Source organism: Falco rusticolus, chromosome W (assembly GCF_015220075.1).
Source record: "Falco rusticolus isolate bFalRus1 chromosome W, bFalRus1.pri, whole genome shotgun sequence".
NCBI lineage: Eukaryota > Metazoa > Chordata > Aves > Falconiformes > Falconidae > Falco > Falco rusticolus.
The window spans coordinates 1162030-1450387 of NC_051209.1; the positions used below are offsets into that span (position 1 = coordinate 1162030).

General features: G+C 46.7%; 2 protein-coding genes across 5 annotated transcripts; one reads left to right on the forward strand and one right to left on the reverse strand.

Moving 5' to 3' along the window:
• Positions 1–15237: 15237 nt before the first annotated feature.
• LOC119140887 (CBP80/20-dependent translation initiation factor-like) lies at positions 15238–163081 on the forward strand. 3 transcript variants are annotated; one of them, XM_037372552.1, is made up of 13 exons: positions 15238–15387; positions 40461–40673; positions 51921–52004; positions 62625–62747; positions 66332–66405; positions 67283–67387; positions 70853–70928; positions 96032–96108; positions 120710–121151; positions 122930–123259; positions 143415–143570; positions 158626–158679; positions 160343–163081. In XM_037372552.1, exons 2-13 carry the CDS (start codon positions 40494–40496, stop codon positions 160556–160558), a joined length of 1917 nt encoding a protein of 638 aa, XP_037228449.1. In that variant the 5' UTR covers positions 15238–15387; positions 40461–40493; the 3' UTR covers positions 160559–163081. The 3 variants fall into 3 exon arrangements, with proteins under 3 accessions (XP_037228449.1, XP_037228450.1, XP_037228451.1); XM_037372553.1 differs by having other exon boundaries at positions 122960–123259; XM_037372554.1 differs by lacking the exons at positions 51921–52004; positions 62625–62747.
• A 21006-nt stretch (positions 163082–184087) lies between these two features.
• Positions 184088–210868, reverse strand: LOC119140894 (mothers against decapentaplegic homolog 7-like). 2 transcript variants are annotated; one of them, XM_037372561.1, is made up of 5 exons: positions 210751–210868; positions 209255–210572; positions 208663–208716; positions 204376–204447; positions 184088–185666 (listed from the first exon to the last, which is right to left on the reverse strand). In XM_037372561.1, exons 2-5 carry the CDS (start codon positions 209736–209738, stop codon positions 185128–185130), a joined length of 1149 nt encoding a protein of 382 aa, XP_037228458.1. In that variant the 5' UTR covers positions 209739–210572; positions 210751–210868; the 3' UTR covers positions 184088–185127. The 2 variants fall into 2 exon arrangements, with proteins under 2 accessions (XP_037228458.1, XP_037228457.1); XM_037372560.1 differs by having other exon boundaries at positions 204376–204450.
• Positions 210869–288358: the final 77490 nt, after the last annotated feature.

Consider the following 288358-nt stretch of genomic DNA (forward strand, 5'->3'; position numbering starts at 1 on the left):
CTGTGCAGGGATGGAGCTGGGACCTACAGCCCTGAGACCTCTTTCCTCCCTCCTTTGCTGCATGCAGAAAGGATGAGTGGTGGAGGTGGGAGGAAAACCAGAGGGGCTGCAATAAATGCAGGGGTAGAGGGAAAGTGTGCACCCTAGTGTGGACTGAGCATGACTTTCCAACATTTCCTCAGCTTATGGTGTGCCCAGACATGTTTTGGGCTTGTACTGTTTGATTTTGGTTTACAAACCGAGGTATTTTTGAGCTGGTTCAGCTGCCAGAATGCAGGTATCCAGCTCCACCTGGGATGCTCTAAGATCTCCCCCCACAATGGGTACTGGGGGTCCTGTGTCACCCACATGCCCATGTAGATGTCTTAGCCTGTCTCAGCCAGCATAAGATACCAGTGTTTGGGCAACTTTCTATATAAAAGAATATATATAAAGCCCTTTCTATTTGTGCTGCTGGTGCCATTTTAGGTAGAAACCAGCATCGCCGGGACTCACACTGGAACACACAAGCACCATTCTGCAGATGTAGGAATGTGTGGGTATGCGCTAAACCAAACAGTGACTCAGTAAAGAGGGATTCCCCCAGGCTTACTCTGAGTAGGAGGAAAAGGTTTAAATACAAAACAAACCTTTTTTTTTTTTTTTTTTTTTTTTCCCAAAAGGAGATTTCTCTCCCTGTTCTCCCAAATCCAAAAGAAAAAATGTCCTGATGTCCACTCAGCATGTCACCACTGCTGGTGACTTTAACTGGACAGAGGATGGGTATGGGAGTGATGGGAACAACATCTATGTGGGAAAAAGGCACCAGGCAGGGATGCAGTAGCGTGTTACTGCAGAGCTGGGGATGCTGGGGGTGAGGGTCTCTAAAGGGTACATCTGATGGTCTAAGAGAAATGGTCTAACAAATTGTGTGCTTCAGCAGCATTCCTGGAGAAACATGGCTCCAGGTTAGTTTTTGGAACGCCTGGGTGAACACAGCAGGAATTGTAATTTCTACCTGGGTGTCTTCAGGCCAGACGGTGCATGGGAATAACCTGTGTCAGCAAACGCCTCCACCTCGGGAGCAGTAAACATCCAAGGCTGGAACACGCTGTGCGCGCAGGGGAGCAGGGCCAGCCCCTCCCGGTGTTTGTTCAGGACCTGACTCAGGTTGCTCCGGGCCCTGGCTGCTGCTGGCAAAGGCTCAGCTGTGAGAAAAGGGCTGGGAAGAGGAGGCTACTGGTGTATCGGGGTCACAGTGACAAGGACCTATTCTCACTGTGGTCGCAGGCATTCCTAGAATTTTTGCTCAGTGTGACCAACTATTGCACGGAACCTATAAAAAGCCAACAAAATATCGGCTGCTCCGGTCGCTGGTTCAGAGGCAGAAATCCAGCTCTTTGACTATGCTTTATGTAAACTTTGCTGCCACGTTTCACCTGCCATGAACTGCACCAGGAGCCCAGGGAGGTGGTTTGGGCTGATGCCTGGTTTGTCCGTGCTGGTGTTCAGAGCTGGAGCTGCTGTTGGATGTGGGGTGGGATGTGGTGCTGCTGGGGCAGGAGAGGCAGCCAATTACCTGCTCTTGTCTCAAACAGGTGGTAACGTTAAGAGGAGGGAAGGGGATGGGGAAAGCTTGGGCTGTGGGTCTGGAGGACATGTGCTTGAGGTGGAGTTAGGGAGTCCAGTGGGACCAAGGAGGAGCTCCTCAGGCTGGTCCTTGGTGGAGGTATTGTGCCTCCAGTGATGCAAAGGACCTTCGCTGCTCTGAGATGTCCTCCTGTAATCCCCCTATATTACAAGGAATTATAAATTCCCATATATTATGTGGAATAATATATTTCCACATATTATGGTGAAGCATATACTCCCATTATTAGGGGGAAGAATATATTCCTGTATATTATGTGGATGTGGCTATCAACACCTCTGCCAAATCCTTTGACCCCCCAGGAGTCAGGCAGCAGAAGGCAAAGGCATGCGCAAACAATAATTTAATGCTGAAAATGAGAAACAGAAACCTCCTTAAATATGTTGGAAGCATCCTAGCTACTTGAGGCCATCGGATATCTGATCTTCAGGCTTGCGGCACTGTGAGGGATGTTGGTACTCCTGGTGCCTGTGATCTGGTTGATGAATAAATCCTTTGCAAAGATCCCATTTAATTCCTGCAAACTCAAATCTATTAAACACCAAAACTCTTGTCTCTCCAGACAGAGCTGTTTCCCTTCAGGCATTTTCTCCCCAGCGCGCTCACAGGGTGGTCACAGCCCCATCACAGCCAGGGATCCCGCAGGGTTTGACACTTCCCTTTGCATCCGAGCGCACACCCAAAGAGTTTATCCGGGATTTTGGCAATGTCTGCATGCAGATATTTGCCAAGGTGAGCAGGAACAGACCTGCTGAGCCCAAGGCCAAGAGGGACGGTCTCCTCGGATGCCTTCTCTTACGCAGCCCCAAGGACCGTACCCAGTAATCCCCATGCAATGTCCACTGTTTTGTTTAAACCCTAGCACACTATTTTAGAAGCCTCTATTAAATACACAAAAATAAAAGCAACAACTTTGATTAAAGACTCCAGCTGATGAGGAGTCCACCACAGCCCCAGGTCCCACACCCTTAATTACCTTTGCTGTTTAATGCTTGCAACTAAATTTGTCCATCTTTCATGACCTGCCATGCATCCCTGTATTTTCTGATATTTTCTTGTCAATTATAATCGCCATGTCCCAAAGAATGAACAGAAGGAGGTTTATTCAAGGCTGCCTTTGTAGCAAAGGTCAGTCTGTTCTGAAGTCCAAACCCTCCTAGGAGAATACATTCCTTGCGAGAGGTATCCAGGCTTTTTTTTTTTTTTCCTTTAAAACTGGAGAAAATAATTTCCCATCACCTTGCTCTCCCATGACTTGTAGCATGACTGGCAATATTTGGTGCCTTTCCTTAAAACTCACTAGAACCCAAAAATGGATCAAATATATCATTAAGAAAGGATTTTGCCTGGTGCAATTGCCAAGTGTTCAGAACTTGGCAAGGAGAGGAGTTGGACTAGGGGATCACTGCAGGTCCCTTCTAACTGAGCTGTTCTAGAACCCAAAATCTCATGGTTTTCCAGAAGATGCTGAGGAATTTGAGGTGCTTGGCTTTGCAATACTCCGAAGAGGGTCCCCCGTGGAGAGTCTGCCAAGTCACAACAATCACACCAATATGGCTACATGCCGTGCTCACTTTATTAAACAAACAGGTCATATTTATAACTTTAACCGACCGCTCACCCGACTTTACACACAGGTGATTGGATAAAAGTCTCTGGTCACGTGGGGGTCCGTGTCGCTGATCGGTGAGCATGCTGCAGGCGCCTGATCAGAGTGTGCCGATGAGAGTGTGTTGATTCCTCGGTTCCCAGGGCTTGCTCTGCACCTGGCTTCTTGTTTGTGCATAGCTTGTTTTCTTTCTCACACTGCTTGTTCCCAGGACAATTTATAGTTGCTCTGCAGCTTCAACTAACAGGCCTGGGTTGTCCAACCCAGACAATGGTAACATATGTCCTCGATCCCTTAAAAATCCCTCTACATATCCCCCTTTTTCTTTTTGGACAACCCATGTCTGTTTCACAACAGATGTTAAACCTTTCTTCAAACAAGAAAATGAACAGTTAAAATTTAAAACATTACAACAATGATTATAACAAAGCGTATTCCTTCCATCAATAACGTCTTTAACCAACCTGTTATCCCCAATCCTCTCAACCATTCATCGAAGGGATTATCATCAGCAAGAATATGCTTCATGTTTCCCTGCAGTTGTGACAACTTCTTGTGCATCGATATGGAATGATCGGAAAGATTCATACAACACATCCCTTCAAAATCCTCACAACCATGTCCATGTGCTAATAACAAAAAATCTATTGCAGCTCTATTTTGTAACGTAGCATGCCTAACACTATCTACATCAAGCAATAACGAACTTAAAATGTGCAATGTAAGATTAAATTGTTTCTCTCCCCAGCAAGCTAACCTTCGGATATTCTTAGCATTTAATGCTGCCATTGCCCCTGGCATAAATATGGAGGCTAGGACATTTGCTGTTACGGAATGTAGATCGACTCGGTCATTACATGTTTCATCAAAGGTGCGCAGTGCCCTCCGTGATCTATGAGATTGTTGAGTCATTTTCAATAAGTCTTTCATATGTGGAGCAAAGTCAAACGCCCTAAATAACATGGTCCACTGACAGGATACAAAGGAACCCCTGGCCACGCTCTGTCCCCACATATCAAAAAGACTCCCGGTGGCAACTGATAACCCCCTGATACATCTATATGGAAACCCCCAGTTTTCAATTCACCCCAAATAGGTGAACCGGTTAGATTTTGAAACCATGTATAAAACCCCCGTTCACCTTGACGTGTTAGCAATAACTACCACGGGTCACCAAACCAAATTACTCCAGTGCCATTCACGGGTTGAAGTGGTGATGACATGCGGGTACAGTCTGCCATATCAGTTGCAGTTACATTAACATATTCAACAGGTACAACGCTAGCCAATAGGTCTAACTCCTGCAAAGGTAAATGATGTGGCTGATTTAAATTCTCAATAACCGTCTTCTGCCACGCTGCATTACGCATAGAAGGCCAAACAAATTGCCCATTTGGACTCATACATGTACCATTCTGATTGGAAGTCAGATCCACTGTTTTAACATTCCAAAAACCATCAAAATTCGTTTCATTCTCTTGCAGGGGAATACCAATTAAACAAGTTCTAAAGGGGTTGTCTGCCTGTTGCAGGCTTAAACAAAAGTCTGTTACTCCCGTGATATTTGCCCATGTCACCCATATGTTTGTTCGAGGAAGATGTCAAAAATACTTTGGCCAATGGGTAAAAAATTCATCAAGACCGTAAAACAAGTCCACCACTCAAACATGTTTAGTCCTACAATTTCCACCTTTTTCTTTTTTTTTTTTTTACATTCCACCCCACAAATCTGTGGTGCTTTCACAGATTCTGATGATGTGTACTGTCTCCAATCAGCATGGTATTACACTAGTCGTATGCTTTCTCTTGTTTCATGCCCAGTTACTAATCAAACACATACTCTTTACACCATTTACATTTAATCTTTGGCTTACAGAACCGTTTTACCCCACATAGCATACATTGGCATATTACCCGCGGGTTACATCCCTTACAACATAGACAGTTTATTCCGTCTGCTCGCTCTGAATCTTCTCTTCTGTCTTCTGATCTTGACATACAGGTCGCACAAACTTGCTAGGGACCCATATAGGTCCTTTATCTGTGGAGATACAAAAATAACCTCTACCGATAAATAACACTGGATTAGGTCCTTCCCATACGCCTGAAGACATATTTTTATACAAAACATTCAAACCAGGAACTGTAGTTGTTTGGTTCCCTCGCGCTGTTTGGTGATGTATAACAACAGGGGGTCCCTCTCTATCCTCCATAAGGGAGAGATAGTTTAAGGTAAACAACACCTTAGTCAACCGTTTAGTTCCATCTATGTCCCGCGATACTTTCTGTCTCTGAAGATAATCCTTCAGGGTACGGTTTGCCCTTTCAACAACTGCTTGCCCCGTTGGGGAATGAGGAATCCCTTTGACGTGTTTAATTCCCCAAGTTGTCATAAACCTAGCGACTCGTTGACTACTATACGCTGGACCATTGTCTGTCTTTATTTCTACAGGTACTCCCATGACAGCAAAACAGGACATTAAGTGTCTCTCCACATGGAATGCCTTTTCACCGGTTTGTGCAGTGGCCCATAAAAAATGAGAATAGGTGTCAATGGTGACATGCACACACTTGAGCTTCCCAAAGTCAGGTACATGTGTTACATCCATTTGCCAAACCTGAAGTGCCTTCAGACCTTTTAGGTTAGTGCCCACCCCTAAACCAGGTCCATGATGACTACACTGAGGACAGGAGCGGACAATACCCTTTGCATCTGCTATGGGTATTTGATACTGCCGATGTAAAGACTTTGCATTCTGATGAAACATCTCGTGGCTGTTACGAGCTTCTTCAAACTTATTTGTTGGAGGAGTTATTGCCAGACAGCTGGCTGCTTCATCAGCTCTAGCATTACCTTCGCCCAAACCAATGGTCTACTGATGACTTCTAATATGCATAATACAAAATTCATGTTTTCTCTGTTGACGATTACTACGCAGTTGTATAAACATTTCACCAAGATGTTGGTTCTTTGTCTCTTTCAACGAGGCATCTTCAATGCGCTGTACTACACCAACTACGTACAATGAGTCTGATACTATGTTTACAGGTGTGTTGTTCCAGCTTCCCAACGCCCAACACACTGATTATCGGATTGCCAAACACACGCAGCCTTCTTCATCTTTCGTCCTGCATCTGTGAACACCGTTGGCCCATCAACTGGTCTTTTTGAGCATAACGGTCTCGCAATCCACTGGTAATGTTCTAACATCTTCCAGAGAGGTCCTTTTGGCCGGTTGTTGTGTACAACACCTGTATAGCCCATCAAGGCTTCCTGTATGGCTGCTGAATGTCTCAGAAGCCACTCATAATCATCACCACGGACTGGAATACTGATATCTGCTGGTTCAGTCCCATCAATTTCAACAATCCTGTCTCTTCCTTTTCTCACCAAGGCCGCTACTGCTTCAGGACGACTTAAAATATGATGTCTGGGTTGCAATGGCAAATACAACCACTCTAAAACAATTGCCGTATTTTCCCCCTTTTTCTTTTGCCATTGCAAAATAAGGGCAAAAGGTGAAGCGGCAACATTACAAACCAAAAAAGATAACAGATGATTTGCCATTCGGCGACCACACCAGCCAGTCTGAATCTTGCGGGACACAACTTCTAGGGCAGCCCGCTGTTCTGGTGAACAAGTTTGAGGACTGTTGGCTTCGGTGCCATGCAACCAGGATTGGAACGGTTGCAAATCATTATTAGTGAGTCTCTTTGTGTATCATCAGGGTGTATGAGAATCGTGAAATAAACAGTCTATCACAACAATTTGCCAGATCTGAGGGATCATCATAAAAGGTGGAAGAGCAGGTTGCAACACTCCCGTCGCTAAAATCTGATCATTAACCTTCCATAAATCATGTCCCAGTTATGTGCATCAAGATTATTAATCAGTACTACACAAGCTGAGCTGGTCACCTGCCAATCACCCTCCAAAACAGCATCACGAACACCACCAGACCAACGCTGTAGAATTGGATCTTTTCTCGAGTTCAGCATCGGAGGGGTAGTTGGGCTAACTGGAGGAACTACAGGTATTGAAGTAGAAGGCAGGTTCATTTTAACTCGCTTTTCCAATTTTCTTAATTATCTATTACCTCCTGTAAGGATTTCTCTGTATTGTTATCACAAGGCTTCTCCCCGCCTTCCTCCTCAAATTCGTCCGATGATGTTTCAGGAAGAGGAGGATACATCATCCAACGGCGCTTTTGCCCCCCCTGATGTGACCTAGGAGCTGTCACCACCCTCCGTTTTGGTCTTGCTCCACCCACAGCTCCGATTGGTGCAGCAGGACTCGCTACCCCGCCCTCCTGGGGGGGCTCGGCAGCCTCTTCCGGGTTCGGCTCAGTTACCGCAGGCTCCCGAGGAGGAGCTTCCGGTTTGTCCGCTGTCTTATCTAAAAGCTCCGGCACCGTTGAACACGCAGGGGCGGACATACCCTTCCTAGGACGAGTATGCCCAACTCCGAAAAGTGTAGCCGAGAGAGAAGGCTTAGGTGAATCACCCTTCTGCTCCACCGGCTTTTCTACCACATCTCCTCCCAACGCTTCTATAGCTGCTGCCGCTACTTTTTTTCTGCCTTCATAGTTTCCAGAGTATTAACTATAGACCACCATGTAGCTCCTAACGCTTTAGCTTCTTTTCCTTCTTTACCTCCCTCGATCGTAGTATCCCAGAGGCAATTTCCCATTTCTCTCCATTCCATAATACTAAAAACAATAACGCGGGCTCGGGGATCTTATCCTTTTTTCGTGCTCAGCTAACTAAAGCCTCCACTTCTGTTTCTTTAGTACTCTCCCTTCTCTCAAAGAGGATACTAGTTAAAAGTTTAATTGCCGCGTCTAATTCCATCGCGGTCTTCCTGAGAGCTCCCCCCTCTCACAGAAAGGGTATCAGCGGAGAGCCCTGCCACATTCATTGCGGTCTTCGTTAGTGCCCTCCCCTCTCAGAGAGGAAATCAGCGGAGAGTCCTGCCGCGTTTTATTCATCGCGGTCTTACCGCCGGCGGGGGTGCGATCTGCAGCTCTACACCGAACTCTGGACTCCGCTTTTCGCCTTCCAGGTTCCGCCCGCCTCCAACCTCCAGCTCCCTAATCGGACAACGTCCCTTCGGGTCCGATGCACGGAGACTGCCGCATTTAAGCAAACAGCATTTAAGCGAATAAATGGGTCCCTGTTTGGGCGCCAGACGAAGAGGGTCCCCTGTGGAGACTCGGCCAAGTCACGACAATCACACCAATATGGCTACATGCCGTGCTCACTTTATTAAACAAACAGGTCATATTTATAACTTTAACCGACCGCTCACCCGACTTTACACACAGGTGATTGGATAAAAGTCTCTGGTCACGTGGGGGTCCGTGTCGCTGATTCGCTGATCGGTGAGCATGCTGCAGGCGCCTGATCAGAGTGTGCCGATCAGAGTGTGTGGATTCCGCGGTTCCCAGGGCTTGCTCTGCACCTGGCTTCTTGTTTGTGCATAGCTTGTTTTCTTTCTCACAGTGCTTGTTCCCAGGACAATTTAAAGTTGCTCTGCAGCTTCAACTAACAGGCCTGGGTTGTCCAACCCGGACAATGGTAACATATGTCCTCGGTCCTTTAAAAATCCCTCTACAATACTCTTCCAAATGACTAGAACTGCCTTGTAGACATCATAGACTTCTAATCAGTAAGGTTTTTCTCAGCTCCAAGACCTGAAAGATGATAATGAAGGTTTGTGTCTACTATTGCCGTAACCGTCGGCACTTCATCCCGTGTGAACGAAGCCCAGCTGAGGATCATGGGTTTATTATACAGAAATTAAACATTATTTGCTGGAAATTATGTTATCCAGAAACAAAAAGTAGGTATTTCATGATTACTTTCCTTTCAAGAAAGCAGTTTCTTTCTGTGAAGTGTGCTTAATTGTGTTGCTAGCCCTTTTTAATTAGGAAAATTTAGAAATTAAGTTAGATTAAACGTTTTATTTCAGTGGTAGAAGAAGAGGGGACAGTGGAATAACTGCTGGCTGAAGGGCCGTGCCTGTTTGTTCTGGAACTAGCTCCAAAGCCCTGCTAATATTTATTCACAGGAGCAAAGCTAAGGAGATATGAACCCAGCATTGTCCCAGATTTTACTGGCGCTTCTGAAACAAAGGAAATTTCCTCACTCAACGTAGGGAGGAAACGTAGGAAAACATCTCCTTGTGTCCCATCCCTGGGGAAAACAGTTGAGTCCTGGTACATAGGAAAGCTAGGGTGCCGTGGGACTACCCCTGCCTGGGGGTCCCCAGCTGGGTTAGAGCATCATCACACTATAGTGACACATTAGAAAAACAATTTTATTTTAGAACCAAAGCTCTTGAAAACCTTGCCTCTTTTTTTATAGCACTTGGATGTTTTTTTTTTCAGGAAAAAGCATGGGCAATTTGAGAGCCTGTAGCAAACTGGGGTGCAGCGTTCAGTGCTCCTGCCTGTCCCGCCATGAAGGATGTCCTGGAGAAACATGTCCCTTCCCAGCAAGTAGGAGCTGGCTTCCTGTCCAAGCTGGGAAACCCAATAAAATATTTAGCAGCCCTGTGAGTCCAAACTTCCTAAGGACAGCTGTGGATATGATTTGATTTGCAGCTCTCGTGGCGGTCGTCCTTCAGCTGTCTTTTTCTTACCAGAAACCTAGGAAATGGGAGATGCAGAGGTGCTGGTGGTGAAGGGAGAGGCAAGAGAAGGGAGAAGGGATGTGTGCATCCTCCTTGGGCATGAATTTCAAGGATGAGAAAGCCTTGGGTTTGATGGATTTGCCATCAGGAATCTGGAGCTCACCTGTTGTCCTTGGTTGATGAGGGAAGAGAAATGTAGAAGAGGCAGCAGAAGAAGGCGGCTCCTGGTGATCCTCATGTTCTTGGGAATTCCCATCTCAAGTCCTTGCAATACCTCTGCCAGCTCTCAGCTTGGCCTCCTTGACAGCTTGACCTTTGCAAACACCCAGGAGTTTCCTTGGAGCTGGAAGAGCGCTAATCCTTTAAATTGGTAATTTGTTCTTACATGGGTAATCGTGCTTTTAATTTCTAAAGCCTCTTTAATCCAAAGATGTAGCTGTGAATTAAACCAGGGGAGGAAAGTAATGAATTATGTCCAAGTAATCTCATTATTCGACTGAGTTATGGGAAATATGGGAAATTAGGGATATTATTTTAAGCGATGTGGGAGGTCAAGGAGAAAATCCAAATGTCCTGAGTTGCATCTTCTCATCCATAGCATGGAAAGCAGCATCAGAGCTGGATTCCAACCACCCACAGCAAAGCAGCCTTCCTAAGCCCAGTTCTCCAGGAGCCCAGACCCATCTGCCCGAGACCCCACCAAGTGCCAGGGAATTGAGCCTTGACTTGCAAACAGCCCTGGCACTGGTCGCTGCGCTGGATACAAACACCCTTCTAAAAATAACTGAGAAGTGGGGGAAGGAGCCTGTCCCCGTGTTTGGCAGTTCAAATCCAGCTTCTCCCCTTGCCATAGCTTTACCTGCGGGTACCCAGCTCTGCAATTTGATTTATATATATATATATACATATATATATATATATATATATACACACAGAGTCTTGACAGCTTTGTGCTGTCTCTTTTGCCACGAACGTCCTGGCTGGCCACATGCATGTCCCATCACCCCAGTTTCTTTCCACCTTTGCCGCCAGGCTATCCCGCCCCATAAGCTTCGGGTGGAGGAGGAACCGCTGGAGCCTCCCGCACGGACAGCTGGCTGGGTACTCGGGAAGGAGCACAGAGCTGCTTGCTCGGGCGCTGATGGGATGGGAATAAAGACCTTGTCTGTCTCCAGCCCTTGCTTTTACAGTAGATCCATTCTTTGGGTTTTTAAAGGAGGGCTATTTGCTTTCAACTCCACAACAGCCTGGCCAGAATAATGATCTCTCTGACTCTGGCAGTAGGTTGTTGACCCAACTATATTAAGGGATTCTTTTCCGGCAGGAGTTTCTGATGGAGTATCTAAACACTTGATGGCCACCGTGGCATTTTGCAGGCCACTTCTTAGGAATCTGCCGAGGCTATCACCGTGTCTCCAGCCTGGGAGACATCCCCATCATCCCACCTGTGTCAGAAGTACTTAGGGAAGAAGAAAGGAATTATCTTCTTCTTTAGTTGATTTTTTTCAGTACCTATCTGTATGGATAACTGAGCTTTCCACACAGGGGATGTATAATTTGAGCAGAACACAGCATGTTGATTTTTGCCTTCAGCTGCACTCTCTGAAGCCAAGATTTGCTCCAAGCTAGGAAGGGAGTGCCAAGCTACCACCACAATGCAGCTACGAGCAAGGTGCTTCGTAAATATTCTATATTTCTCCTCCAAAACAGCAGGTTCCCATCACTGCTAAGCCATTTTAGAGGGTTTTGCCAGGGTGAAGGCAGAGTTTGGCACGGAATCCTTTGAGTTGCGGTTTGCACTCTGCAATATCTTCATGTCCTCAGCTGCTCTTTCCGTCTCTTGCTATTTTCCTGAGAAAAAAACCTTGAGGCTGGAGCATTTCCCACTGGCAGAGATCCACGAGTTCCCACTGCATTCAGAGAGAGCTTAGGGAAGGCTCTTACCATCTTCCCAGAGATGCTCAGTGTTTTTCTGGGAGCAGCCCTGGGAGGATGCTGAGGCAGGATATGGGCCTGCCCACATGGATCCCAGCATCTTGTGGACTCTGTGCTTGGCAGCAGCAGGAGTCAGACAGCCTGCCTTGATTCCCTCTGCTAAGGCGACAGAGGAACTCCCCTGATGCCTCACTGCCTCCCTAAATACAGGTTTTTAATAAAGAGCCAATTAAATTTCCTCATCTCGTGTTATTACCTGGTGTATGGTACCCAGAGCAGCAGCCACAGCATCTCTTCCTCGAAGGGAGGATGTTTCCATTCCCTCCTCCATCCAATCCTCGACTTTTCACAACTCCCCTCTTTTTTTTTTTTCTCCTTTAAGCAGAAACCCTCTCCTTTCCCAGTTTCCCTCCTTTCTAAGCTACAGTGGGATTAAGCCAGAAGCAAGGATAAAAGGAGGAGGCGGAGCCGCTCAGCGTGCACATCGGCAGGGCTGAGGCACCGGAGGGGAGCAGGATGGCACCTGCGTGGGGATGGGACCTGCAGCTCTGCTTTGCTCTTTGGACCCAGAGCCACATCAGCTCCTGGAGAAAAATCCCCGGCTACCATAAAGCTGCACGTTTTTCCTGCTGGGAGATGTCAATAACGAACGCCATGAGCAGCGTGGCTGTGGAGCTCCAAACCCAAGCGAGGGTGGGAGTGCTGGGGTCAGGTGGCACCTTTTCCTGCATCCCAGGGTGATGCTGCCCAGTGCCCATCCCACGTGCCACGTTCCCTGGGCTCACCTTTAGTCACCCTGCTGTCATCCCTGTCCAAAATTCCCCCCACACCTACTAGAGGAATGAATCCAGCTCCCTCCCACGCTCCCGCTGACACCGTGCTCTGCAGGATGGGTCATTCCCCCAACCCTCAAAAAAAAAAATCTGGATTTTTATTTATTTATTTTAATTAAAAAAATATTATTTTTTTTATTTTAATCTCTGGATTCCAACAACATGCTGGAAGTTGTGTGCCGTGATCCAGCACACATCTGGGCTCCTGAACCAGTCCCCAGCTCTGCCACCCTCCTGCTTCCAGCAGGCTGGGGGCCAGTGCCCAGTGGCGTTTTGGGGTGTCACCAGGACAAGGATGCCCTGAGCAGGCAGGAGCGGGATGCACGGAGAGGTCCCAGCACGTGGACCTGATGTGCCCACCTCATGTGGGTGCCCACCCCACCTGATGTGCCCATGAGTAGGACTCATCCCAGGGCGATTTGCTACAAATAACTAGTTAAGATGAGTTGTTACCAGGTTGGAGTTGACAATCCCCATGGCACTGCCATTTCAAAAAATAATCATGGATGCAAGAGCGGATCCGTGTATGGTTTTTTTTTTCCCTAGCTCTGCTCCCATCCAGCAGGAGCATCCCTGTGGAATACTGGCCCTGGGGGCTGTCGGCTGAGGGCTCGGGGAGGGATGCGGGGGGAGATGAGCCAGGGCAATGGGATGTTGCCTGCCCCAGCAGGCTCTGCGCGGTGGCTCAGCATACCTGGAGTGATGCTATCGGCGCTCGGGTTAATAATTAAACCCTGGGATGATCATAGAGAAAAATAAGAAAAAAAAAACCCAACCCAGGCAGTTACCTTTTGCTTAAAATACACAATAATAATAATAATAATAATAATAATAATAATATGATCTGGAGCTAAATTAACAATGTGCTCTCCCAATTATAGCCACCCTCTGGTGAATATAAGGTTGTCATGGCAACCTGCCCAGCAAACGATACAGGCAAAAATAAAGCACAGTGGGGAGAGACCCCTGGGATCCAATGGTGCCGGCCAAGTGGAAGAAGGTTTCTCCCGAGGCCAGCGCTGCAGGTTGATGGATGGGCGAGCTCTGCCATGGATGCGTGTGAACGCGACCCACAGCTGGGCGGGGGGAGCAGTGGGGGGGCTGCGTCCACAGGGATGGGGTCACCCCCCTATGTCACCCCCAGATGTAACAGGGGGGCGGGGGGTGTTAAAGTGCCTGTAGGGACGTTCCCATGGGGCTTCCAGTGGGTCAGGGGGGGCCACGTGTGCCTGGCTGGGGGGTCCCAAGGATGGTGGCCTTTGGGGGTGCTGTACTTCTCAGCTCAGAGTTCTGTGTATTCATACGGCAATACTTGGTTTATATGGAAATGCCTATTTTTTATATATATATTTATATATTTTTATATTTATGCTTTTATAGTTATATATTTTTACATATGATGTATTTTTATATATAATGTATATTTATATATGATATAGTATATATAATATTTAATATATTTTATATAAGATTGATGTCAAAACTGCACAGAGTAACTGCTCAGAGACGAATTTTGTCTTTAAGCAGCAAAGGTATTTATTTTGTGCAACGTTGGGGAGCTAGCCGATTTGCACTGGACAAACTAGCTCCCAAGTTTTCACTGAAAAGTCAGGTATTTTATACAGTTTTCGTGAGAGGTTACAACATCTTTACATACATGTTCATTTGATTTGGACACCCAGTCATTCCATTCATAATAGGTGGGATCTAGGTGGAATAGACCTTTCCATTTTCTTTGTTCAACGATTTCATGACTTATGGTCTCCTTATCTCCTTCAGGTGCCCACCCTATGTTTTCTAATTATTCAGAGCACATTCCTTTCTCAACACAGAGCATCACCCAGAGCACTGTACCAAACTCATCCTGACCAATCTTTTTAAGACCTTGTTCTGTTTCAATATGTATTTGTAATTTTATATACAGATTTGTATACACATGGATTTTTAAATATATATATAAATTTGTAAATATACGATTTTATATATATTAAATTTTATATATATTTAATATATATTGATATTTTCACATATATAGGGTTTTATATATAGATTTACATACATATGGGGTTATACACATATATATTTAATATATATTCAGATTTATACATATTCAGTTTTTTACATATATTTGTATGTATATATGGATTTATGTATATGGATTCTATATATATGTGTTTTATATATGGATTTTTATATATATTTGTGTTGTTATAGATTGATCTGTATGTATTTTTAATACATATTTATATGTATATAGATGGATTTGCATGCATTTTCAATACATATGTATATTTATATAGATAGATTTATATATAAATATGGATTTTTTTATATATATGTGGATTTCTATGTATGGACTTACATACACACATGGAAGTTGTTGTATATCAGTGCAGCGTTACCCCGTGCCCGTGCGTGTCCCCGTGCGGGGCTCTGCGGCGCGGCTCCCCTGCGGTACCGGGCGCTGCCGGGCCGGGCCCAGGGAGGCGGTGGCCACGCGGGGACGGGACCACGGCCACGGCCACGCCCGGCGGAGCGGGGCGGAGCGGACTACATCTCCCGGCAGGGCCGGCAGCAGCGGCTGCCCTGCCTGGGCTGTCCGCGTCACTCTCTGGCTGCGCCGGTCCGTCCCTCTGCCGGAGCCGGGTGTCGCCTGGCGGGCGGGCTGTGCCCTCGTCCCTCACCTCTGGCCGCACCCTGTGCAGCGCCCATGAGCCTCCCGCCGGGCGTCTGACTCCGCCGCACGGTAAGGTCGGGAAGGGGGGCCATGACACAGCAGCCGGTGTGTGTGTTTGTGTCCCGCCTTTTGTCTCCTCAGCAATAATAATAGTAATAGCAATACCCCCCCCCGCCCCGGGCGGTGCCAGGCGGTGCCGCGAGGCTCGGGCTCCTGTCCGGCGGCTTAGACCCGGCCTGGGGGCTCGGCCTCGGGGCCGGGTCTAGTCACGGCGCTGACGTGAGCGGCCTCGTCCCTGTGATTCTGTTTGCTTATTTATTTATATTTATTTATTAATTCCTTCCTCTCGGCTGACCACCCATGCACGGGCACGGAGCCCCCCGTGCCCCTCTCTTCAGGGCTGGTGGGGCTGTGCAGCCGGGCCAGGCTGGGCTGGGCCTCTGGAACCTTCCCAGCCAGGCTCCAGGGCCCTGGGGGGCAGGTCCCCCCACGGCTCCCCCGCTGAGCCTCTCACAGGCAGAAAGGAGAAGGGGGACATCCATCGGTTGCGAGCCTCTGGCTGGTCACTATTGCGATTCATCATTACCCCCTTGGCAGTAGGGCAGGTACAAATGTACCAACCACCCAGCTTCACACTGAGCATCGCCGCAGTGGAGGGACACCCACCCATGCACCCCCCTGGGTGGGATGTCCCCTCCTGTGCACCCCAGAGGTAGGAGCATCTCCCACCCCTTGCTCAGTGCCTGAGCGCAGGGTTGGGTCTGGCTGTAGCACGAGAGCTAAATTTCCTTGTTATTCTATGGTGATCCTTTTCCCACAGAGTCACTGCAGCCACACATGGGCTCAGGGACTGGGGGTGACGGTGGGGGACAACAGATGTCAGTGGCAGGGGAGCAGCCGGCAGTCGCAGGATGTTTTTTGCCGTGGCTGCCCCCAGCAGTGGCAGGTGGCTGGAGCAACGGTTGCTGTGCGTCCCCAGTGCCTCAAAACTTGGACCTTGGAGTTGTTTTTCCATAAAGTGAGACTGAGACTCGTCTCCCAGGGCTGTTCCCTCTGTTGGGCTCCTCTGGAAGGGGTGAGAAACCATTTGTGGAGATTCATTGAACACCAGCTCTGCCTCTGCAGTGGGATTTAGGAGAGGAGTGAGCCACGTGAGGTCCTTGGCTGGCTTTCACGCCTTCATTCCTGTAGCACAAATGGGAAAATGGGATGGGAATGGTTTACAGAGGGGTCCTGAGAGCTGTGAAAAATAATGTGCAGAGCATGAAATCATACTTGATAGCTGTTAGCCCTTGATCCAAACTGTGGAAGGGAAAATGACAAGGTGCTGACATCTCCAGATGTCCCTCCTTAGCACTCAGGCTTGAATGAGAAAAATACTCTTTCCCACCCCCTTGAGCATCCTAGCTTTGGGGTGAAGTGCTGCATTGAGTTCATTCTGCTGTGTTCTCCTGGTGAAGAAAAGTTTTGCTGTGCTGACTCTCCCCTTCCTTCTCGTTTTGGGCCTCTCCTTCCCGTTTCTCCTTGCAGTCATCCTCACTGCTGCTTGGTCTTTTCCCAGCGGGAGCGGTGAAATTGTGGTAGTTATTGCCAGCTGAGTTCTTGCCCACAGGTCCCTGCAGAGCGGTGAGAAAACCCTCCTGGACTTTACCTAATTTTGTTATCTTGCTGCTCATGTGAGTCTTTGGGGTCCTGGGTATTTGTGAAGAGCTATATCTAAAAGTATAGCAAGACCCCGTGGCTTCTATGGAACCTGGGGGCAGCAGATGAGCTATTCCAGGAGCTATTTGGGTCACATTTAGCATATTGCCTGACTATTTAAGTGGAACAATTAAATACTGCTAATGATTTCATTGTTCTTCAGTTTGGCAGAAGTATTAAGACATTTACATGACACATGCCATTGTCAAGTTTCAGAGTTAACAGTCTGCTGATCTGTTTGGGGGAGCTCCTGGTCTTCATCAGGCTTGGGAAAGGACAACCGTTTCTGTCCTGAAAATCAGGATGCATTGAGGCTTCCAGATGGGTAATCTCCATAAATGCTTGGGGATGTTCTTGTGAAACTCCTCAGAGAAGGTGCAGTTCTGCTACCTGAGTATAATTAGCGCATTACTGAGTCATCTGAAATAAAGGGCTAGTGTAGCTAACCAATAATTTTCTGTTTGTTTGAGAGACTGGCTATTTTTTTTATTTGTATACATATATGCACACACATATATATCAATAGTCATTTACAATGGTGATCCTAATGTTTCCTGCTCAGTTCAGACTGAGATGGGGATCACATCGGATGTTCTCAAAACTTTTGTGCGTTTAACCATCAACTTTCCTGATGAAAAGAGAGAATTTGCTTCTTCCATGTCTATCTTGGGCTGTGCCATGGTCTCAGCTTGTTGGACTCTGCGTTGTTATTGTTGGTCTTCTGCAGTGTAGAGGTATGCCAACAGCAGCCAGGAATGGGGATGGTGCTTCTACAATGGATTTTTGAGATCTTTGCTGTTTCAGGTTAGCTTTTGGAGACTTCTTGGCGGCAGTCCATGGTCATCTGAGGCTTTAGGGACCTCAGGTTGACTAGCAGTCTTGTGCTTACTTCAGAAGAGCCATCGCTCCCGTCTCCTCTCCTGCAGAGACAACCCTTGGCCTGTCCCTCAGGCACATAGCAGTTGTGGTAGAGGAGAAGAAAAACCTGGTTTCTGAGGTGGTAGGAGAAGCTGTGGTGACACAACTAAACTTCTGCCTCTGCTATCTCTGCAGGACTAAATCCTGCCGTGCCTATCGTCTGGGAGTCTGCTGCAGGAGTATTTCATAACATGCAGCAATTTATTGAGGGCGTCTCCTCTGTGGTCACCAGCACTAGCTCAGCTTTGCCTTCTTCCCTGGCACAGTTGTGTCCACCACACTGCTGGGTGGTGGTGGAAGTCATCTGTGTGTCTCAGGTGGCAGGATGGAAAGGGTTATGGGTGGGATGATGTGTCTCTGGTGGTCAAGTCCCTGGAACAGGGAGTGGAGGTGAGCAGCACTGTGGTGTGCCCCATCCTTTGGTGTCACATCATGCCCAGGTGACCTGAGGATGCACATGGGAACCCACAGGCTTCTCATTTATCACCAGTGATTTTAATTGGCCTTAATGTAAAAAACAAATGAAAAAAACCCACACCAACAAAAACCCCCCCAAAACCAAACAACAAACAGACCAACCAACCTTTCCCCTCCTTCTGGAGCTGGCCTGGCTCGCTGGGACTGGTTTGTACAGCCTGTGCCACCCCAGGAAGGCTTCACCACCACTGGAAACTGCCCTGCGCCAAAGCAGAAGCTACAGGGAGGCACGCAGCTGCCACCAGCTTCCCTAGCTGTCTGCGATGGGGAACCATTAACAGGGTTCGTAATTAACTCTGAAAAATGCTTTTGAACTCATGAAATCCTGGAGGAGCTGTGTTGCTTGGCTTGTGTTCACTGGGACCTTGGGAAATGCTTGAGAGAAGCTGATGTTCACAAGCAAGCTATTGCCATCCCTCTGCCACCGGTTGCATTGGGTGGTAGCTGGCATGGGAGGTGAGCAGCTGAGTTGGCGTGGGAAGGGTAGCATGGGAGACATGGTTTTGGGGCCACCAGCTTCTGTAGGTGCCTTTGAAGGGTATTTTATACCTGTGAAAACACATCTTAGTGTTTGCTAATGGAGGATTTTGCAGGAATAATTGCTGGGTGAATTTTAAAGGCTTTTTTTTGTCCTGCAGAGAAGTGTGCGCTCCAGTCGCTGGCGGGACTGTGGTATAGTCTAGGTCCAACCAACCCAGCCCCAAGCAGTGGTCTGCAAATGCTGTTTGGCTTTTGGGTGCTGGCATCTCCCTGCATTACCTGGCCAGGAACACCTCCCTTGGGCTGGAGGGATCCTGGATGCTGTGTCCAGCTGCAACGAAGCCAGAGGGGATTTGAATAATGTGCCATCAAAAATACCATCTTGGATGCCTGGGCAAGAGAGGAAAAGAAAGCAGGAAGGGTTGTGGTGGTGCTGTGGTTGTCAGCTGGAGTTTAATAACAGATAAATGTTTTATGTTTAAGGTGGTGTTTGCTTTGTATGGTGAGAAAAGACAGGGTGGATGCCTGCACCTATGGGCGCTGTATTCCCTTAAATCTGGGCGTATCAGTGGTCCAAGAAATGTCTCTTCCCAGCTGGGCAGTTAGCTTGGAGGCATCTTTGATTACATTTTTCTCTGGCTCAGGAAGCCAGGCTGGTGATCCTAAAACTTGCAGCAGTAACTTTTGCAGATGGAGGCTTTACAGCAGGATGTGGAGGCTTTGGGTGCTTCTTAATTTTTCTTGCCATGCGCGTATTTCATCACGTGAGCCAGTAGATGAGTTAGGTGGAGTTTTCAGGGTCTGTGGAGTCTTACCACGACGACTAGAGATGCCCCTAAAGGAAGAGGAGGCCACAGATGCAGATGAAGCTGAAGAGCTGCAGGTGACCAGCTGTGGCGAGGTGATGGATGGCTTCCTCCGACAGCTTTTTCCCCTTCTTTTGAGACCAGCAGTTTCTCGCATCCTGATGGCAGCTCTGCAATGAAACACATGCTTCTGGAAAGCTCTTCGGGTAAACAGAGAGTTTTCCATCCCTTCCTCCATCCCTGCTCTGTCCATCCCCCTGCTGGGCTGGTGCAGGCAGAGGAGCATTTTTTCCTGCCTTTTCTGGTGCTCAGAGCAGCACCGGTGGTGGGCAGGACATGGTAGCCCTATGGAGCAGTTGGTTCTCGGCAGAGCCACAGCATCCCTCCCTGCCTGGATGCTCCTAATGCAGAGATTCACCCCAGGGTGATGGTCCCTTTTCCTCCCTCCTGGTTTTTGGAGCATCTGCAGAGCACACATCGTCTTTCTCGGAATCTGTTCCAAGAAGGGATATTTGCACAGTTTTTTTGGTTTTTTAAGATATATTTTCATTACATGGAGTGAAAGATTTATTTATTGACTGCAAGCAGCCACCTTGAAGCTTCTCCTCTCTGTTTCTGTGCTTGCCTGGGTTTTTTTGGTTTTTTTTTTTTTTCCCAATTAACAGAAGTGAGGCTTATGCACTCAGAAAAGCTGTCGCTCACTATTCCTCCAGAAGCTTTTATAACCCAGGGACTAATTTCAGCCAAATTTGACAGTGGAGTGCAGGTTTCAAAGATAAGAATTTATGGGCTGTAAGAAAGAGAGTGGAAAAGGGAAATCCAAATTTCTCCCTGCCTACAAGGAGAGGCTGCAGCAATTGTGAGCTTAAATATTAGCTGTCTGGGTGCAAGTGGGTCTGTTAACTTGTGAAGTACCTTCAGTAATTCATTAAATTTTCTTTAAGGCAGTAATCGAAATCATCTTGAACATGGGGAAGGAAGAGCTGGCTGTAGGGATGCTGCCAGGTAGGGTGTGATAGATGATGCTAATGACCTTTAGAGGTCCCTTCCAACCCAAACTATCCTATTCTATGCTGCCACGCTGTTGTACCAGGACTTTGTGCTTGTGTCTGACCACCAAGTTTGCAGTGAAAAGCTGGTGGCTGATTTCTCTCCAGTCTCCTGCCTGTACCAGTATCCTGCGGTTCAAAAGGGTTTTCCAGCCTTGAGCTTAGCTTTGCCACCTGTCTGGTGGGATGGGTAGTCAGGCATTATGCTGATATTGCTCCTGATGGTGGTAGTATGTGGAACGTCACTTAGAAGCTCGCACAGTGTTTGCAGGCTGTGGAATGGATAAAATCTGTCCCCAAAAGCTTGGCCAGGCTCTGCCCAGGCTCGCTGCAGTTTCCCATCGAGACTGAGGTCACGGCTGGCAGCATTGTCTGGAGGAGATGAGGCAGCAAGTGCAGTGGCTTTTTGGCATCATCGGTGGTCCATGAACTTGCCTTGGAGCTGGAGCTGCTGTTAAAAGTGATTAGTGAACCCCCAGGTCCCAAAGGAGCTGGGGATGGTGCTCTGCCCCTCTCTGCTCCCAACAGCCTTTCCTGTTGCAGCTGCAGCACAAGGCTGCCTTTTCTGTCCCTTCCTCTTCTGCTGTCACTGTATGCACGTTGACTTTATGTGTTGTTTTTTTTTTTTTAAACTGGGGATTCTCTTCCTTTTTTGTCAGCTTGGAGAATGATTTTCCTGACGCTCTTCTCTATTTAGGGCTCTGGGGGAGGAAGTGACTCAGCCTTTCCCCTGCTCCGGTTTGCACAGTCATCCTTGCTGACTTTCCCGAGGTTTTCCTTGAGCACCTTCAGTTACGCTTGCTTCATTCAGCAGGAGCCTGCCTGCCTCCTCATCGCACATTTCAGTGGGGAGGTTGTGCTGTCAGCAGGAGCTTTCCCTGTGCCAGGGAGGATAGTAATGCAGCAAGGAGAACACGCTGCCAGACCTGCAGCAGCTCCAGGTCTGCTCTGCTCCTCATCCGTGACCGCAGACATCTGCAGGGAGGCAGGCAAGTCCAGCCAAGTGAAATTTTGGGGGCTAGCCTAGTCATACTATAAAAAAATTGATGAAAATTGATGGCCTGGGCTCACCAGGGAGAGGAGGTGACTCTGGTTGTGCTGCCAGTGCTGCTGAAGGATGCTGTACATGCCCAGGCACTGATGGGAGAGGTCTGTGTGGATGATGGATGGATGATGACGCTCGCTCCGTGCAGGACTGCTGCCAGCTTGCCTTTCACGGCAGAGCTGAACCAGCTGCTAAATACCGGGGAGGAAGCATTGCTTGCTCTCTGCAGGGCTTTCAGAGGATGCTGCTCAGCGAGAGAGTCACTAAATCGTCTGCCACTCTAAGTGATGCCAGGCATTTGGTGTGCCGGGTACTGTATTAAAAACAAGTGCATTAGTTTCAGGGTTAATTGTTCTCCTGTCCTGGAAGCCAGCACAGTTGGCTGCAAACTCTGCTCCTTTCCAAAGGGGAGAAAGGGAAAATAAAAAGAAGAAACTCCCAAGCCCCCCAGAACCCTTACTCTCCTCTCCAAAACCTGGAGACTCAAACCCTGAAAGCAATTTTGATCTGCTCAGGAAATTCCATCATGCACCACTTCTTCCTATGTTTTATGGAGTACTTGGAGTAGGCGTTAATCTTTGTCTCAAATGTTATCTTCTCTCAATTGTTACACTCAGGAGTAATAATTTGTATGTGATGGGATCTTTGCTGAGGATGTATGTGATGGAATCCACACTTGGCAGATCTTACCTCCATGGCGGCAGTCCCACGCCATTACTGTCCTTTGCTGACTGTCAGCTCTCCCAGGTGGTCTCTCAGCTCCTGGGTTGGCTCTGGCAGGGAGCAATCTTTTGTGAGTGTGTGTTGCTGGAGATTGGGCACTGTTTCTCTGGTAGCTTATGGTGACAGGTCTGTCCTCACTCTTGGTCTGTGTGGTGCATGCAGCAGCGTTTGATCCTACTTTGACATGGCTGAATTACAGTGAGTGGTGAATTTTAGTTTCGCGAGCCTTTGGTAGAACATTGGTGACTCCAGGCGTGGCTTTACTGAAGCTCATATTCTGTGAGCAAGGACTTCTCTGGTGGTCACAAGATTCAAGCTTTTTTTTTGTGTATATTAACACCTCATTTGGCATCAAGGATTGTAATTATTGATACGGACCTTCATCGTGACCCTGCTGTGCCAGGTGCTGGAGAAGGACGGAAAACCAAGGCCCTTTGGCATGGTGGGGGGTGGCCTCATGTCTTGGGATTAGTGCCAGCAGAGCTTTTAATAGCTTGGTAATATTAGGCTTGCTCAGCAGGGCCGGACCAAGCTTCTGCAGCATGGCTGAAGCACTTCTAAGGTGCTTCCAAGTGCATAGGGGCTACTTGGGAGTCCTCATGTTGAACAGCTAAGTCTGTTTGTTGGTAGCAAAAATATCACGTTAAGTATCCCAGAACAGCCAAAAATCTTGGGATATGGAGCACAGAGCCCAGGACCTAGAAATTACATTTGATCTTTATTGGGATCTCTCTTGAATCAGACCCATCCAGTTCAGCCAGATGTTTCTGGAGAAAGTGTGGAAGCCTTGCAGGAGGCAGGTTTCACCTGCCCCTCACGTTACTTAACTTCTCAAGGAGCTGCTTGCCATGGAAAATGGATGGAGGAGGCTCTCTCCTGGTGGTGCCAGCTGTACATACACAAGGAAAAAGGCTGGTTGGAAAGATGAAGGAAGCCATCTCTTTGGTCTGGTAGTCAACAAATACGGGGGTACACTGGTAGTTAAGCTGTCTCTAGTAAGTAAATGTAAACTCTGAGACTATCCAGATATTTTTACAAGAGACCCCAGAAAACTAAGCCTATTGCTTCTTGTAATGCCCATGTCAGATCATACTTCTCCTTCCTTGAGTCCCTTGGCCCTTGCCCTGGGCCGGCCCCCTGCAGCAGGTGGAGCGGGGGTGCCTGGGGGCATTGTGTTGTCTTTTCCATCTAATTCTGGCTGTTGTAAGACAATACAGGTGTTAAAGCGCTTCCCATAAAACTTGACTTTAAACTTTATTCGTGATAAGGTGGTGGCTGATGTGAAAAAACTTGTAGTTGAGGAGTTGTGGACATTGAGCAGCCAAGGTGAATATTTGCATGGAGGTGTAGGGTGTTCTGGGAGGTCTGAAGTTGGTCATCACCTAGAAATGCTTGAGTAACCCAGCCTGGGTTTTGCTTGCTTGTTCATGCTTTTTTCTTTTAAGAAATCCAACTAAATTGTGAACCTGTCAGAGGCTGTTAGTTAACCAGTGTAGTTGTTGTAAAGCACCCAGTGGTGAGACTCTGGGATCTGTTTAACTGGGTGTCAAGAGGTAGATCTGTTGGCAAGTCCTCCCCTCCGTCCCTAAATGCTTCTGACCTCTTCCATGTGTCTACAAGCATTACAGTGAGCTTGATGCAAAGTGTCAGCCACCAATAAAGCCTCCCTCTCCTCTGCTCCATAGGCTAAGCAGCCTCAGATTGTAATTTTCCATTTACTTTCTTAATTCTGTTTATCCACTTCATTACAGTAGACACATCCATTGTGTGCTTCCAGCTTCTCTCTTCTCAGGTCTCTTCCACATCATCCAGGGACACGAATGAAAAGCCGTAGCCTTGTCCTCACAGCACCTACGCTTACTCAGGCCATATTAGCTCTCTTCTGAGCATCTCTGTTTATTGATTAAAGCATTAGGAGGCATGTCAGCTTGGAAGCAGTGGGTTTGATTAGCCAATTATTTTAACAAAAGAACAGTGAACTTGGATTCAAAGTACACGAGAAGCTGTAGCCCCTGTTTTCTAATGTGCTGGAGGTCGGTTGGAGTACACAACCAAATGGGAGCATTGGTCAGGAAGCTAATGAGAGGAGTTTGCAGGCTGAACGTGAGCATTGTGCACAAGGTTTTGTGCATGACCCAGGAGTATGGAAAAATATTGTGTGTATTTAAGGGGGGCTGCTGGTTTCTGACTAGTGAACTGTAGTGACTGCAGGAACTTCATGGTTATATGAAACATGTGCAGGGCAGCTGAGTCTGTAGGATACTCTTCTGGTGTGAAGATTGGGTTTAACTTGGATCAGTCAGTCAGTGAAGTAGTTAACTCCTGGTGGAATGCTCGGCAGTTGGGAAAAGCTTGCTGGTACCAACATAGCTTACTGGAGGGACAGCTGTGTGGTCTGAAAGCATGAAGCTTCACAAGAGCATCTCACACTGGTGCGTGTGTTGCCTTGAGCTGTCCAGGGAGCTGATGAGGGTTGTAGGGGCAAGCAGGAGTATTGGTGAGGTGTTCACAAAGAAGCAGCTTAGAAAAAACGTTGGAGACACCAGTGAAGGAGTATTTGCCTTCACTGTTAAGAAAAGCAAGTTTTTTGGAAGTGGTGGTGGTGGGGAGGTGTTGATGCAAGTCACCACCTGGAGGGAGACCCTAAAGCCCAAGCACTAGGTGACTTGTTTCTGTCTTCTGGATTGGAGGGCTGGCCCTAGTGTGGGGTGGCTGAGTTGGAGGCAAGGTACAGACTGGGAGGAGGAGAGAAGGGGGGTCAGGGCAGTGAGCACATCTTTCTCGTTGGTCTCCCTTTCCTGTGTGCTCCGTCCAGTGTCAAACAGCTGGCCGTGAGCTCAGTGCAGCTCCCACTCTGGGGCTGTAGCTGGGGTTCTTTCAAGTCCTTGAGCCCCGAGGCTGCCAGGATGGGCAGAGCTGACGGCAAACATCCAGGAAGGAAGCGATGGATAACAGAAAGCCTCTGGCTCCCTTTTTACAGGGAAAGGTGTGTGTGTAGGCTGTATGGCACTTTCTGCATGGGACCATCCTCTTTGCCTCCTGGAGTTTTGCTTGCTGTGGGTGATTGTTGTTATTTGAGCTTCACATAAAACTCTGTTACCTCTACTAAAGGTCAGCTTGGACTTCTAGGCTACTTGCTGCTGGGATAAACTTTCTTCTGGTTTTGATTAAGCTGGAGGTAAGACCTGGTGGCTTTGTCCTGGAAGTCTGGGCTAAGGGAAGATCTCCCTAGGCAAGATCCTGGAGTTACTCTGGATTGGAGTAAGCTCTGGGGATCCTCTGGTCCAGCCCTCTGCTCGGTGCAGGGCCAGCTTCTACATCAAACCTGCCTGCTCAGGGCCTCATCCAGCTGAGTCTTGATGCTGTTTCCAAGGATGGAGACTGCAGACCCCCTTGGGTCACCTGTTGGGTGCTGAACCATGCTCACAGTGAAGGAATTTCCTAATATTTTTTTAATATGCAGTTTACCATGCTGCAGCTACTGATCCCGAGACCTTGAGGTGAGTGGCTGCTGTGGCTTGCTGTCTGAGAAGTCTTTCTGCTACCAGCCCTTTCCATGCCCCTGGCATATTGCTGTTGGCTTTCTCAGCTCCTCAGGGACATCACCACTTTCTATCACGGTAGCAGCCTGTGTGTGCATGTGTGCCCTGAGAAAGTTTATCACCAACTGACCTAATTATTATAATCTCACTCTTCCCTAGATAGTGCAGGTTTCCTTGGCTCTTGGGAGGCTTCCCTGGTTTCTCCAACTGCTGTTTGATTTCTCACCTGTCTCTTAATAACATTATGCATTTGCTCAGGTTAGGTAAAGCCAGAGAATAAGGTTTGTAGCCAGATATAGTGCAATATGTGTTAACTGCCTTTCCTGCTCCAATGGCCATCCTGCTGGGTTTGGTGGCCCTAGCCTGCTGTACCTTCCAGGTGTTCCCCCTGCATGTGTTTGCTTGCAGCTCCGCTCTTCACTGCGACCCCGACCCCCTCCTCTTCCTCCTGCCCTGACTGTACACATGCATCCTCTTGACTGCAGAAATCCTCTGGCTGCTGGAGCTAATGGGTGAAAATTGTGCATTGCTGCTTTCTGCCCTGTTTGTGGGTACAGGGTTGTTGCCTATCCCATTTTTTTTATTGTTTCCTATCCTGTTTTTTTGTTCCCTATCCCATTTTTTTTTTCCTTCTGCCAGACCTCTCCTGTTGCCCTGTACTCCCTGCTGCTGATTCTTCCTTCCCTACCTGCTCCCTTTCCTGTTCATAGGGGGTTTTCTGGGTACAGATACAGGCTGGTTACCTTTTAAAGGTGCCACATTCTTTTTCAGCAAGACAGGGATTTGCAGCATGTTAACAGGATTTAACAGCTACTTCGACACAAGTAAAACAAAACCTCAGAGAGAAAAAAAACCACACCAAACCAACCCAACAACAAAACATGGCATCTTGGGGTGAGTTCTGCCCATTTATAAACCTAATTTTCTTTCTGAAAACTGAAGTTGGGAGTTATCCCTGTGCTATCGGACAGCTTCTGCGGTCCCTGTTGGGCAGAGAATAACCTGACATAACTTGGTGCCTCCTTGCAGGAGCAGGGCTTACCACTAAGCTTCCCAGTTAAACCACCTGACGAGATCAACAGAGGTTAGCAGCACCGCTGGGGCTTGGTGGAAGAGGGTTTGAAAAACAACAAGTCAGCAGCATTATCCTGAATACATTATTTATTTATTTATTTATTTTAATCCCCTTGTCATGTACAAGATCCAGTTTGACCTGAAAGGGAGTAGGAGAGGATGCAGCCGGGCATCATCTCAGCATCAGTGAGGCTTTATCTGTGTTGGGGTTTCTGCAGCCCTGGGTGTTATCTTGTGCAATGCCTGATAGTCACTGGAGAGTAAATGTTTCCTCCTGGGGCAGAGTAGCCTGTAGAGGAGCTGGGAACAAGCCAAAGCAGAGGCACTGCTGGGAAGATAAAGCCCAAAAGGACTGGTACTGGGGTTGTGCCCTGCATTGCACCTTTCCTGCAGAATTGGGGCTACAGTAGTCCCTCCTCTCTTTAATGGGGTGTGGGTTCCCATTTTCCTTATTCCCTTCTTCTTTGGGAGAAAAAAGTACAGGAATTTTCCTGAGGTTCCTGTGACTTTTTAACATATGTGAATTGCAGTAACACTTTAAATTACATCTTCTGTCCTGGAGTATTGCTGCATCCTTTGGGTGGGTACCCCAAGTTATCCTCAGATATTCTGGATACTCCTCAACATCAGCACATAGAAAAAATAATTGATGCTAACTGTATTTTCTGTTTTTTTCCAGTTAATTAGCCTATAGAAACATTGTGATAGTAAGAGTAGTTGTGGGGGATAAGAGGATTTTTAACTGGGGTCAGTGAAAATAGATAGTTTTATTTCATTAAAACAGGAAACAAAATGTCAAGTCAAAGAGGCTTTATTCAATCCAAAATGAAATCCATTTTTAAGTCTTTTTACACCATAATAGTGCTGTAAAAATTTAGTGTACATCACCATGAAATGAAAGTAAAAATCCTTTGTTTAAAAATACCAAACCCTAAAAAAAAACCATGAAAGAACTCTTTCCAGCATTTTCTTCTCAGTGTTTTGGCTGCAGTGACTTGACCAAAACTATTTAAAATTCACCAAGTCAAAGCTGGGCTGCTGGCAAACAAGTGATTTTTTAAAAATTATTATTAATATAATTTGATGGGTTCAGCCTTTTGCTTCTGCAAAGGTGGATTCAGCTCCTGGTGTGACTGGCAGGGGAGAAACATGACCCTCATCCCATGTCAGAGGAGGGGACACCTGGGGCTGGAGTGCCAGGTGTCACCTCTGGTTCCTGGTGCTGGAAAGCATTAGGCTGCTTCTGGATGTCATGGCTGTGTGGGGGTGCTCACCAGCAGCAGGGTGTTCCTGTGGACTGGAGGTCCTCTGCAAGTGCAAAGTTTCTCCAAGGTCCCTCTGGGAGGGAAGAGCCCTGAGGAAAGCTCTAGCGGGAGCGGGGAGAGCCTGCCCCAAGTCCCGGCATGTTGTAACGTTGGCATTCGTTGTGTCTTCCTCTGAAGTCTCCAAGTGCTTGCAGTAACTCAGGGCTAGGCGCAGAGTTTTTCTTGATCATTCGTATTGTATAATTTATTCCAGAAGTGCCTTTTCCAGTCCCTTGTTAAGCTCAGCTACTTAATTGGTGGGTCATAAACATCCCTCAGATGCCCTCATGAGACCGGCACTGTACAGGCATCTGAGAGCTGGCAACAATGGGCTTCTACCTGCAAGGCCCTCTAATGTGAGATACTATCTGGATGTATAGCGTTATACAGTCTCTTGATTAATCAAATTCTCCCTTACCTCTTTTTTTTTCTTCTTTTTTTTCCCCCAAAGCTAAATAGTTTGGGATCTTTATTTGTACCTCTTAAGTCAAAGGTACATGAACAGCAGGCGTCCTGCTATGATGTTTCTGCTGAAACTGCTGATGCTGCTTCCCTTTGCTGCAGTTGCAATCCTCCCCCCATGTTCTCATTATGATTAACTTCGTGGCTGTTAATTACTCGGTGTAAGCAGAGGTTGGCCAGTGCAGGGAGGTGCAGGAGGGGACTTTCTCAGATGCTGATGTGGCCTGGGAGGAGCTCCTTTGGTCCCTGCAGCCCTATTCAGTGGGGCTGCTGCATGGTGGAGGTTTTCATGGGAGGACCTTTGTGATGAACATGAAGGACCCTTCAACAAAAGAACAAAAAAGTAGTGTAAAACTAATTTGTGGATGTGTTTCTGGGTTGTCCTCATGCATTCAGTCCCTCAGTTGCTGTTGGGGGTGTGTGTGTGTGTCAGTCCTAGGTATGGCTCATGGGTTTGCCACTGCAAGTGGAGTCTTGAGATGGACACAGCTGTCCTGAAAGGTGGATCCTGTTGGTCTTTGATATCTGCAAGTGGTCCCAGGTCCTCCAGTCATCTCATCCAACCCTATAGGAACAGTGTTTCCTTTTGGGTCAGGAGGCAAACTTACCAAAATAAGTATTTCTGGCACTATCCCTGGCCAGGCTGTATTTACGGAGAAAAAGCTGCTCTTGGTGCCTCCTTGCCCTGCTTTTCCTGAGCTGCTGGGTTTTTACTTGGTGCAGGCACCGCAGAGGCATTCTGAAAAGTAAGGCCAAACTTCTGATGTTCATCAAAGACCACATAGATCTGTGATGCCTTCCCTGCAGTAGCACCTTGAAGTTCTAAGACCTCTTTCTTGAGCTAGAAGGGAAAGCCAAGCATTTAAGGTAAATCCAAACAGGGCTTGTTGCATTTTACAAGAGAGGGAAGTGAGGCACGGTGGAGGAGCCAGCGATACATCCTAATCATACGTGCAGCACATGTTGTATTTGGGTCCATGATGGATGGAGCACTTGGACACAAAGAGCAGCTCAAGGACATTTTGGGATGAACTTGAGGTTCTTGTTCCCAGGACACCAGCAGTGATGCTGGGGCTCAGCAGGGCGCCTGAGAGCTGAGGTTTGCAGAAGGGGGTGATGTTAAGGACACTGACAGCAGGGCATGTTAGGACATAGGGCTGGTGGATCCCAAGGCTCAACATCAGCTGTCTTGATCTGGGCCAGTCATCCAGGCTATTGTTGCTGCTGGTGGAGGTAGACACTCCCAAAGCTTGCTTGATCTTGTGTTCATGTCAAAATAGGTCAGCTGTCATGTCCTTGAAGTACCTGTCTTTTGGTTTGCTTTGTATTGATGAAAACCTCCCTGTCCTCTGGGCTCAGCTGAGTCGAGCTGCTTCATTTACCTCTGATTAATCAAACACAGTGGTCCCCTGGGCAATAAGTGTAGCTGTGCAAGTGCAGCATCTTTACCCCCTGGGGTTTGGCAGGCTGCTCTTCCCATCTCCGTTGCTGGCTTCTTACAACCCCTCACTTGCTGTGATTTAGGGAGGGGAATAACCAAAGGGGGAGTGGGGCTTTTGGGGAGATGTGTGCCTTTGCTGCTGCAGAGCATCCAGCCAGCGGAGTGATAGTCTGGGAGTGATTGTGAAAAAATGCACTTCAAGCCTCAAAAAGGCATCTGGTGGCTGGCCAGTAAGTCCCGAAAATTCCTGTCTGGGGAGGTGCTTTGCCTTTGTATTTGTGGACTAGTTCCTTAAGGGAGCCATTATCCTGGTGAATTGGTTCAAGCTGTCTCATGAGCCACTGGACAGAGCTAAAAGCTGGGGCTGGATTTGAGAGGAGGGTTAAGCTTGTGGCGTTGATCCATGCCACTTAGGCAAAGCAAAGCTTGGAGGGGGTCTGATTCCCACCTCTCCAGGGCTGGACATTGCCTGCTGCTGGGGCTTTAGCCAGTGTGGTGGGTCCACAGGGAGCTGGAGCCCATCCCTGCCATGCAGCAGCATCTGTTGGCTCGGCAGGAGCCTTGGTGGGTGCTGTGGTACCTGCACTGGGTCATGTCCCTTCCCAGGGTAGCTGCTGAGAGCCTAGTGTAAAACCTGTGTCTGGCTGGGTATCACGTTTGCTCTCCTAATTGCTATGGGAAACTCCATGGGAGAACGCACAGGAGTTCCTCGTAGGCTGAAAAATGTGTTTAGTGTCTGTAAGGGCATCCTCCTAAGCAGTGAGAGCTGTCTTAGGTTGCCCACAGCAGTCTCAGGGAGCCGTGTTTAATGTGGATGGTCCCTCTGGTTGGAGGTAGAATTGCTCTTCTATAACACAGTCACTTTGCTGGATGGAAACCAGCTGTCTGGACCATGTCCAGTCTGTGTGGCCAGGAGCAGGAGCTAAGGAGGACACTGTGTCCAGCCCCAGGCGAAGGGAAGGCTTTGGTGATCAACACAATCCTGGGTCAAAAACCTGTTCTTAAATTCCTTAGATGTGTGAAGGTTGGATGCCTTTCTGGGGTGTGTTATACTCCTTCATTCTCCCCCAAGCAGAAAGTTCAACAGGTAGGTAGGACATGGGATGCTGCTCGTGGCTTTTTCCCTGTCTTTGCAAGTGGCTGCAGCTCTTATATACTTAAATCTGGAGGAGGCCAGAAGCAGTGACAGCGGTCCTGGAAAGCTCAACTCTCTTGACACTGATGTCCCCATTCCCTGGCCAGCTCAGTGTCACAGTGGATTTGCTCGCATGGTGTAGGACAAGGCCTCAAGGACAAGAGTCCAAGTACTGATAGCCTGATGAACAGAGACTTGTTAGAACTTGTAGGGCACAAGCCCTGGGAGCAAAGGAACAAGCTAACTGCAGACCCCTGAGCCGTCACAGCTGAGGAGGCAACCAGACGGACAGAGAAACAAGTAGCCAGATAAGGGAACGGATGGCGCCGATATGTAATCAAGAAAGCCGCGTAGAAAGAAACTCCCTAACCTTGGAATAGAAATTATTGCTAGGTCAAGATAAACTAGTAAGTACCTATTGTTCTAACGGTGTGCCTTAAATATCAACCAATCAGTGTTTTTTACGCTTAAGATTTAACCAATCAGTGTGTAATATGTAGAAGGTAGAAACGTATATAATTGTAAGAAAATCACTAATAAAGGGACAACTTGCTTGCATCAAGCGGCGTCCCGTCTCTTCATTCGCCGCAGCATGGTGTTGGACACCAACCCCACAGGTTTTCCTGTCCCCTTGTGCTTCCCTAGAGCTTCATTTGGTTCCCTGCCTCTTTATTATTATTGGACCAGAAGCATTATGAGGAAGGGACTTCTTTTCCTTCTGCATGTAAAGAATTGCCAGTTTCCCAAATTCTTTTCCACTAGAATATTTAGGAGCTCTCATGGGTGGTCGTGCCATGGCCGCTGCCTGTATGGGAATCAATAAGGTCCATGGCTGATGCTCCCAGGGTGGCCATGATGTAAAAGCCAATCTGCTGCTTATTTTATAGCTTGAACATTTGAATGCGGTGGAGGAGTGGGGGTCCAGGATCCAGGGGCAGGTTTTGGGAATCTTGTTTGTTTGTGGGGGTTGTTGAGTGGGGGTTTTAAGGTGTGCTTTTTTAGCACTGGAGGTAATTAAAGATTCAGGCGATCTCTGAATATACTTATCTATTTATGGAGTCTTTCAAATGAGTTTAATTAGCTCAGAGAGGGGCATGGTAAGCTGTTTATTTTCCTTTTCCTCTGCAAAATGGCAGAGGTTTACTAGATGATTTTTCTTTCCAGTTCAACAGCTCCTGTTAGGCAGACTGCACAGAGATCCCTTGTGAGCAAGCCAGCCTTGGATCATAGAGAATTGTGTCTCCTTGACATCTACTGCTTGGTTTGCTCATGTAATCCAAGCCCAAATATCACCAAATCTGAGGCTGGGAAGGATTGTTCCCTTTGGTCAGAGCAGCAGGAACCTCATTGCAGGGGTTTGGACTAGATGATCTTTAAAGGTCCCTTCCAACCCAAACCATTCGATGATTCTATGATTCCCAGGAGGAGAGGACCAGCTGGTGGCTCCTAGCATAAAATCCCCTCCACCTGTCCGGAGTGGCAGCTCTGGCATTTTGGCTGGTGGCCGAGGTATGTCCTCTGAATGCTGCTAAAAGCCAGCATACGGGTGCAAAAATGCTCTTTGCCAGCAAACTAGGGGCATGGTTTAATAGGGATTAAGCACCCTCCACGCCTGCCCTGCTGCTGACCGGGGGATGCCACTCCTACCCCATCCCTCCCCACCAGCAGGCACCCGTGGGATGGATTACTTCAGCGGGTTGACATCTCAATTTAGAGTTGGATGTGTCTTTTAGGATTACAGGGCTTTTCACAGCCCAAGTGCCCATTATACTGCCTGGGTGCCTGGAAAGAAAAGATTTACTTTCTGATAATGGTTTCCCTTCAGTTATTTGGAAAAGACAGTACGTGGCAGCTGGCACCGGTGTATGAGCTCGTGGTCGAAATGTGCAATTTTAAAGTGTACGGATCAGCTTGTTATTATAATACTTTTATTTAGGATGTGGGCTGTGCTCTCTGCCTGCAGAGTGCTGCCTGCACAGGGAGTTTTGCACCCTGGCTGCTGCTTACATGGGATTGGGGCTCACCCCCTGGGACTGCAGAGGAGCTGGGCAAAATAAAATTATTGCTTGCCTGAGGATTGCTACCTGTGGTGTGCATTGTAGCAGGGCACATGCGTGTGCATGGTGTACATGTTACAAGCTCTTCTGGCAGGAGAGCATCCTTTGTTCGTGTCTTCTAGTATAATTCCTGCAGCTGTCATGTCCTACCCAGCCTGATGGTGCGATGCTGTGTGCTCTTGGAGGAGAAACAGTGCAGGTCCGAAGAGGAGATCATAGAGCACGTGTAAGATCTGTGCTTTTTGGCTATTTCTTCAAACATTTTTATTTGGCAACATTTCCTTTGTAAAGGTAAAAAATAACAAGGATAAGATGTAATGTGGGCTCTTGTTCCATTAGCTTTTAGTAGAAGCAGAGAATGTGAAAATGGATTATGTCTGACTTAAGTCACAGTTTTTAGTGTCAGTGATGTAGAGATAGGTTGTAAAACTCAGGCTGTTCCTGATTCAAGGGCTGGTGGTTGGAGGATTTTTATGACCTGTTTCAGGTTTTATTTCTAGACATGCTGATGTATTTCCATGTATTGAATTTGTCTCAGAATCAGGAGATGGAGAGTGTGCCTTGCTGTTGTGCTGCAGCCAGAGTGATGCTCCAGCAGACTCCTTGCCCTGGCAACCCACCACAGGGTGGGATCAGCATCTATCAGATGGCCCATAAACCCATCTCCATTCACCCTCTGAAGTTCAGATAGTGGTTTTCTTAGTTGTATGCTGAGTTTTCCTTTCTTTTTCTTGGCAGCATTCATCACAAGCCAAAGGTAACATCTCCTTTCAGGTAAGGAAGCCCATCTGGTGGAAAACCTCTCCAACCTCATGCACAGATTTGACATGATAAAAGACTTTGTGTTCCTAAGGGTGATGAGGCTTTGGTTTTGTGTAAAAAGAAAAAAAAATAAATCCACCTCCCAACTGCAAAACATTCCTTATTGCAGTGAAGCAAGCTACATAATAAATTATTCCCCCCCGCTCCCCCATTTATTTTTGTGTTTATTTTAATGGCTCTGTTTTGATGCACTGTGGCATTTGCCCACTCAGTTGCAAGCCAGGCTTATGGATGGCACTGCAACATGGTAGCTGTTGGGCTCCTGTCCTGTCACTTGGGCTTTTCTGCATTGCTGGGTACCAGAAACCAGACCTGAGACTGGAGGATGATGAAATATATAAAATGCTCAGCCAGCCATGGATGGATCAGTATCTGAAAAGCCTAAGGCTAGCTCCAGCAGCAGTTGCTCAGTGTGGTCTTCAGAGGTGTTTACATCTTAATTAGAAAAGGGTCAGATCCAGGATATCATAATTTACATTGCCGCACTTTATGTTTTGGTATCCCGAAAGATACTGGCTTTGGAGCAGCAAATCCAAACCAGACATGCGCTGCTTCATCTGTGCTCGTGGAGATGCATGGCAGGGAGTCATGGTTCATCTCGATTGCTTTCATTTTCCATAGTAACTGTTCCTGCAGCTTTCTGGATACAAAAGCTGGCTGCTGGCAATAAAGATAAACTGCTAGTTTCATTCACCGAGATGCTCTTGCTGCTTTAGAAAGACACGTTGCTAATTACTTGTTGTTGGAAATGGGCTGGATTAGGAGAGAGAAAATATTGCTGCTGAAGGAGCTCATTAAAAGGAGATGCTGGGAAGCAAACCCGTTGCCCCCCCGGCTGTGGCCGTGCCAGGGGTTCAAACCCCAAGCACAGACAGTCAAAGGTCCTTCAGCATGAACTGATGCCAGTGTCAGCTGGTGGACAGTTATTTGTAGAGTCAAAGCACATGGAAGGTTTCACCTGACCTGATAAGAAGCAGATAAGAAGTAGGAAAGTTGTTGAAGCATCTCTCCCAGAACTCAGTATTTCAGAGCTCTTTTCCAGTCATCTTACCTAGGAGTCAGCATTGAGTGTTACCTCCTGGCAGGGTAATTGTCAGGTAAATCCCCTTCCAGCTCTCACTGTTTGGGTGTGAGTGATAGTGTGGTGCTCCTGGTTCTCTTGTCTTTGAAGGCTGTGGCCTTCAAAGAAGCTTGTTGTGTGTGAGAAAGCATTTTAGGCTTTCAGCATCCATCCAATGGAAGCAAAAAAAAAAGGCAAAAGCAACCTCTTTATTTTGTTTTCTTGGCTGATGCCTGACCGGCTTGGACTTTGGGTAGGAGTGAGAAGGTGTGCAGTTGTTGGCTTGATGGTAGGTGAAGATGTCTGTTTGTCTTGCTGAATTGGAGCAAGGATTGTTTTAAGAAGATCTATTCGTGGGAAGCAGTTTTGGTGGATGGTTGCCATGTCAGTATGTTTTGGACCAAAAGCCCCCACTCCTCGCTTCAGGGAACATTTGTTTGGGGCTGGAGTCCCTGCTCCCTTGGGATGGCTGGGGCACAGGTGGGTCCCACCCTGGGGGAAGAGCTGTGTGAGGCTACCCTGCAGTGCTGCCTCGGCGCTGCCGGGCTGCTGCAGTCCAGGTTTTGGAGAAGCTTTGTATTGTTGTGCTGGAGAGATGGCTGGAGCATCTTCCCTGGGGGAAGATGTATGTATGGGGTCCTTTCACCCAGACTGCAGTGAGCTGATGGAAATGCTTTGCTGTCCCTGCATGTCTTGTCTTCTCATCATGGACTCGCCTTTTCTCACATTATTTTGGTTGCAAGTTCCCCCGTGCTGTTGCCCCCCACCCATCTTCCCCCAAATGGGTTCCTTCCATTGCTGCTCTTCACTTATCAGACTTGCCACTTGCTCCCACAAGTTCAGCAAGCCTGGAACTCCTTTGAGAGAAAGGGAATGAATGTACAAATGTCATTAAAAAATGCTCTTTCTTACTGAGTTTATTTGCTGACTAAGGGTAAAACTGTATAATTGCCATAAACTATATAATCTTGTTAGAGCAAGAACCCCATTTATATCACTCCTAATAACAGATATTAATAATGATTATACATTACAGTAATGCTGATAATTACTAAGTTATAATAAGCAGTTTGCGCATCTATTGACTCTTCCTGCTGCTGATCCCTTGTTTTATGGTCGCAGTAAAGAGCACAGCATGGGCTTTGTAGGAAAGTTTAGGAAGGCAGTTTTCAGACCCCCAAAACTTAGACTTTGTGCTTTGATAAAGTAGGAAGAGAGAGGGGAACAGGAAAAAATACAGATTTGATGTTGATCTCCATTAATTATCACTAAGGAGTGTATCTGGGGTCTGGGAATCCTTGGTGGTAGGCATTGTGCCAACACAGATCCAAGGGATCACCACTCCCTGAAGAGCTCTCAAAAACATGTGTTTGCTCAGTTTGGGAAGACATCAACTGCTTTGATGCTTGGATGTGGGTTCAGGTTTTTCTTTGAAAACCTCTTGTTTGTACATGTTTTGTTTGAGGGTGAGGCGAGATGAGAAACCTGCTCCAGGCAGTGAAGTTTCCTGACAGGCGGCACCAAGAAGAGCAGGAGACCATCCATCCCACACCACCTTCCTGGCAGAGTGTTAATTCTGGAAAGGGAGAGAAGATTTAGCCTTAGTGTGGAGAAGTGTGCTTTCCATTTGCAGATGGACTTGAATTGGTCTGGATCTAGGAGGATACTCAGCTTCCCAAGATTCCTCCTGCCAAGGAGGAAGGGCCACCATTTGTGTTCCAAAATCTGTCCCTCTTGAAGGGCCAGGCTGCTTGAACCAGGAACCAGCAAATGGGCCTCTATAAACCTGTGATTATCTTGGTTTGGTTTTGTCAAGCACGTTTTATATGCGTGCATCTCACACTTGATAGAATTAAGTAGAGCCCAGAAGTCAATGAGTAGTAGCTGAAAAAGCTTCTAGGGGATGGTGACCATAACAACCCTCATCTGAGCATTGGGACATCTCTGGGCAGGCTGGTGGAACTGGAGAAGGCAGTTGCATGATAGCTGGGAGATACTCATCTAAAATGGGTGAGACTGCTCAGAAAGAAGTATGGAAAGTAGGCTAAGAGAGCAGAGCAGGCTAGTGATGAAGTCCTTGAGCATTATCTCGTGGAATTGTAAAACCATTCATGTTGGAGAAGACTTCAGGTCTCTAGTGCAACCATTTGCCCAAATTAGGATTAGCATCAAGTTGGGATATTATCTCGCTCTGTAGGGATCAGGCACGTGTGGTGCTAACTATGAACTCCCATATAGGAAGGGAGTGTGGTCAGAGGGGGAATTCAAAGGACAAATTCAGAAAACCCAGAGCTGGTCGCTACCAGGGAGTGCGAGGAGGTGCCACAAAGTCAAGATGTTTCTTTGCTTGTTGAGCCTCTTTACTGACACCCTGGTTTGGATGACAGTGGCATATTGGCAGTGGCCCTGGCCCACTGGTACGTCCATGTTGAGTGGCCAGTCTCTGTGTCATTATGTGATTCACACTGACTTGGTGCAGACCAAGCATATAAAGAAGATTACAGGCTGTGACTTGTTAGTCTTTTATCTTATTATAAGGGTTAGATGCCAACCAACTCGCTGTCCGTGCTTGGACATCTGCTCTAGGGATCTTTGTGTACAATGATGATCCTATCTCAGGTGTTTGTGGTAACTCATCACCCTTAAACATCGGGGAGTGTTCTTCCTGCAAAGTTCTGTTTTTCTGTACAGAGAGGTGAAGGTGCTGCGAGATGATGTGATTTTAGAGTTGCCTGCTAGAGAGCCATAAATCTCTGATTACATGAGTCGTGCTCATTTGCTGGTGCTGGACCTGGTGGCTTCTGACAAACCCATTCCCTCTGTCTACTCTCTCCTGTTGCTAATCAGCAAAATGCTGGTTGGGCATGGTGGTGAGCTCCCCCCCCCCCCCCCAAAGCGGAGTCATGTGTTAGCCCTTGCTCTGCTTTGTTTTATCATAGGTATTCAAGGGGGAGCATCCCTGGGGCAGTGTCCTGAGCTTGTTTTTCTCCAGTGCCACCTTAAAAAACCCACAACAAACAAACAAAACCAGGCAAAACCCCTTTGTGTTTGTGTTGTGTGGCCCCAGGGGATGGAGGATGCCCTCTGACTCTGCTTGCTGCATCCCAAGTATCAGCTGTCCCCTGCGGGTCACTTCTCCATGCCATTGTGCCCTCCAGGACTCATTGCAGCCACCTATTCTCCCAACTCTTTCTTTAGCACTTTCTATTTAATAATTGATGCTTTCCATTTCGTAATTGGCACTAATTAGGTAAAAGGGGAGAAGCATGCCCTCCTTGAGGGCTCTGTGCTCTCTGGGGCTCCTCTTTTTTTTTTATTTTCTTGTCTATTTATCTTTTGTTCTCCTTTTTAATATGCCACATGATTTTTGTTCACGAGCTAATGTGTGATATTGATCTACATAATGAACCTTTTTGACAGTCTGGGCACATTTGGGAATAATTCCTTGAGCAGATGAAATCCTTAGGCCAGAACTTCTCATTCTCGGCAGTTTCCAAATGAAACCACAATTGTTCAGAAGTGACAGATGAAAAATAGTTCAGGAGCTGGAAATTACAAGAGCTGAGAACAGATTTATTTTTTTTTTTTTTGCCTTCCCTTCCGGATGGCATGTGACTCACTCCGAATTTGCTTGGTAATTTTATACTAGTCTCAAAACATACAGTCAGTACCAGTGATATGGAGAAATAGTGTGAAATGGGGACAATGGACACCGACTGTGATTGTATATGTCTGCCCAGGAATGTGGGTATGGCGACTGGTCATGGGTGCGGTGTCTGGTCACATAGGCACACAGCTTTGAGGAGACGCCTACAGTTTTGAGGAGACGCCTGCCCTTCTTCCTCTGACAAAGGGGCTATTTATAAAAAGGATGAGAAAAGGATGAGAGACATCCCAATGCTATCTAGAGGGAGGGAGTGCTAAGTCTCCTTGCTGGAGAAGATCGGATGGTCACAAGGACATGAATCACCTACAAACCTGCAAGACCACCACATTCCAGGCAACGGACTGATAAGCTAATTAACATAGGAAGCTAATTAACATAGGAAGCGGGTTTAGGTAAGGAATATGTATAGGCGTTAATTGAATATTCATTTGTTTTATTGTATAAATGTGAGATGGTTCGTCACTTCGGGCATGCACGCTTGTGGAGGAGCGATCCCCTGTGCATCTGCGCGCAATAAACATACCTACTTTATAACTTTCGAGTTATAGAGTCTAATTCCGCACGTCACCAGTTTCTGGTGAAGGACAGGGTGAAGGATGAAGTCCTCGTGTCCTGCAGTGTGGTGGGATCTCTCCTGTCTTTTCCTTCCCAATGGCAGGGGAGGAAGAGCATGAGACTTACCACAAGACTTTGGTCCAAAGCTTAATTCATGTGCAAAGGTGCCTAGCCCAGGTACAGGAGCTGATGGTTTCTTTTCTTTAAGGTGTGATTGGCATTGAGCCATGGAGTAATATGAAGGAGGAGAGCATCACAAAGCCCTTATATCTTCTGTAGAGCCATTCTGCAGAGAGAGAGGTTTTAAAAACAGATTCTGGTGTGATCTCTGTTTCACCTCCGGATGCAAACCTCCTTGCTGGGCCATTTACAGTTGTGCTGTTGACTCACCATCATTTACTGCTACCATCCTAGAGAAGTTTTTCAGTTATGATCCTCTTCCTCACACCCTTGTCCATCATGCCTAGCTTATAACCCTTATCCAGCACAGCTAATGCTGTGGGCTTTGTAAATTAAGCTTTTAAATTTTTTGTTTTGTGCATGTGTCTGGAGGTTTTCAGTATTTTGCATTTTAAGAAGGAGGATAGGCAAAATGTCTGTTGTTGTCCTTAGATGTAGGAATATTACAGAAATGGGACTGTATTTGTACACAGGGAAACTCTAAATGTGACAACCTAGGGTTATTATAAATGTTATTGGAAAAGCAGACGTACAGCAAAAAGTATCCTGCCCGTGGTAACTGATAGGCTTTGGCTGCTGTTTTTTTAACCTTTTTATAATTACTGGGAAATAATTTCTTGCCTCTTTTTATTTTCTGTTCTCAGGCCCCCTCCGTTCTTGGTGTCTTTCCTGAAGGGATGGAGAACTTGTCGGTGGCATCAGCCTCCTCGGAGGCGGGGAGCAGCCGCTCTCAGGAGATCGAGGAGCTGGAGCGTTTCATTGACAGCTACGTCCTGGAGTACCAGGTCCAGGGGCTGCTGACAGATAAAACAGAGGGGGACGGTGAGAGTGAGAAGACACGGTCCCACATCTCGCAGGTGGGTGAAGGGCACAGTGTGGGGTGGGAGAGAGGCTGGGGAAAACTGGTGGCTTGTAGCCTGGGCTGGGGATGCATGTCCAGCTGAAGCAGCTTTTCTAGGGTTGGGATGTGAAGCAGGATGTAATAAGACAGTGAATTTGGGGCAGCTTGCTTGTTTGGCTGTATATATGAGGTCTCTAGCTAGCTGGTAGAGGACTCCTGCTAACTGTGTTTTGTTTTTTCATGGTCTCAAGGTGCACGCCCAAAAGCTTTTTGACTTCTCCAGGGTTCCCGTTTACAAAGGAATGACATTTCATTTGTAAATAAAGGATGCCTCTCTCCATCCCAAACTACTTCGCCAGGAAGAAAAAATTCTGGGGGGATTGGGAAGACCTGCAGGGGCTGCAGCAGGGGGGGATGCTCGGTAGTGAGATGTGATCCCATCTGTATGCACAGGGGTGTCCGTGAAACAACCAAGACCAGAAGGTCAATCAAAAGCCCCAAGTGCTTCCCAGAAGTGTGATATTTGTGGGCATTTTAATATGTGTAATGAATAACCTGTTCATTTGCTTTCATGGTTACGTCAGAGAATGAAATTGCTGTATTTCAGAGGAGGGGAATATCCAGCAAACAGAGGGATGGTTTTAGCAGGGCTTGGTGTTGTCATTAGGAATGATGTGGTCCTAGTTATGTTTGTTCCTAAAATAGACATTTTACATCCAACACAGGGAGAAATGAAATCTCTGGAACTGTTATTGTTTGGAGGGAAAACATTTTTCTTCTGGTGCCATGGTGTGCCAGATGCATGCTGAAGATGTGAACTGTCAAAGAGATAAGGAGCCTGTGGTGCAGGGAGTGGTGGGATTGGGTCCATGCACTTGGGCTTGTAAGGCTGCCATCATACTCTGTTTGAGATAGAGGTGCTTTCTTAACCCACAGGGCTCCCAGTAGGGTAAAGTATTTAGGTTAGAGACCACTTACATACTGGTTATGAGGATGAAATAAGAATAATAAGGCTGAAGGGTCATAAGGGTAAGGATATGGCCATCATTAGGTAGCTAAGATGTGTCTGAGCTGCTGCAGGGGTCTGCTGGTCTGATCTGGGTCTTTATCTCTATATGAGGTGCAAGGGGGACTGGTCCCGAGCAGAGATCCCTGGACCACTTTGCACTGAGCCTTTATGTTAGCTTAATGGCTAACGAGACTGTGGCAAAGCCAAGCTAGGGATATGTTAATGGGGAGAAAGGCAGAGTCCAGGCTGGGTTTGTTCAGGACCACAACCTCCTCCAGCACGCAGAGAAGTTTTGTTGCAGGTTGTTTTGTCTCTCATTTCATGCTCAAGTCTATTAATAGATTATAAATGAGTCCCTGCCTCCCTAGGGCTTTGTTTTGCTGTTAAATTGGGAGGAGCAGTTGGAGTAGCGAGGGCAAGGCACTGCCAGCTGCTGGAGATGCCTGCTTCTTCTGTCCTCCACCCTGTGCACCCCATGTGCTGGTGGTGGGCATCACAAAAGCCAGTGTCCCCGAGTCCAGCAGAGAGGAGCTTTCTTTCCACCACAGGAGTGGGCCTATGTGAACCTCATGAAGTTCAACAAGGCCAAGTGCAAGGTTCTGCACCTGGGTTGGGACAATCCCCAGTATCAGCACAGAATGGAGGATGGATCAGTTGAGAGCAGCCCTGCAAAAACAAACTCGGGGACATGAGTGGGTGGCAGATTGGACGTGAGCTGGCAATGTGCACTTGCAGCCCAGAATGCCAAGCTTCTCCTGGGTTGCATCACAAGAAGCATGGCCAGCAGGTCAAGGGAGGTGATTTTCTTCCTCTGTTGAGACCCCACCTGGAGTACTGTGTCCAACTCTGGGGGCCCCCATTCAAGAAAGATATGGACCTGTTGGAGTGGATCTGGAGGAGGCTATGGAAATGGTCAGAGGACTGGAGGGCTCCGAAGAGGACAGGCTGAGAGAGTTGGGGTTGTCCAGCCTGGAGAAGAGATGGCTTTGGGAATACCTTAGAGCACCTTCCAGTGCCTAAAGGGGCTGACAGGAAAGCTGGAGAGGGGCTTTGTACCAGGGTCTGTAGCGACAGGACGAGGGGGAATGGCTTTAAGCTGGAAGAGGGGAGATTTAGATTGGATATTAGGAAGAAATTCTTTACAGGTTGTCTAGAGCAGCTGTGGGTGCCCCATCCCTGGCAGTGCCCAAGGCCAGGCTGGATGGGGGTTGGAGCCACCTGGGCTGATGGAAGGTGTCCCTGCCCGTGGCAGGGGGTTTAGAACTAGACTATCTTAAAAGGTCCCAACCCAAACCATTCTGTGATTCTGTATATATGGAGGATCCCGTTCTTATCTGGTAAATTAGATAAACACTGCTGGTATCTGAGCTGTGCAGGTTTGCTGGAGCCGAGGATCTCATCTAGAGCTTTAGACCCTTTATATATTAGCTTGGTGTAAAGAGATTACCAATCACAGGAAGCTTTTTAAGAATATAATTTGCCGAAGAGGTCTCTTACAATTTGAGGATCAAAGCTGTTAGAAGTGGGAGAAAATAAATTTTAAAAGTGACATTTTTGGAGGGACTTCAGGTCAAACAAACAAGTGCTGCTTTATTTGATGTGTCAAGTTTAGAAATACTGTTGAATTACAAATAAATTAATAGTCAGAATTTTACAACCACTTTCAGCCTGTCCACAGCTCTGCCCATAGCCTGGGCTCCTTCTGCATCTCAAGGAGAAAACCCGCCAATTCTTTTGGCAGCCCTTGTACAGTTTTTGCATTAAGATCCTTGGTTGCAACAACCAAATCCATCTTCCAGTTGTGGAAATGGGATTTTAGCTTTCTTCCCTGGCCTACCCTATAAAAAAGGAGCTGCTGGGTTTTTAATGTCAATTCTGGGAATGCTCTCTTTAAAGACAGTGAGGTTTTATTTTAAAAGAAAAATGAATAATAATGAAAGATCTGAACATTGAACATCTTAATTAAACTTTAGAGGTATCTCAAATTAAACAGCTAAATGTGGTTATACCCCAGACCATTGGTGTATAAGTTTAATTAGGATTTCTCTGTGAAACTGCAGCTAAGTGCAGTATTTCATGTTTATAGGGCTGTGTATGGTGATGCCGAAAAACCTCAGAATGAAGAAAACTGCTAAGATACTTCTTGTACTTTTAGTAGCAAGGTATTTATTTTCTGCGCAGGAGAGGAGGTGGTTCATGCCACCGAAACTCACTCCAAAGCATAAGTGCCAAACAGGCTAATTTATACATTTGACATATGTGATTGCAACATCTTTTCATACATTATTCATGTAATTACAACAACTCATTGCATATTAATGACAGGCGGAGCCTGGGCAGAGTTTAGGCAGAGTCTTCTCTTTGCCTCAATTTTGAGAGGGTCATTCCGGCCTTTAGCCCCGCTCAAGTGGTCTCCCTCAGAGTTGAACCTTTCAACCTTCTTTCATAAGTGACACTGCTGGGATCTTTTACATAAATCTTGGCTTGCTACCATTTTCTTGTATTGATGTGTCCAACTTTACCTAATTTATGATTTCTAGTACCTGGTACAGCAAGTTCCAACAATGGCTGAGGCCTGGGCACAGTGAGCAAGAGCAGGGTGATTCAGTGCTACATGCTGTGGCTCCTCAGGAACCAAGTTGAGCAATTTTGCAAGGCAGAATGGGGCTTTTACAGACCTGAGACTCTTCTCAGGTGAATCTTTAGGTTTTTAGGCCTTTTTCCTTTTCAGTCCCCCCTTTCTTTTAAGATTTACCAAGTCTTTCATTTTGATTCTAGTTCCATAGAATTTTGGCACATATGTATCATTGCCTACATTATTTGAATCTTTCTGACTATGGTTCTTAGTTTGTACCATACCCACACATTGAGCAACGTCAGGAAAATTAATGCTGCTGCTAATATTATGACTGGATGTACCAGAGAGTTAAAGGCTTGTGTTGTGTTGGGCTAATATCCTAAAAAAAAAAATGTCCCACCATTGCTGTTCTCCCACTTGTTCAACTTTGATTAAGATTGCTTTGATGCTTTCAGTGTCAAGTTTAACTTGCCATAGCATGTGCTAAGTCGTTCTGTTTACTTCTTGGACCATTTTCTCTATGTCTGGATGCCTAAGTGTTGCCTTAAAAGATTAATATCCATGCCTATTTTCAATTTGGATATATCAAGATAACATAAATTGCCAAATTTGTCAGCTCCTGGGTTAGTTATGAAAGATTTGACAATATGGGCTTCAGACCATGGCCATTCTAATGTAGAGGCTTGGATCAAAGTCATCATACTTATCAAAAGGCCACTGATTATCATCAATTCATTGATCTCACAGGTTCTGATGTTCATGTTTTCTCAGGAGCTTTCATGACTCAAGAGTAGTGGATCCAAGTCGGTCGCTCTTTTATCCAGACCACAGTACAGGTGGTCAGCAACACCTGGTATGGCCCATCCCACTTCTCTTCCAGAGGCTTTCCTGAAAAATTCTTAACATATACCATATCACCAGGACTAAATGGATGTAGTTTACAATAAGGTTGCTTAGGCTGATGTTCTGGTACTACAATAGCATTCTTATTCAGTTGTTTTTCTGCTGTTATAACAATCATACACGTATTGATTACCTATTTGATCTAAGGCTTCACTATTAACAGGATTCATTGCATATGGTCTACCATACAAAATTTCAAAAGGACTCAGTTTTTCTTTAGATCTTGGCTTGACCCTTATACGTATTAAAGCAATAGGTAAAGCTTGATACCAATGTAAATTTGTTTCTTGACAAATTTTGCCTATTTGCTGTTTAATGAGATGATTCATCTTTTCTGTTTGTCCACTTGCTTGTGGTCTGTATGGAGTATGCAGTTGCCAATCGATTTTCAGTGCTTTACTTATTGCTTGTACAATTTGTGCACAGAAATGGGAGCCCCTATCTGATGGTATGCTTTTAGAACCTCCAAACCGTGGTATAATTTTGTTTAGTAAAACTTTAACTACTTCTCATGATTTGTTTGTTCTGCATGGGAATGCCTCAGGCCACCCAGAGAATGTGTCAGTCAAAACCAAAAGATATCGGAATCCCCCCTTTCTTGGGATCTCGGAAAAATCAATTTGCCAAATTTCACCTGGAAAACATCCTTTGTTTATTGCCCCTTGATGTACTTTAGTTCCAGTGTTGGGATTGTTTTTCAAACAAAGTTCACATTGTGATGTGACTTGTTTTATTGTAGTAAACAAATTTGGTCCTGCTACTCTAGTTCTCAAATACTGATACAAAGAATTTAATCCCCAGTGTGTCTTATGTTCTGTTTTCACGAAATGTCACATTAATTTTCCTGGTAACACTAACTGACCTGTTTTCAATTGACCCCATCCACTGTCCAGCAGCTTACCTCCATTTTTGTGTATCCATTAGTAATCTGACTCTTCATACTCAACCTTTTTCTCTGCATCTAATTTTTCTGGTACCAGTGCAGCTACTGGTATTTCTTTGCTTCTTGCAGCAGCTAATTTAGCTTCTGTGTCAGCTTTTCTGTTACCTATTTCTGGAACAGTGTTACCTTTCAGGTGTCCCCAGCAATGTATTATAGCCACTTGTGATGGGAGTTGGACAGCTTCTAACAGTCATAGAATTTCATCAGCATATTTTACAGCTTTTCCTTGGGCAGTTAAAAGTCCTTGTTCTTTCCAGATGGCTCCATGTGCGTGAACAATGGCAAAGGCATATTTAGAATCAGTCCAAATGTTAATTTGTTTACCTTTTGTCAGTTCTAGAGCTCGGATGAGAGCTATCAGTTCTGCTTTCTGAGCTGAAGTTCCTGCTGGCAAAGGATTTGATTCAATCACCTGTTCTGTTGTGGTAATTGCATAGCCAGCCATTCTCATGCCTTGTCTCACAAAACTGCTCCTGTAGGAAAACCAATCTTCTGCTTCTGGGGGAGGTTCTTCCTTGAGATCTGGATGGCTGGAATGATCTCCAGGCCGTCAGGAGTGATAGTTTCAGCTGAGGTCTTTCCTTCTAGGAATGAAACTGGGTTGACAATATTAGTCACTTGAATAGTTATGTCATCTGATTTGGCCAGGATTGCCAGGTATTTCAGAAATCTGGAGGGTGATAACCAACTCTTTCCTTTCTGCTCTAACACTGCTGACACTGTGTGAGAAACTAGTATGGTTATTTTCTGTCCCAGGGTGAATTTCCTGGCTTCTTTAACGTTTATGATCACTGCTGCTACTGCTCTTAGACAACTGGGCCAACCTTTGCTCACTTCATCCAGCTGCTTGGAGAAGTAAGCTACTGGTCTCTTGTCTGGCCCTAATTGTTGAGCCAGGACCCCTAAGGCCATTCCCTGCCTTTCATGGGAGAACAACCAAAAAGGCTTTGTCACATCAGGTAAACCCAACACGGGAGCCTCCTGGGGTTTCAGCTTCAGCAGTTTAAAGGCCTTATTTGCTTCGGAGTTCCAGGCTATGTTATCTTTCGTAGCCTTTAGCAGGTCATACAATGGCTTTGCAATCAGTCCATACTGATAGATCCATAAATGACACCAACCTGTCGTGCCCAGAAAGGCTCGCAGTTCTCTCACCATCTGTGGTCTGGGCATCTGGCAGATGGCTTCTATCCTCGCTGTTCCCAAGGAACGTTGTCCACCAGAAACTTCATATCCCAGGTACATCACTTTCTCTTGCACCAGCTGCGCCTTCTGTTGAGAGACTTGATAGCTGCTTAAACCCAGAAAGTTTAAAAGAGATTGTCCATTGGAGACATTCTTTCTTTGTTTCAGTTGCTATTAGCAGATCATCTGCATATTGTAGAAGAACACCATCTCCTGGTGGCTGCTGCCATAGCTTTAATTCTTTAGCTAACTGATTGCCAAATAAAGTGGGGCTGTTTTTTTAAACCCTTGAGGTAGCACTGTCCAGGCTAATTTCATTTTTCTCCCACTGGAAACTGATTCCCATTCAAAGGTGATTTAAAGTTTGTTTTATAATTTGGTCATTTTGTTTTGGTTTCACACAGCTCATAACCAAGCTGAGATATGTTATCAATTGTTCTTCTTTCACTTTGAATTCAATTTTACCCTGTTTGAATTTGATCTTAACTTCTAAATTTTCTAACAAGTCCCTGCCCAATAGGGACTTGGGTGAGTTTGGTAAGTACAGAATCTGATGTATTGCCATTTGCTTTCCAATTTTATATTTAAGAGGTTTCAAAAAGTATGCTTTCTCTGATTGGCCAGTTAAAGCTACACCAAATACACCACAAATTCAAGGTTCTACCTGATCTTATTTCCTGGTCGTACACAGTGTAGTATGCTTATAGTTAACTTTTCAACATTGCTTCTCATAAATCTTCTAACAGTGTAGTCACTAAGACTTCAAGAACCAAATCATTTGGCATGCCGCCCTCAGCAATAAGTTTCCTTGAGCGACTCAGGCAAAGAAACAAGTACAGGTGTTTCACACTATTTAGGTGAAAAAATATCCCAGATCCACTCTACCTTTTTCAATAACAAAAGAAACAACACAAAAGGACATCAATCCAATAACAAATGAGACAGACAACTCAAAATGACAATACTAACATACAAAATGCCAAACACACAGCTCCAATTCATAACACATAAACACAAAAGACTTAGTCATAACAAGACAAAAGGGGTCCCCACATTCAGTCTCACCAAGGTCACAACCCACTTCCCTTGGGAGGCCTACAAGGATCCTTAATTCCAGGAATACTGTACAAACAGGTACAGGGAACAGATCCCTGTACAGGGAATTAATCCTTCTTAAGGAGACATTTCTCCTTCTCCATTCTGTGACCAAGAAGTCTCTTGTGTCGACTTATGGGTTTACAGCCAGAACAGAACGGGTCAGGAAAATGTATAAATTCCTTTTTCTCAGAATACAGTGAGTCGTGTCCGCTGGCTGCAAGAGACCTTGAGAAAGGGAGTCCCTCTAGGTAAACCTTACCCAGGTGCGCAGTAAGGGTGTCCCATGTTCCGAAGGTCTCTGCAGCTCAGCAGAGATTGTCCCATCTGGGTCACCAAATCTGATGCTGAAAAACCTCAGAATGAAGAAAACTGCTAAGATACTTCTTGTACTTTTAGTAGCAAGGTATTTATTTTCTGCGCAGGAGAGGAGGTGGTTCATGCCACCGAAACTCGCTCCGAAGCATAAGTGCCAAACAGGCTAATTTATACATTTGACATATGTGATTGCAACATCTTTTCATACATTATTCATGTAATTACAATATCACATTGCATATTAATGACAGGCGGAGTTTAGGCAGAGTCTTCTCTTTGCCTCAATTTTGAGAGGGTCGTTCTAGCCTTTGACCCTGCTCAAGTGGTCTTCTTCAGAGTTGTGACATGCGGAATTAAACTCTATAACTCAGCATAAGTTATAAAGCAGGTATGTTTATTGTGGCACTGGGTGCAAGGGGGATCGCTCCTCCTAACTTGCACACATAGTTGTACTCTCAGTACATATTTATACAGTGAAGTTGGTTAGTTCTGCCCAAAGTCTACATCCACTAACTAATTATTAGTTAGTTGCTTTCTCGCTTCAAATTAAAGGTACAGTTCATTTTAAATTCACTATGCATGCTCCCCAAGCGGGGGATTCACTCTCTTTTTTGGGGGGCCATTTGAGTAGGAGGTCTGGATCTCCCACTACCACAATTATCTTATTCTAGTGTCCTTGAGTCTTATCACTTCAGTAGTTTTTCTTTTAGCAATTAGCATGTCCTTGTCAGAAGGCTACTGATTTACATTCTTGTGGAGCTCACCTACATCTGTACTAACTGTCCCTTCTGAAGTGTTGAGCTGGCCGAGCTCTCGCAGACACTGAGGCTCCTGCCTGACTGTTGATGGTTCCTGTTATCTATGCAACTCCTGCCTGCAGGGTTTTAGGTTTTTCACTATATTTTCTTGCATCAGTTGAACCTTTCAACCTTTTTTCATAAGTGACCCTGCCAGGATCTTTTACATAAATCTTGGCTTGCTACCATTTTCTTGTATTGATGTGTCCAACTTTACCTAATTTATGATTTCTAGTACGTGGTACAGCAGTTTGCAACAATGGCTGAGGCCTGGGCACAGTGAGCAAGAGCAGGGTGATTCAGTGCTACATGCTGTGGCTCCTCAGGAACCAAGTTGAGCAATTTTGCAAGGCAGAATGGGGCTTTTACAGACCTGAGACTCTTCTCAGGTGGATCTTTAGGGTTTTATGCCTTATTCCTTTTCAATGGCACAAGAAGTGAGGATGGGTTTTTATATAGATTACCTGCTTTTATCAAGTAGTGTCTGAAGGGATGCATTAAGAAGGAATTAATCTCTTGCTTCCCGAAGATAACTCATTTTCCCACTTCATACCCCAAATTTGTATAAGAAATAATCAGGAATTTTTATTTCTGATTTTCTCTGCCTGATCACTTCTTATCAAAGCAAGGAATAAACACACACGTATCCTGCAGCTTCCTGGAATAACCCTGCTGGAAGCCAGCCTGACTGACTGAAGGTGGCATGTTCCCTCTCAATGAGAGCTGGAGGAAAAAGGATGAGTTTAGGGGGAAGGGACTGGGCTGAGGCCAAGAAAACTGGTTTTGACTGTAAGGTTCTGTGGGCAAGTTAATCTTTAATGTTGGGCAAGTTGCTTGATCTGTCTGTGGTTCATTTCCTTGTGGCTGCAGTAATGTTTTCCCTCCTTGAGAGAGGATAAATCTACTCACCCATGTATGTGAGATGCTTAGATGGTACCACATCCGCAGATAACTTCTCTGCATGCCAGGGGAAGGAAGGAAAGGCACATTGTATGCTGCTTCATCCTCCACGCTGCTCACACGGGAGCTGAATCCATCACCAGTCTAGAGGATCCCAAAGTGGGTATGTCTCCCACCTTGCTCCCACCAGGAAAAAGAGGAAAGTCAGAGGGATGATGCAATTTTCTTTTGGCTGTGGACATACTAATGGGTGAGCTGTACCTTGGAGACCTTTCCAGGTGTGTGGTTGAACTCAGAATTGTTAAAGGAGATAGGTATAGGTCTAGCAGAAGGCTTTCAAGAGTGATGGCATTGTGAGCTTTTCCAGGTGGGTCAGCAGAAGTGGCAGGAGAGTGATGGGCAGCTCTTTAAGGAGCTCATTAAGGGTGAGGCTGAGATCCCCCCATCCGGTGAGCTAGAACGGGCTCTCTGATAAGAGCAGAGGCGTGCAGGGATCATGGGCAGTTCTAGAGGTGGCTCTGCCTCTTATTTTGTGGCCTCATCCGTACCTGTCAAAAAGCCCTCAGGTAGTTGCTGTTTGTGTGGAATTGGCTTTTCATTTTCTTGGTGCATCAGCCTTAGTGATGGCATCCAAGCGGTGAGTGTCTCTGGAGCAGCTGAGCACTTCCAAGATGAAAGACCTCAGAAATGGGGGCTGGTCACCAAGGTTCAGTCTCAAATTTGTTGGGGGGGGGGGGGGGGGAGGTGACAAAGTGACTTTAGGATTAAGCAGTGCCTTTCATGTTTGTCTAGTGAAAACTGCTCTTTTTTTGTTTTATTTATTTCCCCAGTATGATGCAGCCCTTAATTTCTTTGAGGGGGAAAAATGAACCTTAAATGACCCCAAACTGAATTATTTTGGTGGAGGCATCTTGGGGGAAGCGGGGCTGAGCAGCTCATGATCTCATATGGCCAGGAAGTCCCCTGATGCCCATGCCCTTCACCATGGGATGAAGCCAGTATGACAGCAGAGCTGCCATCCGGGCTGCACATCGCAGCTGCAGCATACAGCACTGGCCAGACCTGCAACTGAGCTCTGTTTTCTGTTTTGTTTAAAATAAAACCACAGGGTTTTGGCAGCTCAGGACTTGTATCTGTCCCTGAAGCAAGCAGAGTTGGGGGAAGCAGAAATGTCCCAACTTTCCGTGGAAAACTCTATGGAAGGGTAATCAAGTTAAGCTGCCCTGGTGTGTACCACATGCCTGAGATACCATTTGCTGTTGGAGTTTGCAAAAAAATTCTGGAGATGGGTTTTATTGCAAAGCATCGTTTCAGATGCCTTCCTGCAACTATTCCTGTGTCTTCCCTCTGCTTATTGTCAGTGGGTGGAGCATTTCCAAGCCAAAGCCTTTGGGATCATCCGCAAAAAGCAGGAGGTCTGCATGCATGCAGTAATGCCCGCAGCTGGACAGTGTTTGCTGTGTGCTGTGAACTGACACAGCAGTTTTCCCCAGCCTGGCTATTATTTTACGCAGTCCCTTTATTTATCCCTTTTACAGTGGACGGCGGATTGTAGCGAGCAGCTTGATGGTAGCTGTTCCCCGTCCCGAGGGAAGGGCTCGTCGTCTCATGAACACAATCAGGTAGGGGTTGTGTTTAGCTCTTCCTCACCAAACCTTTGCTTTTGTTCTTGCGCTGCCTCATCTGGCAGCACGGAGCCCACCAGGGCTGCCAGCCTTCCCTCTCCCATGGAAGGGGAGATGTGTTCCGCTGCTCGGCTTCCAAAAGCTTGCTTCCACCAAAACCATGGGAGGTGGGTAACATCCCAATGTGTGGATGGATGCTTTGACCAGGAGCTTATTGCTCTGTGATGAAGGGGAAAAAATATGGGGTGTCCCATTTATTCCTGAAGAGCTGCTTATTGCCACCTGTGTGAGTGACCTATGTGGAGCATCAAAGCTGACTTGGAAGTACGAGATGTAGCTGGGATAAGGGATCTTTGTGTAGCTGTGTCTTGGTTATGTGCTGCAGCAGAAGGATGGTGTTGTAGGGAAGAGGATTAAATAACTGAGAGGGTGAACTGGGAGAAGAAGCAAAATGGCATGTGCTGAGAGTTTGTGTGGGGGGTGAACTGGTTTTGGTGATTTTACGTGGTGTGAGCATCAGTGAAGGGTATGAAGCGTGGCTGGCATCACTGGAGGTGATTGTCCCTCCTCTGTGTGGGCACCTGTGTGGGAGAGGGTTGGATATGGTGGCGGCATGGATTTGACCATTGTCACCTGCTTGAGGAGCTGCTGTTCCACCATGAGACCATCAACCCTTACAGAGTAGCGTTCACCCAAGGAGATACTAGACCAAGCCAGCTGCAGGAAAGGGTGGAGCAGCGTTTGCAGTTGCTGTGGTTGATGGATGTTCCATCTGGAGAAAAGGCTTCAGACTGGTGGTTTTGGTGGTTTTTCCCTGCTTGAATGTCCTTCAGGCTTCGGTTTCACATGTGGGATCTGTGAGAAGAAGCCTGGGAGCCCCTTGCAGGGTTGTACAAGAGGCTGTGCCAGTCTGAGCAGGGCGTATTGCAGCTCCCATTTTGGGCACAGTTTCTTCCTGTGCGGAGCTGTGCTGGAAGCTGCTTGGCTGTGGGATGGGGGCTCATGCATCCCCTCCCTGCCATGTGCCTGGATGCAAGGATGCTGGGAGCATCTTTACAAACACCTGCGTACTGCAAAGACAAGATCTTGTGTAGGAAGGTGTGTGCTGTACAGAGATGCTGCTTCCCATGAGCCTCTGAAGGTGCCAGATGGAATTGTGGATTTAATTTACTATAGCTTTCATCTGCTCTGAAATATTCTGCTGCAGAACCCCATCCAGGTTCCCTCCCAGCGTCACAGCCGGCTGCTTGAAATGCAGCTGGGAGGCTGGCTGCGTCCATCGAGCCTGCTTGGGGTGTTAGCAGGACTGGGCGTTCTCCCTGTGGAAGAAGGTCCCTGGCTCTTCCCCCGAGGGCTCAGCTGATGTGCCAGTCTTTAGTGGGTACCATGGGAAGATGCAGGAGTCATGCGTGAGTGATGCTTTCATGGCTCTAATCATCTCAGCTCTGACATCTTCCATCTGCCTGGTGCCATGCTCTCTTTTGTTTCAACTTATAGGGGTTTTTTGTTGTTTTTTTGCCCCCCCCCCAACAGATTAAACCTATTTGATCTCCTCCAACAGGGAGCCTGTTTTCTATATACAAATAACATCCACCAATGCCCAAGCTGTTTTCCCTGCATTTGGGCTCTCTCCCAGCCTGCAGCAGAGCTAGTAATTATTTCTCTCCATGTTGGGCTTCCTTTAACAGCGAGTAACAAATTTTCCTTGGCACCAAAGAGGAGCTACAAGCTATTGTTCTTCTGTCCAGGCAAGCATTTCTCTTGCTGTTACTGATATACAAGTGAAATGCTGCTGGCGAGGATGAGGTTCAGTTTATTACCATTTCTGGCTGTTGATTTTTCACTAGTAGTTTTAAATGTAAAAAAAAAAAAAAAGAAACCCAAAAAATATCATTAATAAGGTGTTTGTCTTGAATGCAAATTATCAATCACTTTTCAAATGTGGTAAAAAAAAGAAGCTGGCTAATTATCTCCCCAGGGATGTTGGTGGGGTTTTTTGTTGCAAATTTGTATGGATTTTGAGGGGTTTGGTCAGAAAATCAAATTCTTGTTTTCCCTGTTCTGTTCCCAGCTGAGATTTCTGCCTTGCCAGTTGTGCAGTATGCACCGATCTTAGTTGAAAAATACTCGTATATGAGATTTCTGCTGGCTTCAGCTACTGTGAAAATGTGCCTTATGTATCGGTGACCATGATTTGTCTCGTGCGGTTCTAACCTGGCAATCAGAAAGGGCATTTATATGGAAATCCAGGTTAGTTCTGGAAATATATTCAGCGTCTGGTTCCTTTTGTGTGAAGGCAGAGTAGTCCAGTGCCACATTTTCAAAAGTAATTGGCTTCCTAAAGGTTATAGGTGAGCCTAGAGTGAAGCTGAATTCCCTGTGCCTGAAAATCCCCCTCTGCATCCCTAAGTACCTGATGCCTTTGAAATTCTTGTCTGTGGGATTCAGCAAGATCAAGGCAAACAGAAGAAAGATTTTTACGTGTGTGTATAGGTGTATTATGTGTTTATACAGACATCTCTATATAATACATGTGTATATAGCACCCACAGGATGTTGTGTAAGTGTGGGGCTGAGAGCAACTGCTGAATAATGTGCAATTTATGGGTAAAAATAAGGTGTCTTGATGCAACCTGCAGTCCAGGATATTCCTAAATTGCTGTTTTTCCAGTGATTTTGGGTAGCTCTGGGAAAGGCTGCCCCATACTTGCCCTGCTTTTGTACTGCTTGGTGAGATCTCTGCTATTAGCAGCAGTGGGAGACTGAATGGGCGTTAGTGCCCATAGACTGGCACTTGTGCACGCCATACAAAGCAACGGCTTGAAAATGGAGAAAATTCTCTCTGGAAACCTTATACTGTGGTCTTCCCAGTTCTCTGGGCAGGTGGCCGTGAGAAAATGGTCTGCTTATGGGGGATCTAATGAGAGATATTTCATGAACTTGTGGTATGCTGAGAAAATCCTGGTGTCACTATTACATTCATTTAATTTATAATTATTCTTGTTTCTTGGTTTTTTATAATTGTTTCTTCATGTTTGCTGCATGGCATTGCCATGCTTTGCTAAGCCCTGCTGTATTTGAGTGATAACCCCCAGAAGTTCTGCTAGCACTGTGTGAGCCTCTGGGGTGAAGAACACTCCATCGAGGTATGCAAGGTACTAGCTGAGCACGGTATTGCCTCTATAAGTCAGGAAAGTTTAGATAATGGAATCATTTAACATCTTTTTATGTTTGCTTTTTTTTTTTTCCTGAGAAGACCCAGTGGGAAGATTTTATATAATACTTTATTTGCATTCCCCTTGTGAGGCTGTTGCGTGTAGGAAGCTCTTTGATATATTTCTGAGAGCAATTCATTAAGTAAAAGGCTTCTGGTATGGTATGGTGTGGTATGGTATGGTATGGTATGGTATGGTATGGTATGGTATGTAGAGGGCCAGCGGAGCTCTTGGTACATGAAAGATCTGGCAGCAGCTCCATCCCAGGCTCCCCTTATGTAAAGGGCATTAACAAAAAACAGCAACTCTGCGGGTTTGTCCCATTTCTCCAGGCGGTGGGAGACGGAGAGCTGAAAATCCTCCTTCCTGGCCAAGTCCATCCCTTCCCCCATGGTGGCTGGCTGTCACCCATTGTCACCAAGCAAAAGCCTGTGGTGTTGGCAGTAAATGGGACTGCAGTTTATTTTAACTTCTTGCTTGCATCCCTGTCCCTGTCCTACCAAGTGCAGCAGAGACTTGTTGTGTGATTGGGGACCTCAGAGCCTTCTCCGGGTGATGGTCGTGTTGATGGTCACTACTGAGCAATGAAGGAGCAGGGGGTGTATGGAATCACATCTGCATTATCCTACACCCTGCTGGTAGCACCCTTCTGCTGTCCTCCCCAAGGAGCTGGTGGTGGAGGAGATGACTTGGTTTGCCTTGCCATGAAGCCAGTAGCATGAAGCAGCATCCCTGTGGCAGGCAGAGGTGGTGGGTTTTCACTCTTGGGCTTTGGTTGGAAATTATTAACTGGCCAGGGTCAAGAGCACCCCAAGGACTGTGCTGTCAAGTTAACAGCCTAAGATGTTGAGTGTCCTGCGCTGTTTGGTAGCATGGAGATGTAGAGGGCTTTGCAGGGACTGTGTGCCACAGTCACTGAGCCTGGCACATCCTGCCAAAGCATGTCTGAACCCAAACCCAAGCCTTGCTGATAAGGAAATTATGAGAAGTTCCCACAAAATCAAATATAATACTACGTAAAAATTTGTTTATGATGTCTCCATGACTTAAAGAAGCACTGTGCTGTGCTAGTGCCAAAACATTTCCAGGCAGGAGATGCTTGGCGTAGTGAGCTGGGACTGTAGGCAGAGGACGTGACCTGCCTGTATCTGGGGGAGGTGCAGCCAGAGGAGGTGTCTTCACGGTTGTGTGTGGAGTGGGAGCAGAGCAGATCCACTTAAACCTTTTGGGTCCCTCTTTCACGTGTCTCCCCTGAACTTCAAAAACCCCTCTGATGATGAGCGCTTGGTTTCCAACCATATGATGTCACGGTTGGAAAAGCTGCTTTTTTGCCAAAGCAAAGACAATAGTAGGGATGGGGGGATGTGTGGAAGTTGTGTCTTGGGAAACAACAGTTTTCAATGCACAGTAGAACTTAACTGTATAGAAAGTGGAAAAAACCGAAGTATCACTGCGATTTCTCTTGCAATTCCAGATATTTTATTTTTTTTTTTGCAGGCATCAGTGCTGTTTGACCACATGGGGTCAAACACCAGGAAATCCTCCCTGATGGATGTTGCAGAGGCCAGCCTTGGGCAGTGGCCATGTCACTAGGTCCAGAGTTGGACTGAGGCTCCTTTGAGCAGCACTGCTGTCACATAAACTTGTCAAGTCAGTTGTGAAGTTGTCTTCTTGCTGTCTTAAATCTGCTGACAGCAGGCAACAGATCCTTGGCTAACCAGATCAGCGCTGGAGAGTGGGTGGGTGCTGCTTGCAAAGAGTCTGGCAAGATCTCCTGACCAAAGATGTAATTCATCTCCCTGTGCTGATAGACAGCCTGTGTCTGGCTTTAGTTGCCCACCCTTGGGTCCAGATCTGAAGCACAGTGATTTTTTTGCTCAGCAAAGCTTGAGGGGTGATCCTGGAGGTAGTCTGGGGTTCTCCATCTTCCTGACCCACTTGTATCATACATAGCCCAGGGCCAGTTTATACTGAATTTGGTTGAGGTTGGCCACTACGCTGAAGACCTGTTGGGACAAGTAGGTGCTGGCAGATGCTGCAGACGCCATTGCTTTGTTTCCAAAAGGAAAAGAGAAAGTGAAAGACAGGGAGTTGTTTTGAGACTTTGCCAGTGAGTACAGGTTGGTGTAGCCCTGCCTGGCAGAGGAAAAAATTAAATCTTTAACTAAGGTGACCTCCCCGTGAGCAAAGAGGAGCTCTGAGAAAACCGGTCACCCAGTGGTTTTCTGCCTGTAATTGCTGGGTGACACTCCTTCCATGTAGTGAATGCAGCCCTGTTCAGTTACAGTCGGAGAGGACTGCTGGGACAGAAATCGAGTCCTTTAGTATATAGGTTTTAACTTCCTCTGGGATTTCTGTTTGGGATACAGCTCATGAAGCAGCACCCTCCCTCATGAAGCAGGCACGTGCTTGGGTGTCTGTAGATCTGGGAGTGCAATGCTTCCCTGCTTTGCTGCCTGATTTAGAAGAAGTATTGCTGCTTACCAAGGATGGAGGAAGGTGTCTTCTAGGCCTGGTGTCACTAGTGGCTCATGTGGGAGGATGTCTCATCACCCTCAGTTTCTGTGTGGGTAGGGCGGACAGGATGATGCTGGTCTGCCCGCTAAGGGAGAGCTTCCCACACTCTATTTTTGTGGAATTTGCAGTAGCTGAGTTAACTTTTGAGGTCTCCATTCTTCTTCCAGATTTGGTTGCATAGGTCAACAAGTGCTGAGGCTCTTGGCAGGGAGGGGATGATGTGAGCCGCCTCCTCTGAGGCTTGGGCAGGGGCTTGCTGCTGTGTTGCCATGTCCTGTCTGAAGCTCTTGGTGCCATTCTGAGTGCTCTCGGTGCTCCTCATCTTCATCCTTGCACGTAAACGAGCCATCTAGCACGTCCTTGGCTAACATGTCTCTTCTGATGTTGTCTGGAAGGAACGCAGCCACACAGGCTTGGGCTTTTTCCTGGCATGTCCAGAAAGATCCTGTAGGCTTAACCTCCTGCTTCCAAGCCCATCAGGTCCTTTGTTCCTGTATTGTGGCACAGGTGTAGGTAAAACCTTACTTTTCCTGGTTGGAGAAGAGCTCGAAGCGATGTTCAGTGTCCTTTCTGCTGTGCCTTTACCAAAGCAGTGTTCAGGTATGGTTCCAGATTGGAGAGGGCTAGGGAAGGTGGAGATGGACCTGGGAAGGGAGGGAGCAGAGCCAAAGTGGTTGGTTTTCCTGCATGAATCTTTTGTAAGGGTAAGTTTTCTGGTTTTCTTGTAGCTTTATGCAAAGCACTGAGCAGAAGGAAGCTGGAAATTTGTCCCTACTAAAATGTTTACAGTAATCTTACGGTTTTTTTCTTAAAAGGTGCATTTTAAATTATTAAAATAATTAAATTACTGTTTTTCCATAGAAAAAATGGAGTGGTTGTTCTTGAATAGGTTTGGAAGAGCAGGGAGATACTTGGAGTCCAGTGTCGTAACTGGAAGATTCAGCTGCAGCACGGAGTGGGTACATGAAAAGATCTGCTGGAGAAAAACCTCACAAAAGGACCTTTGACATGATAGCTGTCTTCTGTTCTGGCCAGGATTAAGACTCAAAGTTTGGGAGTCATTTGAATGGCATCCCACAACTTGATCTAGGGAGTTCCTTGTAGGCGCAGTGGTGAGACCGGTATTAATCCCAGGGGATATCTCAGAGGCTTTTGTGTCCCCTGGCTTTCTGGTTTTCCTTTTTCTTTGGCCCATCTGAGGCTGTAAATGCTGTACATTGAATACTGAGATTTTTTACATACAATTGAACATGAATCCCATCAAGAATTCACTGACGTCTTCAGGCCACTTAAAGCTTGTGGTATTGCCGTGGTTGGTTTACACCTCATACATGGCCAGCTTCACCCATACTTACCATCACTGAGAGCAACCACGCAGGTGGTCACCATGTTTCCATTTAATGCCTGTGCATTGGGGGAAGTTACCTCCTTTTGCTGCAAATGGGATTTTCAAACTTGCACCGAAGCAGCAGGAAGTATTAACTCTTGAGCTGGCAAAGGGAGCGGGATTAATTAGTTCGTGGCTCAAAGAGCTAGCTGTGAAGGTGAAAATTGCAGTGTAAGTGAAACATATGATTATTGCTAATTAAAATGCAGTTGTTAGATTTGACAGCTACTTTCTGCAGGAGGGTGGCTGGCAGTGTTAGCATGCACAAGCCTCGCTGTTCCCAAGAGGGTGCAGAGCTTGGCCAGAGGGATTGGCGCGGATGAGAGCAGCTGCTGGGAATCACTTTGGAGGGGGTGATGTTTCCCTCCAGGCCCCAAAGCATGGCTCTGAGGTCCCATCTCCTGCTGGTGAGTGTAGACCATGACTGGTAGGTGGAGGAGCCCAAATAAGAGCTGGGAACAAGAGTTCAAAGGCTGTTTGGGGTGTTGGGAGAGACTGGGGGAGTCTTTGTCCTTCGAGGGCACAGCAGAGAGTAGGGAGGCCAGGTGGTGGGGGATGGGGTTGGCAGGAGGCAAGGGCATGGGATGAAGAACTTCATGCCAATTACAGCTGTTTCTTCGCTTTTCTCAAGAGCTGCGGACAAATCTGTTCAGATCAGTGGGCACCGTGCTGAATTAATTTAGCGAGAGCACTGGGTGGGAGACATGTAGGTGGCCATGCTGTGGGATGGAGGGTGAGCAGTGCTGTGTCTCTCCACCATGGAGCATCAGCTTTCTGCTGAAGTTCAGCTGCCTTTTTGGGTTTGGGATGGGGTTTTTATGGTTTTTTTGCAATGATACCGGTGGAGGGTTCTTATTGCTGGGTGGTTGTTCTTTAAGGAACCATCGTTACCTACAAACTCTCACCCACTCCTCTAGCATCAGCCATGAGGTTGGTGTGAGCTTCCCTGCTCCTGCAGAAAGGAGGTCTGCAGAGAGGGTTCATTTTAGCACAAAAGGGCTTTATTAAAGGGCACAAAGCCACCAGAAATGTCTTGGGGAGGCTTTGGTGCATGTATTTCTGTTCTGGAGATTTTAACCCCCGTCAGTAAGATAGCAGTAAAAAGTTGTTCATCTTTGGCAATTAGTCAGAAATTTAGGTAAAATACTGAGCCTGGCTGTGCTGGTGAGTTTGAACATGAGAGTATTTAGGCCATACTTGGTTGGACTGTTTCAGCTTCAACAGAAGTTTCGATAATTTTTAGTTCAACAATTCTTATTTTAAAAATAAGTCATTTTAAAATATAAATACTAATAGGGCATGATGAAGAGAAGGAACATGAACAAGGAAAAGACCCCAGGCCATGACTTAGAGCCAGGAGACAAGCTGATGCAGTGAAAGCATACCTGTGATTTTCATCTAATTGGTTTGTGCCACATCCACTGGCTTGTCTCGGTGTGTTTGTACATCAGTGCACAGTGGTACCAATCTCTGCATTTCTCATAAGGATTTTATTGTGGCCAGCAGTTCCTGCAGTTTGCATAACCTCAGGTTGTCTGCAGGCAACAGTGACCAAAAGTTGGATCAACTGGACATAACGGAATGGTGATGTTTATTTTCAGTGTCTTTTAAAGCAAGGGGTGCATATGCTGAGTTGGTCCCATTGTAGCAGTATAAATTTTTCATACATGGATGGACAAGATGTTCAGTGGGTAGGATGCAGTAAACTGGTAATTAGTCCTTTGAACATCTAGGTGGTGAAGGTTTGTTTCTCCCAACTACCTTTTCAGTTGGTTCACATCTTTCCCATGTCAAATGAGATATTTCTCACTTCTCAGGATGCCTGCAGGACTGGCTCACCCCCAAGGTTTCCCAAAGTGGCTGCCTGCCCGTGTCTCACAAGTGGCATTGATCAAATTTTTTCCCCTCCCTGCCAATTTATCAACTCCCTTTGTGCCACTCGATATTTCTCAGCCATCGGGAGATTTCAGGTCACAGTGATGAGGAGGGAAGAAGGTGCTTTCTACTGTTGTTGTAACGTGGTAGGAATAATCACAACCTCTCAAATTTCGTCTATATACAACCTCAAAACCATTTGACCTCCTCTTTTGAGGTCGGTGGTGATTTTAGGCTGTAACAACCACAATATATTTGAGCTTGCTTGAGACTTGCTAGGTTTGAGGGTGGAGAATATGCAGCTGGAGCAACACAGAAACCAGTACTCATGCACTTTGCTTCCAGTCCCTTGTGTTGGGTAGACACTTAAATGTTTCACATATGCTGAGGTCTGTGCTGGACCTACTGGGTAGCATCACCTTAAGTAGCTTGGGATCTGCTGTGTGGCTGTCTCCCTGCCCCATCCAACTTGGGTGGCAGTGGTGGAACTGGGATGTGGTTTGTGCCCCCAAACTAGTGGTCAGGGCTTGCTGTTGTATGCAAAGAGGGGTTCACCCCTTGCTTTGCTGGCAAGTCTTTTTGGCTCTTGAAGGCCAAGGTGGCTCTGCCCTTGTTTTAGCCCGTGGCAGTGTCTGCAGGAAGGATGTCTGAGCCACGAGAAGCCCTGTGTAAGTGCCAGCTCTCACACCCATCCTGAAACACATGCTCCCCTTTGTATTTCCCAGACTTTCAGAGTACAACAACAAGGAGTTGAATATTCTGCATTCTGTGATTTCATGTTTTTTTAATCATCTTAGGTCACTTCAAAGGTCTTTCCCAAGCCTCTGAGCAAAGCTTTTGGAGCGATTACCCTGACAATATCCACCTTTCTCCCCAAGCACCTTGTGGGATGTCTGGGTAGACAAGGCTGGTTGGGGGAGTTATTCTGGTTTCCAGATGACTCATCTTGCCCTGAGGGCTACAGGCTGAACAAGAAACCTGCAGGTTGCTTGACAGCAGAACAAGTGTTAGGAGAATAAAGAACAGTGGGGACAGCTCCTTAATGGGCAAGAATAGTTATTTGTGTGTCTCCTGGTGAACTCCAGGTCTCTTCAGGTATGTGAGTAGCTGGACTCCAACAGCGGGCTAAGCAGAGGGAAAAACTGACTGAAAAGTGGATTTAGGCTTGGGAGGGGAATTAAGGATATGGAATGGAATAGGCTGTTTTAGTCTGAAGGTCCAACTGCCTGAACAGCTCAGGGATGACCAGAAGTTAAAGCACATTAAGAACATTGCCCAAATGCCCTTAAGCAGTTTTAGAGGTCATGGGGTTGCTGAATATGCATAATTAATCTGCATGAAGATAGAGGACGAAAGTATTATATTTCCCCATGCAGAGGCCAGAGCCACATTTTATCTTCATTGAAGCCTCCCACAATGCCATCCCTTTGCAATGTGTAAATAGAAGGTGTTAAAGGACTCTGAGAAAGCCCCAAAATCAGGGCATTGGGCACGGGCATGGTTTTGTAGGTGCTTGCACGAGTGGTCTGGGACCTGGAGCTCTCCTGGCTCGCCAGATCAGTGGGTTTTGTGGGTGCAGGACAGCATTACCCTTTACTAAAGCGAGCTGTTTGTTGTTTCCAGGAAGGTTGGGATCACAGCAGCAGTGGGAGCGCAGGATCCCGACCTGGGTCAGGCTCCAGGCGTGGGTCTGGATCCAGGTCTGGCAGCCCCGGGAGAAGCAGCCAGTTCAGGCAATCGACCAAGGTATACCTGGTAGTGATGTGCTGAACTTGTGTCCTTTGCTTGCTGTTTATCAGAGGCATCCTCCTAACGACGTGTTTTGTGTGTGTGTCTGCGCGTAGGGTGTGAGTGCATGGCAATTATGAAGGACACCTCAGAGACTTAATTAATTCATGTATAATGTGTGTCATGGCTTTGAGGGCTGGAGCTGTCCTTCAGCCTCAAGAAGTCTGTTGAGGTATGCTGAGTTCCTTAATATTGGGATAGAAGTCCCTAGTCAGCTGGTTTAGTGCAAAGGAATTTAGGTTATTTTTCTTTATTTGAAGTCTTGGAGTATTTTAATTTTGGGAAATTAAGAGGTGTCTGTCATTATTTTTTGACAGGTCTTCATTAGAAGTTGATACATGAGTGGACACCATGTAGATGGTGTTAAATGGTGACCTTGAGTCACGCTGCTTTCCATGGGAGGCGTCAGCAGGGCTAGATGGGGAGTTAACTTCCTGCCCTGCAAAAGACTGTAAGAATTTGCTTTTGATTTGGTTTTAGGTCCATTCCTTGAACTCAGTCTAGGGACCTCTTCTGCATGTTTTAGTCAGCATCTGTCTTCCTCTGTCCGCTTGGAGTTGTGCTGCTTCTGCATGTGTGAGCACTGGTTGTGCCAGAAGTGGAGGACAGGCTCTGAGAGATAAAGGGCCAGTGGTCAAAGTCCTAGTCCATCCATCCATCTCAGCTTGAGGAAATAGTTTGTCCTCCTGAGCCATGCTGTGGTAGGAGAGGACCCACAGAACTGCATGGTTGCTGGAAAGTGATGATCCTTTCTGGTGGGAACGAGACTCAATGTATCCTTTCTTTGAGCAGGGATAATACTGTCTTCCTCAAAACGTCTATGTTTTTCTTATGAAAACTTGCCGTTTTCAACAAGGAAACTGTTAATTGGAGCCTTTTCAGACAGTTCAGTATCTATCTATCTTTTCTGTTTTCTACCAAAGTGCATCCAAGGGTTGCAGGCACCTGAGCAGGAGGAAAGGTGGGGGGGTCTCCTCAAACGTCAAACTGAAAAATGCTTAAGTAACACATGACCCAGGATAATCCCTGAATTTACATCATGGACTCAGCCAATCACTTGGCGTTGTTCTATGTTAATGCCAAGCACAGCAATGAGCTAACACAGTTGCAATAGTGCAACAAAGAGCATGATTTTGTATGTGTAGTGTTTTGCTGGAGGATGGTAGCGGTGAGAGGAACCAGTGGGACGCTGAGCTGGGCTTTGGAAAGCTGCTGCGTGCATGCAAATGCTGACTTTGTGGGGAATTTGCTGAAGTTGCATGCATGGGTAAGCAGTCAGAGTCCACAGAGCTGGCAGTGTGGTCCATCCCTCTGTTTGTGTGGGCAGCGACAGGGGCTGAGCGGCGGTGGATGGAGGCGATGCGTGCTCGCAGGGGCGGAGGACAGAGGTGGTAGACATGCATTTAAACCATACTGTCTGTAGGGTCTGCTTTACTGCATCTCTGCTCTCTCTGAGTATGATGTTATTCTTGTCAGTGTGTCTCAGTCATCATTCCTAGTGGCTTAATTAATTTTCTGCAGTACTAAAACCTCTTTGTGGTGAAAATTATTATCTAAAGCTGAGGGCTGGATCTTCATGTTAAAACTGCTTGTGCTTGTAATTGCGGTCCTGGGGGAACTGAGAGCAAGTAGTTTCTTAAATACATGCAGTTTTTAAAATTTATTTTTTTTTTGTCCCCAGACTTGAGAATTGGCTTTTTTAAAGTCTTATTATTAAGTCTTGGTACCGTGCCGTGAGCATTCTAGCAAACACCCTGCAGCACAAGTTCATTTGGGCAGCAAGCATGCTCCCTGCCTTGTGAGTCAAGACAGAAACTGGTTGTAAAAACAGGTCATCGAAGACCAAAAGGATGTCTTGAAATGATCGTAGTGACTCATGACTAAGTGGCAAGGTGTGTTATCGTTTGGCCCTGGTGCCGTCTTTATGGAGTCTGGCTAATGCTTGGAGCATCTCCAAGAAGTTATGGGGACATTAGCTAGGAGGGCCAGGAGCTGCAGCCCAGTTTGGGTGGAAGCATCCAGCCGCTGCCTGGAAGCTTGCACCCATCTGGCTTCCTGCACCACCTAAAACATGGCTGCAGTTTCCCTTAATTGCCAGGATTTGTGCCAGGGCTGACCCTCCTCGCTGGCAGAGCACCGACGAGCTGATGCGCCGAGGAGGTGCAGGGCAGCTGGGTGGGACAGCTTGTGCTGCCTCCGCTTATGCTGCACATCAGAAGGTGTCAGTGCCAAGGCCCTCCAGCCACATCCAAACAGATTTCAAACAGAGCATCAGAGGGTAATTGCTAGATGCTTTGTTTTGGGCCTCAGGAAGGAGCTCTTCAGAATTCCCATACTGAGTTGAATTTGGGTGACAATTTTAGGATGCAACCTTTTGCATTAGGATCCTGCTTTCATCTTAAATTTTTGCTGTTTAGTATCTTTGTTCTGATTTGTCTCAGCCTCGTTGCAATTGATTATGTGTTCCCAGTCTTTCTCCCTGAACCCAAATCCTTTACTCTTAGGAAATCCTATTGTAGCTGTCTCATTGACAGGTACTTAAAATATCCCATGCCCATAGGAAATGGATAAAGAAATTAATCTGTCTGCAAGAAGAGGCATCTCTTCTGTGGATGATAGCTATGAAGACCTGCATGTGTATATTTTCATTCTAGTGCATGAGGATGCTCCTAAGGATTTAGAAAAATAATTTCTTTCCTAGACATGAGAAAATTTTGCTTGTGTTTGCCTAAAATAAAAAGCTCAGCTTTCATAACTGACCATGAGAATTTTTTAGATTTCTGGTAGTTTGTTTCTGTGCAGAGACATGTTGACCTGAAGATTCCCAGAGGTTAAAATTAATTCATAGATCCCTTGGAGGAGACAAAAAAGGAAGCAACGTGTCTGTGTTTGGAGTATCTGGTGCCTAAATGGGTTGTTGTGCTGGGAATGGATGCAAAGCGTGACCATCTGTAGCGTGCACTGAGCCTTCCCCATCCTTAATGGTGACAGCAGGCTCTGGTAGCGGCTGGTGAAAACTATCTCCATCCTTGGAGACATTCTAAAGCCATCTGTATGTGGTCTTGGGCACCTGCTTGTAGGTGGCCCTATTTGAGCAGGAGGGTTAGACCTGATGAGCTTCAGAGATCCCTTCCCGCCTCAACTGGTCTGTGAATGTGAAGCCGAGTGTCTTCATGGCTAGGATGTCACCCTGCCTGCTGGACCTTGGTGGGGTCTTGAAGGTTGTGGACAGTGGAGTAGGAAGCAGGAAGACAGGGTTGGAGTCAGAGCTGAGCCTGCATGTTGTCTGCTCCATGTTGTCCGCAGCTTTGTGACCCCCAAGGCTGAAACTGTGTCACTCTTTGCCTTCACGGTGCGCTTTTGCAGTGGGCGAGGGGACTCTGTGTTGCAGTGAGCGTGGATTCACATGGGAGTGGAGGAGCCCACGTGCAGAGCCAGGACACCTCTGTGGCTGGCAGTGGGAGAGGCTGTGCCGGACTGTGCCGTGGTCCGGCTAGCACCGCGTGCCTTCTGGCGAGTAACTGCCTTTCCCTCCCTCCTAGAATGGCAACAAGGAGAGCTCCCTTGACATGCTGGGCACGGACATCTGGGCTGCCAACACCTTTGACTCCTTCAGGTAAGCTGGTTTTAAAGTCCTTTGAGAGAGATGGATTCTGCCCTCTCTTAGCCTTTGCCCATGTGTCCACCCCACTGGTACCCAGGCATCAGTGAGTACCCTGTTGATACTCACGTCACTGCTCCTCCTCCTCTCTATCCCCATTTAGCCCATGGCACTAAGCACAGTCAATCTACTTAAAGCATCCTGTGCGCTTAGGGGAGGCTACTGGATGGGTTTGCAGTCCAAACATCTGAAACCAGTACTGATAGGATTACTTGCAGTCATCCGAGAGCTGCGCAGGCAAGACTTGAGACAGCTCTGAGCTGCTACTCCAGGATTTTACTCTTTCATTAATTGGAAGTGTGATCATGTGTTGGCTTTGTAGCTGCTGGGAAGAGCTCTTCAGCTGCTGCTTCAACACGGGGAAGTGGTGAAATGTGCTTTCTGTCCAGTTTCATGTATATCTCTGTGCCTGGAGCACTGCGAGAGTCTGCAGGGGTTTAGTTCTCACCTGGGACTTGCTTCAGGCCATTGGAGAGGGCAGGTTGTGCAGGACCAGAGAGGACGTCTCCATTGCACGGACCAGACCACTACCTGTTGCAATACCCCCTTAATACAGAGAGCAAGTGTAGCTTGCAAGGTGTGTGCTGCATCATACATCAAAATTAGGGGTTTAGTGCAAGCTCAGTATCTCCAAAAGACCAGAAGAAATTAAATGTGATGCAGCAATGTGAAGGTTGGAGGCTTGCATCCATGTGTTCTGTGGCAGTGGTGCTTCCAGAAGTACCAACTTTCCTCATCTGCAGGCTCCAATGTGCCTTCTGCTCTTCAGCTCTGTGGTGTTTAATTAGTAGTGGACTTACTTTCTTTGTTTTTCCCTATTTTTCTCTCCTAGTGGTGCGACGTGGGACTTGCAGCCTGAAAAACTAGATTTCACCCAATTTCACAGGAAGCTGCGAAACACCTCCAAACACCCGTTGCCTCACATAGACAAAGAAGGGTGAGTGCTGTGTGTGTGTGATGCCATGCTCGCCAGCAACATCTCCAACTTCTCCCTTGCTGTAGGAATGCTAGCTTGGTGGAACAGCTCATGTGGAGGACATGGGGAAGAGGCACTGGACCATGTGTGGGGTTTGAGGATGCCATGATCAGTCTGTCTGGCTCTTCTATCATCCAGCTCTGGGCTGGAGCAGAGTTGCTCGCTATATTTTGGATTGCTTGGTAGAGTTCAGTCTTTAATCCACACTGGATCCAAGTTTTCTAGATCCAGGTCTCCTAGATTTAAACATCTCTGAGTATTGGAGGAAAGATCTTGACTTAGTGTTGATCCCAGTTACAGTTTCCATGAGTGACAGGGTTGCTCCCCAGCAAGACTTCAGGAAAGGAGAGAGTATTGATGTGATCCATGTTAGATCCAAGTGTTCATCCCCCCTCTGCTAGCCATACAATTGTGAAAACACTGAACAGCTCCTTTTGGTGGTGACAGCTTCCAGGAGCTTCCATGGTATTGCTGGATTCCTCTTTGGTTGTTGGTTGGTCAAGCTAAATAAAAGCATACTGGCACCAAGTGGATCACCAGTGTTGCTTAGATGGACAGCACTGTTTCTCTGCAAACTGAGAAACAATCATAGTTTGAGTTTTCCTCTCCTTATTGTTCAGGGCATAAAGGAAGGAAAAAAATCAGAACAAGTCCATATGACAGGGTTGAGAAGATTGCAGGTGACATCTCATTGCCATGTTGTATGTAGGGATGGAAATCCTCTCTAAGAGAAGTTTTTTTTGTTGCTAAGCTGGTGTTAACCTAAGTACAGGCCAGTGCTATATGCATGGGCTGCACATCTTGTTTAGAAACACCAGGTTAGCAATCCCACCCCAGCCCAGGTTCAGCATCTGCAGCAGGCTCCTGTACCATATAGTGACAGGCAGACTTATGCAACTATGTAAAACTTGTATTTATTTTTTGTTGCCCTGTAAGTATTTACTGCAGGTATATAAACAGCAATTTTCAGGGTATTTGGAACAACGTAGCACTAAATTTCTAAGTCACTAAGTGCCTTGGTGATGTTTACTCTCATTTCTATAGATGTTTTTGAAAAAATGAGATTAAAGGCTCTCTGTAGAATAAGATATAATGTGCTCCCTCTGTAAAATAAGATTTAATGTGCTCCATGGTTGATGACACTTGCCAGATGATCCTACTAGTGGTACCTGCTACGTATAGGGAGGATGCAGCAGGATCTGCTCTATGGTCTGCCTCCGGTTCCTGGTGTACTTTGAATTCCCAGGATGCCAACAGGTAGAGAAGGCAGTGTGTAGGTGAGATACTTAATCCCCCCTAAATGCTACAGCTGTAAAATTGGGATAAGAATTCATGTATATGCAGAAAACTTAAACAGATGCTGTCAGCACAAGCAGTGCATCTCCCAAAATGCAGGTCATGTTAGTAACCTGCACTAAATAGAAGAAGCATAGACAAAATTGGTTTTATTTTTTAACTTTTACAGTTGTGTCTGTTGTGCATTCCTCAGCTCTCCATGCCAAATCTGTGCTGAGCACAATTCAGCTTGCTGAACCTCCAAGAATCTCCACCTGCTAGCTAGGCATTTTCCCTCTTGCTTGAGTGGGGCTTTTTAACATGTTAATGCTGCAATGAAAAAATTAATAGGGGAAAAAAAAAAAGATGCTGTTTAGTATGCGTTTTCTATGCTAAATACCAAAGGGAACATCCTATTCCTTCATCCAATCACTTGCCCAAGGTTGGCCATGTAGTTGCATCCAGTTGATTGACCTCAAGTGCCTTTGCTTGGCTGAAGCATGTTTTCTCCAGAAAGACATCTCATTTTATTGGAAGATGCTGAGATTGGTGGTGTGCTGAATAATCAAAGTGGAGTGGTTAAGGAAAGCCAGGGAACTGTACCTCGTTTCTGACCTGAATTTGCCTGCCTTTAATTTCCAGCGTTAGCTCTTGCTGTGCTTTTGCTCTTCCAGTTCAAACAACTTCTTGTAGCTGATCTATTCTCTTCATTCAAGGTATCTCCCAAAGTTGTGTATCACTTTAGTTTTTCCCGTACTTTAAAATATTTCTCTACCACCTCTTTGAAACATAACTGCCAGAGCTGCCTGTGGTCCTGTAGTTCAGGCTCAGCTGTGCTGCCTCTCGAGGAAAGCTGCCTTCATCCCGCTAATCCCTGCTTCCTCATCCCCTGCCTTTATGCCACAGTCCAGCATCAGATATTCACCCTGGGACCCATCCTTTCCAGATAACCTTTTCCTATGATACCCTTGCCTGTTCTGTACCTGCAACTGGTACTATTTGTCCCCAGATGTTTGACTCATATGTTTTTTCTTATATATATGTATATGTAAAATACGTTATTTCATGTATTTTTATATATATATGCATGCAGATTGTATTTTTGCCTTTGTAAATCAAAGTCACTATTTCCTCTATGAGGGACAGTAAGTTGTTGAATACCTTTGACTTCCCATATATCAGTTAAGGTGTTAATTGAATTGTTTCCATTTACCTTGCTGGGTTTTGAGCCTGGTGCTTTAGCACTTGCCATTTTTCTGCATTCCCCCCCCCATTTGCTGTAATTCCACCAAGATCTGTTCTCTGACTTCTAGGCACTGATTACCTCTGCTGCTATCAGTTTCTGTCTAATATATGTTATTTAACAATATCTTGTCACTAATTCACAAAAAAATACATTATCATTCTTGCATAATAAAAATAGATCACCTCAATTATTTATAAATGCAGAAGGATGATATTTATTGACCATTTTTTCTTCTGTATCATTACAAACTCTCTGCATCCAACTAGTAATTATCTTTGGATTGTTTTTATTCCTTTCTTGGTCCAAGAAAATCCTTCAGCTGCCAGCTATATGCTTGGTCTGTCAGTGTTTGGCTTCTCACCCCAATTTTTTTGCATTTTGAGTTGTATGTGTGTATTTATGTCGATTGCTGTTTGCTGTCTGAGATGTATGTTTGTGCTTGTTCACCGACACCTTTCTCAGCAGGGGAAGTGGAACTCCCGTGGAGACCAACAAATGAGCAGTGCTTCAAAGGAAACATTTTTCATTACATTTTTGTGTCCTCACTGTTTTTTTTCCAGGTGGGCTGTGCTTTTGGTTTTGCTTCGTCTGAGAATTCAATCACCCAATGCTGCTGCTCAGGACTGCCTTTGGTTTTCTCACTGCTGCTATTACCAAAAGCATTTGAATGCCATGGTGGATGGTGCAGGTGGAGAGGACTGAGAAAAGCATTTAATTTTGTATTAACAGCTTTGTGCCCACATGGGAGTGTTTTGGAGGCACAGCATACTCGCTTCAGAGAGCCTCTTTATTTTCATGAGGGTCCTTTGCAGTAAGAAATAATCTTCCCAATGTGCCATAATAGCAAATTAACTTTGGCTCCAGTGAGGTTTCACATGGTTTTGTTTGTTTTCTTCTTGCCACAGGCTTGGAAAAGGGAAATACGAGGATGGTGACAGCATTGACTTGAACGACATACAGAAAGTCCTTCCAGTGTGGCAGGTAGGTGATTAGGACATCTCATGCCTGTGGTAAGGTGGAGACCAGCAGCTCCCTGCCTTACCTTTCCTTAGGAAACCCTCCCCAGAAGTGGGAAGGCTGCTGGGCTAGATGCGCTGAGCATCCTTTGGGGTTTGTGATGGAATTTAAGCCTGTGGTTTCAGCAAGCCTTGCTGTGAACCTTAGTGCTGGGCAAGGGCAGTTACCAAGTAGGCTTCATTGGGAGGTGAAACATTGAGAACCATATATAGATATATACACATACAGGTACACGGGGCTCATATGTTTTAGGAAAGGAGGTTCTGAAAAGCCTCAACCCTCCTGACAGCTCCAAAATAAATTGCTGCCAGGAAGCCAGCAGTGACAGTGCGCTGACCTAGATGTTTCCCCTATGGGGTGTGTGTATGTTTTGTTTATATTCAGTGGTCATGTGCTTGCATGTTTTCTCCTGCCTGTTCCTTCTCCAGATCTCTCTTCATAGCCTAGTTTTGGTAGTTCTGGTTAAATGACCTTTGATGCTTGGTGTCACAGCACTCTCCAAACTAGCTGGCTGCAACAAGGTCTTTTACCATCTCATACCAACCTCTACATTTCTGCCCAACCACTTAACTTAACCAGCCACAGCTGCACCTTATCTACATCAGCCAACCCGCAGCCCCTGAAGCCAACCCACAGTTGTATATTATCAATGCTAATTAACCCAGCTTCATTCCTCTACACTGGGGGTCCTCAAACTTTTTAAACATGGGGCTGCCGTGTGGATGAAGTGGCAGGAATTCATCTGTGTCTGCTTGGTTCCCCCCCCCCCCAACCCCGGTGGGTGTGGGGGGTAGGTGTGGGGAGGTGGGTGGGGTGTTTCTGTAAATACCGGGGGCTGATTGAGGAGTGGGGGTGGGGCTGTATCTGGCCTGTGGGCTGTTGTTTGAGGACCCCTGCCTTAATATGTAGCTTAATTGTTAGTGTGGCACCTCTAAGCTGGAAGATCTAGTGGGAATGCTGGACTTGGGGTTTTGTTTGTGCCTCTGAGCAGACTCGTGCAATGCTGCATTATTTTGGTGATGCACTTACCTAGGCACATACAGTCATATGTGTGTGTGTGAACCAGGAGCCAGCTAGTTCTGGGTGGGGATTTATCTTGTTCAGCATTGACAAGTGAAATACTTGTAGACAGATGGTTTAATCCTGACATATCATTGTTAACTGGATTTGAGTGCAATTGTGCAATGCCAACAGTGATTTTGCTGGTCTTTATCCCCTGTTTTAAATGGCTCTGTGGAGCACAGTATGTGGGGGTGTAAGGGAAAATATTTGTGTGAGTCTATGGATGAAAAATCCTTCACCTTCTATGGGGTTTTGCTACACTGTGGTTATGTTTGTGTTATATCCTGCAGAAGAGGCTTTTCAGGTTGGAGATACATAAATTCTTGTTCTGTTTGTGTTTAAGAGCTCATGGGTTGCTTACAGCAGCCATGCATGGACGGAGGGGCTGGTCTGAGCATCCTCCAGCACGATTCAGTTGCAAATGTTTTGCTGCTGAATGTGCTTCAGCAGCTATAGCAGGATGAAAAGCACCAAGATTGAGAGAGGTAGTGTCTTACTTGCAGGCTGCTTGGGAAATTTGGGTTCCTTTGATGGTAAAGTATGATAGACATAGGACATGAATCTAGAGCTGATTTCCAGTATACGTCCAGGTCTGTATGTGTATCTCTGCAGAGAGATACAGTCACACCCCTAATGGGTTAAGCAGAATATTCTGGATATCTGGATGTTGATATATATATACATGAGTTTTGCTGCAGGAATCTATCTATAGTATTATAACAACATATTGCAAGGAAAGCCTATGACTATTTGGGAATTAACAGGTGGGGAAAAAAAACCCAACAAAAAACCCCCAAAACAACCTTCCCCCCCAAACCCTTTTACTTCATAGGTGTCTGAGAGAAAAATGTGTGTCGCCAGCCTTTTGTTTTGAAACTGGGGCATGCCTGCATCCCGCTCCGGGAGATGCTGGGCGTGCTCTGCCATCTCGTGGACACACGCCGCAGGCGAATCCAGCTGTGCTCCGGCGCTGGGCACAACCCCTGCGTGATAACGGGTATTTTGATCCTTCCTCCTGCCATATCTTTTCAAAGCTTATCTGGGCTGCTTGGTTTTACTGGTAAATAGGTTTTGTTTTGAAAGCTGCATGGCTAGGAGCTCATGAGGTCATTGCTTTGGCTTAGCTCGGGAGTGGTAACCTCTTCATCTCTCCTTACTCATAGGAGTCTGTAGTTGGATTTGGGCACAAATTCACCTAAGCACTGCCAAAAAGTGACTTTGGAAGAAAATAATCTTTTGAAGATAAGTATTCTCCATTCATAAGATCTGTTTTTTATTACATGCCAAGGAGGATTGGTTGTCTGCTGCATTAGAGAGGCGCAGCTCAGATGCAATCTTCATCCTCCTCTCTGTTTTCACCTCGGCTGGTTTGTCAGAAGAAGTCATGTAATCATCTTGATGTCATGAAGATGTCATGGGGAGGGCTGAGTCAATGTGTTTTGCTTTTGCTCCCTTTGGCAAATGCTTGGAAAGGCTTTCAGGCTTGGATGCATCGGAGCCAAATGCCCCAGTCTAGACACAGTCTTCAGACTGTGAGCCCTTGGCAAATTTACACAGAGAAAACAACCCAAAGGGTCATGTCCTACAAAGATACCCCCCATCCTCCCTGTGAAGCTGCTGTAGCTCATGAAGGATACAGGAGGCTGCATGCCATAGGGACATGCTGTGAATGCTGCTAAATGTGAGCAGAGGGGTTTGGGACACATCCCAAATGGTTTCTGGACTGGTAGAGCTCGGGTGGGCTCATCCCTCTGTCTGGCATCCCTCTCCCACTGGAAGTGATCTGGTCCATGTGGTGTGCCTCAGGTGCTGTATGTCCCTCTTGCTGCTCACCAGGTCTAACTCTGACATCCTTTATGTGTCCACCAAATGCTTATGAACAAGTTGGGGTGGCTCCCTAGGAGCCCCAGACTGGGGGGGATTACTTCTCCCCACCCCTAGATCCTGCTGGACTCCATCCAGAGCGTGTAGGCATGGCATTGCTTTCAGAGAAAGTTTCTAGTCTAACAAGCCAGCTTCTTAAATCCCAAGGGTCTTTCCAATACTGTAACTGCTAAAACCACTGTGGAAAGTCCCTGTCAAAGATCCAAGATTTACTTGAGTATAGGTCACAACGTATTGGGAATCGGAGCTCCACTGCTGAGTAAAAAGCTTTTGTTTTACCGTGACTTCCAGTAAGGTATGGTCTTTCTGTGGCTTTTTTTTTTTTTTTTTTATTTAACCCAACTGACAATGACCATTTCCTTGGGCTGAGAGGGCAAACTGCCATGGTCACCTGTAACCCCTTCAGCATCGCTCCCATGTTAGTGTTAAGGCCACTGTTGACCAAGGAAGGCAGATGAGACGGTTGCCATCTCCAAAGCACTGGAGAGCTCCGGACCAAGGTTGGCTTGACCCACACAGGTCACCAACTCGCAGGTTCTTACAAGGTCCAAGCCTGAGCTCTGGTAGTAAAGCACAGTTGCTGTGAGCCCTGAACCCACGGTTTTTATCAGACATGCAGAAAAGGAAAGCTTTTCCAGTGGGTTTTTCAGATTATGATGGTCTTCTGTATCATATGATAGACTTACTGCACAAAGGGAACACCAGGGAAATGGCCAAGAACTTTGATGTTTCCATTATTGTTACTATTATTGTTACTACCACTATCATTATTATGGTTCAGAGCTAGTTTCTGATTGTAACAAATGAGATGGACTCCCCCTTCTCAGTGCTGATTTTATTTTTCTGGCTGTCACCCAGGTCAAACAGACTTAGCAATGTTGGTTCACAATTCATGGAGGTGCCTTCCCAACCTGGTGGGCACAATGATTTTTTTTTTTTTTTTTTTTTATTGTGGTTCCTGGAGCTGGTACTGGTCAGCTGGGCAGGATTGGGGCTAGGCTGCCCTGTTTGGAGAGTGGTGGACCTGTAATGAGCTCCTGCCAGGATGGGAGGCCCTGGGGTGCTCTCGCACCCCGGTTGGGTCAGCTGGGTTCAGAGAGACAGGTTTGGGGTGTGCAAGGAGGGTCGGTGGAAAGGGCAAGGGTGGCTTAAGTTGCAGCTCTGAAGGTTGGTTTGGTGTTTGGTGGCCGAGGGGACAGGGCTGGTGGCCAAGGGAAGCCCTGCAGCACTAGAGGGCACTGCGGCCTCGCTGCACGGCTCAGGAACACCGTTCTGCACAGAGGAAACCAAGCTTTTTCTAAAGGCTTTTTCCAATCAGAAACCTCACTCCTCAGTGGCTGCGTCTCGCACCTTCCTGCCTGAGGTCATGCTGTTCTCCGTCCCGCTGTACCCACCTTGGGCTTGGGGGGTGTGTCCAGCATGGGAGACCCTGGGGCTTGTGGAGGGGGAAGGTGTTTCTCTGCACCCAGGACTGAATTTGTTAGCACTGTGCATCGTTGTGAGCCTCAAAGCAGATGGAGACCCTGAGCAGAGCAGGGTTAAAACTGAAGGCGTCTGTGAACACCCCACCCCCCTCCCCCATTGCCTTCTCTGAGCACCACAACCCTGAGGGGAGCTGGTGCCTAAGGGTTAGACATGCCCCACAGCCCAAGTCTCCCTCACTTGCATCCTGACCCATCCCTGAGTCCTCTTGGAAATCCCACTTTTGCAAATGTAATCCTCAACTCTGCGTATTTCCTATGGGATGCTCCAGCAGGGCTCAGTCCAAAGCAATGCTCCTTACACCAAGGAGAGGTGCCACATGTGCTTGAGGGGTCCTCCCTTTCTCCAGGAGATACCACTGCCCCATCAACTACAGGATGTTCCATTGAACACCCATGTTTCCATTTGTCTGTCTGTCCCTGTCCCCCATCTACCCTGCTGTCCCCACCTCACTTTGAAGGACATGTCAACCTCAGCAGCAGGGAGATGAAGACTGTGGTGGTGTCCACTGCTGGACCATTTCTGTTCCTTAGACCCCAGTTTGCCAAGCACTGGTTTGTGCTACAAAAAAGGAGAAATAATGGAATGATGGCTGCTTTGCAGCTTTTCCTTGGATCAGGCTGATGGAGGGGTGGACACAAAGCAGCTGAGTGGCAGAATTAGCCTGGGCTCACCAGTAGGAGGTGGTGGGGTTTGAGTTCATGATCAGGGAGCATGAGGAGATGAGAGAATGCGAGAGCCAGATGGGTAAGTCAGTTCCTGGGAGGATGATGAAGCAAGATCCTCTGTTTTGCTTTTAAGGAGTTCAGAAGTAGTTTTAGGCCTGAGTGCTGCAGTTTTCTGGGGAATTAACTGATTTGGGCATGGGGACTTCTACTGGGGTATAAAATAACAACTCGACAGGCATTTGAGGCTCAAAAATGTCGCCACATTGAGCTCTGGCTTAAAAATGCCAGAGAATAACACAGGCTTTTCTCAGCCTTGTAGTTGACTTCCCTTTCAAAAAGGTTTGCTTTTGTGCAGCCATATAACATCCAAAGCAAGCCTGAGAGGTTTTGTTTTGGTTTTTTGCGGTCCTTTTTATAGACTTTAACACACCCCCACCCCAAATCCTGCCCAAATTTTAACTTCTGAATAGTGTTGCTTCTTTTTCTCCTTTGTTTTCCCAGAGGTTTCATTAGAAATCTGAGAGGGCTTTTGCTGCACTCCCTTGAATTTGCTGAATATTTTCCTGAAGCCCATTGTGGAGTAATGATTAAATTTTTAAAAAAATTATTAAAAGGAGAAGAGAAAAAAAAATCCAGATTTCTAAAGATTCCAAATAAAAACTTGATGTCTCTTTGGTCAAGCAGCTATTTCTGCTGGCTTGGCTATTTCCATATCCTAATCCCCTTCCCCACTCTCTGTGAAAGACCTGAATTTTTAATAAAATAAAGGGAAGGAAGGAATTTTCTCTCTTAAAAAAAAAAAATAAAAAAAAAGGTAAACATACTACAGGACCAGAGAAGAGAGATGTGCATACATCCCCGTTGGTGGAGGGACCTACAGAGCCTAGAAACTTATCACTCATTAAAAATCCTGCTAACGGGGGATGTCCTTGTCCCTTGTCTGACAAAATATGAGCCTAATGTTTCCTGTGGCATTTAAAAATTTCTTCTTAACCACAAGATGCTCCCCCTGCTTTCTGCTGCCTTTCCTCTGATGTTATGGAAATAGAAACCGATACAATAAATGAGACCAGAAGTTTTTAAAATGCGAATTTCCTGCCCGGAGGCAGCAGGTAAGTGAATCCTGTCCAGCTTGGGGCGATGTATATATAGCTATGGGTGTAAATATAGGTATTTAGTGGCAGGATAAGTGTTTATTGCAATCCAAGGTTGTTTGGTCAAAGATTGTCCTTTAAATGGGAAACTTATTGCTGCGCATGACGCCTGGATGTTTCTTCCGCAGGGAAAATACTGTTTATGATGGGAATTAAATGTTGTCCTCACCCGTGGTAGCAGACTGAGCTCTGTAACCCAGAGGTCCTTTCTAGTCCCATGTTCATATTGTCCTTCATTTTATGATTTTAAAAATACCTTTGGGGTTTGTTTGGTTTTTTTGATGATACTCCATGAACTTCCCTGCCGGCTATAAAAATGGCATGTGCTCAGCTGTACGCGTGCTGGCATGGTCAATGAAAAAAAAGTCTATGCCATCCCTGAAATGCCTTTGCTGGATGGTGGGTTGAAGGATTTTATCAGGGGTAATAAAAATAGCAAGGGCAGTGTGGTCTCCATGCCTTTGGCCACATGATGCTGCCCCAGTGTCTCTCAGGGTTATTCTGCTCTGCCCTTCACCTGCTGGCACCACTGTGGAGAAACTCCTCATTGTTGGCTTGCTTTCTTTTTAATTCTTCTCCTTTTTTTTTTTTTTTTTCTTCCCCTTCAATTCCTGTAATGTATGAGCAGAGAAACCACTGGAGAATGATAAAGCTTCATTTCTTCCTGCTTTTGTGACCTGCTTGATTATTTAATTTTTCATTGTATATTCTTTTGAGGCGCCTTGTCTGAACAGAAAGAAAATATGTATGCTTATAGGAGCCATTTGTTTCCCTTTGGCTGGGCAAAATAAGCAGGTATCACATAAGAGACAGTTTGTTTCTGCTTGCTGGTCCTAGGGAGGGAGCTGCTATGAATTACTCCATCATGCACCTATGCACAACATCATTCCTTAAAGCTGGTGGGCTGCGTTGTTTGCCTTTGTTTAGCCAGCCTTCCTACTGGGGCTGTGAATAAATACAGCATAAAAATGCGTGTTTCTCAGGTCTGGGTGGCTGCGTGTTTACTAGATAACAGTGAAAAGGTTTGGGGTTAGGAGTTGGGTGGACATGGTTTGAAGAGACACCCTGTCCTGTCATTTCATGGTTGCCTTGCAACAATAATCTGGACCGAAGCCAGTTTTTAAGATTCAACTGTGAAGCACAAATTTGCATTTGTTGTAATTTAAAAGAAAACATGAGGCCAGGATGATCTCCATGTTTCCAGCCTGATAATAGTACCAGCAGGTCCCACCACTGCTGCTAGACCTGCTGGGCATGCCGTGGCTTGGTGGCTATGGCCGCTCTGCTCCAGCCGTTGGGCCTGTGGTCAAGGAAAGCTTGGTTTTCCAAAAGCAGAGGGCTCTTTTAAAGCTTTCTTCTCGTTTGGGTTGTTCCTGTCTATACCACTGTGTCCATGGAGCTTGTTCAACCCTGCAGCTTGGACTTCTGGTGTAGACAGTGCTGGGAGGTGTCAAGGATGGAGAAGCTTCAGGATTGCCTGTGGTTGTACAACCAACTCAACCTGAAGGCTATGGAGAACCTGGGGGCTGGGCAGGTGACCATGGATCATAGATGGACTTGTAGATGCAACTGGCGTGCTAAAAAAATCATCTCCTTGCATGCAAATTTTGGTCTGGAAACCCAGTGATGGGGTTTGATACCTGGATTCTTGGGGTAAAGTTTCCACTTGTGCTTTCTTTTGTTTTCAGTGCAAATCAGCCATGCATGCCTTAAGACTTTGGGAGCCGGCACGGTCCCCATGCGCCCCATGGCATCACTGCCTGGTGCCAACAGTGTCCCAGCAAAACAGGTCACCACCCTGATAAGTAGAAAGGCAAGGAGTCAAACTCGCACTAAAATGGTATTTCAGCCAGAAAGAGCAAAGGGGGTAAAAAAATACCCTGACCATTCATGTGTGACCAGCCACTTTGTCATGCAATCACAATATCGGTTTTCTATTTTATTTTTTTTTATGGTTGGCTTAACAATTGAAAGGCTACACTGCGCTTTGTTTTTTCCAGTCTGCTGCATCGTGTGACCCCGGTGACTCCAAGTTAATCCTCATTATATAATGGTAGGGTGTTTTTTTGGAAAACCTCCATTTAATCCTTTTGGAGCAGAATTGCTGGTTTTGTTTTCTTTCATATCGTCGTCTTATTTCCCCCCCTCCGCCTACCCCTTCCCTGGCGAGCGCATGCTGGATGCATCAGTCTGGGAGCAGGGTCCTTTTTTCCTTTCTTATTTTTTTTTTTCTAAATCTGCAAATAAAGGAAAAAAAAAAAAAAGGTTTATTTTCGTTGGCTTGGGTTACAGTGCCTTTCCCTGCCGTCGGGGAGGAAGGACTACGTGATGTGCAGCAGGTATTTTGTGAATGGAGCACAACCCTGTGACTCCCCGTTGCTTGACTGAAGGGGGAGGCAGTGGAAGGAGAAAGAAATAAAAAAATAAAAACCCACCACCCAGTGACTCCATCTGACTTGTTTTGGCTGGAAAACTTTTTCAGTGCTGTGGTTCTTAAGCCAGGAGGAAGCTTTCTTCTGGCCCAAGAACAATAAAGGGGTCAGCAGCCTGATCCTCCCTCCTACACCCTCTTCCTTCCATTGTGAGGGGTCTGTGCAAATATCCCGGGCTGCTTCTGCTGGGGCCTGAGGGACGTAAGCAGCACATGTGACATTAAAGAGAGACTCTGCAAACTCAGTAATGCTAAGCTGCAAAAAGAAAAACCAAAATGAAGTCTCCAAGGTGCTCTATTTCTGTTGTAGTGTTGCCCTTGGAGAACATACTGATGAGTGTTTTTTATATTGGGGGGAAAATCTGTCCCCTTACTGTGCATATGTGCTTCTCTACGATGCCACGGCAGCATCTTCCCCAGCGTCTGCTCAACAAGTGGCCAAATCTCTGCAGAGGGTAGAGAACCCTTATGTCTCGCTAGCCCTTGACCTCTTCTGTTTCTCTGGTGGCCCAAGATGGGAATTTTTTGCTGCTCTCACAGGTGCAAAGCCTGTGTGCTGGTGGTGCACAGTCTCCAGCAAGGATGGAGTTGAAGGAGGTGCAGCTGCTTGCCATCTTGTGCTTGCTCTAGGGATTGACCACCATCTGGCAGCACCCAGGTTTTCAAGACAGCGCCTTTAATGGCGTGCCTGCTACTCCTTGTATATATATCACAGACCATGAAGGTCTGAGCCAGCAATCCTTGGTGTAAAAGGGGCTTTGGAGGAGTGCTATGGGGTCTGACCCCCGGCAGGGTGCCCACAAGTCCTGTCCATCATTAAGGCAGCCTGCATCTCTCCATTGTGGGAGGTTGTACATGGATCAGGGGGCTGCTGTGGTTTTTGTGATATTTCTTGTGAATCCAGAGCAGTCACCAAACTTGCAGACCATGCTAGGTTTTGCCACTGTGAATGGTAATCCTCTTTCCAGGCGGCATTTGATATCTGCCAGGCTAGATACCACCTACCTTCCCAAAGGAGAAGGTGGCACCTGTGGCCTTCTAGGAGAAGGCGAGTTCAATGCAGTAAGTTGTACTATTTGTTTGCCAGAGAGAGTGGATGATGCTCATCAAATTGTAGGAACCCACCTCTTTTTTTTTTTTTTTTTTTTCTCTTTTTCTTTTTTTTTTTTTTCTTACACAATAACCAGCTAATAGTGTGTGACCTCCTCTCACTGTGTTCCAGCTTGTTGGACTTTGGCACCAAGCAGTCGTATGAATCGTGATGGTGATTTTGCTGTAAGGCAGTTCCCATCATTATTATCTCCTTGCTGTGTCGATAACGCTTTGGTGGCAATGCTCAGGATTTCCTTGCACTACAGAGCTTTCCTGAAGATCAGGTCTGCAAGCGGTGGAGGAAGTAGCCGTTATGAGATTGCTCCTGGCTGCTGAGAACTGGGTGGCCAACTTCAAATGTACGTGCGACATGACATGATCCGAAGAGCATGGCAGCAGCTCCTTTTTCCCCTCATCTGCTTTATCAGTGCGGGCGGGTGGGAGCTCCTCTGCTTCTGCCAATGCTCCGAGGGCTGAAGCAAGACCAAACCTGGTTATGGAAAACTGTCAGGGAGCAGGACCTCTGGTGATGGAGATGATGGGGGAGTTGTCCCATGTCTTGCTCAAAATCCCGAGGGCACAGTAGGAGCATTCATGGCCAGGGAGAAATTCAGGGTCTCACACCCATTCCTCTTGCAATGCCACAGCGTTGGGACTGCACGCACTATGGGGTCCTTTGATTGAAAGGGAAATTATTTTTAGTTCAATTCATAAATGCTTAGACAAACAATTTTGTTATTTAAACTCCCCCCACCCTCTAAATGTCCTTATTTGAAGGTAAAAGTCGTGAGTTCTTATTCCAGCCTTGGTGTTATGCTGCTTTTCTCCTGGTACTGGAGCAGCTTTCCGAGCTCTTGCGTACAGCATCTAGCTCCAGGATTTCAGTGGTGCTTCCAAGCAGTGTAGCTACACAGGTAATAAATGATAAGTACATGGGCTATGTTGACCTCGGTGGAGGTCAGGTGAAGAGTTCCAAGATACAGCTGCTTGGCTGCTCTTCCTTGTGTAGAAGAAATAGCACCCAGCTACCCATGGCCAGTGAGGCCACAAAAATACACCATGAGTAGCTCCAAGGGTTGCAGGTGTACCTGAGGCTGGGAACCTGCTGAATTAGAGGTGGAGCTCCTTGACTACTTGGCCATCCTGCCGTTCCTGTCTGAAGTGGAAGCAGATGGCCTCGTTTGGCTTTGTACTTGCCACGTCTTTTCATGGTGCGCTTTGCATACAAGACAGGACTTGAATTTATTCTGCCAGTCTTCAGCTTCAGAGAGTCGTTGGTTCAGGAAGGGCAAGGCTGCAGTGCAGCAGCTGGTGGCCGTGCCCTTCTTCTGGGAGGTCTAAAGTAGCTTTCCTGACATGAGGTTGAATTAAAAGAGAAGGGGGTTTGGCAGTGCAGAAGTCTTTCTGCATGTGCTGCAGTGAAAATTGATGATCTAGTGGTCACTTAGAGTGGTTTGCAGTTTGGATTAAGTTATCCAGGCATCTTTCACAGGTGCTTTTCCAAAGGTACTTGATTATTTAGTGCCATTGCTGCATGTAGCACAGGCAGATCAGATGTTCGTGCCCTGGTGGGCAGGACTGACTGTTCAGGAGCAGATGAGAATGCAGCAGAGGATGGTTAGAAGTTAATTGGATGCAGACGGGTAAGGGATGGGAGTGGGGCTTGGTGCTTGGTGATGTTTCATTAGTCCACTGTCAAGTTCTGGGCAAGTTGCTGCTCCTTGACGAGAGTGATCCTATTTCTGGAGAAATCAACAGCAAATCTTTATTTTCCGTGTCCAGGTTTCCAATCTTCTGCTCATCTGTTTTGTCCATATCTACCAAATCTTGCCTGTGCTGCCTGTTGGGAGTGGTTGCCCCTCTGTGCCAAGGCGGCTTTCACTCTGCCAGACCTCCACACATGCCCACAGCCATCAAAGTCCTAGCATGGGTAGTTGCAATTGAAATAAAATAAAAACTTATATGAAAGGGCCTGGAACGCAAAAAACCCCCGTCATGCAGGTGACCTCCAGCCCTTTAGAAGCTGTGCGATCCCTTGGAATATTCCCCATGGGGTGCTGCACTTTGCTGTGGGGGAGAGCATGGTGGTTTCATAGATTTCATGTTGCCACACGTCTCTTCTTCCCCTGCGTGTCCACCAAAAAGCTTTTCAGGTCTTAAGACGTACAGAGAGCCCCATGCAAGGGCCAGGTTCAAGAAGGCTCCTGCCCTGGGAGATGAAGACTGTGGTAGCTTAGAGTTTCTGCTGGAGATTTAAGGAGTCTCTCTGGGTTAGGAGCCATGTACAGTAGGAACAGTCATCAGCCTCATCTTACATGCACCTTGTCTCACTGGTTAGGATCGTTTCCTCTGTGGAAACCATCAAGAATTTCCGTTATTTCCTTTCCTGAGGCTTTGTTTGGGTGGGGATTTCTGGAAGGTATTTCACAGGCAGGTATAATTAAAGAAAGGCACGCTTTGTCTGGAGGCTAGACAAGGTTTCTTTAAAGCCAAGCCTTTAGCGTGGTGGCAAAACAGAAACCATTTGTTGCCTGGTCCAATGTAGCTAATCAGCTGGGAATCATCCCAGTTAAACACCATGCACTGGGGTTAAGGCCCTTATCCAGCAAATCCTTGAAATATGTGCTTAATTTTAAGTCCCCCTGACTTCAATCTGTTTACTCTCATGCTTAACTTTAAGCATGTGCCTAAGTGCTTGGCTGGCTAAGAGCCAAGACAAACAGTAGACTTAGGAGCAGATTCACATAAAGTAAATGATTTACTGGACTGAAGTACCATGGGACAGCAGATGCTATAGCAGGTCTGGGATGATGGAAGGGGAAGGTGCTGCATGTCCCATCTCCATCAAGTTATTCAGCATTGGGTACCACAAACCTGGTGCTGTGCTTACTTTACGGGGAGCATCCCAGTAGTGTAGTCTCTAAACGGGTACCTTAATTTCAGTGTCTGTATTTTGCTCTTCTGAAGGCATCAGCCTCACCCGTAGCCTTGTGTATGCCACAAACACTGTCTTGGAAAAAAAAAAAAAATTTTTTTCCTCTTAATTGAGAGAGAGGAACATTTTAGTGGGGGAAAATAGCCTTGATTTTATCATCAGAAGAGGAAGGGGAGCAGTTTATATGACCTGACTAATAAACCTTCATAGGAATTTGTGTGGCTGCATTAACACAACAAAAAGGACTCCTATATTAGCACAAGCTTTTATAATGGCTTTATCTTCTTCTTTCCTGTTCCAAGCTAATTCCTGAAAACCTTCTTTTAATCCCCCTTTTGCTCATCCAGCCTGGACTTCTTAGGACGGCAAAGGGGTTTTTTTTCTTTATTTTTAATCTATGAATGACAGCACTTAAAGCTAATAACTGTATCTGTGGCATGCACGAAAATGAAAAGCCACCATCAGAAAACAAGATCTGTGTTTTTTGAAAACACCACTGCCAGGGGTTAAGGGAAATCTGCAGCTGGAACAAATACAGCGCTCGTCTAACTTCCTCAATAACTGCTGGGGGAGCGGGCAGTTGCCAGACAAAGGAAGCGTGGTTAGCCATCGAGTCTTTGAATGCAGCTCTGTTTCCCCCTCTCATCCATGGAATTTATATTAACCTCCAGCTTTTCTTAGCTGGTGGGAATTACTATTTTTTGTTTGTTTGTTCGCATGAGGAAGATCCTAGCTTTTGTTTCTTAGGTTTGTCAGAGGAGTGGAGGAGACAGTTCTGCTCCTTGCGCAGCGTTCTTGCTGGCAAAAGGCCATGGATGTTAAAGGAATAATTTTTGGCAGTGATAAGGAGAGAAAGGCTGAGGCTGCCAAGCACAGAGACACAGGCGTCTGATGACTTGGTTTTGGGAAGGGCAGGCTTGAGCCATACTGGCTCGCCAGGTTTTCTCTATTCCCAGCAGAGATGCAGGCAGGAGGAAGGACCCACGTGCCTTTAGCATCTTGTACACAGGTGTAACTGTGTACAGTGGGCAGAGAGCAATATGCCAGTGAGGATGTTTAAAGCCACTTTTGGCAAGGTACTTGGCTACCTTAAGGCTGTAGGTAGATGCACAGGAGAGCTACCCAGGTGAGTCTGGAGTATAGCATGGGAGACGTCATTTTGCATCCCAGGGCTGCTATAGGGTCCCTGCGTGACTTCAAACTACTGTTGAAGGCATAGCATCTGTAGGATGCTGGTGACTACAGTGCTGACAGTGGCAGGCAGGCGTCCTGGATAGAGAAGGGAGCCAGCTGAATGGACAGGGGGAATGTACTAGTTGCCAAAATTCCCAGCTCTCTTTGGTAGTGAGCAGTTTGACAGCCAATTCCAAGTTGCTCATCATGAAGTTCATCTGCAGTTTTCCTGTCAAGCCCCTTCCTGCTTGTTGGCCATACTGTTCTTGGTGACTGCTATCTCAGACCTTTCCCAGTTTCTGGAGCTGAGCCCATCGTGTGGGTGCAAAAATGCCAGCAAGAAGGGCACCAAGGAAAGCAGAAAGGAGCTAAAAAAGCCCTAGTGAATAGGGGCAACGTGACGCAAGACATCCCAGTGAGCAAGGTCTTTGGTGCTGGTCATTTGGCACATGAAAATATCCAGGAGCTGGGTTGGTTTGCTGAGTCTTAGTGCTGATTCTTATAGAATTTTAGAATCGGTTAGGTTGGAAAAGACCTTTAAGATCATAGAGTCCAACCGTTAACCCAGCACCACTAAACCATGTCCCTAAGCACTGCATGTTTTAAATACTTCCAGGGATGGTGACTGCACCACCTCCCTGGGCAGCCTGTTCCAATGCTTGACAACCCTTTCAGTGAAGACATTTTTCCTAATATCTAATCTAAATCTGATCTTTGTCCCCACTTGGTTCTGTTAAAACACCTGAAGGTACATCCTCTTGGCCAACACGAAATGAGTTTGGAGTTATCATGGTTAAAGTTCAGCCTTTGCAAGATGCAGGAGAGTGGATATGGCTGTCTTGCTGCCTAGCCTGCAGCACCTTTGGATATAAAAACAGGTTTTCAGGATTATTTCTGGTGGCAATGCCAGATCCATTTCCAAATGTCAGATTTGGAGACTGCTGTAAAGCAGCTACAAACATGCTTTTTTTACTCGTCCTCTTTTTACTGTTCAAAGTAGTCCATGGCTCCCAGAGATCTGCAAAGCACCAGTGAAAAACCACCAGTGTAATTAATATATGATGTGATATGATTGATACTCTGTGGCAAGTGCATAATGTTTTCTGTGCTTGTCCCTGTGTTAAAACCCATTACAGCAGGAGGAATCTTAGTCCTCGATGCATAAAAGGAAAATCCTGGGAGGGAGCAGACGGACATTCAAGAAGCGGTTTCTTCTATCCAGGTACGAACTGCCAGCAACCTGGCAAGGAGAAAGTCAAGCCCTTGTGTTGCACAGCCCACACTCTTGCAAAGGAGTGGGACTTTTCAAAGGGAAGAATGAGGCTTTTATAGTATTAAATTGACATTTACACATTGGGGTATTTTCCGAGCTGGGGTGGCTGCAACGTGGGATAACTCACTTGCTTTCTCTGGGCTGAGCTAGACTATGCAGAGACTTCAGAAAGGAGAAAAAAACATTTCTTTGTGGGATAGTCCTGGGGAAAGTGCATTGGCTGTGTCTTCAGCCAGCTGCAAACAGGAATATCTGTTGTGTGAAAATGTTTCCAGCAAAATACAAGGGTCTCAGAGAAGGAAAGGACGGTGATATTCTGCACAGCTTGCTTCAGCCATGAGATCTACAAAGAAAGGTCCACTGGTGGAACAAGAAGGGCTGCCACCCCCTACCCCCCCCCCCCCCCCCCCATTAAAGTTGATGGCAAAATTCCCTTTTGCTTTGGTGGAGCAGTGCATGGATTACAGTGATACGCATCATGGCAACAAATGCTCATTTACTTATTAACTATTGCCTGTGATCTTAGGGTGTTGCAAAACTTCATGCACTTGGAAGGCCTCCAATGGGAAGTGCCAAGGGCTGAGTGGTGGGAAAGTTCTCCTAGAGTCTCTGGATCTACCCACATTGAAAGAAAAGAGAAGCCGCCTCTTGTTTGTAAGGTTATGAAGTTATCACTCTGCAAATAAGGGGTTTCATCACCGTTGGACTGTCCCAGCTCCTGGGAGTTTGCATGAGCTGGAGCTTCTGTAGGCTGAAACACTGGTCCACCCAAGAGGAGAAGATTTGTGGGGGCCTGGTTCTGGGGGACTGCACAAATGCACATGGAAAATATGCAATCTTTTGTTAATAATAAAGGTGAGATTAAAATATACTTGGGTACAGCCCTTACCTTCTGCTGAGAGCAATGCTGAGGTTCGAGGTGAGCATACCCGGCCAGGGCAGGCTGTAGCAGTGCTGGGGATTGCACAGACCTTCAACAGACCTTCCAGCTAAGGGGGTAACCTGGGCGCTGGTCCCAAATTCCCTGATGTCCTGTGGGCTGTGTTTATAGACCACCTTATAAATTCATTGGGGAGTCCCTATTCTGCCTGCAGGTCTCTTCCTCATGATGCTGTCCACCACAACAGCACAATGGGGAGGTGTTGAGGTCCTGCCATCTCACCTACCTGCTTCATCTCAGCTGGAGAGGCATGGTCAAATGGCACATTGAGGTGCATAAATGGAGAGTGCTAGGCTTTGAAGGGGAAAAGAGACAGGGAAAACCAGTCTGGAGAACATGAAAAATATAGAGGAAAAGTATACTTTAAAAAAATGCGAGGTCCCAGAGGGACTGAAACAGCTCGAGTTACAAATATTCCCATAGCAACCTCATAACACTCTACACCCCAACTAAAGTAATTCCTCCCTCACCCCTAAACTGGCAAAAGCCGCAGAAAATGTAGGAAAAGCTTTTCAGAGCAGCACAGCCCTTTCTCAGAATGAGCTTGGGCTACCTGGGCAGATCACAAACCAAATGCCAGGTGTGGTACCTCGTGGTCACAAGTGATGTGGGTGGTATTTATTCCCAATATTAGCTGAAAAAGGCTCCCTTTTCCTGGGGAAAGCAAACCCAGGTCACCAACGTTGTTTATTTTAATGGTTCTTGGAATATTCTGCATTTAAGGACTCCAAGCAATGGTGTGGTTATATCTATATTTACTGGATAAATGTATTTTTCTATGGATGGGATGGTTTACTGCTGACAGTAAGGTTTGTTTTTAAGCCTGGCCAGGGCAGAGGAAATACATACAAATAAACAATAAACCTAAACAACACTAAAATAACATCAGTTAAAACAATTAGAGTTACTTCCACTCACAAAGTATTGTTCCCATTTTGCTATAACATGGGAAAAAACTCCGTTTCCTAAGTCAGCTCGTAACTGATTTTGGATTTGCAGATTCTTGTAACAAAAGGGGATTTCTTTTGTCTGTTATTTATATTCTTCCTATGGCACCACATGTCCGTGTCGGTGTGTCTGGAGCACCCTGTTTCAATGCAGCAGCGTTTCCAGCCTGTCCCCATCTCGGCGGCTTAGCCAGGGCTTGGTGGCAACAGCTGAGCTTTTCTTCCTGCCTGTCCTGGTTGCACTGATGTGCACGTGTGTGTTTGCAGAGGCAATTCTTCCTAGGAGACTTTGTCCTGGATTTTAGTTTTATTATGTATAATTCAAGAGCTTAGGGACCAAGAGTTAAAAATAGACCCTGGAAAACTCACTGTCAGTAATTAGCAGAAGGCATTGAGGAAGGTTCACTTGGTACATTTCACTTGGGATGCTTTGCCTGATTATTCTAACGCCTTAATTGCATTTGCATCCTGCATCCCGCATGGGGATTTTCACACTGGGTTGTTCTGCCATTCTGTGTGTCTTTTGTTCCATCCCAGAGCCGGCTGCAGAGGGGTGTAGTGGGACAGCTTAGCTGCTGTCAAGTATTTAATGCCATTTTAAATGCTGTCTTCCCTCTAGCTGGGTGTCTGCTTTCTGTAAGGGTCTAAATGATAGTTCTTCGAGTCACAAGAGGGGTCGTGTAGACCAGCAGTGATGCTCAGCAAGTGGCAGTCCTGGAGGTTGCGTCCCTGGGGCAATGTGGGAAGGCAGAGCCCTATAGGAAATAGTGCCAGTGTTTTTAGTTGTAAATAAAGAGTGGTGTTTAGCTGTGACAGTCCTGATCACCACTGATCACCATCACGGCCATCACTCCTCTCTGCTCCCACCTTTTTTTTTTGGAGAAAGTCACCTCCAAGGTGCTCATCACCAAGGCATGCGTGCTGCAGCTGCGCATTCCATCTTTGCTGGCGATGTGTGATTCATGGTGTGCTCCCCAAAGATGCAGTTCATCAGGAAATCCTCCAAACTGGGACATCTCCCAAGAAAAAACTTCCTATGCCTCCTCTTTGAGGCATGTCGCGCCGTGCCATGATTCATCGGGGAAGCACGTGCTACTGTCAAGGTCCCATAGAGCATCCATCCTCTGCCATGGGACTTGCCACATCAGTGGTGGCAAAGCTGGAGGACTTTTGCTCCATTTCTAGCTGCTAGGTGGCTGGAAACTAAATCCACTTTGCCAACCCTATAGTTTAATTTGCCCCTGGCTCCAGTGATTGAGGTTGAAGCATCCTTGGAGGTTGCCAGGACCCATGTGTGCTGTGATGGGAGGGTGCCATGTGGGTGAGGAGTGATGGGAGAGCTGCAACCACGAAGTGCTGTGAGGATTTACCTGCCTTTTACCTTAGGTGACAAGTATTTTGTAAAATTGTTGCACTTTCTATTCCATTGATGTTGAGCACCAACTAATTCCTTATTCAAAAGCAACTATTATTATAAGGACCTTCCAGGAAAAATGAATAGCTTGCAATTTGAAGGAACAGATTTATCACTTAAATTTTAAGAGAGGAAATTATTTCCAGGCAGCTTCCTGACATTGTTCGGTATTCTTCCATGGCTTCCAAAGCAGGTCAAGGCTTTGGTTAATGCCTCAGCCCTCTCCTTTCAAGAGGTAAAAAATTCCCCTTGTGTAAGAGAAGAGAGTGAGTTGCAGACCAGTGCTGTGGGAGTTTCTGGAAGGGGAAGGGGCAACAGCAAGTGGCCTCGAAGGAGATGGCTCTGCTGGAAGTGCCCACAGGACTTAACGTGTGTTGATAAATGGTGGGTAGAGGAGATGGGGATGATGCTAGTGGGAAGGTAGCGATGCCTTTGCCATGTTTTTCATGTGTAATTGGATGGCTGGGTTGGTTGTACTGAGTATGGACCCCTTCAGCACCATGAGTGTGGGACCAGCACAATAAAAGTTGAATATATCTGCAGCTCTGCGCTGTCCCAGACTTGCCTGCTACAGATAATCCATTCTATAGGCAGATGAAATGGGGTGTCACAAGTCACTGGGTTGGTTTCTGCATACTGGAACCACAGTATATTTATTTTTTTATGTTCCCTCCAACCTTGGTATTTCTGTTGTTGCCTTTGTGCAGGCAGATAGGTCATCTTCAAGGCTGCCATGAACCCAGCCCCACCTCACCCTTCCCACCTTCCCAGAAAAGAAATCCCACCCTGACCTTTGTGTGCAATAAAACCGAGCAAAGCTCCTGGCACCTACTGCAGGGCTAATAACCTGTTTGTTTTGTTCAGGCCTTCTGCAACCATTTTTTTAAGATAAGCAAGGGTGGAGATGTTTCTTGAGGGCACAAAAGGCTCTTGAGATGAAGCTCATGCAGACTGATCCTGTGATATGGATCATTTCTTTTCCTTCTCTCATCACCCCAGCATTGTTTTTTTTCCCATCAGTCCAGTTGCTTTTCTCAACCTTTTGTTCACTCACAGGGTTTCAGTGTTGATGCGTCCTATTCAGGCATCTTCACCTGCTTGACTGTCATGGGCTGGGAGTGTTTCTGCTGCTTGGGAACATCTATGGAAGAGGCTGAATGAATGGATATGAGTGAAGGCAGTCACTTAGTGGGATGAGGTTTCACATCAGAAAGTCAGGCTGCATTACACATGAAGACCATGGGGATGAAGCAATGAACCCCATTAGCTCCCATATGAACTCTCATAGCCCCTAGAGTCTTTGAGGAAGACCCATGAATTTGGCCACCCCAGACAACATTTGCACTTGAGAAGTGCAGAGGTAGAGGAGAAGGAGGGAGGGTGCCGGCTGGTCCCAACTAGGACCATCCCTTTCATAAGGCAGTTGTCAGATGCCCAAGGAGTCCCTGGGATTTGCTGCCTAAGGATGGTCACAGAAGGACCACCAGCAGCAAAAACCTCTGCCTTGTTTCTGCTCATCTCCTGGTGATTCGCCGTGTGATTTACCATCACCAGTAAAAGGCAAAGCTGGTGCTGTCCTCCAACTTCTTCAGCTGATGCTGCTGCAGAGGAGGCATGAGAAAAAGGATAGCAAAGCTTCGGCTCCTAGCAGGGTAGCTCAAAACCCAACACTTCCCTCCTCTGGTCCTGCCCCTCTTCTTCATGTCCCTCCCCAGCCAGAAGCCTGAAGGTTACTGGGCTGAGATGTGGGGTGGCTCAGGAGAGGGACATTGCTGGGAAGGGGCAGGTATCTCTTGGGGGGAGAGGTGGAGGGTCTTGCATTGCTGCAGATTGCCAACAAGATCTTGAAAGCTTTTTCTTTGTTCTTTCATTAAACTTTGATGTAAATGGGTCTGGGGCAGTGGAGAGGCAGCTGCTGGCTTTCTGGATTCCCACAGGCAGGTGGATGGGGTTGAGGGTTGGGCAGATACCTTCATTAGAAGAGGAGTGCACGTGGGCATCAGACCTGCTCCCCTCCCTCTGTCTGTTTGCAGCATCTTCAGTAGATGACAGATTTCCCTTGGCGTATGCTGGCTGTCCATATGACAGTCACCTAAGCTTGCCAGACATCACCTTCCCTTCTCCAAGAGCTGCTTTCCCTGAAACATCTAAAAATGAATACACACATCACAGCATAGCTGCTCTCTAGGGGACTGGCCTGGAGAGCAGACCAGTCCTGAGCGCCCCTTCTTTGCCAGAGCTGTTGGCCTTTCTTGTTAGAGTGTGCATGTTTATGATTTAAACTTGACTTACATGTACATGTGTTAGAAGTCCCATGGGCGTCTCAGGTTCTGCTCCAAGCTTCCCATCATGTAAACTGCAGAGTATGTAGCTCCAAAATTGAAAATGACCCCTATTAGTGATTCTTCCTGAGACCATGGGCTCCTTCTTTCCTTTTCCAACACCCCTTACTTCCAGGTTCAGCAGCACTGAAACGTTGGTTTGTTATGTTCTCCTCCAGCCACCTGTGAATAAATTGCAAAATAAAACCAGTGTGGGAGAGAGGTCTGCTGCGGGCATTTCGGGCGAGCGGGAGTCAGATTCAAATACTCACAGAGTTCAAGATCTGATCCGTTTATTGTACAAACCAGGTAGACTTTTATAAGGCATTCTATAAGCGTGCAATAATGTGGTTGGCTATTTTACAAGCGTATAATAATATGATTGGTTAACAATTGTTTACTGGGAAGATTTCTGTTTCTGCTTGTTCTGGCATGTAGGCTCCTTTCTGCGGTTTCCCAGCTCCTCTTATCACGTCCCGTTGGCCTTGGTTTTGAGCAAACATCTGCAATTTGCTCCTTTTTCTTCATCCCACTGTTCTGGCCGTAACCTCGTCTTATTTCTTCAGTATTTTTCCACTTGCTTCAGAGTTCAGTATAATCATTCAATACAGCAAGAGCCCCAACAGAGGTCAAATGTGATTTTGCTGCCCACTGAGAAGTTGCAAACCTGCCTATGAAAACCATGAGCACCTGAGCTTGATGGTGTCTTCTGGCCCTAGCAGGAGCAAAAAACATCCCTCTTGTATAGGTCTTCTTGTAGACCCATTGCAGAGCAGAAGGTGGTCTTCAGCCTTGAAAGACATTTCCCTTCGGTTTTGCTCAGGAATTTCAGCTTCCTATAGTGTGTCCGCTGAAAGATGGAAGAGCTGTGTTTCAGATCCACGTTGTCCTCAGCAAGCCAGCTCTATTGAAGGCACTTCCACTACTGTCCTGCATGACCCATGGTGGGGAGCAGCCTTCAGACAAGCCCAAGAGCCACGTCATCAAGGCGCTCACCGTGCCCTTGGGACTCTGGTCCGTCCCCACCCAGCACCCTCGGCCGTCTTGCAGCCACTCCACCCTTCTTGAAAGTTGCTGATACTTCCTTTTACATCAGCCTGCTGCACAAAAGAAGCCAACTTTTCTCCCTTCCAATTTTAGCTCTGTTTAGGCACCAAAATAGACTGGAATAGGGATCAGTGACTGTTTTTTTCCAAAACATTGTCTCATGACTAGGACTAGGGAAGGCAACTGCTCAGCTGGAGAAGTGAGATGCTTGATTTTCCTAATGGAGGCATGAAGTTCTCCTTTGTTCAGACATGGGCAGCGTCCAGGAGCACTCCTTGGATTAGGAGCCTTATTCCCATGTCATTAATCCATCTCTCACCCCTGTGCTGTCTGCTGGTGGTGGGAAGAGGTCTGAGGAAGCACAGAGATGCTCTGCAAGGAGGTCCTGCAGCAATGCACCACCGTACACATGGTTTCTAGTTGGAAAGAGCAGAAAGGCAGCTCCTGAGACTTTAATGAAGGCTTCGCATTGAGGAAATCAGTGCTTTAGGTCCTTGTTGTCTGCACAGATAGTTTCATTTTTTCAGGGTGTAGTAGCATAGGGATGTGGCAATGCGGAAGATCACGTGTTGTGACGGAAACATAGGAACTAAGTAGAAAACCACCCACGAAGGGGCTGGCTCTGCTACTAGTATATAAGTGCCTGTGTCTTTCAATAAACTGCCATTTTGCCTTCCTCTCCATGAGAGTCTGAGTGCTGATGGTCCCTCAGGTGCTGCGCTGAGTTTTGGACACGTCATGAGCTACAACATCAGGGTAGTTGTATTTGCACATGTGCCTGCAAAGCAGCTTAAATTCTTAAAAATACCCCAAGCTTTAGCCTGCTGTGGTAGCTCAACATTTGGAAATGGCCTCACTGAGTATTGTACTATTTTTAGCCTGATTTCCTAAACTAGCATGGCTGATGTGATTGGGCTGTGTGTGTCTGCTCCCTCCCTTCCTTTTCTCACTCGATTTGGTACCCATTGGCCAACTTCAAGCAAATTTTCAGAGGAACAGAGATCTTAGAGATATTAAGCTCCTCCTATGCATTCCGTGAAGATAAGTGATTGGGAACATAAGCAATGAGGAAGACTCAAACCACAGCCCTCAGCAATGAAGAAGGTTCAGTATGATTCTAAGCTATTAGACATCAAAGATGCCACACAGAACTAACCATGAGGTGTTTGGCTGCAGGAGCCCAGGTCAGACCTGGTGATAATTTAACCACAGCCCCAGGAGAGCAAGTTGCCACCTTTCCCTACTCCCACACTACCTCTTATTAGTCAAAGATGGGCTCTGTGTGAGCAGTGAGGTGAGATCTAGGGAGCATGAGGAGAGTTTTTTCTGGTGCTGGATGCAGGGATGTGAGCGGAGGCCCACAGAACATCAGGAAAGCGCACATAGATGAGCAGATCCTGGCTGGATGAGCAGATGTGCAAGAAGGCTAAGGCAGCTTCATGTAACGATGGCCCCTGTACCATTGCTATACAGGATCACATAGGATGCTGTGGCTGATGTGGCACTTCTGGGTGTTAAGGGTGTTTCAGTGGGAGAAAAAGATCATTTGCTCACTGAGACTGGGTATTACTCTTGAACGTGCTTTCTAATGCCTGTGCTACACCGTATGATTGCAGCGTATCCAATTTTCTCTGGAAGAGTTAAAAGTGAAGAAGAAAGTTAAAAGGGAAACTACCTTCTCAGGAAGCACACTTCAAGACTGCAGCCAAAACAAAGGTCAAATGGGGACATGCAAGCCAGCAGCAGGACTTCCCCAAGGGCTTGATGAGTTCATTGCTTGAAGTCTCCAAGAGCAAAGGTCTCCCAACTGGAGGGCTCCAGCTGCCATGGGAGCTGCAGAGTTGCTGCAGTGGCAGTTAGTCCGGGCTCTCTGCAGATGGCCGGGGGTGGATGGTCACAATAAACCCTGTTGGTCTTGGAATTGGGGATGCTTTCTCCAGTCTGCAAGCCTAAATTCATTACTATCCTCAGCAACCTTTCTCCTCCATTACCTCTTCCACCAGAGGAACTCAAAATAATATTGTCTCAGTAACTGCTACTAAAATTAACTGTCATTTTTAAGGCTTTTCATGCACAGAGAGAGGGACTGTTTTTTTTGAAGTTGGTGTGTTATGTTGTCATGCCAATGTGGCAAAGCTGCTGCTTAATGAGGCACATTCCCACCCAGCCCTTGCCCTGGCCCAGGCTGCTCCCTCGTGGCCCCTCGCGCGTAGTGATTCACCAGCAGTGGCTGGAGCTCTGAGGCTAAGATAGATTGCAATGGAAATAAAAGGAGTGACTTTTACAGGGCTTTTATTGCCAGCCGGGGAGGTACAATACTGCATAAATAAAATTCATTATGGTTATGACAGCTCTGTGCCCCCTGGAAAATAAATAATACTTTGCCCTTACATAGTGCCTTTCATCCAGGAACCTCAGAGCACTTTGCTGACATTAACAAAGCCTCAGGATGCCCACAGCAGGATGGTAAATACAGCATCCCTCTTATCAGATAGAGATACAAGTGAGAGAGTTGGCACCTCCGGTGGAGACAGGACAAGATAGCAGCTTGATTCACATGGAGATTTTCCACTGGCTTGGCTAGGGCAAATCACTGAGCATCCTTGTCATCCCAGTGGTTCCCAGTAAGGTGTATGCCACCCATCCCTTCCGCAGGGGTGGCAGGGGTTGACTGGCTCGCAGTGGGCAGGATCAGCGAGGTGCCCATGATGTGGTTGTTGACTTGCCAATGGCATGGGGGCACAGCCCCAGCGGACCTGCCAGCTGTGGCTTGTGGTGGCTTACTCCAGTATCCTTAAAACAGTGCTGAGCATCATCCCTTTACAGACATTTTTACGGCTAGGTTTTAAATAAATATATAAATACTAAGGAAATGACCCAGTGAAAGTGGCTGGTTTAGGTGCATCAGTGTCATGCGTGAAGTGGGTGAATTCCCTGTAGATGCTATACATTGGGATCTATCCATACGTGGTCCGGTTATTTGCCCTATGTGGTTTCTCCCATATAGAAATTGCAGATAACTTCATTCCCTGCTCATTGCAATGGCCCTGAGGGGATACAAGAAGTCTGTGGATTTCCAGACCTGCTTCGACAGGGTCTGAGATATTGTAAGGATGTTTGGATAGGAACTGTTTCTTTTATCATGCTCACGTCGGGTGTAACGGCTCTGTCTCACTGTGACCCCTTCCGTACTGATGCCTCCTGTATCTTGAAGCTGATCGCTGCTTTTCTCTCTGTTTTACAGGGTTACCATCCATTGCCTCATGAAGCTGAAATCGCACACACCAAAAAGCTGTTCAGAAGGAGGAGAAATGACCGGAGGTAGGTGAAATCTCTTTAATGTTGTTTTTTTAATTTATTTTTTCTTCTATCATTGCACATTTTCCCACACTGTGTCAGGGAGTGTCTTTGGACAATACTGCTGTTTAGCAGCTGCCACCGTTGGGTTAATGTATAAACTTTTATTTGAGCTCTAATGTCCTGAAAATGCAGAGTGTGTCCATCCCCCTGGTTTGTCTTTTAAATCCAGGATATGTCCTGTATGGCTCCAGGAGTGTCTTAAGGACCTCCTCTTCCCCTTACGCTTATTCCAGCATAGCCAGATCCCCCAATTTGTATTAGAAGAGGCAGCTGGCAACGTATTATCTGCAAAAGCTTTGAGTCCTTGCGACTTGCTTCCTCTCTTTCTGTTGGAAAGCAAAATCTGCTGATTTTCAGGGTCACCTGCAATCATACCAGTTGAGAGGGGTTTGCAGTGAGCCTTGGATGCCTGTCTGCATGAAGGAGGGGATGTGCGGAATAGGCAGCTGCATTCCTGTGGCACTGGTGATTTCAATCCATTGAGTAAATTTAATTGGGTCAATTGGATATTTAATTGTGTAAATTGCATATTTAATTATATGAGGGCACCTAGGGTCCTTGATAGGAATTGTGACTGTGGTTAAATGTGAAAATAAGTGGGCAATAAGGGAGTTAGTTGTACATACAGCTTTATTTCTGCCGACGTGTTCTACTGCGGCTGAATCAACTGGGGCAGTAAAGCATTTCTAAAACCAGGAGTTTGCAAGGTTAATGTGATTGAACAGGAGGAAAAGTGGCCAATGTTTTCTCCTAGAATGAGTTGAAATCTGTGTCTGAGCTGTGATGCCTCACAGGGGGATTTCTGGGGAGGTCCTACAGACACCTGTAGTAGTTGGAGTGTATCCTCAAATCTCCCCATCACTTCTCGGCTCATGAACAGCCATGATGCAATTAAGTCTGTGTGTGGTTCGGTTTTCCCAAATTTTACCAAGAGACCAAAAAACAGCTGAAAAGAGTTTGCTCAGGTGTCATAGAAACATTCTTTTGTAGGCAGAGCAGTTCAGCAGCAGCAAACTCCATTTTCTCTCCTCTTTGGGGCACCCTCCTTTTTTCCTGTATGCAATTTAAGAGGCAATTTAGGCTTGTGATTTAAGGGGAAAAAGAAACAAACACAAAATGTCTTGTTTCAGCTGGGTGATCGCCAGATGTAGTTAAAACCAAGCAGAAGTCTGCTTATGTTGCAGGAGCGAGTTGGGTGGGCTTCCCTTGTAGCACTGGGCTGGGCTCCCCAAGAAATGTTGGTGGACGCTGGAGTATCCTGTTCCCATCCCGGCTCACCAAGCAGGTCTTCCTCTGCCATCCAAAAACTGCACGATGCTGCGGGAAAGCAGACCTGCACAGCCAAGGGGTCTCCTCCTGAAGCTGCATGCCCAAAGCTGCGCTGAACCAGAGCCATGGAACTGCCTGTTGGTTCTTCCCTCCCATGTAAAAAAAAACAGAGGAATCACAGATGTGTGTTTCTGTTTCTTTTCCTTTCTGATCCCTTTAGATAAACCATCAGCAGACAGAAGCATTCAGCCCCCCAGGGCATCCCTGCCTCCTGCACAGGTGGCAAGGAGAGATAGCAAAAGAAACTGCCTTGGGCTGGGGTTGGGAGATAGAGGGGTGAGATGCAGCCCAGACCAGGTAGCGCTAGGATAATATCCCAGGAGGAGAGACAGAAGCCTTAAAACCCAATTGATACAGCATCACACAGGAGGAGACATGGGGCCATTTCAGATCTAAGCAGTCATGAATGAAATAAAATGGAAAGAGCAGAAGGTATGTAGTCCTGCCCAAGTCCTCTGTGGACATCCATGGTTGTGTCAAAGCTTAGACAGAAAAAACATTCATTTTAATTGCAAAAAGCTAACTCCGGGTAGAGGGAGTTGGAGTAAAACAACAGTCTCTTAAATAATAGTTTAAGCAGAAAAGGCATGGTTTCATCCCCTAGACTTCAGCTGGAAACCTCAGCACCCCCCTTTTCCCTGCACCATATGGTTTGATGCTGGGGGGTTTCAGGGTCCCCTTGTCCCTGTGGTGCGTTTGGGACTAGGAGGGTGGTCTTAGTCCTTCTGGTGCCGCTTAAGATGCCCCCAGAGAGCACTGACTGCTTAAAATCGATTTCTAGCAGTAAGTGAGGTCTCAGAATACTTAATTTATGAGAAAAGCATGGTAGAAATATGGGGAAGAAAGGGAATAGGAAAAAAACTTCAGACTGTATTGGAGCACAAACAGGTTATGAAGCTGTTCACAGTTTATTGCAGTGCTGTTATCTTAATGTCCCAGGCATCATTCTAGGGGAGAAAAGCTTCATTTCAGAGCTGGTGGAGCCACACAGGTGATAGAAACATCCCTCAGGATGAGATTTTGTGGCCAGCAAAGCAGTTGGGAGTTACAGGCTTTTTGTTTTAAACCTCATCTGGATACAGAGAGAGTCAACATTGCAAGACTGTGGACATCAGAGGCAGCAAGGCTTGGGAGAGGCTGAGCAGGGCTGTTTGGTGGTGTGTGGGTTGAGAGTGGAGTGAGGAAGCAGCTCTGGATGCCTGGACACAAGGGTAGAAGAGCTAGTTTTAGAAAGGGGCTGGTAGCAGCCAAGGGTGGGAGCAGGGTTGACATGCAATGGATTTGCAAGAAGAAAAGAGGTCCTGCTCTGTTGGTTAGAAGCAGGTGTGACCCCAAAGTCTTGGCACAGTTGAGTCTGGTTTTCATCAGGCAGCTTTCCCCCTTCTCCTGAACCAAGCAGCACCACACGAGCAATGCCTGTACGAGGTACAGCAGCTCTCCATGCCCAGGACCAGCCTCATCTGAGGATGACACGTCCTGGGTGACCATGGTGTGCATCCTCCTGCCATGTGCAGCGATCCCTGCTCGCAAGTGGAGCTCAAGGAGTCAGCCCCCATGCTGACCTGTACATGATACATGGTCCAGCTGGCCTTGCCTGGCTGTAGCTGACCTTCAGGCTGGCCGGCACTTTGTATAACACAGCTATTGTAAAAGAGCTGATAAAGTACATTGGTACACAGAAATCTGCCTATTTTTTTTCCAGCTGTTCTTATAAATTATACCAGTTCCCCCCAAAGCACGTGCAGGCTCCTCTCTCCTCCCTGGGGGTGACATTCAGAAGGGGCCACTTCTTGGGCTAACAAAGCACCTTTTATTTCTCATGCAAAACAACGATGTGCTGATGTCTGGCCATGCTATAAATAGCACCTGTTCCCACTTCCTTCCCATCACCTTTCCTCGGGAAATGCTGTCACTTTGTTGTGGAGGAGTGCGGCTCACCTACCCTGAGGTCTCTGTTGCACACCTTTCACTCCCTTGGGGAGAAGCAACCCTATGGGCATGCAGCCATAGCTGTCTCCTGGTGTATATGATACGGTTTTACTTCCCATGAGTCATTTTTCCATGGGATGCATGCTTCATTTGTTGCATAAGACAGATACAAAGAGCGAATTAGAGGGGTCATTAAACAGGCTGTGACTTTCCCAGTTAAGGACCATTTGTGGGTCTGTTGGACACATTTTTGATAGCAGCAATCAACATCAGAGCCACATTTGGTGGAGGGTTTCATTGCACAAGGTGTTTTAAAAGCCTACAGGAGGTGGTGAGGTCTGCAAAGAGCTTCTAATCAGGGCAGGAGAGCAGGGAAAGGTCTCACCCTCCCCACTTCACCTGGAGAAATCCTGCACCTGATGTTTTCTCTGTTGGTTTAGACACACAAGGTGTAACTGCTGCCTCCTGATGAGGGTGATGGAGGGCATCACGACTTGATGGGATCATTGAAAGAGAGCAGCAGAGGCAAGTTTTTTCATAGATGTCCATGTGAGCAAGTGTTGAACACCAATGAGGGTTTTGTTGTCCCAAACACTAATCTACTGTTTGCTGCCACACAAGACCCACCCTACCTAGATATTGCCCAAGGCAACTTGGTTTGACTTTCAATAGGCAACCATCTCTAGGGAAGAAGGAACCTTCCCATGGCAGTGGCAGGACCTCTCCTGCCCTTCTCTTCTGCAAGAATTTGAGAGAAAAAAATACTCTGGGATATGGGGCATAAAAGACCCATTGTTCAAGTCCTCTGCTCCAGCCCTTCTTAATTCAATGCCTCTCTGCTAGTGGAGCACAATCCGTGCTGGGATGTGGTCTCCTTGGGCAGGTGGGCTCAGAGTTTAGCCCCTTGTTTTTCAAGAAGTTATTGAAAACACCATCTCTTAAGTATCTATCGAAGCAATGCAAGTCAGCTTGGTGCTGCACAGGGTTTTTGCAGTTCTCATGGCACCCTGGTATGATGTGTTTTGGGATGGAGGGTCTGGTTGGCCAAACCCCGTAGCCCAGAAATGCATGCACAGAGGCTTGCACCCACCTTGTAGCAGTGATAAGAAATCTTGTCCAGTCTAGATAAGATTTACAAGGAATATATGGAGTTGCAGTGGGTTAAGACAGGCAAGTTTGTACCTACTTCTTGGTCTTCTGGTTAACAGAGTACTGAAATTGTTCTGTGTCACCTAAGGAAGGGGACAGTTTTGCTGAGGACTGGGAAAAGGTTTCTGGAGAAGTCTTAAAAAGTTTGTGCCATTGTAATCACATCGATTTAATCACATGTTGTTGGATTCCAAAGTCAAATTAGGCTGAATACCTTACCAAAAGGGAATCCTCATGTTTGCCTAGATCCTGGTTGGTATCTCATGGGGCTTTTGGTGGTCAGTCTATGGGCAAGGACAGGAGAGGATGGCAGAGGGAAATGCAGCCCCATGTCTTGGAGAGGATGGAGTAAAAGCCAAAGAGTTAATCAATCTCCTCTTTCCCAAAGGCATCTGAATTCCTCTCTTCAACAGAAAAGGTGTGCATCCCTTGTGTTTCCTCCGTGTGTGGCTGGTGTATCTCCAGGCTTTGGGGTGACCAGAGTCACAAGGGGTTGCGCTGTCTGTCCCAGCCAGGGCTGTTGGGGACCACAGCCAGCCTCAGGTGAAGGACCATCACCCTTAGCTGTGGCTGAGCTTCATGTCATTTCCTCCTCCTGTTGCATGGGGGTTTCAGAGGGGTGTTTCTGTGCCTGGGAAATCCATCCTTTATAAAGCCCTTACGTGGGGATAAGGGGCGTGAGCAGAAGACTGTGTAGGTCCTCCTGGCTCATACACAGAGAGAAGGGGTGGGAGCAAAGAGACTCACGTGCTTTCCCTGTCTCCCTTGAGCATGCCTCAAATACTTATGGCTTTTGACAACAGGATTACAGAAATGTCCCCAAGTTTTCTCTTGTGTTGTCCCAATTTGCTTCCTACCACTAGCTTGGCTTTACACTTAAATGATCAGGAAAAAAGTCTGACTTTTATGTGTGTGTGTTGTTTTCTGGTTTTAATTAGATTCAGAGCTAGGGAGGCAGAAATATCCTCCTTCCCCGGAGAGCCCCGGGTGGCTGTCAGGGACGGTTTCCTCTTCCTGAAGCAGGAGGATTGTGTAAGCACCGCTGAGCCCTCCTGCCTGCGCCCGCGCTGGAAACGTAGCTGGGTGAGTGCACGGGGGCAGGCACCCCTGTCCTGACTCCCCAGCCAGAATCCATGTTCTTGAGAGACCTCCTGGGGCTCATCCCAGCCCATCCACGTGGCCCCAGCCGGGGTCTTGCACAGAGGCGAGCGTGGTCTCGCATAGGGATGGCCCAAAGGATGGTCACGGCGGGCTCGGGGCCAGGCAGGGAACGTCCCAGATCCGACAGCAGCTCCACCAAGGAGCGTAGGCAAGCTGTGATATATTTCTTTTCCCATTATATTTGATTTTACAGACCCTCAGGGACACTCAACCACCTACAGTGATTAGTTCAACTGATTAAGCTGCTTTTCCTCTTGTGGCAAACCCCTTTTGTGAAGGGTTTTCAATAGGCACGCTGCTCGGGACATTGTTCCTGTACAATTTCCTTTCAAAACACCATAAAGGGCACTCTACCACTTTACCCTGTCATAAAACATCCCAGGAATCAGCTTTGCCCAGCTTGCTCCTTCAAGGGCAAGATCTCCTCGTTCAGGGAGAAGGTATGGGGTCAAGGTGGGAGTTGCAGTGAGATGGAGCCATTAGCAAGGGAGATTTGAGATGAGATGAGATGAGACATAAAGCAAAAGTTTTCTGCTTTTTCTTTCTCTTTTTTTTTTTTTTTCTGTTTGTTAATACGAGGATCCAGGGTCACCCAGGGAAGTGAAGGATAAAATAAACTTGAAAGCCCAGAGAAGGAAATGCTGGTTTGCACATGTTGGCTGGTTCAGCCTTGCCTGGCAGAGGCTGGGAGCGGATGCAGATGCTCTTGAGGTACCCAGGAGTAAACAGCGCAGGGGGAGAGGGGCTATTTCTGCTGAAGAAACACGCCACTGTGAGCAGCAAGCAGATAAAACTGGCCATTTAATTAAGACTGGAAGTCAGAGGAGTGTCTGCCTTGATTGCCACCAAGGGAGTAACAGATGTAGGGAACTGCAAGGGGTTGCAGCGGCACAAGGTCCTTCCTTCCTGTGTTTGTAGTTACTCCCATACCCTCTCATGAGGCTATTGGGTAGGTCCATATGAAGACCTGGTGTTGTTGGGACCCGGTTTGTCCATCCGCTGCTCTTTGGGCCAAGTGGTGATGGAGCAGTTCAGAGATGGTATCAGAAAGAGTCAAGCAGGAGCCCCTTTGACCCACAGAGCTGTGCTGGCCAGACACGCTGGCATCGCCTGGCCCCACTGCCCTTCCTTCCAGGTGTCGAGGAGAAGGTTCTGCCAGGGGTCATGGTGCTGGGAGGTTGTTGAGAACAAAGCCTGCACCAGGCTGCCCGTTGAAGGAGCAGTTGATGAATGATCAAAAAGCCACCTACCTTCTGATGACCCGTGGGCATCTGTCTGGGGGTGACTCGGCCACAGGTGGAGCTGCAGAGCGGCACTGCAGCTTCTTGTCGAGAGGGTCCTCTTGGAGCTGAGATCTGGAGGTGGTCTGGCTCCATTAAGACCCCTTGCTGCCTCTGGGATCAGTGAATGGCATGGGACTGTATAGTCCAACACTACCCCTGTGCAGTAATCCCAGCCCTGGTACCTACTGGACACAGATGATCAAATCATAGAATCATACAATGGTTTGGGTTGGAAGGGGTCTTTAAAGATCATCTAGTTCCATCCCCTACCATGAGCAGGGACACCTGCCACCAGCCCAGGTGGCTCCAACCCCCATCCAGCCTGGCCTTGGGCACTGCCAGGGATGGGGCACCCACAGCTGCTCTGGGCAACCTGTGGCAGCGCCTCGCCGCCCTCACAGGGAAGAATTTCTTCCTAATATCTAATCTAAATCTACTTTTTTTTAGTTTAAAACCATTACCCCCTTGTCCTATCACTATAGGCCTTACTAAAAAGTTTGTCCCCATCTTTCTTCTAAGCCCCCTTTAGTTATTGAAAAGCTGCAGTAAGGTCTCCCTGGAGCCTTCTCTTCTCCAGGCTGGACAACCCCAGCTCTCCCAGCCTGTCCTCACAGCAGAGGTGCCCCAGCCTCTGATCATTTTAGTGGCCTCCTCTGGACTCACTCTGGCAGGTCCATGTTCTCCCTGTGCTGAGGACCCCAGAGCAGGATGCAGCACTGCTGGCCATGCTGCCTTTGATGCAGCCCAGGATACCCAGCTGGCTTTCTGGGCTGCGAGCACACATTGCTGGGTCATGTTGAGCTTCTCATCCACTAACACCCCCAAGTCCATCTCCTCAGGGCTGCTCTCAATTCATTCTCCACCCAGCTATATTGATAAAAGGGGTTGCCCTGAACCCAGTACAGAATAGCTCTGCAGAAGCCATCTGAGGTTTAGCCAAGTTTATATCGAGCATCAGTCCTGGCTGGCTCATCTAAGCGTGATTTGCCTGCCCCAGCACCATCACCAGAGCCGCACGTGTAGGGTCTTCCCATTAGCAGAGCGGTCCATGTGAAGCACCAGTAGCAGTAAGGTGGAGCAGCTGGTATTTAGCATCCACTGGGGAGTTTGTTTTTGCCTGTCACCCATGTCTCAAGCTGTGGCAGGGTGAGTAGAGGTTTTCTACCCAGCTGCTCCTGTTCCTGCTGTTGTGATCAGCACTCAGCCCTTGTGCACTTGAGGGTGTCAGTGAAAATATGCCCAGCCGTGAGTCACCCCTGGAGGCAGACGGTGCAGCTGCAATCCTGCCAGCAAAGCACACCGTGAAAGGAGATGCCGTATTTACAGCTCCTTTCCTGATGCTAGCAACAACGAAAAGGATTTTGCATTTCATGTGGTGTGGGGAAAATGTACTTCTGTAAATATCAGAGTGCTGCATGGGCTCGAGAATAATGCAAAGAGGAAGATAAACCTTTGTGAGTTCAACAGGACACGCTCAACATGAGCAGGACTTCAAGAGATGTGTATCCATTACTGTTGTCTGTGTCTGCTCTGTTCTCCTTGTATGCCTAGCTAAAGGCATGGTGCAGAGGGGTTAAAAGATACTCATCTAAGCAAATTTAATCCTTTCCTTTCATTGTTCCTTTTTTTTAATGCCAGGAGGCAGTGGCAGGAGAGAGCCGGGCGTGTTTCCCAGCTGCAGGGTTGCCACCTCTCTGGTGAGAGCTGTTTTGTCATTACATAAAAACTATACAACACAAGACTTTTTATTCCCTTTTTTTTTTTATGATCTTGGCAACTGAGGTGACCCCTGTCCTGCAGACTAAATTTAACCTGAATTGCCAAGCTGCCACTAGACTTTATGGCATCAGGAGGCTTTTGCAGGTTGTTTTTCTCCATCTCTGCAGCTGATTGAAAGACTTTATGTACCACTGGCAAAACATGTTATGGTTATGAAACCTTTCAATAGAAATGTAACGGCCCGCTGGGTAAGCTCAGGGTCTTATGATGCTTGTGAAAGCAAAATTATTGCTCCAGCAAAAAATCCAGGGGGACTTCAGTGTGTTGCTGTGATGGAGGGACACCTGATTTCATAAAAACTCAGTATTTATTAGGTATCTTGTTCCTGTGTGGCAGCAGGGGCTGGTCTGGAGGACAGTGAGGTGTTGATGCTGACAGCTCCTCACTCCCTTTCTGAGGCTGCCCGTTCTTGTGGGCATTTGGGAATGGGGAGCAGGAGCTCATGGTGACTCTATAGCTAGTGAGAAGGTTAGCAAAGCAACCACTCTCGTGTCCCAGGCCTCACGGGGGAAACATGGGAGGTCTCACTTCAGTTCTCACCTTTCTCAGAGGCTTCTGGGCTTCACCTCCATGATCACAGGTGCTATTCCAGATGCCCTAGCACAGGGGTCCTCAAACTTTTTAACCAGGGGGCTGGCGCGTGGATGCAGTGGCAGGCAGTCATCTGTGGCTGCTTTGTTTCCCCCCCCAACCCCTGGCGGGGGGTGGGGTGGGGGGGTGTTCTGTAAATACCAGGGGCTGGATTGAGGACCCTGGGGGGCCATATTCGGCCTGTGGGCCGTAGATTGAGGACCCCTGCCCTAGCATATCGGGAATTCCATGCAAGGAGCTAGCAGCCACCATGCCTTGTGAAACCTGCACCACAATGGAGTAGGAGCCAGACAAGATGCCATAAAGCATCTCCAGTGACACCACCATCTGAATCCCACTGCATGTCTCCATAACTGTGTTGACCATGTATGAACTGGGTGCCCAAGTTCCCGTTATGCTCAGAGGGGATGCAGTCAGTGGAGTTTGGAGTATGGGTCACCTCAGGATGAAGCAGGCATTTGCCAGGTGATTCCCTCCCCAGTCTCCACCCCCTGTAGCTGGAGTTTAGTTTCCCACCTCACATTTGGCCTCTGACATCACAGACACCTAAAACTAAGCAAATTGAACCCACCCTCTGCATGATGCCATGTAACCCCCTCCCCACGCCTATGTTCTCCATGCATTAAATGTATCTTGCTGCTGTAAGCTCTTGGGGGAAGTTGTTCTGTACACTAAGCACGTATGAACAGGGCCTGAGGGGCTCCACCATGGCACTCTAGTAGAAGTCCTGTGCAAGGCTGAACTTTGTGAGCAGCCCTACAATAATCAGGGGCTGCATGGAGGGAGGATTCCCCTTCTCCTGGGACAAGGTGGGAATTCTCAAAGGTGGCAATCATAAGTGCTTGGAGAGCGCTGGAAAGCTTCTCACTGAGATTTTATGGCCCCCACATAAGAAAAATTAGTCTGGGAATCTTATGAGAACAGGTTTCCTTGTTTTATTTTGCCTTCCCATGTTGACCAGAACCAAGGAAGTATGAAAAACAAAGAACTGTGGGAGGAGTTGAGCCAAAACACCTCATGCCAGAGGAAGCCCTGGGACAGGGATTTGTTTCTGGGCTCTCTTGAGCAAGAACAAAGACTTGAGACTGGGCATCCCATTCTCTCCCGTCTCATAGAGAGGAAATCTCTTCCCAACCAAGGAAGGCATGGGTTTCCACCGAGACATTTTCACACTCGCAGGGAGTGCCACCTTGGCACTTCTTGAGAAGCTTTAGGGACAGCAGTCTCCACTTCAGACTATGCTTGCTGTAAGTATTTCTGGTGTCTGAAGAAAATGTGCTTGTGTCTGTACGTGGAAGATGCACATGGCTGATGGTCCCTCACCCACATTTAGCTCAACCCCTTGTTGAGGCTGCCTGGCTTCGGTGGCCAGAGTGAGCCCCCCTTACCCATCAGCTGGGTAGATAGATCCTGCTGGGGCCTACCAGCTGAGCTGGCTTGGTGCTGCTAATGAGCAGGAGGTGACACCAGTCACTGACATTTCAGCAGCCTGGGTGAAGCGGGTAGTAGGGGTTTTTTTCCCTTGATTTTTCATAAACAGGTGTCAACAGAAATGTCATCACAGATGGAAGGGTTTAGCTCTGAGCCCCTTAAAGGCATTGCCAGCTCCTACTACAGTTCTTAACTTGTTTTCACTTCAATTAGCAATTTGTGCCGCTTTCTAGAAGGTTGTTTCCAGGAGGGAGCTGGTGGATGGGTACCCAGTGGAGAGATTTGGTATGTCCTGGCTGCGCTGGGGGGTGTGTCTGAGGGATTGGTGGTATCACAGGATGTGTGTGGCAGTGATGTTTTTGGCACTTATATTTCAAACAAAATGTGAGCTGAGGCAAGCCCTTGAGGTTGGGTGGGGTTTTGGGAATTGGTTGATGAGCTGTAGGGTCCTCAGCTCTGCCTAAGCTGTATAGTGGATATATATGTGCTGTCTTGGATTTGGCCCTAAATGTTAAGAGGGAAGAAATATATATGCCTAAGTGTGTCATGGGAGGATCAGGAATGAAGCACAAGTAGTGTGGCTTGTAGTCCTATGTGTGAATTTTAAAGCTAACTTCTAGTTTGCATTTAAAGAATGATATTACTTTATGTGAAAACCTGCTATTTTGCATTCATTATTATCTGATTCTGAGTTCTCAGGCCTCATCTTCCTATCCACTGTTCAATGTCTTAAAAAAATGATTTTCCTTCTTATTTACATTCCTTATCTTTCACTCTATGCTTAAAAATATATATATACACACGCATACATAACCAGGGTACATACGCATATAACCAAGTTGTCCCAGCATTTTGTCTTGCAAAATGTTTTTTTCAATGGGACCTTACCAAAAGAAAACTCCATGCTTGTTCCCACAAGCATCATGTTGCAAGTCAGGAGGCTGGGATCACACTTGCATGTATCCCCTTTGGGCTGGGTAGTTTTTGTACTGGAAAGATTACTAAGAAAAGTCCAACCATCACTCAGGAGTGTGCCATGCAAGATATTTATTGAAATTTTTACAGTAAGTTGACAGCCCATATTCATGCAATTTTCACGCTGTCTTGAAGGGTTGCACTATTTCCAGAGCCGCTCCTGTGCCGATCTATTCAAGGCCAGCTCTAGGGCTCCTTTCACAATTAGAAATAGTCACAGGAATGGCCCTCACCCTGGATTTTAAGATGGCAAGTTATTTTGGGTGAAGGTGAAGGTGAATGTGTTTTATGGCTGACATGAACACATCATTTTTAAGGTTGTGAAACTTTGGAAAAGCCTTAGAAACCCATTCTCAAAGGTCACCAGGACAAACCTCTCCTGCTGGGCGAGTGAATAGAAATGAGTTCATAATTACAGAGTATAGTAGTGGCACGTTTACTTTTTCACTGTTTTAATTGAGGTTTTTCAGAAAGGAAGAGAACTTAAAACAATACAGAAATGTCTTTTGTTCTTCCAGGGCCATTTACTGAGGGCTTTGCAGTGAGAGAAGAGGATGTTTATTAAAGAAAGCAACAATATCAAGATGTTATTTTAGTGCCGAAGTGCTATTCCTAGCTGGAACAAAATGGAATGTTTCAGATGGACTGAGTACTTGCTGAAAACTGGCATCGAGCTAAATGATTTGCAGTTCATTTACTGAGCTCAATAAATGGTGTTGAAACAGTGGAAAGAGAGAGGAAGGGAATGAATCAAAAAGGTTGAAACGCCCTTTTCCTCCTTGGTAGGATTTCCAAGTCAAATTAATTGGGTTTAATGGCACATGGGGCTGAACCCCTGAAGCAGCATCTGGAAGTCAGGTTTTCATCCTCCTCCTTATGCTCCTGCCTTCTCCATGCCTTCCTGGGAGCTAGGGTGGGGGGTCTGGAGCCACCATGGAGACTCTCTTCAGGGCTGCAGAGGGAACATCCCAAACCTGCTGGGGATGTACCGGCTGTCCATGCTGAGCAGGGTGCAGAGGAGTTGAACCAGTGTAGTGGTGGCTGTGAAAAGCTGCTGCTTGTGGGAAACCTCTTCTCCTGAGCAAACTCGGGACCAATATTTTTTTTTTCTTTTTAAGGACAAAAGTCACTGGTTGTGTACTTGCCTGCAATGATGAGTAGCAATACTAGCATCTAGCTAAATCATAGTGTTTAGAGTGTAACACTGCAAAAAACCTCTTCTAGGCAGCTGAAAGCACCCAAGCAGAGATGCTGTTAAAATAATAGTCACTATCCTGCTTCAGATTTAGGAACTTTGAACCAGTGGTGAAGGACAGGCCACGTTTTCAGGAGCAACCGCACTGAAGTTGCATCTCAGAAAGGAATCATAGAATGTCTCGAGTTGGAAGAATCCTATAAGGAGCAAGTCCAACTCTCTGCTCCTCGCAGGACTACCTAAAACTAAACCATATGACTAAGAAAGCTGTCCCAGCTGAAGCTGAGCATCCTGGAGAGCAAGGTAAAGAACTCCTTATTGGAGTGCTGGTCCCTTACAATCAGGTTCCTCAAGGGTTAAGTGTTCATATGCATGAAAAACCCAAGTAAACAGTCGGTACTTGCCCTGCCTGCCCAAGCAGAGCTGGCAGTCGGAGGACACCAGCTGAGGGGTTGGTTACAGGCAATTTAGTGACAGATCATCATTTCGGTTTGATTGCCTGCTACGTTGCTGGGAATTATTACGCTAAATTAATTCTCTGAACTGCAGGTCCCCAGAGGACAATATTGTTCCTAAAAGGGCTCAGCTGGGTGATTGCATTACTGCAGCTTAATGAATTATGGCATGTGAGCTGGGTGGCGGTAATTGCCTGCGTGTGCCACTGGCTGTGCATGTGGTATGCCTTATGCTGCAATCCCTCTAACCCAGCTGGGAGGTAACTCACCTTATCTTATGGTTGCCATGCTGTCCTGCATCAGCACAGAGACAGGAGTTTGTAATTTGAGATTGGACGTGCCAGTGGTGTGCTGGAGCTGGCTGGGAGGTCAGTAAGAGCAGGAGGAGAGCTGTGATGGGTCACACCAGACCACCTGGCTTGGTGACCAGCAAAGGGCACAAAGAGGAGTGCAAGAACAGGGGTATGAGTGTAATGTTGCTTTGCAGTGGTGCTTTCCTCTTATTAACAGCAGAACTCAATCTTAAGGTTCCTTTTCAAACTAAATGATGATTTTCCAGGAATTTACGCTCTCAGGATGTGCAGGACCACGTTGGCTCACCTTTCTGTCCAGTAGCTCCCAATGGACTTTTCCTTTTATGATTTTGACAATGTGCCTTTTGAACCCTTGTAAACTCCAGGTACTCACATCTATAGCATAGCTCCACAGGTTTAGCTGTGCATTATGTGAGCAAAGGCCTCTTTTTGCTTGTTTTGAACCATCCTTCTTTTCAGGTCATGAGAGTTGAAGTGCTCGTGTGGCTGTGCCTGCAAACTAAGTGCCTGTTGAGAGCTGCCCCTTCCCTCTTCAGCTGTATCCAGCAAAGCAGGAGTCAGCATTTCAAACAGGTTTTGCTATTTTGAAAGCAAGACCATCAACAGAAGCATTCAGCAGTGCCTGTTCTGGAATCATAGAACCATCAAGTGGTTTGGGTTGAGAGTGGATCTTCAAAGGCCATCTAGTCTGACCCCCTGCCATGAGCAGGGGCATCTTCAGCTGGATCAGGCTGCTCAGAGCCCCGTCCAGCCTGGCCTTGGATGTTGCCAGGGATGGGGCATCGGGCACCTCTCTGGGCAGCCTGTGCCAGTGCCTCACCACCCTCAGTGTAAAACATTTCTTCCTTCCATCTAGTCTGAATCTCTCCTCTTTGAGTTGAAAACCATTCCCCCTTGTCCTATCGCTACAGGCTCTGCTAAAACTCTGTCCCCATCTTTCTTCTAAGCCTCCTTTAAGTGTTGAAAAGCTGCAATAAGGTCTCCTTGGAGCCTTCTCTTCTCCAGGCTGGACAGCCCCAACTCTCTCAGCCTGTCCTCAGAGGAGTGATGCCCCATCCCTCTGATCATTTTGGTGGTCCTCCACCTGGGACACCTTGGTCATCTTGGTTGTATTGCTGTTGCTTTAGTAGCTTGTGGTGTGACTGATTTTTAACCAACCTGGCAGGAAAGTCCTCATTGTGTGGGTGAGGGCGGGGCACTGTTGGGTCAATCGGCTGTAGGAAGAGTCATGGGGAAGTGATGACAGCGCTGTCTTCAGGGAAGACAGCCAGAGATGAAAGAATATTGTGGTGTTTTGTTGTCCATCAACCTCAAAGCACTTTTTAGTGGAGGGGTGCTCTCAGCATCCCCTCTTTCCGTGTGAGGAAACCATGGCAGAAAGGAGGGAAGGGGCTGTGGTTGGACCTTCCACCACCACAGACCTTGTGGTGAACCTGTGGCCACCAGCTCCTCATATGTGCAAACCCCATCACCCATGAGGCTGTCCTTCCAGGCTGCTTTTAGTGTCATGTAGTGCAAAACACAACTGTCTACATGATGCTATTTCAGCCAGCCAGAGTTGAGGGAAGGAAATATAGCAGCAGGTTCCTCTGCACTAGGAAACTGATTTGTTATTGAAATGGCTTTCTCTTTGGTGGAGTGTTTCTGGCATGGCTCCTCAGTACTGGAAATGGATTTCTCCATCTACACCTTGTTTTCCAGCACGAGTTCATGGAGGTGTTGTCAGCAGCTGGTTGCTGGAGTGAATATAAAGTAAAATAACTTGTTTCATTTTCCTGCTTCTAATCCTTGAATAGAAATGTGCTGTTGCTGGTGATCTCTTGGAATGAGCACCAAGGGCTTTCTGCTGCCAGGCTGTTCTCCCAAGTTATCTGGCAGCTGGACTGAGAGGTGAGGGCAAGCAGAGGTTGATGCTTTCGATGGGTTAAAAAAAGGTTTTATAGCATCCCCCGTGTCACATGAGGTCTTTCCATGAGACCCGGCCCGTGGTTTGGGTTGTGACTCCCAGTTTCTGGCCATGGCCAGTAGCCACCCTCTCTGTGAGAAAGTGTTTACCACCCATTCCTTCTCCCAGCGAGCCCAAGCTGGGGACATTGGCCCCAGAGACTGGGAGGGAGCAGCATGCTTAAGCTCTGCAGAGCCTCCTGGCATTGTTAGTGTGTGAAGAAGTTGCCAGCTCAAGTTGTTTGGACTCTTGTTGCAAAAACAATATTTCTGTCTGACCCCAGTTAGCAACTGATGTTTGCAAAATAAAGTCAAGGCACTGGAAATACTTTCCATTCCCGCTCTTGTCTCAGCCCAGAATATTAGTATTAAAAATATTGCATCTATTATATGCAGCTAATATCTCTGCTGGCATGTAAATAACCCAGAGATATTTCATCTCCCTATTAAAAAAAAAGTTAACTATGCTCTATTTTTGGATTTAACTGTTTTGTTTCCATTTATTCCTACTAAAGCCACAGCAGTCTGTCTCCAAGGGACCATATGTGGGAAAGAGTCCCTAGATTGGTTGGGAAGGTGCCGGAGTCATTAACAGGCATGAAGGCGCTGAGTATCTGCTTTCTTCAATAATGTCTTTATTTAGCATGACAGCCTCTGGGGCACGAGTGGACAACAGGCTTCTTTCTTTCATTTAAACCAACATTGCTCCATCCGTTTCCAGCGTTGTGCAGATGCTATGGATCATCCCAATTTCCTGATTAAATTTGGGGCTGCTAGTTCCCAAGCAGCAAGGGCCAACAGCTAAGTGGCACTGGAGCTGCAGGTGACCCAGCTCTGTGCCTCCCCCTCAGCACCATGTTTTCATCCCAACCAACGAGTGGAAACTTATCCAGGAGAAATTAAATTTTTGGAGTGGATCAGACCCTGGCACAGCTCAGTACATCCATGTGAGTGTTAAGGGTAGTGTGAGAGAGGAGGCAGGAATGGGGTCAAGAGGAGACAACTCTTCTTTTGACAGTGGAACAGACTTAGGTAAACATTTGGGAAACTGCTTAGGATTAGCACTGGGTTGCAGTAAGTCAATGTCTAGATCAATCCTGGCTCCCAAAGCTTTACACTAAATGCTATAGCTTGCTGCATCATTTTTAAAGAAATTAATTTAATGCATTTGATAAAGGCTTCTGGCACGGTCCAAGCATCTCTGCTCCTTGGGATGGTGCTTTACCAGATCCCCGTGTTGGAAGTAATTGCTTGCCATTGACTTTAGGTCATCTCAGATGTCTGGACAGCTGTTAGGAGATCCTGTCAAATCTTGCCTTAGCTTCTACAGGAAAGACATTTATTTCTTCTCTAGAAAGCACTGGTATAAATAGGATATGGAAAAAAACCCCTAGGATGTTTCCATGCTGTAGGTCAAAGAGTCACAGAGGTCTAAAGGAAGACAGCTGAACAAAAAGGCAGCAGGTGGGGGCTTGTATATACTATTTAGGATGTGTCTTGAGGGACAGGACCATGGAGGGATGGTGGTGGGCTGTCTGTGCATCTTGGCACGGGTTTGAAGTTTATATCTCTTGGAGGATTATCAGATCTCGGGATAACTGATCAGCCTTGGTGTATTTTTAAAGGAAGCAGCCTGGAGTCTGAGGTATAAGCTCTTTTATTGCAAAGTAATAAAAGATGAATGTATATTCATTTAAGTCACATTCTTACCAGTAGTCTGGGATCTGTGTGTTTGTGCTCAGCAGACTTTTGGGAAACTCTGTGTACTGTGGTTGTCTTTCAAGTTTAAACTATTTCAACTAAACTGGATTCAGTTCCTTGTCACTGCATTTTCCTATGGTTTTCATGTAATTTTTTGCAAGCGTGTTTACGCTAAGAATAAAAAAACATAATTCCAAGTAACGTCATTTATGAAGAGTACCATTTCCAAGCAATTTCTACATGAAATCACTGCAGTGATTTCTACACCAGTCTGGGCAGTCAGCCTTGAAGTCTGGGGGGTGTCTTCCTAGCTGGTTGCCTGCTCTGTGCAACGAGGGCCTCCATCTGGACATCCCTAATGATTTGTGGGAGACTCAGAAAAGCTTTTAAAGAGCTGTTTTGGAGCTATCTTGCATGCCATCTGTACTTGGGATGTCTTTCCCAAGCTGGTGTTGCAAAACAGCTACTTAAATTCCTCCTGAAGATTCATTTCCATGAAGCTTAGAAGAAAATAGCTGACTCGGGCAGCCTGTGCAGCCAAGCGTTGCAGAATGTGAGGACTTTTGTTGGACTTCAGCACTTAAGTTTGCTCTTCAGCACTTTGCTGAGTCTGCTCCGATGGGCTTTGAGCCGTGTCCTTTCAGCCCAGCAGTGCTGTCTCTGCTCCTGCAGCACAGCCTGCAGGCTGGCTGCTCGTCTGGTGGTCCTGTGAATGGGATGTCCATCACAGCAGTGGGAGAAACAGTGGAAACAGATGATATGAAGTGATGCTGCAGGAAGGCACAGAGAGAAATCAGGTCTGTTTCTGTGTTTGGAAAGGTCAAATCAGTCAGTATCCCATAGCAGAAGATAGTACATCCCATGATGGACCATGTTTTCTGTCTATCCTACACCCATTTTTTGGATGAGTTATTGCATGAGCAACTTAGGTGCCCTTGTGAAGTCCTTCAGTTGTAGAATCACAGAATGGTTTGGGTCAGAAGGGACCTTCAAAAACCATCTAGTCCAACCCCCTGCCATGGGCAGGGACATCTTCAACTGGATCAGGTTGCTCAGAGCCCCGTTCAACCTGGCCTTGGATGTTGCCAGGGATGGGGCATCGGGCACCTCTCTGGGCAGCCTGTGCCAGTGTCTCACCACCTTCAGTGTAAAAACCAGTGTTACCCTGTTGGTTTATAATGAGTCGAATCATGTTGTAAAGGCCAAACAAAATTATCTCTAGCAAACAAAGGCAGATATGTTGTCCAGGCCCAAGGGAGGGTTGTCAGCAGTGGCTGTTCCCCAAGACCAAGATGGTGACAAGAGGACTTTTGCCCATGTAGACAGCTCATCCAAAGGTTTCATAATGCATTTCCCAGCAGCTGGAGGCTGTGAGCATCATTAAAAACATCTCTGCCCTCATAGTGTTGTTTTTGTTGGCTCTGCTTGTCTTCTGGAGTTTGTTGTATGTTTTCAAAGATGCATACATGTAAGACCTAAAGCATGCGTTACATCTCAACTATACAAAGATGGTTTTTGACCTTGATCACCACCATTTTGACAGGTGGATTTTCTATGCTTCAAAAATGCTGTGTCTATCCAGAAGTGTGGGCTGGGTCTAGTGATCGGGATAGACTTTAACCCTAGTAACAGAAAGGCATAAAAGAAGTGTGAATAATTTCATTTTTGTTTTCAGGAGTGAACATGACATCTTGTTCCCTTCTCATCTGAGAAAAATGCAAACAAAAATGAAACTGGAACAGAGAGAAAGCCAAAGGGAAAACACACAGAAGTCTTGTGTTCTTCATCCTTAGAGTTGGTGGTTGTTGCTTTCTGTGGGGTTTTGAGGTTTTTGATCAAATTGTGTGGAACAGTCAAGCTTATTTGAGTGTTTCCCACTCTCAATTGTAGTGAGGATAGAAAATGGCTGTGGCTGGACCGTGATGCTGCCTGCAGCAAAGCAATGCTGACTTATCATTACACAAGCATGTAAAACATCAAGGTGCCTTTGATGGAGGTATGCTTGATGAAGAATACTTTGGGGGGAAGTCAGGCCCCTAGAATAGGAATTCAGACCTTTCTCTTCATTATATTAATAGCAGTATTCCCCAGACCTCCAGGACCAATTTTAAACATTATAAAATTCCACCAGCTCCTAACTGGGATCCTTCAGGCACCACAGTTCGGACCACAGTGTCCCTTAGGTGCCCAAAGCCAGTGATGCTGAGTGTTTTTTGACTGCAGCAGCACTCGCTGCCATGCCCAAACCCTTTCAGCAGTGCTACTCAGGGGTGCCTGTCCAGTTGTTTGTGGAGCTGCACCACCCAAGGTGAAGCAGCTGGTTTTGCTGGAATATGCTTAGTTCAGCAAGACTGGGCCTGGAGAAATTGGTTTGTTCAGGGGATGTTTCAGAGGACTTTGCTTCTTCCTGCCCTTTCACGTTTCAGACTGAGTATCCTGGGCAGCTAGCTAGTACAGCTGGGAAGAGCACGGTTGCTATCCATCTCTGTGAATTTAACTTTTTCAGCGGTGACACTAAGAGGTTGGGTTTTTTAATTTTCCCTCCCTCAATGGAAAATTACTGTGGGATTTTCAAAAAGAAGGTGGAGAGGGGTGGCCCTTTCATCCTATAGACCCAGCCCTGCTGGTCCTCCCTTCATGTGTACAGCTGCTGCATGCCTTGAAAGTGTGCTGCTCCTCCAGCTTTCAGGGGTGTCATGGGTAAGTGGGATCTGGGGTCTTCATGGGAATGGAAGGTCCCGTGGAGTCCATTTCTGCAGCAGATCTTAATCTATCCCTTATAATGGCAATTGCTAATTAATTGCAGGCATTTTAATAGCCAAGCTGATCAGGAGATACTCCAAAGGCTTAGCATCATATTCCTGAGCCTGATGCTGACACGGAGATGAAATCCTGCCTGGGCAGGAGAAAGTGTGGAAAGAAACTTTCTGTCTGCAAAATGCAGTGAGGAATGTTTTCATTCGAGCACCAGAAGGGTGAAGGGGACACAGAAGGTTTGACCTTGGCCACAGCACTGCTTGTCGTTCCCAACCTCTTGCTTGAGTGCCTGCAAGTCTGTATTGGTTGTTAAACAGTGGGTGGCCACAGCCATGCCCACCAAGTATTGGGCTGTGCACGAAAACAGGACAAACATCCCTCTCCTGTGAGGAGCTTAGCATGCCTGGGAGGGTTTGTCCCATGGGAGAGTTGCCTGGGATTGAGGGCAAGTATGGTGTTCAGGCAGGTTCTTCAAAGGCAAGAGCCAGCACGTCCAGAGTGCCCAATCCCCAAGCCCACAGATGGGATCTCAGTCCATTTGGCTGTACAGGGTGCTCAGCGCTGCAGGGTAAATGTCTCAAGTGCTGTTGGAGATGTAGCTCCTTACATCTCAGTATTTGTAAGAATTACCTAACCAAATCTCTGTGCAACCACCAGGAGAATGTAACCCCACGTTGTCTTCCGGTCTCCACATGCCAGACATGGTGAGGGCTCTCAGAGGACTTGTCTCGCTCAGGTGGGGGCATATGAGCAGGGCTGACGGGACAGAGCAACTGTGGTTTAGACCACAGCTGTCCACGTGTCTGGAGTTATTTTTCCCAGCCTTGTGCCTTCCAGCCCCTTTCCTTGGGAGCAAATGATGTAGTAAAAACTTGCAGGAATCCTGTATTTCTGAGCATGTAGGCTGGTAATCACAGAGACAGCTGAAGCCTTAGATTTGTTTGCGTAGGCTCCTCTGACAGAGCAGACATTTGTCAGATCTAAATTCTGTTGAAAGGTATCTCATTTAGTTAATTGAATAAAAAATTTGATGGAGAAATGATAGCAGAAGCAATACCATCGGATTTCCAGCTTGGCAACCCTGACTGTCTCCCCTTGGATTTTAGTACTTCGGCAGTTTCTTTGGGACTCTGTCTCCTTCGTTTCCACATTGACTGGTGGCCAAATCTCCAGCCCTGTTTATGTCAGGGGGAGTTTTGAGCTGAATCAGAATTTGGCCTTTGAAGTGCAAGTAGTTATTTAATGTTAAATGGAGTCAAGAGACCATTGTGCTGTCTAGATACTTGTAGCTTAAGTAGTGTCCCCCACCAGGTACCGTATCCTTGCAACAAAGGATGAGTGGAGAGGGCCAGAAGAAGGATTTCCCAGTAGCTACAGCATTTTTCTGGGGTAAATTCTTGCTTTTCTTCGAGGTGTTGCTATGTGATTCAAGCTTCAGCTGTTCCTCCCTTCGGCATTGCAAACCCAAAAGCCTGGGTTGGGAAGTGCCTTTGGGCTCCTGCATGATCTGGTTCCCTAAGCTTGGTGGGTCACCCCAAGCTACTATCTTGGCACCTACACTCCTGCCCGTGAGCAAGCGTGAGGTTGTTTCCATCAAGTCAACCCACAGTGGGTGCATGTAGTAGGTTGTCCTGGTCACCATCTTGCCCTTTCCCAGGGTTTTCTATGTCCCCAGCACCTTGGTCACACCTGAGACTGGTCATCCCAACCTCCCAGGCTTTGCAATGCTGTGTGGTCAAAAAAGTTTTAAGATCTGGGCCCTGTTCTCCCTGCTTTGGCTCTTCTTTGCTGCAGAGTCCTATTTCTTCTTGGCATTTCTTCTTCGCTGGGGTGTTGGGAAGATAAAAGCACACAATGAGTCTTTGCCTGAATGCTGGATGGTTATCTAGACCCCTGCCTGCTGCCAAGTCATGGACATTGCTTCTTGTTTGCCTTCTCCTTCCTTTGCTTTTTTATTTCTTGCAATTTTTTCCCCAACTTGTTTAACTCTGGTGTTTTCCGTCCTGTGGTCAGTGACTGCAGAGATTCGGTTTGTGTTTGCTCTGCCCCTTGCTGTGGGGATACTGCCTTTTAGCTGTCCTGTACAAGGACGGAGCTGCCTCTCCTCTTCTTGTCCTATTGCAAAAGCCCCAAACTGAACAATCTTGCACATTCCACATTGGCTTAAATGTTTGGGGTGGTTGTTGTGTGGGTTTTTTTAATCTTAAACCTTTTTTTCTTTCAGAGCCTTCAAACAGAAATGGTTTGGTTTATGATATCATTATGTCTTTAGGAAAAAAATATCCCTGCACTCATTTCTTGCAGGAATTTACAGCAGAGGTTGGTTCCCAGCTCATTTCCAGGCATTTTGCCTTACCTCTGCTTAAATTAAAGCTTCATCTGTGTGTAACTTTATAATTTCTTTGCAATATTTGTAACTTAAATACAGTAGCAGCCTGTCTGGCTTATAACCCAAGGCCGAAAGTGCACCCAAACAGTTAAACTCGGATGTTTGAGAGGAGAGAAGAGCAAACCCACAGAAAGCAAAAGCTGAATTAGATCAGCAAAACTCTTGCACGCTTAAGCATGTGAGGGCTTAGTACTAGATAAGGGTTTTAACTAACTTTTATTTTGACATTACCCTCTTAATAAGTGTTGCTCTTTACAAAGCGGTTTATGTGATTGCATTACTGAGAGGAAACAAAGAAATGCCAGGAAAACTTGATGTGGAGAATCTGTACTCATAAATGCTTGTAAGCTCCGGCAAACAGGAAAGCTTCCCCCATCTCCCTTTTTTTTTTTTTTTTTTTTTAATTCCCTGCCATTCACCTTGCAAAAAAAAAACCCAAAACAACACACCCCCACCCCCAAAAAAAAACCAACCCAAAAAACACCCCAAACAAAAAAACAACCTATGTTGAATATTTCAGAAAACTGGGTCTGGTGGACTGAGACTAAACACTAATTCCTTCCTTCCACTGCCACCACAAACAAGCCTCTTCCTTCATCCTGAATTCACCAAACACAAGCCCTTGCTCTTTATGGTTAAGAGCCAGTTGGCCTTGGAAGATAGGTTTTAACTCCTGGTGCCAAGGAATACAGATTTGATGGGCAGATGGCTTTGGCAGGCAGAGTTGGGGACTGTTTAGCCTCTGACCATTGAAATGTATTTGTGAATGGCCGCTTCCTTTGTCCGAGCGCCCTTAGCTGAGCAGTACCGATGATGAATATAAAATTAATTGCTATGCGACAGGTTTAAAATAAACACTGCCGTTGATCTGAATGGAGGCAGGGGGTTGAGGTAAAGGCTGAGGCTGAGCAGGGGGATTATAATGAGTACAAAACCAGTATGGGTGCAGACTGGTGTGGTCGCTGCAGCTCTCGCAGTTGTTTCCCTGTTTAAAGGTATGATGCTGGGGAGATGTCCTGTGTGAGCCTCCAGCACTGCTCCCAGCAGCCCTGTAGGGAGCCGAGGATTAAATCATCCCATGTGCTCTCAGAGACAATACTGACTGTTAAAAAGGCAGTGAGCAGGCAGGGAGCTGCTGCCATGCTTAGGGCTAACCCTGTGCTGTCCTGGGTGAAGGCAGCCTGTGCCAGGACCATCTCCATCTTAATTGCATCCTTGATGATGTTTCAGCTCTGCCTTCTCTGCTCAGGACAGTCATGCTGCAGCCTATGCAGAAATCTGAAATATCCAAGGCTGCCAAAGCATTTCTTCCACTCATCCATTGGTTTTCTGGTTACTTGCCATCTTGTCTGCTTGTTAAGGCCGGTACACAATGTCTTGCTCACCCTTTCTGAGCTGTTGTAGTCTCTTGAGCAAACCATTTGCGAGTAATTCCTCCTCTTTGTGGCTGTTGAATTTCCGTGTTACTCGTTCAGAGCTGTATTCACATAGCCTCCTATCTGGAGGTAATGGTACTGGCTCCTCATGCTGCTGGAGCAAAGTGTGGTCCTCAGCTTCTTCATCTGTGTCTGCATCCTGTCCTGGTGTAGCGATGATGAAGGGCATGCATAAAAAAGGGCCGAACAAAACCATTTGGTGTGGACACCTCTTTTACTTGGTAATTTGGGTTTTGGCTTTTTTTTTCTGCTTAGAAATTCCTATTACACCTGAAATGGTTTGCCGCAAACCAATGTGTGTTGGTACAGCAGAGCTAGCAGGCAAGAGGAGCAAGCAATGCTGTAGGCCAGGTGTATCAGGACCTTCTTAGATCTTCAGAAAAAAATACTCCTGTTTTTTACTGCCTGCCTGACTTCCTATTGCTCAGCTGGGACTAACCAGGTCTTCCCTGGTTTAGTGTGGAAGCAACACGGAAACCACAGAAACCTAGGAGAAGTTTTCCTGGGAACCAAGGTCATGTTATCTAACTGTTCATGAAAACTTACAGCTGAAATATGCCTGGTTTTGAAACAGAATTAGAGGCATGAGTTGGTGCTAGGTTACATTGGATGACAAGAAAGTGACTCCTTGTCTGTGGTAGGGAGACCCACAGAGCCCACCCAACAAGGGCCAGGCTCTTTGGTGGGACAGATGTGTTTACCATGCAGAAAAGGGTGAACTAATGACTTCCTTTGACTTTCCAGGCGACAACAGAGACTTCCCGGTGGGAACAAGTCTCAGCAGCATGCAGATCATCAGCAAGGTGGCACCAAACACAACAGGGACCACCAGAAACTCTACCAAGGAGGCCAGGCCCCTCACTCCTCAGGCAGGACAGGCCACCATGGCTACAGCCAGAACCGGAGATGGCACCACAACCAGAAGCACTCGCCTAATGACAAAGAAACGTACAGAAACGCCAAAGAGACTGAGAATTTGAAAATCGAGGACACCTCTGTCGGCACGGTGCATATCCCCGTGGAGATGCACCGAGGCCCCGAGGCTGTGGAGAAGCAGTCTCAGCAGTACAGCCAGGAGTCGGAGACCAAGCGGAAAGACAGTATTCATGAGTGCATTGGGGAAAGGCCCAAGATCAATTTGCTTCAGTCTTCCAAAGACAGGCTGAGGAGGAGACTAAAAGAAAAGGTATTATTTCCTAGGGAAACATTGAGTTTCCCTTTTTCCAAGAGTCTGGCTGTTGGCCATTCTCCATACAAAGGGTGGGGTGGGCTCAAGGGACCTTTCCACGAATGCACCCAACTTATCTTAATATCCTAGTGTCAACACTTCTCTTGAAGTGTCTTCATGCTTCCTCAGGAGGCCTTTTATTGACACAGTGCTAATGCCCTTGGCTTGACTTCTTGACTGAGGCTGCTGCTACCTTGAGTTCTCCAAGAAGGACTGAACCTCTCCCCCTACCCACACAAAGACCTTTGGGGAAGGCTGGTGCACACGTGAGCTGCAATGTGGGTGCTCCTTCCCTGACAGTTGATCCTTGCTGACTGCCTCCTGCTCTGCAGAGCTCATCCGCTTTGCAAAGAGGGATAAAAAAGGCAATTTGTGTCTCTGCAATTACAGATCTAAATCCCAAGCTTCAGCTTTTGAGTGCTGAATAGTTGGAGTCAGCTACTTAAAGTTGATATCCATTTATCACAGCAATGAATTGAAACGCCCTTATCCTCCCCCTTCCTTCCAACAACCCAACAATAACAAAACTATTGCATGCAAGTGACGGAGGAGAAATCCTTTTTGGAAACAATATTCAGCCTCAGATTTCTGAGGAATTTGGAGATTATATCTCCATTTGTCCCCTGTGAAACTCAGATTCTTTCTCTTAAGATTCTTTTGTCAGACTGGAAAATGCATCCATGGGGCTATCTCCAATAAGATTGCTAAAATGCATAGCAAAAATAACCTGAACATATACAATTCCATGGGAGTGCATGTTGGAAATGTATACCTTTGGATGCATTTGCATTTACTATTTATGTATGTGGCATGAGGGGGAGGAAGAGATTTTTTTAGTTACTTTTATATTCTTTAAAGCAATGGGAGTATAGCAGAGACTTTCATAGAGTATTCATTTTAATGCTCTCCCTGTGGATTTATACTTTTATAAGAAACACATCACATAAGCACCCACTTTTGGGTGGGTGTTGTCAACACAACTGGCCTCCTGATGGGCATTTTTGACAACTCCAACTGCTGGTTGGTGTTGGGGTTGTCTGAAAAACTGCTGCAGGTTTGAATTGTATAGCATGGTTTAAGATTGAACTGGAGGAGAAGGGAGCAGACCAGAGCAAGGAGGTTGCATGCCTTACTCTGGGGAGAAGGGGCAAATGCAGAGTTAAATGTTGAAAAGAAGTTATAAATTCTGTGGTAATGATGTGAAGTGAAAAGTGTAAAGAAAGAAGTGTAAAGGAAAGCCAAGAATTGGAAAAGTTAAGAGTTTTTCTAATGCTGGGATTATGTGGCATCTTTGATCTCAATTTTGATCATTACATATATTAAAAAGTAGATATTTTTTTTGGTAGGATTGTTATCTGAGCATTTTGCAAATATCAGTGCACTTTCAAAATAGAGGCAAAAAAATGCCCATTGTCACCATGTTGCAGACACCCCCAGAAGCCAGTCCCAGGTGCCAAAGGCAGTCGGAGGTGGTCAGACCTTGGCACCCTGGCTCAGGACCCTTGAACATATCTTCTCCCTGAGCCAAGGGGGAGGGCTCTGGGATTGAGTGCTGTGGGAAATGGAGAAAGAACATTTCTGGAGTAGGAATCGTTCACTTGTGGTTTTCAATGCTGAGATGAGACCGTTGATGCTTTGATTTTTCTCTCTGCTTATGTGTCTCCCCAATCCCCTTCCCCCTTTGCTGTTTGTGGAAGGACAAGGGCTGATATGTCTGTTTTTTCCTTGTGTAACAGATGCCTTGTCTTTCCCTTTTCATGGACCAGGACAAATTCATGGTGGAAACCACCAATCCTGAAAAAAACAAAATGGACAAATTAATTGAAATCCTCAACAGCATGAGGAATAACAGCAGCGACGTTGACTCCAAGCTCACCACCTTCATGGAGGAGGCCCAGAACTCTACCAACTCTGAGAAGATGCTGGGGGAGATAGTCAAGACCATCTACCAGAAAGCGGTGACGGACCGCAGCTTTGCTTCTACAGCAGCCAAGCTCTGTGACAAAATGGCCCTTTTCATGGTGGAAGGAACTAAATTCCGGAGTCTGCTCCTCAACATGTTGCAGGTAAGGAAATAGAATTAGTTGGTTAGATGCCTGCAGCTTCACCCCACCTGCTCTTACCATGTGTTTGGACAGGAGCTGAGCTGTTACCAAATTCCTGTTGAAACCAGATGATGGGAGAACAGAAGTGTAGTCTGTGCACATGTTTCATGGTTGCTATAGATAACGTGGCGCTGAGGGCATCGTCAAGTTGCTCGTTGTTCCCATTTCATGAGCTGTACGTGGAATCATGGTATCTCACACCAGATCCTACGTGTGAAATTGAGTGGGTTGCTTGTGGCAGCATCCCCATGGCATGAAGAAAAGTGAACTTAGAGGGTCTTGCAGTGGAGGGTCTTTGCCACTCTTTGGCTGAAGTCCATCTCAGCACCAGAGATACCAAGTTGAGTTGTGGTCCCTGAGCAGGCTGTTGGTTGTGTCACTCGGCTGAAGTGCTCGCTCCTGATTTCTGATTGCAACCTGAAATTCTGAAATAATTTGTGTATTTGCTAATTATTCTGAGTGACTTGTTTTATTGATATATGCAGAACTGGTTGATTGTTTAGCTCCAAAACTGTAAGTGACGGCAAAGTTGGAGAGGAGAAAAAAAAACTGGCTCTGATAACTGGTCCGTGATGATGGTAGATGATGAGGAAACAGGTCTGTCCTCAACTGCCCGCAGTCTGCTGGGGGGAGCACATTTTGCTGTAGTGCTGCCATCAGAGGCAGGGTTGCTTTCTGGGGAGGGTATCACGTGGCCCTCCATCTTTCTGCCTGTCTGGAGACAGGACGTGAGCTGAAACTATGAATTTCCATCCTTAATTTAATACGCATTTCCGTTTGGCAGTTCCCACACATGTATGTGTCGTCTGTGGCATGTACAAAGCTCTCGTTTCATCTCTCTGTTCTCTGCACATGTTTGGTGCCCAGCATTGCTCCACTTTTTGATACATCTTGCCCTTCTTGCTCACGATGGAGATTGTCCCTTGGATGCTGTGCCTGGCTGCCTGTACCTTGTGCGGGCTGAGCTGGCTTATAGGCAAGATAGCAAGCAGGGAAATAAGGAGCAAAATTAAATAATGAAAAATCAATATTTAAGATTAAATTTTAATATCAAAATTAATATCTAAGATAATTCTGAAAAGTCACTGGTCCGGTTTTGCTTCTCTCATTGCTCTGGGCACGTATCAAACACAGTATCTCTCCCTGTGCCTGCCCTTGGGTAGCACACACATTTGCCCATCACAGGTACCAGGCAGTGGGGTTTTTTCCTGATCAATTTATTTCCAAAGGAATTATAAAGCAGGAGGAGACGAATTGCAGTCAGATCAGTCTCAGGTTTAGCAGCAAGGGGATGGAGGGGGCTCTAAACCCTTTGTGCATCTCACTCTTCCCATGCCAGATCACGCTTGTATCTTCCTCTGTTTGGCTGAGTGATGCTGAGTAAATCCAAAAGTCCAGGAGCAATGACCAGGGAGCAGCAGGGTGTTATCCAAAAATTGAGGATGATGGCAGTCCTCCTGGGTTAGGGAGGACTCTTCCAACTGGCTTTCTTCTCTTGCTCCAGTATTTCCAACCTTACCAACAGACCCAGTAGACTGATTTATGTGACAGCATCATGCACAATAATAACTGGCTTCATATTCAGCTCTTCATAGCAGGAGCGTAGGATAAATAATATATCTTACATCTCCAGAGAGTCCCCAAGTGCTTCCCAGGAACATGTAGCTAGTCTTGGTGTGATGGGATCATGATGTCCATGTTGCGGAAAGCCAGGAAGAAATGAAATGCAAAGAATGAGCAGGGTGTGCGGGTGATTGAGTTCATGTGCTGGAACATAGAAAAACATGCAAAAGGGATTTGTTCAGCCCCAAACCGCACATCTTTTTAAAATGTCTTGGTGGGGCAAAAGGTGACAGATCACTACAGGTCAAAAGCAAAGTGCTGTGTGAAATTAAATAATTGAACATTTCCTTTCTGATAGTAAAGGGGTTTGACTTTCTCCAAGCACAGTTTGTTTTCCCAAGCAAAATAGTTGGATGCATTCACACTGATTCATTAAATACTCTGGTCAAGCCCTAAACTGGAAATTTTTGTGATGCGTTCAGGCTTGATAGCCCTGGCTGGAGACAGACCCAGGTATGAAGCACAAAAGACTAATTGCAGCTGCCTCGATGCGAAATAAGGGGATTGATGATACTGATAAATGATATATTATCAATACCAATATGATATATTGGATAATATATGGATATTATGGAGTGACATGGATATCATATTGATATATTAATTTATCTATATGGATATATGGTTGATGATACAATGTTGATATGTCCATATCAATATGATATTTTGATATAAGGTTGATGATATAACATTACACAGCTCCAGTACTGACCTCTCCACCATCAGATATTTTTCATCAACCATTTCTAGATACTTTACCATTAATTAAAAAAAAAATATATCGTTAATAAAATGCTTGCTCCAGAGCTGGATTTATGTCTCTCTAGCACCTTTCAGACTAATCTGATTCCTGGACATAAGGAGCTCGGCTCTCCAGGCACCGGCGAGCTGGGGAATTACTCTGCTGGGGTGTGATAAATCGGGATCAACGTGATCCCCCCTGTGCTGCTGGCGCCTAGGTCTGGACTGCTTGCCCCTGCATCTGCTCCTGGCATATGCTCCTGTTTTGTAGGGGCTTGTTTGTCCCTTTCTCTCGGGACTGTAATGGCAACAGCTCAGCCCCACCAGAGGATCTCATAAATGAATGCATTAACCCATTGAGCCACCCTACCAGCATCCCTATACCCCACCGGACCTTAAAACAAGCAGCGATGGGTTTTCCCACAAAACAGGCACTAAACTACCTTTTTAACCTGTCTCCTCTTGTATTGTCAGCTGCTGACAAGGTGCTTGTGCTTAGGGGCTGCACACATTCACAGCTTATCTCAGGAGACTTGTTTTGATCCCAAAACAGATGCCAGCACTGCAGCATGGGAACGCTGTCACATCATCCCCCTCCCTGCCGGCAGCTCATCGAAGGAGCATCCTCCTGGCCAGTGTTGCACCATTTCAGGCTCTAAGAGGATCTGTTGGAAAACACTGATTTCAGTTTATCCCTCACTCTGTGTTTTGGTCCCAAATCTTGGCTGAATCTTGAATTTGGGTGCTGCGAATCCTCCGGGATGCTGAAGGGAGATGTGGAAAGGGGTAGTCATGGGGTGGGCAGCTGGGCAAGCTCAGGGAGATGCTTGCAGGGTCTCAGCACTTGGGGGGGGTTAATTTGGGTTTGATTTTCTGCTCATGGAGTTTGGTTTGGTGTTTGGTACAAGGAGCAATATTGAGCTGTGTGAGCCCTTGGGATTGACCTGACTGAATTGGGTCCAGGGAGCTTGGGCAGATAGGACCATGCAAGAACATCTTGGTGGACACATGTATGGTTTCTTCACCCCCTTTAGAAATACCTTCTTAATTAATAAATTGAAAGTAAGCGTGTTGTGAGAGGTTTTTCCTTGTCATAGTTTTCACTCACTGGCACATCCAGGCTGCAGTGCTTTTTTTTCTTTTTTTTTTTTTTTTCTTCAGTGGGGGAGTGTTAAGCAACGTGCCACAAACCCTTTACGTGTAACATAAGTTGGAGTATTCCTCTGTTGAAATGGCCATGCTCTTTATAGCAGAGCTATGTCTGCATCTGAGCTGTGCAGAGCCAAGTGTATTATTAGAGTGGACATCACTGGGACTGTAATTGTACACTGCTCCCCTTAGCAACCATAGCCAACAACACATCAAACAGAAGGCTGATACCTTCTTTTAATAAAAACAAAAAAAAACACACCATGAAATGAACATCTTGACACAGAGCAGCAGAGCCTGCTGCAGAGCGCATGCTGGTGTGCAGCCATAGCCAGTGCCTGGTACGTCCCTGCCGTTGGAAATGCCTTGGTGCCAGTGGAGAAGGGCTATTTCTGCTGCATACCCTATAGTATACCCTACTGGCAACTCTATGGCATACCCTAATGCATACCAAATTGCATACCATAATGCATACCCTGTGCTATACCCTGTTGCATTCCTTATCGCATACCCTATGGTATACCCTAATGTATAGCTTCTGCATACCCTACTGCATTCCCTAATGCATACCTTAATGTGTACCCTATGGTATATCTTAATGCATGTCCTAATACATTCTCTGTTGCGTACCCTATGGTATATCCTAATCTATACTCTATGATATATCCTACTGCACACCCTGTTGCATTCCCTAATGAACATCTTAATGCATACCCTAATGAGTACCCTATGGCATATCCCAATGCATGCTCTACTGCACACCCTGATGTGTACTCTGTTGCGTGCCCTATTGCACACCCTATTGCACATCCTAATGCATACCTGTGCAGGGTTTCTTCATCATCTTAGTTGAATCTGTTAATGCCCCAGAAATGGCCCGCCCTTGGTTCGGTGATATGCTTTGCGCTGGTAGAAACTTGAGTCGAACCCAGTGGGTTTTGGCAGAGGTTGCACTTGGGTTTCAGTGGGCTCATCTGGATTTAAAGTAGTTGGTGTGACTACTTCTGGAGGGGCTCAACCAGGGAGGTGGCCAAAAATCTGTTGTTGTCAACCCAGGCAGAGGATGGAAGAGGAAAATTTAGCTTTAATCCCTTCTTGGGATGTAGATGATGTGGCATTAGGTACTGGAGAATTCTTTGATTCCCTTCAGTAAATCAGGGTGCCAAGGAAAGGGTTTACTGTGCTGAGCATGATGATTTGGGAAGAATGAACTGAAATCCTTCCTTTCCTGTAGGCTTCCTCTTTATTTGATCAAACAACATAACCTCCCTTTCTGCATCATAGGCATTGTGAGGATAAAGACACCGGGGGGATACTTGGGACGTGGAAGTAATACACATGATTAATACTGAAAGGCAGATTTTTTCCCTCCTTAACATGATTAAGGTCTAGGTCTTTGGTGAGGAACAATTTGTGGTTTGACAGTGGCAGGAGGATCTGAGTGCAGCTGGAGAGTATCTGACCTGTACGCTGTGTCCAGCATTGACTGCAAAACCCATCACCCCTTTCCGTGGCTGTTTTTAATTCAATTTAGTTACAGATGGTCCAGTTTGTGCACAGAAGGCACAGTGGTACCACTTGTCTCAGAAAAGACATTGCCTAGGAGATATCAGAGAGGTTGCTTCACTGAAAGACAGGAGGGGGAAAAAAAGAGTCCCAAGGTCCCTGGGGCACACCCTAAAGCCATAAAGGTGCGCATCTTGAGTGCCGCAGCCGTGGTGAGGGTTTGCATGCTCGGCTCCATGGAGCAGCGCCACATCCATCTCTTTGATCTATGCATGAGCCCAGCGTTGCTGCCTTGGGTTTCTCTTCCAGAAGGGTTTGATGAGCTCTTCCCAAGGTGAGGTGGCGATTCAATAGGGAAAGCCTCCTCGGCTTGAGCTGCTCCCCACAGCTCTCCTGCAGGGGTGAGGGACATCTGGGTGGTGAACCTCAGAGCTGATGCGTGCAATGGGCTCTGGCGGCCCCACAGGAACCCAGTGCAGGCAGAGAGATGGCAAATGATGCTGCCTTTGTGTAAACCCCTTCATTTAGGGGTTTGCAGAAACTTGCAGAGCTTGAAAACCTTTTTCCTTACAGTTCTGTGCTGATGTTGACAGCGCTGTCCTGTTTTCCTAAACTGCTGTGGGACTCACCGGTGAAAACTGCCTGCTAAATGCAGCTTTGCAGATGGAATTTATTTTCTGTATGCCCAGGAATTCAAAGACCATTCTAAATTCACGCACACACATATGTATGTAGTATATATATGGGCTTGCGGGGGAAAGGGAATGCAGCCCCATGGGTGGCTGTGAGGAGCATCCCTAGCTGCCTGCATCCTCCTACTCTCAAGCACGGAGAAAAGGAGGAGCGGGAAGGAGATGCCTTCCCTCTCATTTGCCCCTAGTTGTGTCTCTAAAGGTGCTCTGTAATTCTGTAACAGAGTATTTATTATTTTATTTTTATTTTTTAAATTTTTATATATTTTTTAGTTTTATTTTAATATTCATTGTTTTGTTATTTTGAATAATTTTATGGTTTTATTCTAATTCTTCGATTATTTTGCCTAGTCATCCAGGGCCAAACGTAACCCATGCAAGTGTCGGCAGCGAGCAGGAGAGGGAGCCAGGGGAGCGGGCTGGCACCCTGCCCGTGCCGGCAGGTGAAGGGAAGAGCTGGGCATCAGTTAGAGCTGGCCGCGCCGTCACCCGTGAGACTGGCCAAAGCATTGCCGTCTGCCCGGAGTAATGCAGCTCGCCTGGCTTTGCCATCGAGGTTACGGGAGCTGCTGGCAGACAGGTTCCATGCGGGTCTGTGAGTTATTGGAGAGCCCGGGATTAAATATCAAGCTGCGTGCTTTAAACTTGCCGCTTTTCCCAAGTGGAGCAGTGGCTGTAGGAGCCGTCCGGCCCCTTCGCAGCCTTTCCACGATGCAGGAACATGGCGGGGGTGAGGGAGCGCCTGTGCATCACCTCCTTGGGGGCTGATGGTGAAATGAGGGGGGTTTTAATGGAGCACAGAAAGGGGTTTAACCCAAGATCAGGGGTTTTAATGGAGTGCCAAAAAAAAAAAAGGCCCTACTGATAGGAAGGAGGGGACGGGGACAGGAGCTGTGGCGCAGAGGCACTAGGAGCCCTCCGAGCTGGCAACAGCTGAGCTGCACCCCAAGTTAAATCGACTGTGAGGCTGCACTGCACATCAGTCCTCAGCCCAAGCCCAGGGGTGGGTTTCAGGGCTCACAGCCTCGAGGAGCTGAATTGCAGCTGGAGGTGGCCCTAGGGCCATCGATGTACCAGTGGGCAGCACAGGGGATGCCATGAGGGTCATCCCCACTGCCCTGCCAAGTAGCCGGGGGCTGGAGTCCATCCAACACAGCCAGGCTCGTGGCTGTGCACAGAGAAGGTGTTGAGTTGTGAGTAGCAGGGCATTGTGCAGCTGAGAGATTGATGGGAAGCAGGGCTAAGTTGCATTAAAAAAACAAACACAAACCAAACAACAAAGCCTTAGGATTGAAAGAATGGCATATTTTACCTGAATTCAATGCACTGGTAAGATTTTTATTTTGCAATGCTCAGGTGTGTTGTGAAAAAATAGCTATCAGCTTTACTCCATAAATAAGTTGTGTGTGGTTTCTCCTGGCTCCTTTTCACTCTGGAGGGACCAAGGCTTCAAGGCTGTGATGGGGACCAGCCCCTGCTCCAGCACGTGGTGTGACCTCAGGGATGGTACTTGGTGTCCTATCATCTCTGCTGGCCAGTGAATAGCCTATCAGGGCATCTTCCAGTGGTGGTGGGACTCAGCGGAGGTTCCTCTTGGTCCTGCAGTATGGTGGTGAGCAGCGTCAGCATCCCCATGAGCATCCCTGGCTGAGCTGCTGCCTGCTCAGAGTACAGCCAAGTTTAGACCAGGGGGCTTTGGCTGGTGGGACCCGTGCACAGCCTGTGCATGGACTGTAGTGCAGAAGCAATGAGGAGCAGAGGCTCTGCCGGGCTCTAGGTGGAGACTGCAGCCTGCCTGCAGCTCTGGGCCAGATCCGGGCAGCAAGCTACCGGTGGGGTGGGCTCCTAGCTGCTCCCAGCCATTTTGCTGGTGGATGAAGATGCTCGAGGCCACACAAGGTGCCCCTAAGGCTTTGGTAGTAGAGGGAGGGGGGAACAAAACCTCAAAATCCATTTATCCATTGAATGAGAGGTGAGGAAATGCCTGAGGACACCCCTCCATCCACCACACTGGAGGAAGGGGGGACACTTCAGCATTGAGATCTCCTCAGACCAGGCTGGACTGGCATCAGCTCCGGCTGTCTGTTTTCTCCTGAAAGGCTCAAATCCAGTCCCGGGATGTGGGAGCATGTTCCTGCCAGCCCAGGGATTCAGCTGGCCTAAGGCACCCTCCTGCCAGACCATCTGCTCCTGCCTACTCTGGCATAAATCCAGCTCAGGCTGCTGCAGCCACCCTGAGGTGGGGATTTCGGGATGCTGTGGGGTTGGAAGATCCCTACTGCTGCTATCTACAGCCGCCCTGTCATCTCCAGCCCTGCTCTTAGCTGGTTCCCTTTGCCCGACCTGGGGACAGGGATTTTTGGAGGCTCATTGGGACCCTACAATGCATTGCCCTGCCTGGGACCCATCGTGCAAATCCCCACGTTCCCCCTGTCACTTTGCAAGGGGGTGAAGCATCCTTCTGGTAGAGGAGTGTGCTGGAGAAGCAGGTGCCAGAGACTTCGCCTCCTGAGCCAAGGCCAGAGCAGATGCAGGTGCCAGCATCACCCCAGAGCTGGGGTTTGGCTAGAAGGATGCTGGAGAAGACAGTACCTGTTTTTCTTTCCTGGGAAGGGGGAAAAAATGGGATAGCTTGTGCTTTGCCCATCCCTGGCATCACTCGGCCATGGGTGCATGGGATACAGGGGATGCTCTTGTGCTTGCCAGCAGGAAATCTTTTTTTTTTTTTTTTAAGAATTTCTAGCTGAGCCACAAGAATTTGTGCCAAATTTAGTTTCCAACTGAGGGGGCTTGATTGACATGCTCAAGCCCAGGCTGCCCCGAGTGGATTTTGGCTGGTCTTTATAGCTGGCCTGCTGTGGTGGCACCTCGGAGGGATGGTCCCATGGGACCTGCAGCGTGGGTAGCGCAGTGTGGGCACCCTCAGCATCCCCTGGCCAGGCTTAGGCTCAGGTTTTTTTCACTGCTGGATGTTTTTGTGCATACCTACCTGTCAAAATCTGGATTTGGAGAATCAATGCTGCCATGGAGTCCACATCTCTCTTATCTCCCCTGTGGGTATCATTTTGCACAGCCTCATCTTTTCCTGCTGCTGACATTTAAACAAGCAAATGCAACATGCTGGTGTGAAGTGGCTTTGGTGGGATGAGTCCCAGGAGTGGAGGAGCTGGAGGATATGCAGTGGGTGAGGAATGAGACTCATAAGAATTGTTTCACATCCCTGTCCCATGCCTGGCTGGGGCTGATACCGGTGTGAAACACAGCATCTGAGTCTTGAGGACAGGAGCAAATGATGCATGGCTAGATGATGCCACCCCATCATGACACACCCTCTGGTCTCATCAGCAGTGCTGCCACCTGTGGGTGTCCCCCCTGTGGTCTCCCCCCTTGCCAAGCATCCAAAACCAATGTTTCCTTTTTCCCTCCCAGTGATAAATTCCTCCATTTCTCTTTCTTTTTTTTTTTTTTTGTTATTACTGTTGCTCTACATATTATTTTTTTAATAAAGAGGGGCTAGGTGGAGCAGTGCTGGGAACCCAAACCCAGCGATATCACCCCCAGTCCAGGAGCAGCAGGAACTGGAGGGGGAAGACAGCGAGAGCAAAGTGTGCACTGGCTAAGGAAATAGTGTTAGGCTGGAAAAACAAAACCTTTCCATTTCTGCTTCATTGGTAAGAGTTTGGTGTGTTTCCTTGCATATATTTAATATTCCAGTAGTCTTACACGGTGATGCTGACAGTCAGCTGCTCTGCCAATATGCTGCAAAATATGCCATGGTAATCATGAGCATCCCTTTAGAGATAGAAAGTTTGGAGGGATCGAGGCATTTTGCAGTTTAATGTTGTTTTCTGCAGCTTTTTTCTGTAATCTCAGCTGTTCTGGCATGGATGGGCAGCTTTGGAGGTGGTGTTTGGTGCTCCATTCCTCCATGCTTCAGGGGATAAGCAGAGAAGATTAATGCATCTTTTACATCCATTTGAAACAAAATAGCCAAATACAACATTTCCTATAGCAGAATCTCCCTGGCTTCATAGGATTCATAAATATTAGCCCCTGAGAAAAGATTTTCTGAACTCTTTTGTGTAAATAACATTTTTTAGCAGGCTGGTACTTCGCCTCCAGGTCCTGGTTTTCAGTGGTGGCTTGTCCCCCATCCCAGGCAGCCCAGAGCTGTGTTTCCAGCAGGGAGCTCCAGCACTGAACCTGATTGCCCATCTTGGCCACGGCGGTGGAAGAGACAGAGTGAAAAGCAAGTGGAGGAGATAAGAGGGTTGTCAGCCCCTTTGCTTTCCAGCATGTTTGTTCAGAAATGTTGAGTGCTGGGCCAGAGCCACCACCTCCCTGCAGACTAAACAGTTGCAATGTTTTCTCCCGTGACTGAAAGAATTTAGAAAAGGGTCCCGGTATGAAACTTTAGATGAACTCTGGGTGTCACAATATCTCTGGCTGGGAGTCTAACTCTTCCAGTTCCCTCCTCACCCATGCAGTTCAGGCTCTGGGCAGATGAAGGGAAAACCCATCCCACGATGAATTTGCCAGCTGCCTGCATGACCCCCCATGCTCTCCCACCTGTCGTGATTTCATGCATCCATCTTTCTGGTTTTTGGGGGGATTTTTTTTGCTTTCTTTTAAAGGAGAAAGCCCAGATCTCTGGCCATAGTGAAGCTCTGGGGTCCTCAGCAAAGGAAGGACATGGACCTGTTGGAGCAAGGCCAGAGGAAGCCACCAAAATGATCAGAGGCTGGAGCACCTCTGCTGTGAGGACAGGCTGAGAGACTTGGGTTCTCCAGCCTGGAGAAGAGAAGGCTCCAGGGAGACCTTACTGCAGCTTTTCAGTACTAAAAGAGAGCTTAGGAGAAAGATGGGGACAAACTTTTTAGTAAGGCCTGTAGTGACAGGGCAAGGGGTAATGGTTTTAAACTAAAAAAAAAGGTAGATTTAGATTAGATGTTAGGAAGAAATTCTTCCCTGTGAGGGTGGCGAGGCGCTGCCACAGGTTGCCCAGAGCAGCTGTGGGTGCCCCATCCCTGGCAGTGCCCAAGGCCAGGCTGGATGGGGCTGGGAGCAATCTGATCCAGTTGAAGATGTCCCTGCTCATGGCAGGGGCTTGGACTAGATGGCCTTTGAAGGTCTCTTCTGACCCAAACCATTTGATGATTCTATAATGCTTCATGCCTCTTGGACCTGTTTGTAGATATCTGTGTGCATTGAGGTCCATCCAAAGGCTGTTTGCTTTCCTGCACCACCCAGCTCAGGGTCTTCCACTTCAGGGGCAGGTTTTGGGGCTGAGGGAAGCCACCAGGCTTCATTCGTCCATCAGTCCTGGCTTGTGGAGAAGCAGAGGTCAAGCCTTGATGTCCTACACTCCCCAGCCAGCTCAGCAGATTGGTGGTCCCACCCTGCAGTGAAGCACCATCAAGCATATACTCACTAGAAAGAGCTTAGCATCCCGCAGGGAGAGCATCCTGTTGCCAGCTCCCAGGCACCCAGGAAAATCCCTCCTAGGACTGAGCTAACGTAAACCAGGTGTGTCTGTGCAGAAAAGCTCCCAATGGCAAACAGGGTTAGCTGACTGCTTTTTTTCCCTGCCTGGTTTCATTCATCCGTGGGCAGACTGGAATTTCAACAGGTGCAGCTTCATTTTAAATGCAAGCAGAATTTCTCCAGTTGTGATGCCTGGACAAAGCAGCACCTGCCTCCATGGCCACTTTTCCTCCTTTTATATCCCTCTTTGCAAACTTGGCCTGTCCCAATAGACCTTTTGGCACCTTTGCCTTATAACAGGGGTCCTCAAACTTTTTAACCAGGGGGCCGGCGCACGGATGCAGTGGCAGGCAGTCATCTGTGGCTGCTTGGTTTCCCCCCCAACCCCCGGCGGGGGGTGGGGGGGGTCTGTAAATACCAGGGGCTGGATTGAGGACCCTGGGGGGCCGTATCCAGCCCACGGGTCATAGTTTGAGGACCCCTGCCTTATAAAGAGGACACATTGCATGTGCAGAGCTTAAAATAAGAACACAGCCTGCTGGCAAGATCTGGCTGGTCCCTGGTGCATCCCAGTGGGCTGCAAGGTAGGGCAGCCCTGGCTGTGGCATTTGCAAGCAGGATCCATCCATCAGCCTCTCTTGGTGTCCTAGTCACCGCCCCAAGCTGGCATTGGGCATGGAATGGGCATGTTTTCAGGCACAGAAGTGGCCTCTGAGCAGATGTTGCGTATGGTGTTGGGGCTCAGACCTTGCCCTGATGTGAGGAAGGGCTTGAAAACTGCACGTCAGACCATCCCCACCCCTATAAAGCATCCCCTATACACTTGTCTCGGGGATTTCTTCAAGCCAGCATGGTTTTACACAGAGTTCGTGCTTTGAGGAACATGGCCTGTGGGTTGGGAGATTTATATTAATATATTTTTACATTTTTTCCATTCCCTGCTGTAGATGCTGGGATGAGCAGGGATCCACTGTGCTTGATCCCCTGTCTTCCTACTACCTCTATGTAGCAGGGAGGGGATTACTGGCCCGGGGATAGGATGTTTTTGGGGACATGGATGCTTTGCCCCTGTCTGCTGCCTGGGAGAGGACTCATGGTGTCTCCCAACATCCAAAGGTAACCCAAGGTTTTACCATATACACTTGCAAAAGCAAAGGGCACATTGTTGCCACATGGTTCCTGCAGCAATGGGACTTAATTGAATATAACGAGGATCTTCTGCAACACTCCAGGGGACCAAGCCTGCCAAGCAGGAGCTGCCTCCGGGCATTACAGCCCTGGAAGGCTGTGTCAAACAGGCACCCTGGCTGCTCTGATGACAACCTAGAAAGGAAATTAATTTGTATTTCTTTGTGGTCCCTTGTCTCCCCACCAGTCCCTCTCCATGGGACTGAGAGGTTGGCTTCTGGCTTTCAAAGGTATCATTACTTCCCTGTGTCCGTGTGTCCTGCTGGCTGTCCGTGCCCCTCTGCTCGCTGTAAGGGCTGGCTGCGGCAGACGATGGCATTTTGCTGTGTGATTGTGTCCAGGTCTGTGGGATAACAGGGCTTTAAAGAGGTGATAAACTGCTGTTATCCAGCTGAGCTGACACCCTGGCACGTGTTTGGGAATCCAGAAAGGTGCTAGATAAGAAGGGCAGCAATAAAAATTAAGTAATGAGGAAGACAACAGCTGTCACCTGGGTACCACTGGAGGAGCTCCCAGAGCATCCCACTCTCTCTTCCAGAGTACTTCTGCTCTGGGCATTATCCCACTTGAAAATTATTTGGAGGAATGGACCTGTGATAATGTGGTATAAGTCTTGGTAACTCAGTGGAGATGCGAATGTGTTCTGGTTCTGGAAATAGGATTTGCTCCAATTTGGTGGTAAGCTGTGCTGACCTCTGTGCTGACCTGTGGGACACAGTATCTTCTCAGGACGTGGCCACATCTCAATCCTGATATTTTCCCCTCCACGAAAGAAAAGGAGATAACACCAGGGGATTTCCTTTGGGCTACCTCTTCTCACTCTGCTTTCTCTGCACTCAGAGGGTCATTAAAGAAGATTTTTACACCAGGACAGAATGTTGTTTGTGGTACACAGCCTGTCCTGCTTTATCCTCTTGGTCATCTCACATCTCCCACTGAGACAGTGCTCAAAGATCTCTAGCAACTGCTAGTTAACATCAATACTTTTCTGTTTGCACAGCCATCATTATGTTCCCACCTGGGTGCTTTAAACCTCAACTAAATCAATAATTAACTGCTTGCACCTCTGCAGCCCCTGAAGACCTCAGAGACATTGCTAGCTCAAGCTGTGAGATGTCCGCATGGGGTGGGTAATTGCTGTTGCTCCCAGATTTGGAGCCAGATGGAGAGGCCGTGGTGAGACCAGGGGCAGGAGGTTCCAGTGACCACCCGCTTGGTCACCACAGGCTGTTTGGGGACATGGGAAGTACCACAGCTCCTGTTGGCTCTGCTTATCAGCTGCCTCAGTTACCCAAACCTGAGGAATTTAAAACTCACAGATGTTCCTAATCCTGGGAGTTTGTTCAGCATTTCCTTTAGATGAACCAGGAGTTTTCTGACCTTACTTTCCTCTTCCTGCCCAAATCCTTTTGAGAGGAATAAGCACCGTGTCAGTCTGATGGATGGTGGGGAGTTCTTATAGAATTGGTTAGTGGCATTTAATGCAAGTTATATATCATCTGGTGGTCAGCTGATGGGTGGTAGGTGCCCACAGGGTGGTGGTCACAGTCCTGGTAAGCTAGACCTTCACCATGTCATGCATTTTGGAGACCCCTGTGATTAGAAATGTTCACAGAGCTGTGGCAATCATGAAACCAGGTCCATGCTGAAGGCCACTAGTCAGATTTGCTGCCTTTCCAAAGTGGCCAAAACACCTTAAGAAGTTGGTGCATGTTCATCTGGTGCAGACCCAGCCTGGAGGAAACAATGTGATGAAAGTCTGTGGGAATGAGATGCCTCATGGCTGGGTGAAGTCAGGACCTTTGCAAGGCTGAGCACAGGGTGTCATCCTTAATTTAAAAGCTTTATCTGCTTTAAATGTCAATAGCTCCTTTGTTGGAGTAATAATAATTGCCATGATTTGCATGTCTGTCACACATCCCAAAGCACTTTGCAGAGGAAGATGAGTAAATCATAAATCAGGGTGCAGAGGTGATGGGAGCCCACACAGGACTGGAAATTAATCTCAGTCTCCTGTGTTACTGTTTCCCAGTCCCACATGGAAGCTGTTGGCTCAAAGCAGGTTTTCTATTATCCTCTTACTCTGTCTTATTGTCCCTGTGCTGGCAGTAGCACAGGCAGGGATGGTGCGGTGGGATCTCGGTGTGGTTTGGTCCTTGGAGAGCATCAGCAGAGTGTAGGGCGGAGAGGCTGGGAGTGTTGCTGAGGGTAGTTGGAAGAAGAGCAGATGGTCTTCCTCATCTCCCACCATGTCTGGTGATTTAGTACAGCAAAGGAGCTTGTGTAGTGGTGTCCATGTGGAGTGAGATGCTCCTGTGGGTGGTAGCTCTGCTTCAGAGGTGCTCAGCGAGACCCCGAGCATCCATGGTTGGAGGTGTTTGATTGTCACTGCACTCTCCAAACTAGCCAGCTGCAACAAGGTCTTTTACCATCTTATACCAACACACTCTTCATGCCAGTCCCTCTGCTGCCTTCTCCTAGCCTCTCCTCATCCAGGACACATGTTCTCTCTGATTTTTCCTCCCCTCTCTTCCTTGGCTGCTCTCTCTTCCTTGGCTGCCCAACCACTTAACAGAACCAGCCACAGCTGCACCTTATCTACATCAGCCAGCCCACAGTTGTATATTATCAATGTTACTTTAACCGAGCTTCATTATTCTACATTTGATCTCTACCTGGTGCTGTCACAGGTTCCTCCAGCACCCTCTGAGCCTCTTCTGAACGCCGGTGCTATAAACTACTCAGCTCACTGGGTTATACCCCTCAGAAAGCAAAGCTGCACTCCAGAACCTCCTACAAGCCAGGACTTACATAGAAGTATTATTTAAATTATAAACAGGGAATAATGCAGCAACGTTAAGCCTGCAAAATGTCATTTGTTGTAGACCTTTTGAGGAGGGTCTGGGGAGGGAGCAGGCAGGGGGTGTGCTCCTCCAGGAGTGCAACAAGGGATGGATGCTGTCCCAGCCCCTACCTGCCAGCTCCCTCCCTCAACCCATTTTATTTCTCTCAAGCCCTTTCCAAAGAGCCATTTAAGGCTCCAACCTTTTGTAGTGCATTGCCAGTAAGAGTAAGTATTTAGCACAGCTTCTCTCAGCTTTTTATATAGCGCCTAGCACTGATATCTAAGCATTATATTTCTTTTTGTGCAGTATTTCTGACTCAGTATTTCCTGCCTCCTTGACAATGACTGAGTAAACAGCCGAGCTGCCGGAGGAAGAGCCCTGTGTTTACAGAGCAACAAGCCCAAATGTGTCTTTTTTTTCCATCAGAAGGTAGCGATGCTTAAATTAATTCATTTTTATCCCACGCTAAACTTTTGCCCTCTAACTTGCTGCTGACAGAGTCAGCCATGAGTTGGTGAGCCCAGATCTGGGGAAAAGTTATTTGGGACTCATCTTAAAAAAAGTGTGGCTAACTCCCAAGGGATGAATTTTCGGCTGCAGCTGTCTGGGCTGGAGCAAGGGCTTAGATCCAATGGCAAAATGCTGCTTCTCATCTCGCTTGACTCTGCTGCTCACCAAAGATGGTAGAGGATGGATTTTTCTCCTCTCCCATGGAGTGGCCAGTCCTCTTGGCTCTTCTAGCTTGGTGCTTGTTTTGGAGAGGTCTCATGTTTGGGCCAGGAAAGGATAGCATTGCATGAGCTGCATCTGCATCGAGATGAGGAGCAGTCTTTCACTTGGGTGCAAGAGTGGAGAGCCCCAAGATCAAAGCATTTTCTGTTTCCCTTGCTGGCAGGAGCTTCAGCCAAGCCTAGAAAAGGTCCAACGGGAGATGTCAGAGTGTGGGCTGAGCCATAGCCCATCTCTATCATGCATGAACATGGGCCACCCCAGACCTGCCCATCACGCATTGTGAGGCCCGATATGCTGAACATGCTTAGCCTTCAGGTTTATGCCCCAAACTTGTCCTGTACGAGACCTCTTTATATGTCCCCTTGGCATCCCCCCACTTGCTACGTGATTTCCCAATGAACTCTTCTCCCAAACTAGGCAGAGAAGGGAGGTCAAGCCTGCTACCTGGTATAAATACATTTTATTTTAAACTATAGGCGCTGAAGGAAGGTCATCCAGTAAATGCGCCCAGATTATCTACAGGCCAGGGCACCCTCAAATTAGTAATACAATTCATGTTTAAAAATACAGCGAAACTGATGAAAGATAATTTGCTTACTGCCCTGACATCACCACCTAAGCATGGGGCAAGCCAATCCACAGGTTATTTTTATATAACTCCGTGAGGCATTTCCAGAGCAAAGAAAGTTCACTGGGCAGGGCAGTGACCCGGCCGTCTGGTTTCAGCACTCTTCAGCCTCCTCAAGGCTTCTGGTCGGTGGTGTGGAGGTCTGTGGGTCAGGGCATGGCTCCATCAGATGTGCCCTGGGCACGCAGGACATGGGGTTTGTGCTCTGCTGAGCCACTCTTCACTGCCAACCAGCTCTTCACCTCTCCCATGCTGTTGGTCTGGCTCATCCATTTTGGTTGCACGCTCTTTGGAGAAACAGTTGGGTTGCTCTCCATGTTCTCCATGCACAGCGTGATGGGTCACGGGTCCTTCTGGGAGCACGGCTGGTGTGCAGCCAGGTGAATCGCACCCATAGCTCTGTTGACCAAATTACTTAGATGAAAACAGTGATCTCCTCAAACATGGACACCTCAAGGGGAGTGGGACACCTCTGCATGGGCAGCATTGGTGTTGGCTTGCCTGTCTGTGCGTGCCATGGTCAGACCAGGTGTCTGAAAGCCAAATTTAAGGACAACGCTCCCCAGGCCACCTTCCTCATGTGTGCTGTGACACTGGTGTAGCACCACCCTGCAGGACTGAAGCAGATGGGTATCTCAGGGTGCTTCAGGAGAGCCCTGGTGCTGCAAGTCCAGCTACCATGGAGGTTCAGCTCCTGGCAAGCCCAACTCTGTAGGCAAGCACAGTCCAAAAAACGTAATTCCTGCCTCTGGCAAGGTGCTTTCCCTACTTTGTCAAAGGAATCCATATCACTCTCCCCTTCTGCAGAGTACATGCAAATGATCTCGTTTTGAAAAATTTGGCCCAACCTGAGGCTGCAAATGGGGCAAAATTATTCCCACTGCTGTATCACATTCTGGGTGAAAATGTTCATGGTGGCATTTGCATCCATCCCACATTACATCCCTTGCTCCTGTACTTCATGGGGGTCCATCAAAGTCTGCACAAGCTTTTTCATCACTTGGGGAGGTTGGGAGAGGACCCCAGTCCCTTTTCTTTTGCAAGGGTCTTCTTCAGCTGCAAAGCTGGGGGCACAGTGGTCACTGATGTCTCTTCTGGGTGGCAACACCCGTCAGGTGCCATGGGATGAAAAAAAGAGGGTGCTAGGCAGTGGCATCCCTTCCTGCCCAGCTCCCATCCCAGGCCTGAGAGTTTGGCTTAGGTTGGTGGCTGTTTTATGGAATATTTTTGTTTGGCTTGTTGGTTTGATGAGGTTTTTGACAGAAAATATTTTTGTAAAGAGAAAATGTTGAGGAGTCAGTTTTCTCTCTTGCAAGGCTGCGGAGCGGGGTGGTATATTTGAAGCAGGAACAGGAAGGAGGAGACTTTCCTGCGGTGGCTTTTATTCTTTCCCAGTAATCTGGGACTGCAGAGCCCATGTGGTTATCCCGAGTGGCTAGGAATTCCCCAGCATGCCCCAGGGACCTTGAAACATGGCCCAGCTCCCTGGGCACGTCAGTGTGGACATTCCCAGGCAGGATGGACATGGGGGCTGCCGGGGGGCATCCAGCCTGGGAGGGACAAGATGGCTTGGGGGCTGGAGCCAGCTGGGATGCTACATGAGATGCAGGAGACAGCTCAGTGCCAGGGGATGGAGAGGTCTCAGGGCATCAGTGAAAAGCTCCAGGGTTCAAAGGGTGCTTTTTGTCCCAGGGTGGAGGTGGCTGGTGGGTGACTTTATGGATGGGCGAGGCTGGAGGTCCCCATCAGTGTAGACAAAGGGGCACGGGATGCTCTTCCTTGTGTTTTTTAATTTCTCAAAAATCAGGAGGTCATTTCTCTTTGACTTCTTTAAATTAAAATTCAAGTGAAAACTCCAGAAGGAGTAATTTGGTAACCCTGGGGTGATAACCTGAGCTGGCAAATAACTTTCTCCTCTATCGCTGCCCTGGGACTGGCTGGATAATGAAAGGACAGACTCTACAAACTCCCTCAGAGAGTCTGAAAAGACCCAACAGGATTTGGCTACAGGTTGACTTTGGAGTCGCAGACACAGTTGGGCAATTGCCTTGTAGAAATTGGTGGAGAAAGGAATTAGTCATCACTGTTTGGTTAATAAGTGCCTCGGTTCTTTTACAAGTCTTTTTCCTGCATATGCAAATTATTTTTTTTCCTTTTGTAATTAAACTTATAAATAGCTCCTCTCTTGGATCTTCTATGCATACGGTTGTGTCATGAAAATAATCATCGCGCTTTTGCCTGGCTTTCTTTAGCAGCTGCTTTACTTACCTTTGTTTCATGTGTTGTCCAGGGCATGAGAGGGAACTTTGGTGTGGTGGCTTTTATATCTCCCTGGCTTTGCGGAGTGCAGCTGCAGGTCGGAGCATTCATAGGAGCAAGAAGCCCTTTGTCTCAGGCAGTAGGAATAAACTGAGATGAAAAAGATAGAAAATAATTTATTTAGTTGCTGGATTTCAAATGTTGTGCAACCCACACTGGGAACACTCGGTGTTGAGAACGAACTCGTTCTTTAATTTTCCCCTACTTAGTGTCTACTAATTTTTAGTACCAAGGAAAGGTCACTATGGAGACAGACAAGCAAAGTTGTGTGGGACATCGTGCAAGAAGCTCTGCAGCATTGCTGAGAGCCCAGGGAAACCCTCTTGGCTCTAAGTGTGATGCACTCCCTTGTGCCATCCTCTAGAAATGGCACATTTCTAGAAAAGCCTCTAGAAAGGCTTTTATTTGCTTTTCTGTCTTGCCCCTTGCTCTTTGCCACATGTTCCCAACACATACATCCCTTTTCATGCCCTGCCTTTGGGCAAACCCCTTTTTTTCTCCCCAGCTGGAGGACTAATGGAGAGGCAGCTCTCTCCCTGCATGCTTCCTCCTGATGTATCCAAATCACGTAATTTGGATAATCCTTGGTCATGGCAACCATCAGCTCAGGAGCAGGGTGACCTTTTAATGCCAAGCTCAGGCTGCCCTGATCTTCTGGTCGGGCAGGGAGACAGTCTGTGCTGTAATTTTGTGAGACCACAGGGAGCAGCCAGGCCATTAGGATGCCCCTGGCCAGATACTGGGTCTGCTGAAGATACTGGAATGAACAGGCTGGGCAGGTCCACCTGGACCACCAAGACTGGCATGGCCACCAGCTTTCATTGCATTTCCCCTGCATTTCATTTAACCTCTTTGTTGCTGCTTTTATTTGATCTTGGTTGTGGATCTGGAAAAGAGTCCCCATGTCTGTCCAAGGGGGAGGACAGAGCACGGGGGATGCTGTCTCTAGCGCAAGCCATGGCAGTTATTGCAAGGGTTGGTGGTATTTCTACAGTACCTGCTTTCTGGTGGCTTTGCTGTGTTGAAATTCCAGTCACTCTGTGTGCATGGAGTAATCTCCCTGCTGTTACTAAAGAGTCTGTCTGTCTGTCTTCCTCCCCCCACCCTGAGTTTCAATTTCCTCCTAATTCTCTCTCTAGACAGCCATTGCCTCTCCCATGGCGATGCGGTTTTGCTGATGCAGCCTGTTGTCTCTGTCCCTCCTGCAGAAGGATTTCACCATGCGGGAGGAGTTGCAGCAGCGGGACGTGGAGCGCTGGCTGGGGTTCATCACCTTTCTCTGCGAAGTCTTCGGCACCATGAGAAGCAGCACTGGAGAGCCCTTTCGCGTCCTTGTCTGCCCCATTTATACCTGCCTCAGGGAGGTAAATGCCTTCAGGGTTTGACCTTCTCTACCTGTGGGCCGAGCTGCTGCGTTGCAGGGCTGAGGTGCCCAGGATTTGTAGATGTTTGCTTTACGATTCCTAGAGGTTTGCTTTGCCAGCATCAACACTTCTCACCCCAAAAGTACCTGCGTCTGCCAGGATGTTTGGCTTTTCCTGCGTATTGTGCTTCTGCTAATTAAAAACACGTGCTCCATGTAAAACCCCTTTGTCCGAGGGTTCGCAAAGCCCAGCAGTCAGGATTGCAAACCCAGCGTCTGAGTTTACAAATCCCAACATTGCAAAAATCCTTACCCAAGGTGCTTAAAAAGCTTCTTAAAAACAGGTGAAGCCGCCTGAATAGATGAGGCAGGCTGAGGGGAGGGAAGAGGGAGAGAGGTGAGGTTCTGTATGTCCTTACCCCCCACCTAGTGCAGCAGAAACCCAGCCCTGCCACAAGGGTTGGGGCACCAGAACCTGAGCTCCTGACAAGCTCATTTCAGAGCCTGACCGCCCTGTGGTTCAGGGTGGGGGCAGAAACCTTGGTGAGGACAAACAGAAAAGGCAACTCAAGTGTTCATGTTCAGCAGAGCAGGAGAAGGCTTTCCCCCGTCCTGTTTTAAAGATGGGTTTGTCTCCTGCTGCTGTCTGTAGAAGACTTTCTCAGAAAAATCCACCTCGCTGCCCGAGGTTAGAGCTGTGAATTTCAAATTTTCAGTAGTGCTTCTGTCGGACCATAAATAACTTGCTGTAAAATAAGTTCTCCCCTAGACCTTGGGCAAGGGGAAGATAAAGAAAGTGCCAGCAATGACTTTTTTACATGCATGGGAAGTTTTCTCTGAATGCAAACACATCATAAACATTTTGTCTTCACAGTAATATTGTGGGTAGGGTTCACAGACGGTGAGCGTAGCAGTGAGAAGGAGTCCGGGCATCATGACGAGGCACACATATCCAGAGAAGGAGGTGGGAGAGGGATGCTAAGAATAGCCAAACTTCCCCAAAATCTCTGTCCACAGCGGTATGTGTCACCTTATGGGGAAGATCTTGGCATCTAGCAAAGTCCCCGTTCCCCTTGGCTTCCCATCACAGTTGTGACACAACCCAGCCCTGATTCTGCCAGGATTTTTCCCTGCCCACTCCCATCTACCCTTGCCATGCCAACACAGTCCCTCTTGTCACCATGTGGGGACATGGTAACAATCTAGAGGTGCACAGAAGGACATGAATTTCACGTTATCAAGGATATTTTTTGCTACAGGGCAGCTACCAAAAAAGCCTTTACTAATGATTGATATCATACGTAAATTTGCTTCTTAAAAGTACATCTCTCTGTTCCCTAGCAGGACAGCTCTGTTCCCATGGTGGTGTTTGTCAGAGAAGATGACTCTTAGCTTAGCTGACATGGGTGAGCCTGAGCCTTCCAGCTCTCCTGCCCCAAAACAGTTGATCCGTGACTGCTCGCTCTGTGGGGTTGTGACCCTGACTCACTCCGTTCCTCTTCCATGGCTCTGGGATGGGTTTTTGTCTCGCCACTGTTTTTTACTGCCGTCAGCTAACCCCGAGGCGCAGGGCCAGCCCAGGAGAACCCGACCACCAATTATCAGCAGTGATAGGTGCCAGGCTCTGAGGCAGTTGCCAGAGCCAAAGCCAGGATGTAGACACAGCCAAGGAGGTCCAGCTGCACCAGGAGAGGACAGGGACATTTGCACAGACTGACCCTGCCGGGTGCTCCATGAGATGGTGGAAACTCCGTAATCGTGCAGAGGGCTCATCCCTTGGCGAGCTTCATGAAGCACGTGGGCTGGTGTCCCAGGGCAGACTAAGGTTTGGGACCTCCGTTTGCATCAGGACAGGTTCACAAGGTGTAGTGGTGCTCATCATGGGTTTTTCCCCTTCCTGCTGATCAGCAAATACATCCCCACTTACCGTCTCAGCCCCTAACTCCTTCCCCCTCGGGCATCCCCCAGCAAAGCCCATTCGTGCTGCCCACAATCATGCTTCACTCCCTCTGCCTCAGCCCACCCATCCTTTGACGATAAATCATTACCAGAGGTGAGATAACATCTCTCCCTCTGCCTGTCCTTTCAGCTCCTCTTGCTTTTGTGTTTCTCTGTCTCTTTTTTTCTTTTTTTTTTTTTTTTTCCCTTTTCCTTTATAGCCTTGGCAGACTCAGCCAAAGGTTAGTGAGGGAGTGAGCAAGAGGAAGGGGAAAGTTGCCTGATGACTGAGGCAGGAATGTCTCTTCCCTTCCCCCTGCAAAGCTTCCTCACTTAGTTCCTTTCCTTCCCCCCTCCCCCAAATAAAAGCTTATTAACAACATCATTAGTTGTGGAGCTGGGCTGGGTAGGAGGAAGTGAGGATGGCAGTGAGGACATCAGTGCTGGGTGGCCCGATGAAGGGGAGCTAGGGACATCGGGTGGCAATGCCAGTGTTATTTATTGAGCAGTGTGGATGGGTTGGTTTTGTGGGCTGAAAAAAAAAATCCAAAGAGGAGTTCATTTCAGGCAAGGCTGGAGTGATAAATGCTGGGGTTTGCTGGTTAATCAAACCAGCGTTCATCACCATCCTCAGGGAAGCAGGCAGACCGCTGTGTTTTGATGTCAGCCACGGGAATGGATGTTTAATCATGGCAAAGGAAATTTGGGTCAGAGCTGCCACCTTGCCCGGGCAGCCTTTCAGGAGCCAAGGGAGTGGCTGTGCCCCTTGGCACAAACATGGTCCACGCCAAGCCTCTGTCCCTGGGGGCTCTGCCACATCCTCCTCCGTGCCCATCACCTGAGCTGCCTGCTGGAAAACAGGGCAGGGGGAGAAGGAAGGGTCTACCACCACATCCAACACGGTGACTGCATCTCCCAGGAGCTGAATCCCCAAAGAATCAAAATGTTTAATTTCCAGAACCTTTCTGGGGGTTTGGGGGGAGATTTGGGTGTGCGGACAGTATCTTCACAACAAGGTCTAGTGGGGTCAAGGCTGGGATTTTAGGCAAAGAGGTGGTTTGCCAAGAGAAGTAAAAGGTGAGTCCAGCTTGTTAAAATGGTTTGATGAAGCATGGTAAGTTTGGATAGTGGTTTGGATCAAAACAGGGTTTTCTGCTTGGAATACTGCATAGTTTAGCTTGGAAAAGGGAAATAGATACCCAAGCGCAGCCCAGAGATCAGCACTGAGGACAGCTGGGAGAAAGGAGGAATTTTTATGGCAACCAGAGGAGAGCCCTTTGCAGATGAGAACCAGAGGGCTATTGCAGCCATCAAATTTAGGGAGCCTGGGAAAAGAATAACAAAGCAGAGAAGTTAAATAAAAATAAAAGAGTGAGCTTTCCTCCTATTCTTCCCTCAGAGCTTTGGGGAATTTAGGGCAAGCTGGAAGAGGGCATTGTTCCCGGGGAAAGGCTTTCCCCAGGGATGGTTGTGCTGCAGCCAGGGCACTGTGGGCTTGGCCCTTGCCTGCTTCCAGCCCTGGCTGTCCTCATGTTGGACCAGTGGTGGCATCTTCCAGGGCCACGTTCCTCCGTAAGTCTTTTATCTAGCATGATGAAAACACTTCTAGCCATTTAGGACGTTGTCCTGGCTCCTGCTCTTGATGGTCTAAGCAAGAGGGATGTCCTACTGTCTTCTTCAAGCCCTACAGCCCATGTGCTGTCAACTCTGGCCTCACTTTATTTCACAAAACCAAATTTGTCCCTGTACATCTCCAGGATGGTGAGGAGTGAATGTGCTGACATTCTTGCTGCCCTGAAGCCCCTGCCCCATGCCCAAAGACTGAGGACCACATTCAGCCCCACTTCAACAACACTTAATGTTGCACATCCCTCAGTTAAAACCAGGAAAATAACCGAGGGACTTTAATCCTTGCAGCCTGGCCATATTTCTGCTTTTCTGTGGCCTTCGACAGAGCCAACAAAACATAGAAAATGGTTTAAAACCAGGGACCAGCAAATGTCAGTTGAACCATCAGCAGAGCAGGAGCACTCCAGAGCCCTGTTCCTGGTGCAACAAGTGCCTCTTGGCTACTGAAGACGTAGAGATAATAAATAATATTGATTGCCATCTATCGTTCACTGATTATCACCCCTTTTGCCTTTCCTAGCTCTTTCCTGAGCATGGTTGGAGCTGGCTGTTCTTCATGCAGCTCTGTGCTGCCTGTGGCTGCGTGTGTGTCAACAGGGTTGGCATGGGCCAGCCCAGCTTGCTGCCCTCCCTGCTTCATCCCCTGGTGCTGCTGGGGAGGAGAAGCACTGGGACTGGGTCCTGAGGGATCTGGCCCAGCTCTTGGTGATGGCTGAGGTCTGCAGGGAAGGATCATAGACAGCTTGGAGCCACAATCATGCTCTGCAGAAGCTGGGACAGATGAGGGGTGTTGGGAAGTTTGGCTCCTCTTGTGTCTTGATCTCATCCTCAGTGGATGTTGTTGGGGTGCCAGCTCAGGAGGTACCTCTGGGCCTGGGAGCTGCCACCTTCCTGCCAGCCCTCTGCCAGGAGGAGCCGTTCCAGCCAAGGTGGTTGGTGTCGAGTGCTGGTTTGGGTGCATTTGTTTATTTTTATGACGCCATTCAGCAGTCAGACCTGGCTTTACAGCCAGGTAACCTGAGCAGTTGCCTACGGCAGCAGAGCAAGGAGGTGGAAAAACTGGTTGTGGGACCTAAAGCTCAAGAAGATGCCAGGTGGAGATGTCACTGTGGTCCCCTCAAGGAACCTTGCTGATTGGGGTCCCACAAGGGCAAGCAACACAGGGTGGGCTCTGCCCCCTCTCACCCCCCATAATAACCCTATCCCACCCCTTGCCCATGCCCCTGTGCTCTTCTCCTGCACAGAGCTTGTTTCTTGTGGAATGCTGAAGATTCCTCTTGACTCCTTCCTCCAGCCTGCTGAGGTCCCTCTGGACCGCAGATCCTCAAGCACACTGAGTGGTCCCCCTCAACTTAGTGTCATCTACAGACTTCAGAAGAGCATGCTCCTCACCTCCTCCAGGTCATAGATAAGGATGCTAAATAGAGCAGGTCTCAGGACAGATGCCTCGGTACTCCTCATCGCTGGCCTCCAGGCAGATTTGGGCTGTATCCCAATAACTACAACCCTCTGAGCCCAACCATCCAACCAGGTTTTTTACCTGTCTCGTTGTCCACCCATGATGTCCTAGGTTGGATATAAGGGGACTGGATTCCAGGAGTGAATTCCAAGGAGCAGCCTTGCTGCGGCACTGTCCCGCGCTCAGCGCCTGCAGGTGCATGGGTTGGGGCTGTTGGGGTAGGTTTGGAGCAAACCTCAGGAACCAGCTCGTCACAGAGAGACTAATTGAACTGCAGAACTCCTTTGTGCAGGAGGCTGTGGCTTCAGGACCAATTGATGGAGATCCCTCCAGCTGTTGCTGGGGGTGGGGGGTATGCTGGGGGGTATCGCCCTGAGCATCACCACCCGTAAGGGAGATGTGGACATTGACCTGACCCAAGACAGATGCTTTTATGGTCTGATTACCAACCCTGGGGACTGAGAGCAGCTCCCAGGAACAGTGAATCAGCCCCACCGAGGCAGCGGGGAGCAGACCCATCAGGCTGGTGGCAGGCAGGACAGTTGCTCCTCTGCAGGAGTTGTCTCCTACCTCCAGTCTGGTTGGCAGAGACGGTTCCATTTCAGCATCGTTTAAAATCTTGGCATACCTCCATCGCTTCCCTGCCTTGGTACATGCTGCTAACTGAAAGCCTCAGGGTGGTGGTGCAGGGAGGATAAATACTCCCCGTCTAATTGCCTTTCCCCCATGTCTGAGTCTGCGGTGCAGCATGTAGATGGGTATCCACTCCCCTCCCTTCTCTTAGTGCCTGTTATCTCCTGGGGCCATGCTGTGTAATTTAGAAAAATATTCTAACACGGTAATTAACATCTGAACTTCAAGAGGGCACCGCCTTTTCACTGTCTCCTTCAGAGGAAAAGAGACCAAAACCTTCCTGGCTTCAGTCAGATGAGCAAGGAGGGTGGTGCTGTTTGGAAAAGAAAATTGTATCTTTTAACATGTTGGTTTTGTTGGGTTTTTTTGATCACTCTCACTTTTTAAAAAGCCTTTTGAGTCAAAAAAGGGTCTTTGACAGTATAATGAGATGCTAGGATTTTTAAGATTATTCTCCTAGTCAGAGAATGAGACAGAATTTTTCCTTTATCGAATGAGCAAAGGCAGGAAGGGGATCGGATCCTAACCCTGTGCCACCCTTCCACCCGGGTAGCTCCATGAGGCCAGATCTGGCTGGAGAAAATACATTCTTTGTGAAGAAGGGGACTTCTGTCCTCAGAGAAGTCCCCTTCTGGTCCCCCCCATCTGGTTCTGCAGAAATCGGTGGTTTGGTCTCCAGTCTGGCGGGACTGGGACAAACTGGGGAGTGCTTTGTAGGGGGGAAGGTTGGAGGAGGGAGGAGGGATGAGGGCATGGGAGGAAAAGGATGCCAGGGAAGGAGGGAGAAAGAGGAGACTAGGGGGTTAGGGACACAGGAAGGAAGGAGAAATAGGGAGAGTAAATAAGTGGGAATCCAGAAGAGGAGAATTGAAGACCTGGAAGAGCTGGGAGAAAAGTCTGGGATTTGGAGCAAATGGGGTACACTGCTGTGTGGGGTAATGTGGACCTTCAGAGCCATGGCAGGAGGTAAAGTGTGGGAGCAAGGGTTTGCAAAGAGGAGGGACAGGCACGTGTCTGTAGGACCGTGCTCCCCAGAGGGATGGATGTCCTCATGCATCTGTGCCTGCCACACAATAAATAAATAAATAAATAAATAAATAAATAAATAAATAGCTGTGCAAAAAGCTTTCATGCACACAGACCCACCATAGCTGCGCTGCAAAACCCTCCTGCGAATGCAGCTTGGGGGGGGGGGATTCCCTTTAATCAGCATTGTTTTGCTCAGAGGGCAGAGTTAAGATGAAGGAGATCAGGTGTTATTTGGGAGCAGATGAGGATGGACCAAAACAAGGAGAGCTGCGCAATACCTTTGACCCCACCTTCTCCGTTGAGTATTTTATGTGCAGGAATGTATATTCTTGGAAAGCTACAGGACTTGTTTAGTCCCAGCATTAAAACCATAATGGCATATTTTAAATAGGGGAGGGGAAATGCCACCCTTGTTTCTCTGGGACCCGTGGAAAAGGCAGAGGAAGCAATTAGGGCAGATAAAGGAATGAAGCTAGATACCATCTCACAGGATGGTCCCTCCTCCTCGCATGGCTTTGTTTTTCTCCTTCACCCTCCAGACCAGGCATTGTTAGTTCCCAAAAACCCTTTCAATGGGATGTAAACACAACTATTCGGTCTGCCACCATGTGCTCTCTCCCTCCGCAGATCCAGGAAGGCCGAGAGCATCCAGCGAGCCAGGGTGGAGCCCGTCGCAATCAAGCGTGATGGTCTCACCACTGTTTCTTTCCATGTTTTGTGTTTCCCCGGGACCCTTGGGATGAGATCACATCCTCTTCTCCCTGGGTTATTATGTCTTTGGCCGGGCAGGATGAAGCTGGCCATCTGGGTGGCTCTGGCCATCTGTCTCTCCCACCTTTGGGTCCTGAAGGTCCACCTCCAGCCAGGAGATGTGTAACCACCAGGCTACTGTTGGATCACAGTTTCTGAGTTGATGAGTGACCAGATTTTCTTCATCATTGTCTCCAGTAATTACCTCTTAATGGTTTCCATCTTTGCAGGAATCCCATCTGCTGTTCCAGATCCAGGGAGAGAGAGTCATGTTTCATGGTTTGCCTTGTCTACAGTGGAAAGGAGTAGGAGGAGTTTCCCACAACTGAGTACAGGGTTTTGTTCCTCTAGCCTTAATTCAATTTGCTCTTAAGTGTCTCTGAGTTCCTCTGGAGCCTGACAAGGAGGATATCCAACATTTTGGTCACTTGATGCAATAAACAAACTAATCTCTTCTTACCATCCTCCCAGGGAGTTGGGTAATAAGAGAACAGAAGTCTCATCCTCAGCTGAGAGAGCATGTCAGTGTAAAAGGAGAAGTGCCACCAAAGAAACTCCTCCAGGTTGTCCAAAATACATTAGGGAAAGTGCCTCCTATGGAGACAGCTCTCAACACAGCCATGCCAGCACAAGCAGCTCCAGCCCAGAGCTCCTTCCACCCTGTGCCACCTCCTCTGGGCAGCTGCTTGTGGGACCAGCAGTGACCCATGGTGGTGGCCTCTTCCTAATGGAGCAACATGACGTGCTGTTAGCATGTTCCCACCTGGGCTGAGACCAAGTCACCCTGGTCAGGGAACTGGGAAGAGGGACCCTTCCATGAGATGCACAGGCTAGTGGCACCTTGTGCATCTTCAATGGGCTTGAAGACTTGACCACATCCCCAGAGAGGTGTGAGCAGAAGGCCATGCGGAGAGAATTACTACTGCTAGTGGATGCAGCCTGATGCAGTGTACCTCTTCCAGCTCAGCTGAGTTTTCAGAGCCCAACAAATAATGTTGCTCCATAAGGGAAAAGTTTTCCCCAAAACTTTATTTGGCCAACCTCAGCATCAAATGGGTGAGCAGAGAAGGTGCCACTTATGCCTGTGGACTTCTAAAGTCCTTCTGTTTCCAAGTGCTCACTTGTTTCTTCTCTAAGGAAAGGTCTTACCTGACTTCCCTAGCTCCCAGGGTGTGCCCAGAGAGGGACTCTGTAGCCCTTTAGAGAGGGTGGCACTGGTGCAGCTGTTGGTGGGTGCAGGATTGGCTCAGCTGACCCTCTGATGTCCTGGGTCAAGTTGCTGATAATTCTATTGGGAGCAGATTGCAGAAATCCTGAAACTGGCCTTGCTGGTGAGGTGTTTTGTCATTACTCATACCCACACCCTCATTTGTACTTTGCATTTTCCCCACTCTTGGCTGTTTTCACCACCCTGTGCCTTGTGACAATAAGGAGAGTGGAGCTGTAGCAATTGCTTGTAGCTCAGAGAAGTGCATGACTCTCCCCATGCAGAGCAGCTGAGCTGTCCCATGCATCTTATCTCAAGCATCTTCCTGAAAGCCCTGCAACAGTGGGTCGATAAAGGGCCAGTGGAAAAGCAGAAAATTGCTATTGATGTCTTTCTGCAGAGAGCCTGTGAAGTGCAGCAGAACTAGCTTGTCCTCCCAGGAGGACACATCTAGCAGACCGTGGGGCATCCAAGGAGGTTTTTGGAGCAGGAGTTCCCCAACTGTGGTCCATTAGACCACCAAGAGTGCCTGCAGAGCCGTGTCAGCAGGACAGCACACCTTGCACCTTAACAGTGCTCCTGGTTGTAGGGGATCATCATAGAACCATAGAATCATGGACTGGTTTGGGTCAGAAGGGACCTTCAAAGGCCATCTAGTCCAACCCCTGCCATGGGCAGGGACATCTTCAACTGGATCAGGCTGCTCAGAGCCCCGTCCAGCCTGGCCTTGAATATTTAGGGCCTGTAGCAATACAATGAGTGGTAATGGTTTTAAACTAAAAGAGGGAATATTTAGGTTAGATATTAGGAAGGAATTCTTTACTATGAGGGTGGTGAGACATTGGTACAGGTTGCCCAGAGCAGCTGTGGGTGCCCCATCCCTGGCAGTGCCCAAGGCCAGGTTGGACGGGGCTTGGAGCCACTTGGTCTGGTGGAAGATGTCCCTGCGCATGGCAGGGGGGTGGAACTGGGTGGGCTTTAAGGTCCCTTCCAACCCAAACCATGCTGTGATTCTATTCTGTGATTTGCAGGGATGGAGCATGTACCACCTCTCTGAGCAACCTGTGCCAGTGTCTCACCACCCTCATTGTAAAAACTTTCTTCCTTCCATCTAGTCTGAGTCCATCCCCTCTGAGTTTAAAACCATTCCCCCTTGTCCTATCGTGACAGGCCCTACTAAAAACTCTGTCCTCATCTTTCTTCTAAGGCCCCTTATAAGGGGTCTCCATGACAATTCCGACCACAGAGCTGGAACAGATCCATCTTGTTGAGGACAAAGTCTACCACAGCCCTTCCCATGGGCTCCTCTGGTTAAAAACAAACCATCTCTCCAGCACCCTTTCCAGTACAGTGTGTTCATTCTGCTTAAGCTCCAAGTGGCACAAGTAGCTGGATTTTTCCTTCTTCCTAATTAAAATGTGTCTCTGTTTTCACCCATTGCTTCGTTTTATACCAGCGAGCTGGCTGATACACCTGGATGATGTATTTGCAACACCGACTCCTCTGCGGTCATGGTCCACACTCCCTAGAGGAAATACTGGCAGGCACCTCCTCATGACCTACGCGTTAGATGAAAAGCATACCTGTGGGCAGGGACCGCAGAGCAGTTGCAAGGCTGGAGCTTCATGCCTGAGGCTGTCTGAATGTCCATGCATGTTGCCACCTGGATGGATGAACCTATGATGCCCATCGGGCAGCCAGGGGAAGCGGCACGTGGGCTGCGGTCAGTCCAGCTTTCACTGGGGCTCTAAGACATCCCAACCTCTCCATGGCTCTGGGTGGATATTTTCAAGCTTTCTGCGCTTTCACGCTGGAGTCATCACCAAAGCATCAGAAGACACTGCATGCTAAGAGGTAGTTTGTGGCAAGCGTTGCTTATATGCCATTTTGCAAGCAATATCATACACAATAATTAGTACTGTGCCTTGCAGGAGAAATATCGTTGCAGCTGGAAGGGGTAATGTATGCGTTGGGCTGTTCCCACTCCATCTCCCAGGGAGAATTGCTGAAGAACACAATTAAACGTGCATGGTTTGGTGATAAAGGATGGTGGGGCAGGTTCTCTGGTCCTGCTCGTGGCGTGGGCACCCCTGAGAATACCAAGTGAGCACTTTAGTTTCTCAGCAGCCCAGGTGATCTCAGAAAGCAGATAAAAAACCCCAATATTCGTGGGTATGTGTATCCCATCAGCTTAGCACTCTGGTTTGCTCCTGGTGGTCTGCACCACATGCGCGTGCATCCATTGCTGTTCAGGAGGACCAGGCTGGTTCTCTCCATGATGAACCACAGCTGAAGTTTTGGGGATTCTCAACAGCCATTGCATGCCCACCCCATGGGGCTTACGTTGCTTACCTCTGCAAAGATGTAAAGAGCAGGTTTGGGGGCCACAGAGGCCAGGGGAGACTGGTCCCAGTAGCATGCCACAGAAACTAGTTGCACTCAAGAGCCACCCTGCAAGGCACTGCAGCTCCACCACATGCAGCACTTCCAGGAGCAGACCCTACAAATTATATTGGGTTACTTATGAAAATATTTAGTGCCCAGAGCCCACACGGGCATGCCAGCCTCACAGAAGACCTTGCCCAGTGCTCCCATCTCTCAGCAGGACACAGAAATTTGGAAGAGGAGAAGCCCGATATCTTCCACCAGTCTGCAAAACTGCTAGTCCAGCATCAGAAACAAAAGTGAGAAGCCTTTCGCAACTGAGGCTGGGTATTATATGACTGGCCGGGCAGATTCTGGCATGCAGCCTCCTCTCTTAGGAAATCAAGCAGACTCTTTGTCTGCTTTCGAGCAGGAACTGCTGCTTTCATTGCCCGGCTTCGCCCGATACAGGGGAAACCAGCTGGAGAGCAAAGGGAAGTTTTTCTCGCAGACAGCCCCAGCCTCCAGGGGATAATTACAGGTTAAACCGAGAAGCGTGTGAGTCTCAGCTCACCTGCCCCGTTGTCTGCCTCACACTCCTTTTTCGGCTCCCTCGTCCACATTCATCGGCTGGTTTGAACTGTGGGAACCTGGTGGAGAGAGATGGGATGGTGCCCACAGTGGGATTTGGGCAGATGCACACAGCAGGGAGGAGCGGTTATAAATAGTTAAATAAATAATAATTCCAATGTGGGAGTGCTAATTTAATGGGTATAGCATGTTTACATTAAAATATTTTAAGTAAATACAAATTAGATGGCAAACGATGAGTGCAGTTGGATGGGTTCAGGTTTATGGTCACGCAAGTGCCAGTACTTCAGGGTTGTGATTTCCCTGTAGGTCTTGAAGCATTTGCACCATTTTTTCTTGCAGTGCCATCAGAGCTGATGTGGGGGTCAAGGAGCTTTGGGAAACGCTGTGCTCCTGCTGAAGCAACCACCCCGCTGCTTTGGGGTGCCTGGTGCTTGCACGGGGCAGCTGTAGGTGGGGATGAAACACCCTTTGAGAAATACACACAAGTTGTCATCAGTGGCTGAGGACATTGATGGCAGGACCCCAGGCAGCACAGTCCTTGCAGTGCAGCCCTTGCTGTCTGCCTTCAGCAGCAGTTCAGTGCCCATGCCAGGTGAGGGAGAGCCACCTGGGCTCCTGGATCTCCTCCTGTCCCAGCATGCAGGGGTCAGAAGCAGATAGCTGGTGCCTACATCCCAGGGAAGATCCAGAGCCCTCAGTGCTAGAAACATAGCTATGATCATGAACATGCAGAGAAACGGTGACATCTTTCTGATCCTCCTGGCTTCAGACTGTTGCACTGATGCAGGTGGCTGACAACCATCTGTGGGCATGGACTTGGACTGTGGTTCTCAGAGCACTAGCAGATCTGGGCCCTGATGTACTGCACAGAGCTATGCCTGGGTTTGGTGGGCAGGCTGTGGGCCTCCCCAACCCACACATCCCAGGCAGATGCTGAACTGTGGCTCTTGGGACCAGTATCTCTTGATGCCTTGATGAAGCAGTGGAACACATGGTGCTTGGATGGACGAGGTGCTGGCACATGGTGCCTGGATGGATGAGGTGGAGCACATGCTGTCTCGATGGAGCAGTGGAGCATGTGGTGCTTGGACGGATGAGGTGGAGCACATGCATGCTCCTTGTTCAGCCAAGTCATGCAGATGAGGTCCAGGAGGACAACTTGAAGGTAGAAGGTGCCTGCCCAAGGCTGGGGGTAGGATATAGTCTGTTTCATCATAGGTAGGTAAGACTATACCTCATTAGCCAAATATCTGAGCACTTGACAGTGGCAGATTCATCCTCATATCCTCACAACCACCTTTAGAGGTAGGGAAGTGTGTCCCAGCTCTGCAGGTGGGAAGCTGCAGCAAGGAAAGCCCAAGTGAAGTTGTAGCCTTTCCCTGACCATGTATCCCTGGCAGAGAGCAGGATCATCGAGAAGACCATGGCAGAGGAAGGGCTGGAGTCAGGCCACCACCATAGGCCTTCCTCATCAATCCTAACTCCACTTCTATTGCTTTAATTTTCACATTATGTTCTTTACTAAAGAACAGCAAAATAGGCAAGGTATATTTAATTTGCAGCCCTGCTTTATGCCATGCTCACGAGATAAATACCCCAGGAGTGGACTAGTGCCTGTTTATATTTGTCCCTAACTGATAATTTTTTTCCTTCTTATTGTTGTTGGGTTTTAAATAATCTCATGGTTTTTTGTGAAGAATCTGTGAGCTGTTTGTGCAGACTTATCTCAGAGCATGCGGCTTGGGCTTAACTAACATTTTCCAAACAATTCAGCAGAAAGATAAACTGGGGTGGGGGGGACACAACTGTTGTGGTTCAGCCCTGGCTGACCCTTTGGCTAATGCAAGATAAAAAACAGTGGACCTCCTGCTCATTGAGATGCTGGAAACATCACCTTCAAAGCAAACAAACTGCTCTCTGCTGAAAACAGAAGAGGATGAAGACAAAACTTTGAAAACAATGATAATTCTTTGAATTACCTCTTCTTTTCCCTAGCTGTTTTCCAGCTGGTAAACAAATAGGTATTTATTTGTAAAGAAAAGGAAACGAAAAAATGAGAGTGGGAAGGAGAGATGATAAGGCTGAGAATCAAAATTGTGATTTTAACTAAAGGATGTGACTTTGGAGTACATTTAGTTATGCTGAGCAGTTTTTATATGTACAGTTTTAATTAGTCTAACCATTTTTCCAATGATTGCCTCTCCCTGATGAATTTCAGATACTAATGAAGCCAGTTTTCCCAATTTTTCTCCTTTTTCTCAGTGTTCGGTGCATGCACTCAGCTCCCCGCTGCATGCAGGGATTAGCTCAGGGCCAGCAGGGCTTGTTCAGTCCAAGGTGATGGAGTGGAAGTGGCCGTAGCTTCAAGTGTTGCCAACATTTGTCATTTTATCAACCACCTCACAGTACAGTGTTATTCATAACTCCCCAGCTCACTTTTCTGGCTGATTGAGAAGCTCAGTATTTTATCTGCTTCAAGAACGACTAGAACAACTGTGCTTTCTCTTGGGGGTTTAGCAAAATACCTGAAGCAGCATCTTTGTGCACGCTACAAAGTCATAAAGATGAAAACAAAAAAAGATGTGTATTTTTTATCTGGTTTCAAGGGTCCTTCCTTGCAGCTTCAAGGTTTGTGGGGTGTGTGCTGAGCTCCTACACTTTGCCATTGCCAGGTAGAGCTGTTGACCCTCACTGCGCACCCCGAATCTGAACCAAGAGGGGCGATCATCTTTCTTTGCCATCCTATGCCATGCACAGTGACATTTGGGGTCTCTCTTGAAAATTACTTGTGCTTACAAGCTCATGTTTGTAATGCAAACTTCATAGAGAGCAGAGCAAGGCTGGCATTGGTGCACCTAAGACACTGTAGTTTCGCTGCTACCCATTGTGCTTGCACTACTATATAATCAGTCTAGAAGAAGCTATATTAATTATGGTGGCTTGGATGTGTTGCATACACATCAGGTAATTTTGTGGCTGGGGGATGTGAACATGGGGATGGAAAGGTTTGGTGGTGGGTGGCTGCCATCCCTTCCAAACGGCTGCTCCCAGGGCTGTGCTGCTGGAATGTTGTCGTCTGATGGTTGTATTTAGTCCCTGTGTATGTGAAACGAGTGCATTTTTCCATTGCCTGCTGGGGAATAAAAGAAGCAATATAACCTAAATAAAATTTATTTTGAAAGTTGTTCATCTAAATTCTCTCTATTCTACCCTGCTTGCTCACTCTCAGCAGTGGGTACGCTTCTGATCCCCTTTACCCTGCATTTTGTCACTGTTTATCTTCATTTTTTTTTGGTGATGATATTATCTTTTCTCCCCTTTTTCTGATTTTCTGTCCTTTCTGCCTGGAAGTGGCAAAAGCCAAGCTGGATGAAGAGATGGAAGGAAGGTCGTAAGGGAGGAGGAGGAGGAGGTCACGCATTTCTCACCGCCTGTCTCTTCTCTCTTTCGCAGTTGTTGCAATCTCAGGATGTGAAGGAAGACGCTGTGCTCTGCTGCTCCATGGAGGTAGGGAAGCACCTGCGCCACCCACCCTGCTCCTCATGGCTTTGCCCCTTCCTTGGCTACGTGTGTGTCAAGCAGCTGTTAGATGTTTCCAAACCCAAACAGCCGTGTTACTTCTTTGCAGGATAGAATTACAGAATGGTTTGGGTCGGAAGGGACCTTCAAAGGCCATCTAGTCCAACCCCTGCCATGGGCAGGGACATCTTCAACTGGATCAGGCTGCTCAGAGCCCCGTCCAGCCTGGCCTTGGATGTTGCCAGGGATGGGGCATCGGGCACCTCTCTGGGCAGCCTGTGCCAGTGCCTCACCACCCTCAGTGTAAAACATTTCTTCCTTCCATCTAGTCTGAATCTCTCCTCTTTGGGTTTAAAACCATTCCCCCTTGTCCTATCGCGACAGGCCCTGCTAAAACTCTGTCCCCATCTTCCTCCTAAGCCCCCTTTAAGTGTTGAAAAGCTGCAGTAAGGTCTCCCTGGAGCCTTCTCCTCTCCAGGTTGGACAACCCCAACTCTCTTAGCCTGTCCTCACAGCAGAGGTGCCCCAGACCTCTGACCATCTTCATGGCCTCCTCTGGACCTGCTCCAAAAGGTCCATGTCCCTCCTGTGCTGAGGACCCCAGAGCTGATGGGATCTCACCAGAGCAGAGTAGATAAAAGACATCACTGTGAGATAAGGGACAGCCCTCGAGATTCTGTCACTGGACTTTTGATCCATGTAAATGGATGCAAAAAGTTTGGTAGGGGGGTCGTATCACAGAGTTACATCATCCTGGTTCCTTCAAATCTCACCCTGCCTTTATTTTTTAAGCACAAAATCACCTGTATTGGAACAAAAGCTGCCCCGTGGCTCACATGGAGAGGTTTGCTGTGCTCAGCAGCAGCTTTGCGGAGCAATGCTGGTACCAATATAGCACAGTTCCACGAGTTTCACTTTTGGGAAGTGATTGGCCTGGGGGGATGGATGCTTTTCTTGCAGCCTGAATGGCTGAAATTCAGCAAAGCATCAGGCAGCCAAGGAGGAGAGTTGGAATTTTTAAGGTTAGGACTTTGGGGAGCTTATGCTGCTCCATGGAGGCTCTCCAAGGAGTAATTGTTTTAAAAAAACCCCTTGCCTGTCCTCAGAGACAAGGCATGACAGGTATAAATGCTGATCTCAGCAGGGCAGGATTTGTTATGCATACAGGAGGGCTCTGCTTATTCTGATTAATGACTGGGAGTCACTGACAGCTGTGAATCGGCAATTAAATGAAGGGCCAGGTCGAAGGCAGGAATACCACATCACAGCCTGCACTTTGTTTTGACAATAGCATGATTTTTAGGTGGGATTTTTTTTTTTCCAAAAGCAATCCAGCGTTGCCGTGTTTGAAGTCAGTGGGAGCTGAACCATTCGCTCCTCCAGCAGCTCCTCCTGCTTTTGAAAATCTCACCCTTTATGTTCGGCTCTTGGATCAAGCTGCCGGGTGGTTTTGGTTTTCAAAAGCCACGACGCCTTTAACCTTGCCTGCTTGCCCCACCACACCGAGCAGGGCAGAATCAGAGGGATGGAGGGCGTCTGGAAATGCCAGCAGGGTGTTTTCATATCATAGAATCATAGAATCCTAGGATATCTCAAGTCTGAAGGGACCCATAAGGATCAATATGCCATGGTTGACACCTTCTCCCGACAGCTGCAGAGCACCGGCCGGCTGCTGGAGGAGCAGCTGCCCGAGATGATGACGGAGCTGTTGGCGATAACACGCGACAAGATGCTGTGTCCCTCCGAGTCCATGCTGACACGCTCCCTGCTGCTGGAGGTTATCGAGCTGCACGCCAACAACTGGAACCCCCTGATGCCCACCATCACGCAGTACTACAACAAGACCATCCAAAAACTGACAGCTTGAGGGGCAAGAGCTTTTCTGATTTAAATCCCCCCAGCAGACCAAACCCCAGCATGCTCGAGAATACATTCGTGGGGCAGGGAGGGAGAAGCATGTTTCTTTTTCAGCTGCATTGCCAAGTGCCACCCCTCTTCCCTGCCGTGGTTTTGTTTTAGGGGTTTCTTTTTCTGAACTCATTGCTCAAGCAGCAGCAACGCATCCCGCCGGGTTATTGTTTGGCTTTCGAAAGAAGACAGAGAATTTGGAGGGGGAAAAAAAACAAACACGAATCCATGTGGGGGCTAGTATTGTTTTCACGCTGTCCTCCTGCCTTGCCACAGCCAACTGGCAGGAGACAGCAGGCAGCAGATGTCTCGGGAGGACAAAGCCAGACACAGACTACACCAGACGCTCATAATTGATGGCTTTTGTCGAGCGGAACTTGCATTAGGTCCCCCCCTCCCCACCTCCTTGTCTTCGACTTTCTGTGTGTGTCTGTCCCCCTGCTTGCCACCCCTTCGAAGGTGGATTGGAGAGTGGGACAACTTTCTTATTTACACTGGGTTTTCTTTTTCTCGAGCGTTTATATTTCCTTCTTATTTTATTGTATTGTTGAGTGGACAATTGCGATTAGCTCGGAGACAGGCAAAGCAACGCCTTCCCCTGAGCTGACTCATGGTTTACGTGAAGATGCTGAAGCAGAAGGAGTATTTTAAAGGGGTCCAAAAGCCACTGCAGAAGTAACGTAGCCACCGTCATCTTGCCAGTACCTCCTCAATGGATTGAGAAACATGTCCTCTGAGCTGGGAGCTCTAAGGAACAGGGGATTCTGTGCCTCTCGCTGTTCGAGTCACTGTTATCCCTCAGCCACTATAACCCTTTTTTTTTCTTTTTTTTTTTTTTTATTTTTTTTTTTCCCATTGAAGGAGTGCTTTATTGTCATTACTGTCATGGTTGTAATTATACATTTAAATCCAGGCCTGTTATAGTCAGGCTTAATAATGTACAGGGCAAGGGAGAAATGAAGGTTTGATGTTCTTCTTTGGAGACTGATGAAGTGAAAAAAAGCAATGTATGGCAAAAAGGAGGATAAAAGAAGAGGAAAAAATAGGAAAAGCCAAAAATAGAGGTTTTGAGCCTGGCTTCTAACTAGCTGAATTTGCTATCCAATGTTTCTAGGTGTGCGGTGTACAGGAGTGGCTCTGTCCTATGGTTTGTGTAAGTGGCACCATGGCACCAAGGGATGGATGACGTGTTTGGAGGGGAAGAGTTTGCTTGGGGATCCCCGAGTTGCTCCATGCTGGAGCATCCTGAGGGAGAGGGTGGCTGTCAGGGGGTGATGGTGAGACACCGCCTGGGTGAGGAGATGCCTGGAGGGTGAGGAGGCTGGTACAGAGGGTTACACCACACCATTGCATCGCTCCCCAAATCATGAACAAGGCTTAGTGATCTCCTTATTTGCTTGTCTAGCGATGCTTTGACTTACTAAAACACTTCAGGTGCTTATTTCAGTGAAGCCTAGTGGAGGTGCGAGCTGCCCTGTCCCGTCTGTGCAGTGGAAGAGCAGCCGAGGAAGGCATGGTGCTGGCAGCCCGTCCTGTATTCTTCCCATTATTCAACTTTCCTTTCCTGGTGATAAGAAAAAAATTTATGCTGCGGCACTGGCATGCATGGCCCCCGGATCAGGCAGGCTGGGTCTGAACCCAGCAGCTCAAACCCATTTTTCCAAGGAAGACATTGAATTCCTGGTGTCTTGTAGAGAAGAGAGTTTTCACCCTGACCTCTTTGGATGTGCAGTATGTTCTCGGGTGCCTTATGAATGTGTCAGTCTGTCCGTGATGGGATGGAAGCTTTCACTGCAAAATTTAAAGGGCAGAAATTTTCAGCAGAAAATGCATTGTAGGAGACGGAGAGTCCTGATGCTGCAGTTCAATATTATTTAAATTTTCATCTGGTTGTCTGCTGATGCAGTTCCTAACACGCACATGGAACAAGAGGAGCGAGCTGGAAACAGGAGCTTCAGTTCTCCTGTCTACCCAGAAAGCAGTAAAATGATTGCTCAATGCACTGGACTTGTCTGGAAAAATTAATTTCTGCTTCGTGGATTCAAGCCCAGGAGCTTTGCGTGGTGACAGTGCCTGGCGTTGCCTCAGCTTCATTAGTAGCAATGGGGTTTGATCGTATTAATGAGCAGCTGAACTTGGTGAAGGCGGCAAAGCCCATCAGTATTATAAGGCTCAGGGTTGCACCCGTTGTTCTTGGCTTTTTGTGCTCCCTGATTTCTCGGGAAGCAGAGGGGAAGGGGATTTAACGCATATTGCAGTGCACCCAGGCACAGCTTCAGTCTTCTGGGAGAAGACCTGAAAACCAGATTTGTCTTGATTTATTTTTTTTTTAAAGAACAGAAAAGTCCTATAATGGGGGTACAGCCTGGTGGGTTGGGGTGTGAGGGATCCTGCCAGCAACGATCCAGACCACCACTCTGGCCCCTGCAGCTTTTGCCCTCCCCCAGATTTTGCTCTTGGGATGTAGTGAAAGAAGAAAAGGAAAAAAGAAAGAAAAACCCATAGAATTGGAGATTTTTCTTCTAAAAACCTGAATTTTCACCTATCAGTGCATCAGGAGGCATTCACAGGTGAAGTGTAAGCCATGTGGCAGTATTTTTGCTTAAGCATTTCCCTACCCCTACCAGCCATGAGGGTTTATTCAATTTTCCCATTGGGATGCAATCCTGCAACCCCCACCAACCAGGCTTGGCCCATGACTTTTCCCTCCAACACCGGGATTTATCCCGCCGAAGAAATTCTATGTGAAATCCGTCATTTTTTAATATCTTGCCATTTGTCTCTGCTATTAACGTATACTCATCCAGCCATGAGCTGCTTTGGTACATCAGTCACTCTGTTGATGTTTGAGAATCAAAGTGTCAACCGAACATGGGGGTCTTTCCCCAAAATTCCATGCTGCCAATGGTATCTTTCTGAAGTCCATCAGATGGAAGCCAGTGGGCATGTGGCATCATTAACCATGGTACCATGTTGGGAAAACATGTACCACAAGGTCATTCGATGGGGCAGGATGAGGAGCAGTGCTGGGAAGTTTTGGAGATTCCTGGTGAGAGCACCTAGGAATGTCATTGACTATTTTCTTCTTCTTTTTTTTTTTTTTTTTTTTTTTGGCTTTCTTAAGAAACGATTGCCAAAAAGCATAATTCTACAATGTGTATTTTTGCAGCTGTGAAGCCACTGGCTACATCTTCCCAAATTAGCCAGATTCAATTTTCGCTGTTCAATAAAAGTATTTGTGTGGGGTTTTAATATGATGTCCCCATGCGGCTACATCAACAAAGGGGAAAATAACCTCCTCGAGCCAAATATGTGTGGGGCCAAACCTTGGGCTGGTATAAAGGCGAGTGTCTGAAGCATCTGCAGAGGAGCGATGCTCTGCAGCACTGCCGTGCCGGTCCTCCTCCGACACAGAGCAGGTTTGCTGGCTCTCTGCCAAACTCCCCAGCATCTAATTCATCTCATTCCTGGTGACATTATTTCCAAGCTAAAGATTTTTGCTACCCACAAAATTACTTGCTTGGTTTCCCTGTGAGGGATTTCACTCCCCTTTGGAGAAGTCTTATGTATAGGGAGGTGAAATGAAAATGGGGAAAAAAAGGAAAAGTAAGCGATTTGCTTGGTTCCCCTCTTCCCCCAAAGGAGATTAATTAGTATCAATTCTTGACATGATTGATGGCTTTGAAGGAAAACTTGTCAGAATAACTTATGATTTATTTTCATGCTTACTTTTGTAACATCCCTCACTTGGAAGTCTCTCAAAATCTTAAATAGGATTTTTTTCTCACTTCCCCGCTGGCTATTTTATGGCTTTACACTAATTTTGCTCTTCTTGGTGTTAGCTATTAGCAAGTCCCAGTGATAACTTCAGTATTTTTTCAAGAGAAATGACACTAAGGGTTGCAAAGTCCACTGTCAATAGCCAAGGGAGCTGCGGTATCCTGCAGAACACAGAGTTAACGCTATCAATTCTTTTTTTTTTAATGTATTTATTTGCATTTGAAAAAGCAACATTTTTAATTTAATCATATATGTTAAACGAAGCGCTTAAAAATTTTAAAAAATTAAAAAAAAGGAAAAAGGTTTTGGGAAGAATAAAGACTAGATATTCATACTAGAGAAAACACAAACTCATTGTTTTCAGCATTTCAGAGACTCTTAAAACAAGGGAGCTCATAACTCTTTGTGGCAATTCAGTCTTTGTTTATAGAACATCCAGACCCACTGTATGCTATAAAATGCATCATCTGAGTAATAAATGTTTAAAGCTTGACATTTCCCCGTCTCTGTGGGTACGGGCTATCGCTTGTGCTGGTCTGGGAGAGACCTTCCTTTTGTTTAGGATGGAAGAAAAGGAAGATATGGGGGGTTGGGGTGTGGAAATATCCCTAGCAGTGTCTGCTTGGCAGCGTAGCAGAGGGGCTGATCCTTCCCTCTGTGGGGATGGCTCAGCCCATGGCCCTGGTGCTGGGTCAGATCCTGCATGGTGCTGAAGCTCTGCTTGGGGACAGGCCCCTTCCCCATCACTTCTCACAGCGGCAAGGATGAAGCCCATGGGAGTGGTGCAGAGGGCTCAGAGGTCCATGTGTGATGGATTTTGTCCCTCTCCTGGCTCTGCCTCCACAGCTACCCGCTCCCCTGCGTCTGTCACAAGGGAATTGCCCATCTATTTGTGTCCTACCTCAGGGTCTGTTCGAGGACCCCCATTTATCACATCCATTTCACCCAACGCTACAGCATGCAACAAGGGGTCACGGACCACTTCTGCTTTTACCACCTTCAACCTGTTTTTTTAAAAAAAAGTTTTTAAAAAGTAGTTTTTCTTAAAAGCATCCTCTGGAAAACCCTTCTCTAGCCCAAGCCAATTAATTTTTATCTAATTGAAAGAAAGCCCCATGGGTCACTGGAGGTGAGCAGTTTGTGCCCATGTGTCATCGGGCTCCGGCCAGAAAATTGGAGGTGAAACAGTTCCTGCTTTTAAAGAAATATTCTGTTGAGATGCTGTACGTGACCCTGCACGTGTGCTCTGAGCTCATGGCAGCGTGGCCATGCTGCAAAATAAATACAAAAAGGAGGGGGAAGGAGGTGGGGCCGTGGCAGAGGGATCCTGCTGCTGGCTGGGGGCTCGGCTGGGTGCTGGAAGGCCATGAATACAGGGATGAGGTGTTAAAATGAGGTGCGGGCCACTTGCACCCAGTGCGCATCACCCAGCGCTCCATGCACGTGCTCCATGACAGCTCCATGCACAGCTCCATAGCTGCTTAGGGGAAGAGCCTTGGGTTTATTAAATGCTTCCTGACCTGTGCTGCTGGCTTTCAGGATCATCTCCTCATGCCTCTCCTAGAAGTTAGATATTAACCTTAAATTCCATGCAAAGCGTTTTATGTGAGTTTAACTCAATTTGCTGAAAAGCTCATTTTTGCTGCTCTTCCGCCTGCAGTCAAGATCTCAACCACCATAAGCAACATCCAAGCTGGTGAATTAGACATAGCCAAGGTCAGGGGGTGGAGAGTGACCCATGTCTTTAATGTAACCGAGCTGATCTGTGATGCTTTCCTTTTTCATAACCCCCTCGTGGTTTATTTGCCCCCATTTCTGCTGCGGCACACCCAGGCTGAGTCCCCTGCCCAGGGGACAATGGTGGCCCCACACCTGATCTTTTTTGTACTAACACAGAAGGTAGATGACACGACCTACCAGGCAGCGTTCCTTGTGATGTCGGTCATCACCTGATCCATCCTTCTGCCCCAAAGCAGGACCAAGCACACCAGCACCCTTCGCAGGGGAGCTTGTCCAACCTACACCAACCTCTGGTGATGGAGGGCAGATTGCCCGTTGCCTCCCCAAAATGTCTTGTGATGGACAGTGGGGTCATTCCTAGATGCTTACATAGGGCTAGAAATTAGAAATTATATGTAATTTAGTCTGTTTAGTCCTTTGGGCAATCATGAGACATTGCTTTGGGTTATTTTGATGATCGCCCAGGGAAAAACAAAAAAGCTGGTTTGTGCCGCCTGTCACTGGAAAGCTGACCCAGTAGGGACTGGTTTTGTTGTGTTCCTTCTAATTACTTATGTTGCTGCATCAGCTGGGTGGGAGAAGGTTTTGCAGTGAGACAGATCACTGCTGGGAAATGATGGAATAAATATCCAAATCTCTCCTCCAAAGCCATCTTTTCAAAGGATCCATCCCTAAATGTCCCCATCAACTGCACCAACCTACAGCCAGATTCTACAGCTCCAGGGTGTGCTGGAGCTGGAGTTTGGCTTGTTCCACCAAATCAAGGTTGTGAGCATCTGGACCAGTTGCGGAAAGAGCTTATCAGCACCGGAGCTGGGTTGGGAGCAGCCAAGCCAAGAGCGGGGACAGTCCCTGGGCCCCTGGGACCACTGAGATATATTAAATGAGAAAATAACCTGCAGTAAACTCAAGATTTTGGAGCAGATGGATGGGCATTGCTGCGGAGCTGAAGCTTTCAAGATGCAGGAATATTTCTGTGAATTCCTCGTGGCTGCCAAAAACCCAGAGAGTGGCAAATAAAGAAGCCCCCTGAATCAGAGTAAGTTTGCTTGGCTTTCCTAAAACACGGCAAACCTGCAAATAGCTGGGATGTTCTCCTCTTCCAGCAGCTCTGCTTCTACTACTGAATAATAAACAGAGTTTTTAAATGCTCCTGCTGGTGGCAAAATGGGTAACAAAGGTAAATCCTAAGTGACAAAGCGCATTCACACTTCATGTAACGGCATTGCTGCCATGTTTGCAAGCTGAACTGTAGCTTAAATGATTATTGCTTGGGGTGCGAGAAGAAGAACAACCATATTAAAACAATTCATGTGCATTACAGGACTACACAGCCTCTTCTTTTGGATCCTACATTGTGATCATTAATTATAAAGCCAGAGACTTGTGTGGCTACATAAGTGTGACCGCTGAGCCTGGCTTTATGTCTATGCCACTCCTGAGGACCTATCTGAATTCATTCCTAGAGCTGGATTTCTGCAAAAAGTACCCCATCCTTGGGCTGTAATTTAATGATTTAAACATTTCCAGGGATGCAGACACTGCCTGTAACTCGTGGAGAGTTGCTGTGGTTATCCTCGCTGTTACAGATGAGCGCAGTGGCCCAAGGATGGGTGGTCCCAGCACAGGCCACTGAAACGGAGCCTTCTGAGGGAGGTTGGGCTTCCTCCACCCTGTGCAAAGGCATTGCTCCGCTCAGGGCTGCAGCCTTCAGGGGGGGGTTAGCAGTGCTGCAAAGGGCAAAGCTTTGGTGGATTGGATGCTGAACCAGTGCCTCATCCCATGCCAACTCAAAGCTGGCTAACCATTTCTCACCAGTCGTAGCCATGCCACAGAGTTAATGGGGAAAAAATGCAGTCCCTCTCAAAAGAAATGCCAAGATTTCCAAATTCTGTTCTGTCCTAAATTGTCCGAGTTTTTCACTAAACAAAGCATTTTGTTTCAATGTGTGTTATGTTGCTGTAGCAATAACATTTAAACAAAGTGTTTGGACTTTATTAGCACAGATCTTTTCAATAACTTCCCATAGAGCTTTCCCATCAAAAGTTTCCACTTTGGGAAAGCGATGCCGGGAGGTGGCGAAGGTCTGATGGCAGCAATCACCTCTACCGTGCATTCTGTGGTCCTGGGCTTGCTTCTGCCTCTGTGCCTCTTCTCCCAGCCCTGCCACAGGGAAATGCAGCGGCATGTCTGTCCCCCCGCATGTCATTCTTAGGCATCCAAATGCATGACATGAACATGTGGCCTCACAGCCGGGATGGGGAGGGAGCTGCACAGACCTCACTGGTGCTGCTGGTGACCCCACAGTGGTTGTTGATGATGGAGCTGTGAGAAGAAGCCAGGTCCTGGAGCAGATCCAGTGCCTTTGCAACTGGTAGAGATGTGGTGAGTACAGGCAGCTGAGGAACTGGGCTGCAGTCAGTGTCTGTGTGTGCCTGAGAGGTGGAGAAAGTGATCCATGAGATCCTCCGGTGTCTAGGACCACTGCAAAGTCCAAACGGGTGGTGATGGAGACTGTTTCCATAGTGCTGCAGACAGCACTGAGCCTGGGTTTTACTTGGGGGATGCTCAGAGGTACTGGTGGTGTCCCCAGGCTTCCTGGTCCAAGAGACAAATCCTTTTGCTTCAGGCATGCACCAGTGTCCCTTCTGGCTGTTGTCCTGTGCGTGGAGATGGGAAACAAGCTGCTCCCTCTTACCGTTAAAACTAATAATACTGAGCTCTGCAGGAGCCTGGGCTTTCTTGGCACCCAGCCCCCTGCTCTGGCATCAGATGTGCAACCCCTGGTGCAGGAGCCGGAGCCAGGGTGCCGTGTACAGGTGGGTCGTGAGCAGCACCAGTCTGATGTGCCATGGTCAGGCATTGGCTGAGCTGGGGATTCCCCAGGTCCTATGTGTCACCCACAGCCAAATTATCTGTCATTGGCACTTCTTTGTCCATGGGATAAAATCCAGCAGAAATCCTGATCAGCATTTACTGCTCCCTGCCTTGGTAACATCTCCTGAATCCTAGCAGTTCTCCTGTAGGTTGGACCTCTGATGGGTGGGGATTGATCCTCCTGTGTGCTGCCCAGCCATGCCCCGGAGCTGCAGATCTCCCTCACCGCAGGTGAGTGTGTCCCAAACAGGTCCCACCGCCAGTGCCATGGGGAAATGTGTGGTTCAATGTATTGCAGAAGGGCCCATAGCAATGGAATGGGTCCAGTCTCCTGGAATCACAGAATCCTAAAATTATTTAGGTTGCAAAAGACCTTTAAAATCACTGAGTCCAACCATTAATCCAGCATAGCCAAGGCCATCACTAAACCATGGCCCTAAGTGCCACATCTAAGTGTTTTTTAAATCCCTCCAGGGCTGGTGCCTCCAGCCCCCCCCCCGGCAGCCTGTGCCAGGCCTTGGCCACCCTTTCCATGACAGGATTTTTCCTCACACCCAACCTAAACCTCCCTGGCACAACGTGAGGCCGTTCCCTCTCGTCCTGTCGCTTGTTCCCTGGGAGAAGAGCCCGACCCCCCTGGCTCCAGCCCCTCTCAGGGGGTTGTAGGGAGCCAGAAGGTCTCCCCTCAGCCCCCCTCTCCAGGCTGACCCCCCCAGCTCCCCCAGCCGCTCCCCACAGCACTTGTGCCCCAGCCCCTTCCCCAGCCCCCTGCCCGGCTCTGGGCACGCTCCAGCCCCTCAGGGTCTGTCTGGGAGCGAGGGGCCCAGAGCCCACCGCGCCATTCCAGGGGCGGCCTCACCAGTGCCGAGGGCAGGGGGACGGGCACTGCCCTGGTCCTGCTGGCCACACCACTGCTGACACAGGCCAGGATGCTGTTGGCCTCCTTGGCCACCTGGGCACACAGCTGGCTTGTGTCCAGCCAGCCATCAACCAGCACCCCCAAGTCCTTTCCCACCTTTCCCAGCCACTGTGGAAGTTCATCCCTTCCAGCAGCCTTGCAGGACCATCCTCTTTACCTACTATCTGCCCAGGAAGGTGGTGGAGTCACCATCCCTGGAAGTGTTTAAAAAACACATAGATGTGGTGCTTAGGGACATGATGTAGTGATGGACTTGATCTCAAAGGTCTTTTCCAACCTAAATGATTCCATGGTTCTATTTCATGATCTCCTCTCCAAACCCTCCTGGCATTCAAGGACCATAGCTGGAGCTTGACCCTCCCAAGAACTCCCAGCCCAGCCCTTAATCCTACAGAAACCTCCATGTGTTTCTCCTCATCCATCAGCCCCATGGAAAGAGAAGCAACATCGTGTCTCCCAGTAGTAAATGCCACCAGCACGCTGTGACGAGAAGAGCACCCTTCAAGCTCAGCAATCAACTTTAAAATTACATTTTTTGATTTTTTTTTAGATTTTGAGCTCCAAAAGAGCTCCAATTCACCTTTCAAAGCAATTCTAGAAGAGGCCAGATTCAGTAAATAAGCGGCTACGCAGCATGAGGGTGGGAGGAAAAACTGCATCAGGAGATGGGTTACCAAAAACCTGTCTGGTAGTAATTACACGTGTCATCTGATGAAAATCTGGTTTGAGGGCAAATGCTGTAAAATATTGCTCTGGGGAAAGAAAGATGACAAAGGTTGTGAAATTCGGTACATGGATTGTTTTACAGCTAAGGTAACTTCTATCCCTAGGGCTGCATTTTACAACTTGTGCAAGAAATCCGACCCCAGTTTGCAGGTCTGATTTTCTGTTAAAGCACAAAAATATGGTGTATTTGTTAGAAAATCAGGTTTTGTGCTGATTTCCTAAAGATAAATGCAGTCTTATTGGGGGGGGGGCAATGAAGCATTTGGGAGGGGGATTGTGCTGTGTGTGCAGACTGCAAGTGGTTTTTACAATCAGTGCATGGACACGTCCTCCTTTACATATTTATATATTTATATATTCTTTATATAAAATTGCATTTCTGCTGCTTCTATGAGCACTTAAAAGTGGTGCTGTGGGGTCTCACTGCTCTCGCAGGAGGGGCTAAACCCAAATCACCTGGCTCTGCTCCTTGAGTTCTGGTTTTCAGCCCCATTTACCCATTTTTTTCCTCCGTTTGCTCTCTGTCCTGTAATTTAAATTTCCCTTTGCTCCCTCTGTGTTTGCAGACAGGGCTCCTTCCCCTCTCCAGCTCCCTGCGGTCACATTTGGCCACCTCAGCTACCTTTCCACAGCCGAGGATGTCTCCTCCTCGGGGATGATGAGTTGTCCTTGTCCTGGTCCCCACCTGCACTCCCCTTTTTGGGGCCAGGTGATCATCCCTGCATCTCCCATTCAGATCCCCAGCACCCTGCACAAAGATTTTCTCTCTTTTTAACACTTTGTGTGGCTGAAATTGCTTTGTCTGGGGTATGCTGGGTTTGCATCCCAAAATCCCACCAGCAATTGCCATCAGCCTTGTGCACCCATGGCACCCATGGAAATGCTGCAAGGAGGTTGCAGAGAGCCTCATCTCCCCCTGCTCACCTCCAGGTGCAACCCACTGCCTCCCAATTCCTCCCCTAATTCCCCTCCTCTCTTCTTCATCTAATTGCTGGATCAAAGCACCACTCTTAAGGGAAGCTATGAAAAACCAAACCTGGAGGAGCCCTGAGCAAAGGTAAATCCACTAGCTGTTGTCACGCGGAGACCTGGGCCAGCCCAGGGTGGCCCTGGCTGGAGATGGTGGGGGACACCCGGCCCCATGGGATGGTGATGCTCCATGGTCGTGTCCAGGAGGTGCTCCTATGGGGTGGCTGGGGCACATGGGCTCTTGCTCGCTATCCCACCTGGACATGGCAGCTGATGGGCAGGGTGTTGGGGACACCCAGAGGGGCTGGCGGAGAGGTGAGGGTCAGGGCTGGCTTACCCCCACGGTACCACACCAGAGCCTGTTTTCTGGTGGAAACTGTTGGGATAAAATTAGAAGTAGGTTGAACTTTATCTACAACTTGAACTGAGGCTGAACTCAGCCCTGTTTTGGTTTGGGTTTTTCCAAGTTCAAAAGAGTTCATGGGGAGGGAGGTAATGGGGGGTGGGCACTCATCTCTTTGGAAAGGCTCTTCTCACAGTATTCCCAGTTCAAGATGGTGATGTGATGGCTCAACTACTGCCACAGTAATTTATTTCATGTCAGATATTTGGGGTTGAGGTAGTGCAGGGATGACCAAGCCTTCCCTGTGCCGTCCCTAGCTCAGCCCTGGGGCTGCTCCAACCCAGGGTGGGAAGGCAAAAGGGAAAACTGGAGTGCTTTTGGTGGGTACCACACTGTGGGAAAGGAGCACAATACTCTACACTGGGGATGTTTTGAGGGCTTTTTGGCACAGTTTTGTCCTGTGCCAACTAGCTGGGCCTCCAGGTGACATACCAGCATTGCCAAGGGGCTCACACAGACCTGACACGACTCCTAATCCTCAGTTTTTATGTGGTCACCCCACGTAATCCGTCATAGTGGAGATGAATTTGCTTGCCTGGATGCACACCAAGGGACCTGGGAGCCAGAGCCACGCTCCATGTCCCTGACCTCATCCTGGTGAGTTGTGCAAGCTGCTGGCATCCCTGCGAAGGTGCGTGGGTGGTGCAAAATGCATGTATGGGGCTGTGCAGCTCCCTCAGCGGGAGTGACAGTCTCCTCTGGGCTGTGGGAGCTGGTGCAAGTAGCAGTACAAGGACATGGCCACGAAGGTTTCACACCAGACCCCCAGCAGAGCTGCAGAGGGACACATGGCACTGCACCACTCCTGGCGAGCTGCGTTTCCCAACAAACTGATCATCTCTTCCCAGAACAGATGGGAGACTTTTGCCACGTGGCTATTTCACCTCCTAAATTACTCAAGAATTAGTAGAAAATTTCCCATACCGGACCTTCTAAATTTAACAAAGATGCCTCCTAGCTCACTGACAAATCCAGGGAATGCACAGGGCAGACTCATTTCCTGGAATAGGAGCTACTGGAGAAAAGGTCCCTCCAGTCTGGCTCCTAACTATGACACATTTGATAGCCATTCAAGGACTACTGGGAAACATGTGTCATTTGTCTCCGTGAAGCTTCAGACAGAGTTTCATCATCAAGTCTGACTGCTCCGTGAAATAAAACCCATCAACTAGCCGCAATATAACCTCTGCTGTTTACATAGGAGATGTCACAAGGGTGATGATTTTTTTTAACTTTTTCCCCCCCAAGGTTTTATATATGGGCGCAAAGTGACTTTATCCCTACTGCACCTTGTTTTCTTTCCTCCTCACCGGGTGACCTGCGTTGTCCCATGAAGGGTGGCACAGGCTGTGGGTGTGCCCAAGCCACCAGGACTGTCAATGAACTTTGGCACCTTAAACCATGGAAAACCCGATGTACTGGAGGGAGGGTGCCCGTGCCCAGCATCCAGGAGATTGGATTGCCCCAGGGGATTTGCTGGGAGTCCCATGATGAGCCTGGAAGGGAGCCCAGACAGCAGGGTACTGCTGCGCTTTCCACCCAGAGCACTCAGCCGGGGTCTCCAGAGGACAACCAGTGGCCTCTGTCCCTTACTGTAACCCTTGTTTGTGCAAACCCCATCCCACATCAGCCCAAGGTCTCGCCGGGGGGCAATTTGCATCCTAATATGTGGGATCACCTATGCAGGGCACAGGTGGTGAGTTGCCCTGGTGCAAATCCCTCCAATGTTTGCATCGCTGCTCCCAGGGGACTGTACCTGGGCTTGACCCACATCACTCGCCCCATGGGCAGTTACCTGACCTTGCTGCCTCGGGGTGTTTTTTAGGACAAGTCATGATCTCCGGCCATGACCCACTTTCCTGAGCTGCTTCAGGTGCACGAGCTGCCCCGTTCACTCCCAGTTCACGGGAGCCACAGCTTTGGCCACCAGCCTCATCCATCCTCCCCAGCCTCACAGGGTCATCCCAGGTCCTCAGGTTCTCTCACCACTTTGGTTCGCCTCCAAGGTGTCAGACAGGATCTCAGCGCCTTCTGTTTTGCAGGCAGATAAGGAATCCAGCGCTGCAGAGGTGTTTTTTTTTAATCTCACCCATCTCAGCTTCACCATCCCTACAAGCTCTTTCTAGGAGTCCTTGCCCACGTGCTCAGTCTCCAGAAGACGCCGTTATCAGCCACTCCCATCAGCTGCTCCATTCTGAGCTCCCTGTCTCACTCCCAGGGCACCCGTTCTCAGTCCAATTTCTACTGGAAGCAGATAAGGCAGAGGAAGGAGATAAAGGCCAGTTGGTAACCCAGTCACCCTGCTGCTGTCCCCCCTCCCGCCTCACCAGGGACAGATGTCAGCGCGGGAGGGACACTGGGACGCCACCAGAGCGGCACTCACAGCCCTGCGACTGCTGGGTGGACACGGTGTGGGCAGCCTGAGGTCCCCAGCCCTTTGGGACATCTGGGTGGCACCAGGACAAAGCACTTGGGGTACATTGGGGTGATGCATTCACCCTCCGTCATGGGTGTGCACACCCCAAACTGGCCACTCACAGCAATATACAGGGAGAGGGTTCAAGTTCAGGCTGGGCTAAGGGGGCTTCTGCATCGCTCCATCCTTCATCCCTGCACGTGCTGCAGCGTGAGGGTCTTCCTCCCTTTCCTACCCAAAAGCTCCAGCACAACCTCACATCTCTTTCCCTAAACACCCCCTTGGCACCCACCTCTCCCCTCCTCTACCAAAAATGGCCAGATTAGTGGAAAAAAAATAAAAACTGGTGGTGCATAAAAATACGGTTAGGGACCACACATTTAGTGTCCCAGCTGTCCATTGACAGCTGACTGGTGAACGCCTTATTTAAAACTAAATGGTTAATAGGAAGCTGAGCAAAGGTCTCCCTGACGCAGGTGCCAATGGAAATCATGCTGAGGGCTGGAGTGCTTGGTGTTGTAACAGCCAGCCTCCGCCATGTCCCTTTGCCAAGCCACTAACGTCACCATGAAATCTTGCTCCCAAATATTGCTGCCCTGGTGCAGATTAACCTGGGACATCCCCAGGGCCCTCCCTCCATCCATGGACCCCTTTCCAAAAAGGTCTTTTGTCTCCGACCTGCAGTTTTGGTAGGAAATATATATTTTTTTTAAGCCTGGGGCAAGGTCTGTTTTGACTGTTGTCCATTTGTGAACAAAAAAAAAAACAAAAACAAAAAAAAGGAATTGCCCAATACAGAAGAGTTTCCCAAGGTTGAGAAGCAGAGGGATGGAAGTAATAATTAATCAGCAGCTGTTGGTGGGGGCTTTGCTTGCCTAAACCAACCTGGTCTAAGGGTCACTTCCCAAAGGTACCTGGAAGTTAGAAAAGAAAAGATCTTGTCCTGGCCTGAGGGGGGAAAAGAGGAGGAAGGTGAAGCAAGGAGCGACAAAGTCACCAGGCTCCCATGGGAACTCCATCCTCTTCCTTGGCCCACTGCTCTCCACATTCCCCCTCTGTTTCCCTAATGCTGGAGCCTCTTCTACCTCTGGAGTAATGGGCTCACATGACATGATTAAGCATCTCAGCTGTCCAGGCTCCCCTGGGAGCCACCCCTGCCCACATGCAGCACGTTTGCTCCAGTGAGCAGGGCTCTGGGGCAGCTCCCTGCCCTGCCTGGCGTTAGTGGAGGTGTCTCACCTCCAGAATCCTGTCCCACTCCAGGGACACCTCACTTCCTCCCACCTCTTCCAGCAAGAGCCTCAAAAAGCTGGATTGGGGATCACCACCCCTGATGGAGCTGACACCATTAACTGCTGGTGAAGGCGTGGTTAGATGTATTTTAGAGTGTATTTTAGTCTCAAATGGCCCGAATTAAAATCTGCAGGAGAGTAAATGGAGCTCTTTGACCAAAGCCTCTGCAATGCATGCAGGCACCTCCACCAAAACCATAGTTTTCAAGCAGAAAAAAAAAAAAATGCACTGTGTTGGATTCAGAACATCCTTAGCAGCTGTGCAGGGCACGCACAACAGTTTGCTGCTGTATCGTACAGATCCCAGGCCATCAATTGGAAAAAATGATTCTAGATGCATGTGTTTGAGTAGGACTGGACATTTTTATTCTAGCGGGGGGGTCTGATGTCCTCTGTCTGAAACAGAAACCCGCTGTGTGCCGATGGCTGCTGCTTATCTCACTGGTGATGCTGGTTCTGCAGTTCCAGGGTCCTTTTCTTCAGTGGAGTCAACTGCGTACTCTGAGCTAATTGCAATAAACATAAAATACTTTTTCTTATCAATATGTCTTTGTGGAGGAAAACATCATTTGAAAATGGATAAAAACTTGCCTTTTTGCCCTTGCTTTCACTTAATGCCTGGCCAGGATGCTGTGCCCCTCCTTGCCTAGCAAAAATCTCAGGACTTACACCCTGATTTTCCATGGGATCCTGCAAGTTGGGTCTGGACCAGTCCAGGGGTTCCCCAAAACCATGTAGACCTCAGAGCAACCACAAATTTCTGGTGCACATTCCACATCTCTTTGGGAAGGGTGTCCCTCAAGCGCATCTGAGCAATAGTTGGGATCCTGGGAACCGCTGAGCTGGTTCTCCGTAAACCACACACCCCCCCAACTCCTCATGGTCCTATTGCAGTTTGGTGCTGAGGATAATGGCTCTTAACACACCCATCCCTCACCTCGGTGAGGCCCTAAATAGCTGGCAGATGGCTGGACAACAGCTATTATATTCTATAATAATGAGAAGAATAAAGATGTTATAATAAATGGCATTTACCTGAATAAGTAATGTCTAATGAATGGGAGATAACGATTTAGTAATAAAGGTGGGGAACTAGTAATAGAGGGAAGCTGGAGGGGAGTGAGTAAAGTGCTTGGAAAATTAAAAGCCATCCCAAAAAGGAAGCTTGAAGGACCTGGGGTTGTTTAGTCTAGAGAAGAAAAAACAGCGAGGGGACATAGTAAAATACAAAAAAAATTGTAAAATACAGCTACTGAGAGAATGGAAATCAACTCTTCATAATCACAGAGGAAGGGCTAAGAAGTCACAGGCTTAATTTGCAGGAAGGAAGGCGCAGCCTGAGTGACAGAGGGCAGTTTGCCAGCCGAGGGGATAATGAAGGCCTGGAAAAATTGCCTGGAAAATATAGTAGAGCTGCATTTAATATTTTGAAGAAAAAGTTGGAAAACCAACGATCTCAGGTGGTTTCAGGATAGCTGGATTGCCTTCGGGTTCGATGGCAGATGAGCTGCTTTTCAGTGCTCTCTTCCCGCCTCACTTTCTATTATTCCATTGATTTTTATTCCTTGGTGGGGTTGCATTTTGAAAGATCTCACTTCAGCAGTTTTCTCCCTTGTCTGCAGAGTGGCCTTCCTGCAGGGAAGACATCTTCTCCTCCAACCAGGCTAACAAATTTCCCAAGGATACACACCCCCTGCACACACAAGGGGCCAAAAAACCCTGAAGCAGAGATCACTAACGTCAGACCCCAGGGATTTAGGTGATGTTATTCCAGATATTGAAGGTTCAGTGCTGAACAGATGGGAGCTGGGCTCCCAATGTCATCTTTCAGAGAGATGTACCCAGTACCAACCATGAAGGCAGGAGACCAAGACTTGTTTCCATGAGATGTTATTTATCTGTCGATGGCATGGGCTCTCGCATTCCTGGCACAGATAAAGACCAGCCCAAGCGTGATAAATCCTTTTGATGTTCCTCAAGCTGAAGCTCCAAGGATGGACAAAGTGATAGGAAGATGGTGATAAAGAAAAAGCAGACGGTGCTTTACATTGCAGAGCTTTCTATGGAGGAGGTGTGTGGCATGGAGAATCACTCCAAATAAAGCTGGGTCTGGAGAGCCTTGGCTTAGGAAGGTCCCAAAAATGAATGAGGTTTTCAGGAGGGGTTACAAGATGAGGATGATCAGGGAGAGGTTGGGAGGAATCTGCGCCTACAGACTGAGCTGTGGGTGGCCCGCAGGGTGTAAGGGGAACCCTTTTGTTCCAGCTCGAATGGGTGTGCATTTACAGGAGAGAGAGCATGGGCTTCCCATCCTCTGCAATAAACATCTCGCTGTTGCACATGGCACCAGGCACACGCCAGCACTGGGATGGGGACATCGACATCCCTTTGCACAGGATGTTTTAACCACTGAGGTAGAGTCCTGCTCCTGCTCAGACCTGCTTTTCCTTGCTCACTTGACCCAGTGAGCATCTCAAAAGCCTGGCTACCAAAGGACCACCGCCCCAGCCCAAACAGCAAAGCACACCCTTGTTCTCACCACAGGCTCCTTCAAGGAGGACGAGTCACAGCACAGCTCGACCTGCCTCTGCTCCGGGACAACTGATAATCCAGGTCTTCTCCCTCCATCCAACCTTTTTCATTTCTGAAAGCAGGACCTGGATTCACCCTCAGGTTGCCATCACACTTTCAGACTTGACCAACATTGTCACAAGGTTCATGAGTTATTTGGTGTGCAGCTGACAGCCAGGTGGACACTTGAGCATTGGAGCCTCTTGGCTTTAAGGAACAGTGTTAAAAAAAAAAAAAAAAAAAAAAAAAGAAGAAAAGAAAGAAAGAAAAAGGATGGTCAGATTCATCACCAGGAGTAATTTGGTAGTTTATGATGGTGGTCCAGTCAGCATGACAAAGAAGAAATGTCCCAGGCTTTTCCACTGAAACTGGTGACAGGGACCTTGGCTGGTAAACATGACACAGCGGTGACTTCCCTGTTAACCACAAGAGCTACCTAAGCCTTTTGAGCATTTCAGGTTTTGTTTTATTTCATCTTTAAGCCACCCAAAAATTTGTACAATGACTCACTGGAGTGCCCAGAGACATCCCTCTGGCTCCGCTATGCAAATGTGCAAAGGCTGGGCAGGGATGTAAAAGTCTGGTGACACAGTGGGGTCCCAGGGGACAGATCTCTCCAACCATGGGCTGGGGGTTCAGGTCCAGTCCTGGTCTTGTGCTCAGCCCCAGCACAACCCCTCTCATTGACACTTGTGCATGGGCTGCTTGGGGCAAGGTCTTTATAATGGCCCAAAAAGGCTCAGGACACCATGTGGGTCCATACTACTGCACAAATAAATGGCACAGGAGAAGCTCCATCCATTGCTTCTTGCTGTGAACAGTTCTCCCAGCCAACATTCATCTCCCTTAACCCACCAGAGATGTATCCCCACCTTGACATCTTGTCTCCAACCGTGTGCCCGGTAAACCAGGATGTATTTTTGAACACATGTAGACAACACAAAGCAACTGCTGTTTCCATGTATGGGTGGTTTATATTAATTCATCTTAAGCTAGTTCTTCACCAATGTGCCTCCAGAAGCCCTTCCAGACCAGGACATGCTTATATATACACACAGATTCAAATGAGCTACCATTTGCAGGCTGAGTTAAGCTCTACTGGGGCAACTTTACACCAGTAAACAGTGAGAGCAAAGTACAACCAGCATAAAGCAAATACTTTGCTAAGGACTCACTCTTTGAATTGTCTGGAGCTGCCAACCCATAACCAGGACATTGTCCTGAAGGCTACGGGGACAGAAGGGTCCAGTCACCTCATGGGCTTGTAAACAACCTGCCAGACAAGAGCCCACAGGGGAGGACAGGGAACGACTCAGATCCCAAAGTGAGACCAGGATATCACAGTTCCTCACCATGATCCCAGTGGAAATCTATTTGCGACTGGTTTTCCCATGTGGAAAACCATGATCTCAATAGTGGAGTTTTATCTCCTTCCTTTGCAGTACATCAGCCATTACAGACATTACCTTTGATCAGCAGTTGACACTTTGAGCATATTTCATGTATGATTTAGCAGCAAAAATTACATCGTTTGACCCTTCTTTATTGCAATTCTCAATTACCGCTCGGCAACACTGGGGAAAAAAAGTCCAGCCGCGCTGTAATTTACTGTTGCAGTATATCATTATCAGATTTAGCACTGATTATGCTGGAGCCATGGTCCAAAGCAACAGTTAACTAGAACAGACTGATTTCAGACATCCCAAATTTCCAGAGCAATCCTTTTATAAACAAGAAGGAGACATGTCCTGCTGTCCGCTGGGAAATCAGGACTTCAGACAGTCTCGACCAGCTAATGTCTGAGCCTCTTAATTGAATGAGATTTCGGTAAGGTGATTTCCAAGGAGGGAAGAGTGGAAACCACAGCTAAGCCGTACAGAGCATGATGACACATCAGGTCCCAGGGCCACCACCACTGCTCTTCTGGAAGATGTCCATGGATGTCCATGGAGCTGGGGATGCTCATACCTGGAGAGGTGCCTGAATTTAGGCACTGTGGGCATGGAGCAAGGAGGACGTGGTTGTTGCTGGCCAGCAGTGATGTGGAGGCTGGACATCAGTGTTTCCATTTGGGAAGGAGCCTTCGCCCACAGCTCCTCCATCCCAGGGCAGGGCAGGGCTGTAGTTCTGCTCCTTAATCTTTTACTGGATCAATCCATTACTGGCTCATCCAAATTTGACCAGATCAAGAGCAGCCACGTAACGGCATTTCTGACAGATTCTCTTGGGATTCAGGCAAGCACGTGTGTCAGCCTGGCATTGCGCCAGCTGCAGAGGGACCCACACAAAGTGAGAGTGGTCCCACCAGGTGAAGTCTATGGCCGGACAGACCCATGCCAGCGGGACCACATTGAAGCAGATTTAGACCAGGTCACCACTTTGCTTTAGGCAGCTGCAGCTTTTCTGAGCCTTAAAGATGGATTTACAGCATCGGCAAACCCCAGCCAAGGGGAAAGTCTTCCTCTCTTTAACCTCCAGCCTCTATTTTAACCTTCAAATTGCCTCCCGCCCTGCTTCCACCAGCCCTGGAGCTGAACAGGCTCTGGGCTAATGGGGACACATATGAGCTGGTGCTCAGCATCCTTCTGTCGCGTTCTTTTTTCTTTTCTTTTTCTTTTTTATTTTTTTCCCTGCATTGAATGAGGGCTAAAATTAGCTCAGCAGGAAGTGAAGAGTGGAATATTTTAGCTAAAGCTGCTGTAGTACTGAAAAGCCATACTTTTGCTGATTATTTCCCAGCTTTCTTACCACAAACAGCATCACCTAGTCTTTTAACTTTGACAGCTGAATCCAAGTGAAGAACCCATAAAGTGCTCTGCGAGGTGTTTCAGACGATCACTGTAACATCTGACCAGGACAGCCATGTCCAGCCAGCTCAACACTTCTCCAGCCATGGCCAGAGGTAGTCACATAGGACAAGGTGTAAAGTGTGGAGTGTGGAGGATGTCCCAGGCTTGGCAGACCCTTGCTGCACCTTGCAAGTGACACAACAGCCCACCAGCACTGTACCCATCATGGGGACACCACCACAGCCAGCCTCTGGGCTTTCCTGGATTATTTTTCCTCTTTGCACTATTATAGGACCATCAAATGGTTTGGGTCGGAAGGGACCTTCAAAGGCCATCTAGTCCAACCCCTGCCATGGGCAGGGACATCTTCAACTGGATCAGGTTGCTCAGAGCCCCGTCCAACCTGGCCTTGGATGTTGCCAGGGATGGGGCATCGGGCACCTCTCTGGGCAACCTGTGCCAGTGTCTCACCACCCTCAGCTTAAAACATTTCTTCCTTCCATCTAGTCTGAATCTTCCCTCTTTGAGTTCAAAACCATTCCCCCTTGTCCTATCGTGACAGACCCTGCTAAAAACTCTGTCCCCATCTTTCTTCTAAACCCCCTTTCAGTACTGAAAGGCCACCATAAGGTCTCCCTGGAGCTTTCTCTTCTCCAGGCTGGACAACCCCAACTCTCTTAGCCTGTCCTCACAGCAGAGGTGCCCCAGCCCTCTGATCATTTTGGTGGCCCTTATGTATTTTGGAAAATTGGCTGTGCAGAGTGTTCATTTAGAAGTACAGTATTTCTATCTTCTGGTTTCAGGAGGAGAAATGGTTTGTAGCCTCTGTGTCTCACAAGTGGAAAGCCTCAGAAACAGCAAGGTGAAATGTGGTCACATCTCATGGACCGATGAGCAGGGACAAGAACCCATATCTCAAATTGAGGGACAATGTCATCTACGTTACAGTCTGGCTTCAGGTCTTTAACCACCAGGGTTATGGTGCTTACCTCATGGAAGAAGATGAAAACATCTGCAAAACATCTCTTAATCACAGAGTCCTCTGGTGTGCCCGTGTGGCTCACTGCTGCTTTGGTGTCATACAATGGACAAAACTGTCGTCTCATCTCTTCTGGGTAAAGACACCAGCACAACAACTTAGAGGTGGAAAAAGTACAAATGAGCCCAATATCTCCTCTTTTGGTTACTCCAGAGTAAAAGCCAACTTCTCAGCCAGCTTACCATAATCCTAACGTGGCTATTGATCTGCTGGCTCCTAGACTTGGGGGAATTTTTCTAACCCCAGGTCCCTGCTGACTGCACAGCCCTGCTTCTGCAGATAAATGCTGCAAAAGCTCATAGGAATCAACAGTTGGTTTTGCAATGAAGTCGTCTGCTTCATCCGTAGAGCCTTTGGTGGTGTGTTGCCTGGGTGGATGTCAAGGACACGGGTGGGAGTGGTCTTCCTTGAGCTTGATGCAAGCCATCAATGCCAGCTTGGCTGCCAGACCATGAAGGTGTGATGTGATTATTGGGTATTTCAGGTCGGCTGGCACATGAGGGAAAGGAAATGAGCCAAACTGCAGTGTAGATGGCATTGTCCCAACATCTGCCCTTCCAGGTGCCTCAGCACAGTATTGAGCAAAGCAAGGTGGGTGCATCCATCATGCCCTCAGCCTTCAGCGCTGAGTCCCGCCTGAAGAATGAGAGGTGAGAGCCTGGAAATTGAAACTCACACATGATCCAAAGCTATTTTGAAGCTGGTTGACAGGCTCAGTGACAGGAATGCAACTGAAAGCACAGTCCATTCAGAGCCAAGTAAATCCTTCGGCCACATCGTTGAGCAGAAAGGCACGTTGCTGAGCAAACCTGGTCCAGATGCTCACAAAGCCTCATCTGCTGCTTACAGCCATCAACCACGTGAAGGACAGCAGATGCTGGAAGTCACATTCCAGGGGTCCAGGTGCTTTGGCAGGGAGGGAGCTCACAAGCCCATCTGGACCTTCTGCTTCTCCAAATCCTTCAATCTCCAGGACTCTGGTAGTTTCCACTCCAGGTTTGTCTCTACAAAAGGCAGGAACTGGTTGTAGGGACCTTCTCCCTGGCAGAGGACATGTGCAAGCAGGACACAGTAGAGCAGCGAACGCCTGAAGGCAGGTCAGCAGGGCCAAGGGAAAAATAAACTTTTATTTCCAGAGGCATGGGAGATGAGAGGGGCAGGAAACAGTTGAGGAAAACCCACCAAGGACTGGCTTTCCCCTTTTTCTCCTCAAATTGTCCTCCTCTCCTGGTGGCACGGGCCATCTGTATCCCACCACAGAGAAGTTTGGCCTCCCCATGCCATTTCAGGGCCAGCAACAAATGGGAGCTGGGTCCCTAGCATGGGGGTTCTTTCATGTTGGAATAATGATGAGAAACAGGAACAGTAACCAAAATAACCTCAGATCTTGCACCCACCACATGCAACCTGCCCGGATGCAGCCAGCCCCACCAGACTTGAGCTGGTTGGGTGCATCTGAGCCAGGGAGCCCAGAGCCACATGCACCGAACCAGCCCAATGGAGCCCAAAGCTCAGTGACCCTGTCTGGGTGCTACCCATGCCGGAGAGGTCCCACATGGGGCTGGGGTGGGTGCCCCCACTGTCCACCCCATGCGGTACCCACTTTGAGCATCTCTCTTGCCTGTCTCATCCTCCTCACTAAAAAAGCCACTCGGTACAGCCTGGGATCAAGTGTACATTTTTATTTTTTTAATGGAACATAAAGTCCTTTAGAAAAAACATTCATCTGGATGATAACACCCATAGAAAAAAACACCAATCTCGTGTTCTTTTTTTTTTTTTAATTTGGCATTTGTTATTTGCATTTATATTAAAGCAAAGTGCATCTTTCTTATTTTTCTCTCATTTATACACATTGCACAATACATAAATAATGATGCTTATAAAACATCTTTATATTTACAAGTAATAATATATATATATATATATATAACATAAAATACATTTTTTCTTTAATAAATCTCAGGGTTTTTTTAAGGAGTCCTTTTTTTGTGTGTGAGTGTGTTTTATTTCCAAAGCACTACAATGCTAAAGTTCCAATGAGAATGCTGTCTTGTTCATTTAAACCTTTATATTTAGAAAAATAGCTTATGTTAAGGTCTAAACATGCTCATTGAGCTAAAAACAGTGTAAAAGTATCATACTCGTGTATGAATTCAAGAAATGAAAGCACAACTGAATTTCCAGATAGGATGGTACCAGCATAACCTGAGCTAAGCAGGTTACAACAGACCAACTATCGTGAACACTTTTTCTTTTGTTTTCCCATTTGTTTTTCATTTATTTTGTTGGTTTTGTTTTGTTTTGGGGTTTTTTTTAGGCTTAGGCTTCTGTCGCTTTGCATCTCAGCTCAAATTATAAAGCATGGGCCATGCACGAGGTTTCTCCACTGTTGTTTTCTCCCCTTGCATCAATCCATGACCACGGGGAAAAAAAAGGCAAAAAAAAAAGCAGTGGAAGGATGAGCACAGTGACAAGACGTGAACTCAGCAGCAAGAAAAATAAAATAAAAATTGTAAGGGTGGGTAAAGACCTGGTTGGGAAGGTTTTGCACCATCCTTCGGTGGCAACGTGGGGTTAGCACCGCTGGGGAAGGGTGTCTCGGTGTCACCAGGGATAGCTGGTGGCGAGGGGAAGGTGGTGCATAAAAAAAAAATACAGGGATCTTGTTTTATCCAAGAGAAGGAGCTGTAAATGGCTTCCAAATCCATCGATCGCATAGGATAATCCTTTCAGAGGCATGAAATAATTATCCTACACAATCCATCCCCCTGCACCCTTCTCTCATCCTTCTGAGTTATTGGTCATTCACACTTTGAAAAAATAGAGAGATCTATCAAAATACCCAAGGTAAAAAAAATCTTTCCATAAGCTATTTCACAAAACAGGGGGGAGGAAAAAAAAACAAACAAAACAAAACCAAAAAAGTTTGCATGAAAAGCAAGCACTCAGAAGGAAATAATAGCAGCAAAGTAGTATAAATGTCATGAGTCCACTCTGTCTTGAGTCATCTGTTATTAAAAATAACCTCCAACCAGCACGGGCAACTGCTGATAAACTGTCTAGTGTAGCACTGGCCCCAGCCTTTCACAAAGCTGATCTGAACAGTAAATCCAGTCCATGGCTGCTGCATGAACTCATGGTCGTTGGGTCTCTGCAAGCTGTACGCCTTCTCGTAGTCAAAAGCCTTGATGGAAAAACCTGGGAACACTTTGTGAACCAGCAACATCCTGGAGTCGGGGTTGTCCAGTGTGGCCGACTTGATGAAGATGGGGTAACTGCTGCGGTTGTACACCCACACGCCATCCACCTCCTTGGTGAGCTGGATGCCATAGCCGATCTTGCTGCGGACCTTCTGCACCAGTTGGCTTTTGTTGTCCGAGTTGAGCTGTCCGAGGCAGAAACCATTCCCCTGAGGTAGATCATAGAAGATATCCAGGGAGGGCTCTTGGACAGAGTACAGCCGACCCACGCGCGTCTTCTCTTCCCAGTATGCCACCACGCACCAGTGTGACTGATCCCCCGGCTCCTGAAGAACTTGAGAATCTACAGAACAGGAGAAAAAAACAGGAGAAACTGAGCACTGGGGCAGGTAATACGACCTAAAAGCGACACAATGCTGGCAGGTCCTTGCAAACTCATGTCTTCATGATGCTCTCCATGCACACAGTGGTGCCCCCAGGGCATCCACTGCTTCCAAAAGCCATGTCTTAAAGCCACCGGTAAGATCATTTCAGTTGACACAGGTCTGGGGGATTCCCGTGCTGCTCCACTGCCTAGCTCTGGCTGGAGTTATGGGTCCTGAATCACCAGGTCCACTTTCAGAAGTGGCTTGAGACCCATCAGCAGCACCCGCAGTGCAGCCATCCCACACCCAAACCATCACTAGGACCACCACCAGTGCCAACAGGAGAGATGAGATGCTCCAGCTGCATCCTAAGACCAAACAACCTAAACCCCCTTACTTTCACCCACCAGATGATGGATCCATTTCCATAAATATCTACTGTGCACAGATGATGAAAAAAAATGAAGTGCTGCTAAGAAAAGCACATTGAAGGTCACCCCAGGGGACCAGAGGGGACAAGGACTTGCCTGCTCCAGTTCACGGGGCTTTTCCATAGGCAGAGCCTGGGTGATGAAAAGGATGAAGACGTTGGATGAAGCCCTGATGATGGCAGGGTGAGGACCAGAAAAGTCATGCTTGTTAACAAAAATGGCCTAACAAATCTCAAAAAACAACCAGAAATGTGTTCCTGCAGCCCTTCTTTCAACTCCCTTGCCCATAGCTACCCCGTGCAAGCAATGAAGATACGACGCAGGAGGAAAAAGCAAGGGGGAGGGGGCCTGAGAAATGTGAAAAGGTCCCTTTGCCTGATGGAGGATCCCTAGCAGTCCAGCACTGCTCAGCGGGCCTTGGTAGGCATGTTAAAACCTGGGAACTATTCATCTCTCTAATTGTATAAAAAAAAATAATAAAATAATAAAAATAAAAGTCAAGCTGGGAATGCAAGTTAGCTACCAAAATAATCCCCTGCACCATGGAAGCAGCTATGGGAGCAGAGATTGTGGGTAACCCAGCAACCCAAAGCTCTCTGCATCACTTCAGCAGCCCCCCAACCCCCCCGTCATCACGAGCAATGGCAGCAGCACGCTAGCTGCCCTGTTTTCTATATATTTTTGCTATTAATAAGCCTATTCCCCAGCACAGGCATCTTGTTCCTGCCTCTTGAGCTGTGCTTCAAGCCCTGCACTGTGCTTTAAAAAAAAAATAACAACCAAAAAAAACCAGCCCAGCCACACACTTTTAATTTCCTCATTTCTATGCCAGTGAGGAAAATATTTCTCCAGTTGCTGGAGGCAGCAGCTACTAAAAATGGGCCTGACTGTGTACACCCTGCAATAGGGGACCTCTGATGCCAGGTGAAACTGGGGGGGGGGGGGGGGGGGGGGGGGGGGGGCTGGGCGGGGTGTCCCCGGGACAGCATCCATTTAAGTGTGCTCTCATCTGTCCTTCCACCTCTCCTTTTCAGTGCCTCCTAAGACTTTTGTTGCGACTAACTTTATACCCCACTAGAACCTGGCACTGCGGCAAGGGACTGAGAGGGACAGAGTGGGTGGCTTGGGGTGCCCCCCACCCAAGGGTGCACCCAGTGGGGCAACAAACACCCCCAGGATGGCATTTCCCCACCCACCCAAGTGACAGAAGAATTTGGGGGAGATACTCCTGGATCCAGGGGGATGATGCCCCTGGATCCATCCCCATCCTGACCACACATTGCCCTCCCACCACCACATCCTCCCCGCCGCCTGCCTGCCAGTGATGCTCAGAACTGCTTGGGTTTTGTTTTACAGCAGTTGAGGGAATTTTGGAGCAACAGCCATTGAACCCCGCCAAAATTCCTACCGGTTTTTACTTATTTGAACATAAAAGCATCCCTTTCAGGAGGAGGGGGGGCAAAAAAAAGACTTTTTCACCTGATATTTGTGCTTGAATTAGTGAAGACCACTTAACAAGTAGCTCGTTGCTGCTTCCAAAGAGTTATTTAATTGACAGCGCATTAAAAAAACCAAAACAAAACCACAAAAAAATCCTGTCTTGGCTATGAATGAACAGACCTTTATGGAGGGTTGGAAGTTCATGAATGAATCCCACTAGGTTTTTCAATGACATGGGGTGACCAGACCTCAAGGACAAGTCTTAGGTAATCCAGGATACTTTTTTTTTTTTTTTTAAGGAGCCAATGCCAGCACACAGTATAAATATGCTAGAGCCACTTCTGTTTGCGGGCTTCGGCTGTTGACTGGATGTCTAGTTAAAAAGCCATGAGAATATAAGGGTTGAGCTCGGATAAACAGGATCAGGCCTCCCTGCCAGCCGCCACCAGCGCCGCTTTTCACGGTTGTTGGGACCCCAGCAGAGCCTCCCTGCTCCCATCCACCTTCCTGATGCTGGCATCCGCCAGGAAAAGGGGTGGGAAAAGCCTGTGGCATCACTGGGGCAGCAGAGACAGGAGAGGAGGTTGCAGAAGAGGAGGAAAAAATGATGTAGAGATGCTTCCTGCAGTGACGGACATTTTTTCCCCAAAAGACTTTTTTTGGTGGCAATGACCACGGATCTGAGCAAATGAAGCAAATTGATGGATTTTGCCCCAAAACACCCCACTGGGTTCATCCCATTGAGCCTGGGGTCATGTCAGGGACCCACCACCCAGCTCCCACCGCCACCTGCTGCAAACTCACACAAAACCCCAGATCCTGGGAAATCCACAGCCACATTGCCCTCAGCATGTCCTCATGTGCAACAGCCCAGAAATGGTTGAGAAATGCTTGAGGATTCTTGTTTTAAGTTAAAAGCATCATTTTTATGAGCTCCTTGGAGCAAACACATCTCTTTCTAAAAGCCTGGAAAACTCCCAGCAAACTGGGACTGTTCCCATATTCCAGCAAACAATGATAATGTTTAATGCTATAAACATCTGCACTATTATTTCGTTATTAAGCATCCCTCCACAATTTGCTGATACCACTGGTTTATTATTATTATTATAGCCTGCCTAGAGGCTCTGTCAGGCTCCCCCCAGAGCACTGTGCAAGCTTATTGTTCAAAAAAATACATATATATATATATATATATATATATATATATAAAAATAACTGAAAATAAAGCAAGTCTGCCCTCAGAAATTTAGATAATTAGTTGTATTGATCACTCATAGTGGGGTCTATGGACAACACCCGTCCAAAGCAGAGCACATTTCTGCATGGAGGGGAGATATCAAGGCAATAACTTGGTACCCCAAAAATCCTTGGGGTAATATTTTTTGGAAATTTGGTGATGGTTCATCACCAGTGATGCCCCAACACAACCACGTTATTCAGTATCACGCTCCCACTGGAAAACTGATTTTTTTCCTTTTTTTTTACACCCTCCTGAATTTTCCTGAGGAGCTGCCCTGACTTTTACTGGCACATCCTTTGGTGAGGAAGGAGTGTCCTCTGCAAAAGCATCATCCCTGCTACTTCCCAACACGCCAGCCGGCGTGAGAGGCTGTGAGGTTTCCCAGCACCTGCCTCAACCCTCGCAAACAGCAAGTCCTGCCCAAAATTGCTCAGTAAGAGGCCACAGCTGGGATTTTTCCAGCTTCGGATGCACACATGTGGTCTCGGGGCATCATCCTGCTCCAGGGAGGGATGTTGCAGAAAATGCTACATCCATACAGAAATCCTGGGGGATGCAACGATGGAGTAATAACCCCCAAAAATTAAAAACTGCTGAAAGCACAGAGATCCGGATGAAGGTGAGTATGGGAGATTCACACCATGGAAACACTCAAATTCATCAGGAATGGCCCCATGCTTTGCTCTCCCAAGCTGTAGCAGGAGGACTCACATCTCACATCGCTTGGAAGTGGCAGAAAATTCCTGGTGTGGCTTTTCTCCTCTACATGGGAATGCTTTTAAGACGATGAAACCATGTCGTCTTTACTTTTTCTTTCCAAGCTCTGGTAGTTTTATTAGGAGTTTGGGAAGAAAAAGTTCTTTTTTCATTCAGGAAGAACCAAAACATTTCAGCCAAACTGAATTTTTTTTAAAATAATAAAATAAAGAAATCCAATGCAGCTCCTGGCTGGCTTTCAGATCCCGCCTTTGTCCCAGTGCCATGTTCATGAACATAGAGGGGAGGTGTTTTGACATAGCTAAAGGTTTTCCTGCAATCAACCGACCTCTAAAGAAAACAGCAAGTTTCGCACTTGACTCTTTACTTGATCAGATGGACTACTCCCATCTGATCAAGTCAAGAGCTATCCTAAATAGTCACTGATATCTATTAAGTAATAACAACTTGTCGCTGAAAATGGGAATACAACTGCGTTCCCGATTAGGTTTTTAAATGCCTGTAATTGGACCTTTCCTCAGTGATTTTACAATGAGACACAAATTCAATTAGCCAACCATACAAGTGTTTCAAACTATGTGTTTATACTTTTTTTAATATATGTATTTATAGGTGTGGGGTTTTTTTAAGAGCAGCTTTGACCCAAAGCATCTTCTCATGCTCTTCCTAAACTACTCCCTGTCTCACCCTCTCCTCTCCCTCATTCTTCTGTGATCCCTGGCACTGGGCATCAACCCTGACACAATACTCACCATGGCATCACCTACCCTGAACTGCTAACAAAAGCCTCCTCGTTTCCATAGAATCATTGGTTTGGGTCAGAAGGGACCTTTAAAGGGCACCTAGTTCGACCCTCTGCCATGGGCAGGCTGCTCAGGTTTTGTGGTACCCTCACCTGGGTCACCTGTGGGGTTGACACTGCACGCATGACCTATTACCCAACAGATAAATTCATATAGATGTCCACCATGAAATCACAGCCCCACGAGACTGGTCTTATGGACCTTTCCTAGGAAGTCCAGGACCCAGATGTGAGCTCCTGGGGCAGCAAGGAGACCTGGAGGGATGGGGAGATCCCTGCCTAGCTTCCCGGGAGGCAGCCTTCTGCTGGAAAACAAGCGACATGGGCACCACCGATGAGCAGGATGAACCTACGGTCCTTCCTCCTTTATCTGCCAGCACACGTGGAGGGCATCTGCGCTTAAAAAAACCAAAATTGACTGGACTGGTGTCAGCACAACGTGTCATCTGTCTGGGGCCAAGGCTGAGACCAAGCTCAGCGTGTCTCGCGCCGGGTAATCTCTCTTGGCTGACCTTAAGTGGCATTTGTGAGCCAGAGACAGAGCCATGTCCTCCATCTTCTTCTGCTTGTTGAGATAGAGACACAAACCCCGGAGCTTTTTATGGGTTTTGATATTTTTCTTGAGGGTGCTCAGGGCAGCTTGGGGCACTCCAGTTGCAGTTTTGCCCCTCGTTGTTACTGGCAAGTGCTGTTTTTGCAGGGTCCCAAGAAAAACACACCCTGACCTCTCACTCCAGAAGCGAACAGGCATTATATCAAGGTGAGGAGAACACCGGGCATGACGTGCAACCACACAGCTCATCAAAGCAAAGAAAAATGGGCACCAAAAAGGGAAATTTTACTTCCTTTCTAGTCTCTCAGGCAATTTGCAGGCTACTTGGGCGGGGGAACAAACGAGGGAAAAAAAAAAACCCAAGAAAAATCCTTCAAAACCAGATTTCCAGGTATGCTTTGCAAAAGCAAAGAAAAAAAAATCCAAATTAAAGGATATATCCTGCTGCAGAAAAGGGTCTTTGTGCCTTTAACAGCATTTGTGGGCAGCCTGGAGACACCACACACGGAAATGTTTGCCCCCAACCTTTTATATCTCCCTGCACACAAGGGCTAGACAGCTTCAGCTTCCTCACCACCACCCCACCACCCCGCCCCCTGCTTTTGATGGCTGGGATTATTTCTGAAAGGCTAATTTAGAGGATGGTCATGTGTTAAGCTCCTGTTGTTTGCAGAGAAAATAAACCCTTACCTACTGCAGGGATGCCACCACCCACGGTGGCCTGTGGGGTCCCTCCACCACGCCAACGCAAGAGCCCCCAAAGAGCTGGGACAGTTGGTGGCATCAACACATACATAGGGAGCCCTTAATCTGTGGATTATTGACACGATAGACCATAATGTCTCTTTAGGAGCCATTACAGCCCATCGAGTCAGTAGGCACTTATGGAGTCCTTAATCCGCGGATTGACAGGCTAGACCATAAATTTGTGTCTATGTCTAATTAGGCAGCTCTTATTACTCAACATATACAGTAGTCATGCAGGCTAAAGAGCCTTAAAATTGTTTCTTTAATTTATTAACAAGTTGTCCACCCAATCATTTAAGTGGCTCCTTGCTCCTAGCAAAGTCAGTCAACCTTGCACGGAAATACCTGAGTTTCTTCAGTTTGCTGAAGTTTGCTCAGTGCTGGCATCCAGGCACCGAGATGTTGCCAACAGATTGCGAGTCTGATGGGGACAGAGGAAAAAAAATTGGCAGAAGCCATCGGGGGAAGCAGTCTGGGATTTCCTGGTATTTATAACTAGGGCTTTGGTTCAGACTCATGTTAGCGGTGACCTATGAGCTAGGGTTTGCTCTGCTCGGTCCCCTGGTGACCCAACCAAGAACTTCCACCACCTTCACCATGGCTGGGAAACCCTCTTGTGAAACCAGGACAAAAACGAGGCTGTGTTAGACAGTGAGTAGAGATGACTGATCCCTGAGGACATCCCCTAAAGTTCCCACCCCAGCTTGGTGGTGCCTTGAGTCAACCTTCTCCCAAGCTAGAACCTAGCCCTGACCTTTGAGGGTTAATTCAGGGATGGGACACAAAAAGAAGAAAAACATCCCAGAAAGAGTCCCTGGCAAGCCTGTTGTTGCAACAGTACGGCAAATGCCAAGGCTGGCCCAGGAGGGATGTCCAAGCTGGAAAAATATAGGGTGATCAACATGAACATTTGAAGGAAGCCCAGCTCCCTGATGTCCCCCGCATCAAAAGACGGTGAAGAAAGAACCCAAGTGAAACTGCTGAGTTCACTGAGTCCACTAAACCAGAAATTTGATTCATAAACATCCTATTAGTCACCACTACTGTCTAATTATGGTGATTAATCAATTACCATGGCTAAAAACTATGCAAGAAGAACCTTTTTTTGTGCACATACTCTTTAAGAGCCAAGCAAGGCTCAGCTCCAGGGAGCGGGGTGGGCAGGACTTACGCAGGCATACACCAAAAATGCCTGTCTGCCTGTCTCCAGCGGTTAGAGAGGAGCCAGCTGACTCCAGTTTCCTCCGTACCAGGCTTCGGGCCTCATCAGCCATGCAAATTATAGAGTACCGTGCTGTCTGAAGGCCGAATTTCGACTCAGCTCAGAGAAAAGCCTTAGAGGAAGGGTGGGGATGAAGAAACCAGCCAAATCCATTCATAATATTTACAGCAAATGGGCCTCTTTGCTGTTGTTTAGTATACAGTCAGTCTAATTATTTTTGAAGTTTTAATTTAAAGAACCTTCTTTGTCTGTCTCTCCTTCTGCACCCCTCAAAGGTGTGGGAAAACTTTTCCCTTGTTTCAAAAAAGCAGTAGGACGGGAATCCCTTCCCCGAGCTCCAAGCCAGCGGTGGGGCAGGACGAAGGGATGCTTCCAAGAGGGGAGACCCTTCCAGAGGGGTGCTGCCAGCATCAGTGGGGTTTTTAAGACCCCCGGGCCACCCGGATAGGCATGAAGCACGCAGATCCATGTGGGGAAAACCCAGAAATCCTATTTTTGCTGCATGTGTCCCCATTGCTGTTCTGTGCCAGTGAGGAGGAATGGCTGGCTCAGGAGGTATTGGAAGATGTTCCACAGCCCCGTGCACCCTCCGAACTCCTCCCTTGCCTTGACAGCACACCAGAATAATCACATTTTAATTACTATCAGCCAAGAAGTTCCTCTGGAAAACGCAGGAAGCCCAAGCCAGCGTTCAGCAGATGCTGCCACACGACCACCAAGTGACTCAGGGTTGGTACCAACCCCAGCTCCTGGAGATAAGCCAACACCTCCGTGCTTCAGCCTCAGCAGCTACCAAGACACACCTTTTCTCCACCCATACCCAACCCAGATCTCAACCAGAAACCTTCTGAGAAGGAGAAACCAGCACACAAAAGGCTCCTGACTTAGAAAAATGCAAATCAGACCTGAGGATGAGCTTGCCAAAATATGTCTCCTGGATTGGGTTGCGCTGGAAGTTCCTGTGACAGCATCCTGCCCGTCACCTTTCCAGTGCAGGGATAAATCACCGATGCAGATGCCAAAGCCACCAGAGGCCACCAGGCCATGCCGCCCTGGGGTCACAGTCCCCCTCAGCACAACCACCAAGCTCCGTCTTAGAGGATGAAGACCTTTAAACGCATTTGCAATCAAAAAATAAACCTCCGCTGCGGTAAGGCAGGGAGGTTACCTGGTACCCAGCGATGTCTGGGGGAGGGCAGGGATATGGCCCCCAGGAAAGCTGCAGCTCTCCACTGACAACATGTAGCTATGTGGGTTACATGTTAAAAACCTTGTAAAGACCTTAATAAAAACTGAATCAGAGCAGTCTAGGATTTCCAAATGGATACCTAATACACAGATGTATGTGAGGATTTTTTTCCTCCCCCTAACTGTACTCCACACGCACACAAGGCATTGCTACCGCTCTCGTTTCAATACTGAAAAAAAGCCTCTCGCCACAGCACACTGACCTAGAATTCTTCCCAAAGACTGAAAACAGATGTAAATATATCTTTCCCCCACTGAAAAAAAAAAAACCACCTCCCCCAGCTCCCTTTCCCAGAGCAGAATCCCTCGCAGGGATGTAAACCCATGGAAAAAACAGGGTTGGAACAAAAGTCCTTTTCACACTCGTCGTGCCCCACTCCGTAACAATTATGAAAACTGTTTAGCTGGGCTGGCATTTGGAGCATTTACTGCATTCCTGCCAATAAATTCCAGTCCCAGATCCGATGGAAGAGGCTCCTCCCCTCCCCTTTCCCCTTCCTCCCTTGCCTTCATTCCTCCTGGCTTTCTTTACAACCTAATACCCTGTCGAAGCGGGCCAGGGCCTACTTAGGGGGAAAAAAAACCACCCAGCACCAGACTAGAGACAGCATGCAGACTGAAAAAGTTAATCATTACTTCTGTCTGCCTTCATAATCTAATCACGCCTATTCCTAAGAGCAGGCATCAAATGCTGGGCGCAGGCAGGGTCAGGCAGGGTCGCCGCCCAGGGACAGCCCAACAGCCACAGCATCAGCCCCTGCTCAGGTAGGGGGGCAAGCAAGGGATGGACAAGCAAGGGATGGACAGACAGACAGATGGCATTTGGATGGAGTTCACAAGCCTGGCCACGGACACACCCCTCCCCTTGCCTCTCACTTTGCTCTGGATTAATAATGCTTAGCAATTATAGAGAATATTACATTCATTAAGTAATTAACCCTCCTGGCGCTCTGGCAGAGTTGGCACCCCCCTTCCGCAGACAGAGGCCAGCAGAGGTTTGCCCCGGGCTATAAAACGGGGCAGGTCGGCAGCACCCAGAATAAATAAAAAAAAAAAAAAACAGAAAAAAAATCACACAACAAAAAGCTCCTTGTGCTCATCCCACCCTGCTGTGGGTGGCAGAGCCCTATCCCAGGCAGGGACTGCACCACAGCCAGGCTGGCATCACTGAGATGCAACAGCGGGGGCAAAGCCCAGGGATTTGGGCATCACCGAGATGCAGCAGCATCCTCCTGAGAGCCAGCAGCATCCTCCCATGGGGGCAAAGCCCAAGGGATTTGGAGTTCAGCACTTGTGCTCGGCAAACCCAACACCACACCGGCTGCTCCAGAAAATAACCTTGGTGCAACATCTCAGGTGTGTCAAGGCTTCATGCTTGACACCCAGGATACATTTTCCATGCTCAGCTGTGACAAACAGGAAAATTATGGGCCTCTGCGTATGAAGATTTATGGGTTTGTTCCTTATAATGAGCTAAAAAGTCTCAGCCCAGCTTCCAAAGAAAATGAATTCATCAGTTCAAACGCAGTGATGTAACTTCAGGCTCCCAACTCCTTTTCCAAATAAAATTCCTGTTATTTGATTCCTGCTCAAAGGATGATTTTATGAAGTTATTTACTCCATGTACTCTGCCAGGGAAGATGCTGCTGGAGCCCAGCCACTGCACAGCACCCCATCTCACCATTTAATTTCTCACCTATTTTGCTATTTTCCCTGCTTTTCTACTCAAAACCTCACCTTGTACACCCATGTGCACACAATAACTCCTCCAGTATTATTTTGCATCACCCACCATGGATGGGGCTCTCCCTCGGTGGCAATGCCCAGCGATTTTTAGCACCTATAAATTCATTCCATCGGTTTCTATTACCGAAAATCACTGGATCCAGAGCCAACATCACTGGATGTAAAAGCAAAGGATGGCTGCACTCCCACCACCTTCCCAACACCTGAGTTTCTGCAATGCAAAGCCAGCTCTTATTGACACAGTTTTGGCGGCTCTACAAACAAAATGTAGTCAACCTATATATATATATAAATCATATATATATAATATATATTCGATATATTATTAATATATTTAATATATTCAACCTGCATATATTATGATTATGTATAATGTATTCTTTAAATATTGAATATATCCTATATATTATATATAATTAGACATATAATACATTCAATATGTATATCCAACCTATATATATATATATGTATAGGTTAAATTGATTTTGTTGCATTGTTTTTGTTGATTATGTTGTCCACAGCCTCGCTTATTTCATACAGTTATAGGTACATACTTTCAACAACGCTTAACAGCCCAAGCGATTCTGAGTTACTCATCTAGTGGCCTTTCCACCCACACAGGTATTCAGGGAAAAGCTGGGAAAGCCCATGGGAGCCAGACTTCACCCCAAAGATAGCTTGCCAAAACCCAGCACCCCACCAGGTGTCTTACTTCATCCCTGTGGGAGGATGAGGAGGAACCGCAGAGTCGGGTATGCACCATCACACATGGAGTAGCTAGTATCACCAAAAGCATCACCGGGACCTCCTGTAACCACCCCACACTGAGCATTTTACTTCATCTCAAGGGAGGATGAGGAAGGGCCACAGAGCCAGGTATCCGCCCATCACACATGGAGAAGCATCACCAGGACCTTCTGCAACCACCCCACTGGGCATCTTACTTCACCCCCAAGGGAGGATGAGGAAGGCTGACAGAGCTAGTTACCTGCTGTCACACATGAAGAAACATCACCAAAAGTATCAGAGCAGGACCTCCTGCAATCACCCCACCAGGCATCTTACTTCATCCCCAAGGGAGGATGAGGAAGAACCACAAAGCTACGTACCCACCATCACACATGGAGGAGCATCACCAAAAGCATCAGCAGGACCTCCTGCAACCACCCCACTGGGCATCTTACTTCATCCCCGAGGGAGGATGAGGAAGGCCTGCAGAGCCGGGTACACACCATCGCATATGGAGGAGCATCATTGAGAACATCACCAGGACCTCCTGCAACCCCCCCCCGCGGTGCTTTGGCATTGCCAGCACAGCCCAACCAGGGAGCTGAAGCCAGGAGGTTCCTGACATGGTGAGGTTAAAAGGGTAGAGAAGGGCTGAGCCAGCTCTTACAGGGTGTTGGGTTGGGGTTTTTTCCCCTTGCAAGTTAAAACCAAGATAATGACACTGGGTGGGGACCAATTTGAAGGGCTGAGCAGCCAAACCAAAATCAGTCTCCCGGCCAAGAGCTTCCTAGGCCTCACAGCTTGGGGAAGGAAGCTGAGAAGAGGCATGAAAAAAAAACCATATTCCTCAGGAAGCTCAAGCATCGTGCTCAAGCAAAGGTGACCCTGCTAGTCAAATATTTTTCAACATAATAAAAATAAAATCAAGTGCTGGAGCAGCCTCCCTCGGAAAAGCGGGGCCCATGGGATGGTGGGGTGGGTTTTTTTCCTCCTTTTTTTCTCCTTTTCTTTCTCCTCCTCCTCCAGCACTTTCTTTCCTTTCACTAATAACTATGTTTTCTTGGTTGTTTTTTTTCTTGGCTCTTTCCTCATAAAAGACTGATGTAATTTCCTGTCTTGTCCCAATGTTTCCTGTTAATTAACAGGGTGAAAGTTATCATCATGCATTTAAATGGCTACCCAAAAGAGGGGAGGGAGGGGGGGAAATAAACAAGGGAAAAAAAAAAAGAAAATAAAAAAGAAAGGGGGCAGAAGGGCTGTCTGTAAGCAAACACCATGTCACATCCTCAACAGCACAAAAATTCCTGGAAAAAGCTTTTTGGACCTGACAACTTCAGCCCATAGGTGAAACATCCCCCCCCCCCCAAGGGTGGCTCCCGCAGCAGATCTGTGCAGAGGGGATGCGAGCCCCCACCCTTCCCTAGATGGGGATGGAAAATCCCTGCAATGCTTGCCCAGAAACGCTCTTTTCTTACATAGGAAAAGAAAAAGAAAAAAGAAAGAAAAAATAGAAGGAAAAGAAAAAGAAGAACAGAAAAAAGAAAAAAGGAAAAAGATTAAATAAATTTTAAAAACCAAGATAAAATAAACTGCAGAGAAAGCAGCCAGCAACACCCAAAATGCTGCTGTTATTAAAAGTAGTTAAAAAATTTTAAAAAAACCACAAAAACAAATAAACAAAAACCCCAACCAAACAAAAAAAACCCCCACAACCAAACCAAGGGGCTAATCCAAAGCCAGTGGGCAGAAATCCTGTGAGACACAGAGCTCCTTCCCTGCCTGACCTCAGCCCCACGCAGGATCAGGCCACTGCTTCTCCATGCCCTCCTGTTCCTCAACAGCAGCCATGACGCAGCCTGTACCCCGGTGGCACGGGAGCCAAGCTGGCAGCCTCGACATGCTGGCTGGGGGTGAAAAAGCAATTTAGGCAAAAAGTGAGGGTGGTTAGCACAGAGACCATGCCTCAGCAGTTAACAGTATCTCAGCGCTGAAAATAAACTGGAAAGGAAGCTCCTTTGTGACAGTAGGCAGGCGGCCAGGCTGCAGCGTGGGTCATTCAAGCCGGCTGGGGACGGCAGTGGGGCTGGCACCCACCCACCACCCAGCCCATCACCCTCCTAAAGCCCCCGGGAAGGGCTGGGGGGAGGGTGTCTGTACACCTCAGTTTTCCCTCTGGACCCTAAAACGGGGTGTACCTCATTTTCACCCAGCATCAAGGTTTATCGGCTTGGCTGCCGTGGTTAGAAATAGGCATCTCCCCATGCTGGTGGCAGGGAAATGCATGTGGTTAATGCATAATAAAACTGGTTTGTCTAGTGTAAGTGATACCCGCTAGCAGACAGCAGAGATGGAAACGATGCAGCCCGCATCCCTGCCAGCCTGGGGCTGCTCCTCTACGAGTGTTTTTGTCCCATCCAGTTTTAAATGTCCCCAACGATCAGTTGCCGGTGCTCATCGGGACATCTTTGGTGAGCAGGTGGTTTGAATTGACACCTCACTTCCAAAATTCACCTTTTTGTCCTCGTTCCTCCCTAAACAGCATCAGGTTGCAGGATAAAATCCCAGTGGTCCCCGTCATGAAGGACTCGCTGGTGGTGGGGTCTTCTTCTGCATCTTATTGTCAGCTGCTCTCTCAAGGCACTGTTGGGTTGGGAAAATCCATCAGCGCCCAGAAAAATGGATTTAATGGAACTGTACAGGGATGGATTGAAGCACCCAGTATTTACTTGGGGGAGCACCTCTGCCATTTTTTTTTAAAAAGCCATCCTAGAAGAGTATTGAGGAAAGGATAAAGGATCAAAAGGTTCTAGAGCACTTAAAAAGTCATTATTAAATGGGTCCTATTTGCTTGGGGGGGATTTTAATTGGCTAAGAGGAGTTGGAAGGAGGATGCCCCCAGCATCCCCACAACAGCACGGGGTCTATCCCGGCTGTATCCCTGGTGGGGGGCACCCACAAGGCAAGATCCCCCTTATAAATAATAAAAAAAACCCAAAACACGAGGCTGAAGGAGCGGGTGGCCAAGCCAAGAGCCCTGGGGTCCGTGCCAAACACCGGCTTCCTCCTCCCCGCCAGTTCCCTCCTCCCTGCCAACCACAGTCAGATGATGTTCCAGGCGAGCTGGGAGGCTCCTAGTCTGGCAGGCAGCCTGCTTTGCTCCAAAGGCTCCAGTGCTGTCATCTTGGTGTTAACCCCTGATAACCTTGTCCTTTCCAGAACAAGGACAGGACAGGGTGGGGGGTGGTGTGTGTTGCATCCCCAACGAGGCTGGGAAGGAAAGAGTGCAATGTCCTGTGATGCTCAAAGCAAATAAAAAAAATATTAAAAGGACGCATGCTCAAAAATAAACCAAGAATAAGTGACTTACTTAAAAAAAAAAATAATTCCCAAGCAATTATTTATCCCTGGGACAAATATACGATCCCAGTTCCACAGGAAGATGTCTCAATTTCAGATTATAATAGAACGCCAATTTGTAAATAAAGGCATTTCACAGGAGGTTATAAACTCTGTACTAGAGGGAGGTGGAAGGAGGGGGGAATGGGAAAACACAGGCAGGAGTCTGCCAGAGTAACCACGCGGGATCCTGTTTACATGGCAGGGGCAAGGCGGGGGCGATGGGGAGCCACTTTGGGGGGTGAATAGCTCCAATTTTGGACAAGATGATTCTTCCCCAGCGAGCAGATACCAGCAGGGATCAGAGGCATAGTGAAACATTCCTGGCCTGCCTGCGACTGCAGAATGAAATGTCATTCACCCAAGCGGTCCCTGAAATCAGGCAAGGTCCCACCGCCGGGAGAGCCAGAGCAGGCAGCGATGCTGATGCTTCTCCAGCCTCCAGAGGTCTTTTCCCGTCTTTTTGGTGCAAAGGAGTTGGGAGGGAGAAACCAAGGCTGCGCTGGCTGCAGAAGAGCCCTGTGGGTCTCCCAGCCTGGAGTCTTGCAGAACCACAGTCCAGCACCCACCAAGCACCATCACTCAACATCCACCTGCTCCAGGAGACCCTGGGGCCATTCCAGTGTCAGGGCAAGTCAACAGGATTGGGCTGAGAGCTGGGAGAACTCTCAGGTTTGGTATTTTATGAACAACCTCTATAAAGTAAAAAGCAGTAGAGGTGGTGAGGACACAAGCCAGCTCATCTTGCTTTCCTTCTGGGATGGCCATCTCTGGGCTTCGCTTCTTGGAGAGCTTTGCTTTGCCAGCAGATCCAGCACTGTTCATCCATCCTGCAGGAGAGCCTCCTTTTCACCCACCATGGGTACCATCAACCAAGAGCCACCAGTGCCACGCCATACAGGGGTCAAGAGGGAGATGTACAAGGCTGGGTGGAGAGCACCCCATGGAGACCCAGCATCAACCAACACGATCCAGCACCATCAGCTCACTTCTACCATCAGAGCAGAGCTTCTCCATGGGTTGTACCAGAAATTCAACTCCCACCGATCAGACGCCACCAGACCATGTGCTGGCCACCTCCAGGCTTTCCAAGAATGGCTTTGCTTGTTTGAAAGAAGAGTCATAACCAAACACATCTGCTGAGAACGAGTCAGCTCAAAATACAGGAAAAAACACCCTCTGACTCCTATTTATGGGAATTATTTTTATCTCCAATGGGGTATTTTTGCTCTCTTCTTTAACCACGCTGAGGACAGAAAGGATCTGGCCTGGCAATACCTGAGCACAATGATGTCGGCAGGAGACAGCGTGAGCGAGGAGCCCTGACCTACCCACAGGGTGACCACCGATTATAAAAATAAAGATGCAAAAAAAAAAAAAAAAAGTCTTATGGCAGTGAGATCCAGCGCCTCGTGGGGAGCAAGGGGTACATCAGCCAGAGAATGGGATGGCTGGGGAAAAGACAGCAGAGGTGGGATGAGAAGACACCTGCATGGTGTGAAGGACTACGCAGTATTGCATTTCTGGGGCAGGCAGAACAGAGAGCGGAGGGAGGGGAAGAGCAGCTCAGATCGGTTATGACAAGGGGGACATGCTCCCCATACAACCCCGCAACTCCCCCTCCCACATCCTCCAGCACCTCTGGTATCCATCCATGAAACTTCAGCCTCCCGGAGGAGACTGCAACCCCGGCAGTGGCTGGCCCCAAGACTCCTCATCATCAAAGGTTCCTCATGGACGCTTGCTTCAATCCCCTTTTTAACACCCCTCTTGCCACCATCCCCAACCCTGCCATGCGGTTTCCCTGCCAGAGTGGCCGTGAACCCCAGGCCGGCCCCATTCCCAAATTCTGGACACTGAGAGCCATCAGCCTCACTGCATCCCGCTCCTCCAGCTCCGAGACATTAGGGCAGGTCCACTGACCGCTGCTACACCAGCACCCACTGCCCATGACTGGTGGCCAAAGCCTACAGTGCTAGAGGAACCCACCACCACCCGTGACATCTTCCTCAGCCTCCTGCTCCAGTTTCCAAATCTACTCAAATTGGGGTGGTTGGTTTGGGGTTGTTTTTGCTTTTCTTAAAGTCTTCCTTTCATCAAGGAGCCACAAATCCAGTGTGTACAGCCCTGGTCCGGAGGGGATGAGGGATGCTGGATTCTCCACCTGGCATCACCAATCCCCATCTGCCCAAAGTCAGAGAAGCCCAAGCCAAAGCGCTGCCATGTACCCTGCCAATAACTCCTTTAAAACCCTCTTCAAATACACTCTTCTGCTAAATAAAGAGAGTGTGTGTGTGTGTGTGCACGCGTGCGTGCGTGTGTGTGTGTGTTAGAAAAAAGAAGGGGAAAGTAAGCTTTGGATGATTGCTGCAAAGTGCGTTTATTTTCCTTTCTCGACTGGGTCTCTGCAGTTGGGAATTTTCAGCACTGCACTTCTGCGCATGGAAAGAAGATACCAGTAAATCAGAGCAAATTCAAAACAAATGCTCTTTCATGTGGAGGCATTCGGCTTTGTTTCAGGGCTTGGGTAGCTAACCGTATCCCTTCATGAGTCAACTCTCCTATCAGCTCCTCATTAAACTAAATGGCTACAATTACATTTGGGGAGGAAAAGAGCGGTTAATGATCGTAAAAGGTTCTGTTTCCAGGCTTTGGGGAGGTGGGGGGAGAACCTTCGATAAAGAAGACCAAAAGAAAAAAATATCCAATCCAATGAAATAATTAAAATATAATAAAATAAGTATAAAAAATGCCTTTTCAGGGGGAAATGTGCTTTCTTTTGGGGAGGGGGCTCTATCAAGGAGCTGGGGGTCCCCTTCCCGCGGCCCTCCGGGAGGTACAAGGAACAAGCCGTGTTATTTCCTGCAGCCCAAGCCCCCACCTCCCGCCTTCCGGAGCGGAGCAGCCAGACGAGATGTTATCAATAGGCTGAACCTTACAGAAAGCCCCCTTTTAAAAGCGAGTACTTCCTCTGCTTATTTCATGTGGTATCCTGTGGAACTGAACTCTCTCCTCCCGTCTCCAACGGGTGCATTTCAGGAGGAAAAAGGAAAAGAAAAAAAAAACACCAACAAACCTAACAACATCCTTATTGTGGTGTTTTGCTTCTTGTCTTTTTTCTTTTTACAGCCTCTTTTTTTTTTCTTCCCTAAAGCTATAGGCTCCAATAGCAAAAAAAAAAAAAAGAAAACCCCAGAAGTCATCTGCATTTAAAAAAAAAAAAATTAAAAAAAATTCAGCAACAAGTTTCTCTGTTCCCTCTCCCCCTCTATTTGATTAATTCTCACCAGGGCCTTTGAACAAACAATATGCTCCCCTCTCAAATAACAGACAGGGTATATATTACACTCAAAGAAAAACAAACAAGGCTCACTTAAAGACATCCACACCAAACGCAATTCCTGGAGAGAGGCAGGGGCAGATGCACGCGCGTGTGTAGCTGCCGCTGACCTATTTCTGAATACCCCAATTTCAGGGCGATGAATAAGTCACAAATCAAGGAGACATCCCCACAAAGGGAAGCACCTTCAAACATCAGTGAGTACATGCAGGTACATGGTTTCAGACACTTTAGTCCTGGAGAGAGAGAGAGCTCAGCCACAGAGCTGGCCGGTCCGGGGCAAGAGATGCAGTGCTGGAGACATCACACCTTGAAAAAGATGATGGGAGTTGGACTAGATGACCTTTAAAGGTCCTTTCCAACCCAAGCCATTCTATGATTCTATGAAAAGCCCAAGAAGGGTGGGGAAACCACCCTCCGAACCCCCATGCAGGCACCTGGAAGCTGAAAGAGATGGAAAACAGGAAAACAAGGGAAATCACAGGATGTCTCAAGTTGGAAGGAACCCATAAGGATCATCCAGTCCAACTCCCTCTCCAACGTCCTCTGCAAAAAATGAGGTCACCTTTCTTCCTCGGGGCACCACAAGCCTCACACATTGGATGCAGGACACTGGTTACCCTACCAGGAGCAAAGCCCGAGCGTGGCTCTTGTCCCAGAGACAAGAGATGCCACCACCACCACCACCAAGCCAAGGAGAACTTGACACCAAATCCTTCCGCAAGGCACGACCACACCTGCTCTGATAATCCATGCATCCAAAGGGGTGGCCAATACTGCTCAGCCTTCCCCAACACACCTCTTCCTGGCTCGGTCCGAAAATTAATGGAGCATAAAGCTGGAATTCAATGGAAATGGGGGCTTTTGGGGATGGAGAACCTCACCGGGGATTTCAACACATCCTCTGCCCAGAGGTACGCGGCTGCCACTGAAACAAAACCCAGTTCCCACTCTGAGCATGCCTTCTCACCAATGCGCATCCCTGAAAATCCCCAGCATTGCTTCACCTTCCATCGGGACCCTCAGTCAATGTGACCCGCGGCCAAAATCAAGGGCAAGAAAAGATGTCTTACCTGAAAGCCCCCCAGGGGCTAGACAATTAGTTCCCCCTGTTTCAGTGGAGGAAGGCACAGAGTCTGGACAATCTGCTGGAGTGGAGGAAAAGAAAAAAAAATAAAAAATATCAGTATATAGGCAGTTCTTTGCAGGCTTCCAGCATCACCATGAGCAGAACACACATTCCAAAGGGTTTAGCAGGAAGCGATTACTAATTGGCCGCGCAGAGATGGTAGTTCATCAAGAAGCATCCACCCTAACCCTAACTTATCGCCTCAATCAAGGCTGCGCACTGCGCTTCATCACCAGCCAACGCTGATTATAGACCAGAGCAAAAATTACAGACTGGCTGCCACCTCTCCGGCCAAGTCACCGGGTAATGAGATCGAGGTTGTCGTTGGTCTGATGTCAGCGAGCTCCCAAAAATGCTTAAATCATGGCTTTATGCACCCAATTTAGTCAACACCTGTAACACACCAAAATGGGAACTGAAAGGGAAAGGTCTCACCGCCGCCCTTCTGCGATGAATGGTCTAAGTTTGCGTTCCCCCACTCAATTTTTGTCACTACCAGCTGCTGGTGGATCTTACACCCCATTGTCACCTCCTGGGACAAGTGGGCAACTGGATCTACTCCTCCATGCCCCACCAAAGGGCAAGGGCAGGGTAAGACCGGCTGCCCCGTTAAGAGGTTTCTCCTGATGTGTGGAGGTGTTGGAGCTCAAGGCCTGGACCTTTCCATCCCAAGCCTGCTCCTCCAGGTGACAACAGTCAGAAGCCAACACTGATCCCCTTGGTCCTACAGGCAAACTCCAGCTTTTCGGTCACTACCACAGGGGGGACAAGCTCAAGGTCAAGCCTGAGAAGATGTGTGAAGTTCATGTAACCTTCTGGTCCTCACCAGGTTCTCAGCAACTTTGGGTTTCATCAGATTTGGGCTCCCTAACGACACCACTTTGCTCACAGCTGATCTCAAAGAAAGGACCACTACCAGGAGAGCCCAGATGGTTTTCTCCCTACTGATAAAGTAATTTCATCCCCAAAATCCCAATGAGAAAGAAATTCCTGTCTGCATAACCTCATTTTATTGGAGTAAAGTAAAACATCGTGGAAACATACAATTATTCCTGGTGGCCACCAGCCCAACCTCACAAGGTGCTGAATAGTTCCTGGAAGCTGCCAAACCTCCAACTCCCCTGAAAGTCCCTACAGGAGGGCATTTGGCTCTGCAGCAACATCTCAGTGGGCTTCCTGCACTCTTCCACTCCAGCACCACCATGACCAGCCACCCAGGAGTACGATGGACACAGCCACTTGCAGCCCCTTGTCCCACTTAACGACGGGTCAAAATAGCTGTGCTTGAATAATTTGGGGGCACTACCATCCATCTCGCTTCCAAGACGGCTGTGAGTGGCAGCTGCTGCAGGGACATTGGGGATGCTGGGCACCCACACACCTCCAGGACTGAAGGGGTAGTCTGGCTCTGCGTGATCCACCATCACCCTGCAAACGTCCCCTGTAAGGAAGAGGGAAAGTCCTCTCCTCGATAAGTGAGCCAGCCAGCCCAGACCTACAGCCTTCCCATGGGCAACCCAGCTGGCAAGTGCCCATCTTTCCACTCTACAGCGAGTGCACAAGTATCAGATCCATCCTACCAATGCACTGACAGGGCACGCCACTGCCTGCAGCAGACCCCCACCTCCCTGTCCATCCCAGCTTGCCTCCAGCCAGCAACACAGCCTGCCTCAGCCTCCATCACCTCCAAAAGAACCCACATAATCCCCATCACAAAGGTTTTAAACTCAAAGAGAGAAGATTCAAACTAGATGGAAGGAAGAAATGTTTTATGCTGAGCGTGGTGAGGCACTGGCACAGGTTGCCCAGAGAGGTGCCCGATGCCCCATCCCTGGCAACATCCAAGGCCAGGTTGGACGGGGCTCTGAGCAGCCTGATCCAGTTGAAGATGTCCCTGCCCATGGCAGGGGGCTGGACTGGAGGGACTTTGAAGGTCCCTTCTGACCCAAACCATTCCATGATGATGATGGCCACTGGCGACTGCTGCCAGAGCCCATACAAGTCTAGGTACTCCTGTCTGTCTGTCCATATGAAGCACTTACAAGACATAACACTAAATGCTTAAAGTATTTTTATTACTGCTATTCCGCCTGATGGAAAAGCAGAACTTTCCTGCTGGATGCGTGTTCCCAGCTCCATCAGCAGATGCAGCTGCCCAAGTCTAAACAGAGGGACCATTCCCACCCAAGGTCCCAACAGAGAAGACGGCTCATGCCAGGTAAAAGGCTTTGCACCTTCCCATCATTATCTACTGTCCTTCTCCCACATGACCAGCCTGCGGCAAGCCATCCTTCACACACGGCTGGGAAACTGCTGCAGGAGATGGCACCGATGCTGGGATGGGAAACCCTCGGTCCCTCCACAGAGGAAACGCAGAGAAACCCTGAGCTTGCAAAATCCACCTGCAACAACAGACTGCCAGGCTCCGCTTGTGCCTGTCACGGCCCCGTTAGTCAGAGTTCAGCTGCCAAATGGATTTTTCTTTTAAAAAGGAAAAAAAAGGAGGACTTTTTGGTGAGTAACCCAGTTGTTTCTATGTTTCCAATGGGCAGCATTAATCACTTCCTATTGGCCAATAGGAATAACTTTTCCTTTCGAAATGGCACATTCATGTTCTGTGGCTTTTCTGTTTACACACATTTTGCTATCTTATGTCAACATTTGCTAATGAATAAATATATCACTCGCTAACTGAAAATGAGGTCCTGGCAGAGGCAGATTGGATGTTTAAACCCTGCTAATAGATTTATCCTAACATCTCCACAGGAACCTGAAGGCAAGCTTTAACCCTTCTCTCCCACAGCTCCAAACCCCTTGGCATCCCACGTCAGGATCACCGGTGCGCAGAGAGAAAGGCAATAAAGGCAGAAATAGAAAGTTCGGAGGGAGCACTGCAGGGACGCAGACAAAACGATGCCAATCCCAGCCAAACCCACAAAACTTTGTGACCCAGCAGACCCTCAGAGCCTATTATGGACCAACCTTTCCACATCCCAGCATGTGATCGGGATGTTGAGCTACTCCTGATATCCCTCTTTCATTCATGAGCCGTTATCTCCTGCTTTTTCATGCTGAGGCAAAATATTTCATGCTTTGCAACCCGATTGTTTGTTAAACAGCTTTGCTTATTTCCACAAGGCACAAAGTATTCATCTTTTTCCCAAGAGCTGGCAGAGGGGAAAAACAAGGAGTCCAGCCTCCGAGGGAGCAGTGGGCAGGATGGGACCCCACAACGGTACCTCATGTGTCCAGAGCAAGTTCAAGTTGGGGGTTTCTTTCAGTCCCCAGAAACTGAAAAGCAGCAATTTTGCAGAAACTGCTCTTTTGCACACACACACCCCAAAAAATAATAATAATAAAATGACCTGACATTGGTCTTCAGAAAGACATCTGCCTTTGCCTCCCCGCACCGCCGCATGCCCCTCCTGCCTGATGCGACCCAGGGACACAACTGCCGAGACCACCACACTCCAGCCAACACTCCAGATCCACTGCTCCTTGGGGAGCCAGAAGCTGCTCCTCCCCGAGCTCCCCCCATTCCCGACTGTCCCCACCTCTCCTCCGCCTTCCAGCCCCATTTCTCTCGCACCCGGCAAGCTCAGTGCCAACCAAGAGTTTATGCAGACAACCGCAAAAGCACCAGTGCCAGCCTCAGATGGGCTTCTCCCCTGGCACCCTGACACTCAATCACAAGCAAAAGGCATGCAGAGCGGTGCTGGAAAAAAAAAAACAAAACTTTTCAACCCCCTTTCCTAAATTTTTTCAACTTGACAAGACGAGATGAGGCTTCTTTAAAAGACTGAAAGATTTCTACCAACTCCATTTGTCAATGGATTCCCAGCCACCAGGGAGATGCTGTGCTGGATTCCCAACCTAAATCCCTCCGAATTCACCCAGGGGTGCGGGAGCAGTGCCATTTACAGCTGGAGCCCATGGTGTTTTCTGGCTTTCCAAGGCGACTCCAGCAGTGCAGGCCTGCACTGCATTGCAATCCCTCCTAGAGTTTCCTGCCAGCGTTTTTAAAATCCCACTTTATGCAGAGGGTGCCTTAGATAAAATGCCACGTTCCTTCTTCCAGGGGTGGCAGGAGGCACAGGAGCCAGCCAGCAGCCCCAAAGCCAAATGCACGGCGGCGTGACAAAGGCAGGGGTCCTTTTCCCTGAGAAAGGGTCTGCTTTCCCCTTTTTTTTTTATCTGTAGCCTGCCTAGAAAAAAAAACACCTCCACTTACCAGTTGGTTTGAGAAAATCCATTGGATATCTGGAGTAGGGTGGAGGGGGAGACTCTGGAATTAGAAAAGTACAGAGAAAATGAAAGCAGAGCCATGAGAAAGGAAAAAAAAAAAAAAAAGGAAAAGAAAAAAGATAGGAACTTATGATAACAGTGGCATTCTTTTAGCAAAACTGTTTGTCTTAGCTCTGGGGGTTGGAGGCAGGGCAGCGAGGCGGTGATTGCCTTGATATTTAGCTGTCAGATAAACAAAAGGGGCCGTCTGGCGCCAGTCTCGCTGCTATCTGCGCTCGGGCTGTCTGCGCGGGGCCTCCCGGCGGGCCGGGGCCGCGCAGCCGGTACCGCCGCGCCGGCGGCCCCGCATCCCGGCACCGCTGGCCGGGGGGGCGCCCCCCGTGAAAAAAAATAGAATATGTATCTACATCTACAGAGCACGGCAATGCAAAGTTTGGGGGGTGGGGGGTTGTTTTGGTTTTTTCCCCCCCGAGGGAAAAAATTTAAAAGTTCAGCGGGCAGCGAGCCGAGTGGGGCTGCGTCCCCCGCACCCATCCATCCCCCGCATCCACCCATACCCCGCGCCCCCCGCGACCTACCTAGCTCGCAGAGCCGGCTGAGGTGGTGCGGGTTGCAGCAGACGAGCTCGGGGTGAGCCTTGCCGTAGGATTCACAGCAACATAACCGCTTCACTTCGGAGCAGTGGCGCAGGTCGGGCCAGCGGAACACCTTGCAGAGCAGCATCGGTAACGGGTACCAGTGCTGCCCCAGCCGGGAGTCGGCTTTGGCGGGGAGGAGCAGGCAGGGGGTCCGCGCCCCGCCGCGGGACTCCACGGCGTGCAGCAAGCCCTCCAGCTGCCGCTCCTTCAGCCGCTTCAGCACGGCGTGGGTCAGCGCCTTCAGTTCCGCCTCCGCGGCCGCCCGGCCGCCGCGGCTCGCCTTGCCCGGGCAGCACCCGCGCCCCCCGCCGCACACATGCGCCCGGGTCTCGGCCGCCGCCGCCGCCTCCTCCTCCTCCTCGCCGCCGGGCGCACGGCTCCGCCAGAGCCGCCGAACGAGCACCGAGCGTTTGGTCCTGAACATGCGGGACGAGAGGAGGGGTCCCCGGCTACAAAACGGGCATGTCGTCCGCCGCGCATGAAGGGGCCGGGAGCCGAGACGCGGCGGCGGCGGGCAGTGGCAGGCGGCGGGCGGCGGGGGGAAGGCGGCGGTGAGGCCGAGGCGGGCTGTGACATGCGCCAGTCTCCGCGCTTGGGGCCGCGGGTCCCGCCGCCTCCCGCGGGGGGCTGCGCCGGCCCGCGCCTCTGCCCGCTGAGAATAAAAAAACTAAAAAATTAAAAGGATTGGGGGAAAAAAAAAGGGGGGGGGAGCCGCCGGTCGCTTTGGCTTTGCCCAAAAAAGAAAAGAAAAATAAAAAGCCCGGCTACAGACTTCGGCGCATCGCGCGGGGGGAGGCGGGCTGAGCGTGCCGGCGCCGCGCCGCCCTGCGCGGCTGCGGAGCGCGGCTGGAGCCGTGGGGAATCCTCGACCTCCCGGGGACCGCAGCTCCCATCAACCCGCCAGCGGTGGGGAGGGGGCGTGGGGGGCGGAGGGGGGGAGAGCCGGGGGTGATGCGAGGCAGGGCAGAATCAAGACAGAAATAAAACAGCAAGGCAAAGCGAGGTCTTATTTAAAAAAAAAAATCTTTAAAAAAATTTTAAAAACCCAAAACACCAACCCTAAGATTTGGACGTCGGAATCGGTTTAAGCATCTGTCACAAAAGAGAAGAACCAGCGCATCCAGAGTGTTGTATCCCTTTCTAAAGCCCAGGTCGTCCTGATGCGGGATTTGGGGTGGTTTGGTTTCGGTTGGTTTTTTTTTTCCTCCTTCCCAAAGGTTTTAATCCACACACACACAGAGGAGTCTTGATCCGGCTGCTAGAAAAGAAAGAAAGAATAAAAATAAAAAATAAAAAAAGTGGGGCTGTGTCCCCTCCTTCCCCAGCAGCGTGGTGCTGGCGGCGGGGGCGAGCAGGGCTGCCCGCCCCCCGCTCCGCGCCCCTCCGCGCCGCTGTCAGCCGCCGCCTCTCCCACTGCGGCTCCCGGCGATGCTTACATGGGTGCGGGGGCAGCCTGCCGGCGACTCTCTCCGTGCTGCCGGCGCGTCTGCTTCGGTGTTTTTTTGGTTTTGTTTTGGGTTTTTTTTCCCTCCTCTCTCCTCCTTCCTGCCTTCCTTCCCCCACTCCTCCTCCTCCTCCTCCTCCTCCTCCTTTCTTGGGTTGGTTTGTTTTGGGGGTTGTTTGTGGGGGTTTTTTTGTTTGGTTGGTTTGGTTTTTTTTTCCTTTTGCTCCTTCCCTCCTCCCGCTGCAGCGAGGCTCACTCCCCGGCACCAGCGCCTCCGTCTTTTCCCTTGCTGCGGGGGAGCCCAGGCGGCGGAGCGGGGGTCGGCGGGAGCGGAGCCAGCAGCAGCGCAGTGCCTGCGCGCTCGGCCGCGCCCGCCCCCCTCTCCGCTCCCCCTCCGCTCCCCCCGGCGCAGCTCGCAGTGCGCAGCGGCGCAACCCCGGCCCGGCCCGGCCCCGGCCCCGTCACGTGGGCGTCTAGACACCTTGTCGCTCCGGGGGGGGGGGGCGGAAATAAATATATATGTGGTATATTTATCTCGAATCGCCTTGCGCAAGCGGCGGCTCGGGTTGCTGAAAGGTTGTGGGTCCCCGTGTCCGTCCCCCACGCCCGCGGGGATACGCCGGGAGCCCCCCGTGGTGCTGCCCCCGCAGCGCTGGCGGGTGCAGAGCGGCCCCCCAGCACCGCCCCCGGGCACCCCGCGTGGGCCAGGCGCGGGGGAGCCCCCGCGGGGCGGGTGTGCCGGGGAGGCTGTAGCCTACTGCACATACCGAGGTATTCAACCCACTCCAGCCCTAAAAGTAAGAAATAAATAATAATAATTTTAAAAAATACACCTATATAATTCTGGGCATCGAAAGAGGGCATGGCATGAGAAGGAATAATGCTAATAATACTTTCCACTTTTATAAAGGGAGGGAAAGTCTTTCACAGAGGGCAAGTACACTCGATTCTCACAAAAGGAGGAGCACACTGCGCTGGGGCTATTCCTGTTACGGGCACTACCCGCTGGAATCATTCCTGGCACCCGGCGTGCTCCACAGATCCCGGCCGAAGCCTGCCAGAACCTGCCGAGGCTGGGGAAACTGAGCCACCAAGAGGCTGCGTGGCTCGTACAGCCCGGCTGCAGTCTGCCGGGAAGCTGGGAGCTCCAGCTGGGCTTCACAGTGCCCGCCTTGCCAGCGCAGGGGTACCCACGGCTCCCCATCCCTATCCCACAGATGAGTACCTCCTTTCTCATATCCCAGGCGCGGGAGGCTCGGTTGCCTAAGGTCACTTGGCTATGTCAGTTACTGGACTGGAAGTGGAAGCCGAGTTTCCTAAATCACGGCCGCTATAAGCGAATCCCATTCTAACACAATTGCACCCAACCCAACATGACACCAGCCATAAAGCACAGGGGGAACAAAACTAAGGGCAGGGTCTTCCCGAGGTGGGCTCTCCTCTGGTGCAGGCAGGAGTGCCGGGATCATTTTAGTGCCAGGTCTTGCAAATATTCCCACAAGCAGGTCAGGGAGACCCCAGCCAAAGAGGCCCAGAATCGCTGGTGGCACTTGCAGAATCCGGAGCTAAATTAGAAAGGGGCTAGATTTTGGGGCAGCTTTATTAAATGTTAAGGAGGCTATACCCAGCCCCCAAATCTGCTCAAAATCTGCTTTGTGATAAATAGCATGGGAAAAAAAAAAAAGAGGAGGAGGGGAAGGACATAATTTGCTGGCATCTAAGAGAATAATTTAGGAAGGTTTGTTATGAAACTGGAGTCTGGGGAAGGAGGTGGACTCCTTGTTTCACCTCCAAATAAACAGCCCATCAAATTCTGCGGTTGCTGATGCCACCGCCGAGGCTGTTTCGGTGCTCATATGAGCTGCAGGTGCCCGGGGCACAAGCCATCTGGTCTTGGGGTGACAGAGGAGGGTGCCAAGGCAGAGCAGCATCAGCATCTGGCTCTGCCATACCTGCAAGAAAATCCCATTGCTTTTGAAACTGTCACTCCTGCATCCTGAAAAAATGGAAATTTGGTAACATTTTTAGTTTAACATCTTGTTCATCAGCCTCTGGAGTGACCTCACAGACACTGAGGCTGATTTCCTCATTTCCTTAGAGAATCTCAATCCCTTTTCCACTGTGACGCATATGGTAAATTGATAGGGAAAATTAAAAAAAAAAAAAAAGTTTCTTTCTCATTCCCCTGCCCACTGGTGAAAGCCACACTGGACATGCCCTTTAATGTATGCATTTTAAATTTTAAAACTTTCCAGGCTGTTGTAAATTACATCAATGTCTTTAGGGTTTTTTACCCATTGCGGTTCCTCTTGCCTCACCAATGTCTTGATGACTGCGCTCGCTTTACTCTTGTGAACAGAGTGACAAAAAGTATAATGTGATGTATGCTGGGAATGGGTGGAGGCTAGGAGTGGGGTCTGGGAGTTCATAATCCATTTGTTTTGGTCCTGCTCGGTACAGCTGGGCCACCAGCGCTTGCCTGTCTTGGTAATCTCCACAGGTGAAAATTACTCCCAAAGTGCTAAATATTAAATAACCAATAAAAAACTGCTTTCTAATTAACCCTGCAAACTTGTTTAAACAGACCATATGTATGTGCCCATATGGAAAATAGAGTAATAAGCATAATGAAGCTGATAAAAATGGGCATTGGTACCTGGGTTGGGGGGATGCTCTGAAAGGGAGTGGGGTGATTCCAGGACTGCGTGTGGGCAGGGACCAGAAACCTGTCCCAAAAGGTCACTGCTAACCCATGAGAAAGAATGAAATTGGTTTGAATCACAGAACGGTTTGGGTTGGAAGGGACCTTCAAAGTCCCTCCAGTCCAACCCCCTGCCATGAGCAGGGACATCTTCAACTGGATCAGGCTGCTCAGAGCCCCGTCCAGCCTGGCCTTGGATGTTGCCAGGGATGGGGCATCGGGCACCTCTCTGGGCCACCTGTGCCAGCACCTCACCACCCTCAGCATAAATAATTTCTTCCCTATATCTAGTCTGCCTCTCTCCTCTTCTAGTTTAAAACCATTCCCCCTTGTCCTAGCACTACAGGACCTGCTAAAAACTGTCCCTGTTTTTCTTCTAAGCCCCCTTTAAGTGCTGAAAGGGTTTCTATAACATATTTGTATAACGTATAATGTATTGTATCCCCCATGCGAAACACATCAGGTCCTGCATGTAAAATCCCACCGAGCCCACACTCCCCACCCCTAGACCTCAATTCTCATGGAGGTTTCTGAGGACCTTTCCTGAACCCAGCTGTCTTTGAAGAGCTAAAGCCGAGTTAATTTGCATTGCAATTCAGCCCTTGACAGACAGTTGGAGCCAAGGCACTGTTAACCTAATTGTTTTGCTAACAGCACCAGGGTGTGAGACTCACCAAAGGCACTTCCAACAAAGGGGATAAAACCAGACTTGGGAAAAAAACCTTTTCCTGACATCATTACCGCGTACAAACAAACAGAGCTGATCCCTCTTCATACACTTTCGAGGCGAGGGTCAATAACAAACACACTTTGCTCTTCTGGGGGTTATGTCTCTCTTTATCAGCAGTGAAAAGCCATTCAGGGGAGGTAGGAGAGAACAAGCCAGGCTGAAGGCAGGGCAGAGGCAGCGCAGGCAGGCTCCTGGCACTCTCCCATCCTTTTGCGCACATTAGGAATAGCTAAGCTTGTGGCCCGGCTTCTATTTTTACGCATTATTTTTCAGAGCAGAGTGCTCAAGCAATGTTCAAAGTCTGGGTTGCGATGCCATTTTGGCTGTAGAAGAGGTCTACTTCCGCTCTGGCAGCTCACATCGACACAGCAAATTCAAGCTACGAGACCTCAGGTCTGCAGAGAAAACTCTTCTCCAAGTCACCTCGCTGTGTGCTGAGCAGCAGGGTCACAGGGAGATGTGGACCTCATGCTCTCACTCTTCTCATGCAGCAATGCAAGCTAAAAATCATCATTTTGGTGCTGGTGCTCTTGGGTGCTGTCAGCTGCTCCAAGGTTGCATCTGTTGGAAAGAGATTTGCTGCAAGCGGGTAGGATAAATGAAAAAAAAGCATGGTGAGCTGGACCCTCGCCTGCACTTGTTGGGCACAGGGAAAAACACTCCTTCCTCAAGCCCTGGGAATTGGGCCATCGAAACCAAGTGGTCCATCAGGAGCTATGGCAGGCAGCAGTGCTGGCTCTGGGGGACTCATTCAGCCATGGGAATACTTTGATGCATCAAAGCGCTCATACATGTCTGACTTTAACTACACATTGGTAGCTGTATGGTTCGACCACACAAATGTTGTGTGACTTAAGTTTTGTAGCTAGGGAGGGGTTAAAGGCAAGGCAGTCTCCTTAGCTGGACTCCCTTGTGCCAACATAAAGGAAATTATATATATAAAAATATATATTAAAACTATAGAACTTCTCCCTAATTCTAGTAGGGGAATTTGCAGTTTTGAACATAAGATGCTGGTATAACGATGTCCATCAAAGAGCAATATACATGGCACAGGGATCAGGCTGGACCCAGTGTGCTGCAGGGAAGGGAAGAACAAATGTGGGCTGGTGTTGGAGGGCAAGAACTGCTGCAAAGGAGGAGCTGGTGTCCCACAGCCACAATGTGAGCCGAGGTGGGCAGGAGGAGCAGTGCCTGCCCTTTGTGGCATCTCTGACAGCCACTCACAGCCATACAGCATCTGTTAATCAGTGTCACACCTACATCTTCACCCATGTCACACTGCTGTCCCCCAAATAAGCCGTGACAGCAATGCCGTGTCGCTAGTGAGGCCGAGGTTCAGCCCAGCTCCTGCCAAACAGTGCTGGTGGGATTTATGACCGGGAAGTGAGAGGAAAGGGATTTAGGTCAGGCAGTCGGGGAGGGGATGACCCAGGAGCTGGGGATTGCAGCGCAGGAGAACGTGATGCCCTTTGGGAGCCACTAGCCAGACAGGAGACGTGGGTCTGTGGAAGGGGAGACATAAAGGGGTGGATCGGAGGCGGGTGGAATATTTGACTTTACAGATAAAGGAAAGCCTGCAAATCCCTTTTGCTGGGATATATTATGCTGAGGGAGAGACTGGCCTCTTCCTCCAGCGGTCTGACCCAGAGATCACAATGCCTTTGGGATCTGCGTGTGCTCTGTGGAGCTTCTTAGGATGCTGCAGAGTGGGAGGCTCAATATTAATATAAAATGTACAACCTTAATGCACCACCTTATGTGTAACTCTTCCTTCATTTGTATCGTACCTATACTTCTGTGTTTCAGATGTCTGAAATAGTAAATACATGCTTTCAGAGTTGTTTCGGTGTGTAAGCTCTCAAAAAGGGATTTTTGTTTTTTCTATAAGGAAACAGAAAGTAAAGGGGGTTTGCTGGAACATTTGAAAGGTAAGCACATGCGGACAATACAGCTGGTATCCCCTTTTCAGCATTTTAGTTTCAGTGGCATAAATCAGAACCCCTTTCTTTCAAGTACATTTGCCAGATGCATGAACTGCAATGTTTTATTTGTAGTTACCTATAGGTAACTATAGGTATAGGTAACTATGGCAAGCTCTGGACCAGATAACAGGGTATGTGTAAAGAGCTGGGGCTGACATGGGAAATAAGGGTGTCTGTTACTCTATGATACCTTCTGAAACCTCTGGAGTCCAGAGTGGAGACAGCTACTTTCTGGTTTCAGCCAGTGGTCCTGATTTGCCACATGCACATCTACTGCCTCCGGGACACTGAATATATGACACTGCAACACCAGGGGGGCTGGGGAAGGGTGGGGTGTCCATCACTTAAAAGCAGCATTTCAGCCCTAATGTCATCGAGCTAATCCTGTACTTCTGGCACAAGGTATCATGCTTTAGGGAGATTTACCCGATCCTGAAAGGTGGGCTGCCCAGACAGCAGCCCCAGTGCAGGGATGTGCCCTTCTTCAGCACTAGCTGCTCACCCAGAAGAGGGGATTGAGGTGCCAGTGCTGTGCAGATCAGTTTACCAGCGTGAGGAACCCATAATTCCTTCATTAAAATCAAACAAAACTATCCAACACCTTTTTGGCAGAAGGAAATAGTTGTAAAGGGGATGGGAGTGTAGCAGGCAAAACAAGAGGAAAATCACCAGCTTCTGGATTTCCTATTGCTAGCCAGATAGGGGGGTAATTTTGGAGCTCCTTCCTGTTTAATGAGATAGGTCATAACCTTACCATCATTTATGTGTCTTTCTGTATTTCTTGCAGTGGCCTGGCCAGATGCGTTGTGGAGCTGATTTCTCTCCCTCAAATGTTAGCCGTGTCCTCACGGGTGACAAGATACCCATCTTCTCACAGACTTTTCCAGGGAAAATTCCCACTGACGCTAATGGGAATTTCATCCAGTCAGAGACTGGGATCAGTCTGTTGTGAAAACAAAATCCTCCTGTTTGCGATGGGTTGTTTGGCATCAACGTTCCTCATACTGACCTACAGTTGGACATAAAAAAAATAATTCAATGATCAGATATCTGTGATGCAAGCACTTCATAAAGCACTGACATTTTAAGCGTGGAGTATTGCAGTTACATTGTGCAACAGTCTGCTTTAAAGAACACATTTTAGATTTCTTGTCCTCAAATCCAACACAAATTTTCATTTAGAATAACAAAATCTTGGGTGCTTCTCTGTATTCTGTGTCTATGGGAGAATTATATCTCTATACGACAACATTTTGGGTTCTGTATGATACATCCCTATGATGTGCTTAAGAGAGAACAGAGAAGATGCATGCAAATAATTAAAAGAGGCTCCAAAATCAGGACAATTGCAGACAAGTAATGTCTTTTATCTATAAGTCCATAAGAACTTAGTCACAAAATACCTGCATGAGGGAAAAAAACCATTTTGATAATGGTTTCTCTAGTCTCTCAAAGATACAGAATGAGCCAAAAACTAGATGTTCTGTTAGAAGAATACAAGTGAGAAATCAAACATCATTTTTCAATGGTAACGATCCAGGTAGAGTAATTAACCACTGGTTGTGGTGGATGCTCTGTCAATAATAATTTTGAAGTGAGGTTTCTGTGGTATTCAGAAGATGAGCTCCAGCTGGTTTAAACCTGTAGGGAGTCTTTCTGCCCTGAGTTACTCAGGTGGGTAGTCTAGACAGTAGCAATAGCCCTTCATACCTGATAATTTATGAATTAGTAGAGCCAGTATATTAAAACAGATACTTGAAAAGTCTTCATTTGTCTAAATGTAGGGTTGGGATTTTTTAATAGCTTTTTACAAATACTAAACCCAACAGAAATGCTTTCATGACAGTCTTCCACATGGCTCAGTTCCAGGGAAAACAACCTGCTCGGAATTGATTTTTTTCTCTAAAATATACAAATGATGGAAATTGCTTGAGAACTGGAGAGCAGCACTGAAATGAAATTGGGACCCCGTCTGATTGTCACTGCCTCTGGGCTGAAAAATTCCCTTTAAACTTGAAATAGGGGACTTTCAGGTAAACAAGAAATATAGGAATGGACAGGAACAGACTACCCTGATTTCACAATCCAAATTGCATAAACTGAAGAGGGAAAAAAAAAAAGTATTAATAGTAAAGTGTAATTTAAAGATTGGATTTTTCAAAAGCACGTTACCCAGACCTGAACATTCATTTCATCTGGAGGGAAGAAGGCATGCCATCTGATAGCATTGATTTATCCAAAGGAGGCCCAGACTTGTTCTCCTCATTTAAGAGGAAAAATTACATATTCTGGGAGAAGGTAAAAGCAGCCATACTGGCTGAGATACCTGTGGGCTGCTGGGTGGGTCTTCTAGGGCCTGCAGAACATGGGCCACCATTCCCCAAATGTATTAATATTTGTTTTTTTTGATCTGAAATATCCAAAAGCTATTACAGGCACTCCCCCCTCCCCCCCTTTTATGATTTTGGGGGGGTTTGCTGGCACAATTTAGTGACGCAAAGTTGAACTGCCCAACACCACCTGTGGAATAGAGAAGAAATCTGACTTGAAGCAAAGAGGGAAAGTGCACTGTAATGGATCCTATGCTAACTGTGCCTTCAAGTCACAACTTTAATCTCAAAGTGTATCAACTACAACAAGCAAAATTAAAATTTTTGTTTGTTTGATAGTCCTAGTGATGGTATTTAACTGTGACTCCCAATGCCTTCCAACACTCACCCCCTCAAATCAGAGACAGGGAAGAGCACTTCACAAAGAATTAAAGGAGGCCTTTATAGCCATTGTTTAAAAACATAATTAATACTGTGTTTAAAGCAAAAGTGAGACAATTACCACCTCCTAAAGGCCTTAAGAAATCCAAGCTGCAGACCTCCTGCCAGACTGAGTAATATTGCTGGCACCATAAACTGAGGTTTGCAAGAACCATCCCATTCACAGCCCCAACAGCTATTGTCCTTACATGCTAAGTATTATTATTACTACTCTTACTCTCTTTGTTTATAGTGATGTGATAGGAAGTCTGCAGCTCAGGTTTCTCAAGACTGTACCAATTCCTACAAGGAGTAACCTCACCTCCAAAGGGTGTCAACAGGAGTTCAGAGCTCTCTGGGCTTCCCCACCAGCACTTGGCCCCTTGCAAGGTCCTGATTAGGGAGGTAGTTTTGTTAGATTGCAGCATAAATTCCAACATGTGCTTAATTGATAGGACCGGTTACATCAGCCTGATTACAGATTTGACCCATATATATGGCAAGCAAATACACAGCCGGCCATTAACGCTTGTCAAATCTAGCTTTTCATGTTCCGTTCCAATAACTGAATCCATAAATTCGATGCAAAATTTGAACTGAGACAGAAAGAAGGGACAGCAAGATCTCAGCTTCTTGGTTCAAGCTAGAGTCATCGTGACATGTTGTCCTGATACCTCTGGTGAGTCTAAGTACATCATCTTCCTCCATCTCACGCTGGCGAGCGCATCAGCCTGCAGAACAGCAGGTAAGGTAAATTGGCACTTGAGGATTTTGCTGACGATGAGGATCTCACATGGCACCTGTTGGGATGCAGCCCTGGGATAAAGGACGTAAGCTGCACCACGACTTCACGGCATCTTTCAGTTGCGCCAGCATGAAATCCTTGGCGAGATAAAGAATATGAAGAAGAGTTATTATTTATTTAATGTATAATAAAATCACGAGCTGTGGTGCTCACCCTGCTCGGCCCTATGCCGAAGGGGCGGCCTGCCCACAGGGTCCTGTCTGGGCCAGGGAGAGCCACTGCCACCGCGGGGATGATTCCCTGCTGCTGCCTCCCGCCACCCTTTGTCCTCAGCCAGCCCTGCCTGCTGCTGCCACTCCTCATCCCACGGCAGCTGTGACTCTGGTGGTGACAGCTGCTCCAGCCTCAGCCCTGCTGGGGAAGCTCTAGGGCCTGGGGAAGGCCCCAAAGCAGGCCCCAAATCAGGCACCAAGGCCCGGGGATAGGCCCCATGGCAGGCCCCACAGCATGGGAGTAGGCCCTACAGCCTAGGCCACAGTGCAGCCTGTGCATGCCATGGCTCACTGGTGCGGCCCTGCTCATACTGGTGGGACTGGTGGACACTGATGCACTGCTGGGGTGGAATTGTCACAGCGTTTAATGTGGATTATTGAGCAGCCTGGCATGGGGGAGCAGGTAAATAGAAATAAGAAACTGTTTCAGTTTGAAAGTATGTAATTCTGTATTAAATAATGTGAGTTTCATAGAGATTTTCCACATATTCACAGAGATTTTCCATACATTCTACAGAATTGCCACCTTAATCCCTGTTCTGCGAGACCCTCTTTTAATAAGGCCAAACCCCTGCCTCAGTTTACCAGGCTGTAACCTTGCTTACTAGCAGGTTCCTCACAGAGTTACTACTCCAAGGCTGATGAACTACTTGCAGTGTCCAGAGATTCACAAATGCTCCTCCACGATTCTCAAAAGGCAGGTACTACGAAGCAGAATATTATTTTTTTTTTAATTTACAGTGAACATGTATTCTATGGTGTGCATCTATCTGAAAACTAAAATGAGAAATAGCTAAGAGGGAGAAAATCATGTAGCAAAGCTAATTTCTCTCTCCCTCCCCCCAAACAAAGAGAAGAAAGTCTGTCATTAGATGACATAGTTTTAAAGGAATGTTGTAAAGTACAGAAATCCCATGCCATTATATGCACCCTCGAGGGCAGTGTGCATTTCTGTTCCAGCATCCTCCAGGACACTTCATCTTTATTCTCTAGACTGGATAGGAAAAACTCAATTAACTCACAGACTGTTTGACACTGATTGAATTAACATCACTATTGTTAGTTACCTAGCCAGGCCATTTATAAGGTGGTGTTCACCTTACCTAAATTCAGCCAGAAGAAAGTTAGATTTCTGGTCTAGTGTAGTCTAGGATTTCTTCAGGGTCTCAGAGGAGACAAATACCCCCAGAGGACAATTTCTCTCCCTTCTCCTCAACACCTACCACAGTGTGGGTGAGGCACCCTTGGTGGGACCACGCTTGCTCCCAGATGTCCAGGGAGCTGCATGGTTCAGGTGAGATACCAGGGTAAGGCACAGGTAAGTGATGCACTGCAGCTCAGGAGGGTTTGATTCCAGGACTGCTGCCTTGCATCCCAACAAACACTTCCATCCCAGGAGGTCTGCAGCAGCGCAGGGGCAGATGGTGCCAATGCACAGCTGGGAGCAGCTGCATTCATTGAATGGTTTGGGTTGGAAGGGACCTTCAAAGGCCATCTAGTCCAACCCCTGCCATGGGCAGGGACATCTTCAACTGGATCAGGTTGCTCAGAGCCCCGTCCAGCCTGGCCTTGGATGTTGCCAGGGATGGGGCATCGGGCACCTCTCTGGGCAACCTGTGCCAGTGCCTCACCACCCTCGGCATAAAACATTTCTTTCTTTATCTAGTTTGAGTCTCCCCTCTTTTAAAACCATTCCCCCTTGTCCTATCGCTACAGGCCCCGCTAAAAAGTCTGTCCCCATCTTTCTTCTGAGCCCCCTTTAAGTATTGAAAGGCTGCAATAAGGTCTCTCTGGAGCCTTCTCTTCTCTAGGCTGGACAACCCCAACTCTTGTCAGCCTGTCCTCAGAGGAGCGGTTCCCCAGTCCTCTGATCATTTTGGTGGCCTCCTCTGGACTCAGTCCAATAGGTCCATGTCCTTCCTGTGCTGTGGACCCCAGAGCTGGACGCAGCACTGCAGGGGGGGTCTCACCAGAGCAGAGGGGCAGAATCACCTCCCTCTAATCACATAGTCACAGTCACAGTCTGGGCTGTACCTAGCACGTGAGCCTGGTGATAGCTGTTGCTGAGTGGCTGCAGGCAGTCAGAAAGCAGTTGTTTCCTTAAATAAAAATAGTAGTGATGGCATGGCCCCATTTGCTAGAAAGCAAACAGTGATATGGCATTTCACCATGTAATCCTGCTGAGCTCAGAGCCACTGAGTGCTGGAGAAGTAGGGATGTCCTCTTGCAAAAGCCTGTGTCCTATTGCTGTCTCTCTCTGCATGGCTGCGAGTCAGGATTCCTGGGACTTCTGGCCTCCCTGCCAACTTATTTTCACGTAATGGATGCGATATTGCAAAAGGTCTGCATTTTTCTTCCTTTCTGGTTCAAGAGTTTTATTAGTAGGAATAAGGGGGGCCGTGGGTGTGTGGAAGTTGAAGGGATTGAGCTGTGGAGGGGAAGAATAACAATGGTAGAAATACAACAGTCAGTGGTCAACCCCAGGTGCTGTAAGTGCATCCATTCACTTGCCCACGGCAGGGACCTGTTCCCTTCTTTCTCCAGGTTTGGGTGCCCTGGTTTCCTGCCTGGCAGCGGTTTTCTGTTCCCCACTGTCTCTTGCATGTCTGCCTGTCCCCTCTATACCACCATTATTTGTCCAGAAGATAAATCTTTCAGTCAAACTCAGCTGGCTGGGTGAGCCATCGTGGCAGGCATCAATGGGAGTCATCAGCCACTTGTCTGATCCACAGACAATTACGGAGGCATTTGAAACCCTTTTTGCTTCTCCATTGCTTCCTTGTCCCAATTTCTTCTCCCCTCTTCCCACAGTTAATCAAATTTGCCTCACTGAGAGTTGAGCTTCCCAAACTGATCCACCCTTAATATTTAAATTATCGCATTACAGGCAGCAAACAGCTCCGTATGGCACTGAGAAACATCCACCTCTCGACCCACAGCCCAGCCTGATGTTGCAGGAGCAGAGATAAGGCAGAATACTGCATCCAGGTGACACGGGGGGAGGACTGAAGTGGGCAGAGCAAAATAACCCACGTTGGCCAAAACACCCAGTGCTTTGGGCTCAGTGCTACAGGGTTGTTAATAAACATATATATATATATGGTATAGAAGGATCCTACAGCTGCATTATAACCCTTCATCATATTGCATGAACTTGTGCTATATTATATGAAATAGTTCCCCAGTAGCCTCCTTGGGAACTAAATAGTGTTGCATACTAGAATGAAAACATTCAATGAAAAGGTCATTTTTATGAATGAAGCTTTGGAAATAGAAAAGTACTTTTCCATCTTGAGTATGGTGCATTGAAGAAAGCACACATGTGACTAGAAAAGCCAAAATACATTCCTTTGCTAGGTACTTGATAACAGCGTAGGGTCCCATTTGCACTTACATATGTAAACATGTGAGTGAGGTGTCCCTTCTTTGTAATTCCCCACCATTTCTTCTTGAGCTAGTGTTTGTAAAAATGATATTTCTGTATTTGCTTAAGCATCTATTTAAAGAGGAATCCCTCACAATTACCACACAGATAGATGACACTGGCTGTGTTTATTTAGTTTCTATTAGTGATTGGCAAAAGGTCTACTGTGACTTCAAAGCAGATATAGATGAATGACTCGCTGATCATAAAATAAAGTATGATGATCTTTTCTAGGCCTCGTGGGAAATAGCATGTATAAGGGACACATATTGCTCTGTCCTTCTGTCATTTTGTGGTATAGTATTAAATCTAGTCATTCTGGTAGGGTTGGCTCAAGAGAAGATGTTGATCAAGCGATAGCAGTCTATGGTACAGAATAATGAGAGGAATTCAAGGGAAGCTGTTAGCTTCAAAACATAAGTTCATTTGTTACTGCAGGTGAGACATCTGTGTCCAAGTCCTCTGTCAGCTAAAATGGACAAAATATTAGCTGCCAGAATGTTAATCTCAACTTGCTGGCTTGCTTTTACCTGTTAATACATGGTTCATCCTCTGTGAACCCAAGCACAGGCCATCTTTTGCTCAGCTTTCCTCATCCAGAGTTTGGTCATGGAGTGACGTAGATGGCACAAAGAGAAGAGCATCTAGACTGGGATCAAAGGACATATGAAAATGTACTGGTTGTTATTGTGTCTTTCATTGCCCTCAGTAGCTCTGCTGATAGAGTACTCATGGAGTGCCTGGTTTGCTCTTTTTCTGGCTTGGTCGTTGGTACAAATACCTGTCAGGTGTGGCTCCAGGTGAAGAGTTCTGAATTAATACTTTTTCAGCAGATTTAGCCCTCCAGGTGAAGATGGGTAGGGCAGGAACTGGGCTTGTCTATGCTCAGAGGAGTTAGTAGCAGCATTGTACCATTGGAACTAGATACTCCTTGCTCAAGAAATACATCTCATACTGCCTTCAGAACCCTTTCTGTTGCGTAGCTTAAACTCATCTCCCAAATGGCAGGATCTAGAAGAGCAGGAGGACCTGTCTGTGTTGATAATCAAAGTTTACACTACTGGGAGGATATTTTTGCTGATACATGTTAGCCCTGTCAATAAAACCTCAAGTCTTATCAAGAGGTCACTTTCTTTCTTTTCATTTCCAAGGTATTGGTTCATGGCCCTCTGTTGACTTGCCCAGCCACTCGCATGCTAAGCCATTGATGGAGCAGGAACTTCTGCCTCTTGAGAATGAAGAAATCCTCCAGGATTGTGAGGGTGCCAACACTGACAGATAATAAATGACACCAATGATGATGTTCTTGTGAATTTTCAAAATATCATCAGTGAGAGGAAGACAATGCAGAAGCACAGCACAGTTCCTTAGTTCTCGTGCTGTAGCCTCATGCTCTGTGAATGCTGGACAAACCTAGTACACACAGGCAAAGCAAGAGCCCAACGGGATTATTTCAAATGAGGTGGATGCCAAAATAACCTAAATTGCTTTTAATATTCCTGGAAACCAAGCTTGTTCCTATGGGAGGTAGAACATCCTCAATTACTACTGATATCAGGGAGAGCTTGAAAGTATTTACAACTTTTGTTGGGGGACAGCACCTTTAAAGATAGAGCTGTCTCTGCCTGGAAAGCTGGGTTTGGTCTGTGTTACACCATGAGGAGCGCATGGTGGCATGGACCTCATTTTCCTGATGCTGACCTTACTGGCAGATGGGTAACCATGGGTCAGCCATAAATGAGGCGAGCAACGAAGATGGTTGATGCTAGGAAGAAGGAGGAGAGAGACATGTCTACAGCCCAGTTCCAGTCCCAGTGCTCACCATGTGCATAGAACTTGGACTTATGGGCTTCAATAAAAGAGTAACCCATCAAAAAATCTTTTCAGGTAACCACCCAATCATATGTGATTGTAGGATATGCACAACCAACAGGCCCTTTCTGAAGTCTCTTACACTCGTGCTCTGTGGGTGAGCTTGTCTCCTCTTCTGGACAAAGTGACCGCAGGAGTTTCTTGGCTCCAGATTCCCAGTCTAGACTGTAGGATTTTTTTTCTTTTAAATTGGGAAATAGGCTTCTGTATCATGCTGGAACCTTTGTTAATTTTACTCCAGACCTGTGGTTTCATTCCTCTGAAGTGTTGTATGCCATTTCCAGATTTTAATATATATATGCACACACACATATATATTTTTATATATATATACTACTGCTGTCAATCATAATATTTGCTATTCTTTCACTGTGCTGATTAACACAACACCTTGTAGATCCTGGCTTTGCTGAAGGCAATTAATCTCCAGTTTGAACTCATTGACTTTAAACAGTTAGATATTGGATGAATTTCGTCATTTATCCTAGCCTTTTGATAATGCTGCTGTCTGAAGGTTATCAGTTACAGTGATTTCATAATCCTTTTGAGTCTCTTTCATATCTTCAAAAGGCAGGAAATATTTTTTTTACCCATTCAAGAGCCACTCATCTGCAGGTAAATAATTTAACAGCTTGTGGGAGTGCTACTTACTGCCAGCAATAATGTGACTGATCTTTCTTGGCACTGAAAAAAAATTCTTAGAAGTCACATAGTGAAAAGTAAAAGTTGAGATATTTTATTTCACACATTTACTAGGAACACCTAATACAGGAAAATAAATACCTGGCACTGAAAGGGGGCCTGTCTGCATTGATTTCTGTGGCAGAATTTAATTGTTCAGTTTTTTGGTGTGGGTTTTTTTGGTTTGTTTGTTTTAAGATTTGGAATAGAAAAGGAACAGCTTGCTCGAGGATTTTCCAATTTAGATGTTTGTAGTAGAAAAAACCTGTTTAGAGTTAACTTGAGATTTTTTTTTTTATTTTTAGGACAGGAGGATTTAAGAGAAAAACCCAAATTGCATAAATTGTTGTGACATACGTATCCAGATAGTTAGGCTGGCTTATCTTTATTCCAGGATTTTTATGTACTGAACCCCAGTACATGATTTTGGCATGTATGTCGCTATTTTCTGTATTCAGGTTTACCTGATGAACTCTTCCTTGTGTAAGTACTGTCAGCTATTTCTCTCGTGCTTCAGGAGCTGTACTGTTTTATCTCAAGGCCATGATGCCACCTCACATGCAGTATTCCCATCCCAGGCATGCAGAAATAAGCAGAAGCACAGGATCAAAATTAGTTTAAGAGAAATAACAGCTGCATTTGATCTGATTTACCTAAAATAACAGGTTGCTGTTGATAGGATTGGTCTAAAAGAACGAACAAAGCAACATACCTAGCTCCACCTTGCCCGAGATGGTTGTGTCTTTGGGCATCAACAACAGTGTTTATTGGGGCACTTCAGTGATGTTTCCAAGGTGTTTTGAATCGTCTTGCTTGAACCTAGAATTACATTAATGGCTAAATTCAGTCCATCCCTGGGGGGAAAAACCCAATTAAAATAACAAGATCAGTGTTATGAAGGGTAACTTTAGTAACATCATTATTTCACATGCGTGTCCAAAATACTCAGATGAAACCATAGCCATAGTCTCCACTGAGCAGAAACATTACACAAGAACACTTGGGTAAGTTTCTCATCTGGCTTTTGGTCTCCTGTTGTAGAAGGTTTTGGATTCTGGAGTTGATTTTGTTTGGCAAATGACTACTTAACAGCCCGTCTTCCCACATGACAGAAAAACAAATAAATGCCTCCTGTAGGTCAGAAACCTTTTCATGGCTAAGGATGTCTATTTGCCAGGCATGGAATATGGACTTTGTCTCAAGAGGAGATACACAGAGGTGGGGGCTTTTATCCCAGGGCTGGCTTATGCAGAGCTTCCTAGCACACTGTCCATGAAGAAAAGGGCTCCTGAAGCCCCGTTGGCTGTGGGTAATCCTCTCCTGGAGCTGTGCAACAGATTAGCTGACTTCACAAACTTCTTTCCAAGTCTCATTTTTCATTTAGCTTCCTAAGAGGAAATGAGACTCCTATTATTTTGGTCCAATGCTCTCATCGGCATGAAAATTATGATGCGAAAATATTTACTAATTATTTTCTTCTAATTAAAGCCAATAAAAAAAGAAATTACATCTCTCCAGTTGTTGTTTTTGCTGTTGTTTTGGGGGACACAGTCTGGATTTGCTTACACTTGCTGATGTGTCCCCACTCCTGTCAATAGTTTGGATGTGATTCCAGAAGAGAGCCTGTAACAGGCAAATTGCAGCAACATACTTACTGGCACAGCTTCTTCTAACAGTTATCCACCACTGCTTGGTTTATACATTGAAGCTGGGGGATTATCTGTACATATAAATTTTTATTTTAGCAAGTATAGTTAGGTGATATTTTTAGTAGTAATAGTAGTTAGTAGTAGTTTCATGTGAAAGTCTGCAGTTCATCAGACTTCGCTGCCATGTATCTTATCTAGAAAATGTAAGTGTCTGCCAGGGAATAATGTGTACAATGCCGCCTTCATTTCACAGCACTTAATGTACACGCAATTTATTTATTTTAGCAAATAGAGGAAGCAAATAACCTCTGCATGTCTCACTTCAAGTAACTGCATTAATGCTGTACGATACAGTATCACTCTGTTTAGGATGCTTTTTATCCTTATTAAAAAAAAACCCACAAAACACAAAAACAAAAACCCACAGCCCCAGACAATGCAATAACTGAGTCTATCTGGCCTGGCTTATCCCTGTACCAGGCATGGTGGAGGGCAGTAGAAAGGCTCTTCAGCAAGCAAAACAAAAAAGCAAAAGTCCTCACTAAAACATCTTCTTTACCAGGAGCACTGCTTGCTTTAGGCAGTGAGACCAGAGAGACGTTTCCCACATCAGTGTTTATTTCTGCTGGTATAATTAGCTGATATTTTTTTACTAGTAATAGTGCTTAGTAATGGTTTCCTTGAAAAAGTTGTTTTAAGCTGTGCAGATCTTCTTGGCTTTGTGTGCGTACAATGCCTTGAACTGGTAGGACCCTGATGTACTAAGGCAGTGCTGCTAATTAATTCTTGGCTGCAGAGGTCCTGATAAGAGTAAACAAGGAGTGAAATTAGCTCAGGAGAAGACACAGGAATTCACAGGCAAACCCACATCCTTCCATATCATTGGGAAACCACCCATACCCCACCCATATGGTTGGTCGACTGAGGCCTGGCTGAAGGCAAGAGAGCTGATTTTTGGGAGGGTGAGTTGTAGATCCTAGAGATTCAGTGTAATTTGCAGCCTGTAAAGATTTTATTCCCATATGATTAGCTTAGATAGCAAGATCATTTACATTTACTCTCACATGGAGAAGCCAAAAGCCTGAGCCCCCACACCCACACTGGCCATCATCGCACCACCAAGCAAGGCCCCTTAAAGCACTTGATGGTGTGAGACAGCTGCAAAGATGGCACAAAATGTTGGTCCCCTGCTCTTGCTCTATTGAAAAGCTCCGTGCCCTCTTGGGGGAGGATTCTAATAGCAGGCAGGGAGGTGCTGTCAAACGCCTGCTGACAGGAATTCTGGGTTGCGTAGGGCTGTAGGACAAGGCCTCAAGGACAAGAGTCCAAGTACTGATAGCCTGATGAATAGAGACTTGTTAGAACTTGTAGGGCACAAGCCCTGGGAGCAAAGGAACAAGCTAACTGCAGACCCCTGAGCCGTCACAGCTGAGGAGGCAACCAGACGGACAGAGAAACAAGTAGCCAGATAAGGGAACGGATGGCGCCGATATGTAATCAAGAAAGCCGCGTAGAAAGAAACTCCCTAACCTTGGAATAGAAATTATTGCTAGGTCAAGATAAACTAGTAAGTACCTATTGTTCTAACGGTGTGCCTTAAATATCAACCAATCAGTGTTTTTTACGCTTAAGATTTAACCAATCAGTGTGTAATATGTAGAAGGTAGAAACGTATATAATTGTAAGAAAATCACTAATAAAGGGACAACTTGCTTGCATCAAGCTGCGTCCCGTCTCTTCATTCGCCGCATAGGGCAGAGGCAGCTGCCTGAAGGATGCTCAGAATGGGGCTGGCTGGCGATGCTCCCCCAAATTCAGCAGACTTGGTAGCGCGGGTAATGCTTCCCCAGGAGCGCTGCTCCCAGGAAACTTCAGTGCTAAGATGATGCCAAAAATATGATTGTTTCAGAGGGAGGACTGCAGTGAGGAAATGTTGAGATCCTCACAGTGCTGGCATGTGTTGCCATGACATTGAAGTAATTGCTGTTACCTTTCTCTCAGTCTTTCAGAATTAAGTGACCAATTTTGCCAACACTCATCTGCAGTTTTCTGTAATTCAGTAAATAGATACATTATACCTATGCTTTCACAACAGCAGCAAAGTAAGTATTTTTACTGTTCCTACTGTTTGCTAACACCTTGCAGTTTGCATTATGCATTAGCAAATTGTGGAACTGATGGTAGAAAATAATGAAATGCAATCTCAGAATGTTTCCCAAAGGACAATAAGAAGAGAGCACGAGAATATAAAGATGCAAGGTGATAAAATTACATCTAGACTGGCTACCTTGAAAAACAAATCCAGTTCCCTCTGGATGGCTGCCTTTATGTTTGAGTTGCATCTCTTTGACTTGGCAGACACCGTGGATGTTCAGATTTACCGTTTTTTTACAATGTTCTTGACCACACTCTTGACAGGGCTGCCTAAATACCAGGCTCCATCTATCACGCTTTCTATCTCTGCAAGGGCTGTTATGTAAAAAGCTTGTTCTAGATAATCCAAGGAAAAAAGCAATTAACTAAAACCCAGACAGGATCAGGAAAAACTATAAACTAATAAAGAGACAGAGTGAGCCCTGGTTTAGTGAAGAGCACAGGGAAACCTGAGCTGGTTTAATGAGCATCCTGATGTCTGGCCATCCCTTGTTCCTGCCAGGAGCTAGGTGTGACCCATTGGGTTTGGGTTTAACCCCATCTGTCTCCATGCCCAGCTCTTCTTTTCTTACACCGCTTCCACCAGCTCTTCCTCTGCTCACTCTCTCTCGAGGTGGGGTAGGGCTTAGCAAGAGGGCCTGCTGCAGCCCACACCTCTCCTTCCTCCTGCAAAGCTTGTGTCCTCCATCCACCTCCCCAGCCCCAGTGTCTCATAGCACACCTCGGCAGCAGAGCTGGAGTCATGATGGCCTTTTGATTGCCATGTGTCATCCTCTTCGTCATGGGAAGCAGGTCATGGCATTCCTGTGGGAAACCCTGCCAGATCCAAGGTGGCATCAGATGTTTTGAGGCAGTTCCTGCCAGCTACCTTTCTAGGCAGCAGATGATCAGTCTGCTGATGGAAGACTTCTGCCCAACTCCTCCAGTTTGCTAGGGGTCCTGTTCAGGATTTGGCAGATTTTGTCCACTTCCTTCCTTGGGCAGCAGCTGACATATGTACTCTCTTGGATCCCCTCTATCTTAAAAAAATATCTGTGATAACAAAGGGTAAAAGGGCTCCTCACTCAGGAACTTTTGCTTTTGCTATGTAACAAACAGCAGCAACACCTTAGATTTCTGTAGCACTTTCTAATTTTTTTTAAATTTTTTTGGAGTTCAACATTCATTAAAGGGGAGAGGGGAATATATAGTTTTCCTCCCCATCTTGCAGATAGAGAAATTGAGGTTAAAGAAATTTAACTCACAGCAAGACCACCCAGCCAGCCTGTGGGGGAGCTGGCAGATGAACAAAGCCCTCCTGATTTATTAGCAAGCATCCATCCTAGAAGATGTTGCTCTTTCCTCCAGCGATGTGAATGGACCTTTAATAGCACAGTTAATTAGTGCTTCATTTTATTTTTCTTCTAATCATCTCATATTGCACCCCCAAGGCTTTTAATATTTTTCCTTCTAGCACCAGTTAGAGGATATTGGAAAATCTCATTGGCCTTTGACCGCTCCAGATGCCTGATGGACTCAGCACTGTCCATGCAGTGTTGCTCTGCCTCTGGCACTTTCCACTGCTGATGCACTGTGCAGCCTTCCCGTGTGAAAGAGTGAGCCATTTAGCTGAAACATGTTTTAAAAAAAGGTTTGGATGTGACCGAATGAGCATCTCAAATGTTTCTTTGAAATCCGTTCACCTCTGATGCATCAGGACAACTTTGGAAAGCAACCAGAGCAAACAGTCCCCATTCTCTCACAGAAATGGCAGTCCTGGCTCCCTGCTGGGTGGCATCAGCCTGTCGTGCCTCCTCGTTTCCAGACATAACGTCTTGTCCATCTGCCAAATCCAGAACTGGATTATTATTTCCATTGCTGCATCTCTAGGATTCACTCATTTTCCCAACAAAGTAACAGCCACCGTTACTGGTGACATACAGACTTTGGCACGAGATACACCCATGAGCTCAGAGCCCCCTTCCTGAGAGAAAAGCTGGATGGCTTCTCATCATCTCAGGACACCCCAACAAGGAGTGGGGTCACTGCTCTGCTGGACCACAGATAAAGAGAAAACGGGGACTGGTGCCCTGAGGGTAAGGACATCTCTGCTGTTCAGAGTGACCTGACCAGTACATCTGTCTGCTTTACCAGATGATGACTTGTAAAGGCATTTTCCAATATATATTACAATATAAGCATCAGAACACAAGAACAGCAGTCGGAGTATGAAGATGGACCTCATAATTAGGCACCAAAGTATTATGTACAACCTCTTGTTTTCTAAAGAATGGCTGACAAATAAGATCAGATCAACCAATGTGTAGTACTAAAACCTGCACAGCCTTTTCCAAGTGTAACAGCTGTGACTTAAGAGCAAGAGTAGGGACCTTGCTAGTTGGTTCACACTGGATAACCCAAAAGGCAGTGGGTTACTGTTGTCAGCACTAATTTGCACTAAATTACCCTATGAATTAGCCTCTGCATCAGCTCAGCATGCAAAGCAGGAAGAATTCATGTGTGACTATATACAACTGGAGAAAAAACCCTGTGTTAAAAACATGGAACCCAGTTCCTTGGGGTAACATTTTGGGTACCCAAAAACACCAGCCTGATCTCCCCCTGGGTCTGCCTTTGGCACTGGGCCCTTACTTTGGGGGCAGACAGGGTGCCAGCCCTGTGTGATGCTGGGGATTCCCATCTCTTGCTGTTCAAGGACAGGTTTACAAAAACTTTTGTAGATCGAGGCCATTTTGCTCCCCAGAGTTCAAGCAGCCGGGAACTCTTGCTGCCCATGCTCTTTGCCAATGGGGACCTGATGCACAACACTGCACCAGAGGTGTTGGGTGTAGCTCTGCACAAGTTGTGATGCACATGAGGGAGGCTGGCATCACTCTGACTTGCTCCGAAAACATTTGCCATGAAACACAGAAGGCTGCTGCAACTGAGGTGCATCAACGCTACACAAAAGTCCTCCTTTTCCCAATATAAAGAATATTTTAAAGAACAAGTGCAACCCCTCCACCAGTATATGATTACATGGAAATATATGCATATGTGAATAAGGTACCTGGGCAGACAGTTATGGAATACAGTTAGGCTGTTCCAGAAATGAGTCCAGGAAAGGTGAATATACAATTCACTCTTTTCTGTTTCATACATCAGCTAATTGGTCTTGCAAACAGTGTTTTTATTGATTTGGCACCAGCCTTTTCTTTAATGGGTTTCTGAAAAGTTTTGATCTCGACCATTTGTGTTTCGAGTTAATCACTGATGCTCACAAAGCCCAAGCTCTTGTTGATGCAAGTGGTCTTTACTTGAGCGAGCAGCTCTGTGGACTTTGGGAAGTCCTCATCTGGGCCAAGGTTTGCAGCACACAGCCATTATGTTGCATTTGATACATTAGTATGTGCTTGTAAGTACGAAAAAGTTGAACATCAATATCTAATTATTTTTTTTTTGGGGGGGTGGTGGTGGTGGGGAAGAAGTCTCCGCCTATCCTATGACATGCATCTAAACACCAACAGTTTACAGGAAGACCCAGTGCATTACTTCCACGGCTGCTGAGAAACTGGGAGGCTGTTGGAGTCCTTTTATTGAGAAGGTTTCAAGATAATTGGGCAGTGTTTGATGTAAGGCCTCCCTAGGCTGATACCCATGGCTGTTTGTGAAGTAAAAAAAATTGCTTTGCACAGTTAAAATCCCCTAACTTTCACTAACATCACAGAATTTGCTGTCCAGGTTCAAAAAAGAAATGGGAAATACTTTTTAAATTGAATGCCAGGGAATAAGGGGCTTGTTTTTAAGGGGATGTTGACTGGCACAGCCTGTATAGCATTTTTTATTATTATGGCATAACTCCTCCATCTAGCACCCTCTTTCGGCATATGTGTGATTTTATTGTGCTTCCAAAGAAGACAAGAATGTTCCTGTTGACCACCTGTGGCTGGTTGTGGTTAAGCAATGAAGACGCAGACCCCTTAACCCATGAAAATTCAAACCACTGACCCCCATCCAAGTACAATGTATGTCACTTGGCTTTCAGAAATGTCAATACGCATCTCTGCCATTGTCTCATATTATTTCAATGTATAGAAAAATCAATGCTTTAAAGAGCCTGTCAATGTATTCTTGTTTTTAACTCAACCAGTGGGGTTTGCAAAGGTAAGTAATACCAGAACATAAAGAATAATTTAACTCTGGTAACCCATAACTGGAAGAGCAAACTCTTCCTCTTGGCTCTCTGCAGAACCCACCTTTCACCTTCTTCTCCCTCCCTCAGTCTCCACTAAATGAAGGTCTCATGACCCAGAAAGCCCAGGTTATATCAGAGCTTAGACCTAACAGAACTTACAGGCTTGCAAACCACATCAAATATATTTGTAAATCAGGCCATGGCTGTATTGAGGTGCTGTATTTCAGGCATGTAGGATCAACTCACCTTCCCACACAGACCAAGGGTAAATTTAGCTAAACAGGGTCAGGCGATATTTGGAAATCTAGTGATCTGGAAACACTGTCTGCTCATTGTTTTCATTTGTTTTCCTATTGTGTCACCTAAAGCACTTGCCTGTGATAGCTGGCACTTTTTTTCCCATGTGCTTTGCCTTGGTTTATTTGGTAGTAATGAATAGTCACTGTTGTCCTCTGCTTGGCCCAGGCTGTAGAAGAACATTTCTTGCCAGCGCCTTGGAGAGCTCAGAACTCACCCTTGCTGGTGGTGACCTTCCAAGAGGTGGGATGCTGACAGTGCTCAACTGCACCCATCTCTGCTCCAGGAGAGTCCTCGTGTAAACTTCTCTTCAGTGATGGTTTCAGTGGTCCATGGGAAGGTTGATCAGGATGAAGGACATGGCAGTAATGTTGGGTGTTGGGGATCGGCCTTGCTGACGTCCAAAGGCACCAGGGTTGGGGTCAAGCTTGAGAGGAGGAGCTGTATGAAGCCCAACACAGCCACCAAGTGACCAGAGATGGTGGTTTACCATGGGGCTTGGCATGGAATGGCTGATGAAGGCAGGCTGAGCCTGGGCTCCTTGGATGTAGCACTGCGATGTGTGCACTGCTTCCCTGCCTCAGGGCACCATTTCCTGGCGTGAACTTTTAATGAGACATATTGCTAATTCCACCTGATGGTGCACACTGGGAGTGGCAACCATGTTGTAGACCACCTCTGGAGGTCCTGATGACCCACAGACCAAAAGCTGAGTTATATTTAATTAACACTTACTCATCAATGTCTTGGGTACCCCTTCGGCCTCAAACCCTGCTGTGGGCAGCAAGACCTGCAGCACCTCATGAAGAGTCTGGTTTCCCTTAGGTCTTTGTAGAGTCAAAGGAGGGGCTTGGCCAAGGTGACATGAGCCACAGCAGGCATTATCCTCCTGGTACTGCTGGTGAACTGGCATTGAAACACGTGTTCTGACTGGAGGTGAGCAGATCCATCCTGTGAGGGGAGCAGCGATGGAAGGATACTGATGATGCAGCCTGCTTGATTCCACAGCAAAATATAAACACCCTGTCATCTGCTAATGACCTCTTGTGGAGGAACAGCTCCTCTGATGCTGAAGCACACTTGCAGACCTTTCAAACACAGGTTCACTCAACCCCAGCAATTATCCTTGTTTGTATGTAGAGTACATGGACAGGTGAATGGGGCCAGACAAGTCCCTTCCCTGGGAGGCTGCAGGTTTGAAGGTAACATGAGTGCAACAACCCTGTTCCCTGACCAACTAGTTTGAATAAGTTATGGGCTAAAAATCTGGAACATTTGTTCTTGTGCATATTAACAGCAATCCCTGGGTGCTGATGTTTATCTAACCAGGCCATTTAAATAATTGGAAGGCATATGCACAAGTTCAAAGCCATCAGCTAAGCTGCATCACCTTCTTCTGTCATTAGCTGTGTGTGTGTCAAGCGAGGCAACCTCCGTCAGGTCTTCAGCCTGATGTTTTGTGTTTGGGCAGCTTCAGAGACCTCTGCGAATGGATGCAAGGTGCTGTGCTCACAAAAACCCCTGCCCCATGGAAATGAACAGGAAAGAATTGTATAAAGCTGGTTTCTTTAGCCTATTTTTTTAGAAAAAAAAGAATTGCTGTTTCCTTGGAAAGCACTGATGGGCCACATGCAAATCCTTCCCTTCTTACTCCCTGCAGCCATGTGGCCATTGCAATGGTACTGATAATTTAAACATCTCACACTTCAGGCAGGTCCCTGATGGCAAAAATAAATTAATTAATTAAAGTAGTTCAGACAGAGTCTCCTCCCTTGCTCATTCCTTAGATACCGGTTTTACAAAGGACATTTGTTTATAAGGTTCAGCTGGATTTTTCTTAAGAAGTTCCCTAAGCATTTCAGTTGCCATCTGTGCACCTTTGCTGTTCAAGTGCATTAGCAGAACTTCCCCAGTTCAATCTAAATTGATAACTTTATCCAGTCTCCACTTAATATCACCATAGAGCAGCTGCTTGTGGAGTTGTTTAATCTCCATTAGGGCGCTTTGGTTAAAATCCAAGCTTGCATCCATATGCAAGCATGACACAAGCAAGATGATCTGCCTTGGCAGGGCTTTCCAGGCCAAGGGTGTCTGAGGCTGTTCGGAGCTGGATATTTAATATTTGCTTGAAAACCAGACTGGCTGTGGGTCTCCCTGAACACCTTGCGTTGCCTAAGGAAGCCATCCTCTTTCCTTGGTGTGTTTTGCATCCCCAGTTTATTTTTGCCACCTGTAATTAATTTGTGAGATGCTGAGTTCACCATGGTGGGGTACTCGGTGCTGAAGTCAGGAAGGAGAGATGGTGTTTATTCAAGGAAATATGCTTTATGAAAGCCTTTCTCTTAATCACCTCAAGTGCATCCGAAGGGATGTATGTTACACCTTGTTTTGTCTGCAGGCAATGAAATATGGATGCTTAGGCTCCCTTTAAATTACATCTGATAGAGAAATGGAATCTAGATTATTTTTAAATCCCCTTATTTTGTTTCTACATCTTCCCATACATCTATCTCAGCTGACAGCCAGGGTGAAATGCCTGTCAGAGAAGTTCCTCCCCAAGATTTATTACAAGGAAGAGAAACGATTTTCTGGGATAACATTTATGTAGTAGAGAAAAGAAGAACTACTTTCCCCATTCGTTTCTTGATAACTTTTCATCAGATAAATAAAATAGACATGAAGTATCAAGTTTCCTCAATACTGGTGTCTCAGTCCTCTCTCCGAGAATAATACTGTTGGGATTACAGCCAGAAATCAGTCTTTTGTGTGACCCACTGCTTTAGGAGAATGATTACTCCCTGTAACACAGCTGAGTTTTCCTTTGTGCTCTAGCCCTACTGAAGACAACAGCGGGTTTATCATTGATCTGGAAGGATTCAAGCTTCCAGCTCCTAAATTTCCATCTACAACAGGTTTTGGCTGGGCTGTTCCTAACAAAACTTAAATTTAAAAGAACTTACTTAATTTCAGCCACCAACTACCATTGTCCCACCTTGAGAAAGTCTGTCCTTACTGAGCCGCATGTCCAACCAAAGAAAAGGCAAGAAAGCAGCTCATGGCTGCAGGATGCTGTCATCCAGCCAAAGCAGTGAGTTACCCAAATTTCCTGTGTCCATGTCCCCTGTGGTCACCCGGAGTGATGAAGGTGGAGCAACCATCATGGATGAGCCTCTCTTCTCAGGACAGCACAGTGGGATGCAGTATAATGTATATTACAATCCTATAGGCCAAAAGTGGCACATTATGGCTGGGATTCATCTCTCCTAATTTTAGCTGTCTAAAAATTATCCTGTCAGATTGGAGTGATTGCCCATACCTTAATTATAGTCAGGACAAGGCCAGCGCAGCCTTCCACATCTGGATCCAGGACCGCAACCTCCACCAGTGAGGGAAGAGCCATGCAGCATCCCCAGGCAGTGGGAGCCAGGCAGTCTCGTGCTATGCAGGAGCTGGGATTCCTGCTGTGAAACTGGCGGCAGCTGTTCCCACAAGCTTGGCTTGCTGAGGGATGGGTGAGCTGCTCCTGAAAACATGGTGGTAACCCACAGCTTATTTTCACCAAGTTTCTGAATAACCTGGGAGGGAGGAAAATGGGAAGACATGTTATATGGGGGCCTCTTCTCCTCTTGTTAACATGCACTTCATTACATCCCCCCCTTGGCATACATGTCATCACATCCCTCTCTGCATCCCTGCACCTACTGTGGATGCAGAGAGCTCTGAGACAGCCTGACACGCACTGTTGGAGGTAGCACTGGTGCAGATGGGGCTGTGCTTTCCTGCCTCCTCCACCTCCTTTGCAGTGACCAGGCAATATTAAGACATTGTGATGGGCAAAGGGGATCAAATCAGAATAGTTTGGTCTGTGCTGTAAAACTTCAGCATCCCTCCTGCCATCCTGCCTGGGAGCAAGCTCCCTGCCTTGGCATCACCATCAGCACCAGTATGTTTGTCCTCATTTCACAGAGCAGCTCCTCTGTATGCCTGAGACCTTCTACCCTGATGGAGACACTCAATGTTTGCCACCACAGAGTTCATCTGCATCGTTGTTATTCACAGAATCACAGAATCATCAAATGGTTTGGGTCGGAAGGGATCTTCAAAGGCCATCTAGTCCAACCCCCTGCCATGATCTTCAACTGGATCAGGTTGCTCAGAGCCCCGTCCAGCCTGGCCTTGGATGTTGCCAGGGATGGGGCATCGGGCACCTCTCTGGGCAACCCGTGCCAGTGCCTCACCACCCTCAGTGTAAAACATTTCTTCCTTACATCTAGTCTGAATCTCCCCTCTTTGAGTTTAAAACCATTCTCCCTTGCCCTATCGCTACAGGCCCTGCTAAAGCTCTGTCCCCATCTTTCTTCTAAGCCCGCTTTAAGTATTGAAAGGCTGCAGTAAGATCTCCCTGGAGCCTTTTCCTCTCCAGGCTGGACAACCCCAACTCTGTCAGCCTGTCCTCACAGCAGAGGTGCTCCAGCCCTCTGACCATCTTCGTGGCCTCCTCTGGCCTTGCTCCAACAGGTCCATGTCCTCCCTGTGCTGAGCTACTGCTCATGTCAACTCCGGGACTTGCCATAATTAACTGGGACACGACACTGTGATGGCTGCAAGGGTCCATCATCACTCTAACCCCCCAGCAGCACGGCAGCTGCACCGACAGGCAATGGAAAGGACCTTCCCCTGTTGCCTGTTTTGTTGATTTTTTTTTCCCCACAACTGACTTCCTGAGTGCATCACCCACATTAAGAGACTCACCCCTCAAAACCACACACATTACGGCGTCCGGCCCTGCTTCACAGTGTGCTGTGAGAAAGAGCAGGAGCCCGGCGCAAGTGGGAAGCCATCCATATGCTCCCACAGGCCGGGCTCCAAGCATTAATGTTATCAAATTACAGCTAACGGGAGCAGATTAATGCACAGCATGCCCCATGCTGCTGGAGGAATTACCGTGCCGATCAATGTGGAGCCAAGTGTGCAGCTGTGGGCAGCCCCCAGCTCCCCCAAATACTGTGAGCTGAGGCTGTTTGGGGAGAAAATCATGGACACAGCTATGGGATCAGTTGATATGAGCTGAGGGATGTGGCAAAAAAAAAATGAAAATAGAGTAGGGTGTCTTCTGGGTGCAGGGAATGGAGCTATCGCCTCCCATAAATGGGCAAAATACAATGGAAAAATCATGCTTTGAAAATGTTTGCTGTCCCAGTGGTGGCTTTCCAGCAAGGATTTAGCTTAACACTTGCCAACATCCTTCATGAAGGGTGAAACACAGCAAAATGGAGCAGCTCAGCCCAGGTTCCCCCCCAAGATGCAGATGGGGGACCCCAGCCCTTACCTTTCTGCTGGGGCACTGAAGGCTGGACTGCACGCCACAGCAGCTACTGCAGGCAGCCACTGAGCAACGGGAAGAAATTTGAGCTTTGCAATGAGAAATTCTGGGGTGACTGAAAACTGGGGCTGCCCAACAAAAATAATGTCCCCAGCTCCCCAGGCACCATCATGGTGGGCTTTCTGTACTTCAGGGCATGAGATTAGATTGTTCAAATATAATGAGAAGACGCTCGCTTCACTTGCAGTGATCATTTGTCAGGCTTAAGGGCATTGCTCAAGGGGAGTGTTGACAACAAAAATAAGATTATTCGGAATTTCTGTGGCATTTTATATTTTCAAGATGCCTTTCAGGCACTAAGCAGACATTAAACAGCAGCTAATCTTTTGTTACAGCTCCTCTGCAGCCATTAGATGGGATTAGGACTCAAATTGGGTGGATATTGCAAAAAAAAAGAAAAAAAAAGAATCAATTAAAAATATTTAAGTGCTTTTAACAGATTTAAAAGGGCCCATACCATGGTCCACGTGTTATGAACAATAATGAGCCCTCACACACTTCACATAGGGCTTGTAAGAATATCCTGGGCAACATGGAGTCAACGCAATTCAAAACTAGTGAAAGCAGCAGCAAAATAAGGAATGTGAAGAGCCCAATGAGCAAACTCAAATACCTGCACCTCACCTGAGCATCGCGTTGCCCCATGCGGACTTTGGGACTTGCCTTTGATGAAGGATGGACTGCAACTACTGCTGTCACCCAGCATTGGGTCCCAGCAGAGGGGAGAGTGGTCCAGCATCCTGGTGGAGATGGGTGAGCTTCCCAGGCGGTCAGGGACAAACCCCTGAAATCTTGGTTCGCCATCTGCAAAGTGTGGATGAAAACACTTCCACAACACACAGGGATGTTGGAAAACACTCAGGTTCAATAGTGAGGATTATATACAGACCCTAGCTAAGGAGTGATGAGGCTAATTGCCACCACTTTGGTTGAAGATTATTTTTTGGTGTCCTTGGGGGGGTCTTGCATAAATGGCATTAGGTAGCTGAGGGGTTAGCAGCACCCGTGAGTGAGCCTGGAGGGGATGGCTACGGGGTGGCCTCTCTATAGGGTACCTTTCCCATGAGATGGGTTTTGTTCATGGGAATTGTCTGGTTTCAACATCTCCCGGGACCATGTGCAAGCCTAGATGCACCCCAAGCATCCCCAACAGGGAGCGGGAGGTTGTGCCCTGCCAGCAGCCCTGGGAAGGTTGTCAGCAGCTTTGGGAAGCCGCCATTTCCTTTGATGATTAATGGCTCAAGGAACCTCACTTTTGGGTTCAGTGTTTTCAAAACAGAAGGAGTTGAAGACCATTAGTAACTTCCCCAAGCTGGAGCACAACTCTGTATTGCCACACAAATGACCACAGAAGGGCTTTATAAGGCAGGAGCTGCCGTCCCTGAGGGTGAAGCAATTCACCCGGTGCGACACAGGATGTCGTTAGCAATGCTGGGAGCTGACTCAGGATATCTGGATATGGAGTCCGGTCCCTTAACTGCAGTCCTCTCCTTCCTCTGACTCCTTCCACAGCATGGCTGCAAGGGATGCTATGGGCAGATGCTCTGGGAAACAGGGTAGCACTGAGCTGCTCCCGGTGACGTTGAACCACAGAAACACTGGTCGGCACTGGCCCCAAGGAGAGCATAGGATGGGGCTCCTCAGCACCAGGGGACTGCTCAGTGTCCTCAGACCCACAGCAGACCTTACTCAGGGGTTAGGGCAGCACTTCCAAGTGGGTTACGTTGACCAGCACAGTCCCCCATGTGCAGTTATGTGCACCCCAGCACACATCACTCCATGCCCCAGCTCGGCTGGAAGATGCTGCTCCCCCCAGTGCTGGCAAGAAGCAGATGGAGGGGAGCGGGAGAGCTGCTTATTTGATAATTCCCAGCCAGAAGATTGCCAAGAGGAAATGCACTTCCCATAAAGTAGGCACTGTTACCGACTTGTTTGCTGGAATTGCTTGAGTGGTAATTATACTCCCTTAATATTGACATATTTAAATAGTTTCCAAGCATAATAAGAGTCCTTCCCTGCTCCCTCCCCTTTTCCAAATTTCTGCGGCGAGCTTTCACTTTGAACAACCGATTACCTGGAGGGGTGTGACTTGCCCACTCTTGTTTATTGAACAGCATGTCCAGATGTTTTGTTCTTGTGTGCACAATGTACATATGGATGTGTTGAGTGTTTGATGGTGTGCTGCCCCATAAAGGAGCTACAGTCGTCCATCACGCAGAAAAAAAAAATATCTCTCTCCACTGTGCTGCTTCATGTGGGAGTCTGCTGGTCACAACCCCCAGCTCACGCCTTGATCTCAATGGGGTTACACACAGCGGCATCAGTATCAGTTCCACATTTGTCTTTTATTCATTATTCGTCAGAAGTCCCAAGACACTCTGTCCTGAGCACAGTGGCCAAAAAAGACCATTCCCTTCTTACGGTGTTTCATGCATGGGCCACTCTCATGAATGCTGCAAAAGATGTTTGGGTTTTTTCCCCAGGAAAAACACCTCACACATGGTAGGAATCTGAGTTACTTAATGTCCTGAGCAGCCCCCTGGTTTCCTCTGTCTGCAGGATAACCCACACGTAAATTTATCTTGGTGGGTGAAGACCCTCAAATTTATTACCTTTTCCCCCCAAAAATAAATTCCCTTTTCTCCTACGCTGCATTGCTACGGTTGTTGGTCCCTGTATCCATCTGAGCATCCATCTAGAAAAATGTCCAGGCATTGCTTATACAGACTCCTGTTCCTCCCAGTGCTGGGCAGTCTCTGGGAGGACTGGTCTTTGCAAACATCTCCTTGGATTGTCCTCTCCACCCCAAAATGGGAATTTTCTATCGCCAGTGCTGGCTGACCACAGAAGTAACCCCTCTTTGACTTCTCCTCTGTGCCCAGGACCATGGTAAACCACACAGTGTGGGCTGGACACCCCGTGGGGCAGCTCTCCAAGGGATGGCAGTGGTGGTAGGGGACCTGTGACCCCTTCCAACCCTCAGGACCAGACAGGCACCTTGCAGAGCATCTTCCCTTCTCCAAGAGGCTGCAGTTGTGCAGCCATCAGTCCCCTCCTCAAGGGCATGTTTTGCTAACTCTGAGCATCATGTTGGCCAATTTGCTACGTTGTCTTGAGGCTAAAGGAAAGAAGAGTTTCTCACCCTTGTTTGGTGAAGGCCAAAACAGGAAAAATTCTCATGCAGGCCACAAGCCACCACAGCAAAGCAGGGCTGGAAGACGAGCAATTTCCCTGGGAAACTCTGTAAAGGATAGAGGACAGACTGCTCTTTCTCCCAGGGCTCTGGCTGGGTCACAGTCGCTTGCACAAAAGGGTGTGTGTGCATATTTTAATTGGTGTCAGAGGGATGAGAAAGCAAAATGCCAGGGAGGTACCAGAAAGGGAGCTGGGGAAATGCAACGAGAGCGCAGGGAGGTGCACGGGGTGGGCAGGAGTGGCTCCAGGCAGGCTTGGGCTTGGACTCAAGGCTGTTGCAGCCTACTTGGTCCTGTGGTGTTAGGGGAAACGGGACTTTATGTACTTCCCTGATTAATACACAGAATTGCATCAAAGAAATACCTGGCTGTCATCGTCAGCGTATCCTCCCAGTGAAAATGATCTTGGCAAGACCTTGAGTGGGCCCAGCGTCTCAGGCTAAGAGCCAACAATATATTCAGTACAAGTTTCTTCACCTCCCTGTCTTTCATCATCTCTCACGCTCACCCCACCAACTTGCCATCCCAAAGGTTACTGTCGAGGTAGGAGAAAGCTAGTAAGCAAAGACACTCTTAAAACTTGAAAGGGCAGTGCTGCAAAGGTGTCAATAAAAATCCTAACCCCTATCCACCTGTTCTAAGCCTAACCCCTCTCCACCTGGCCTTCCACTGGGAGTGCCGGGTGCCAAATCCTCTTCCAAATCTCTTAAATGAAGAGGATTCACTAGACAACTTCTGGTCCTCTGGTCCATGGTGGGGTTGGGGGCACTGCCTGGGAAGAAGGTGTAGCAGGCCACTATTCCTAACATCATGAACCCCAGCCCATGGAGACCTGAGCAAAAAGCCCTAGGTCCACCTGCCCTTGCCAGCAAGTCCCTGCAGGCTGTGATTTGGGACGTTTCAGAGATGCTTTCCATCCTACTCTACCTTTTTTCGGGGGATGAGGCAAGGTAAGGGTCTGCCATGATGTGGCTGTCTTTGCTGATTGCTGTGGGTGCACACCAGAGAGGAGAAAATAAGGGCTTCCCAAGACCAGGTTTGAAATTGTTTTGACCTGAAGATGACTATCAGCCCTCAAAGCTCATCAAAGCCAGTTGTGATGCTGAAATACATCACTGCAAATGGGTTTTTTGCTCTCCGTTGGCTGCAGAGCAGCCCAAGGCCATGGGGCAAGAGAGTGGATTTCAGGTCTAGGTTGGAGAGAAGGCTCTGGGGACTCGATGGCAAGGGCTGGGGGGGACAAGCTGCCCTGCCAGCCCTGGCGCGAGGAGTGGGGAAGGAGGGGATTTCTTCCTTGCTCTTAATTTCAGCAGGAGCAGAGGGTTATATAACAGTGAGGCAGATAGAAATGTCACAACAGCGAGCTTGGCAGCTGCACAAACACAACTAATCTGCCCTGGTTTAATGCTCGTAGCCACAACATAAACATACGCGCCACACAAGGTAATAGATGAGGCAAATCTGTCATCGGCAGCCTCATTACACAGGGCGTGCTGCCTCGCCACCCGCTGCTCCCGCTCCCCAGCACCCTCCTGCCACCCTCCCCAAGCCCCAGTGTCGTGGCCAGCTTGGTTGGGATGGCTGAAACCAGCCTGGGAAAAGTCTGGCATCCCCTAAAATTCCTGCCCCAAATGCAGCTGAGACACTACCTGTAGTCACTACTCACCCATCGCTTCTTTATATATGTAGTGTGCTATAGGGCACCCCCCAAACCCACCCAGCGGTGTGCCTCCGCTCATGGCCCTTCAACAGACAGGGTGGTACCATGAGAGGAAGTAATTTTATAGGTCACGATAGAAGAATAAATAATAATGATGTGCCATTTTGACACATATATATATACATACTATAAATACACATAAACATATAAATCCAAGCTGCCTGTCTAGGCTTGGTCCCTTCCCAATCAGTGTGTTTTCTTCCTAATTATTAGCTCTTGGTGTCAGGCCCACGGTTTCTGGTTTGTTCTCTAGCACTGCTCCTCTGTGTACTCACTGGACTGCCATTTGGCTGCACAGTCGGTGACAGCAAGCAGAAGGAATTGCTTGAAAATGGCTGTTTCTTCCCCGAATAGTCAAGAAGGGCCTTTGCCATCTGTCTCCAGTACACACCAGTGGGGAAGCTGGTACCCTCAAATATGGCATCAACTAATACGTCCCCATGCTCCAGCTTCCTACCTTTGTCCCTGCTGTGGGTCAAACTCTGACCCCTTCTTCCCTGGTACAGGGTCACTTTTCAGGAAAGCATCATCTCCATCCTCTCAAGGCCACCCTTGTTCCTGGTGGCCACGGTGACCTAGCCATGGGCCCCTTGGTCTTGCTGCTGATGCGGCTCATGTGCAGTTGTAGCACACCTAATCGAACAGAGAAACACAGTGCTGTGAGGAGTGAAAGAAGTGCTGCCGGCAAACATCTTCTGGGACTATGTTAGGGATGGATGTGCTGCAAATCCACTTCCTGACCAGACTAGCTGCTCCACCAGAAATGGTTTCCAGTCCAAAACTGGCCCAACACAAACAGCTGGAAGAACATTTGTTAAACTTAGTTTCTTTGGTTCTACAGTAATGGTTCTGGAAGATGTGGCCTCTGAAACTGCCAGTGTGTCCTCCAGGAGACCAAAGCAAGACAACAAAAGAAAGAAAAGCAGCATCTTGCCTTACATGTCACTGGTGATGCTTGTGTTCCCTGGGGCTGGCTGCGGACACAGGGTTTTATGAGCTCTCTCCATACCACCTTCAGCAGGAGCTGCCGCTTTCCTGGCCCAAACGTGCTCTGTCAGGAGGGAGAAAAAGCCAAGTGAGGAGATATAGGCAGCCTGAAGTTTATGGCTATTGTTTACATCAATAATGTATTGATTACATATTTTGTGGGCTAAAAGGTTGACCTTTTAAAGGGCAATTGGCACCTGCAAGATTGATTTAGGAGAAAGAAAAGAATTTAATTTTCACTTCGTATTTCAGCTGGGATAAACTTGCAAGATTGCAGATGCCAAAGGGGCTTTTTCTTGGGGGGAAATTGAAGTATTTTTTTCTGGAGCCATCACAAAGAGCTTCATTTCAGGGTGGAAATGGCTCTGTTGCTTCGCTCCGCTCCACTACTCAGCGCTGCAGAGACATATACAAGACACAAGGCACTAAGCAGAATATTTAATCTGACGCTCAGCCAAGTAAATGTGCCGGGTGCTGAATATCCCATATCAAGGCATGGAGGTGGGTTTTCCCCGTGTAGGAACAGCCTGAGCATCAAAACAACATGCAAGGCTGTATGAGGAAAAAGCCCACATTTTTAGGCAATTCCTGGTGACCAATTCTTTGTTCACCATTCATTCCTGGTTTCCCCAGTGAGATGACTTTGCCATGCTGGCACCCAGGGCCACCATCCTGGTGCAGCCCCTTTCCCTGCTGGCTGTGCTGACTCATACCCCATCCAAAGAAGCCACCAGTTCTCCCCAAGCACCTGATTTGGAAAAAGGCTTTGAATTTCCAGATCCAGTTTTGTCCCTGAATGGTTTATTCCTATTATTATCTGGTTGATGCAGTCCTTGGGGACAGCTAGCTCTGATGGGGCTGAGCACCCCAGGTCCCCTGCACCTGCACTGGGCAGGATTCACGGGGGAAAGGCACTGCAGATTGAGATGCAGGGGGAGTGCCAGGAGAGGGGATGGACCCTGACGATGGCTTCAGGGATGAAAATAGAAGCAGCAGGGTGAGGACAGCTGTTCCTAGTTTAAATTGTCAGTTTTTAATAAGCTGTTTTGCTCTTTGAAAAGCATTTGTTTCATCATTTCATAAATAGGAGGAGCCGGGATAGCATCATTGGGGATGTCACCTAGGTTGTTACTGCTCTGTAGCTCCTCTCCGGATCCTCAAAGCCCTCCAGTTTTCTCCCAGTGCCATTGGATTTAGCGTTTTAAGCAGCACAAAGTGACTGCAAGGAAGACTGAAGTCTGCCATTTAGTTTGCCAAGACAGCTGGCAAAAATTATGTACAGCTGAACATTTCATCACGTCTGCCAAGACATATTCATTTTGGATTAATTTTAAGACAGTTTTTAAAATGATGATGAAGGATTATGCCGTGTGCTTCAACAGCATTAAAAAAAAATAAATCTCTCTTTAAATCTCTCGTTCAAATTGTCCCAGTTTGGCAGCTCAGTGGCATATTTGATTTGTGATTTGGAGGGGTTCACTGATAGTGACATTTTCATTTATCTGAGTACGTGAGCACTGGCACAATCCATGGCTGGTAGTGGCGCCTTCAGTATTAAACATGGCTACTTGAAGTAAATAATTTGCAAGAATGCAGTATAGCCCTAACACATGAAAAGCATCTACAAAGCAATCACCTAGCATCCATGATTAAATGCTTACAAGCTTTTTGTGCTGGAAGCTCACCTGGAGCCTTGCAGTTCAGGGTTAACTACTCTCAAAGAGCAAAGTATTTACAACACTGTTACTCCAGGGCGGTCCTGGGTCTTGCTGGTGGAATGGATGCCAAAATGTGTAGTCAGGGACATGCAAAGGAGGGATGTAGCTCATATGTTGCTGCTTTTGAGACCCCAGCTCATGCAATCATGCAGCTACTTCCATGATTACCTTAAATCATTGCCTCCACAGCCCTCAGCTCCTCCCTGCCCTGCTCCTCACCAGTGGTTGTACCCAAAGTCACAGCAGGAAGTACAGATCTTCTGTCCTGGTCAACTAAGGTTGTAAGAGTTGCCCTTTTATCTTTGAAACATCATTATTTTTGATAATGGGACTGTTATCAGCGTAATGAGTGACCCTGGTGACGTGCATGGTGTCTTGTGAACAGGAAGGATCGCCCCGGAGCACTTGGCCATGTCTCGGCCCACAGCAGCCCAGGGATGTCCTGCCAACAGGCTCCTTTCCTGAAAGGGAAAAAACAGCCAAACTCCCTCCCCGCTTTCCTGATCCTTTCCCTGAACCTATCCGCACGGCACGCGGCTGCCCCCAGAGCACTGCTCCTGAACCTGAATGTCATGAACAAACTGTGCCAAGGCACCACGAATGAATAATTCTGAAGAGTTAAAAGTCAGCCTAGTGCTAGCCAAGGGCCAGTAACTGCCAGCCCCAGCCAGCACAACCCAGACAAACAACCTGGTGACACCTGGGACATCCTTCCCTGCAGAATTTAGTCTTAAGGGACATCTGCACCACACTGAGAGCTCATGGACACCACGGCTTCTGCTAGATGTCCAGGAGCTGATGCTTCATCGTCCAGGTGCTCAAAACACTCTGAGCAAACTTGCTGCGAAGAACTCTTTGGCAGTAAACCCAGCTGGCTGCCCCCAGCCAGCCCTTGGTGGTCAAGATGGAGCAGTCTGGGTGGATCCTGTAGATCTAGAGGCCATCTCTGGTGGAGCTGAGAACGTTGCTCCTGTCAAACCAGCTAACTGCAGCTTGCCTAGGGAGCGGACAAAAATTTTCCTCCCCTTTAAATATTTGACTGCCAGAAATATTAAAAATAACTGGGTCTGTGCCATACTGCTGAATACAATTTTATGGATTATTTGTTGTCTAAAGAGAAAAGTGACCTCTCGGAGCCTTTTGGGTGTGGGTATGGGCTTGACACAGAATTTAACCCAATAATGCTGGCTGGAGAAACCTCAAAGGTAAAAACCTTCACGCAACTTTCAGTACGAGCAAGAGCTCCTCAAAAGGAACAGTTGTGGCAAGATGAGTGCCCTGATCCAGATCTTTGCACCCCGACCTGGGCTTGGGGTGCAGGGGGAGGGACCACAACTATGAACAGGAACATACTGAGTACACATTTCCCTCCTCTGAACCTGATCACTCTGTCGAGGCTGTTGCATGCTGCTCTCAGATGCACAGCCATTACCTTAAATATTGCTTATTTTGAGTTAGTAGAATCTGTTTTAATAATAGATAATAATTATTATAATAATACCACCACCCCCACCACTCCCCTCAACAACAACAAATTAACAACAAAACAAACACTAAAGCTGATGGGACTCTGAATTTTACAGTATTATGGGTACCAATGGTAGAAAATTTTAAAGCTAGCTAGGGAAGTTGGCCAAAGCCCTGCTAATGGGCGAAGATGGGAAAGGATTTATGGTGGTCAGACGGTTACAGAAGTGCCATCATATAGAAAACTCCTGGTCTTCAAGCACAGAAGCCAGGGTTTTCACAGACCGAGCCCAATCAATCAGGAGAGAGCCTGGGGTTAACTTAATATAAGATGGCATTTGACCTTTAGTTGGCTAAATTAGACAATGTACGCAAGAATAAACCTGAGCCACCCAGTAGAAAAGGCTGTACAAAAAGCTTTAGAGGTTCCAAAGATGTGAGGGGGGTTGTTTGCTTCTTCCTTTCCTGTTTAACTGGTAGATCAACAATCTAGCAGGCATGTAGAAAACATTTGGTTTTTTTTTTTCCCTATAACTTGTCTAATACTCTGGTTTTAGGCTAGTAGGGTCAAGAAATGCCACAAAATCTGTAAGATTTCTGGACTGCTTTTGCTGAAGGGAATGATGCCCGCCTCCTTCGTAGCTTCCACCCCACCACCTTGTTTTCATAGTGAGCTCGGTTTCTCTCAATGAACTGAGGAAAGATAATTTCTCCCTCATCAGGGGCACGTGCACCAGGCTTCATGTGCACAACCTCCACAGCAACCTGGTTTCCTGCCTGTCCTCCCTAATGCTTGGTCTTCTGGAAGGGAGGAGTGAAGACAGAACAGACCTCCCTTCTCCCTAACCCTGAAGCAATGGATTTCCCCTTCTAACACTACTCAAGCCACCCAAGCAGGTGGTATGACTAGTGATCAGCACTCAGAGCAAGAATAGGAGCATGATAAAGCTAAGATCCTGGTGCAATGCTCACCCCACTCCCCGAAAAACGGAGACACCATCTGCTTAAGTGACATGGCCAGAACAACAGGAAAGACCAACTGAGGATACAGCGACACATCATGGCTGGTCTGGTCTAATGGGGACAATCCTGTCCCTCCTCTGCTCCCTGCCGCCACTGCATGGTCCCAGTGCCTCCTTCGGACTGCACCTACTACAACCATAGAGTTGGCAAGAGCCTTCCATTAGGTGGGATTCAGCATGACATTGCAGCAGGACATGTCCTTCTTTCACCAAGCACAGATTTAAACAACTGCCTACTTAATAAAATAAATTAAATAATGTTCTTTTTATTTCATGTCATGGAGAACATTATTAAATCTCATTAGCACGTTAGGTCTGATGACCACACCAAGACCTGCTGGCCGAATGTCACACCATGTGGCAGCCATCACCTAAAACAAATACAACTATACCCTGTATTTAATGGTTTAATTCTTTTTTTATTACGCATAAAAAATCTTTCACACAAAGTAATGAAAAGGATCCCTAAGGTGATACTTTACAGATCTGAAGGAAAACAGAGTATTCATGACTGTGCCAGACTGCAGACATCAGGACACTGCCAGACCAGACCCACGTAATGCTCCAACTCTTGGAAGAGCCAATGGGGCTAGCATAGATTTCAAAATAAATCTTGGTCTGGCTCTGCTGTTTCAGCTTTGGATTGTAACTCCAGCTGTTCCAAACCAGCTGGGCCCTGGGAGCATTGAATATTAATTAAATGCACAAGGAAATTATGAAATTGGAACAAACCTGTTCCTTCTGTACTTCAGTTCAATGGCATCACAAGAGGACAGCGAGAAATAATTTACTGTGTGTCTCCTGCATTGATTCAGCAGCTGGCTTGACCTATTCTATCAGATTTCTGCTTTATGTACCCTTCTCTTTATAAAAAGCCCTTTCAAAGAAAAATCAGGTTCTCTCCTGTTTGACACCCAGCTGATAAGCATCTGCTCTGGCTGAGCCCTCTTTGGTGAAATGCTCCACTTGTGCTGCAGGCAGTGGGGTGGAGGGTGCTCACCGTGGGACAGCTTCAAGTGCTCACTGGCAGCTTACAACAGATGAAAACTGAGCCATCCCAGGAGCTTCAGCGTCCGCAGTTTAAAAGTGCATCTTCAGACTGACCTTTCCATAGGCCAGGCAGCCCTGCTGACTCACAAACACTCTTAGTCTTTTAATAAAGGCAAAACGACAAATCACTGCGATAACCAAGAAGAGTTGTTCTCCTTTGATGTTTGCTCAAAGGCAAAATAAAAATATCCAAAGCACAGCATAAACCTATGTGCAGCTTACTCATGGTTCATTCATTTCTCCTATTTCCCTAAGAAAACCCGCATCTCCAGTTTTATCACTGCTTTTTCTCAAAAAAAGCTTCTGCCATTTTAAATATGCTCCTGGGCTGTGTACGTTGCTTTGTAGCTGTATTTAAATAAATTTGGAATACTTTTTTTTTTTTTAAGCCAGCATTTCTGTTTGTGTAGGACTCAAATGGACTTCTACCTCTAAACAAGTAGATAAAAGGAAAATACAATCCTAGAGCATCCTTCAGAGAAAAAAACCCTGGTGTGTGTGTGCACAAAAAATTCTATTTAAAGCCACTCAAAGGACTGTCTGAAAGCAAATGCACTGAATTCTTCAGGTCAATAAACAGAACATGCTGGAGCAGGCAGCAAATACAGGGGGGTGCTATGTATGTTTAGGAACTAATTCCTTGATATTTATGTTTTGGCATGCAATGCACCGACGACAGTCCTCCACCTGGCAGCACGTGGGATTAGGAGAGCGGTTGCACACGTGTGCAACAGGCAGCGTCAGGAGCCTCCCCAGAGAAGAAATGATCCTCATTTTGAAAAATGAGATGTTCTTTCCCAATCGGGTCAAGCCATTTCTTTTGTTCTTCCAACTGCAGAAACAGGTATATCAGAAAACAAAAAAGAAAAATCTTCTACATTCAGATAAATTTGTACTTCTGCCATAAAACCTTTAATAGCAAACGGCATTTTCAACACAGAACTTTGCCAAGGATCCCCACAACACACCGTCACCATTACACACAGTTTTACGGGACATTGGTCTATTTTACAATCTTACAACTATTTTCTTTGGAGATTTTTTTCCCTCCACACGTTCAATTTCCAGGAACAACTTTTGCACAGAAGCACAGTTAAAACAAGTCTGTAAGCGACCTGACTCTGAAAGCTGGTGTTTCTAGCCCTCTATAGTGTATTTGCCAGTCAAACAACAACAAAAGACTTGCTATTGAAATTCCTCCCACAAACATTTTGACATCTAAATCAAGTGTTTTGAATCTGCCTGGGAGCTAATCTGATTAACATGCTGCTTGCTTAGTTCCCTTGGATGATGGTGTAGATACTGATTTGATGACTGCAGCCTCGACAGCATCACCACTGAAATGCAGGGCTGTGAGTGAAAGCACGGCATTAGGTAACGAGCAACCCACTGCAGAATCCAACAGACCAGAGCAAGCTCGACCCAACGAAGCTGCCTCGCTTGAAAGAAATGAAAACACAAATACTGCTTCCAGATCAAAGTCCGCCATCTCTTTCCTCATTTACCCCCTTAAGTTGAAAGAACAATTAGGTTTGTGGTCGGTAGCAACATCATACCCCATGTGTAAGTCCTCATTTTCATCAAACAAGCTCTAGGTTATAGGACTATAAATACCAGGTTGCCTACAAGCTGTCAGCTGCTCACATCACAGTCTGTTGCCAGCGTCTCAGTGGCAATCTGCTCCCAAAAAGCTGCTGTTGGACTGTACGCTAGCGGCAAGTGTCATTCTCCGTAAGCTGTGGGGTCAGAGGGTGCATGCTGGAAGGGGTCACATATTAACATGCGGTGCAGAGTTTTGTTTTCCGTAAGAAGAAGGAGCTGAGTTAGCTTGGCTGGGGCACCTCCTTCAGCCGGAGTCCATAGTGAAGAGCTGGATGTCATGGGGGTTCCAGTACAGGGCCATGACAGAGTTGTAGGCCAAGGACCAAACATATGGGATGAAGAACTCCTCAGGCTGCTCCTCCTCAATATAACTGAACTTCAGCTCAGGGAACTTCTGTAACAAGAAACCAAAGTCTGCTGAGGGAAGGGTCGCATGTCTTTTGCAAACAAACAGCCCACATAAACACTGCAGAAAGAGGTCTGGTGAAAAAAATCATGGAAGGAACTGAACCATTAGACCTGAAGGAAAATATTTATGGATATATTACGAGATAAAGAGATCATTCTTAATTTCTTCTTTGAATGGAATGCTACGTAAGCACATTGTATTCAACCCTTTTACCATTGGTCACACTCAATTTGCCTGTTAACAAAGACTAAACATCTGAATCCTTTACAAAACACAAAGGTCTGGAAGAAAACTGTCATTTTTAGCAGCCCCACAAAAGCCACCTTGCTTGTGCACATACAGACTCGTTTATTGCAGTTTTCCCTAAAACGCATTTTGTTATTAATTGTACTCAGCTCCTTCGCAGGACAATCCTTTGGAAAGGCCGTAAGAATAAACACAGTCTGTGATCCATTTCAGGAACCCAGTGTTATGGCAAACTGATTTTTCCCATCTAATTCTCCAAGACTTTATGTAACTACAAGTTTCCAGGAGAGAAATGCTCTTCCTCCAGGAAGCACGGCAGGAAGCGTGCCTAGGCTCCATGGGTGGGCTCCTGGGGTGCAGGAGACCGCTTCCAGTTTTGCTACAGGTTCTTTTGTACTTTTGGGTAGGCCATTACCTCCATGCCTTGGCTTTCCCATTGCTGAGCACACTAACGGCATCAGCGTGGCAATTATGAGCACAAACCCCTGCAAGCTCCTCAACTGCAATAGGTCACGCACCTACCCCACCTTCAGCCTCAAGGGCTATAACCACAAGACCCGTGCACACAGACCTTATCATCCACCCACACAGATACCTCCCCCTCCTGGAACTTACAGGCTAGACAATATAGCTTCCACAACAGCCCTGGTTTTCAGTACCAGCTTTAAGCAAAGCACTCTAGAATTAACAGGCATCAGACGTGCTACCCCAGCCCAACCTACCTGGATGGACATGTGCATCCTCAAGTTTCCAATTTTATCCTTCCTTCCCTCCCAAAGCAGCACATACATCGCAAACCCCCTGCATTCCCTCTGGGTAAGCCTGTGTTTTGGGGGAAGAGCCGAGCCTACTTTTGTACTGTGCTCTTCAATCATTTTATCTACTTCTAAATGTTGCCTGTGTCAAGAGCTTGGCAGAGTCTCAGATAAAAGCCACATTACAATGATCACTGGGGTAAGATAAAACATGACCCCTTTTATTATTTATAAGGCTGTGGCTAAGACTAAGAATAAACTCTATGGTGTGACACGATCAGAACAAGCACAGCGATGGCTAAGAAGCCTCTCTGCCCATTAATAATGGAGGGATCCCCTATCATCTTTCCTGCACTCACAGTGTCCTGTTTCCTTGTGTTAGGGTACAAGACTCTTCTGGCTGGAACAGCCTCCTCTGAAGGGGCACTTCTGGGCCACTTGGCTTTCAGGGTTATTTATTTAACCTTTACACACACAGGTGATTTGCATTCTTGGGAGTCAGAAAACATGGAAACTATGCTACTCCTTCCTTGAGCTGCTGCCGTTACTGGAGCAGTTTGGTGCAAATGCTGAGCATACAATTACACCAAGCCACAAAGGTGCCACCTGCACTGTGCCTTACAAGGAAGACGTCCCCATGGACAGCTTCATTCAAGCACAGGTGACAACGTGCCCTCTCCTACATGTCTCCATGGACAGCTTTTTCAGCTTCACTCAACCGCGGCCTTGGGTGACAACGTGCCATCTCCTCCATTGATGATGGTGGTTGGTGTCACCTTCCAGCATGCTCCAACATTCTGGAGGCACCATGGTTTGGCTTAGGTTGGGGTCAGGCCCTTCACCACAGCTCTGCTTAGCTGGATGCCAGTATTTAGCCTGGGAGGAACCATTTGGGTCATCGGTATGGCTGTAATTATTGTACTTGATGACTTTAGCCGTGTGGGGAGCTCATCCTTACAGCAAGCAGGGAGGGAAGGAGGGCAGTATTGTTTCCACCACTACTACCTCTGTTTAAGGAACTAAGACAGCTAAAATATAAGGTTGCATCTAACTGCATCTAACTCCTGTTGAGTTCAAAGACCAGAACCTCAAAGGTACATCAGCAGGTTTAATTTCCTGCATCAGATATGCCGTTTGTGGTAGAGAAGCTCTCCCTTAGCCCTCCTGGGTATCTACCACCACTTTCTAAAACCTCTCTTCCCCAAGTCTCTTTTGACCAGCCTGTTTAATCTTCCACATCATTTTGCTTCCTCACTTTTAAGTATCCTGCACCCATACTCACCTCCATCTCTCATTTCCCATCTCCTAGCCTACTCCCACCACCAGCTCCCTTCTGCTGCACCTTTATGGTATCCCTTTAGGGTATCTTTCTATTTTGTACTTGCCCAAGTTTCCTTCCCCCCCCCCCCCCCATCAGCCTTGTGAGATCCTCCTTTTCATTAACATCCTCTATCCCTTCTCATCTCGGCTCCAAGTCCTCAAGCTGCTCCTGCCTTCCCCCTCTGCCACCCCCATCCCTCCTCTCACAACACCATGATTCTTTTAGTACCCTGATGTAGATTTTAATTATTTCATTTTTTTAAACTGATATTGTGCTCTGCTTGTCCTCTGTGCAATGTTCCCCACTTCCCTCCTAAATGCTTCCTGGCTTGTGGTCCATGTAGACAGGAACACGTTCAGTTCAGCATTGGTTGAGAGCAAATGGTTAAACCTCATGATTAAACCACTGCAACGTTTCCTAGCAGAGAAAAACCTTTACACAGCTGTCATTCTTCACCCCAAAGGTGGCTGCATGCTAGTGCTGCAGCCTGTAGTAGTCCTTCTGGGAGGGAAGGGGAAAAAAACAATTAAAGATGCTAATTTGAGTTGAATTAACCACAGATAACTTTTTTCACCTTCGGGGTCATGGATTATAGCTACTGGTTTTGCAAGCACTCCTGGCAGTAGTCGGGGACCATTCTGGACTCTCACACAGCTTGACAAACATCTTTAGCTTTAAAACAGTTGGTAAAATTGTTTTTGAAATTCCAATAGCTACATCTGAGATGCTCAGCTCTTACTATCCCATTATCTCTCAGCTGGAAGGACAGCACAAAATAAATCAGACAGCATTCATATTTTCAGGCAATAACAGTCATGAATTGATTTTATTATTAAGCCTTTCTTCAGACTGATCAATGTTGCCATCTATTGTGATCATACCGTAGCAATTTAATAATCAATTTCAGATTAAAGACTAACTCACTGGAGTCAGCCTGGACTCTCTCACACTCAATACATGCCTTAACACTCTGCAGGTTTATCTTGGAAATGTAGACAAGGATAAACGAGACTTTTAAGGAGAGATGTAATACCTTGCCATTACATACACACAATTTCAAATATATCTTTATAAAAAAGAAGGTAAGTAATGGCAGAAGTGATGGATTTTTGATGGTCCACCTGAACAGTGGGCCCAGGCTAGCTCAATGCATTGCTAACAAGACATGGAGAGTTTGACTTCCAGGTCAGTAATTCAAACCCAGTTTCTTTAGATGACTGCGATGATCCATGGCTGTGTGGTGGCCATGTTTTCTCATTCATTAAAAATGAGAAATCCTAGAAGCCCAGTATGGAGAGAACTGCACCAGCATCTATCTTGCAAGATTTACCAGTACGGCAGTCACCCACTGTTATGATAAAAAACTACCCATACTGTTTCACTACGAGGGTGTTCACTCCAAACAAAATTTGTTAACATTCAAAATCATCGAATTTATGTCACTTCAAAAAAACTTCTGACTTATCAGACTGACTTTAAAACAATTTATAACAGCAAGGGTTGAATACCACGTAAAAAGCTTGACCGAGACCATAAAGCTTTAAGATTTTTGATGGGCAATAGTTCAAGGAATGTTTAAATTCGGCTCTGTGTCCTTTTATCTCCTGCATGTACTGCTTCCAAATGAGCGATCAGGAGCCTTCACCATGTGCTGCAGACAGAAAGGAGATGACACGAAATGAATGTTTCAGGAGAGCTGTAAAACAACCAGGTCACAGGAGTCTCAGGACACTCCCAGCAAACACCCTAGCCAGCACTGGTGAGGGTTTTAGCACAATTAACAACATTCCCAAAGTGGCACGTCAAAGTAGCAATGTAGAAACCCATTTTCTTCTGCTTTGCTGCTGTTGTGTCCAGCTTAATCCTGGAAAGACATTTTCTCCCCAGTCAGTGACACTCAAATAAACCTGATTTTTAGCACTTTCTGAAAAGAGGGACCACTCTAAAGGCATCTGAAATGGTAGTCTTAATAATAGAGGAAAAGTCTTGACATGGGATAAAACATCCCTTTTTTTCCTTCCCAGCCCTATTCCTTCAGCTGGATGGTGTTGACAGATGTACAAATACTTCGTTACCCATTTGCTTCGCTATTTCAGTTTTTGAACTCATTGCCCTGACACAAACGGGTCCAGTGGAGCCATTATTTGCATCTCTCTCCAGCCATTACCAGAGGAGAGACAGCCCCAGCTAGTTTAACACAAACCAGCCTGAGACAGTACTTGAAAACTTGAGAGCTGGAGGTAACACCAGGATTTGAACTGCACAATTTAAATACAGACACTACTTATCAGCTCCGGTGAATCAACCTACCACAGCACCCTATCTTGTTTTCTTCTACCAGACAAAGCAGAAGTCAGATTTAGTGGTTGGGATGAGGGTATAAACTAGACAGACCAAGAACTTTGCAGACTGTCTGCACTGTCAATCATATGATTCGATGAAAAACCACAGGAAGTCCGATGAACAGATGCAGAACTGAACTGCAATAACTCCCCTACGGCAAAAGTTCAACAACATGGGAGGGTTTTTTTCTTTCAGTTAACGATTAGGAAGATAGCATCATGGCCAGCCAACAGCACCTGGCACGGCTCCAGATAGCTCAGTGGCATTTGAGCTCCAAGACTCAAGCCATACATTAAATTAAAAAAAATCCCCTTCCCTTCCCAAATGAACCATCAGAGCTGCTGTTAGGCTGCAGTGTCATGTCAGTGGATGATCTCTACTCAGAAGATAAGCAAGGGCAGATGGAGCTGCTTGAAGAGTGATGGAGTGAAGCTGCGTCACAGAATCACAGCATGGTTTGGGTTGGAGGGACCTTAAAGCCCACCCAGTCCAACCCTCTGCCACAGGCAGGGACACCTTCCACCAGCCCAGGTGGCTCCAAGCCCCAGCCTGGCCTTGGGCACTGCCGGGGACGGGGCACCCACAGCTGCTCTTTGCTCCTTCACTGGTCTAGATGCTTTACTGGATGAAAAGCAGCCCTCATCAAAGAAATGGGGCAATTGCTGTGGAAAAGAAAGAATTGGATTAATATAAAACTGGAAAATCCTCTTTTTGAGTCCTCAGTTTAGAAACACTGGTTTCTGAAACAGCAACCTAATGTGAGTCAGTATTTTCAAAAGCATGTGACTGGTTTAGAGGAAAAATACCATTTCCAAAGGAGTCTGAACACATCTGAGAGTCAAATTCACATTAACTTTCCATCAATCTGAAGCTTCAAAGTCTTTCTGAAAATGGGATTGGTGTGCATTTGAAAAGCTTACCCTGAGTCTTGTTTGGGAACCTAATGACATGCTGTCAAATTCTGTTTCATATTGCTTCAGCTAAATACAGTGGTATTGCCTGGGGAGCATCTGCAGGATTGGACCCTATTAGCCAAATACGTCAATTGGCAAAGAAAAAAACCACTGTAAGGGCTCAGATTCAGCACCGTGCCACGTCTTTATTGCAGGGGCCATAACGAACATTTACCCCAGCAAGGTTTAGTCCTACAACCTGCCTTGCACCAAACATACCAATCTGTAAGGTGTTTGGGCAGAGGAAGAACATCTATACTTGTCTGCAAAATCCTCAATGCCACTTTGAAATCTGGTCCCCAGAATCCCAATCCAAGTCAAATTAACAACCAATGATCTTGAAAACAACTCAAAAGTCATGCCTGGTACACTGTTCACGATAGAGATATACAGGTACACATCTAAACATTAATATATTTAATTTTTATATAAATACAAGCACCTAAAGTGCTTTGACAGAGCACAATTTATGGAAGAAAATTTCTCAGTGCTTGTTCTAAGATACTGATAGACTGAATTTTTGCAATTATTTAATTCTTCCAGGGAGATAATGCCTTTTCATCTTTCTCTGGTTCTGTCTGCATCTATGGTGCTTCTCTCTGACTTGAGACAGAAAGCCTATGAGGCTTTGATGAAATATCTGTGCAGGCTACACCACAGCTGCCCGATATTATCTTTTTCTCCTTCTCAGGGTTGAAGCACAGACAGCCCAGCAGATGATGATGGTGAGGAGATGAAGGAAACAAACAGGAAATCTGCTAGACTAAGCACGAGCTGCACATCTTGTTCAAAGATCTGTGTAAGGAATAGGTGCAAATTTAAAGACAGAAGAAAACAGTGGCTCAGAGCGTGTCAGGAGGTTGTGAAAAAGAAATACAAAACTCAAGACGATAAGATGATGTTCAAAACAATCTACACAGAGGCTAAATAGCCCCAGTTTAAGCAATCACATGAGCCATAGCAGAGAACAACATTTTTCCCAGGGAGGAAAATTCAGTAAGCCAGAAGGGCTGAGAGGTTTATCTATAGAGAGACAACTGTTTCAGCATGTTAGGATCACTAACACACAATTTCTGTTTTCAGATTGCTCAGACTAAAAGTTTGTACAACCACAGCTGCAGAATAGATGCTCAGGGAGCGAACGGTGGGTTTGCACCTTAAGTTGTGAGCTGTCACCAGAGAAGCAGATGTGCCTCTGGTGAGAGCTCAGCAATTACTTTTTCTTTTTTTTTTTTTTTTTTTTTTTTTAATAGAGTACTGAGAAGCCAGGTCAATTTTGGAAAAATCAACTAAACAGCTGTGCCTAGAGGTTTATTGGTAAAGACACAATGATTTAAAGAAGTGAAATTATGGCAGTAACCCTGCCAGGGCACAAAGCTTTGTGGAGTATCCCATTGCTAAAAAGAGAAAAATTGTGTTTCTTTCTAGGGCAGGTTGGCAAACACTGACAACTTTAAAGCCTTTCTAGAGAGTCAGGGATGCACATACACACATACTTGTTTCGTCTTCCTTACAGCTGGGAAATATTGCTGATTAATGTCAATAGCTCTAAAGCACATCATAGAAATTATTTTTGTCTTCATACAGAGTCATTAATCTGTACAAATTCCAAAAGGACTATATAAAAGTTTAAATTTGAACTTAGGATGAGACCAGGTACCCACTTCAGGCTGTCCTGGGTCCACCTCAGAAACAGCTGACCCTGATCTACTTCTAGACAGTTCAGTAAATAAATTGGAACATTGGTCAGCAGCTTCCTAAGCAAACCTGGCTGAAAATGTGCCACCTGAAGAGCTGATTCAGAAAATTCCCTTCAGCGCTCAGTTTAAGAAAACAAGGGGATCACTGCTCAGCTATGTCTACCTGGAGAAATTTTGGAATGGGAAGAAAAGATTTAGATGATGATGAAAGCCTAAAGCAGGACTCATGTATTATGCGCTGTTAAGCATCATTACCCTCTACATAACGCTGTATGTATTATACATATATAGTCACAATTCAAGGATTTACAGTTATAAATCCAATTTGCTTCCCATGTCAGGACTGTTCTGTATACCATATTGTCTAGATGGATACACATCTTTCCAGAACATTTCCAATAGCTAGGAGCCAGCCAGAGCCATGACTTTGCTGCCAGACCAGAGACAGGGAACAGCAACAGGAACATTACAGGGACGTTTACAGTGCTGCAGAGAATACAATATATGCTGGCTTTGCCAAATAATAGAGAAAAAAGGACTAAAGACAGATGTATTTAATTATACTATAAGCTTGAGGATGAAGGCATGATGTGTAGATGAGGTACTCTGAACAAAAACATAGAAATTTCACCCACTTCAGGGCTTAGCCTGAAACAACAATTCTTTGAAAATGCAGAGGCCTTTTAGAAAAAGGAGCATGGGATCTGAACAAAAAATGAACCACCTCAAAATGACAACAGGTAAAAATGAGGAATGTTTTAAAAATCAAAATAAAACTAACCAAGAAAAGATTTAAACACGTGGAATGAAGAAAGCTACTGGCCCAAATCACAAAAATGTCTAGACTGAATGCCTGACCTCGCTCGAGCATTTGTGATCCTGTTATGTACACACACCGACTACTCAGATAAATAAAATCCTTTGTGTGCTTTTGAATTTAGGGAATTAAAATCTGAAAACCAGAATAATCCCTGGACCTATTTCGAAGTAGCATTAAAGGGCACCACTGCACAAACCTATCAACTCGGAAAACTTTTATTGATATGAAATGGATATATAAGTCTTCCTACCACAGGATTTGCAGAAAATGCACATTTCATAACAGCACACCCTATTTTTACCAGTGCTAAGGAAGATGCAAATGAGTTTAAGCCCTGGCTTCCTGCATTTCAGCTCTAGAATAACATGCAAATCTTTACACAGCAGTGAAAACCAGTATGTTTGCAGCAAATATTTTTGTCAAAACCAGAATGCATTTAGAAATCACTCAGTCACTGCCAAATTTATATAGAAGATTTGTATAGCTGCTAAGAAAAGCTTATAAGATTAGGAATAGATTTTGGACACTTCACTCTGCTACCTCTCACAATTAAGTCAATGATGCTTTAGTAAGTGCCCTCAAAGAAGGGCTTGGACATCAAGGAATTTCTTAAGTCTCAGAATTAAACCCTGCAATGTTATAAAGACTTCCCCAAATCCAAGACACCATTCTCCCCTGAAACAAAGCAGCTCTGACGCTGATTTTCTTGCTTGCAGAATTTTATGAATGAGACAGTTGAAAATCTGCCACTTCTCAAGTATGCAAAATGTAAACTTTAAACAAAGAAACTGGCTTTAATAACTCAGTTGAGAGCCTCTCGCTTACTTTTACACATTGTGTAAATGAAGGGAAAATCAACTCTTTGAATGTCTCAAATTGGGCAAAAGCTTAAGTTGTCCTAAAGCCATATGTGTGCTGTTTGGATCACTCTGCCAAAGACAGAAAAAATATATATTAAGTTTAGCAAGCCAGTGAAGGCACGGGAAGATCAGTTATGCAGACAACAGCAGATCTGTGAGAAGCCGAAATGCTTGGTCCCTCCAGAGAAAGTCCATGGTGCCTGCAGAGCCCCAGCATCACCTGGTCAGTGGGGACACCCTTATATAAAACAAAAAGGGGCTTTTTATGCTTCAGGACTTGCCAAAGATTGAAAGAATTCCTCCCATAGAATTTGATTATTTGCAACAAGATGGAGGAACTCAAAGGAGAGTAAAGTAGGGGTGAAAAAGGCAGTCTCCTCTTGGAGATATTGTACAAGAGCAGCCTGCTAGGTGAAGACAGCAGAGAAGAATTACCTTGTGTATCTGGGCTACAGTCTGCTCCAACTTCTGGGTAAAAATTACAGATCTGTGTTCCCTTGATCAACCCTTTTTTAAAACAAAAACAATACTATAAATGCCAACCAATATCCCAGTTGTCACATCAGAGACAACTATCACTATTTTCTGAGAAGCAAGTTGCATGCCTTTAGCTTTTAGTCTAAATATTATAACTTATTAAAATTTAACCATAAATAAAAATTCACCTGAAAAGTTTTAAAAGTGCCTATGAAGCGCATGAACAATGGAAGGCTTGGAGAATATAATCCTGCTGAATAATTAATGTATACTAATATGTGTAGCTATATACTCAAAGACATGGAGAAACTACTCTACACAAATCTTTGAGCCAACTATGTATTTTAAATTTCTAGAAGCAAGTGCTACTGTTTAAATCATAGCAGCTGTTTTGATTTTGATAGCAGACCAGTCTAAAATACAAGGAATGTTGTTTATCGTAGAAATGATTCGTGCTCCAGATAACACCTCCAATGACTGCTCCACCTAGGCTAACACACCATCCCATCATCCTAACCCAAACCCCAGATAAACCTCTCACTGCTGCCCAATCTCTTCTACTACTACCAAAACCCCAGCAGTTGTGCAAATGAAACTCTCCCCATGGTATGTGCCATGCAATCAGCAACCCAGAATGAGCACAGAGTGTTTGCTAGAAGCGTGGCAATGAAGGAAATCATTAAACTTCAAGAACACAATCCATGCTTTTGTATTTTGGTAAGGCAGTGGAGCAAGCACTCTGCCCTGCTGCCTCAGGAACCCTGTCTGGACAATGTACAAATCCTGACCCAGTAATAAGCAAATATTACCTTCTGCTTACTTTTTCATAGGAACTGTCATGCCCAAGGTTAGATTTTTCTTCCCCCACCCTGGGAAAGGAGTTGGAGATCTCCCTGTCCATCTTCACAGGCTCAGTCCCACCATACGCTTGCTGGTGGAGCTGGTGACCACCTATGAAGTCTCTAGTGCTGATCTCCCTGCTCTTCAGGATCTGAGATGGGAAGGGACTGAATTATGCTGAAAGCATAAACCACACTAATTTCATAGTTAAAGGATTTTTCCTTTTGGAAATTACCTATACAAGCTCTCTCTGCTGCCCCGATACTTGGATTGTCCAGCTGAAGTACAGAGGTGGAGGATCAAGAGGTCCAAATGCTGTTTTCACCTGCCTGCTTCTCCCACCCCAAACTCAGAGTTGCTACATGTCACAGTTGTTTGTTTTCTCATTTAGTTGCGTAGAACATATTCCCCCAACACAAAAGGTGGCAGAAGAGCAGAGTGATTCAGTTTGCATATTTTTCCAGTGACGAGGTCCCAGACATGCTTTCACTGGAAATTGGTGCAGTGTTGCAGCAGCATCCAAAACATCCCACCAAGCCAAAAAGAACATTCCTTTGGACAACTGGGACCAAGCTCCTCTCCGTTATCACCGTACAGAGGTCCAAAACACCGCCTAGACTTTGGCTTTGTGCATCACCCTGGGAAATAAGACCCTTCCCCCTGCTGAGTTTAACACCTTCGATTTGCCTCGCGGAGGCTGACATTTACAACACGCCTCCTCATGTGGAGGGCTCCCTGTGGCTGGTTTTACAAGGTTTGACTTTTACATAACAGAAGCCACAAGATGAAGCCCACATCGACATCCTCCTCCGGTCCCTCCCACCCAGAATGGCGGCAGGGCGGCATGCCAAGCCCAAACATCCTTCCCCCCCCGAGCGCCCGTGGAGGAAAACCTCCTTTTGATTTTGTACTTTTTAATCTGAGAGAGCCAGGACTGTAAATATTAGAAAAAAATGATAACAATGACTTAAGAACAGAGACAGACTCGCTGTCACCAACTGTTAACTCTCAGATCAGGGCAGCCTAGGAAGTGGACCCTTATCTGTCCGAGGTTCAGGACATGCTGACTAACACCCCTATTGAGTCTGCAGACCTTTGGCTCCCTAATCTCCCCGAACTGGAAAATGTACACCCCGATGGACATACTCCCTTCTTAAGTATTTCAAGCCTCAGCAAACAGACAAATCGTGCCGTGAGATGAGCAGTGCTGCTCTGCTCCATGCAGGAAATCCAATTTATTTGTCTTGAGGAGCGAAATGTGAAATGACAGTAAAACCTCTCCAGCCGTAGCACACGGTGCCAGACTGCAGCCTTATCTCTGCTGGGACCGCAAGCCAAGGAATCGATGCCAAATGCGGACATTTATGCTCTTTATTTTGTGGATATGGACTTCACAGCTTTGGTTTTTTTTTCATTTATTTTCTCTAATGCTGAGAGTCCTCTGAAGACAGACCCAAGCCAGGGGGGTTTAAGTTGACCTCAACATATAACCACGGTGCCTTTTCTTAAATGGATTTTTAGGTTGTTCATTCCAGTCTGTATTCCAGTCCATTCACAAAGAACATGAAGGTTGTGATAGTATGTTCAAATTAGCTACTGGAAAGAAGCCTTTATCAGTTATGGAGGCAAGTGGTGTGTCAGAGGGAGAAAGGGATAGCTATTAATGAGTAGGACAAGGAATCCTTCCCAGTGAAGGAATCTTTATGAGCTTTGAAGCTAGCCAACTGCATCTCCCTGACTGGCTAAGTATGAGGAGTCAGAAGCTGATTGCATCCAAAAAGTCCACCAGTTTAAAAAGTAGCACTCTCTTATAGCGAAACTGCTTTTTTTCTAGCGACAACAATCACCTCAATCTGAAAAAGGGCCTCAAGTGAGCTGCTCTTTCAATAATGCATGAAAATTACCCGTGTTTTCTGGTTTAATATGCTTTAGATGCAGTATTTCCAGATTTGTTTGCCTTCGCTGACCTTAACTGTATTACAACCTCCTACTCTGCTAAAGACTGTCTTCAGGCTACGAATCAAGGAGTTCTAGAGAACTCCCCACCTCAGAGTCAGGAATCTTAAGTCATTTATTCATAAATGCTATTATGTCCCATTGTTATCAACCATATCTTCCCCCTTCCTCCCTGTGCATTCAGGCCAAGATTGTTTTACCCTGGTGACAACAATCAGTCTTTGCTGGTCTTAGCACAGGAGGATGGAGTTTGGCAAAACCTGATGGGGCAGAGAAGCACAAAGAATTTTGCTGCCTGACTCTGAGCTCAGAGCTACAGGCACCGCTTGGACCTCACGGGTTTCATGTTAAGGACAAGACCTAAGTGTAGGGGCTGTGCTCCTCTCCCACCCCATAGATACAAAATCCCTTGCTCTATTTTGGAGCTGCCAGCCAGTCACACCACCTAGCAGACCTTCCTTCAGTGAGCTGATAGAAGCATCTGCTTTGCTAGCTCTAAAAAACAATCCTTTCTGGGATTTTTGATACCTAACATGCTTCAGCAAAGGAAGGGAAATTTTCCTTCTGGGGCTTTTGGAAGCTGCTGCACCATTATCAAGCTGGAAATTCTCACCCCACTGCTTTACTGTCTGTCCTCAAGCCGAACTCTGCTCACAAGCCACAGGTTGATTGCTTTCCCCATAGTTTAGACATCTTTTGTGACAAAAAGCTAGTATAAATCATCTAGCTGGCACGCAAGGACTAAATGCAATGTATGTCCTGCAGGACCCCCCATCTTTCCTCATCTCTTGTGCTCTAAGAGCCCATGCTGGCTGGAAACACTTAGCACCTATCTGGAGTGCCAGTACGATCATTTCATTAAGTGCAAGGAGAGAAGCTGAGCAGAAGAGAGTGTAGTAGGGTTTGTTAGGGTAAGGAGTCAACATGAGAACATGGCCAAGAAAAATCAGTCCTTGTTTGCAAGCTCAACAGATTGTGGGTTGAGCATTACAACCTTAGGAACTGTAAACCCACCCTCAATCCATATGGATTCAAGATTCAATGCCATCATCTGATACTACAGAACAAATAGAGCTACAGGAATGGCATGGTGACCTAAACCAGCTGCCCTCTAAATCCAACCAGCAGAGTCCTCAGCAGCAATGCTGATATACATGAGAAATCCGCTGCTCGGCCAGGAAAAAGCCGTCTACATCACTAATCATCCTAAGCAGGAACAAACAGCCTGTAAATCAACTGGAGAGCAGCACTGCAACTTGTACCAAAGGTTGTGACAAAATTAAACTCGGTATGGGAATGCAGTTGAGGCAGCCATCAGCTGACAAAGTACATTTCTTCCTCATTCTCACTTCTTCATGTAGTTGCTGTAAACACTCAAGACATTTCTGATTTATGCATTTAATTAAAAGATATCTATAACATTCATCCTGTTTACATTTAACTCAACACTGCAATGAAAGCTGTAATTTTGTCTGGGATTTATATTCTGTACTCAAATTTATTTTGATTCCTTGATTTAAACATATACACAGAAGTGAAAATGTGTCAAATCATGAAAATGGAAAAGATTATACTCCATTATCTAGTTCATCTGTCAACCAGGGAAGAAATCTGAGGACTGTTTTTCTCAATCTGCCACTTGTTATGGAAACTTATTAATTCAGAAAAGACAGCTAAACCTTAAAAGTAGAAGAGCAATTGGACCAGTATAATTGGAAGTTGGCTACGTTATTTTTTTTTCCCTTTGTCTTGTATTCAATTGTTCATAACTTACCTAATCTTGTACCTTCTGGGATAAAATTGTTGGCCTTGACGATGTTACTTTATATTTTTTATAAAAAAAAAGAGGTTAATCTTTTTTTTTTTAAACGGAATGAGAAAAAAATATGGTGTGGTTTTTTTTTAAAGTAATAAATTCAATTTAAATGCAACTCATTTTCCTTCTCAGCTATGCTGCCTATACTGAAGGTTTGCAGTCGAAAATAAACACATGGGTTGGAAATAGCTTTCAACTGAGGAGGGAAAAAAAAAAAAAGTCAGAGCATTTCAGTGTAATTTTACTTTGCTTTGACCAAAATTGCAAGATATTTGGAAACAACATGTCATGCACATGCAGCGCATTTGGCACTGGACTTTTCATTAGACTTACAACATATGCAAGTAAGGGAAGGCTGCACAACACATGTGAAGCAGATTTAGAAAACGTAATAAAGTGTAGGGTGGCTTTCTAGGGTATGGAGAAGGAGGAGGGAAACTTGGGAAATGGTATTTAGCTTGAGCAAAGGTATAGCTCCTAATAGGGGATGGGCTCTGGCTCAGATCCCTCCCGTAAGATGTGCTGGACAGGGAGTTATGGGGTGCTCATGAGCGCTGGGCTCCTGCCAAGCTGCTGTGAAGCCAGCAAAGCTCTACAGCTCGGGGCAGGGAAGCTCCTCTGTGTGCTCTTTCAAAAAAAAATGGGATCATCCTTGAAGGTTAACAGAGTTCAAAATGTGTGGCAGGTGAGTGGTTAGCAGAATGGAAGTAGCTTTGAGAAGCGTACACACGCAAAACATTGTTTACCAGTGTCAGAGATCTGTTACTATGGGGAGCAACCTGGAAAGTTTCACACTGCCTTCCCTTCCTCTCATTTCTCCAGTGCTTACTTTCTGCCTTATATTTTATATGTCTTTCTTGGAGTAGCTTCCTTAAACCAATGAAATTAACCAATTTAATGTAGCTAGTGACAAACAACCAGATACACAAAGATAGATTGGTTCATGTTAGAATCTGTGTAAAGTTTAAATCCTTCTGCTCAACGTCTCTCCATGTGCCCTTCCTTCTTATAAAGGGAACAACCCTTCAGGCCAGTGAAAAAAAACAAATTTAGCAAATATTTCTTTACTTTGAAATTGTACAGCTAAATCAGAGTGCACTGACAGACAATGCAGCGTCTCAAGAGCTTGCATGGGAAAATCTGATTCCCCTGCTACACTCACTTCCAGTCTTGTTGAATATTTCACAGTGCAATGAAAGGCCAAGACCAGACTTCAGTTGTGCAAAAAGAAATATGTGATTGATCTCTTTTGGCAACCCACGCTCCTTTTTAGTGACTGGAGTTTGTATGTCAACTCCTGGCCCTTCCCCTCCACAAAGTTTGCAGAGCACCTACCATCAGGCCCCCCATTTATCACCACCGGCAATGCCTTGCACAAGGATGCTCTGCCATCTGGAGAGCAGCAGAAAGGAAAACATTCCTCATCCTGGGTGACAGTAGGAAAATGCCACCACTTACCACTTTTTGCTCCTCCAAAACAGCGATGGTTCCTGCTCATCGCTGCAGAACAGCCTTCTCCTGAGTAAGAACTAGTTGGGGCATCTTTCGCCAGACATGAAATGGAGATGCTGAAGGGCCCCTCGCATGCTGACCAGGTCACCAGTAGGGCACAACCGGGAGATGATTGCAATGGACTCCCCTTGCGTCCCTTACAGAAATATTTTTCTGCTCCCTACAGGATGCCTGAAGAATTACATATTAATTTCTTAAGAGTCATATTTAGATACCTGGGTATTTTCACACAACAGCAATTTTGTATCTGTTGCTCTATTTCAGGAGAAAAGGCAAATATCAACTGTCAGTGAAGAGGTAACCAGCCTCCACAAGAGTACCACTGCTGCTTCTTTGTTATCACTCATTATACTTTCCCTCCTACTCCCTCCCTAGTTTTTATCACCAGGGGTGAAAGGATGCTAACTAAATCCTTTGCAAGTGCTGAACGGCCAATTCTATGCTCCTATCAGTGCTGCTCTTTCCCAGGCTACGTGTCCAACAGATCTTTCACCCACCCCCCCCCCTTTTTTTTGTTGTTATGAACTTTAATCACAAACATGAATAAACAACTTTATTATTACCATGGCCATATTACCATGGCCATATGATGCATTTGAAAATTCTGATAACCAACCTTCCACCTTCTCCTGTTCTGCCCAGACCCCAGCTCTGCTTCTCTTCAGGTTCAAAGGAATACTTAATTTTACAACATCTATAGTTTCCTGATGGCCTAATTCTGGGTCAGAAAGAAAAAAACCCAGTAATAACTGTTGTTATAGGACACTATTCCATCTTCTAAAGCCTCTGCATGTAACTGCATGAATTCTCATCTGTTGTCTTAATGGGAAGCAGTTAATTACATACAATCCACAAGTTGCCACAGGCAAGGCTGAGACATTAATCAGCTCAGCTGGGTACGGGGCTATAACTGCAGTTACAGTTCTGTGTAGCAGTGAAGGGTCTAAACCCAGGTGATGGCAAAGCAAAGACAGCCACAGGAGAGAAATATGGGGGAACAGCAAAACTCTCACCCTGCTGATCACCCTGCTCCTAGAAGGGTTTATTTTCCCTTTTACATTTTTCTTGGATTGAAAAATTAGTCTCAGAATCGTTAACAATATATTATTGTATTAATATAATAGTCTTCCATTTCCATTTCTACGAGTAAATTGTTACTATTACCTAGTGCATTTCTCCTGGCTGGGTAGATAGGACCTTGTCACCTGAACATTTCAGGTTTTTTCTCAAAATTGGTTTTAGATAACCACAACACTGTCCAGGCTCCTGTGGAAGGCTGACCTGCAGAACAACATTATTGAATAGCTCTTCTGAAGCAGCTATGGTAACTCCAGAATAAGGTAATTTAATTCTAGTATAATTGTTCAGCTTTGCAAAGAAAGCAATTACACTGGAATGAAGTGACTGAATCCAGAATGCAGCTTCCAGAAGGTAACTGGAAGAGTTTTCAGGGGTGGAGGGGACAGACATTAAGCCTCCATATAAATATTAGTCTCCATGTAGACAACAGCTTGGGAATAGGAGTGTCCTGTGCTAGCCCACCCTTCATCTTGGCCAATGCACCTAATTCCTGAAATGTGGAATCACTGTTACTCAAGTCACTCACCCAAGGCACCACCCTCCCAAGCTACCTTGTCGTGTTGTGCAATACCCAGCTCTTGCTGTGTGTTCCTTCATCTCTGGATGAAATCTGCTTCTCTGGATTCCAGTAAGATAAACAAAGACCCACATCTGAACAGGATGCATCTTTCCTAGAGAACTGTGATCATACTACAAGTAGGATGTAAAGGTGATCATGAAAATACATTAAATGTTGGATTTAAAAGCTACAACTGCCACCAGAACCCTGGGGCAAACAAAAGCCTCACCAGTGCTTCTGAAAACCCTACACATATGGTTTCCTACATCACATTTGCATTTATACAATTCAGCTATTACCTATTATTCCAACTTAGTCTATTTTCAGCCAGTCATTTATCTTGTAAGTAAAGTATTAAAGAAAATTATGATCTTATGCAAGCGTTGAAGAAAGAAACTGGATTAAACTGTTTGGAGCTTCCCTTGATGATAGCAATGGTCCTTCTGGGACCATGACAGGTTCACTGATTTTTCAACACATAAAGCAAGTGTGGATTTGAGCGTTAGTACCGCTTTGGCCTTGACCATCAATAGTTTCTCATCAATAGGCGTGAGGGATCTCCAAGCACGCACAGCCCTTAGCAGTCTTCTGACTTCCCTGGTCTAGAATGGAAAAGACCAATGTTCTGAGATTGTAATAGCGCACATGGTACACTATTTTAAAATGTCTGGGTTTTTTAAGGAAAACCATATTTATACTACTAAAACACAGTTTTTTTTAAAAGCAAGGACTGCTAAATTTGTAATATTTTTAAGTTAACTTCAGGTATAGACACAACTTTGAAAGCATCTGATTTTTATGAGTCTCAATTATGTCAGCCATGAAGCCAAATCATCTACTTATCTTCTTCTGCAATGGCTTAGCCTTGCAGGCTGCAGGCTGCGAATGGGGACCCTCGCTGGCATCGGCCATGCGCTGACCCTGCAACACCAAGGCAGTCTCAGCGAGTGGTTAGATGAGACTTACATGGCACTTTCACAGGTTGTGGACAAGCCGTTTTCAGCAACTTTTTGTTTACAGACAAAGGATCCAAAATTCTAACAAAGCTAAATGAGCTAAGAGCACCATAAATATTTTCACAGTGATCCATTCTTAATAAAATGACAAAGAGCTCTGATATAATTGAGTGCAAAAATCCTGTTTACAGGATCTCCATATAAAAAGCAATGAAATTAAGTAAGGCTGTATTACTTGCTACTGCTATCAATTAATGCAGCAACCACTTCCAGACATAATAATTACCATATGTGCACTGTGCTTTACCTCTGGGCTTATTAATTTCATACACAGGAGGTTAAAACTATTGATTGCATTAAAACATACTGCTGTGTTACAACAGAAATGCTCCCACTGCAACACATCATTGCACAAACTGGAATAATTCAAGTGATAGAGAAACAGCCATCTGCACCCAACAGTGGACAACTTGCTAATAGTCATTGCTCCATCCCCTCTTAAACACACAAACACAACAGGAGAATGGCAGCAGTTAGCTCAGCTGCTTAGGGACAAAAATTATAGTCTTAAGATACAGATGTTGACCGCTGCATAAATGTAAAATCACTAGGAGTACATATCAATAAATTAATAAAACTAAAATGGTTCTTCTTTCTCACTGCTATCTGCCCCACTGTGACTTTGCTCACATCAAAGTGACTGCCAACCAGTGCTACCCTACAAACTTCAGAGCAGCCTGAAGTTTGGTGAGTCTCAGAAAAATATGCATTTGGATTTGGAAAAGTGCATTTGGTTTTTGAAGTTTGCCAAAAATTTGATATATGATATATATATAATGCAAGACCAGGACATCCAAACAGCATATAAAAACATGCAGTGGCTGCATTGCCATAAGACAACTGAGTTTCTAACTAGATGCAATATATTCAGAAACAACTGCACCCTGTTTGCACTTGGGCTTTTTTGTTGTCATCCTAGCTGCAAAATTAAAGATATATTTCTATTCAATTCCAGTTAAGCTTCTAGAAATTATATAACCTGCTTTAAAAAACCTCCCTGTAAACAACAAAGCATTGTTTATCTTTTTAAAAAATCTTAATTTTCCATCTTCTACTTTAGCCAACATATTTCAAGCAAGAATACACTGAATTAAGTAGGCAAACCTCACGTTAAAATAATTCAACTGTCCTAAAATAATATTTATAAAGACAGTGGCAACTGTGATGCAAAGGAACAAATGTAAGAGGCAAAACTGTCAAGTTGGCTGCATCGGTAGTACGTTCATATAGGGTGAAAGCGTGTCAGCAATTGCCAGACACCTTCAAAAGTTAGAAGGAACCTGGCTTTTTTTCAGCAAAAGCAATAAAACCAAGTACCAAGCACAAAGAGTTAATGCATTCTTCCTACTTCTGAAAGCAGGAACAAACCCGATTTCGTCAGTGAGGTTTGGCAATGTGCGAAATCCTGTAGCCAATTTCATTTCCTGATAAATGAACGGTCCACAGGGGAAAGTCAGCCAGAGGCTTTGGGAACTGTCAAGAGCTCGGACATGACTGAGAGGCTCCTGGAAGAAGACAGACTGTCTCTTTGCTAATCACCACCCAGCCAAACGGCATCATCCGAATGTTGGCGCTGCCAGACTCTATTTTGAGCCAGAGCTGCGGCGCAACGTGATAGCGCTTCATCAACGCACGGGATCCCCTGAAAAAATAAACCAGCTCCAGCACACGTCTTATGTTAGACTTTAAGCAACCGGGCTGAAAACACATGGTTGTATAAAACAGTCAGTGGGATGTAACTTGTAATGGTCTGCGTTGTTTATGTGTTTTAAAGCCAAGTGCTAGGAGTGACTTGGTATTCTGGAGTTTAGAATCTCCCCTCCGCCCTTCCAACAGGAAAAAGCCAAATACAGAAGGATAAATCATTCGTTATTGAATAGATTTTGGCATCAGTGAGACTGTGAAGGATGAATTTTCAATAGGAGCTATAGGCTGCGTCATGTGGAAAGCTGAACATCACTCTGTTTTCAACTATTCTCAGTTTTAAACTATAAATCAATTTTTTGAAAAGTTATCCTCATAAATGTGACTGATAGTCCTACTGAATGTTAACAGTAAATATCAGATCTAATTGCAAAATGACACAAGTGCCTCAACACCAGCTCAGCTGTGACTTTCTGATCTATCTAAATGCCACCTCTTCATATAGAGTTAACCTGACTGTTCGCTTTTATATTATTACAAATTGATTCAGAACTCCAACATTTTTACAGGAAATTCAAGTATCTTGACGCACAGAGATGTGAACTTTTAAAAGTATAAAGTTTGAGCTTGTAAAAAAAAATACTGCCAGTCTGATGACCCCTGAAGGGAAGATAAAAGGAAAAAAAAAAAGCTCAAATAATAACTTCAGGCCCTTCATTACCAAAATCCTGGGTAACTTTTCAAGTGGCTTGCAGGCTTATAATAGCAACAATGTCTGCAATTGATTAGCTACCCCAGCACAGCCAGATGTCTCGGTGACAGGGAGAAAGTACTGTTGGTTCTAGAGTTTACTGGGAAGCAGAACATCATTTCACTGAAAAACAAAATATCCAAAAAGGAAGTTAGGGAAACTAAAGAAATATTATGCTTGTTCTCAACCAAAGTGTCTGAAATCAGTTTTAAGGCGTCTTCTAGTTCTTTGGAAAGCCTGGGACAAATTCTTTTCTTGCTCCCAAGGAAAATGCTGCTCATTTGACTCAGTCTGCCCTTTATCACATCACTACTCATTGCTTTGCTAGGACCTTTGATGCCTTCTGCTCAAGACTGTGACAAACACAAGCTAATTATATATATATATATATAAAAAAAAGACAATTCTCTGTGTTAACTATCTCTGCAGGTTTGCAAACAAGGTACATGGCCTTGGAGGAATTCCAGAGCATGACTTCAGACACACCAAGGTCTACACTTTGAGCAAACAAACTCCAGAAGCCCCATCCCCACTGCTCCTTCTATGACTTTACTCGTGTTATTTAATGCACGCTTTAGACCCCAAATGAGAAAAGCAATGAGAATATCTGAATGGGATACGAAAAGGATCAGTTATACTTTCAAAGCATTGTGATACTCACGATACTGCTGCCTTTGAAAGGATCCTTGATACTTTTTGGGCTACTGCTATGCTTTTACCAAATACTGCAATGACTCCACGCATATCATTGCACAGTGAGCAAGAAACACTATAGGAGGAAGACAATTTCAACCCAAGAGCTTGCAAAAGCTGAATGGATTTCATGTGGGTAACCAAGACTCACTCCCAGCTCCTTCAAGTTGATCATTCCCCAGTTAAGAGTGCTCTGCCTCCGACTCTTTGCTCCTTCAGCTGCTTCTCTCCAACCAAGTTGGCTGAAGCTCACAGACTCATCTCTGCTGCTCTGTTTGCACACTGCATAGGAAGAAACACAAAGATCTCATGCCGTAAGATCCTTACCAGACTGCTGACCATCGTGGGCATGACTGCCCTGGAAAGGCAAGGACAGCCTTGCTTGGTAGCCCTTGAAACTATTGCAGACACAGGCGATGGGGCTGGTCTCCTTACATCTACAGTGATGCAATGAAAAAACCCAGTCCTATGCTGTCGTTTAAAGCAACACAGGAGAGACAAAGCCAGGAAACACCTTCTCAGTTTTCTGAGCTACTGCTCAATCAATGCGACTCCTAAAAAAGGCCTATTGTATGAGGTTTGACACAGATCAGCACTGGATGCTGCCCATGGGTCACACCAGCCCCAGGCAGTGCTACAGGCTGGGGGCAGAGCGGCTGGGAAGGTGCCAGGTGGGAAAGGACCTGGGGGTGCTGGTCGACAGCCGACTGGGCATGAGCCAGCCGGGCATGAGCCAGCCATGCGTCCTGGTGGCCAACAGCATCCTGGCCTGTGTCAGCAGTGGTGTGGCCAGCAGGACCAGGGCAGTGCCCGTCCCCCTGCCCTCGGCACTGGTGAGGCCGCCCCTGGAATGGCGCGGTGGGCTCTGGGCCCCTCGCTCCCAGACAGACCCTGAGGGGCTGGAGCGTGCCCAGAGCCGGGCAGGGGGCTGGGGAAGGGGCTGGGGCACAAGTGCTGTGGGGAGCGGCTGGGGGAGCTGGGGGGGTCAGCCTGGAGAGGGGGGGCTGAGGGGAGACCTTCTGGCTCCCTACAACCCGCTGAGAGGGGCTGGAGCCAGGGGGGTCGGGCTCTTCTCCCAGGGAACAAGCGACAGGACGAGAGGGAACGGCCTCACGTTGTGCCAGGGAGGTTTCGGTTGGGAATGAAGAAAAAGGTCCTCACAGAAAGGGCTGTCAAGCCCTGGCACAGGCTGCCGGGGGGGGGGGGGTTGGAGTCACCAGCCCTGGGGGGGATTCAAAAAACATATAGATGCAGCACTTAGGGCCATGGGTTAGTGGTGGGTTTGGCAGTGCTGGGTTAATGGTTGGACTCGGATGATTTTAAAGGTCTTTTCCAACCCAAACCATTCTATGATTCTATGAAGACAGCAGCCAGGGAAATAAGGGAGAGTACAGAGGTAAGTGAAGCATAGTCCCTCTTTCCTCCTAATTAATACCAGCCACTATGAGCCACATCCTCCCCACCACGGTAGATGCAAAGTCCTAGGCGCCTGCCCGGTGTCCTGCTTACATCATGCCTGGTAGCATCTCATAAGCATGAAGCTATGGCTTGAAAACCTTAGGACTGTTATAGCCAACCGCAAAACTCCCCAGTGAAAGCAGGATTTTTCCAATGGATCTCTGGAAGTGTTAGGATATAGCAATGTTTCAGTAACTAGGAAGAAAACAAGGTTGAAGTTCTCCCGTTTATTCTTGATCTGTGAAGAAAAGCTTTACACAGTGCTCCCTCTAAGTTAAAAGCACAATTATTATTTTCTGCTCAAAGGGATTTTGGCTCCTTTATAGTAAGAAACTGATATTACATGAGAAACAGTCTAAAGATCACAGATTCAAGAGTTTGGTAAGGCATATTTTCCTATGCTGATGCTGCAATGATGTTTATATTACTCTTCAATAGCGAGGTGTCAGAAAAGCATTAATATGTTTTTAACTGTGTGCCAGGCAGACAAGCAAAATAAAATAGCTAGGGGTTTTTTTTTGTTCTAGTCAACAATGCCAAAGGTTACTGTTTATTTTTCTCCACCCCCATGGAAGAATTTATAACCACTGAAGTAAACTAAAGTTAAAAAGCTGTTTTTCATTCCAAAATTGACTGACAGATGCTATGTAAAAGCAAACCTAACTTGTTTGGGTTCTCAGGAGCATTCTTGTTTGAAAAATTAAGTTTCCTGGAGCCACTTGAGGGGTGGGGTGGTTTTTTTTTGTCCCTTCCCCTTCCTCAGAATTCTAAAAATATAATTTAAAAAATGTGATACTGTATAATTTTCACATTCAGAAGACAACTGGGCAAGAGGTGGAGAGCACATCCCCTTTTCAAACAGTCTCAAGAGTAACAAATAAATATGGTATCACTTACAGTGTTAGCTAACTCTCCTGGGGAATGCCAAAGAGAGGTTGTGAATGCCATGGTACACACCACTGCTGTTAGACCTGGCAATATTCAAGCAGATACTATACACAGCTGTAACCAAGACCTTATGTGCAAAAGGACTTGTCTTACACCACACCAAAGAAACCCAAATCTTGACATGTATGACAGTCAAAATCCATGCAAACACTTACTGGAATGGTAACTGTATGAAGAGTTCTGGTTGTTTTTTTACTTAAAAATATTAAAGCAAACTTTGAAAAGTAAATAAATATGCTTTGTGAGTGACTCACCAACACTACCAGACTATGCCAACATTTCAAACGTCTTGAGTCCAGCAATATGAAAGTCAAACTACATTTCAAAGGACTGCAGTATAATTTACTTCACTCTCCCTAAAGCTTCTAAGTTAACTGATTTCTTCTATCTTACCTGAAGGATGCTTCTGAAAATGAAGTGACGTTAACATCCAATCCAACTCAACAACTATATTTGCATTTTAGGTAGCTACAAACAAGTCTCTCTAAAGACTGCTGAAATCCTCTTTTAACCTTGGAACAAAAGGAGTCACCAAATTTCAAAGACTTTGAATCAGCAGATGCCAAAGCTGATTTACTTTGGCCCTTGGCTTCTTCAGCCTTAAAAAAAAAAAGTAACCAGGCATACAAGCAGAAGGTTTTTGTCACCATGCTATATATTCTAACTAGCTACTCAAGTCTACCTCCTACTAAGGATGCATTTCTGTGGATTATCATATTAATGTTTAAAAGTGATGGCAGCAATTATTTCTGATCTATTTCTGAACTACAGCCCCAAAGTTCTGGTTCCCTTCTACGGCGATGGAGTTAAGAGCCTTACTGCTGCATTATTTTTCTTTCTGTAAGTTTTTGAAATGCACAGTCAAGAATTCCCATATGATGCAGTATGTAGCAAGCATCTAAATTTAAGCACTATAACAGTCACAGTTTTTCCATAATATTTTTCAAATACTTTAGATCTTGCCTACACATGAGTTTGTACCATTTAATTAAATAGATTTAAATGATATAAGCTCCTGCTCGGACATACTTATTATAAAGTGGTGTCATTCAATTTAGTTTCAACTCAGTCTCAATAATTTAAGGAACTGGACTTGTATCAATAGAAGAGCACCTGCAGAAGGGTTTGCCCTGGTTCAGACAGACAGACAGGTTTATAATCCCATTTTAAGATTAGCCAGAGTCAGCTGAGTGCAGACATGTCTTTGACCGCCTGCTCACAGCTTCATGATGATAAGTTATTTTCTGATCACAAAGCCCATCAAAACTTACAAGATCATTTTTCCTGGAATTTTGATTACCAAAAATCATATTTCTCAAGGGATAGGGAGTATATTCTTCTCTACCCGAGGTCTATGAGAATCTGACCTCTGAAGCAAATGCCTTCAAAAGAAAAGTGAATTATTGTTCATCACTTACAGGTCAGCTCACGGAAGCAGGCAAGTTTGACATCTTAATTGAGGGTATAAATTGTCAGAAGGAAATACACAATCCATAAATACTATTATTCTTAGCATATGTTTGGCCTTTGGAATGGCCCAAAAAGCACTTTGTTTAAAAGTTTCTTATACTTCTCTTACTAATCCGATCTTCTTCAGGTTAAGGGTTAGCAGCAGTTGAGGGGCAGCAAAAGGAAGTCTGCATTATAGATGCCTGCCTAGCATCAGACCTAAGGATGTATTAGACACAGTCAGCTTCCACTATAGGAAGATCTTTGATCCTTCAGCCAGAAAAACATAATTATCAGGAATAATTTGATTAATTTATTTTTTAAGGACATTTTCTGTCTCTTGCTTAGTGCTATACCCTAAAACCCTGTAAAGGAGTTGCTGGTCTCTATAATTCCTCTGCCCCTACATCTTTACAATGCTATACAGAGTTAATTTGTGCAGTCTTCTACCTAAAACCCACAGCAGTGAGGTACTGCTACAGCAGCAGAACAAATGCAAGAAAGCTGTACATAGCTTAAGAGTTACAGATCTGCCCCGAGGTATAATTTAGATCATTAAAGACCAGTGGTCTGGATTCTGAAGCCAGCATCTTGCCATGCCCAAATAACAACCACTTAGGACTAAGGACATCAGTACTCTGGGAAAAAAAAAACATCGTCAGGAGCAGTTGTAATGGAAGAAGAGGCAATGGACGTTCTCTTGCGATCAACATCACGTTAGGTAGGGTGCATACATCTAAAATGTCATCAGTTTCCTTCACAATATTGGGTGCTGTGTGAACGCTGCCCGTGTCCTGCCCCTCCGCATGGTGTGATGGTGACTGTTGAGCAATGTCTCCTCCCTAGGAGGAGCATCTGCAGAAAGAGGGTAAACCTTTCCAGAGAGAGCTCAGTAGCCAAATCAAGAGACTGTTTTGATTCCCTCAGCTTTGCAGACTTCACATGCACTTTCTTTTATAGCTACACCTTCTTCCCAGAGTTGAAAGTACCTACATGCTTGATGTCCTCTGTGGAATTCACTGCCACCTCACTCAACAACCATGTTATTTTTATGACATTTTTGGTAGCTAAACTTTTGGTGTTGGCACTGCTTCCCCAGGAGCGGGGTGACGGGCCAGGGACACAAAGCTGACCTGGTCTGGCTGCCAGGTAGTACCCACCATCACTCCAAGGACAATTAACTCTTTTCTCCTGTGCTCTGGTGCCTCAACGATTAGGGGCTTTCTCCAATGAACAAATGGAGTTGAAGAAGTTGGAAGTACATTGTTAGTAGAAAGGGAAACCTATGAGAAGTGCTTTTAACACCTAAAGCGAAACTTGCTCTGTCAAGAGACTGAAGGCTTTTAAACCTCTGCTCCTTTTACATATTCTGTGAAATTTTAATGCCCATCGAACTAGAATGCACTTTAATATTAAATTTTGTACCATACCTAAAAGGTGCAAGTTGATGGCATAATGGCATGTCTGCAGAGCACAAGAAGAACACATGACAAAATACTCATTGACACAGGGAGGAAAGGAACAGGTGAAAGATAAAAACAGCCCAGAATATGCTCATGAAAATGAAACCTCTGCCTTAAGTAGCTTAGCTAATGGGAACTTTTTTTTTATAAAGCATTAAATGTGGCCTCCCAAGTGTGATCGCTCCATGAACCCAAATATCAGCTCCCAGTCACTAGCTGGCATTCAAAACAATTTTTCCCACTTAATGGAAAAGAGCGGTTAACTACTGGCTAACTCTCCTTGAAATCCTGAGATTGTTACCGAAATCTCGGAATGAAGAACTTATTGACACCAATTTGATGTAGATAAGCAGACACTTCTTTATTGACAGCCGGGTGCATGAGTGAGTCCTCTCACGATCAACGCACACTAAGTTTCAAAATCAGACACCATATATAACATATAAAGTCAATCAATCTTAACTTATTAGCAAATCTGTAACATTTCCCCCCTTTGAAAGTGTTGAAAATTATTATTTCAATACTTTCACATTATTTACATATTATTTGTTTCAACATAATTTGGTGATGGACTATACCTTGGTGGACTAGTTGGTACTTCTCTCATGATCATGCGATTGACTGCAGTTCTATTGGTAAACTGTTTCAAACATGCATATACTAACATGATCATCAAAAAGACAATCAATAACAAAAACAAAGTTTTGATTATGGATTGTATCCAAGAGCTCAAGTTCCATCCTAGTTTGTTAAACATTTTTCCTAACCAGTCTTCTGACATATCTTCTCAAATTGATTCAGTTTCTTTTTCAATTTTTCCTAATAGGTCTAGATCATGTTCCACACCCTGAGTGACATTTGGAATGTGGATACAACAGTGGTCCAGTTTATCCTTGAGATATCCACATACTCCATGTTCTTTAAGTAGGAGCATATCTAGTGCCATTCTATTTTGTAAAGTCATTCTGGAGGTCGCCTGTAATTGAATATACAATTCCTTAAACCCCTTTTTGGTAACGTTTGCTAATTTTTCCACTTGACCAGTTAACTGATAGAGCCATGCTCTGTTTCTATATGAAGCTATAGGATTTAAAAGCGATTCAAGTGCCCAGCCAATTTTCACTCCTGTAGATGGTTCATTCCAAATATAATCATTTGTCTCAGATCTCTTTGTTCGTCTCAATTTTAAATTCTCTAGGGATCCTCTAAATGGTGATTTCTTCCAAATTGGACACAATTTTGGCATGCCTAAAGTAATTTGTTTCACCTTACCATCTAATGGTAAATGTGTTGTCCAGGTTCCATCACTTAATGCCCAAATTAAATGTCCTGGACTTTGAATAGTAGATTTTCTGCAACTAAACAGAGTTCCTTTCCTGAGTGTAAAAGTACTGGTTAAATTGAGAGTATTCTTAAGACCTCGACAGAAACAACCATATTTCAAAGCAGCAGCCAAAGGAGGAATTCTTTGAATTATTAAGTCTGCATTGCTGCAATCATACACTTTTTCACATTTCCACCATGGTGCTATTTTATTTTCCTTTTCTCTCAATGAAGTTGTTTTATCATTAACTGAGGATAACACTGCAAAAACTTTTCCATCCCAGGTAAAACACCAAGGAGTTCTGGCCATGTACTAAAATTGAAAAAATATCACCATGGACCATATAGAGCCCCATTGTTCTACTAATTGCGTACCTTGGCCAGTTTTGTTACACTTCCATTCCATCATACTTTTGTTTACATTGGTTTTAAGTTGTTCATCATAAGAACACCATCTTAACGAGGAATTTGGATCCCCAGGAAGAAGAACTCGAGCTATGGCACTAGGTCGGGATCCTGTTACAAAAATCATAATTCAGTAGTTTTTTACAATCTGTTTCTTTACCTGGCGACTTCCACTGTTTTCTAATAAACTTTACTTGTTCATACCATTGAGTTACTGGCCTTTGTTCACAATAAGTGGTCTCATTTTTATGTTCCAGATTGGTCAGATTCATGGTTAAAATTCCCCATGGAATAGATTCACCTACTGCCCTCGGTATTGGTAAACAAGCAGCAATCTGCATAACATTTTGCAAATTGGCAAATCCTTTAATCAATCCCAACATCAGATTTTCCTCAACCATTTGTTTGGGAATGTCTATTACTTGTTCTGTTTCTACTTGTCTTTTGTTCCTGTCCACCAAGCCGGCCCATAATCCCACCAACACTACCGACCAAAATAAAATCAAAAAAACCCAATCAAAACCTGATAAAAAAAATTAGACATGTTTCAGTGTCAGTTTTAAAGTCCCTGGGTCATGATTGACAATCTTCCATGGAGTAGGTGCTTTCTTCACTCGAGTATAATGTATCCAAGCATCTGATTCTACAATCTTGATAGCTATAAAAGTGGTTAACAGTATCTGGAAAGGTCCTCTCCAACATTCCTGTAAATGTTCAGAGGTCCAGGTCTTCACATAGACAGTCTCCAGGTTGGAAATCACACACTGAATTCTCCAGGGATAAAGGTCTATTCCAAATCACTGCACTCCGAAATGCAGCCAGTTTTCCCTAGAGAAAGCAAATAGTTGTACACATCTTGTTTTCCTTGTACATGTATGTTTGGATTTGGTTCTGGAGACTCATATGGTTTTCCATATAATAATTCATAAGGACTGACTGAGGTTCCACTCTTTGGCTGTACCCTGATTCGTAATAATGCCAATGGAAGCACCTGAGGCCACTTTAGACTAGTCTCTTGACAAATTTTACTTATTTGTCTTTTTAAAGTTTGATTCATACTTTCCACTTTCCCACTAGGTTGTGGCCTCCAAGACACATGTAAATCCCAATTAATACCCAATACCTTGCTAACACTTTGGACTACTTCTGCGACAAAGTGTGGACCTCTGTCAAAAGAAATTCCAATAGGTACTCCAGATCTCAGAATTATTTCTTGTAATAACCACTTCACAACCTCTTTTGCTTGTGTGGCGTGACAGGGAAGGGCTTCTGGCCATCCTGTAAAAGTATCAACCCCTACCAAGATGTACCAGTACCCATTTTGTCTAGGTAGCTCTGAAAAATCTACTTGCCAATAATCTCCAGGTTGTGTACCAGATTTCAATCTACCCATTTGAAACTTTTTCTTAATCACTGGATTGTTTTTCAAACATACTTCACATTTTGCAGTTACCATTTTAGCTATTCCCAACATTTTAACTGATATTACTTGTTTTCGTAAAGAAGTTACTAAAGCTTCTGCCCCCCAGTGACATTCCTGATGTCTTGTTTGAATTATTTCTCTCATCAAAAGAGGTGGAATTACTACTTGTCCATTAGGGGTTATCCACCAACCAGCTAGGTTTTTCTTAGCATTTAATAACTGACCCAATTTGTCATCTTCCTCTGAATATCTTGGTTTTTCCCTGGGAACGGTTACTGTTTTAAAAGGAATTTTTGCCATCTGTAATGCTTGTTTCTTTGCTACCTTTCTTGCCGTTTTATCAGCCAAATATTTCCCAGCTATTATTTTTGTATTCCCAATCTGATGTGCCTTACAGTGCATGATTGCTACTTGATCTGGCTTTTGAACTGCTTGCAGTAATTGTAAAATTTCTGTTTGATGCTTAACGTTTGATCCTTGAGAGGACAATAACCCCCTCTCTTTCCACAAAGCTCCATGGACATGCACTACCCCAAAGGCATATTTTGAATCAGTCCAGATATTTACTGTCTTGTCTTTGCTTAGCTCTAAGGACCGGATTAAAGCGATGAGTTCCGCTTTTTGTGCTGATGTGGTACTCGCCAATGCTCCTGCTTCTATAACTGTAGTAACTGTTGTTACCGCATATCCCGCGTATCGGACTCCTTGTTCCATAAAGCTGCTTCCATCAGTATACAGTTCCCAGTCTGGTCGCTCCAATGGCACATCCTTCAAGTCTTCACAACTGGAGTAAACATACTCGATGGTAGCCAAGCAATCATGTTCCAGTTGTCCTTCTTCCTGTATGGAACTTAAAAACACTGCAGGATTTACCAGGTTAGTTGTCTTTAGAATCATATCATCCTGTTCAGTCAAAACCACCTGGTACTTCATCATTCGGCTGGGAGACAGCCAATGTCCCCCCTTCTGTTCTAGGACAGTTATCACCATGTGTGGGACATAGACTGTTATTGTTCTCCCCAAAGTCAATTTCCGAGCTTCTTGTATGAGCATCACTGTTGCTGTCACTGCTCGAAGGCAGTATGGCCACCCTCTACTCACTGTGTCCATTTGTTTGGAGAAGTATCCAACTGGTCATTTCCAGCTTCCTATCTTCGGAGTTAACACTCCCAGTGCAAGGTGTTGTCTTTCATGAACAAACAGCTGGAAATCTTTGGTTAGATCCGGCAGTCCCAAGGCAGGTGCAGACATTAAGGCACGTTTCAACTCTACAAAAGCCTTTTGTTGTTGTGGGCCCCATACAAAGGGAGAGTTCTTTTGGGCCTCGTACAGCGGTTTAGCTATTAGCCCATAGTTCATGATCCAAAGGCGACACCACCCAGTCATTCCCAAAAATGCTCCGAGTTCATGAATATTTCTCGGCTCAGGTATACCACAAATAGCTTCTTTGCGATCTTTTCCTAATTGTTGTTGTCCTTTTGAAATCTCAAAGCCCAGATATATAACAGTCTGGCAGGCTATCTGGGCTTTCTTCCTGGATACCTTGTACCCATTTAGTCCAAAAAATTCAAGAGGTCGATAGTCACCTGTATACAAGCAAATCTTTCTTCTGTAGCAATCAATATGTCATCCACATATTGTAAAAGTAAATGTCCAGGCCTTGGTTTGTCCTGTTTCCAGATCTCAAGATCCTTTGCTAACTGATTTCCAAAAATAGTTGGACTGTTTTTAAATCCTTGGGGTAATCTAGTCCATGTCAGCTGCATCTTTCACCCGGTTTGTGGATTTTCCCATTCAAAAGCAAACAGTTTTCTGGTTTCCTTTTCCAAAGGTATACAAAAGAAAGCATCTTTTAAATCAAGCACTGTAAACCACTGATAAGTTTCCCTTAATGCTGTTAACAGTGTATAAGGGTTTGCTACTACAGGATAAATACCCTTGACTATTTGATTTACTGTGCTCAAGTCTTGCACCAGCCTATATTCACCCCAGGGTTTTCTGACTGGTAAAATAGGAGTATTATACTCAGATTCACATTCTTCCAAAATTTTGTACTCCAAAAATTTATCAATCAATTTTTTCAGTTCCTGTCTTACTTCTGGTTTGATTGGATATTGTTTAATTCTCACTGTTCCTGCGCCTTCCTTCAAATCTATTTTAACAGGTTCTGCTAATTTCGATTTTCCAGGAATACCTGCTTCCCATACAGTAGGGATCACTGCCAAATCCACCTCCGGTGGAATTTCTTTTTCCTTTACTCTTTCTTGTATCATCAAGATTTCTCCTGTTTTTGACTCAGTTATTTTCAAGAAAAGTTCTCCTTCGTCAAAAGGAACTTTTCCTGATCATCCAATATATACAAAGGCCACCAATTATTACAATACTCAAATTATTACAATACTCAATCATCTGGCTCTTTTGCAGATCATCATGTAAATCTCCCCAATGTGCCAATAAACATCCCAACGGAGAATTTTCGGGATCTTGTCATTTACAGCAAGATTACCCATGCTTTTACTTTTAAACAACCGAGTTAACTTAGATGCCACGGTGTAATCACCCACAGTACAATACACAATTATTCAACTCTGTCACTCCGATCCGCGGATCCACTCTCCACACTCGCTTTCGTGCTCAATTGCACGTCTCATCCTTACAGCCACACTCATACTTTCCCACAACTGTTACTTTAAACAAAGGTATGTAACACAATATTATACACTTCTTAATTTTCTTCTCAAAACACAACCAAAGTAAACAACTCCGTAATACAAAAAAAAAGCCTTCTAACTTCTTGTTAGAGGCACTACCTTAGAGAACACTATAACATATAGGTTCTCTTGTTTCCACTATTGTCCAACCCTGCAATAGCTTTTGCTTATGTCTTACGGGCAGACACCTAGGCTTCCACTTCCACAAGGATCCTTTTAATCCAACCCTGCGCAGCTTTCACCGCGTCTGACAGGCAGACTTACTCAGTGGGACTCAAACCCACTGGTGGGACTCTAACCCACTCCTTACCATACACTTATTATAGTGGGACTCTAGCCCACTTCCTCCAGTGCACTTACTTTAGTGGGACTCTAACCCACTTACTGCAATTACAAAAAGAAGTGTCTTACTAAAATCCAGGGAACATTGCGAAGAGCCTTACGGATCGGGGATCGATGGGTATCCCCAAGAAATCCTCGGTGCCGGCTGGAACCGATCAGGTCCCCGACTCCTCCGGTCTCCTTCAGTGAGGTCCCATCTGGGTCGCCAAAACTGTTACCGAAATCTCGGAATGAAGAACTTATTGACACCAATGTGATGTAGATAAGCAGACACTTCTTTATTGACGGCTAGGTGAGTGAGTGAGTCCTCTCACGATCAACGCACACCAAGTTTCAAAATCAGACACCATATATAGAACTTATTCATGCATACTCATTAAGTATTCATACATAATCATAATATTTCCCATAAATCATTAACATATTCTCCTCCCATATCCGATTCTGCGCAGTAGAGCTTAGAAAAGTCCAGAAATGGGTCTGGGGTACGATTCGGGTAGGTGGTATATGAGTCGGTGGTCGCGATCTCCCCCTGCCGGAATTACCTTTTACTAAAGTTCACGGTTTCTTGGCAGGTAACTACAAGCTGTTCCAGTCGACTCTCCCCAGTTCCCATTAATCCTATATTCTGACATTTCAATACACTTTCTACATACAGAAGACTGGTCAAATACAAAGAAACCTTTCAAACCCTAAATTTGTTACCTAAGTCTTAAACACTGATTCTAGCCCATTCTTCTGGCCTTGGTACGGGACTGTACAAAGGATTTCATAGCAGCTTTTACTGTGCAACTACAAGTTTCCTTAAAATATATTTCTTATCTCTCTATATTTCTATTAAAAATTATTTTATAAAATCAAAAAGTCAATCAATCTTAACTTATTAGCAAATCTGTAACAAGATAACTTGCAGACTCCAGACACAGTCCTACTTCTCTCACACTCCTAATCCTGAAAGTACAGATAGTTCACCAAAAGCAAGAAAGGCAGCCTGAGAACTTAAAAAAAATAAAAATAAAGAATGATGCCAATTTTCACCTATCATTATGATCTCTAAATTACCTTTAATAAGCTCCTGCAATAAAACATGGAGCCAGTGGGCTGCTCGCCTGCGAAGGAGACAGCTCTATCTCCATGCCGTGGCTTCTGCCTCCGTCCCAGGCATATGAACTTCATTTATCTCCTCCCACAGACTGAAGGAGAAATAACCAGCTCTTGATTTCAGCACCTGCCCTTTATCTCTGTTTATGCAGAAGTCTTCTAAAAGGATAATTATTCAGCTTGGACTTTCCCTGCCTTCCACAGTACATAGCTAAAAGCATACGCTTAAAATAATGTTAATTATATTGTTTGGCTCCAGTCAGATTGCTCCAGGACTAAAAGGAAAATATGAGTTAGATATCCCATTTCCCAATAATTATTTGCTAAGAAAATGGAGGGTATCTTTCCTAACACAGACACACACACACACAAAAAATATATATTTAGATATATGTATACACACACACATATATGACCTACTGCTAAGACACATGCTCACTTTGCACCCCATGTTGCTTCCCACAGTGAAAAGGAGCCCAGGGTGTGCTACAAAACTGATAAACTCCATTATGCAGATTGGGATTGTGGCTTTAAGTGCTGTTATTTTTAGTTGATGTTTATTCATGTTTGAACTATGGTCTAAGCACCAGACTCAAGATTTGAATACACCTAACGCCTCTTGAATGCTCACTTCCTCGACAAAGGCCAAGATAAGCAACTTGAAACATTCACTATATTTATCTGTGCATACATTAGGTATTTATACATAAGAAAAAAAACACACCATCATTGTTTGAGCTACAGGGAAGCAAGTGAGTAAAAGCGCTGCTTCAGTCCTTATTTTTCCAAATCATAACCTCTTTGTGTTTCACTCGCCTCCCTCAGAGCACTTCAGCTGAAGACAGCAATTTCTAGGAGGTAGGACTAATATCTCTGCAGGATCTCTTGTACTTTAGAGCACTTAAGTATGTTACAGCAAAAAGCAAGGATGGCTCAAAAAATAATTAGCAATTAACTGCAAAGCCGATCTATAAATTCTCAGGATTAAACTCCACAGCTCTGCATGTTGTAATTACATGTAGGTCACGTTGACCCAGATGCAACAGACCCATAACTCCTTCAGACATTGCCCAAGCTGGCCAGGCACAAGCCAGCTCCTATCCAGAAGCCACTTCTCCGAATTGGCTGTGCCCGAGCCAGCACGCATTAGCAAAATGTCCCTTCAGCAGGCAAATCGAGTTGGTCTAGGCACCAGACGGCTTCCAACTCGCAGCTGTGAGCTTAGCGATGGAGCAGCCACAGAGCCTATTGTGCAGGCAAAGCGACTGCGGGTAGGGCTGCTCCCACCCATCCAGACATGCCCAGAGAGTGTCATTAAAGACATGTGGATTAAAGCTTTCTCCTTTATTTAGCTGCTGAAATTCCTCAGAGTTGCTAGAGTTATTGTGCAACTATATCTTTAGTATGATCTTAATACAATTTTGTCAAGGTTTAGAATAGCTTCCCCTGAAAACCTCAGAGGCTGAAGTGGGAAGACTTGAGGAATTACATGAGACTCCTAGGAGAGAGGTACAAGGACAGAGGGCACAAGACTCAAGGTCATTTCTACAGGAGGGAACCGCGTGCTGCTCATCATTACTGTCTGCAGAGAAAGGATGTTATTTGCATTTACAAATTAATGTGTGACATTACAGATACCAAGGTCAGTG

Excerpts from the sequence above, each read along its gene's own strand:
- LOC119140894 (XM_037372560.1), bottom strand. The coding sequence starts at position 209,738 with ATGTTCAGGACCAAACGCTCGGTGCTCGTTCGGCGGCTCTGGCGGAGC. Across the intron at positions 204,451-208,662 it reads GGATTTTCTCAAACCAACTG|CAGATTGTCCAGACTCTGTG; the intron begins GTAAGTGGAGGT and ends CCTCCACTCCAG. Across the intron at positions 185,667-204,375 it reads AGCCCCTGGGGGGCTTTCAG|ATTCTCAAGTTCTTCAGGAG; the intron begins GTAAGACATCTT and ends CCTGTTCTGTAG.
- LOC119140887 (XM_037372552.1), top strand. The coding sequence starts at position 40,494 with ATGGAGAACTTGTCGGTGGCATCAGCCTCCTCGGAGGCGGGGAGCAGC. Across the intron at positions 66,406-67,282 it reads AACACCTTTGACTCCTTCAG|TGGTGCGACGTGGGACTTGC; the intron begins GTAAGCTGGTTT and ends TTTCTCTCCTAG. Across the intron at positions 121,152-122,929 it reads GGAGGAGACTAAAAGAAAAG|ATGCCTTGTCTTTCCCTTTT; the intron begins GTATTATTTCCT and ends CTTGTGTAACAG.